A 288358-nucleotide genomic window follows, 5' to 3' on the forward strand; every position below is an offset into this window, starting at 1 on the left:
AATTCTTAAGATTGGTGTTGTGTTACTCGGAGTGAGAATCCAGAAGTATGGAGGATGGCAGCTTCAAAGGCAGTGAGCAAAACTATATTTTTATCTTCAAAGTAGGGGTTTAATTGTTTTTGCTTATTCCTGAAATCGATATGAGCCAAGAGCTGCTGCCTTGACCAGTTGTGAGGTGCTACATTGCTGATCAGCTATCTTCTTCGTAAGGGATGGTGGCTCCTGGTTCCTCTATATTGTGAAGCTTGGAATTCAGGGGGAACAAAAAGCAAGAAGCAGCTGGCCCTCAATAAGGTGTAGCTTCCACCTTCTGGCACTGTTACATGGGTGTAGTCCTCTAATTCTGTCCTTTCCCCCCAAGTTTTAGCAGCCATGGGGGGGTTTTTTGTTTTGTTTTTGTTTTGGTTTGGGTTTTTTTTTCTATAACTTTCTGTGCTTATTAATCATTCTTCAGTGCTGTCCTTCCTGGTCTTTTTTCCTATTAACAGTGTTTTCTTTTAGTGCTTTACCTTTTTTACTTTTCATTCCTGTTCCCAGAGCTTTGGTTGCAGAAGAACATTGTGTATAAGTTGTCATGTTACTAAAAATACACTTTGCCTCTCCTGTTTAATGGCTGTAGCTTTTGGAGAAAGTGCAGTGGTTTCCAGAGGTTCAAGTGAAACTTAGCAGTTACTCTGTTAACTGCAAATTATGGAGAAGTTTAACAGACTCTTTACTACTGCATCTTATGTGGTTTAATAGTTGAAATGTATTTGCAGACAGTGAAGAAGATTTTGGCTGTGCTAGTCAGGTAGACTTTATGATGACAGTTAAAATAAAATGGGTTAATAAAGTTCCGTTAGTATGGATTTGTCACAGCCCTCTTTGCCATGAATATAAGACACAGCACAGTAATCTAGTTCTTTATATAAATAATGCAGTTGTCTTGAGCAAAGATTTATGAATCCTTTTGTAATATACAACATATAAGATTGGCATGGCACTTTTTCTGTCAAAACAGTTCAGCCTGTCCTAAATTTGGATTTAATGGCTGTGGGGGAAGAGGGCAGAGCACTCATTCCTTTATCAATACCTCAGGCTGTGTAGCAGCTCCTGTATCAAGACAGCACTGTGCAGCCTGTCATTCATCTTGGGGCTGTATTTGCACTTGTTTGCTGTGTTTTTTGACAGGTTAAACTCGAATATTAATCTGTGTCAGGAGAAATTAAAGGTGATTGCCTTTTCATCCTACTTTTAGATGCTTACAGTTACATATACTTATTGTTTTAGGCAAAAAAAAAAAGCTTTTCTATGTAGAACAGTTACAGAGCTATGGGATGTGTCATAATGTTCTTAAGGCTTGAGGTGATTTTTTTTTTTCTGTTTCTAGTCAAATTATCTCATAGCATCATGATAGTGAATACTTTTTAAGCATTTGTTCAAATGTATTAATGGTGCTAACTTGCCTGCAGTTGCTGTATCTCAGGTGTTTATGATCTATGCTGCAGTAGCGCCATAATGAGAAAATCCTTCTGTACTTATTGTACTTACAAGATTTACTCTTTTATTTCAGAGTCTGTCTCTGGACTTAATCAAGTATTATAAGGGACAGGATTTGCTGAAGTATAATTGGACTCAGTACCTTGCTTGGACAGCGTCCTACCAGCAGGCAGTGAAGTTGTGAACCAGGATTGTGGCAGGTGAGCAAAAAATTCAGTAAACAGAAATATAAGGATTCATTTGTGAGATAAGGAAACGTCTTAGACACTAACTAGTAGAATCTCTGCTACTTAGGGTATTCATTAACAGTGATATTTCAATTCTAGTACAATTCAGAGTTAAAAAAAACCAACCCAAACCCACAAGAAAACAGACAAATATCACTTAACTTTCTTTATATATCTTTTCTACCCTCCTCTGTTTTCCCCCTCTTCCTTACCTCTTTTTGATCAAATCTTGGATGGTAAAGTAAGGTTTCTGGAAAAAGAATCACTGAATTGCAGAACACTTGCACGTTAGGTCGGTTAAAGGATCTCTGTTGTCTCTGATCAGGAATCCTTAACTGCAGGATTCCCACTGTAGACTATCTAGCCATGTTCTGTTCTGTGGACTGCAGTGTCTGGGGAGGTTCAGGATGTCTTCGGATTTTGCAGAATTCCCATATACTCTTGAAATCTCTGATCAAAAGGTAATATGGTGATTTCTCAGCTGCAACTGTACAGGGAGTGTGGTGAGGATACCTTTATGCTGCATTTCACTGCTTCAGATGGTGACAAAGGAATTAAGGAAATCTGTTCTTCAGGATTTTGTATGTTTTCAGCCCTACCTCCCCCTTCAGGTTCACAGCTAAGAATGGATTGACCAGTAGATGTGATTGAATTGGTCTGAAATCAGGCTTTAATGATGCTAGCAGAGGGCAGGTACAGCAGGAGTTCCCTTGTTACTGACTATTCAATGACTTTATGCAGGAAAGAGAACTCAAAATAGAGTTATATATAAATAGCCAATTATTTAACTTCCTATATAGGTCTTTTTAAAAATTTTATTGCTCTTTTTCATAAGTGCAAATTCAGTGAAATTTTTTTGTTTTGTATGATTATTTTCTTAATGTTATTTAAACCAGAGTGCTGAATACTAGAGACTGGCTATGGCTGTTCAGTTCTTCCATCTGAATTTTTAAATCTCAATGATTTTGGGGTGTGGAGTATCTTGACTCTGTCAGCAGCTTCCAAGGACTAAATCCTTCTTGCATTTGACAGTGGTTACTGTTTTAGTTAAATCTGTATAGGTTTTTTTGCCTGTTTTTCTCTGATGTGGTCTTGTGAGTCTCTAAAATGAGTTTAGAGCTTGTTTTTCTGGAGAATTTGAAAGGCTGCGTTGCACACAGAATGACCCTCTGATGCATAAGATGCACTGAAGCTTCAACTTTGGGCACACTAGGAGCATATAGGAAGCAAAATATCAAGTAAATTGAGGGTTCGCATCTGTAGTAGTGAAACCACTGGAATTGTGCCTTCATTCTTCTTTCATCCAAACTGTTAACAAACATAATTTTTGTGTGTGAAAATTGTACTTTAAAAGCACCTTCATTTCAGAAGTGGTTCCTGAAATTCAATGAAACTGAATACTTCACAAGGTTATGCTTTTAAGTGGGTTCCAACTTTTTGGTAGCCAGAACTTAGAGACCCAGTGTTCTGTGGGTAACTATGTCTGAATGGGGAATACTCTTAAGAGGGAGAAAGAGTACAACACAAGTCTACCACAGGTGTGTATGCATATAAATAAGCATATATCAGCAAATATAGTTTTCAGTATCACTATTCTAAATTTTCCAAACATAATTGCCTCTCCTAAGTTGCTTTCCTTACATACATGGCTCTCTTATTTTTGTTTATGGTTCCATTATTGAAATATATATGGAAGAACTATGTAGTGCCCCTGTATGCTGCTTTCAAGCCATGTCTGCATTGCTGTGGAGCTAATGAAAGCACTGGTCTTACCGTGCATGTGTTATACTGTCCTACTGCCCATACTCTCTGCACATCCCAAAGGGTCTTAACCTCTGGCAATCACTTTGAAGCTACTTTCTGTGTGCAGTGTTATTTGACCTGAAGGTATGTTTAAGTAGCTGAGTAACTGAATAAACAGGAACTGTGAGATGCTAGAACAAAACTTACTTGCAGAGAAAATGGATGTGCCTGTGAAAACAGAAGCCCATTAGCATTACCACTGTGCAAAAAAAAAAAAAAAAAAAAAATCCACCAACCTGAAAACTATATTTTAGCTAATCTCTGTGTTATTCAGGTAGTGTTTGTTACTGATATTTGAATAGTATAAAGTAAATACAAAATTGTTACTTATCATTCTTGTATGTCATTTTTGTACTCGGTAGTATAAATGCTCATGTCAGCACAAACTCATATGTATGCTGATCACTTAATAATTATATCTCAAGCAGTAGGAATGCTTACTCAAAGACAGAAGACAGAGCAATTTTGTGAGGTATTTTCACAAAAGTCCCATGTATTGTTTCAAGCATAGTGTTTCTAGGCATCATCCACTTTCCAGATATTAGTAAGTCACTGGTTTTCTGAGAACTTTTTGGGAGGGTAAGAAGATCAAGAGATACTTAAGTGTATCTCCAAAACAAGTACTTTATAGACACATGGCTGGGGAAGAAAATTAACTTCAGTTTTTTTAATAAGTGTTGTCTTCACTGCACAGCTGGTATCAGTCTTTCTTCTTCATTTAGGATAAATAAGTGTTAAGTCAGCTCAATTTTGGTGATAATAAGCAGTTTGTGTACTTGTTCTTAAGTAATAAAAATACAACTTTTTATATGTGATTTTTAACCACTTTTAGATACCTCATTCATATGCAGAAAAACCTTGAAATTAAAACATGTATTATCAGCGATTCAACTGTTTACAAAGTTCTCTATTTTTTAATTTATAACTGCTTACCTTGAAATTTATGAGCAGGCTTTGAAATAGGAGCTGGCACACATGATTTCCCTTTTTGAAATTGTTCTTTCTGGTGCACTCTCCCTCTGGCTGCATGAATTGTTGCACTGCACCTTGTGGAGCTTGTGGGCTGACAAAACACTTCAGCTATGCAAAGGCAAAGCCAGGAGTTTATTGTTAGCGTCATTAAAGTCTTAACATTCTAATCATAAAGTTATTAGTCTAAGAATAATTATTTCAGAGAAAAAAAGAGTACTGTTGTAGAAAAGGCTCAGTCATAATAGAGTTAAATTTGTTATTCACATTCACTCTGGTATCTACCACTCCTTTTCCCCTGGTGTTATATTCATCCATTTGCTACCCTTCTGTGCCATAAGGTCAACAGTCGCAGCCTTCCTCACCAAGGAATGGGGAGAGAGTTACAGCCTGGAAACTTTTCACAAGGAGGGCACTGATATTGATGGTGGTAGTTTTTCCCTCTTCTAGAGCCCACTTGGGGCTATTCTGTTTTCTAATGCATGCGTACACCTTACTCTTTCTTTGTGTGTGTTGTGGTTTAACCCCAGCTGGCAACTAGGCACCACACAGCCACTCGCTCGCTACCCCCTGGTGGGATGGGGGAGAGAATCAGAAAAGGAAAAGTGAGAAAACTCATGGGTTGAGATAAAGACAGTTTAATAGGTAAAGCAAAAGCCATGCATGCAAGGAAAGCAAAACAATTCATTCACTCCTTCCCATGGGCAGGCAGGTGTTCAGCCATCTCCAGGAAAGCCGGGCTCCATTATGCCTAATGGTTACTTGGGAAGACAAACGCCATCACTCTGAATGTCCCCCCAGCCTCCTCCTCCTTCTTCCCCAGCTTTATATACTGAGCATGACATCATACGGTCTGGAATATCCCTTGGGTCAGTTGGGGTCAGCTGTCCCGGCTGTGTCCCCTCCCAACTCCTTGTGCTTCCCCAGCCTCCTCACTGGTGGGTTGGGGTGAGAAGCAGAAAAGGCCTTGACTCTGTGTGAGCACTGCTCAGCAATAACAAAAACATCCCTGTGTTATCAACACTGTTTTCAGCACGAATCCAAAACATAGCCCCATACTAGCTACTATGAAGAAAATTAACTCTATCCCAGCCAAAACCAGCACAGTGTGTCTGGAATTCCACATTACAGCTGAATTTCCCAAATGTAAAATAGACTGCATACATCTGTTTATTGGATGCTTAGTCTTTGTTCTCTGTTATATCTGGTTTTACCCAGCTCCCAAATTGGCATGCATTTAATGACCAGTAATCAACTATTCATGAGTTGAATATAGCTGAGATCTCACCTACTTTCCTGTTCTTGTACTTTCAAGCCCTTTGCTGTCATCCTGTACCTGAACTACCCTACACTACATTGTTGCTCTAGGGTCATAAATAGTTTATTCTACACAGAATAACTACTTCTTATTACACTACATTAGTCACAGAAATATCTCACAATTGCTGTAACAATAGGTCTTGCACCTCACAATTGCACAAAGCTAAGCTAAAACTAAAACAAGGTGAGCAATAGCCACCTCCTGTTTGATCTCCAGGTAGACCATGACAAATCTAGACAGAGACTGACAATTCCCGAGGAAGAATTAATACAAAGCCTGTGGCTAGCAATGGCAATAGTGTGCTGCTTTTGCTACAGGCCTACAGAATCTTCCTGAATATTGTTTTGAGTTCAGACCAGCTCACAGCCTGGTAAAGAGCTGCTCCCATGGCAGGTAGGAGATGTGGGCTTCATCCTCACAGCTCCTGTTTGCTGGCTGACTGCTCTGGTGGGGTGCTGTGATGGATTAACCCTGGCTGGACGCCAGGTGCCCACCAGAGCTGTTCTATCACTCCCCCTCCTTCTCAACTGGACAGGGGAGAGAAAATATAACAAAGAGCTTGTGGGTCGAGATAAGGATAGGAGAGATCACTCACCAATTACCGTCACGGGCAAAACAGACTCAGTTTGGGGAAAAATTAACTTGATTTATTACAAATCAACCAGAGTAGGGTAATGAGAAATAAAACCAAATCTCAGAACACCTTCCCTCCACCCCTCCCTTCTTCCCGGGCACAACTTCACTCCCGGATTCTCTACCACCCCCCCAGCGGCACAGGGGGACGGGGATGGGGTTTACGGTCAGTTCATCACATGTTATTTTCTGCCGCTTCATCCTCCTCAGGGGGAGGACTCATCACACTCTTCCCCTGCTCCAGCGTGGGGTCCCACCCAGGGGAGACAGTCCTCCACGAACTTCTCCAACGTGGGTCCTTCCCACGGGCTGCAGTTCTTCACGAACTGCTCCAGCATGGGTCCTTTCCACGGCGCGCAGTCCTTCAGGCACAGACTGCTCCAGCGTGAGCCCCCCACGGGGTCACAAGTCCTGCCAGAAAACCTGCTCCGTGGGCTCCTCTCTCCACAGATCCGCAGGTCCTGCCAGGAGCCTGCTCCAGCGCGGGGTTCCCACGGGGTCACAGCCTCCTTCGGGAACCCATCTGCTCCGGCGTGGGGTCCTCCCCGGGCTGCAGGTGGATATCTGCTCCACCGTGGACCTCCATGGACTGCAGGGGGACAGCCTGCCTCACCATGGTCTTCACCACGGGCTGCAGGGGAATCTCTGCTCCGGCGCCTGGAGCATCTCCTCCCCCTCCTTCTTCACTGACCTTGGTGTCCGCAGGGTTGTTTCTCTTACATGTTCTCACTCCTCTCTCCGGCTGCCGAATACCGCCGTCCCAACTTTTTTCCTTCTTAAAAATGTTATCACAGAGGCGTTACCACTGTCGCTGATTGGCTCGGCCTTGGCCGGCGGCGGGTCTGTCTTAGAGCCGGCTGGTATGGGCTCTGTCGAACACAGGGGAAGCTTCCAGCAGCTTCTTACAGAAGCCACCCCTGTAACCCCACCCGCTACCAAAACCTTGCCACACAAAACCAATACAGGTGCTTTACTCTACCTGTCTGTGGCTTGTTGAAGAGAAAGCATGTAGATTTAGAGAGGTTTACTTCAGTTTTGGTGCATTTGTCAATAACTGGACCCCCCCCCCCCCCCAACTGAGACTCAATACGGAGTGTGCAAGGATAGTTACATTCTCTAATGTGAGATATGGGAGACAGTAAAAGTACCTTTCCCTCAAATTCTGCAGGGAAGAGACAGTCCATAAATGGTTTTTGCATCCTCTTGTTCATGCTTTTGGTTTTCTTCACATCTCTGTTCATTTAATCTGCACATGCTAGGACCTTTTGAAAAACAAGTTACGATTCTTCAGTGTGTTCATTTCTTTAGAACCTGTTTGGAGATGCACTAAAAGGGATCTCAGTTTTAGGAAAAATCCTGAATATTTTATTTTTTGTATCTGATTACAAAAATGCTAATCACTTTTGAAGGTCTTGGCTGTACTTTTGCTGCAAAGTTAGTTATATGCTTTCTTAATATGCTTTGAGAGCTGAACAATGCTTTAATGTTTATGGAAGAAATGCAGATACTGTCTGAAAAACTAGCAGTGAGACAGTTTTCCAAAAATGTTCAATACTACAGCTTGGTGTCTGTAATAGGCTATTATAATAAAAGATAAACTTCTTTATAGGATTTAAAGCTGTAATTAGTAAGTGTGCTGTTGAGGATTGGGTCAGCTAAATGAGTAAAGTGGGTATTAAAATTCCTGTTGTGCTTATGGGCCACTGAGAAACTGACTGCCTGCCAACCTCCCTGAGTCATCTTAATGCCTCAGAATTAACATAAAGCAGTTCATTTATAGATCAACTTGCTCAAAGATTGAAGCTAAGGATGAGATGACTGATGGGAGATTAGACCGGAGTTTTGTGGTATAAACAGAGAATTGCCATGTGTCAGGAATAACAAGTTCATGTTTCCATAGTTCTAGGAGGAAACAGTGGCTGCTTGGTCTTGTGTGTGCTTCAGATGGGGTTGGTTGCTATATGTCCTTCAGAGCATGGGAGCAATAGAGATTATTTGATTTATCAATGAAACTTCCTCAGCAGTTTTCTCCCATCCATTTTCTTTTCTGAGCAGAGTGGTCCAAAGCATTCAGACATCAGTCTCCAGCGTTTTTTGACACTTGCAAATTGTTCAAAGCATTGAGGGTTCAGCTTTTGGCCATTTATTTTTTTTCTACTCCTCTGTCCTTTCCTGAGTTCTGATTTTGCTGTAAAGTTGTAAATGTTATTGGCAGTGGTTGTAGAGTTAACCATTTTAATATAAGTGCTTTTGAGATTAAATAAGCATTGAGACTTTACTGTTGTACAACTTGTGATGGTTTTGTTGAGGATTCTGTATACCAGATTCCTGAAGCTGCTGTAGCATGTCACGTGGATGCCACTGAGGCTTTCTACCTCTGGCTACACTATACAACATCAGCTGTTGGAAGCTTACTAGAAGCATCTGGGATTTTTAGGCATTTTTCCACTTTTTTTTAAAAAACACAAAGTGCCAAGGAAATTTACCCTATCCAAGTAAAAGAAATCTAATCCCTAAAATCTGTGCGGTGCACCTTTTTCCCCAGGTAAGAGAGCTGCTTTTACGGTATTTACACAAGACTCCAGAGAGTTCCTTGAAGCTGTGGATTTGTGAGCGCAGGGACAAGAGGAGGAGGTTTGTGAAAGATGTCAATTTCTACCCTTTAGTAGAGACAACTGAATTTCAGAGCAATTAGTTAAATGTTTATTTTAATGTATCTTAAAATGTCCCTTTTCATACTAATATAAAGCATCTGATTAACTCTAATATACAGAAATCCATTGCTTGTACAACTTGTGCAAATCTCATCTCATGAATGCTTTAGATGAGGCACTAATTTCTGACATGCTTCTTAAAGGTCTTTAGATACAGCATTTGGAAGAATGTCAATTTATAATTAATATTTAAATGTTGAAAATCACGAAGTTGTAACTTGCAACAGAATGAAGCATGTGGGAAAAAAGTAATATACAGTAGAATGAGGCAAATAACTAAATTTAGATCAGCCATCAAATTTGAGGGCCTAGCCATAAATATGAATTATTACTTTTTTTTTTTTTGACTTTGCATGGTTATATAATCAGGTCCTCTTGAATATTAGAGTTCTTAACTGATTGTGAGTCTAAGCTTTGCTAATTCTTGAATATGCAGTGGTGGAAATCTTCACTGTTCCCTTTGTTGGAATAGGTGAAGGTCAAAACTCCAAACCCAAACCACATCCAACCGCCACCCCAGGCTAAAAATGGGGAAAAAAAAAAAAAAAAAAAAAATCACAAATCTATTCATAAGCTGTGGGATACTTGGAAAGTAATGGGCACATAGTGAACAATCCAGACTCGATAGAATTGATCAATTTGTGAGCCAAGGATGTTTTGTAGGCAGCAGGCTTCAAGGACGCTTTGCTTGTGGACACATATTTAGCTAACGGTAGTAAGAGCATTCCAGACGCCTTTAGAAGGCCTTGAACAGAATAAACAAGAAGACAAAAAAAGAAAGTACCAATTAGAAGAACACAGGTGTGCATTCCACGATAAAGGGAACTTGGCACAAAGAACCTCAATTCCGCAGCTTATCTTGACCAATTAGACTGAGACAAGTTTCGCATGTTTTAGTTAATACAACCAATTATGCCTTATGTTTATGCGCGTGTACAGTGTTGTTATAACCAATCATTAGCTGTAACTAGGCGCGTGGACAGCTCATGCTAACCAATCTCTAATTTGCTTATGCGTGAACAGTAACTAGAATGAACATATAAACCGAGCTATCTTGGCAATAAAGTGGCATCTGCTTGATCATATTGATTGTGTGCAGTGTCCGTGACTTCCGCGTCAACAATAAGCCAAGTAAGGTGTGGGCTGAAAAATATGTGAAATCCCCAAAATACAAGTTGTGTTTCCTAGAAAGAGTGTATAGAAATGTCAAGGTATCACATTTCAATTTTTACTTCTTTAGGTGAAATTTATATTGAATTTGAGAAGGAGCTCTGATTTGAAATGTTGAGTTCTACTGCCTCAAATTTTACATAGCAAAAATATAAATGCTCTGTTAAGTGCAGTTCCTAATATATGTTTATCTGAATAGGTATGGGGCAGAGATGCTGTTGTGGTTTAACCCCAGCCAGTAACTAAGCACCACACAGCCACTCAATCCCCCTCCACCCAGTGGGATGGGGGAGAGAATCGGGGAAAAATAAAGTAAAGCTCGTGGGTTGAGATAAGAACAATTGAATAGAACAGAAAGGAAGAAACTAGTAATGATGATAATAATAACAATAATAAAATGACAACAATAATAAAAGGATTGGAATATACAAGTGATGCACAATGCAATTGCTCACCACCCATCAACCGATGCCCAGTTAGTTCCCAAGCAGCGATCCCCCCAGGCCAGGTCCCCCTGGTTTATATACTAGGCGTAATGTCACACAGTATGGAATACCCCGTTGGCCAGTTTGGGTCAGGTGCCCTGGTTGTGTCCCCTCCCAACTTCTTGTGCCCCTCCAGCCTTCTTGCTGGCTGGACATGAGAAGCTGAAAAATCCTTGACTTAGTCTAAACACTACTGAGCAACAACTGAAAACATCAGTGTGTTATCAACATTCTTGTACGGAACCCAAAACATAACACTATACCAGCTACTAGAAAGAAAATTAACTCTATCCCAGCTGAAACCAGGACAGATGCATACTTAGGTGTCTCTTGCTTTATCAATTACTGCAGAGCAGCTTGACTGTGGAAGCTGTAAAATTCATTAACCTTTTTCAGTGAGCTTTCTTTATTGTTACCTCTCCATATAGGTAACCGTATCCAAGTGAGAGGGAGAGTTAGCTAGGGAGTAAAATCCTTGGGCAATGCAAATTAATTCCCTTTGCTTTATTACTTGTCCTGCAAATAAAATAGAGAAACTGCCCATTAGTCAGTGGCAGTTTACTACATGCGTCCCTAGCATCTCAAGGAAGTAATGTAAATTCAGCTGGAGCATGGTCTGTGACGTGAATCATGCACAACTGCAATGCTCAGCACCATCATTCACTGAAGGTCATTATCCATCTTTTATTTTAAAACATTATTTCAGCTATGACCATAAGGACAGGATATTGAATGTAGGTTAGAAATTACCTTTTAAATGAATTTAGAAAAGCTAAAGAAACCATTAAAAAGGAACTCATACAAAGCTGGAAAATAAACATTTGAAAAGACGTTATCTACCTTGTAGTGATGAATAGTGTTAATTAAAATGGTTCACTATACCTGTTTTACAACTGCTTTAGTGGTAAATGTTTTCTAGTGCTGCTGAATCAGTACCTGGAATGTTTAAAGTATCAGGAATGTTTAAAGCAATCACGATTATCTGAACTGACTTCTAACCATGACATTCATGCTCTGGAGTTCTGAAGATCCAAGCATTTACATTTTCAGTATAATAATTAATCAATGTGGACAGACTATATGATTTTTTTGATAACAGAACAGTAACTTTTTTCATTTCTTACATGAAACTGTTGAAGGTAAAATACTTTACTCTTTGGTCAAACAATTAAGCAGAAAAATCAAGCTCATATTTTGCGATATAGGGTATTCCATTGATCTCAGATCAAAATTCAGCCAGAATTCTTTGCTTGTTGAAGGGCATTAGTCTGCAGATCTGAGTTTATTGGTCTAATGCCATTGTTGGTGGTGTGAATGAATGTGTGCTGGCTATTTTTAAACTTAGTTAGTCTTAAGGAGTTTAGTTGCATGTAATTTAATTTTGCATGGAATTGGGCTGACAGCCCAAATGATGACAGTAATGACTTTGGTTCTAAGTGTGTGACAGATTTGTTTGAGGGCAGCTCCTGATGCAAAATGCTGGAGTTGGGAAGCAAACATGGAAATTGTGGTCTGCAGTTTGTTTAATATATGTTTTTATATATATTTCTTTATCTATTAAATTCATAGATACGTGTTAGAAAATAAGTTTCTACTTAGGAAAATTCATAAAATACATAGAACAGATACAGTGCATGGAACAATAGGAGAACAAAGTAGACAAGAGTGGGATAATAGGAGACTCACATGAGTCATTAGTGAAGACTAAATTCTTCATGGCTGTATTGGTTATGAAGAATGTGGATTTTGATTACACACCCTACCCCACCCAACCCCCCCTCCCTGTCCTGGTCGTCATTTTCTCTTTTCTTTTGGAATGATGGTTAACTGTTAGTATAGCAAGACAGGAAGATTTTCTCATTTTGCATAATTTGGTTTCAGACTTTGATACTTATTTTTTTCATGTTCTGCATGGAGATAAATCATCTTCTTCCAAAGCTCTTGAATTGGGAGGCAGTTTCTTCAGCATTATGTGAATTGAGACTTTGAGGTTTTCTATTCCAGGTTAGTGTCAGTAAACTGTTTTCTTTTCTGGGACAGTTTCTGGTTTTGACTGGAAATTCAGCAGTGATTTTTTTTTTATCAGAGCTGGTACTCCCTATGGAAACATTTATTTTGTAGAAGAGCAGCCTGTTGAGGAATTTCTGCTATGTGCTTTCTGTTATGAAGTGAGAGGGGTGAGTAGGTACTGAGAATACCTAGGAGGGGAAAACAAACCAGAAGGGAAATGAAACTGTGATTAGCTCATAATGAAAACAAGTAGAGGAAGGTGGTGTTAGGGAGTTTGAAAGAAATGCATCTAAGGAAAACGTAACAAAAAGATGATGTTGAAGTGGCAGATGAGATATTTGAAGAAGCTAGACTGATGAATTATGAGGTTGCAAATCTTGAGGGAGGAGTTATTTCATCAAGATCTGCAAAAAATGTGCAAGTTGTTAGAATAAAAGAAATACAAAACCATAGGAATGGTTCTTGGCAGATAGTGCTGGCTGTTTTCTGCATCGCAAAAGAATATTGCCTCTTGGCTTTTGTTTTCGGACAATGCAGCTGTGGGACCTGTGTAGCTGAACCAGTCTCTTCAATCACATCTGTGTTCAGTGGCAGAAATCTCTTCCTCTCCTCCGATTGCCTGTGCTCAGTGGATTTCAGGTGCTCTTTTACTTAATGTTCATAAATTTCAAAAAGACATGAGTGAGTTGGTTGGAACTGAATAATGATGAAATCCTAATGACTCCTGAGAGAGCAGGTTGCATTACCAGCTTGCTTGTGTCCCCAGCAGAAGGCCACAGTTGCCTTTGGCAGGTCCACCAGAAATTATCCCTCTTCTTACCCTAGAGGATGACTCCTATGGGTTTTTGTTGAGAAGGAACAAATGAATTGGCCAGAGTCACTCTCTAGATTTTTTTGCAGCATGACATTTTCTGACTTAAATGGATTTAAAAAGCAAAACAAGTAATATTTAGTAGAATAAATGTGCATACTTGAAGGATAAGTAGCAGTTTTGTAGTGATTTCAGTGCAATTCCCAGAAGGTGATCTGTAAAATAAAAATAAAATAAAAAACCCAACAAAACCCAACATGAATTCTCTCAGAGTGTGTTTAATTTGGGAGATGGTGAGTAGTTTTTAGTCAAGTAAATGAATGGCATCTGCTGTTTGCCAGTTGTGCTGAGGCTGCAGTGGCAGGATATGTGTTGTCTTGGCAAGGGAAAAGTTTTATTGTTTAATTCTGTTTTATCCCTTTTTATCCTTATCCATAACAAACAAGATGAAAGTAGAAGAGAATAGAGGCATTTCTACTGCATTGCCAAGAAGCAGGTGTCCCTACTTAGTTATTTATAGACCACAAGAATGCATATCATGGAAATGGGCTGTGAATGGCCAGTTACCCATCTGTTTTATCTGCTGGGTATCGTAACTGATTGTGTGGAAACTGACTTTTTTTTTTTTAGCTGATGAAAACTGGGGCTCTGAACAAACCGTTACATGGCTGACTTTTTGTTTCTGCTAACCTGTTAGCCCTGGAAATTAGTCATACGTGACATAGGTTTTGAAAACAAAAAAAATACTCTTATTGTAGACCTTTTCTTGCTCCTGCTGAGCAAAGAGGTTTCTTCTATCTGGTCTTGAATGCAACGTTCTAGATTTTAGCTATTTAGTACAATTGGTTTACGAGCTGATATTGCCCATTTCTTCATTATCGGTCTAGTGGTTTCTGTGTTTGCTTGTTGTCCCTTTCAGTTTCAGACACTTAGCTGAAAGAAGTGTCCATACCCACTTTCCAACACTCCCCCCCTCTCCGCATTAATCTAAGCTTGTGTCCCAGAATTGTGGCTGTCACTGAGAATATGTAAGCTCTGAATTCTAGCTTGGAAATATCCTGTTTCTTAAGATCTAGGTCAGAAGGAGATTCAAATGTAATAATTTATAATAATGAAACTAGGGCAAAACAAAACAAAAAAATCCAGCTTTTCAAGTATGGAGAGAGGGGAATAATCCATGACAAACAAAATAGCCAGCACCTCATGAGAGGAGAGAACAAATTACTGCTCTTTACCAAATGAAGCTGTACAGACCCACTCAAGCAGTTTTCTTTAGTAACTATTGTTAGTTCCTTATTGCTTAGTCTTTCCCTTTCAATTTGTGCAGAACAGTGACATTTACAAATATTGCTGTAGCTTTCAAAGAGCAGGAATGAACTTGGCAAAGAGAAACTGTATGACCTCCTTTAATGCACAGTGGTCTACACTATAACCAGTAAAAATCTGCTCATTGGTAGATTAATTTCTTGTGATTATGCATTAAAACAGTTAAATATTCTTAAATGTGTTGCTAGTATCCATGATAATGTTATAAATTAGCATGGGTTCATGAAAGGCAGGTCCTGCTTGACCAACCTGATCTCCTTCCATGACCAGGTGACCTGCCTAGTGGATGAGGGAAAGGCTGTGGATGTTGTCTACCTGGACTTCAGTAAGGCCTTTGACCCTGTCTCTCACGGCATACTCCTTGAGAAGCTGGTGGCTCATGGCGTAGGCAGGTGTACTCTTTGCTGGGTGAAAAACTGGCTGGATGGACGAGCCCAGAGGGTTGTGGTGAATGGAGTTAAATCCAGTTGGCAGCCAGTCACAAGTGGTGCTCCCCAGGGCTCAGTTTTGGGGCCAGTTCTCTTTAATATCTTTATCAATGATCTGGATGAGGGGATCGAGTGCACCCTCAGCAAGTTTGCTGATGACACCAAGTTGGGAGGCAGGGTCGATCTGCTTGAGGGTAAAGGAGGCTTTACAGAGAGAACTGGACAGGCTGGATCAATGGGCTGAGGCCAACTGTATGAGGTTCAACAAGGCCAAGTGCCGGGTCCTGCACTTCGGTCACGGCAACCCCGTGCAGCGCTACAGGCTTGGGGAAGAGTGGCTGGAAAGCTGCCTGGCAGAAAAAGACCTGGGGGTGCTGGTTGGCAGCCGGCTGAATATGAGCCAGCAGTGTGCCTGGGTGGCCACGAAGGCCAACGGCATCCTGGCCTGTATCAGAAATTGTGTGGCCGGCAGGAGCAGGGAGGTGATCGTCCCCCTGTACTCGGCACTGGTGAAGCTGCATCTCAAGTACTGAGTTCAGTTTTGGGTCCCTCGCTACAGGAAAGACATTGAGGTGCTGGAGCGTGTCCAGAGGAGGGCAACCAGGTTGGTGAGGGGCCTGGAGCACAAGTCTTATGAGGAGCGGCTGAGGGAACTGGGGTTGTTTAGTCTGGAGAAAAGGAGGCTGAGGGGAGACCTTATCGCTCTCTGCAACTACCTGAAAGGAGGTTGTAGTGAGGTGGGTGTCAGTCTTTTCTCCCAAGTAACAAGTGATAGGACAAGAGGAAATGGCCTTAAGTTACACCAGGGGAGGTTTAGGTTGGATATTAGGAAAAATTTCTTTACTGAAAGGGTTGTCAGACATTGGAACAGGCTGCCCAGGGAAGTGGTGATGTCACCATCCCTGGGGGTGTTCAAAAAATGCATAGACAAAGCATTTCAGGACATGGTTTAGTGGGCATGGTGGTGTTGGGTTGATGGTTGGACTCGATGATCTTAAAGTTCTTTTCCAACCTAAACGATTCTATGAAATAAACCAGTCCTGTGCCCCTCTCTGTAATGATAAGATTATTACATCTTGGAGTTGCTAATATTATCAGGTCTGTATTTAAAATATAGCTATTCTGGGTAAAATAAAATGTTAAAGAATTTCTTTTCACCTTGCACACTTATTTAAAAATTTGAACTTGTAAGAGTGATGTTGCTTCTGTTGCTCTGAAGTTATAATGTAGAACTTGTCTCCTATTGAAATTTTGTACAAATTATGCATTCCCTCCATGGGACATAGGATCTGTCATACTAATTTGAATTTAATTTATCGGGGAGTATTTTTATAATTTGAAGTGAAAGTTCCTTCTGCAACTAATACACTTCTATGTGCAATTTTGTGTATTTATCCTCTCTGATATCAGAAGCAGTGTTCATGGAGTATATTATGGGTTAACGTTCCCCAAATGCCCTGGTGGAGAAAGACTAATAGTGCATAAAAATGTTGCCCTCCCAGGGAGTAAGGCTGTAAGGTAGATATTATGGTGTACTTCTAGCAGTTATTAGCAATTAATCCTCTCTCTGATCTGCTCAAAATACTTCATGAGGAAGGCAGAGGAGCCTTCACTGGAGGCACTGGGATCCTACAGGACCAGCAGTTCTTCTGAGGAGTCAGGACATTTAAATGGGCACACAAAGTGAAAAGTTTCTAACATGTTCTACTGATGAGTACTGGGCCATGTTTTTCTGGCCACTTATTTATTTGGTAGGAAATACAGATTTGGGTCAGCCAGAGGCATGATATTGCTATGTAATCCTACTGAATTTGTCCAGTTGTTACAGAAATAATTTTGATCTGGTGTTTTTGAAACAATGTTATCTTGCTTAGGTATCTGTTTAAAAGGTTAATATTCCAGCATTTCCTTCAAAGTAAAGTTTTGATTTAAAGTGAACAAAATTGTTTTCCTGTTTTGGATTAACCAGTGAACTGAAAATATCCTTCATTCACACAGCAATATTTGCAATGCTGCTTCTGTTGGAGGAAGCTACAGACAATTCAAAGCTTCAAAGTAAATCTGCTTTAATGTGTTTAAAAAACATGCAAGATATTCCTTGATGGAAAACAGAACACTTCTATATTATTATGTAATATTATGTAAAGATAAAGAAGCTAAGGAAAAAAGAGACTGACTCATCACCAAGAAAGCTGATGGAAAAACATTTGCCCCCTTTCTCCATCACAAGAGTCCTGTGGATAACCGTATTAAGAGACTGTGAGATGCTGAAATGCAACAAGTGGGGGACATATCTCTAGAGAAAATCCCACACATTACGTTTTCTCTTCCATCCTGACTTTTGCACAGAGATCACTTAGCTTCTTTCAGCCATAAATTTTTGAAGTTTTTGCAAAGGCAATATAGATTTGTTTCTGTCCTGGTTTCAGCTGGGATAGAGTTAATTGTCTTCCTAGTAGCTGGTACAGTGCTATGTTTTGAGTTCAGTATGCGAAGAATGTTGATAACACTGATGTTTTCAGTTGTTGCTCAGTAGTGTTTAGACCAAAGTCAAGGATTTTTCAGCTTCTCATGCCCAGCCAGCGAGAAAGCTGGAGGGGCACAAGAAGTTGGCACAGGACACAGCCAGGGCACCTGACCCAAAGTGGCCAACGGTGTATTCCATACCATGTGACGTCCCATCCAGTATAGAAACTGGGGGGAGTGAGGGTGGGAGATTGCCGCTCGGGGACTAACTGGGTGTTGATCGGCGGGCGGTGAGCAATTGCACTGCACATCATTTGTACATTCCAATCCTTTTATCATTACTGTTGTCATTTTGTTAGTGTGATCATTATCATTATTAGTTTCTTCTTTTCTGTTCTATTAAACTGTTCTTATCTCAACCCATGGGTTTTGCTTCTTTTCCCAATTTTCTCCCCCATCCCACTGGGTGGGTGGGGAGTGAGTGAGCAGCTGCATGGTGCTTAGTTGCTGGCTGGGGATAAACCACAACAGTTTCACAATGATTACATGTACAGAAATGCTAGTATGCTCAGAAGAGAAGAATATGATGTGGAAGAGTTAGGATCTATAGGCAGGTTAGGTTCCTGGCTGTTCTGCAGCATCTCTTTCCCTTCCATTTAGTGCCTTTTCACCTATTTAAAGTGGTGGAATAGTCGGGACTGAGGTACAAACTGAAGTGACTCCATGATCCCAGTGCTGAAGCAGGGGGTGAATGTTGGGATAAAAGTGGTTGGTAAAACCATACTTCTGTCTGTCCTGGAATACAAAGCAGAAAGAGTTGGTTCTTCGCAAATGATGATACTAATACTTCACGAAAAGTTGTGAAATAGTTGAAGCCTATGCTTCCGTGAGACCCAGCTTGGTTTGGCTATACCTTAGGTTCCTTTTCAAGCCTTCTTCAAAATCTTATAAAGGAAAAAACACCTGAATTTAAAACTTACATAGTGGAATGAAAGTACAAACTCAGTTATGACTTGGCAATGGCAGCCAAAGCCTGAATAATCTGATCTGAACTCTGCATTTGTGTAGAGGAGGGAAAAGGGGTATAAAGAGAGTGGTATCTGCTTTATGTCCTTTGTTTTTTCCCCTCCAGACATTTCCAGGCAGGCTATGGCAGCAATGTAGCTGTAAAGTTTTAAAGGGAAAGAAGCTATGGTTCCGCTTACAAACTTGGCATGCTCTTAAATAGATGACCAGGGTTGGATTAGATGCCCAGAGCCCTCACAAACTGATTAGAAGAGCATCAGGAGAAATAAAGCAATCCCAGTGCTGCATTTGACGAAACAAAACCCCTGAAATCTCCAGGCAGTGAACTGAAATATTGGTCTCTATTCAGAAAGGTTTTGAGACTTGTTTTTTACCAGGGTCAGGGAAGAAGGGAAGCATCATCTGTAATTAGTTGTGCTTGTGTGTATATTCCAGAGTACTTGAAGGCACTTCACATGCACACATGCTGTGACTGCATGCTTGTTATGTTCTATAAATGTCACCATGCCCTGAGCAGATTAGTCTAGTGAAGACCTAAATGAGGAGATTTCTTCAATGCTAGCTATTCTATGACTAATTTATGTTTGCTTTTGCTATGTGTTGTGACCATCTCTGAAGAGTTAAATGTGCTATTCTTAGCTCTATCTGTTTCTTTGCCTGCTTGTTTCACCTCTGATGCAATGCAGTGCTGGAACTGCAATGCATTGTCAGTTTACATCATATTACACCAGTAACAATTTTTAAATCAGCACGAGGTTACATGATTTGTTTTCCTTTCCTGTGGTTAGATGCCTACTGAGTAATCAGGGCTGCATACTAACGACTCAAGAGTAGTTACAGATCATACCTTGACAAAGTAATTTGGTGTGGACAGTATGTGGATAGCTTCTCAAACAGTTTTTGTGTAAACAATATAAATATAGCTGTGCACTGGAAATCTTCAACCCAGTTTTGAATGTAGTTTCCATGCAGAAACAAACTAAAATAAATTGCTTATGCTGAACATTAACTTTGGGCTGTTACATGTAGGATAGACTTTATTTTGCAAAACAATGCAGTTGACTAGAATCAACTGTTTTACTCGGTGTTCTGTCCAACTGCTACTCTGTAAATATTAGTATAGGCTGGGGGAGTTCTACACAGTGGCTAGAATTTTGCTCTGAGAGCAAATATGCCCCAATCATATGTTTAATATCATTCTGGACTTGACTTTTTGGACAGTTGAACAGAACCACAGAGAAATTTTTCCTTAGCTTGTGCAACAGGAATTACAATGAGGCGTCCAACCAGGAAGCTTTATGACTAGAGTCTTCTAGATCCAGCTGAGCAAAATGCAGTACAGTTGCAGGCCTGGATTTTAAACCTAGTCTGAGACAATTTTAAGCATTTGGTTTGATCACAATTTAAGCTTTCAAAACATCATTTCACTGCTGCCTGCAAAAGTGTGAGAAACTTGAAGACTGGCATTCACACCACATAGGAACAGAGGAGTTCTCACTGGGTGGAATTAGTACCAATGACTCTACAAGCAGCCTGAGCAGTACACAGTTTTAACAAGCTTAGTCATTATTCTGCTGCAGTTGGAAGACATGGTAACTGCTGAAATAGCTGTTTTCATGTTCTAAGTTTACCTTTCCTATAGAACAACGTGAAGCATGGAGTTACTTTGTGCTTATGCAAGACTGCTGTACTCTGGTGACATGCAGCATTTGTTAGGTAATTGCCATTCAAGACAACATATGGAGTTGCTTTTTGTCCCCTTGAGTAGTTCTAATGTCCTTTGACTTTTAGACCATCTTTCCATCCATTTTAAGTAGTGTATTATACCCTGCTGTTCCCTTTCCTTTTCTCAGAGGGACGTTGAACACTGGGATGCTGTTCAGCTTGATAAGAGTAGTTATAGTAGAATTTTGGGATTTAGCCAGAGCTTTAACTATTCAGAAGCCCTTGTGAATGAAGTAAATTATTCTGAGCGTATGACATTTCAAGAGGAGCATTTTATACAGTGACATACTTGATACTAAAAATAGATGTGATTTCATGTACTTAGATTAACAATCGCGTGCTCCAAAGGCGATACATATACAATCTGTTTCAGTCTGCATGTGCTTCTTGAAGATGAGATGTGGTGGGCTCTCAGCATTGTCTGTAGTCACTAGAACGCATCTTTGTGTGGCACTTGTTAGTGTGTTTATTTAGCTGCAGCAGGGCATGGTTTGTTGAGATATGGCTGTATAGGTTGCATCTTGGGACAAGTGAACAACTGTTGGGTCGGACCTTATTTTAAATGGTAAATCAGGTTATTATGGCCTATAGCCCTCTTCTACAGGAACACACAAAAAATAATTTGAATATAAGAAATATGAGGGAAAAAATTTCCTTCTGCAGCAATCCCCTTGGTGCAGTTTTGCAGTAAATTACCTACTGAGTTTATAGAGATTTAATCACTCGCCCTTTGGAGAAGAAATTATTGATTACCTTTTTAGTCTTTCTTTTAGAAATTGTGTGCTTCATACTATAATGTTTATAAGTTCAGTTAGAATTTTGACTTAATGCTCCCTCCTATCATAAGCTAGTGTCTTTTATGGATCTATATATAAAATCCGAGGTTCTGGATCTGTGCTGATTTGTCAGATCAAGTGTGTATTTGTTCTTCATACTTAAAAAATTAACTTATTTGGAAAACAGCCTGAATGAGAAAATACTATTCGCTTATCCCTAGAAACTGAACTTTATTCTTGCCCATGCTCTTCTCTCTGAGCAGTCTAAGTGCCTTAATTTTTCATCTTGAGATGAGGTTTAACTCAGCAGTTAATTGAACTTCAAGGAGCAAAATACACTTTTGTTTACAAAAGTGCTATTGTACCTGTGAATGCATTGGACCTGCCACTGCTCCACTACATTGAGTTAACAACTTGCAGACAACATATGATTAAATCAAGCTAAGAAGCAGATTATCTCAAAGCTTGTAAGAAGAAAGAAATATAAAAGCTTAACATGTGTTGAAAGTACCAAACCTTCATGGACCTATTATGATTGGTTGGAGAAAATAAAAATTGTCCAAGTTATTCAGAAATCTTGCCTGACGTGATGTGATATATTTACAGTATATACATTGTACTGTGTGCATGAAAAGATGTATTTTGAAATAGGAAACATATAGCAGTTTTGTATATGGGTTATTTAGGTGATCTCTTAAGGATCCAAATGTCTCTGTCATTAAGAAGATAGCAGAGTAGTTTTTTTTCTTCAGAATATGCCTCACCAAGATTCTTGGAGGACATCTCTTTTGGGTCAAAATTCTATGTTGTTCTTGAAGGGAAAAAAAAAGGTTTCTTGGCTACTTTCTTAATCAATTGTACAGTAATTATTGGTGTTCTGTATTGTCATATACATTGCTCTGTTTTGTGATTTTCAAACTGACTCCAGACTTTAAAAAAGGAGATGTAATAGAAGTCAAATCTATCTCTTACCTTGCTCTGGGAAGGTGACTTATTGCACAAAGATAGTCAGATGGTCTTCAGGATTTCATTGCTTCTCTTAGCTAATATACTTGCTAATAAGGTGTGTGGAGGAATGAGTGGAAGGTTGTAATTTTTTAAATTTGAAGTTAAATTTGGTTATCCTTCTACATAGATACACAGATGACAATATTCACTTTGTTGTAGAGTAGTTAAGATATAAGATCTAATAATCCTCTGAGGAACAAGAGACCAGAGAGAAAGTGCAGGCTTGAGGCACCACTTCAGTGTGCCAAGTGACAGTGGTTTGAAGTTACAGTGCAAGATGTTAGAATGTTTATGACATTTCTGTATTTGTTTGGCATAATCTAAAAACACTGAAATTGGTGCAGCTGATGATGGAGGGAAGAGTGGAAGCATATCACTTAGAATGGTAGTAGGTGGAAAAACAGGATGCTTGGTTTACGTTAGAAAGCATGTTGAAACAGTCTCTTCCCTGTTACTTTGAACTTGTACTTGTCACTTATATTAAAAACTTTCATTCTGGAACGTCTTCCTCTCCATCCTCCTGCATTCTCTTCAATAACATTGCTCTTGTAAGTACTATCTTTAACTTTCTGAGTGCCTGTGTAATTTTTTAATGACAATACATCTAGAGCAACTGGCTATGCCAAACATCAGAGCTCTCAGAATTGTCAACATTGGGGAATTATGTCAACTGAGCATGTTTCAAATGGCGTGTTAGCAAGGGCAAAGCAACTCGAGTAAGTGAAGCAGGTGTTCTAGATGAGGTAAGATGAACATCTGTAAATCTGTCCTTATGCATGTATACATGCTAATGGCTAGTGGAGCTGATAAAGGTTTGAAGAAGGTAAAAGACATCAAACAAACCCTTGTAAATGGTAGGATGACATTTTCAAAATAATGAAGGGTTAAAATGAATTGCTTAAACCCCACTCCACGCCTCCAGTTTTTAAAAACTGAGCCAACTGCTACTTCAGAGCATTAAGATGTCCCTGTCCCATCCCCCAGATGGAGTTATTGGGGAAAAATTTCCTCTATCAACTTTATAATTCACTCCTGGAGTAGACAGCCAGTCTAGGAATTAGTGTTATTAGAAAGATAATTTTGTTCAACTGGGGTAAAAACAAAGGGGGGAAAATCTCCTAAAGCCTAAACATGGAGTCTATTTTTCATTTTGTTTTTGAACCTTGAAGTGTTTGTCTAGGATGAACAGCTCTCTTACACCTGCATTCAAGGATAAATGTTGATAACCAGCAAAGATGAAAAGTCAATTGGTAAAAAAATATGATGTTTAAAGTTTTTCAGACTTGCATCAAGGAGAACTTGGAACCATGAAATAAATCTGTGATGGGCTAGGACAACAGTGATATCAGTGAGGTCAAGCAGTTATTACTTTAATACTTGCATAGCAGTGAATATAAACCCAATGTGTTTCTAATTTTCTTAAAGAATATAGCTGTTTTATATTAAGTATCTTTAACTTGGGATACTGTAGAAGCACATGCTATTTCTCCTGCAAATGCTCACATGTTCTGTGGATTTTGATATGGGAGTCTAATCAAGTGTGTAAAGATAAATACAATACAAGGTAAATACAGGTGGAGTAGCTCATGAAACCTTGACCACTGTTCCGTACCTTGGAAGAACGCGTTGTTCCCCACTTAGCAAGAAGGTCTAAGAAGAAAGTATTATCTTTTTGGTTATCATCTTCCAGCATTTTGGGTTTCTGGCTAAAATCAAGAAAGCAAGAAATCTGCCTGATTTTTGCAGACGAAAGATAAGATCTGGCAGGCTTAAACTAGAAAAACATTCTTGTTCCTACATATCACAGTTATTTTGGAATCTGTGTTATAGAAAGGACTGGTGGGAACAGAAATAGTTGTGTGAGAGTAGATAGCATACAACTGTCTGCCAAGCAAGATTCCAGTTAATTGGCTTATAAAAATAAAGCAATTGTATATTAATTCGGGAAAGTGGGTCTGGGACCAATTTTTTTGATAGGTTGGTGAAATGCCCTCAGATGTTTATATTTGTCTAGATGATTCCTCATATGTAATTGTTACCTAAAAAAAAAAAAAACCCACAGCCCTGCATGTGTGTTAATGTCATTGAATGTGTGCACAGTATATAGATGGTCAGGTAAAACAAAACTGAGGATATTTATAGTTCAAAATATATACTTGAGCATATACTTGAGTCTATCTTATGAGTTTAAAAAGTTTAATACTTGTGTTGATATATCAGTGCTATTGTTTAGCAGATGGTATTTCAAAGAGCAGTTGAGCTCAGTTTAAAGAATGTCAGTAATGTAAACATAGATTTCATTCATATCCATTTAACTTGCTATAATGAGGTCATCATCATGAAGTCATTCCAGTAAATCATAGAAGGCTCCTTATTTGGAAAAAAATACTTTTGTTTTGCTTTCATTTTCTGTATTTCTTAATGACTATCATAATAAAGTTTATCAGAGAGGATGCACCTATGTGTGTTTTAAATATAAAATGCATTTGGGCGTTTATGTTCAAATACGAAAACAACAAAACAACACAGATCTTTGTGCAAGTGATTTATGTCATTGAATGTGAACAGAACTGTCTTGAACACTCAACCAGCTTGGAAGGATCAGATTGTAGCAATATTGCAAGCAAAGTCTGTAGTCAGCAGTATCCTCCCTGGTGTAACTGAGGCTCCCAAGTATAGGATTCACATAAATCTCAACCTCTGAACTTGACTTCATTTTCAAAGCAACTTAGAACTGTATTGTGTGACACCTGGAGAACTAGGAGCTTCCCATCTCCAGTCAAGTGTTTAAAGCAATCGTGTGACCTTTGAGATTTAGAAGTAATGATGTATAAAAGCTAGAAATGAGCCTGTACAGTCCTTGACCTCTCTTTGCAGAATTCATACAGGAATTAATTATTTTTTTCATCCCCTTAGGGCAGGGGAGGAGGAAAGAATAGGATTGTCAACAGTAACTTTTCTGGGAAAAGGCCTATTTAAACCTGTAACTTTTGGCAGTATGGAAACCACCAGGAGCAAAAGCCGTGTCTTCTCCTAAGGGTTAATTCCATATGAGTTATCTTGCAGGTAGGCAAGAGAGCAGACAAATCCTGTATTTCTAGCAACCTGAAAAAATTCCTCGAATCCTTCCTTCTTCCATCCAGCTTGACCTCCCCTGTCATAAGAAGCAGAAGCCAGTTCTTTCAGGCTTAAGAGCTACTGTCAGTCAAACAAAAATTTAGAGGTAGGTGAAATAGCATTTTCTTTTCTTGGGGAAGATTCCAGAACTATAGGAATAATTGATTTGGATATCAGTTCCTAGAAATGTGGTCGTCTGCGTAAGCTAAACCTGCATTTTAAGTAGGATACAAATGTGTTTTAACATGTTATTTTGTTTAAAGCCCCTTTGTCTTATTCATTGTTCCCACCAGTGAGATTAAGCCATGCAAGGTTTGAAAATGTAATAGAATGAAACTAATTAGATCTACTAATAATGACAGTTGGTGTAGAGAGTACTGCAGCCTAGAATTCTCCTTGGGCAGTGAAAAGCAAGAGGCTTCATTTCTGTAGGAAGCAAGGAATGGGGTTACTTAGACTGGAGCAAGAGCAGACTAAATACAGAACCTAGAAGAACCATGACAATTGCACTTTAAAGAAAACTAATACTCAAGTGGCTCTGTAGCATTCCTGTGTATGAAGAAAATCCATGTAACATGTATGGCAGAAATAGGTAACAGAAGGCTCTGACTCATCATGTGGAACTGTAATTTAAGTCCAAGGGGAATTTTTCTATCTTGGATCTATTCCTACTGGCTCAGATGTCTCATAAGCCTTTAGCACCTAGTTTTAATAGAGATAGTGCCTACAGTTGAGAAACAGGTTGGATGCAAGGAGCAAAATACTACTCATCTTAAAAATATCTTCCAGCAAGAGCTGAGGTAACTTTGTGTTGATAAGAAGCTTCCATTGACCTTTACTAAACTTGATTTTCTGGATCTAGAAAAGTCTCAACTCCCTGAGTAAAAATTTGCTTAGTGAAGCACTGAGAAGCAGATGCAGTGTAGGCATCTTGGTGCTTCCCACTCGGTACAGCTTTCTTTTAGCAAACAAGTACCACCAATGAACAATGTGTAAGAGGTCGCTACTGTCTCTTATCAGTCATAAGTGGTAATTTTCTTTGTGCTGAATCAAATTTTAAGTGAAATAACTTCAGGATATTCCATGAAAGTTCGTTTTACAAGTAATACTAATTTTGGTAAGACTAGTAGCCACCTTTCTTCAAGATTCATAAGGTATTTTTCTGATTAATATTTTCAAACCTAATAAGTCTGTCCAGCCCCTTGAATACCTAACATGTGTACTTATTCAAGGGGCTAGGCTTTAGAACTGTCTTGTTTCCTCAAAAGATCAGAATGATAGTAATCTCTGACTTAATTTTTTTGGTAAAACTTTTGAAAATATACATCAGCTATATACATAGGGGCTTTTTAAGGTGTACAGAATCTGTACAAACGTAGACAGTCCTGGATGTGGAGACACAGAGAATGTTCTGTGTAAGGCAAGAGCAAAACTACTCCTGTCATTATATACTTCAAGAATCTGAGCATCCTTTAGATAGACTAATACAAGCTAGTAACCATTTGGCTAGGAGGCCCATCATGCTGTCCAGAAATAGATACAGAAGAGACAGATTTATATGGTTCCGGGGGTGAGTGAAAAGAAGACTTAAAATAGTATTTTAAAAAATTCTGATTCATAAAGGCTTGTCACTTCTACTGAATTCAGTGAGGATTAGGAAATCATATTTTGGCCCTAAATAAATAATGGCAATTTTTGTCTGCTCCTCTGTGGTTCTAGGTATTAATGAACAAGCTGTACTGGCTATGCAGTGGTCAGGTTTTTTTCTTGGGTGTTCCTAGAAGATTTTATTAGAAATATACTGGTATTTCACAATTTCTGATTGGGAGGAGAACAAGGAGGGAAGAAGAGAAGCAATCTTAAACGAGGTATTTACACCTGATTCAATTCCCTGAAGCCCAGACCTTGTGCAGGTGGTTGGATGTGTAATGGGATTGTTACCGACAGTCTTCACAGGATCGCATTGCTGTGACACAGATTTCTTTGTTAATAGAGCAGCTTTAATTAAAAAGTACAGAGTTCATGGTGAAATTCTGGCTTGACCCTAAGAGTTAGATTTGACTAATTTGGTGATTTCTGAGAGAAAGAGAATTCTTCTTGGGGAACTGTGTAGCAGAGTTTGGAAATAAAGCAAAAGATTAATTTGATATGGGAAATTGATTGCAAAAGAGGGAAAGACATGATCCTGGTGAATCTTGAATAATTCTGATAATTAGAGGTGAGGTGGGAAGGAGGAACTCTGGCTGAACTGTCCCTGGGGTGTTCCTTCCCTGCTGGGGGTTGTTTGCAGAGAAGCTAGAGTGCTCTAACAGCCTCAAGCTCCATTCAGTGATGCTGCCTCCTTTTTTTCCGAGGCAGCCAGCTCATGTCCTTTGCAAAACTGAGAGTAGCTTAAGGCCATCATTTCATGCATGGCTTGGTAAATTGTGCAAGAAAGGACACTGCCAAATGAGGAGCTAAGCCAGTTTTCAATAAGAGGGCCATCTGTGACCAAACGTTTTAGTAAGTTCGAAAACAATTCCCATTTTTACTTTGGGTTTATATAGCACATATGTTAACTTTGTTGCTCCCCAAGAGTAAGTTTATGTTACTGTATCCTTGTTTGCTATGCGTTAAGTTTTTGTTGAGTCAAGTGGTTTCATTTCAGACTTGATCCTGTGCGGTACTGAAAAACGACTCTGCATCAATGTCGCTTTCAATTCTTGCTGGAGAGTTGTCTCAGGGTACATGAAATTCGGGTATTTGTGGCAGATAAGATGCATGTAAATATATTGTTACTGGTTATAGCAATATTCCCTAAATGTAAGAGGAGTTTATTGCTGGAACTAGAAACACATTTAAAGTTGGAATGAATACTAAGTAAGCTGCTCTCCCTTAACGTAGCCAGTTACCTGTAATCTCTCGTTACCATTTTGTTTCACAAAACGTAGGAAGTCTTGTGTAATGGTGTTTCCATTATAGCAACGATTACTGAGTAGATCTGCAATTTCTTTTAGACATCTCTTGAATCATGGCTTAAACTTTTGCAACAAAGACTACGTCTATTGAAAATAGAGTGGCAATAATTTGGTACCTAATGTGTTGAAGTATTTTTCTTGGCTAACTTTGGTGTCATTGCATGAGAACAAATCTTTTTAGAAAGGCTTATTGTACTTACCTTGCTTAACACTGCTCTTTCTAAGAGCAAGAGGAAAATGATGGAGCTGTTTTCCTGAATCTGGGGCTTAAATCTGTCTTTTAATTTAGCTGTCTAACATGTGAGGTAAGCATTTTACAGCTGGTACAGTAAAGCAAATGGAGAGAAAGTAACAGACACAGTGTCACTAATGAGTCAGCAACAGAGACAGAAATCCGCCTTGTGCCAGACCATTAGACCCCACTACCTTCCTCGCCTCCTTTGGAGACATTTCTTGTACCTGATAATTTGGCTGCTTGCTTCTGTTGAAAAGCGTACTCTGCAACAGGTAATTTTCAGAAAAAGGAAACCTTTTTTGTAATTTAGTGTTCCATTGGAAGGGACTGAGTAAGAAGAAAGTTTCTGACCTTTAAATACAGGTTTATGTAGTAGGCAGGAGGTAGGGAAACCCCAGGTGGAAAATATCCTCGGAAGTGCGTGATTCCAAACTTCTTGAAGTTATGTTGTAACTTCTTTTAGATAAGTGCGCAGCTGTTTGTGTGGAGAAGGCAACTGCTTATGTATCAATCCATCTGCCTTTCAGAATAAATGTTCTCCATGAAAACACTAAATTTGTAACTTAATCTCCCAAGTGCAGGGATGTTAGTGTTTGTTACACTGCTTTTGAAGTGAGTGTTCCCCTTTTACGCATAAATTACAAGGGTAAGTTAAAGACACTTAAATGCAAATTTTGTTTTCTTGTTTCTGCTGAGTGAAGCTGATTTCTTACCATGTTTGCAGCTCTTCTCTTTAATGTTAAATTAAACTGTGCAAATATACCTAGAAATGTACTACGGATGTCTGTTAAAATAGCAGTCTAATTTTGCAGCATTTACTCAACTCTGTAGGCAGTAATCTGCTTGAATTCGGTGAGGCTTTTAGGAAGACTGCATATGTACTGCCAAGATTGGTCCCAATGTGTTTGGGCAAATTAATATGTGTTATTTTAATTCTAATTTGTAAATTAATTTGAACTAAGTTGTAGTGTGATATTTCACAAACTTTTACAAGAGTAATTGAGGAAAAATATTTGAAATAATGCTAAAATATGTCTAAATTTAGATTAATGAAAATCATATAGCTCTGTTGAAGTTGGAAAACTTGTCTGTTTCTTGTTTTGGTCTTTCAAACCATGAAATTCAATGTATTGTACACAGCATATTGTGTACTAAGTATTTTCCAAAGACACCATGTCACTTTTAATATGTTAAATATATGCTAATGTTAGAGCCATATTTTTTTTGCCATTGTGAATTTCACTTGCGTTTGAGGATCTTGAATCCCTGGTTTTGCTGCTGTTTCAGTAAATCTGCTGGATGATAACACTGAGATAACCCTTACACAAGGATGAAGATGCAACCTCATCTCCAGTAACCGTGACAAATATTGCTGTAATATTTACAGGAGAAAAGTGTGCATCAAGGGTGAAATGCAAAGATGCATTAAAGCATCAAACTTAAAAAAATATAAAAAAAGCACAGTTGTAGCTGTTTAAGTGCTTTGCTTAGAAAGACTAATGCAATGTCTAAGGAAGTAATCTCCTAAATAAGTTAGGAGATGAGATCTTTCAAAGGAGAGAAAAAAATAAAAAGGCATAGACCTATTGGAGAATTTTACGAAGAGACTGTCAAGAGCAGTAAAACTGATGCGTTGTTAAATGTCTTTGGGAGTGAGTTCTGGGTATTCTGTGCCTTAATGTGGTGAAAAGCAAACTTCAGTGAGTGGACACTTGGCATTATCCTATTTGAACCCAAAGGTTTCCTCTGGTATAGGTGCCTTGTTGAGTGGGTCTGTCAAAATGCGTGAATTGGCCTTATTCTGAAGTATTCAGCGTAGAAATACATATGATTGTAAAAGATGGAGCACAAAAGAAGACATTACCTATGCGGTAGTTAGCTGGTATATTCATTCGTGCAAAACCAAATAAGTTGTGGCAGCTGGAGCAGGATGGTGGAAGGGGAAAGCAGAAGAGCAATGGAGCGAGGGAGGAGGTGCGGTAGTGTGCGGTGGAGGAAGGTAGTGGTGGTGTGTGGTCTGGGCAAGGAGGAAAGAGCTGCTCAACAGCCAGGTGGGTCTGACACCGGGGCTGTGCTGGGTGAGTGGGCGGTGGAGAAACGGGCACAATGCTTTGAAATGGGGGATGGAGCAGCGGGGATACCCAGATGGAGCCAACTTCTACAGAGCATTTTTGCGATGTTTGGCTGCGGTCTGGAGCTTTTAGGCTGCTTTCAGTGTGGAAGCTGCTGTTCCACACTCGTTCCCCTGAGCCCCACGGCAGGGATTTCTGGTTGACAGCCCCTGCGTGAAGGGAAAGGAGAACACTCTGGGGTTTCCCGGGCTACCCACCTTTCGCTGGGGCTGTTAACGTGGGAAGAGTGCTCGAGTTTGCCGCTCTTCTGCCCCACACCTGGTGTTTTCACTGTTGCCCCAGATCTGACACCCCCTCCCCCGATTGCCTGGCTCTGACTCATTCGCTGGTGCCTGTGGAAGCAGAAGCGGCGGGGGCAGCCTTCAAAGTAGCCGCGATTCGCCTCGGTTCGACAAGGCGCCCGTGCGCTTCGCCCCTGCAAGGGCGGCGGTGCCGGGGGCGGCGGAGCGGAGCGGAGCGGGCCGGCGCGCAGCCCGCCGCGGCGCGCAGGCGGCCCCCCCCGCGCGGCGGCAGCCGGGTGGATCCCGCCGCACCTTCAGGAACCGGCGCTGCCAGTCCCCGCCGCTTCCAAGAAGCCGAGAGGAGCGCGGGGGCTCCGAGGCTGCCGTCCTGGGGAACTGCTGCAGCAATATTGCAATTGCCCTTTAAACAGCAAAAAAAAAAAAAACCAACCCCAAACCCCAAAACTAAAAAAGGGGGGGGGGGAGAGAGGAAAAAAAGAAGAAGAAGAAGAAAAAAGATGAAGACACGTAAATGCCTCCTGCCAAAAGTAAAGAGCAAATCTCAGTTGCAACGGCTCTCCTAAAACTTGATCATGCGGGATTTCAAGCGATAAAGAGCTGCCGGGCTTGTATTTACTGCGGTGGGAACAAGTTGCAGGATGAAATCCAGGCATTAAGGGACCTATTTTCCACTTCGTTGTTTGCAAAGGAATCTACTGAAATGACTTTGAGGATCTTTAGACTGGAACTATGGGGAGGGAGAATGCAGTAAGTATTGCCTTTCTGGCGAGCACTAATACGCGCTTAGTAGTTGGGAAGGGGCTCGGAGGCAGCGGGTGCCGCGCAGGGATGTCAGCGCTGCCGGCTCTCGCGGTTCGGTGCTTGGCTTTTAGTTTCTAGTCAGCACCGAGGACCAGTTAGGGAATGCCGGTTGCCTTTGCCTGACGCGCCAGCGTCCTACATTTAACTGGGGCTGCTTGAAGAAGTCTTCTTATGCATACTTACTGGAAATAGCGAATGAAAAATCAAAGCAATCCGAGCTTTTCGGGGAGGGATCTGCTAGAATGTGTCTCCCTGGGTTTGCTTATGATAAAGTGAGAATGAATCTGTTCCCTTACAAGATCAAAAAGAGCTTTATCCCACACCGATTTAGCTGTTTTCCAGATTAAGCTTGTTTTGAACCTGTCAAGAAAACTCCTGCCCTTGATCATGTGAATTAGTTTGCTTCTAGCTGCTCTTTCCAGGTTGGACGTCTCTTCCCTTAGAGCTCAAACCCGTGCATTTCTCTTGGAAGCAAACGGGCAGTTGGGAGCCCAGGATTTTCCTGACCTGGATAGGCTGAGGGACGTTTCCCGGACGGCTGGGGGCTCACGGGCGCTGCTGTTAGAAATAAATTTAAGCTCTTTCCTAAGTGAAGGGGAGGGAACTTTTGAGTCTAGGCACTTTATTTCGGTTCACGTGCCACATGAGATGGAAATATATTTTTTTCCCCTGTCAAATCTGCAACCAGACTAACGGCTTTTCATCGTCTCCTCTTCTCCCCCTCGTTGTCCCGTCCCCCCCCCCCCCCCCCCGTCCAGCCCCCCTTTGCCTGTCTCCCTGTCCGCCTAGCTGCCCTCCCGGGATGCGATGTCTCTCGCAGGCTGCGGCGGGGATCACGCGTGCGGCCAGCGGCGCGGAGGCCGCCCCTGAGCCCGGGCACCGAGGGGCGCGACATGCCCGCGGCCGCGGCATGCCCTGCACCAGCACCGGCACCACCGGCACCGGCACCACCGGCACCCGCCGCCGCTCCGTCTCCTGAGGCGCTGGGTACGTGGGACGGCGCCCCGCGGCCGCCAGGGGGCGCCATCGCGCCGCGGCGCGGCCGGGGGAGCCGGGGGCGCTCCCCGGTGCGGTGCAGTTAGTTACGGGAAGCGAACTGTGCCCGTGGCGGGCAAAGAGGGGTTGTGTGCGTGTCGTTTATTGTTATAGCGGTTATTTCCTGGGGTCTGAAGGAAGCTGAAGCGGCTTCGCGTCTGCGGGCGTCTAGGTTTGTTTATTTCTACCGCTTTCCGTGCTACCTCTGGTGCTGCAGCGGTGGGAATCTGGCCCGCAGCGCAATGACTTAGGAAGCACAGTGGCACCGAGGTGCGGTTAAACGGTCTCTCAAGTGCTCATCTCCTTGTCAGCCCCGAAAGGAGGTGATGATACAGCAAGCCCTTGTCTTGGTGTGTGTTTCGGCAGCAGATGATTCTGATTGATGGTGGAGATAGGGCTTGCAGGATGAGAAGGGAGATCTGAAAAATGCCACCCCTGATTGGACAGCCTTGCTAGTGTTTTCTGTGTGACGCTTTGCAACAAGCTTGGCTTTATGTGGCACAGGGACTCCCTTCTTGCAGCTAGCAGAGAGCCAGTTATGGGGGTGGAAATCCCTCGGGGCACAGAAACGGAGATCTTGCAGAGTCAGACCTGCTCTGCCTCTTCTCCCTCCTTCAGATAGTTCAGATCACTTCTATGGCTCATCTCTCTCCCCGTCCTACTCTGTCTATATTCAGCCCCCTACAGAGATTCAGTGAAGACATGAAGTAAACCAATGCAGTGATGCTCATTTATGGAACACCCCCCCCTTCAACACCAGTGACAACTTTGTGTCTGAGATCAGCAGTTCTGAGATGCTCAAGTGAATGCCGTGTTAAGAGGAGGGAGAAGAATTAAGATAGAATACTGTGCTTCTGAATCTGTTCCAGAAATGCAGTAGACTGTGCTTGAGCAGCAGCTGTCTAGGAGAGACCTTCAGAAATAAACCAGCATGGTTCTGGGATGCTGTGAGATGTATGGAATATATGGACTAGGGTTTCCAGCAGACCCCTGGCTCGCTTCTCTCATTTTGAGCTAAAGCACCTCTTCCTGTTAGACTGTGACTAAATTTTAAATAGACATTCAGGACAAACGAAAATAGATTTCTGTGTTTTACTTGTTTTAGGACGGCAACATCAAAGAGAAGGATGCTAATGTCTTTTTTAAATTACGTCAGTGATTTTAATTTTGTTGGCCATCCAGGAAGAATTTTAATGGGTCTTTCCTCTGAACTTGTGCTACATTTTTTGCCTTGCTTGCAGGAGACCAGCTATAATACTGTCATTGGCAAGCCAACTTTCTGAGGGGATATGAGAGGCTTGAATTGAAACTAAGGTGAAGAATGTATTATGAAAAGCTGCTAAAGTTCGCATTGTGTCCAGAAGCTTTCTGTTTAAAACCTTCATTGGAGATACACAGTATATATTTTTTTCCTCTCTGTTGTTTTTCTCATACAATGTGATCACTTTTACAGGGGATAAAGCTGGCAAAGATGAGGAAAATTGGCTGTGCTCTCCTGGTACTCCAAGCTCTTCTGGCGCCTTTGGATCTTGTTCGTGGAGCGGAGAAAAGTTATCCCATCCTGAACATTGCAGTGATTCTGGGAAGGACCAAGTATATCACAGAGAGAGATATCAGAGCTCTCTGGACCAGGGAAATGTCAGCAGACCTGACTGTTGATGTCAACGTAGTGACCCTTCTGGTGAACCAGACTGACCCTAAGAGCATCATAACGCATGTTTGCGACTTGATGTCAGGCACCAAGATCCATGGAGTGGTTTTTGGAGATGATACTGATCAGGAGGCAGTAGCTCAGATTTTGGATTTTATTTCATCTCAGACTTCTATTCCAATTCTTGGAATTCATGGTGGGGCCTCCATGATAATGGCAGATAAGGTAGGAAAATTTATTAAAAGCTTTTGCTAGTCTAATGTACTTCACTGTGTTGGTCTCTATTGTGAGTAATCACTACAAGCAGTTAAAAAAAGGTGCTTCTAATTTTATGTCTGTACTTTAAAAAAGAAAGAATATATGGAGCAGTGTCCTAATTGATCACTCATCAAATATTCTGAAATATTTTGGGGTTCATGCCTGAAACTCAATTTTCTGTCCATTGTAAAAGCAGTCTCAATGAAATTTTACTCTCCAGCACACTGAATGCTGGTCAGTTTAGAAATTTTACTAGCAAATATGACATATGGCTGTAAAACCGACCTCAAAATAGTAGGTCCATAAAATGATTTTAGGGTTAAGATGTAAAATTATATAGAGATACTCTGCAGTGCTTATAAGAAAAAGCACGCAATAGACCTGAATGTATTTGAGGACAATAGTAGTAATAGGACAATTGTATTAAGCTGGACTTGTGATCTACTACAGTCTATAAATTAAGTAGGCCTGCAAACTTGAACCAGCTCTTGCATTCACTGTATTTATTAAATTAGATTTTTGCTAACCAGATACTTATAATTTCCTATTATAGTTCATGAAAATCCACAGTAAGGTTGTCTGAACTCTGGAGATAATGACAAATTGTTTTGTTGGAAAACATCTCTGTGTAATCTGTCGTGAGACTGGAATGACAAAAGTGACTCACGTGCCCAGCTCATGTTGCTTGACATTGTAACAATTTTAAAAAAATCACTGCTGGCACTGCAGCATTGATCTTGTAAAGTGATCACTGCTGTTTCTGAAACAGGTGCTTAGCACCGCACAGGACTAAATTCTCTGGCATGGACTGCTGCTTGGCCTGAAAGTCTGAGAGGAGCTCCCACCGTGGCGTAAAAGGAGAGCTGAAGAGGGAATTCAATTGTGGGAAGTAATTTACTGGTTTTCCAGCACACAAGGCTTTTCAATGTTAATTGTAACTTATTTCCTGATATTTGTACCCTTTAGGGTTTCTTATTCATTAAATACTGTTATTATTTATAAGGGGCTTTTTGCATAGTACTTGAATATTAAAGAGCTCTCTGAATCCATCTGAAAGTGAAGTGGTCCAAATACATTGTTTCGTAACCTGAGGGGGGGAAAAGAAGCAGGAAAGATGCAATGATTAGTTACAGTTGAGGAATCAGCTGTGAACTTTTGAAACTTCACCTCTGGAAAAGACTTTTTCCACTGCGATAAGCGATCTCTCTCTCTTGGTATTTGGCATGGCCTGCCTTTAAAACTTATGTCATACAAGGGGAAGACAGTAAGTGCTGAATGATAGCAGAGATTCTATAACAATGGCTTTGACATCTTGATTTATATGGAAAGATCATTATAGTCAATGCTACTATCTTAAATGTAATTGCAGTCACCAAGTTACAGATGCAGTTATTTCATGTGCTTTTAAATTACTGTACAGATTTACCCATCTTTATAAAGCTGGCTTTATATATATTTAGGAATTTTATTTGGTACATGTTTCACTCAACTTTCTATGCCAGCATAAGAACATTTGAAGATCCCAGGCAGTGCTGAGTGATGAAACACTGGCAGAAATCCTTACGGAATTGACTTCATGCTCGGTAGCAGATGCAGGATGTTACTGATACAGATCTATTTTTTACTTTTATGTAGGAGCCTCTAGAAAATGAAATAGATCGTATTTTTCTTGTCTCAGTAAGTTAATACTATTTTCATTGTATGCTAATATTGTCATTATTATATCACTGTCTTTGAATTTAGGGGTTATCACAGTTTGCTAATAAAACATTTTTGTGCTGAAACTTGGCTTCTAAGATTTCCACTTGGGAAATCAAAATTGTTCTTTTGTGTGTTAAGGCAATCTAACAAGCTGTCTTCAGTAGCTTGAATTGGCTGAAAGAATTGTTTGCTCATGTAACTAAAATTGCCTTAATTTTTAACTTGGCTTTTGCAATGTGCAATGTCTTGGAACTGGGTTTGGAACACCGTAGTAATGAGACGTGCATATGTCTCTCAATTAACCATTTATTTAGGAATGAATTCCTGGGAGTTGAAGGTAAAATTCACAGTGCTGTCATAAAGGCAGAGGAGATGAAGTGTGAGGGAGAAGGACTCCAAATGTAAAATCTGTCTTCCAAGTCAGTGTCAGGATTTTAGCTGAAACACATGGGTGTTGGTGAAATTGTGAATTTGATCAGTGTTTAAATTCTTCTGTTTTGTCTCATACACTGAGATGGCTGGGTATGCAAAAAAGATGCTTGGTCCCACTCTTGCTTGTAGATGTGGTTCTCTGGCACGCTAATGGCCATTTCATTTATGTCCTTACTGTGTGGCTCTAAAAGATATTTTCCTCTTCTGTGGCATTATGCTGGTACTGTGTTTTAGATGACACGTCGAAGTGTGTGTGTGTAGTACCTGTTTGTCTGTAGTCTACTGAGCATGGCTGACAAAGGCAGCACAACAGTTCAGTGAATTCTGTGCCAGGTGGTTGTTATATGCTGCTTAACTGTCCTAAATGTGAACTAAACTGAAGGCACAGAAATAAGAAGTCATCTATAATGCTCTATACTGCTAAAGACTTTACTGGAATGACTCAGAGTAGATAAGCTTACCATATTCTCTATGGCTAATAAATACTACGTCAATGTGAATCTCACATGAACAGCCATCTCTCTAAAAAATAAAAAGTTGGTTTGGGTTTCTAAATATGAGATATGCCCACATTTGGAGTATGCAGTGATTAATGCAGGACATACAGCTTTTGAAGTACTGAGTTCCCGTGTGAACATCTGCTGTGAACGGTGCATAGTTTAGACTGCCTCCTCCGTTGGCCCAGCTGGCTGTACTGTGCTTCAGTTCGGTTAAAGTTTGCCTGCACCAGCTGAGGAGATATGTTGCTTGATATAGACTATGAAAATTGACAGGCATGTGAAGCCAACAAAACTGGAATATTTTCTGAACCTAGCTGATCTGCCGTCACCTGACATCTGCTGTCAAAACCCTATCAATAAACCAATGTGACACTTAAGGATGTATGGTACCTACCTGATCCCAACTGCGCTGTAGAGATACCCTTTGGACAGTGCCACATGCTCTGCCTCCAGCTGATTTTATCACCTGCTGTTGGCAGGAACTCTCTTGCCAATGAACTGCTCCTTGGCTTTGGTCCCCAATTCTGCCACAGACTTAAAACATACTCAGATGTGGGATAGTCTACTGAAACAAGATGAGAATTGTGTCTGGGGCATCTGTGCCAACCTGCTGTGCATCAGCATCCCTTGGAGGATGCTGAAAACAGACTGGCTGTTTATTCATCTTGTGTCTGTTGACATTTGAGGGATCTCAAACCAAACATTACTTAGGAACTGTTTCCTGACTTGAGCATTTGATTTTAAAATTAGTTACATTTGTTTCACCACATGCTATCATTATAAGGGTAGTATCTGTGATACTTTTCTAAAGCAGAACATCATGGTTAGTTCTGCGACAATAATAAAAGATTTGTTTCCTTCACAAGTGGGGAAAAAGCCCCTATGTATTATAAATACATCCAGGAATACTTAGCATCTTTGAACCATACTGCTTTTGCATATTGCAGAATTAAGTCTTTCTAGCTTCTCATTAGAAATCTTTCTGAAAGACATAGCTTGAAGCATTTTATTGTCATGGAACTACTGACAGTTATAATGCATAGCCAAACAGCATTAAAGGTGAGGGTAATTCTCCAAAAGAGCTATTACAAAGTGATGCTTCTTGAAACAGCTCTGGAAACGTTATGCAAAATAGATCATTGCTTTTCCAGAAAATAAGTACTGTATATGGTTAAATTATCATTCTTCATTATTCTTTCTGCTGATAATATTGGCAATAAACACTCTTAATTGTTTAGTATAAAATCTCTTTTGCATCTACCACCACCTTCAGCTTTCCTTTTTACCCCCATCCTCCTCCAAAATAGTAAACATAGAATCATAGAGCAATTGAGGTTGGAAGGGATCACTGGAGCTTGTTTAACCCAGCCCTAGCTCAATGACAAGCTAACATCAAAGTCAGATCAGACCATCCAGTCAAGTTTTGAATATCTCTATGGATGTAGATACCACAGCCTCTCTGGGCAATCTGTTCCAGTACTTAACCTTTCTCACCGTGCAAATATTTTTGTTATATCTCATTAGAATTTCCCTCTGTACCGTGACCATGGGCTCTTGTTCTTTTGCTGTGAGTCTCCGAGTCCAACTCTGTCTCTGTGTAGTTGTAGGCTGCAATTACACCTGTCCTTACCTGCCTCTTTTCTGGGGAAAAGAGTTCCCTCAGCCTCTTCTTGCACCTCCTGCACTCCGGCCCTTTGGACTCACTCAGGCATATTGATGTCTTGTGTGGGGGAACCCAAAACTGGACAGAGGACTGCCGACGTGGCCTCACGAGTACCAAAGAGGGGAATAATCCCTTCCCTCAAGCAGCTGGCTGCGCTCTGGCTAATGCAGCCTGGCCAGGCTTTATCACCGAAAGGGTGCACTGCTGACTCGTGTTCAACTCATCCACCAGGCCCCCCGCGTCCCATAGTGCTGCTGGGATATTTATGAAGATGCCTAACTGTGAATAAGTAGTGAGTGAAACTGTACTTTTAAATCTTGTTCATTCTTTTGGTGGATATTTTTCAGGTATCTTACTGAAATACTTGCAGATGTTTGCATTACCTGTCATTTTCAGCTCATTATAGCTGGAATTGCTCTGTTTTTCCTCAGTCCTGAGATACAAAAACTGTACCGCACTTGTGCAAACCAGAACTCTAAGCCCAGCCTTGTAACTATGATCAGAGCACACCCAGACTACTGGCTCTGGTACTGAGAATTTACACTTCCTTATCTGTTTATGACTTTGTACGCTGCTCTTAAGGTTCCTCTACAAATCTTACAACTTCTTTGCCATGTATCCTCACAGCACAGTGATCATATAAAAAAAAAAGTAAAAAAAAAAAAAAGTTCAAAAGCCACACTTCACATTTGCACTATGCATAAACATACTTCAATTCTTATGCTTTAAAAATTGTTGTGATGAATGGTGGTGGGGAGGTGTGTTGGGTTTGTTTTTTATTGTGGAATCTTTTCTGGAGATTTCATGGAGTGTGCCCATCAATTTGCATGTCTTCCATATGTGTTATGTAGATTTCTGTCCAGCTCATCTAGTTGGCTCGTCAAAGCAGTCCTGTATTTTTACAGAAAATCTTAAATCTAAATTTTGTAACTTTTCATTCCTGCCCTTACTGTTAACTGATATTAGCATGTGTATGCCACTATACTCCTGAGGATATTAACTTTAGCTTCGATTGGTGCTGCAAAAGACCGGAGGATTAAACTGTGCTTTAATAAATGCTTTAGTGAAAAAATATCTGTATTCACGTAACTGATGTTTCAGGTCTAGATATAGTAGCTTGCACTATTCCATTGCACTATTCCTTCTGCCTCTTTTAAAGAAGCAGTTGAATTTGACTTCCTTTCCTTCTAGCTGTACTAATACTGCTTTGGGAAGCGTAACTTTCAGATATTCTCATTTTTATTTTGAACTGCAACAAAAATGTAGCATTGACCCTGTCTTGGAAATTTGTGTTTACTTGACCATATCCATAAAAGTCAATCTATATGTATTTTTTAAAAAAAAGTTGCCTTGCACATCCATAAAGATTTTTAGAACTAGGCTCGTAATCTGTGGTCGTACCTTTTACACACACGTCATAATCACTGTTATTAAATGGTTAAAAACGTGCTTGAAATCTTTCTTACTGAGGTGAATGAAGTGAGTGGATACAATATCTTGTGCTTTTCTTCAATAGGAACCAGTGGTCTGGGAGCGTGAGGTGGTTATGATACAGCATGCAGGTTTACATTACTATTCTTGTATTGTCATCGCTATGAGAAAGTAAAGCTTTAACAGTGAGAGCTGCAGTGTTCACTGCTTTGAGCTGTGTCTCAGAACTCAGACAAGTGTTGTATTAATGATGTGAGCCTTGCTTTCTTGCCTTCTCTCCCCCATTCTCTCTTTTCTAAAGGATTTTCCTAGCTATTTCTGAGATGATTATATTATTCCTCATTCTCTTGTCCATGCAAAAGTTTCCCTCTTAATTTAGCAAAGGAAAGCATGAAGGATTTCCTGGAATACCACGAGAGTAGACTTGAACTGTCACTCTTGTGGAGCTGAAGGGAGGAATATTTGATTCAATTTTCCTAAGTAGAAGGAAGATAATTTGGAAGAGATTGGGAATTTCTGTAACTAATAAGCAGATTGTAGGAAATTGAAGTCTTCTAGAGCTGGCTTGATTTTTGATGTAGCTCAGGTGTGGGTAGGTTCTTATTTTTTTTTAAGCTTGCTTGACTTGACACAGTTGCAGCTGAGCCCAGGGTGCAGGGTGGGATCCTATAAACAACTCTTATTTAGGAGGGAGGAATGTTTGGCTTCACTTGGATCTAGTCATTTGCAGTAAGGGCAATATACTTTCATCTCAAAGGTACTGTTTGCTTTCTCTTCAAACTGTCTGTTCTTACAGTTCTTGAATATAGAAATCTCTAAGTGTCTTTGTTTTGACCAACAACATTTTAAAACTGCTAGTAGGTCACTGTCATAGATCATCCATGCAATCTCTCCAAACTGTTGCCTGTCTGTAGGTAATTATAACACAGCAGACTTTCAACATAATTTTCTGCTTGCAGACATTCCTGGTGGCATTTTTGGAATTTTTTCCCAAGGACATTCTCAAATATAAAATCCCAAATTATTCCCTTTAAGGTACAAAGTAATAATAGACTATTATAAAGCACATAAGACATTTCTGGCAGTCGGAATATATCTAGAGAACATACCTGAAAATATTCATCCTAATAAAATTACACAGTGAACAGAAGGGCCTTGATATCACGTCAAACACATTTTTCGTGTTTCATCTATTAATTATTTTTGAGAGGACGCTTAGATGATTTGAATAGACAGTTTAATAGTGTGTTTTATTTGTCACTCACTTGGACTAACAATTTAATTTGAAGAATTTCTTTATAATTTTTTTGGTCTTGCTTGGAAGATATCCAGGGTAGATCTGCCTACATCGGTGATGGTACAAAGAGCTGTGTATAGAAGAACAGAGAAACTTTGCAGTCCACAACTGTTTTTATTTGTTGGAAATCTGTGGTCATCTTGGCCAGCTTTTCTCCCCCTCTTCCCTTCCTCCCTCCTCCTCTGCCTCCCCTCTTTCCTGGAGCTATGAAGTTGTGTGGATTTTACTGAGGGAGCCCAGCCTGGATTGTGTCCACACCATCTGTCACCATATTGTTTGTTTAAATCCTTGAGATATTTTCTTCTGTACTTCACTGAAATAAATAAACTATAGCAGCATCATTGGCTATTTATATTAGATTTAGAGTTAATGTCCTTAGGAGAAAAACCCTGTGCTTGCAATTGAGGTGCATAAGCTAGATGCACAGTTTGTAAAAACGGACATGGTTTAGTTCCCTTAGTGCAGAGCTCCAGTTAGACCGCATGTTCACCCTCCGGATGAGGGCCCCTCTGGCTTCTCAAGATGGAGACCTAGCTGGGGGTCTTGTGGCCCCAGAGAGACAGCGCTGCTCATGGATTATGCTTGGGTCTCCCCATTGTTTCTAGGAAAAGCTTTTGCGCTCTTGTGTAAATGCGTAGGAGCTGGCAAGCATTTCTTTTTGAGTATTTGCACTCAAACAAGCTGCGCTAGAAGGCCCATGGTGATGTATCTTCCTCTATCCTGAGACTTGATATATTGGGTCAGAGAAAAGTTGAGATTCACAGGCTCTGTGTGAAACCAGAACTGGAAATAAGATTGGTTAGAAGGGAATATTTCGGAGAGAAATTAAAGTGTGTAGAAGAAATGTAGTATAAAAGCTGAACAACCAACAGGAAAACTAGCTTGTTTCCTGATGTGCAAACATGGTATTCCAAGTTGCAGATGGAGGTTACTTGGTGTCCAGCAGCTGTAAATTTGTGGTATAGCAGTTAACATTATCTCACCTTTCCCAACAGCAGTTTTCCCTGTACTTTCCATACACATGAAGCTTAAGTGATCAAAAAGCCTGAGTGTTTAGAAAGAGAAGGAAGTCCCAGTTGTACAACTTATCTCATTTAGGGAAGAGCAAAATTCCTCTGGAGAAAGGTCTGTGCCTTCTGGGACTCAGGCATGAGGCATTATTGCCTACTGGGGTGGGCCGAGGAGTACCCAGGGTTCCCTGATCAATGTCTGTGATTGATTTAAACATCTTGAAAAGCAACAGTTTCTAGTCCAAATTCGTGACTAAGGTTTTGTTTGAATACTGACTCTTTAAGCTTTACATGTAGATTAAAGAAACAAATCATAAATTTATATATCTAGACAGTTTGTTTAATCCATTCCTACTCCCCTAATCTCCTCAACAGCCACAGAGACTGCACTAAAACTGATCTAGGAAATCCAGCAACATATCTGAGGTCATAAGCTGGTCCTAAACTTCTAGAGCCATGGGCAACAGTGAAACATCTCCATTTGATTGTACGTTTATAGAACAGAGAATGCTTAGCAAGATTAACCTGTATTTGGACAGGGACAAATTCAAAGCTAGAGTGCAGTCCCTTTTGGTTGTAATACACTAAGCAGCACATTGGAGGGCTGTGGATGAGATTTGATTAAAACACTAATATTCTGCATACAGCTCCAAAATGACTTCCATTTCTTTTGGAAGTCATCTTTTGTTTCATATTTAGGTGTGATCAGGTCTGAGAAAGCTAGGTCTGTTGTTTTTGGTATACATGCAGGTTCTTCTCCCTGCTTTCTGCCAGATTCCCTTGCTGAAGGTGGAGAGGAATGGTGAGAGAATGAAAGGTTGTCATCGTCATTGTTTTAATATTTTTCTTCAAGTACATTGATTTACCTACTCCTCAGGATGGAGCCTACAAGTAATACTGGTTTGGTGTGCTGAATTGGCTGACAGTAGTGTAATCTCCCAGGAGGATCATGTACACCCATCTTTGAGTAGCCTGGATAAAGTAGATTTTTTTCAGATTGAGACCATGCACCTTTCAACTTTAAAATTATGTATCCTGTTATTTAGGTTTTGAGTAAGCTCTCTTGGGGACGTGCTTCATTACCAGATGACTCTTCAGTCAGTGTTTTAGGCTTTCTATCTCCATCATAGGTTTGGGAAAGTAATTTCCTTTAAGGCTTTTAATGAAGACAGGCTGGACTGTTTCCTTGTCACAAGTTACCTGCTGCAGTATGACTGAGAACACCAATGCTGGTCTTGCTCCACGGCCTCTGCTCAGTGTGCGTAACTATTTATAGCTTGCCTTTTGGGCATCTCAGAGCAAGATATTTCTGTAAACCTGTTTCATTCAAGGGATTGCTGGGTGGGAAGCTGCTTATCTTTTCCTTTTGTTTCCTTTTCTTGACAGTGTTTTTTTTTTCTTTTTAAGTGTCCTAACTTTTGGTTCAAGATTTCTGCCTGTAATTTTGTTGATACAAAGTTTTGTCTGTTTGTGCTGACCAACTTGTCTCTCCACGTGACTAGAATTAACAATAGGACTGCTTTGCAGTCTATTGTAGTCTAATCACTACATTGATTTTGTGTCTAGTGGAAACACACTGCATATGTAGAACCACTATGAAACAGGAAAGAGCAGGAATTTTATAGCCACCTTCCAGCCCAACACAATTTACAATACAATTAGGAACAAATGTTATAATTGAATAAACAGAAAATAGAATTAAGGTAATCTGTTCTAAGTGCGCAACATTCCTACAATGAGTTGCTTTTAGAAATTACAGAAACATATAATTGCCAGACAAATCACGTTATTTTTTGTGTGTGAGGCTAATTAAGAGTTCTGGGTAAATTGTGTTGGCAGAGGCGTCAGAGCTATATGAAGTACCTAATTGGGATGAGATAAGGCTTGTGGATTCATCATAAGAAAACAGATGCAAAAACTTTGGAAAGTGTCTCTATATTCTAGTTAAGTACTATTTAGGATGGTCTGGTTTATTTTCAATAGTCACATTATCTTTGTAGTAAATAAGCTAACCCTCTCCTTTGTTTCATTTTGATCTGTTTGCCATCCTCTCCTCTCATTTCTCCATCTGCATTTTGACTATTGTTATCTGCAAAAAGGCTGAAATTTTCTGTTGTGGAATCTGTTTTCTAGTGAAAGATGTTGTGGATGACTCCAGTGCTCAGCATGCAAAACATTAAGCTCTATCACTTAACTATGTAACAGCAAACTGGTATAGAAGTTGTAAAAAACCATTTGCTTCCTTCGTTTGCTCTTAGACTGTGTGTTTCTTATCCAGTCCATTCTGTATGCAAATCTCCTTCCACCAAACAGCTGCCTCCAAACACCCTCCTGTTATGCTGTCTTCATCTGCATCCCATCTATTTGCTATTCTACTTTATACTTGGCTGTCACCCTAGTGTTAGAGTTAGGGTGGTTTGGATTCCCCCCCCCCCCCCATTTATTACCTTAGTTCACTTCTGGCAGAAGCAAGGTTGGCTAGGACAGAATATACCTCTCAGCTTAAAAATATGTCCCCCTTACTGTTAGGAGTACTGGCACTCTTTCGGTGTACACAAAGTGCAGATGATAGTTGTGCTAAAATAAGATGAATTGAAGCAAATAAAAATTCTCTGGAATCCCAAGAAGAACATAAAACTGTTACGACTTTAAGCTAAGCCTGTTTAATAAGCAGAAAATAGAGAAAGGATGGGAAACTAAACCAGGTAAGCTAGGGTAATGGTGAAGAGCTGAGCTGGTGATAAACCAGCAATAGGAATTGCTGATGCTAGTGATCTATTTGTGAAGAAAGAAGTATGAGAAAGCCATATTTGAAACTCTGAAGTTTCCATCTCAGTATGTCTTCAGGGTTCCTGGCCCTGGGATTTCGGGCAATTCTCCTGTCCTAAGTGATTCCTTCTGCATTCATTGACCAGCTTTACATACTCATATAGGGGGACATTGGCTTTTCCTGGTGCAATGTAGGGAGTCCGGGCTGTAGTCAAGTATCTGGAAATTGATGTATTGGAGTCTGTGTGTTTCTCTTTTAATGTCATTTAAAATTTCCCTACTGCTTTTATTTTTTCCTTTAGTATAACCTCTGGGACAGGGCCAGTCTATAGGCTTTCCTAAATATACAACCCTCCCTTTATTTTTCTGTGCACTTGGCTGGCTACTGTGTCCTGCTACCTTGGATTTTTAGGAACTGACATTTGAAAATACATTTATGATTCCCTTTTATAATTGATTTTCAATTCAATTATAATTGGCTTTAGAATACTCGGGGACAGGACAGACTGTTAGTTAAAATATATGAAAATAAATTGCTTTCCACAGTGTTAGGTGGCTCGCTGATTCTGCAGTCTCCCCTGTATGTGAATGTGTTTTGCTGTTGCTTTAAAATTTTATTCTGAGACTCATGTTTACTGGCACTTACTTTACTTACTTAAATTGTAGTTATATGCACAGAACAAAGTTATGGATCGTGAATTACATAAATGTTGATGTCATCTAAATGACTGGTTGTATCATGAGGTTGAAAATAAGCAATGTCTTCAGAGAATAGAGTATAGGAAAGTGTCAGGCAAGGATAGTTTTGGTTCTTTGCAGGGCAAACTCACTTGTGGAAGGAAAAATACAAGTTTACATTCCACCACTGCCACCCCCTGCCCATGTTGGCTAAAGTCAACAAATGATCTTCACAGCCATTTCCAGATATACTCATCTTGTCATTTTTCCAGTCATACTCATCCTGTCATTTTTCCAGTCTTAACAATTTTAAAAGTTGTGTCACATGCCTGCCTTTTCTAACCTTTTCCAGGATACATGCTTCTGGCTACAATCTCTTTGGCTTTCCTGTTGTTCTTTACTGTCCAGCACTGTTTTATAGCATAAGAGTTACTGGAATATTTCCAATGGTCAGTGAATAAGTGAAATGACACTTAATAGCTGACTTAGGACAGGTGTAAATAATAAAAAAAATCTTCAAATTTAAACTATCCTAAACAGTTGTTCAGTAGCTTGTCACTATATACAAATATTTTCAGATTCCCAACTTCTCATAAAAACACATCCCATGGTCTCTGAATTAAAATTTAAATGAACATGTGGGAAGTTTATATGGGAGCCAGCTGTCACCTGCAGCACATGTGCCTTTAATGGTCATTGAAAGCCTTACCAATCTTTTTTGTGTGCTTGCTTCAGTTGTTTTCTTTCTAAGTGTGCTTGCTTGTATTAGATGACTGTTGGCTTGAGAAGAGCTGTTTTCTGATTTACCTTCTTCACAGTACGAGGCGGAGATCTTGAAATAGTGAGTTATTTCATCCAATAATAAAATGTAACGGTCCGGCTCAGTAATCCTTATTCCAATATAAGTCCTAATGATTTGTTAAGCTGCAGTGGACACCTCAGTGGACACTGCTTGAAGGCAGTGGAAAACTTAAGCCAAAATAGGAATGCACTTTGCACATTTCGCACATTCTACTACTTTTTTTACTGTCTGATAAGCAAGTTATAGGCATGCAAAATCTTAGTTTTAAATAACTTATGTGGAAAACAGTTCTCTAGGTCAGCAAAGGCATTTCTAAATGTCAAGGAGCATACTTCTACTAGGAAAAGATAGCATCCAGGTCATGTATGAGTCCCACATGGAAAGCAAAAATCCTGCTTGTGGGATCCTGGCTGCGGCATGATTGATTTCGTTGTGAAGTAAAGGACTAGGAGCAAGTGCAAAGTAAGCAAATACTTTAATTATTTAGTCCTTTAATGCCTACTTAAATGCTTTTCCTGAAGATTTGAATGCTGCAATGTAAAGAGAAGATGGAGGGTTTTTTGCCTTTCTAATAAGGGGTTTAGTATGTTCTTTATATAAAAGGCATAAAGATGCAGACATAGCCTCATAATATCTGAGGTGGAAAGTCCAAGCAACATATTAGATTTAAGGCATATTCTGCTTAGAAGAGCAGTCTCTAGTTAAAGGAATGATTCAGTACTTTAAGGGTTATAATGGTACTTGGGGTGCTCTTTTTCAAATGACTTACTGGACTGCTGGTAAATTGATTTGTTGACACGCTACCTGGTTTTACTTAAATTAAACCTGATATTCTATTTAAACTTCATTTTGGTAATTAGATTTTTGTCTTACCAGGTCACTTTAAGGTTTCATTTGCATGTTTGACCCAGTTATAAACTCTGTTATTAAAACAGCTTTTCTGATTCAGCTCAGATGGTGGTGTATTTTCCTTCTTAACAGGCATTCTAGTGTTGTATTTAAAAAAAAACAACAAAAACAAACAACATTCTCCCTCCCTTAGCTTCTTATTAAATCAAGTATGTACAATAAGTCTGACTCCCTATTGAGCTGGTTTAATCATTTGTTTTTCCATCTGCAGAGCGCCAGTTCCCAAAGTAACTTCAAAGAGCCTTGCCTGAGTAAAAGCTTCTAGCTTTGGAACAACAAAGATTACAGAAATATGCTTATGCAATAGCTTGAAACCTCTGGCTATCTTGGCATGGAGGCTACAGCTGAGTATTTGCCTCTATTATTCTGTTACTATAGACTTTAAATGTTTGTAACTGAAAGTTTTACTGCCACTTCGCTTTTGCCTCCCACGGTAACTGTGCTGAGTGTGATGTGTTACGCGAGTGTGCAGGCGTGGCATTTGTAGGCTCAAGGGGAGCACTGGCTTTCTGGGTCTTGAAGGTGATCTCATATGTAACTTCATCAAAAAAACAACCATAAACTTCAGGCTTGACATAAATTGTCTATAGACAAGTCTGAAGACTTGAAGCAGCAAATACAGACTATTTGTCATATTTTAGATTTAATACAGCCTGATTTGTACAGGCTTTAATCAAATGATGAAGAAGCTTCAAGTGAAATTGCTCTGGGGAGAGTGGCATCTTCCTTTCTTCATTTTTAAAATTTTCTATGTTGACGTGTAATCTCTCAGCTTGCTAAAAATAAAAAAGTCCCCTGCCCAATACAGATAAATAGATACGAGATAAATATTTTATATCTAATGGGTATGTCATGTATTTGAGTACAGCAACAAATATAAAGTAGTTAAAATTGCCAGTAGGGTGTTTGTGAGAATTTGCTTCATAAAATTGCAATATAAGTAATTGTCTTTATTTCTGTGGTCTTCCTAACTGGAGGTTGTGCCTTATTCATGGCATTCCAGTTGAGCGGTTGTCATTATCATTTTGGAGAAATGCTGATTATTTTTTTTTTCTTTTTTTTGACAAAACTCCTATCTGAAAATCTGTGTCTGGGATTTGTCCCAAATTAATTTCCTGTGGAGAGAAGGGCTATGAGTTTGGTCTCAGTACAATGACTCTTCTGGATTATAATATCTGTCAGTAGAAATGCACTGCTTTGATTTTAACTGAAGCTATTTCAGATCTTAATTTTTGGCTTAATTGAATCCTTAGCACAAGCAAATCTAATTCTGGCATACTATTTCAATTGCACAGACTTTCATTTCTGACTAAGGATTGGAAGGATTAACCCAGATTTTAGCAGTTCTCTCCATGACCGGGTGGATAGGATTAAAATCTCTGTGCTGCTCATTGTGGCTGTTTATTCCAGTTTTTGAATATTAGTTATGTCTGTTGACCAGGACTGGAAATTTTCCGAGAATAAGAGTACAGCTAAAGGACAGTGTGTTGAATTCACTGGATTGCATTGTATTTTAATTTAAAAAAAAACCAAACCATGCTTTGCCTGTTTAGAGGACCACAATATAAAGTTTAGCATATTCTAGATTAATTTTGCAGTTTGCAGTATTAATAAATTTATCAGCTTTGAGACATTGTAAGAACAGCTATTTTAGAAAAAAATTAAAGGGGTAAAAGACAAATGGCATTAAGTTTAATAGGACCAAATTGTAACATCTTGCTAAGAACTGGTTGCATGCAACAAACTTTTCCGGCCCAGAAGCTGGCAGGGTATTCCTGTATTTTTTCTGTTAGTGTTGCTATTAGAAATAGAGACAATTTCACTCCGCTGTGCAGGAAATGGAGGAACTTCTGGAATATTGTCTGCAGTTAGTCTCCCACGTTCGAAAAAGCCCTGGCTAATCTGGTAACAGGTTTAGAAATTAGTTACCTCAGTGACTGGGGAATGGAAAGTCTCACCTGCAGGAGACGAGGTGAGCTGGTTTTGTTTAATCTAGTAAAAATGAGCCTGGGAGGGGGATATGGTATCTGGATATGGGATGAAGAAAAGCTGATTAAACAACATAAAATGAGATGATAGGAGGACTGAAACTAAGGTGGGCATCATTTGGGTGGGAAATTGAAAGTAGTGAATAGTATTTAGAAGAAAATTTAAAAGTTCAGGAATTACAAGAAGCCAGCTAGTGTTATGATGGAAACTGGTCAATGAATGAAGAAGGATGAGGACACACAGCATGAAGTTCTTTCTAATCCTACATTCTTTTTTACATTTATAAAAGCTTGAGATAACCATACAATACCATAATAAGATTGTCTCCAAATCTACCCAGGCTTATATAAATGCTAGATTTGGTGAAGATGAAGTGGGATGAATAGAATCCTGATGTACAGCTGATCAGAAAGTCAAGGACTGTGCTTATCAGCCTTGGAAAGACAGACTGGCCTTGGGATCCTTGTAGGAATATAGTAAACTACGTTCTAAGAATTTCTAAAGCCTCAGCTCCTAGAAAAGGATATCCTTTTTATTTCCTGGGGAAATGTTAATTTTACCTTTTTATTTTAAGTAGGAGAATTTATGATGGTTCCTTGGGTATTTCTGCCTTTTTCTATTTCATTCTCTTGTGCCTCAGGCAGCAGCAGAATTCTCAAGAGAGATGTGATGAAGACATGCTCTCGACTTGGAAAAATGGTGCTGTTTGCCACATGTCATCCTGTTTTATAGGGAAAAAGAGAACCTGTTAACAGCCATGAAGCTGCATGGTTGGAAGGTTACAGTATTCAGAATAGTGAAAGCCTTGTGAGTTATGTGGTCTAGTCTCACCATAATCTGCATGTGATGTTGCCTGCATGTTACACATGCTATGCAGTGGTTTACATTACATAAATTTGTGGGCAGTCTGGATTGCAGTTGCAGCTGGACACCCAAACCACTACAGTTTTTAATGGCTGTGCTGGACATTCATTGCCATTCTGTGGATTGAAGACAGAAGTGGGATAAGCATGAAAAAAATCTGATGTTTTGCTTGATGGCAATGTGTACATAATTATGTAAAAATGTACACATACCCTGTTTGTATGAATATGTTCCAGAGGATGCTTTTAATTTTGTTCTATTTGGTTTCTGTGTTACATAGGCATGTAGAAGCCAATCATAAACTGTTCATGTTTTTCATATTCTTGCAGATTGCCAGGTTTAACAAGTTCCTCATTCCTATCCAATTGCTTCTGCCTATTAATTAATGTGATAATTTCTTCCAAAGATCTTAATTCTATGACATTGAAATACCAGAAAGAAAGATTTAAAACCTCTTAATGCTCAAATAAGTGCTTTCAGGTTCAAGTCTGTGGTGGTATTTCTGCCTCTGTAAATAATCAGGAGTTCTAGACCAACCAACTGCCTTTGGCACTGAGAATCGACTTGCTGAATATGCTGACTCTCATTGAAAAGTTTGGTACTGTCCTGGTTTCAGCTGGGATAGAGTTAACTGTCTTCCTAGTAGCTGGTACAGTGCTATGTTTTGAGTTCAGAGCGAAGAATGTTGATAACACTGATGTTTTCAGTTGTTGCTCAGTAGTGTTTAGACTAATGTCAAAGATTTTTCAGCTTCTCATGCCCAGCCAGTGAGAAAGCTGGAGGGGCACAAGAAGTTGGCACAGGACACAGCCAGGGCACCTGACCCAAAGTGGCCGACGGTGTATTCCATACCATGTGACGTCCCATCCAGTATAGGAACGGGGAAGTGGGGGGCAGGGATTCGCCGCTCGGGGACTGGCTGGGTGTCGGTCGGCGGGTGGTGAGCAATTGCACTGCGCATCATTTGTACATTCCAATCCTTTCATTATTGCTGTTGTCATTTTATTGGTGTTATCATTATCATTATCAGTTTCTTCTTTTTCTGTTCTATTAAACCGTTCTTATCTCAACCCACGGGTTTTGCTTCTTTTCCCGATTTTCTCCCCCATCCCACTGGGTGGGGGGGAGTGAGTGAGCGGCTGCGTGGTGTTTAGTTGCTGGCTGGGGTTAAACCACGACAGGTACATAAAGCAAAATCCCTTAGTTCTTTCTTGTGCTCTGGAGAAAGGGTTTCTAGTGGGTGCCGTGACATGCAGGGGATATGTTATGTGGTGTGAGTTTATATGTACGTAGTGAATGTAGAGAGGTAATGATACTGTGATTATGGTAAGTAACCAGGTCAAGGAGGTAGAAATTGCTGTGTAAGTACAACGGTTTATTCAGTGAGGGAGAAAAGCTGATCAAATAGTGTCTGCGAAGAGATGTAGAAGAACTCCGTCTCTTCATATCTGGGGAAGGATATATTTTTTAAAAAATCTAGATAAGTGTACAGATAAGCATTTTTCTGGATTTTAGGCACTCTGCCATTTCATGGTTGGACTTGATGATCTTGAAGGTCTTTTCCAACCGAAATGATTCTATGATTCTATGATTCTATGGTCGCTTGCCTGGCCACACTTTGTTGGTGTTACTTCACTCCTGAGTTTGTACCTGGAGCAAACTAACTATTTCCCTCCAGGTGGAAACCTGAGCATGAAAGGTAGGATAGGTTGCTCTAGGGTGTGCTTCTTGCAGGTGATGTGTGTGTAGCAGATCCGCTCCCACGGGCATGAAGCCCTGGACCTGGACCTGGAGGCCAGCATTTGCCCTGTGACTCAAGAGCAGCAGTAATGCAGATGGTGCCACTTCTATCTGTGGCTGACTTAAGCTGTGAGAAAGAGTTTCAAAGACTCAGTAAGACAGAATGAGACCTAGAGATATTGATAAATATCCTTTTAAACTTTGAAAATCTCTCCTGGTTGTTTTCCCTGGGTTACTGTGGTTTTTCTACGCAGCTGTTCTGAGGAACTGGTGATTTCAGGTGTTTGCGCACAGAGCTTGCAGCCTTCAGCTGTAAAGTGTTCCTCGGAGACAACATATTTCATCTGGCCTTGTTGAGCAATTGGAAATGAGTGTTGCTATCACTGAGAATTTGATTTTATTATTGAATAGCTCTTAAAGCTACAGAAGGTAATGCATTTCAGAGTCCATAATTTTTGTGCAGATCCAAGCTGGGTAAGGATGTATTCTCTGTACCCGAGAGAGGCTCTGCTCCAAGCGCAGGACATGATATACATATACAGCAGAACATGAGCAAAGGAAGACTGTAAAAACATTAGTTATGCTGCATGATTTGATTGCCATTCTGTGTGGCTGTGTTTAAAGAACTGAAATGATGTCCTTGCAGGAATGGAATATTTTTCCTGAAATACTTTAATGAAATGGCCAAAGTCTTTACTGATATAATTTACTGTGGCTGGAGAGGAATGTTAAAGTGATGTGCTAATGAATGCTACTCATGGTCTGCAACACATGAGTAGTACTGTTTATAAATAATTTTTTGCACCAAAAAAGGCTGAACAGCAAATCTGATAAATTTCTGTTTCAAAGTGACCAAGCCTGTTTCTTCCCTGAAGCAATTCAGACTTCTTCCAGACTTCATTAATACTGGAATTATCATAATCTGTTTACCTCTTATAGCTGTTTCATTTTCAGGTGCCTGCAGAAGCCAATTATTTTGTGATAAAGTGCTTATTAATGAAAATATGTGGCCATGTGGAAAGAAGAGGCCAGTGCAGGTGTAAAAAAAGTGCTTCAGAAAGTTTAAGGCACTCCTAGCTGTGCTTTTGGGAGAGAAGAAGAAAAAAGTCTGAGCAGCACCCTTGGTTTTAGTGTTGTTTTGTTGCTTGTCTGATGACCCTTGCTTTCTTGCAGTGGGAGTGAGGTAAAAAGAAGGATACATCTCAGTTTGAAAAAGAAAACACACGCGTGCTCTGTTTGTTTGTACTCATGTTATTAAATAAGGCAGCATGAAGTGCTGGAAAAAGTTGGTGTAGTTTTGTGAATTGCTTTTCCAGGCACAAGTTCATGGATTTCTTTTTGAAGTACATGGCTTAATCTCTGAGTTGGTGAACCCAATATCACTTAGCACTTCTGTTTTCACTGACTTACTTAACAGAAGAGAACATGTGCAGAGTCATGAAACAAATTTGTGTTACTAGCACAGCCAAAACTCCTGGAACTGCCTCTGTGTGCACCAACAAAGCTAGTTCCTCTGAGCAGCCAGGGCTTCATTCCCTGACTCTACAGGGTGGTTGGTATCTTTCTGCCTTCTGCTTGGGGCATTTTTGTTATAATAGTTTTACCTCCCCACAAAAGTATCTGCTTCATGAACTTGAGCCCGCATGTGATTTTCCTCACAAATGTAGTTCTAATGGCATGGTAATAATTATTTGTGTAATGTTATAGTTCCCCTGATTCCTATAAACATGCTGTTGGGAATGGCTTCACCATTTTGGATTTTTTTTTTTTCTCCCCTTGTTTCCTTTATCAGTTGAGGTTCCGGTTTTTGATTTTGAGTGGACCACCCTCTGCTTTCAGCTTTATGTTCTTCATATCAGTTGTGCCTTGATTCCCCTCTTCCTCCTCCATGCTACTACTATCTTTGTGTTCTAGACCTACTTCTGCTGCAGATACATGGAGAGCTTTGGAAAGGTATTTTGAGTTCAAGTTGTCTCTTACATTCCTTTGCTCCTTTTCTGAGTCTGATCTAGTCTGACTGGCACACAGAAGCCCTCAGGGCCTCAGCTGAGTTGCCTATGGTCTGCCCCTGCTAAAAGTGAGAGTTGGCCTCCTGCCTCAGTTTCATTGGAAATGCCTTGGAATGGTAGCTGTGTTTTGTGTGCTCTTTTGGACAGAAAATTTGCAGAATTTACCACGTACTTTTTCCAAAGTGAAGATCAACATGCTGCAAAGAGATCAAAACAGTAAGAAACATCTAGCAAGTCAGCAAATGAACAGTCTAGTCTCTTTTGTTCAACGGCACTTTGGACCCCCCCCCCCGTGCATTCATAGTTTCTAATTTTAGTCAAAGTAAAACATGCACTCAGAGTCAGACCGTGATTTTCAAACTTGACTGTTCCCAGAGTGAGCATTTAAGTTTATGAGTACCTAAGTGCCCAAATAGACATGCAGGAAAAATTGTAATCCTCAAAGGACTTAAGTACAATACAAAGGCAGATACTAGTGTGTAAATAATTCTTGCACACTTGTGAGCAACTGATACATGAGTTGCCTTCTGTGATGTCTTCTTCTATTCATGTATTTTATGTTGCTTTTCTCTAAGAGGTGATTAACTGGTCCTGGTAAGTGACCAATTTGCTCAAAAAGTGGTGCTGCTAATGAAGAGGTATTTCTGTGAAGAGGGAGGAATTTGAAAGGTTGCAGGCATGATTCCTAGAGAAAGGTATGTGTGTCAGGTTCCTGTGCTCATGTAGGTACCAAAAGCTCTGAAGTTCAGGCTGGCACTCTGTCCAAGGGATGGTAAATCTGCTTTTCCAAACTTCATCTGTGGTTTGGGAATAACAGCAATTTTTACTTCATTGTTATTTCAGACTTGGACTGTTGAACCATGCTGCAGTGTTAGCTTATTCCATGTACTCTCTGCTCATAGACAATTTTTGTGTATATTTGTAATATTTTAGGGTTGAAACAGTAGAAATTAGCAGAAACACAGATTTGGAAGAAGTGACTAGCCAAAGCATTATGACAGAATGAAGCAGAGGATCCTATTATTCATGCTGTCAGAAAAGTAGCTTCTGCCAATTGTATGATCTTAGTCTTTTTTGGGGGGGGGTTGGGGCAGGGATCAATAATCCAACATACTTTCCCTCTCTGGCACTTACTGTTCTAACTTTTCCCATTTTCTCTAAGTTAGTCCAGTGAGCACAGTCTCTTATTGACTCCACCAAGTATATGAAAAATCTGTATTTTCTCTGGCATTTAGAATACCTGCCATGTTGATTAAAAACCTGCTGATCTGTTTCTCTTTGGGAACTGCCTTGATGAAGTTTTGAGTGATGAACTAACTGCCTGCTGCTGTGTTGCGGTTTAACCCCAGCTGGCAACTAAACATGCCACACAGCTGCTCTCTCACTCCCCCATGGTGGGGTTCGGGAGAGAATCAGAACAGGAAAAGTGAGAAAACATGGGTTGAGACAAAGACAGTTTAATAGGTAAAGCAAAAGCCATGCATGCAAGGAAAGCAAAACAAGGAATTCATTCACCACTTCCCATGGGCAGGCAGGTGTTCAGCCATCTCCAGGAAAGCCGGGCTCCATCATGTGTAACGGTTACTTGGGAAGACAAATGCCGTCACTCTGAACATCCCCCCCTTCCTTCTTCTTCCCCAGCTTTATATGCTGAGTATGACGTCATACGGTCTGGAATATCCCTTGGGTCAGTTGAGGTCAGCTGTCCCGGCTGTGTCCCCTCCCAACTCCTTGTGCCCCCCCAGCCTCCTCGCTGGTGGGGTGGGGTGAGAAGCAGAAAAGGCCTTGGCTCTGTGTGAGCACTGCTCAGCAACAGCTAAAACATCCCTGTGTTATCAACACTGTTTTCAGCACAAATCCAAAACATAGCCCTGTACTAGCTATTATGAAGAAAATTAACTCTATCCCAGCCAAAACCAGCACATGCTGCAAAAAGAACACCAGGTAAATAAGCTGGAAATCCCAAGTGATAACAAGTGCCCTAGTAAGATACTGGGTCTGAATATTAATTTTGCATTACCAAGTATTCCCAGTAGACATGTAATTCAATAGCTGTTCAAGTAACCTGATTTTCATGCCTGAATAATCAGTATGTCAAGAAGTATGTAAGAAATGGGTATGGGTATTGAGATGTTCCCCTTCTATAACGTTTGATTTGGCCTTTCATTGTGGACAACATAGCTTTTGATTACTGAAAGAGACAAACAAAACAACAAACCAAACTACTGTTTGTTTATCCTTAGCTTAACTTCGCATTTACCCAGTTGCATGTGCATTGAGAAGAAACCTAGAAAACTTTTTTTTTCCACTGAGGCACACCTTACTAGTGTAGATTAATTGAGCTAGAGATATATGCTGAAACATATCAAAACATTATAACAATATTGATACTGTAAGCTATGAAGCAAGTGTTAGCATGCTGCTCTGTGAAAATTGTCTTGATGTGAGGCTGCATTAATCCAGTGCAAGTTAAACTGTTCGTATGCATGTCATATAGTAAAAGCAGAATAGTACTTGGATTCTTGAATGATTCTTTTCCACTTAAAGTATGTATTCCTTTTATATTGGTAAGAGTATATATCTCTGTGCCACTAGCCTGTGAAAGACTAGAAATAAATCCCGTCCCTGATCTTAAATTATTATTATTCTTGCATAATACCAATAATCTACTGAATTGTTTAGGGCAAGTTCATAACATCATGTGTGACACTAGCTAACGTTAATCAGAAAACTTTACATGTTAGTACCATACAGACTCTAACACAGTACCACAACAATCAGGTGTTGCATTATATCATTGCATCTCTTTCTATTCTTTACTTTTTGAGAAGGGTAAGCAGAGCACAGGAGAACCACTGCGCAAAACACAGTATGAGGGAAGACTGCTGTGCTTTGAAATCTGAAACAAAGCAAACAGCCTTGAAAGAAGGCTTAACAAGCTGAAGTTGGCTGATGCAACAGTGGATGTGTGCAAAATTAAAAAGCAAGCAGAGCTGTTTGTGTGGTGGCCATGTCTCTCAAGGAGAGACAATTTGTGTCCCATCTGTGAATAACACCAGAGTGTGTCTGTAGGAGATAGACAAAACTGAGAATTTTTGCAATGTAGCAGTGTGCAAAATAAGTCCTGCAAGTAGTATGCTACTGAATGCAATGGTTTTAGTCCAGAAATAGGTATCTTGTTGCCTCTTTTTATTGTCTGTTTTATACTTTTCCCTTAAACTTGCTAGTCATTATTAATGATAATTAATATTAGTTCACGCTATCAAATCGAAGTTAAAGTGGTAGTGTTTGTAAGACTAGGGGAAAATATTTGGTTATGGGGGAAAAAATGGGTATGTGAGGTACTGTTGTAGAGGGAGGAAAAACACTGACATTGTCATATGCATAAATGCATTTTCTGCTTATCACATGATATAATGTTATAATTACTGTTATAATTACTAAGAGAAATGTATTTTAAGTAGTTCATGCTATGAAATCCATTATTTAGTGTAGCTGCACACAGTATGCAAATGCATTATAACAGAAACAGTACTTCCCATTTTAAAGGTGTTTTCCTCTGTGTCATATTAAAAGAATGTGAAAATGGACTGTATCTACATAAAAGAGCAATAAACAACTACTTACCAAAGAAGTTTCTAAACAGGGATCTCAACTGATCCCTCCTGTTTGTGTGCTTGTGGCAGGTAATTTAGGGCTTTACAAAAGATTGTTCTTGTCTGGAATACCCTTGAAGTGGTAGCTACAATTAACTGTCCCTCTCTTGGGATATGGAATCTTCTCCCCCCCCCCCCCCCCCCCCCCCCCCCCCAAAAAGAAAGAGGAACAGTGCTCTGTTTAAAGATAACTGATAGCTTGCCTCCCTCAAATTGTGTGAATAATGTCAGGATCCCCATCTTGGCATGCACTACTGAGCTATTTTCAGGGAAGTGCAAATAAAAGTTATAATTCCCCCGGCACATCAGGGGTGTAATGGAGGTGTCTGGCAGCATTTCAGTAAAACAATTAGGTTTAGTGAAAAGGATTCCCTCTTGGCATGACTGTCAGACAAAGTATAAATAGAGGGTGAGAACCTACTACCCAGCCTTGGTAGCTCCTGGACATCAAGTTTCAAGCCCTTGCCAGCTAGCACAGGTGATGTATAACTCTTATCTCAACATTTTTTGATTTGTAGCTTATGTATTGACAAGCAAGATTGAACACATTTGAAAATTAGACAACATGTACAGCTTCTGAGATACATTATCTGAGACATACAGTCTCAGATATTTCGTTGTTCACTATCTGAGACAGTACAGTCTGATATTTTCTTGTTCACAATTTGTAACGAGGTATGTGTCAAGGGGAGGCAGCTGAGATGTGGCTAAATCTTTGGAAACACTTCCAGAATGATTTATTAAAAATAAGTTTTAGGGAGAGATCTGAAATAATAAACTCTATTTGGCTTTGGCTTTGCATGTGCACAATAGCATGATGATTCATATGCTTTGTGTAAGTTGAATAAAGAGAAAGCACTTGATATTTGTCATTTGCACATTTGCTCATTTTAGGGAATATAACAAGTGTTAAAATGACACATGAACAGGTACTTGAATGCTTCCTTGAATAGATATGACTAGGAACAAAGTAACAACTGGCCAGTGGTTATTTTGTTTCAAAGGTTTTATAATAAAGTATTATTCTGTAAACATAGTGAAATTTGGTTTCTGTGACTTTCATTTCTGGCAATTCAAATTGGTGACATGTCAAAAGTGCATGTTGCAGAGACATTAATGGTGACAGTTCCCTCAGAGTGATTGCCGCCTTTTAACAGAGAACACAGACAGGGCTGGTCTACATAGAACTTGCCTTGAGGGCACAGCTGTGCACAAGCTGCTGCTTTATACTTGAGATTGGTATCTTGAAGTCTAGTAACTTCCATTGCTTAATTATTTAAAATATGTAGCAAAAAAGTGAGGATGGTTACATTCCTAATTTAACTTGTAAAATATAACATGAGACCATCGTCCTCTTATTTTGTGTGTGGGAGATAGTTTTTCGGACAGAATGTATAGAACAGGGCATGAAAATGTGGGATGACTTTTTCTCGTTTTCGTGTTAGAGTGACTTTCCTTAAAATACTTCCTTTGCATTTCTTGTTGCAGCATTAGAAGTTTTCATTTCCCCTGCAACATGGAGAGCCTCAGGGCTCTGCACGTCGCTAGATTCCTCTGCCAAGGTGCTTCAAAGTGGTGAAAATTCAGATATTATTTCCTTGCGGTTAGATTCCACCTTTATCTCAGACTCAAGTATTTCTGTCTGCTGTTGGTCGTGGTTATGCCCTACCTCTTAGTTACACCAGAGGAGGTTATTTGGGCAAGGGGTTCCACTTCAATACCTCCTTGCAGCCTCCTGCAATTGACTCTCACAACATTGGGTTTTTACCCTCTTGCTCCCTCCTCCCAGGAGTTTGCAATGACAGCTCTCTCACTTATAGATCTTTTGCAGCAACATCTCCAAAATTCAAGCTGATCTTCATGACTATGTAAATAATTGGTTAAAGCTTCAGGGTCCCAAATCCAGAATACAGCATGCTGTTTCATTCCGGGCAGTTACCCACGGATTGTGGAATATTTAGCTGATGGCTTGAAGACAGATTTTGTAAAAAACCTCTTGCATCCTTTAGATCACTGCTAGAGATTACTGAATGACATTGCTTTAAGCATGTTGTGTTCAAGCGTTTTATGTAATGGTGAGTAGAGGGAAGACACGCAGTCATCAGGAAAGTAAAACTTTTGGTTGTAGCTTTTTCTGGTTCCTATTTCTTGGGGATTTCAATTAAAAAAAAAAAATAAAAATTCCAGAAGCCTGTTTTGGAGCAACTTGTCTGTGGTATATGGGACAATTTATCTGGGCTCTCTGTTTTTCTGTTAAGATATATAAATGAATCTTGTTTTTTTCATATGCAGCTACCCTGAAGATTAGCCAGACTTATTCTGTGGCAGGTGTAGTGTTTCGCTTTTAATTTTAATGTGAATTAAGAGCTCAGGTAAAAATAGAGCTCTTTTTTTCCTAGTCTGCCCTATAAATTTTCCTAGCTACATTGTGTGGTAACAAGCCTGTTTTCTCCACTATTATCTGTCTCCAAAATTTGGCTAAGTGCTGGTATAAAGTAAGCATGTTATCATGTGCAGTCAAGGCTGGCTAAAGAGAAGGATTTTTTTTAATAAAGTATGCAAGTTCTTTTACACACGTATTCAACGTTTTGGGCAGTGTGTCAAGGTGTACTATTGCATTCAAGTGGAGAGAGTGGATTTCTGCAAGAAAGTAACTAATGCTTTAGTTCAGAGGAAGTACTTTTGATTTCATAAGCATCTTCCTTTTGTCACATTTAACGTACATCCTGTACGCTTAAACAATTGAAATGGAAATTGAGGCTGTGGAAAACTAACATTAAGAGTAACTGAACATTATGGATCAATTTTAGGTTTATTTTAAAACAGGGGTTTTAAAATTGAAAATGGATATGACTTTATACTTAATGTCATAACTTCATGCCTTACCTCATATAAAATATTTTGGTATGAATAAATTCCATTTATTTGATGTTTTTCATAACTTTGGCTTTCTTTGTGCCATAATTATTTATGTTCATGCATAACTGCACCACTGAGGAAATAACAAGTGAAACTGGAGGCTGCAACGGTCATCTGGGAGATGATTTAAGCTGTGGGATAAGCATAATAGTTGGGTGTATTTGCTAGACTGATCAGTAGTGATTGGAAGCTACTATTTAGGAATGAGAACTGCACTTCCTAATGATCCCTCTGAGATGAGCAGTTTTGATTAACTTACCTTCTGAATATTCAGGAAGATATTACTATATCATTTTACATCTGCTTGAAGTATTTAAGGATGGCTTCATCGGTATGATGCTAGCCATAAAACTCCTTACAAAAACTGAAATCTGGGACTTGAGTTCAATATTTTGTGGAAGATGATTAATTTTTCATGCAGAAGAGTTCCCTTTGCACAGTCTGGTTTGCATCCTTTTGTACACTGAAGGTGAACAAAAGGAATCCCTTGGTTTATTACAGTGAGGACCTATCTTACACATCTTATGGTTAATTCTTTCACAGTTTGCTTTAGAGCTCGCAGGTGTCTGAACATGATGTCACGGGAGTGCTACATCTGTGGTTCCTGCTTCTAAAGATGATGACTTAGCAGCCATCATTTCTCTGCTGTAGCTTTGTTTGTTGCCTGTATGAGGCTTTCAGCTGCAAACTTCAGCGACTGTCAGAACTGCTTGTCTCATGGAAAAATTAAAATACTACCCAGTAGGAACATCTGAATCAGTCTGTTTATATGAAGTTGTTCCTACTGCAACTGTAGCTGCTCTGTACACTTAGAAGCCACTGTGTACTGTTTCTGTGCAGTTGATCTGGTATGTGCGTCTCATGTCCATGTGTATAAATAACTCCAGAATGGTTGTCTCCAGGTGTGGGACCTGTACTGGTACTGGGCACAGATACCAGGCTTCAGTGTTGAGTGGACTGGTTCTACCACTGGAGTCTTAATGATAATAGCCTAAGAGTGTGTATTGGGGTAGGAGCTCTGACCCTGGCAAAAGAGTTAAAAGGGAAACTGTTGTTGATCAGTGTCTATACCAACAGCGTGTACCAACTCTTGAGGGTCTCCTGGTTGTTTCTAAAATTGTGTGATACATAACTTCGTTGGATCTGTACCCACAAGATTAGGAATTTTCTTGTGTGGGAGTGTGCAGAATAACCTTGGCAGGAATTGCAGAGGTTTTTCATTTCTGTCTGTTATGAGGAATGCAGTAAGAGAAAAAGGAGTTGTAATCGTAATTGCAGTTATGACTACTGGGGTTTTTTTGCAACTTATGGCCAGTAAAGTGCCCTTCTGTTATATAGGGCAAGCTATGGGTTGTGAAATGACAATGCGCTCCCTTGTAGCATTGGTTGTTCTAGGTCAGCATTGATGTGCATTGGATTTCAGCATCTGTGAATGTCAGTCTGCCACATCATTAATGTTTGGGTTTATTTTTAGTTTTTCTAGTTGAGTAAACTTAGAGTTTGTGGAGGTGCTATAGACTCTGAATGCCCAGGAGACAGAATTTCAGCAGTTGCAATCTTGTGCCTCACTGAAGAAGTAAATCTTCCTTGGCAGACTGTTGTGACTGTATCAAATGTTTCTGCTCAGAATTTGTTGCTGATGAATATCCTTTGTCCTAAGATCATGAACGCAGTTCTTGCAGATCATTACAGCATGCTGTTTGTTGCAGAGTACATGTGGACATCCCACTGATGGGGTTCTTGAATAGTAATATTACTGAATCATGCCTGAAGGTAAAGGGGTTTTGTTGAGAAGGGGTTAGTTAACTGAGTATGCATCACTACTTGTTCAGTTGCTGGGATGCTTGCCAGCTGAGGTCGCGGATCTAAAAAGAATAAAAGGTCAGCTGTGTCCATCCCAGTGTAAATCACCAGTACCATGAATATAAGCTGGATTCTCTTTCCGTAAACCTACCAAACGTGGACGTATTTGATTCTCCAGTATTATTTCAGTGTTTCCTACCACACATGCGTGGCTGCAAATTCCCTTCTTAAAAGTTCTCTGGCAACGATGTAAGGGGCATAACATTTTGCTTTGTGAAGATGGGAGACAAGACAACCTGAAAAGAGCTGCAGGGATTTTGGATTGGGTTTATTCTGCAAGCTGTTTTGGTATGGACTGACAGCCTGCCTAGGGACAACCCCACATCCTCGGTTTTCCTATGCCCTGGGTAGCAGTGAGCTCAGGTAGGGAATGCACTGTGTGAGCTGCAGTGAACCTGCAGTGGACACTGGGAACTAGGACAGGGAGGAGAAAGCCTCATTGCAAAGCTTTTGGGAAGGTTGCTGGGGACTAGACAATGAAGAGGATGAAGGAAGTGTCTGCTGATAGTTGGGACTGAGACTTTTTTGAGGGGTGGGGGAGAAACAGAGGAGGTGGTTAGTGTTGCTGTGTGTGATGAGAGGAGAGCTGTTTGTGACAGGCCACATAGTGAAGTTATATGTACATATATGATGAAGGGAATGAGATGGGTAAGGAGAAGAGGAATGAAATTGTTTTAAAATAAAAAAGTTCCTGGACTACTGAACAAATGCTTTTCTTCCATCCTCCTTTCTTCATTCAGATCCATTGCAGCTCATGCCTGGAGTCTTTTTTTTCTCCAGCTCCATCAGTAGCTCTGCTCCTCGGTGCCCCGTTTCCCTTGAGAGGAGGGAGAGCAGCTTGCTGCTGCGGGAGGAGAGCATCTGTGAATAACTTCTAGTCATGTTCCATTCTGAAAAATCAATACAGCTGGGAGATTTCAATCTGAGGCAGTATGCTTGTTTTCATCTACAGTTCACATGAAACCTAAAATTTATGTGCATATTTCCCACAGAAGCTCCCATCTGTTACCTTAGAGTGAGTTTTCATATGTATAAATAAACTTAATTTGCAGTTGAGAGAACATAAACAATTATCTATAGGCTCTGTAGGTATCTCAAGGGTTGCCTTCTGCATTAATGTGATGAAATGAAGACTGTCCAAGAATTAGTATTAATGTTAGAGTAACTCTTGTGATCAAGGATCAACTTAGATTAAGCATTTCCCTTTAAAGGTTTGTTTTAATTTTTCATAGAAAAGTTTGATTTTAATTCAGCCTGTTAAAATGGCTGAAAAAACGATACTTGAAAAGCAAAACTTTTTAAAATTACTTTTTTTATACTTTAGTACCATGTATAACTACCTGAAGTTTCCAGAAGAGGAAAAAATGCAGCTTTATAGTCAGCTATGTAAAAAATAGGTTACACCTTGTTTCAAATGTAAATTATTATTGGTGTTTCCTAAGTACCTCATTGAAACCTTCATTGCTGTCATATTTCTGGACCAGAAGGCAAACAGAGCAAGTCTGAATCAATTCAAATGAGCTGTTTATGAAATGGATCACTGGAGAGGTTTTATTTTGCAGCTTAAATTAAGAGTGATACTTTTAAGAACATCTTAGTAACTGTTGCTTTTGCTGAGAGATTGGAACCAGTGCAAACTCATCTTCCTTGTCTAGGACCTTAGTTCTTGAGCTTTCTATATGGCCACACAAGTGTATAGATCCCCATTCCATTACTACAGTTGTGCTTTTCATGTGTAATTTAGATTGCAGGCAAAGAGAGTCCATAGCTTTAAAGGACTGACTGTGCAATTTCTCATGAAATTTTCAAGTTTTACTAACTCCAAACAAGTATCACGACATGCATGAGAAGTCACCTCCCTTCAGTTATCCTCCTCTTACAAAGCTTTCCTGCAGTTCCCTAAAAGATTCTCACAGTATTCTTCTGTTAAATCCCAGTGACTTTTGACCAATAGCCAGAGGCCTGTGATACTCACCTGGCATGCCGGAAAGCAAATTGGGAACTAACTCTACTTGCGTTTCAGAAATGGGCACCAACTCCAGGCTGGGGACAGGGGTGGGTGGACTTGTAGAGATCTCTCTAGCGCTGTTCTGCTTTGTATAAGTAAATACTCATTGACTAGAAAATTGGAGCCTTCCTGGAGAGAAAAAGCCTTGAGTGGTAGATGGAAGGCCTTGTCTAGGATCAAGTAGGAACTGAATCCTGGTACGACAGAGAAAGCATGTCTAACTCCAAGAATTGCACCTGAGTTGAAGCAACAGCAGGAGAAAGCCTTCAATAAATCACCTTTTCTGGTAAGCTGTTTCACTGGGCTAGTTCTACAATCAGATATGTTTTCCCTATCACTGTAGGGTTATGCAGTAATACCTCAAAGCCTCTTCTGTTCCATTTGGATGGCTCAAAGAAAGTCTTGTCTATGAAATAACCCTGGTCTTCTCTGTTACTTTTAACAACAGTAGATAGTATTTTCTCAAGTAATGTCATGGTGAAGAAGACACCCTGTTTTGCTTACTACTCTGACTTTGGCTGTGCTTGACAAACTTGTAACTGCATCAGCTATAATCAGGTAATATCCCAAATGCTATACTGCAAACACCCACACCCATCAGAACTAGAAACTAGTTCATTTTGAAAACTTACTGGGATTGAGAAATAATGGCCCATTTTGCATGAGAGAACAAGTAATGAAAATTAATGTGCAGTGAATTTGTCAAAAAGCATTAATAGGGAAAGAGTGTGTGTGTTGGGAAGCAATTAAACCTGCGCTGATGAAGGAAGTTCACTGTACTGTGAGATTACCTGCCAAAGATGCTTATGCAAACAAAATGTACATTGTAGAGAAACATTTCATGTCATAGCCATGACCTTGAATGATATTTTAAAAGGGTATTTAATGATAAAACTCATTCATTTGTGCAAGTTACTCCTGAGTTTTATAAAGATAATTGGCTTTGCAAGCTTTGTTGAGAACTATCGGAGAAGCAACACAACCAGGTTGAAAAGGTCCCTTTCCAATAATATCACTGAACATGTAGGGTCCTGTTGTATAATAAGTGATCTAGATTAAAGTTGCTGACATTCAAATAAACGCACCCAGTGAGAAAATCCCAACAGTTCTCTTACTGGTCCTTCTCACACTTCTGTAATATATTTTACACCTTCTTGAGCAGATGAGTTTGAGCTTTCTCATAGTGTTTTCTTTACTCTATAAAGAAGTGTGAAGCAGCCTTCTGTAGAGAAATAGGCCAGAGTCACTAGAGGTTCTTTGATATGTTCTCACAGTCTTCTAAATTTTCATGACTCTACAACAAGAACTCCCATCTGATGCCTATTTTAATACAAGCTATGCATTTTAATTTTAAGTAATGGTTGCTTGTAGATGAAATGCACAAGCAACTTCATAAATACAGCAAAGTGTTATTTAAACATCCATCAAAATTGCCACCTGATCCTGCCTAGTTTCTTAATGTAGATAGGAAAAAAGATATGAAGACTGCTACCCTTGAGGCTGCTACAATAGGTATTGAACCCATGGCTATTCTGATTATTTGTTCCTTAAGCCTCTACAGTTGTTTGTAGGATTCTGCAGTTTAAACTAGATACTAGTCAATGCTGAAATGGTCAGGGAGGAAAAGCTCTATCCATTATCTCAAAGAACATTTAAAATTAATCTTAATTCCAAACTTTTTGAGACAAATAGCTGTATAGGAAATAGCTGTAAATATGTCATATATTATAGAGTTCCTTGAACAGCTTTTTTTCTGAACTGCATTCTAAAAATAGGAAAGTAAGCCACATAATTTTTATCTGAACCCAAATTCCCCATGTTTTAGATTTCAGTGCAAAATTTCAGCATGATCCTTTGAAGAGATTGTTGGGCTACTATACTTGTGCAATGACCGAGGAAAAAGAATTGCTGACAAAGAAAGGCTCATATCTTTGTAGCAAAGGAGTTCATGAAAGTCTATCTAGGAAATCAGTTGAGATCGTGCTTGTAAATAGAAATTGGGTTTTTCTAATGAAGTTTTGTTTGCTCCTGCCCTCTGCTCTCTACTTTTGAATGAGACTTGAGTCAACCATTAATCCACTTCTGAATTCTGAAGATAAAAGAATGGGGGGGATGACTGGTGCAAGGAAAACTATTTATCTTCCTACTAGATCTGCTGCTAAACTTAGTTTATTCGGTTAGATCACCTCAACTAGTGCACATAAAGATCTCATTCCTATCTACAAACATCATCAGTGATACTTAACTGCATCTATAGAACATGGTTTAGTCAGCTAACTAGAGATGCTACATTTGGACTGAAATTTGCTGGATCCTATGTGTGTGGATACAAATATATTTGGGAATGTGGTAAATAAGTCTCACTTGTCCCATGTTACTCTAAGGAACCTGGCTGTATTCAGAGGAACAGAATTGCCCAGCATTTTGATATTTGCAATGCCAGCCACATTTCTGATAAATCCTGTATGAAGAAAGGATCTTTTCAGGTTTCTCAGAAGCCTTTTTTTTCCTTTTGTCTAGCAACGCGTGCTTATAATCTCTTCTAGTCTTTATCCTCTAGACTGGCTTTGTACTCACCAGTTCACATATCTGCACAATGAAGGCAAGAGATCTTGAAATCAAGTAAGCCTTCAGTACTATGAAATAAGGATCTAATTAATATGTAGTATTTGCAGTTCCTTTAGGTATTTTGCTTGTGCTTACGTTAAGAATTCATATTTCCCAAACAGATATTGAAGAGTAGTAAGTCATTCAGTGGACCTAAGTCAGACTTTGTGCAGTGTCCATGTAGGAAATGTAGCTACTTAAACTAGATGTTTAAAACAGCGATGTAAGTACCCTTCTCTGCTGACCCATTTTACTAGAAAATGTGCATGTCATTTCTACTTTGTATTATGAGTTTAGCTTTTAATTCTGTAACTGCATTTAAATGCAAACCATTTCCTTTCAAATTTGAGTCCTTAAATGATGTTTTTCCAATTCAAATATCATGGTAAAATATATTCCCCCAGAGGCTTGGTACAGTGTGAAAATGTGCGAATAATGGATGCGTGTGCATTGTACATCTTCCTACCAGATGGTACTGCTCAAATTTACAGTGTGTTGCGTAATCACTTTGGAAGAGGCTGAACAAATTTGGTTAATTTTAAAATTTCTTTTTTAAACGTTAAAGGATTTTTCCTGCAATGTCTGATGTTAGTTTCACCTCCAGTTTTGCCACAGCACTGATCTAGGCCACAGAAACCTCAGTTAAAAGAAAAGCCAGTATTGTATCTGCTACCAGTTGGATGGCAGACAGCTTTTGATTGCTGTAGAACTAGTTTAGCTATTGATTTTGGCATATCGGTACAATAAGACTTTTTGCCTATAGAGCTACAATTCACATGAGACAATGCATTTGTATAAGGAATGATTTTGGCTGATTATTATAAGAAAGCTTGGTAAGCTTCTTTTGATTACTGCTTCCCTTACATTTCTGTTAGGACACTTGTTGAGTGTCCAAGCTGTGGCCATGCATACCAGTAGTTGTTAGAGTACAGTATTTAGCTGCTTGTAGTGCATATATTTCCTAGTGTGTCAGAAATTACTGTGGAAACTGAGTGATGTTAGTGTTGGCTTAGAATGCTATCTTAATGAAACATATACTCCTTCAAATATGCTTAACAAATTCAGAAAAATTCTTATGTTTCTTAACATTATGTTAAATGTAAAGAAAATCAGTAAAGCTGCCTGAGAAAAGATGCTTGCAAAAGTGTGCTGGTTGAGTCATTTTGTACAAGCAGATGTCTTTGCTGCTTAAAATGAAGGCCATTTGTAAAATACGAATTTTTAGAGACGGGAATTATCAGGCTTCTGCCAGACTTGACCTTGGACAGAATTCCGTATATGACTAACAATCTATTTGCAAATATATCTGTGCATGATTTCAGCTTAAGGGCAGTTTACTTTGGAGGAGGAAGGAAGCAAGCCTGAAAGGCTTGAGGTGCAAGCAAAAAGGTTTGTGTCTTGATTTTCTCTGCAGCTCTATCTGCTATCTTCTAGTGCAGTAGAACAGAATAAGATCTTATTTCATCACCTGTTTCTGTCCAGTTTATAACTCAATTTTGGTTTTGACAAGAACTTTCCTAAACATAGTGAAATATTGTCTTTGAATGAAAGCCCTCTGCCTTTTACTTGTGTTTCAGGTTATTGTGCAAAGTTTTTAAATTTTCACCCTTGTGTTTAATATGTCTTCCTCTCATTGAACTTGTAATCCATTTTGGTATTGCTTTTCCGTAAATTCTAGTGTCACTGCCACCACTTGTCTGAGCCTTAGTCAGAAATGAGATGATCTATTTAAAGTTCAAGTAGAAAATTCTAATATTTAAGTATTAGATAGTGTCCATCTGGTTTGAAATCTAAATATAATAGCACAGCATTGTGCTAGACTAGCTGTCCTGTAATTCTGCCTGCTGCTGAACGTTCAGAAAAGCTGACAGCATCTTTTTAGTTTTCCTCTTTAGATGAAAAAGGAATGTTTTGGTTGGTCTGGAAAACCTTTGCACTATGACCATGCACTCATGGTCAACCATGAGCTTTTTTCCAAGTGGGCTGTGACTTACAGTTAAAGAACCTCTTTGCATAGTTAGCTCTTTACATTTCAACCTTACCAGTTTTTATCAGGAAAATTCCTCTCCTGTTCAAAAACTCCACTTGGCTTCCATCTCAAGAACTGTGTAACAAAATCCCTCTCAAACTGTGCAAATATTACAGTAAATATTGCTTGGTGCACACAATATTTCTTTTAAAAGGATGATGTTTGATAGCCTCTTTATTTTCATGGTTAGAGACCTTTGGTTTTGAACCTAAATTTATTCAGGGTTACCTCATATACACTGTGACTGTATAAGCAGCATTCTTAAATTTAGACAGCTCTTACACTTTTCTAATGCTCTTCTTTCATCTCATTCACACAGTAGACAAGAGTGTCTCTGTCAGTCTTCACTTTGCTAGGCTAAACCAGCCTGTGTGATGGGTTCTTTATTTACCCTCTTATTCCTATAACCTTTCTCTATACTTGTACAGTTTCAAGTATCTTTCCTGAATATGGGTAACAAGAATCGTACAAAATAGTACTTCAGATGATTGTTCACCAATGCGTTGTGAACTAGCACTAAAATTTCTGTAGCTGTCCTGCAGACACTGACTGATGCATCATGAGATGGAACTTTTCTTTCTCAGGACCATGTTACATCACGATCAGAGATTAATATAAGTCATGCCAGGCTACATATTTTGGGGATAAAATAGCATGCTATTTCAGTGATATGAATGTGAGGTATCTTAATATCATTTACCTTGTCTACAAAGACAAATATACAATATTTATTTCTGCAATAAGTGTTATTTACCAAGAGTAGCTTTTTTAACACTTAAAAAGCATGATGTTTTCAAAGTCAGATAGTGTTGAATGTACAGCTCTCCTCTGAATTCAACATATTCTACAGGAAAATGGTCATTGTAAGAGGCTGTGATTTCTTTTATTTAAGGGGAGTAAAATGGGAGCCTGGTTCTGCTTCAGATTGTCCTCCTTTTTCTTTACATTTACAACACAGTTCCCATCCTTGATTTGAAAAATCCAACTTAACACTTTTCAGTGCATTTAGAGTGGTACCTAGAAGACAGTTTTTAAAGTAAAGGCAGCCTGTTCTCCCCAATTAAAATACTGTAACTCCATGGTACCTTCATGGTTCTAACTGAACAGCTAGAATAAGATGGCAATGTAAAAGCATGAAAAGGTTTAAGAGCAATGACAGTTTTTTTATCTGTTCCTCATTATAACTTCTGAGAAACTTCTGGGACATACTCTTTTCCATAAGATCTGTGGGCTTGCACAGAGGGGGTTGGTCAGGGCTATAAAATTAGCAATATAGTTTCTGTCCTCTCTTTTCTAGATGATGAGAGGTAAGTTCATATTATTAAAAAAACTAGATAAGTTGTATCAAAAAGAATGGACTTTTTTGTTCATTACAGAAATAGCAAACTCTTTTTAAAGCCATTTAAAAATCATTCAAACTTTATCTGTTTTAGTGTGTCTTATGGTTATCAACAAATTGTGCACTGAAGTAAAATGTAATTGATTAAAAGGAAATTATGCTGACCATTTTGGTTCTAAAATATTGACACAAATATTATAACTACCACTGAAAGGGGTAAACTATGAATTACATTAAAAGCACAGTGGGGACAGCACTGATTACAACCATCACCTTGCTGCAACTAATTTTATGACTTTTTAATATAGCAATTTCTTCTTTTGCAAGATTTCCTAGAGAAATCCTGAGATAAAAAAATAAATAAATAAAAATCTCTGGAACAGTACAAAGGTTACAAGTACAGGGAAGAAATGATAAAAAATGGATATAGCTGCTTTAATAAGCTAGCATTCATATTCTGGTACAGACGAGATCTGTGAAACTGAAAAGTCATTAACACCAAACTAACCTTTATGTTAATACTAACTCTTTTGGTCAAACTCTGTCATTGGCAGTCAAAATGCTACTAATAACTGTTTACCAAGAATGGGACTACCTATCTTAGAACAGTTCTGCAAGTGCCAAGACCAGCTTTCCTTGGTCTTTCCTGCACTCTGCCAGTTGCATAACAACTGAAATTATACCTGTCATTCAATTTGTCTGTATTTTGGTAATTGCACAGCTTGCTGAACTTTGTTCTGAATCTGTAATTAGCTATTTCTAGCAGAAAAATGAGTTACTATTCTAGTCTACTCAAGATTTGTAATGGACTAAATTTGGATCTTCCCGGAGTCAGTATGTCTGTCTGTATTTTAGCCTCATTTATAACTTCATGGAAGACTGATCTTTGCTGTGTACTTCATGGCCCATTGTTCTCCCATAAGGTTAAATGTAGCCTACTTTGTATAACTGTTTTATAGATCTAAAATAATACATTTGTTTTACTAATTGTTAACTTTTAAAAGTTTCAGACATACTTGTTACAGTACTTACAGCATATGGGTTTCAGATTAAAAGGTTCACACCTAATTATATTGAGTTTAATAAATCTAGCAATCAAACCATCATGCAAAGTATAATTGATGTGTTGGCAATGTAGCCAGACTGTCTAGAATACAAAGTGATTTAGAGAGAATAGCAGGACCTTGCGGGGGGAAGACTGTGCTATAACTTTTAAGCTTTCAGATGCAAGCTTTATGTTTTCCCTTTTTTTTCCCTTTTCAGTGGAGGGATAAAAGAATGGTGTTTTGTTAGTAGAATAAGAGGTAATGGGTTTGGAGGAAATATTTTACAGCTGCGCAAGAATAGTAGGTTACATGCATAAGCTCTAGTAGTAACAACACCATGCTGGATTTATACATGGCCCTGGATATTTGTGATAATTTATGCCTAAATTTCCTATCTGTAAAACAGATACTGAGAAGGATAACTGTTTATAGTGGATTTTTCTTTTGCAACAGTGTATGATACTGTTAATTTTGCATCTTCTCTACTCAAGATTTTGCATGGGGGATGGTTCTTCTGTGTAACAGAACCTTCACTGAGTTTTATCCTTTTCTAATCACAAAATCCTCTTGTTAGTACAGAGGTACTGTAGTCTAATCTAGCAGCAATAAAAACCAAAGTCACAAGGAAAATCATGTCCTAAGAATGCGAGGGTTTCCTGGAGAAATAATTCACCAACTTTAAGTTACTAAGTTGTGCACTCTTTTGATGAGCTCTTGTTCACAGGTCGAAGAAGAATGTCTTGAAGTAGTAGAAGAAAGGGCTTGGCACCATTTGTTCTTTCTTCCAGACAGTACTGGTGACAATGTAGGTTACATCTGTTCGTATGGATGTGTGACGCTGACTAGTGATGACTTTTTGAAGTCTGGCATATGTGTCAAAGCAAAGTGGTGAAGTACTGAACAAGGCCAAACCATTTAAGGACTTTGGTGTAACCTGGAACAAGTCCTGGAGTATTTTGCTGCTTGGCCTGTGACAGATCTGTTGTGCAGGTCTGCACCTCCATCAGCATTACCGAAGTGTGAAGGAGATCCAAGAACAAAAGTGTGAAAAATTGGTCTCTGTAAAAGGCTATAGGCAAAGCTATTTTGATGGAGGAGTAACTAGAACAGCTGTGATGAACGGGGTGGGAGTGCAAGTCATGCTGTGTACAGCGTGGGGAGGCAGGTGATTGTGAGGAGCTTCTCCCCTTCCTCTGCTGCAGGCTGATGTGTGACTGGTGGCTCCAAAACGGCTGCTGAATGCTGGGCATGCTGCAGTCCCCAGCCTGATGCTGAACCTCCTTAAAGGGAAACTAGGATGAAGGCAGAATGACGTGTTGCTGGAGAGAGTGTGCGTGTGTAAAAATATATACACACACATATACACACACACACGTGGAAAAAAAGAAGCATGACTTTATGACATGACATCAAGAAATGTGACTGTTTCCTTTGGAACTTCCCACTGTGACTCTGCCAGCTTTACAATGGGAATATCCAAGTCAACCTGAGGCAGAAAAATCAAGAGCAGTGAGTTTCCAGCTCAGTGGAGCATATTTCACCTCTTCCCCAAGGGGAAATGTAGAACATTTCCTTATAATTCAGGTGTGTAAATAGGAAGCACTCCGGGTGCATTACATCAGTCTTCTCTCATGGCTGCAGCTTACTTAACAGAATAATTTTTTCAGTGGTGGTATATATTCTGTGGTCACTCTTCTCATAAAAATAATTGGGTTGTTCTGATTCATTTGGAGCTGACTTAGATGTCCAATAAGAAATTTAGGTTATAGCATGCTCATTTGCATAGTTTCACACATTGCAGGAGCATGACCGTCAGCATATAAAAGATATTTTTGGAGAAGAATATCCCATCTATGAATGTACTAGCTTTTTCTTTAGACCTCTGCACTGTTCAGTTAAATTAATGAAGATACGTAATTTATTAGATAACAAAATACTGTTGTTGCTTACATTTATAAAGAATCCTGTAAGGTATATAAAATGTGAGTTTTGATCCAAGTTGAAATGACAGCACTGTCCTACCCTTTTATTCATCAGATACTTTGAGGAAATAGCCTCTGACATATACACCTCAGAACAAATGTATTTTACCATATTATTGACAGACTAACAGCCCTGTATAAATCAGTGTTTTCTGCAGTTCAGCTGTTAGCCTAATTTGCCCTAATAATAAGTTGCCCATGGGCTGAGATTGCTGTACAGAGGACTGACGATTCCTCATTCTGTTCTCTTAACATGGCTTTCGTCGATTGTAGTTTCATTATTTCCATACTGCTGCACCATGAGCCACAGAGCATTCATGGAGATGTGCACGGGTATTTGAAGGATTTGCTGGATCAGTGAAACAAAATCATAGAATGGTTGAGGTTGGAAGGAACCTCTGAAGGTCATCTGGTTCAACCCCCTTGCTCCAGCAGGGCCACCTATAGCAGGTTGTCCAGGACCGCGTCCAGACAGCTTTGGAATATCCCCAAGGATAGAGACTTCACAACCTCCCTGGGAAACCTGTGCCAGTGCTCGGTCACCCTCACAGTGAAAAAGTGTTTCCTCATGTTCAGGGGAAACCTCCCACGTTTCAGTTTGTGCCCATCTCCTTTGGTCCTGTCACTGGGCACCACTGAAAGGAGCCTGGCTCCATCTTCTTTGCACCCTCCCATCAGGTATTTATATGCATTAATAAGAAACAATTAGAAACATTAACAAAAAATGATTGGAAACAAAAGTGGAAGGACAGAGGAAGCTGGATATTGCTGTCATACCATTTGCAGTTAATTCAGAACTGGTGTGGGAAAGTTTTCATCATTTCAAGTGATAAAAACATTGCCTGCCTTGAGGTCTTTATACGGTTTTATCTTAGTATTTGGTATTCGATACATACAGATGGCAACACCCTCCTCAGATTTTAACATAAGAACTGAATGTATTTTTATTTTTTCACTGTTGTGTTTATATTGAGATTATGATATGAGAATGATCAAGAGTTACAGTTGTCCTAGTTTTCTTGTCTAAGCATTTTCAAGGATGATGTGCTTTCAATGAGAGACAGCAAAACAAAGCAAGGACTGAAATATGGTGAGTGCTGCAAATCTATTTACATAAAAGAAAAATCATAAGACTGAATGCAATATTAACCAAAGAATGAAACCCCCATGCCTGGAATAAGGCATCTGCATTCCCTTGCTACTGTTGCCTGAACCGTCTTTCCTCTTTTTGTCTTTCAAGCAGAAGTTTTCTTTGAAAATCATTTTATATAGAGCAGGAATGTAAATACAGTGGACTGCAGGTGACTTTGAATAAGAATTGTATGAGTCCTGGGGATATTTGCTTATTTATTTATTTACTTTTGAGCTTTAATTTATACACTTTTCCCATTTGAATTCTGGAGAACCTTAAAATGGCTGGAAAACTTTTCTTAAACTCAGTGTCCAAGGCAGAAAGTTAGACATGACTGGTTTATACAATGGTATAGACTGGGTCTCATTTGCATATCCTGTGCCAAAAAGTGGAGAATTGCAATGCCACAGGGGGTAAGCTCATAGCTTAGAAGTTTAGGCTCTAGAGCATGAAATTAAAAAGGCTGAAAAAAAAATGCAAGACTATCCCCCAAATCTAATATTTTACTAATAACTTAATCTAAGTATATTTTTAAATGGTAATCTTACAAGTGCTAGAAAATAAAAGTTCTGTGTAAAGGTGATATAATCTCTTGAGAAAAAATTAATAATATAATAACAGCTTTTTAAAAGTAGCTTGGATCATCAAATTCCACTCAGATCAACTCACTATTTCAGCAGGCTCTGCAGGATATTTCAAGTAAAGATAGTCTGCATATATGTGAGTACTTGTTAACAGAAACATAAATTAAAATACTGCTTCCTTTGTTTGACTCCTTAAAGACCTTGAACCCCCTTTTTTAGTATGGTAAAAAAAAATGCTCCAATATAGCTTCTAAACTTTCCTCCTTTCTCTGTGTCTTCATGTGCAAGGTGATGTAGAGGTTTCCTAAGCTGTAAAAATCCACGGGTTCTGGATATACCCAATATGTTTTTAATAATTTGGAATGTGTGAAGAGGTAAATGTATAAATAATCCAAATCCCAAACAGAACTTTAAATTTTTTGAAAGTGCACAGTATAATAGGAACTCAGTGACTGAAGTGTGTATGAATGTACTTGATTACTGAAACACAAAGAAAATCTAATAATCTACTAGAGTCTAATTCAGTGTTGTAAAGGTTTTTTATCTGCCAGTTTTAATATGATTTCAATTAAATCAAGAGTAGAGGATTTATATTGTCTTAATTTCTCTATTATATAAATGCTTTTTCTTCTCTGGTGAATATACTGCTTGAAACCATTTTTCTCTGGCTAGCCAGGATTGTTTTTCTTGACAGAAGGATGTGTTTTTGCAGCACTGATAATGATCAGAACATATTCACAGAAGCTCCATTCGGTTCTGTAATGTAGTACATGAAGCACACTGAGATCTGAAAAGCAGTTAATCAAATTTTAGTTCCCCCTTAGCCTTTTTATTAACTACAAAAATATAAATGTGCTTCTTTAATATATTCCTCGTAATTCAATTTCATTAGCCATTTAAGTAATTTTGTGTTCTTTAAGTGTCCTTCTTTTGTCTAACACTTCTACCACTGAGTTTTGAAATGGCAGACAGTTTTATAGGTGAAATCTTAGCAGTGCCTCACAGAGATTGTCTTGATTTGTGCCATGTCTATAAAAGTGGCACAAAATGATAATGGCTTTCTCCTACCTTTGGTACATTCTTTTATAGCTGGTTGAAAAATAGAAAGATGTTTAAGTGAGAACTTCTCTCTGACTGTAATTAATATTCAGATAATTCATTTTTTGACATGTTCAGTGATAGTTTTCTGATGGGCCACCATTCAAAATGCCTTAGAGCTTCTTGTTATGACAATCCAAGTTCAGTATCTTGTTTTCTATTGCCTATTGAATTACTCCAAGTTTTATGTTTTAATCTCACTGCCATCATTGGCATTTGGCTGGATTGCTCTGTAGCTGTTGTCTAGCCTCTACTGTTCTATTACTGTCTTTTAGATCTACAGGGTACTCTGATTCATGCAAAGGCAAGGCTTGAGACTATACTGTTGACTCTGGGTCTGATGTTAAATGCTACTGAAATATTCCCATGTGCAAAATCCAAAGTTGTTTAATCTTTACATAGAGCTGAGAAAGCAAGTGGTTCAATACACCGCTGTTGGAATAATAATCAATATGAACGTTTGAGTCCTAGACTTTAAACAAAAGGCACTTTCATTCTCTCTATGGAACTTTTTTACCTATCTCATTGACCATTCTGTAAATTTGTCTCTGTCTTCTTGGCCAAAAAATATGATGAAGTCCATTGAAAAGTTTCAATGGCATATCCCTGAACAACCCTTTGGTTAAAAAGGGCCACCTTCTAGCCCAAGAGCTATGCTGAAGCTTTTGTGACTGGAAATGGATCAGAAGGTCTTTGTTCTGAGGTGAAGCTTGAAAAAATGCTCCGTCCTTAAAATACATAAACAAATGCTGATATGCTTGACTATATTCAACTTACTGTAAAAATCTGACTTTTGCTAAGGCTAGTGTAAAAAGCTTTTTCTAGCACTGGCAAAACATATTTGAACGATCCTTTTGGATGCAGTGTAGGATTTGCTTTTGTCGCCAGCTGCAGAAATACTGGCCGATGTAAAACCAACGCTGGCAGAAGCCAGATATCTAGATGGTCTTCCAGGACATTGTCCAACATGGACAGCTCAATAATCAGGTGTAAAAAACCTCCTAGTTCTAGTAATTCAAAAAGTTTGCAATTCATTTTAAAGAGTTTATGTAAGTCTGTTTCCCAGTGCTGCTATTCCCATGATTCTGCAGTGTTCTCATTTAACTTACAAGTTTGCGACCTGCCAAAGACTAATCTCTCTGCAACAAAGGTAACAATATGTGCCAATGTTTATAGTAGGAATTGGGAGAAAATTCTAAATGTAGAGATGTAATCATTTTTCTGTTACAGAAAGGACAATTATCACACATACACAAGCACACGTGTATGTGCACATGCAGCCAGTTATGCGGAAGTGTAGTCTACATTTATGAAGATGCCATTACCCAAAGCACTTCACAATGCAATTTTGCTTAATCTTTAAGCCTTCTCTTGGAATTAAAACATTTAACCTCTAAAGCTGCTTTCATGTGGAGCAATCTCAGTAGAGATTTACCTAATTGCTCACAAATGTTAGTCATTATGTTTAGCAGTGCCCTTTAAAGATATGGAAAAGGATATGATTTATTCTAAAGGAGATGCGGTTTTCTTACCATCTTTTTCTTCTGATAGCTTCTCACTTTTTTGTAATTTTCTCTGTTGTGAGCTTTGTCCTTCCCAAAGAGAATTCTGGTAGGAAGGATTTCCTTCTTCCAAATGTACTCATTGATATTTATTTTTTTTTAAGTGTTTTCCATTTTTATGGTACCTGGGCAAGCCCTGACAATTTACATGTCAAATGTGAGTTCAATACCTGCTGTGTGCCTAAAGCACCTGCCACAGATTGAAGCATACTGAGTGTACCTAGTGGGAGGTTGAAGAAAACCTTATACATTTCATCCTAGATTTTAGAGAAATCTCTGACCCTTCCATAGAAAGATATTGCTGCAGTGTCTCCTGACAAGGGAGGAGTCTGGTTCAAGATATTTGCAGCTCCACAGAAATTGAGTAATACTTCAAGTAATGATAAATAAAATATGATATCTGAAATGGAATCAATTCCAGTTGGTATTTGAGTTGGAAGATCTACGAGCTGTAGCCTGTGGTCTGTTTAGAGCACACAGGAAACATGGTGAGGTAGGTGTGGTCTGTGGCAAGATATGCATGGGAAACATCCAGTGACCCTTTCTGGTTGGATGTGAATGTGCTTTCCATTGGAGAATGCATATTTTCAGACACATTGGTGGCTCTTGATAACCTTTTTTATAAACCCTAGGTGATAGGATATATGCTGTGTGGTAATCCATATAAAAACTCTTAGGGCAGAAGAGCATTTGCGCAACCCTTGACTGCCGATGGAGAAAAAGAAACATCAGCAGTGAAAGACTTCTGTCTGCTTCTGTCATACGACAAGCTTATGACCCATGTGCTGGATGGCCGCAAGGTTGTGGGGCTTGCAAGGGTCCTGGGGAAATGTGTGTGTCTGGGGGAAAAGTGTCACAGGCTGTTGTAGCAACACGTGCTGCACCATTCCTCTCTGAAAAACAAATGAAGCCTCTATGGAGTGAAAAGGAGGGAGCAGGATTTTTTTTTCTCCTTTCAAGTCACATAAGAGAGCAGGCAGCCATCACTGCGTATAGATAAGCCTTCTTTGGATGATCTTTGCTGCTTTCTGGTTTGGCTTTTCTTTTGTATTGACACTGCTCCCTCCACCCTTGTTCCTCCTGCCTTTGAGTTTGATTTCTAAGTAATCATGAATCAACGGCTTAGCATTTGACTAGCAGAGAAATAAAGGAGATATTTAAGACTGAAGGGTTTTGCAGATTTTCAACCTGCTTCAGGAATTCAGTGATACAATTTTCGTATTTTAAGACTGAACACTAGGAACAGACGTGTCCTCATATTATTCTGAACCTGTTGCCTGCCGGGGCAGTAGAGGTGGATGATTAAGCCTCATCCACAGTCCTAACTTGTGGCTCTCTGCCACTGTGTTAATACGCAGTGCACACTCTCAGTGATGAAATATGAAAACATTTTGATGGTACTTAGGAACAGGGCATAGCAATAAAATTTGCTTTCCACTGTGGTTTACTGCTGTCTCTTGAGCAGCATATGCTAGTGCTTTGCTTGTTTGCTTCATCACTGCCTGTGTAGTTGGGCAAACAGGTTGTCACAGGTAAATCTGCAGATGGTTTTCTTAGCTTTGATCCAATTTATCTAATTTGTAGGTTCCCTGTGACTTCCTGCTTCTCCCCTAACTGTGAGACATAGCAATATTAGAGCCACATGAAAACACTATGCAGCTCATTTTCAACTAAATTACCCCAAGCATGTAATTATAGCTATTAGTAAAGCTCCCTTTGTCTTTCAGCATTCTCCAAAAACCGCCCTTCTCATGCAAGTTAGGTAAAAAGCCCACAGAGGTTAGTAGCTAGACAGTTAGACAAGTCAGTCATTTAAGAAATCTTAATTTCTCCAGGATGGAATTTACTGTATGCAATAAAATAATATCTTGGTTGGGCAAAAGATATTTTTAATGATACTATTGTTTGGAATTCACAACTGGAGAGAGAAAAATGAACTCTTTGTTTTACAGTTTTTATAGTTACCTCTTTGCAGTGTACTCATCCATTTCAATAGTGGGGGAATAACCACCATAAACAACACTGGAAGGCATTCAGGATGTTACAGAAAATATCTTTCCAGAAGATAGCCTCATTTCAGGGACTTAAACTTCTCTACTTCATAGTCTGGAATCTAAAGGTTGTTTTTTGTTTGCAGGTTTTGGGGGTTTTTTGTTTTTTTTTAATTTTAATTTCAGGTTTAATTTAATTTCATTTAACTGCCAAAAGGAGAATCTTAAAAAGAATTAAATATACAGACCACTGGGGTTTAAATTCTGTAAGGAAACAAGGCTTTTAAAGTAAAATTTATCTTTCTTTATGGCTGATTCCATACTGCGGTGGGATCCTTCTCACTGTTGACTTAGCCGACAGTCAACATGGCTGTGTCAGAGTTTAGCGCTGTTGAGAACTGGCTCGATCAAGCATTCTCAAGGAAAAGACCATTCTGTGCCCCAGGAAGAATCTGTCTAGCACTGTGGAGAAAGCTGAGAACACCAAAAAGTGCAGCCATGTAAATGACTTCAGCTCAAGACATTTGTGCATTTGTGTCATTTTCAACATTGCCTCCATGATGGCTTGGTTTAACTGGTTTACTGCTCTTAACTCTCTCAAACCAAATCTGTTAGCTGTGGGTATTGTGGTGGACTTGTGAAGTGGGTGCTCTGCAACATACTTCTTGGGTAATTCAAAGATTTTAAAGTGTTGCAGAGGTTACTAGATGGAGAACTGGTGACTTTCTCTCAAATTTGTACCTCTGGCCTCCAACCTACTTCAAAAGGATTTCAAGCAGAATTTTGTACTGAAGCAGATTTCTTGCAAACTCCTAGCTTTCCTTGTGTGTCTTTGCATGAGATGATAGGGAGTGGGCAATTATCTTCTGAGGGATATTTATATAGATACTAGCTCTTTCTGCATGTACGCTAGTATATATTGGTTCTTTCTTTTTATAGACTGGTGATCTGAAATAGAAGTGACTGGGAAAGAGAATTGTCTTAAGGGACTTGAGCATCTTAGCAGAATACAAAATATTTCATGATATGTATTTACCTACCTAACCAACAAACCTTCTACACAATTTCTCTCTTAGATTTAAGTGGAGTTGTTAATGATTCACACTGGTCTTCTCTCTCCTGATTTTACTTTTCTAATCATATTTGCTTATAAGTGTTCTCAAGATGATCATTGCATAGCACAGTTTCTTCAGTATATCCAGTGTTTCAAGAGGTGTTTATGCAATCTACCAAGCAGTGTATCGTCCTATGCAATTGGCCTGGTATTTGTTTATGAGTCTCAGCTTTTGAGGTCAAGCTTGTAATAGAAAATGTGCTAGTCTCTGGAGGTGCAGAGGTTCACTTAGCTCCATGGTAGCAGAGGGACAGTCATTGTAGCACACTTGCTACTTTGGAATATGGTATGGAATACGAGCATGTGGCTTTTCTAGAGGGGGTTCTTTGTGTAGTTTAAAGAACTAGGAAAGAATATTAAGTGGAAAACGAAAGCAGCTACCCAGGTAAAAAAAATAATTGTTTAACAGAAAAAAGTTGGCCATGCTTTGTCTATGCAAATAACAATTGCGTGCAAGGAACTTACTAAACCAAACTTTCTGGTTTATAGAATAGTGAAATTAAGATTATGTGAATGTGGAACAAGCTTTTCTGCAGCAGTGCATTTGCTCTATAGTTCTTCAGACATCTTCAGCCTATTCAAAGTGCAGGCCTGAACCTGGGTTTTATGTTTAGTTAACAGCTTTCACGTGTCCTTGATTACTAGTCTTCTGAGCATCTTGTGTATCCATAAATATGGTTTCTATTCCTCATACCCTTTGCATAATTTGATGTACATGGAATCTTTTGCTGTACACAAATCCAGGGTAGGACCATTTTATTACAACTGCAGCTAGACATTACCATATCTACCCAAAGTCCAAGTCCTGATTACATAAAGAAATATACCAATACAATCAGTCTCTTCTCCAAAGACTTCACTGAATTCAAGAAACTATTTTCCTCATGTCAAGGTTTTGGTGACAGAATCCATACTAGCCATATGAGATTATCAACTATAGGGAGATACCACTGTGTAGTTGCTAACAACTAATAGAAAACCAAAGCAAAGATGACCAGTTGTTTTACTTGGGAGCTGATGTTAGCAAGCAGCAAGAGCAGGCTTCTCTGGGACAGAAGGGAAGCCAAGAGTGAGAGCAAGGCAGTATCCTCACCAAGTGTGCCATCCCACAGTAGCCAAACAAGAAGAGCAGAGGAGGTCTGGTGATAGTAGCCAGGTTCAGCCACAGTCATGTTGAGATAAGTCCATAGTGACCAGACAGGTTGGTGGCCAAGCTGCGAAGTCAATCTGCAGTCAGTGTCAGGGCCAGATCAGTGAGGTAGGTGGCTTGCACAGACATACTTGGAACACAGCTCATGCAAAGGCCAAGAGCCTGAGCTTCAACACAACTCCAAGAGAGTCCACAAGAAGGCTTCTTTCAGCTCTTTCTCACACTGGTCTTTTCCCACCAGTCTGACTCAATGTCACACAGCTGCACTGTATCAGCTGGAGACACACAGGAGAAGGGGAAAAGGTTGCAAAACCCTGATGGTGCATGCAGAAGCCTGACAAGTGGAGGAAAAATTAATACTAATGATTGAATTTATAATATATTTTGGAAACATTCTTGTTCAGTTTCTGCTTCTGAGAAATGAACCTATTTCTACAAGAATAACCTTCTTCATCTCCTTCTCCTCTTTGCCCCTTCTCCATGGTTTGCCGTGGTTTCTCTTTCTCTTTTCTCCAAAGAGAACTGACAGATTTTAATAGTTTTCTCCTGACCTTTCCAGCTCAGTCTTGAGAAACTCCGTATTTTGATGTGCTTATTCAACCATGTCTCTAAACAGCCTTATGCCTTAGAAGAAATATATTGTCTAATTACATCTCTGTGCCATAGGCCATTGAGGATATTTATTTGGGTGCATAATTGGCCAAAATATTTTTACAAGCATCCCTTATGTCTTGTGCTACCCTTCACTACAACAAGAAAGAGATCTAAATGTCATCAGTAAGTAAGTCATTAAAACAATAAAATCCCTTACGTTTATAAAACAGATAACTTGGTTAAGCGTCTGCTTTTATAGCAAAGCATGCCTTGCTGAACTGGTTGTATCATGTATACAAGCCATATACATTTTTCTTGCCACAAAAAGTATGAACAAAGTATTTCCAAACTTATCTTTTTTTTCCCTATAATGTTGGTCTCTGAGGTATCTGAATGCAACACAAAATTGAAGTACGTACACCCAAGTAATGCTGAAATACTAGAATGCAGGAGTTATGTAAAACTTTTTGAAATGTTAAAATAAGGACCATGTTTGAGCTGGAGTTAATGAAATTTAAGTAAATTAATCCCAATGAATGATGGATAGCAGGAGAGCAATGAACTACCCTGGACAAACTTTCACTGCATCTAGAATGCCAAGTAATATTTATCAATAACCAGATCAGTTTCCTACCAGGCGCACTGTTAATCTTACTTGTTGCAGCAAGTTCCCTTGTGAATCCCACACCTGGAAAGGCAGAGTTAATATGAAAATCTTGCAATTACTTAAGAGGTCCAATTCTAGCAAAATTATATGATATGATAAATAAAAATCTGTTTCCATGCAGACTACGTAATTCCTTCTGTTGCATAAGAAATACATAGGAAATAATGTATTTTTGCATTTCTTAAAAGTACTGCTAAGCCTTCTGTGAGTGATCAGAGCCATATACAATTACTACTTTTGTGGATCTTTTTCGTTTTCTAAAACGTCTGCTTCTGGTACAAAGTAAAGGGACTTGATTCAGGGGATAGGTAAATGTGGAACTAATTTTTGAGTCATTACTTTGAATCCTGCCAAGAACAGTCTTCACCTGCACTTTGACTGCCATTGTGGGGTGGCTTGAGGTTTCCATCACAGTTCCTAGTCACACGGGAAAGAATATCTTCCTGCAGTTCAGATGGAGGTAGAGTACTGTTTATTTTGCAACTCTAACAGTGGTTTCCACACTCAGGTACAAGGCAAGAAATGGCATAAATATAAGTCCAGAAACTAGACTTCTGTTTTTTTTCTGCTGTGTATGTGCACACAGCACAAAACCCTGGAGTGTTGCATTGGTCAGGCTGTGCCAATTTTAGAATACCATAGACTGTTTCAGTTGGAAGGGACCTCGAGGAATCGTCTAGTCCTGACCAATTCAGGACTGACGAAGTTAAAGCATGTTATTAAGGGCATTGTCAAAATGCCTCTTAAACACTGACAGTCTTGGGGCATCTACCACCTCTCTAGGAAGCCTGTTCCAGTGTTTGACCACCCTCTTGGTAAAGAAATGCTTCCTAATGTCCAGTCTGAACATCCACAGGCACAGCTTTGAATTATTTCCACGCATCCTATCACTGGATACCAGGGAGAAGAGCTCAGCACCTCCCTCTCCACTTCCCCTCCTCAGGAAGCTGTAGAGAGCGATGAGGTTGCCCCCCAGCCTCCTTTTCTGCAAACTAGACAAGCCCAAAGTCCTTAGCCACTCCTCACAGGACATTCCTTCCAGCCCTTCCACCAGCTTTGTTGCCCTCCTCTGGATACATTCAAGGACCTTCACATCCTTAAATTGTGGGGCTCAGAACTGCACACAGTACTCGAGGTGAGGCCACACCGATGCTGAATACAGCTGGAGAATCACCTCTTTTGACCAGCTGGTTATACTGTATTTGATGCCCCCCAGGACAGGGTTTGCCCTCTTGGCTGCCAGGGCACACTGCTGACTTATACTGAGCTCGCTGTCGACCAGCACCCCCGGATCCTTTTCTGCATGTTGCTTTCGGTTGTCTAACTTCAGTGAAACCATATGGTTAATGTTTGACTGATCTGCTAAGAGCTGGCTTTTCTCATTTGTCCGGGCATGGCCACTCACCCTGTATGTTAGTTCCAGCTTTCTTCGCCTGTGGATTGTTTCCCCTGTTTCTTGACCTTGAATGAGAATTGTGCTTCTGCTGTCATCATGAATGGTTTTGAGGGAGTACACACAACCTTTTCATCAGCATACTTGACCACAGGCAGATGCTTCTTCAGTATAAACCTTAGTGACCTCACCAGGTCTCTGTCTTTTTGAATTCTGTTTATGGTTGATTGTTTTGGTCTGTACTAATGTTCTCTGTACCGAAATAATAGTAGGATTGAATTATTCAATAGCTGCAGTGTACTTGTCTGATACAAATAGATGAGAACTGCACAGAGGGCCATACAAAGCATTGTATAAATAATACAAAAGAAGTGGAAAAAGAATGAATCCTCTGGATGCTTCTTCCTGTGGACAAACCTGTAAGTACTTCACTAAAATACTGGTACTTAATCTGCTGATCAGACACATAGACTCCACTAAAATACTGGTACTTAATCTGCTGATCAGACACATAGACTCTACTGTAAGAGTAATTATCAACAGATTCCTGGTCCAGAGTCACCACAGTTATTATTTTACATCTTACTATCAGGAGTTAAACTGTATGTATTTTAAAAGACTTGAATAGAGCTGAGCAGATGGAATCTAAAAAAAATAGGAATTTAATAACAACATGAGTTAGTTTTTAATGTCACCACCTACTGTGCCAAGTCCTATAGCTTTGTTAGATACATATCAGCTGTTGCAAAAAATAATTTTCTTTAAATACAGAGTTATCCCATGGCCATTTGTAGTCTGGCCAGAGTCCACCTGTGGCAAAACGTAGCTAAAAGATTTGATTCAATAAGGAATTCTTTAAGTGCCTGATCATTTATATTGTTGCTTTCCTTTTGGAAAGAGTTTCTGTTCTGCGATGTAGGTTTCCATGTAGGGCTACAGCAAAGGTTTCCTGTTCAGGGTAATGATATGACGTACCATGAGTGGAAATGATGCTGTCAGTTTTTTTAATGTAATTTGCTGTTGTGAGCTCTGTTAGAAGACCAAAACTAGTCATGCTGTGTTTGATTTGCTGCAAATGTAGTGACAGAGTTGTAACTGTATGATTTCTCACTTCACAAACAATGGTTTGCTGTCATATATATAATTATGACTGTGTTTTGAGTTGTGACTCCAGATCTTTAAAATCATGTCTTCGGAGAAGACATCAAGGTTTGTGCTCCATTTTGTCACCAGACAGAAGTGAGAGAGACCTTTCTATTGATGTACCAGTTTGTGTGTCTAGGTGAAAATGAAGGAGATGAGATCAAGGAAGGCAGGGAGGGAAGAGGGCAGAGCGTTCATTGACTCTAAACCCAGAGTTCTGCTGACTAGAGTTTTCTTCCTATGTGAACATGAACATCATTACTTGCTGGACCTGTTGTTCAGTAATCATTCTGAGCCAAGGAGGCTGAAAGAAGTCTATTTCATTTAGTGTCGTCTTCTCACAGATCAGTATTGTGGATCATGAGCTTCTGTACCACCTATTAGCCAGGTCCAGCCGGTTCAGGAGAGCTTCTATCAGGGAGCACTCTTCTCTTGGCCTTAAAAATGGCTTATAAAGCTGCAAATACTGGACATAGATTTGTGGATTATTAGCTTGGAACTGGAAATCTGAATCTGATATAAACCAAAAATACCATTGCCAAAAATCAAAATACACTGAAATAATTGAAGTAGTAGAACAGTAGTATTAAAGCAGTAAGAAGAATTTATAGGGCTTGTCCCTCAAAAATCCACAGCACATTTGTAAAATGAACTTGTAAGTTTGTAACAGGGATAAATTAATGATTAAACTTTTAACATTAGAAAAATTTCTGCTTTAATAGAGACTCTTTAAAAAATACCCATAGTTGGGGCTACTGTACATACAGGTTTTCAATGTCTTTTTTTAATCCATAAATCTTATCTTGCTAGAATTGGAGCATCTGGGACATTTGCCCAGGCCACCTGGAAATCCTTGGTATATCCACTGAATTGTGCAGATGACCTGTTCCTATACAGTAAATTAATCATATTCTGATGTGTTAGATTTCCTGTCCAGATGGGTAACCTGTATAATACATGTGCAAGTTTGGGAAATTCTAGAAAACAATACGGTCTCTATGTTGAAAAAAAGATACTGTAAAAAGGTCAGCGGATATTATTATCCCTTTTTGCTGAACTGGGAGATGACAGTGTCTCTCATTTCGAAGCTAGGGTTGTATAGGAGTTGTTCTTCTGCCTGCTCTCAGTTTATTCTTACAGTTTCTGAGATACATTAAAGCTCTGTTCAAACAATTGTGCAGATAAAAATGCAGAAGAGCTACTATACAAACTAAACGTGCTATATAACTGTATGGTATATTACAATTATGTGAAGAAAGATACCATTACATCTTTTATTTTCAATGAATTCACACAAAGGTGAAATGTTGGAAGTTCCTTAAAAGTCAACACAAAAAATGAGGGCTAATTTTTATTAAGCAAGCAAATGTTGGGGAGAATACCCATAGTTTTTAATTCTAAAGCACTTCTAATAACCTTGAAAGTTGGGGGTTTTGTTTTGGTTCTTTTTCTCCTGATGACAGAAAGATAGAAAACATGGTTATCTCAGAAAAAAGAAATTATTAGACAGGCATGATCAGAGATGAGGGAGCACCCAAGGGACAGCTTCACAAGCCTTTGCTCAGTCAACCGTGCAATGAAGTGCAACCTTTTGGAAGTAAAGACACCTGAGAGGCAGAGGCAAGGCACGTCCCAAACTTGAAAGTCTCTAAGTCTTCTGTAGGTGCAGCTTCATGCTAAAATACTTGATCATTGCCCTAGATGCAAACTGTGATTTGTTGCTGAACTTGCCAAAGCATATAAATGCTGCATGAAATCAAATGCATTTTTATTATAACACAAAGATGCAAATATATACAATTAAGATAACTGAGTTTCACTGCTCTGGCAAATGAAGGCAGGCAAGGACTGGTCACTAGTCCGAGCTTATGTTAACTCTAACAGCATACAGGGATCACTTTATAAGGTAAAAAATTAAAAGGTTGCTTATAGAAGATGTCACATATTTGATTTGGCTTTATCTCTTACAATGCATTCTCACTAATATTTAAGGAGTTGCAGACTAGATCAAATAGTCATTATTTTTTTTTAATGTTTCACATAAAACCCCTCAAACTATTTTCTGATCAGAAAACCTATTAATAATGCATCTATTTAAATCAAAGGCTGGTACATTGATACCATCTAACATATGAAAATATTTGTTGAAACATGGCTGGATACTGGCAAGTGTATTTTTATATTCTTCGGGGAAGCAGGCAACATGAACGTGACAATGACTTGGAGAAGTGATGGTTCAGTGATTGCTAGTGGGATCAGACTGTGTGATGCAAGTGTTAGTTTGGTAGATCTCAAGGATGCAAGGGCTGTTTGCCCACTGCAGTGAAACAAACGGGTCTGCTTCTTTCCATGTGAGCAGTGATCCTAAAGTGAGTCTTTGCTCAGGTGCCTGTATGTGTGGAGACCTTGAAAGAGTTTACAAAAAGTGAGAAGGAATCGGTCTTACTGAACTGGTGGGCAGTGATCCCACAGTCAGAAGAAGAACCGAGGTACGTCCAGCTCCAAGGAAAAATTTCAGCGAGTATCAGAAGTGAGAGGGAAAGTAGTCATCATAATGCAGTGTTGTTGTTACAGATATTAGATTATGACTGAGCAATTACAGAAGTTTTACACTGGATGTCACACTGAATCCAGCAGTCAGCCCCAAATGGCAGTAAGTAGCCAGCTTCCCACTAAAACAGTCATGACGTTACCCAGGGAGCTACAGAGGATCTGCACCTGGCATCCCACGCGTGCCGAGGGAACGGAGCGCCTCGTGGTGTTGGATGCTCACCTCATTGAGCATTGGTGCATTAGCCACTTCTGTGTAGACTTTATCTCCGCAGGCAGATGGTAATTCAGTGGTGTCAGAGAATTCAGTCATCACTTGGTGATGATACTTATTTTCCTGAAAAAATGAGCATTTAAATTTATTTTAAAAAATAATTGCATGCAGGTTTTTGCTACCTGCTTGAGGTGTAGCAGGCTGTTTGATGTTATGTATATTCCATATAAGTTTGGGGTTTTGGAAAGGTTTAATAATACGTTTTAATTATATTTTAAAATGTCCTCTGTTCCTGGATCCTGCATTGACTAGTGCACCCAAAATGTCATTGGAAATAAAACTAATGCTCAGTAAATGGATCAGAAGTAACATCCAGTCCAGACATAGATATCCATAACTGTTGGGTGGTTCTTCTGTTCCAGACCTTCAGCAAAAAGATCTACTTTTGCAGCTTCTTTCACAATTATATTCTGGCATACAGATGGAGCAAAATGATTTGAGTTTGTGTTGTAATGCTGTTAGTAACTATTTAAATTCCTGTGCTCAAAGCCTTTTAAAGGTTAAGAAAGATTGCACATGTACTTGCGCAGAGGAGTTGGTCTTTGCTCTGAGGGATGAACTGCCAAAGGGGCATCCTTTGCAGTAAAATTGAACAAACGGATATGGTAAGGGCTGGCATGCTTTTCCCAGTGGTTTGTATAGTTAGATTTATCATTTTGTTGTTCCACTGTAGTTGGAGAATATAAGAAAAGGGGAAAGCTGCTTCTCATTGGGCTGAATATATAAAATAGTGCTTGAGTTGCTTTCATTAGACATTCTCATTTTTAATGTTTGTGCAGGGAGGCAAGTATGTAAAAGCACAAGGAAAAGTTGAATGAAGGCCAATAAAAAAAGGTGGAGTGAATTTTTACCTAGAGGTTTCTTCTAGCAATGTCTGTTGCGTATGTAATCATGTTTGGTTACAGAATTAGCAGCAAACTTGATTATTTGCCATAATCTTTTAAAAACATTTGTCCCTTTCATCCATGTGATATCTGCATGTCTGTTGAAAAGTTTTGGCAGCTTTTCTTGCATCATTTTTTTTTTAGGCAGGTACTTGCTGTCTACAAGAACCTGCTGGTGAAAACCTTCTAATTAAAGCATATCCTCTGTGCTGGTAATTTCAGAGCTGGCCTAGCCAGTTTTGCTTTCAACAGATTTTGTATTTTCAGGCTTAAGATAGGCTGCCTATATCTTTGGCTTCTAGATAACTGTCGTCTTAAAAATAAAACTAAGTATTTGAAATTCATATGAAGTTAGAATAGAAACAACTTCTCTCCAAACTATGTTTTGTACAAAACTTCATATATAAAATTAAAGCAAATGCATGTTTGCTCAGTTGAGCTTGCTGACATGTTTTCCACATGCTGCCTGATACCTGCTCAAGGGAGAACATTTTATGTGCTTCACTGGTGCTCGTGTTGTTACATCCTTCCATTGCGTGGTATATCATGCATGCAGGGGAATGAGCTAGAAATGGAGGTTCAAAGGGCCTTTAGTATCTTGGATTTCTTCCTTCAAGTTTTCTGTAAAATGGGCAAGTTGTTAAAATCTGTTCAGAGCATGTTCATTGTTGCAGTAAAGTCGAAATTCGTCCCTGCACGTCAGCTGGGTAGGTGTTTATTTTTAATAAATACCATGCACCATGCTCTGCAGAAGCATCTTTCTCACAGCCTCAGATATGTGGTGCTACAGCCAAATGGTAGACATTTTAAATTTTATTTTTGCTAGAAACAATGGGAAGGTATTGATGTCCAGTGGCTCAGCATGTGTGACAGCAGCATTATATGTTCATGTGTGTGTGTACCTCAGGTCTCTGATCAATGCTAACATTGCTGTATAAAAGTAACTGGAACATTGCTGCCCAGTTGCTGAATTTTGTGAATTACCGAGCATGAGCTTTGAAAGTATATACCTGTCAATGCCACTGTTTTTATTGACAAGTTCTACTTTTGAAAGTCATTTACTGGAATTGCTGGCGACTGTGAGAGGACGTATGTGTGCCTGTAGAACCCACAGCAGAGATCATGCACCTGCATGTTGGGTTCACTTATATCGTGTATTGTAGATGTTTTGCTAACATTTTCATAAACTTTTTTAGTTTCTAAGGTAGGTGTGCTCACTGCAGCACTCTGCTGACTCCTCTCTCAGAATGGATTGGTGCTCTGTGTGGAAAATCAGGGGCTTTACCATGTATGCAATGAATCCTAGAGGTACGCTTACAAGTGATGATCACTATTAGCTATCAGATCGTCTGCTTAAGATGCCAGTCAGCAGGAGAATATCAACTTGCTGGAATTAAAAAATACAGTATGGATGAGGAGCAGGCATGGTGCCCAGGATTCAGCTGAAATTTTTGGCAGATCCTGTATGATCCTGTGAACAGGCATCAGGATGATCACGTTAGATCTTGAATATGAGTATTCCTCACGGTGAAAGTGCAGGAGGTGGTTGGTGTGGGAAGGGCTGTGAATGGGGTGAAGGCTTGGAAAAGGCAGGGCCATTTTTCTGAAGGGATCCCCTGGGCAGGAGGAGCTGTTGGTGGGAGAGGACAGCCAGCTGTGCCGCAGGGGGAGCAGAAGCTGTGGAAACAGCTCTGGCAGCACCAAGCTCTTGTGGTTGTGCTCTCCCAGCAGCATTCAGAAATGCTTTATGGTAAAGGCTTCATTTTTTTCCCCTGGTTTTCAACCTGTCCTGGCAATGTGTGCAGCTTGAATAGCCAAATACACTTTGTTGGAAATTTCACGCACAGAAGATGAGTCCTTTCTGCATTCAGTTACCATGTCTGTAATGGACTGGCGAGGTATTGGAAGCAGGGCCAGCTCTCTCTGCCAGAACAAACAACATTTCTGGGGCTGTGGAACTAACCTGGCACTGTATATTTAGTTAAAGGTTTAGCACTGGAAATGCATGAACAATTATGACTTCATTTACTAACTGGAGTGCATTTTGTGAGTACAGGAGAGAACACACCAAATGGGATTTAGTGTATTTGGGGCTGTTACATGGTCTTACACAGTGAAACCTGCTGTTTACAGAAGAGCTGACTGAAGACAAGACAAAGCAAAGTTTTCACCATAATTGTACCTTCTAGAGTGAGATTTATCTGTATTAAAGAAAGCTGCCTGAGTTTGTAGTAAATATAATTCAAAACACCATTTCAAATTATATAGGTTATTGTCTCTATTGTAAAGCAAGACAATATGTTGCTGTAGAGATAATTTTATCTATTTTCATTTGTATTTATACCTTATTTTTTGACGTATTTTTCACTTAGCTTTTTCTATGTAGAGATTTGCTTGTACATTCTGAAAGTTGGAAATTGTGTCATGAAGCACTTGTAGTGGTAGATGAAATAGAAAATGTTATATTTTGAGATAGAATGCGTTTATCAGAATGAATTCTTTATTTTACTCATATATTTATTTACTTACCTTTTTCTTCTGGAGAAGCAAAAGAAAGGTGAAAATGTTCCTGGATACACTGAAGGCTTTTTTAGTTTTAGTTCAGCTATTTAGTTGCAAATCTTTTGCTGTTCTTCCTTGATTTTTATATGCCCTGTAAACTGTTGAAGTGAGTGGTGCATTACTACTGCAGGTGACATTAGCCACAGCAGCATGAGCAGATGTGACTGTCTCTGAAATTGTTTGGAAATCATTGTTATCCCATGGCTCTTCCCCTTTTTTCCACCCAGGAAAAAAAATGCATAGAATGTAACTGTATTTTGGGACTGCTGCAAGTAGAAACTGAGGTGGTGTACGTTTGGTTTCCAAGCAGTTTATTAGGCAATACAAAATTTCGAGGCCTTAAATTAAAAAAAAATAAAACCTTTTGATATGGAGAAGTGCTCTGTAGATGGCAGCATTGATGAGGCCTTACTCACTTTCACTCTCAAATGAAAAGCAGCAAAAGAGTGGTTAACTGAAAGCATTTTCTTAGTAGCTTTTTTTATACAAATATAGAAGTAGCACTTGGCATTTTGCTTACATAATAAATTGAAGTTGCTTCATAGTCCAGTGACTTAAGGTTCATTTCAATGCTATAGCTAGTGTAGGTAGAAGTTTTTTGATCATTTACAACTTCCACTTTTAGTGGGACGCATTTTTTTCAAACTGAACATGATAATTTTTATTTGTGAGACTGGAAACAGGCATTAACTAGATCAGTTATTGGCCTTCTTATTTGGTTAGATATATTATGAAAGATTTTCTGGCTTAAACTCCTTAAATAGCTCTACAGACTGTATGATCACAAGCATCATTATTGTTCTGCGTACCCCTGCTGAATTCTTTTATACCTAGTGTTTTCAGGCATTCAGACATCCTACTTTTTTGGTGAGCAATAGTGAAAGTCATTCTAAAAGCCTAGACATTCAAGATGCTGTTCCCCTACCTTGATTAAGACATTTTTCTTGCTAAGGATCAAATAAGCTTTATTAGGAAAAGAGAGTAGTTATTTAGTAACGTAACATGCTAGCTCAGAAGCCACAGATCATGTACACAGAAATTACAGGTCCTTGCTGTAATTCTAGTTTCCTCGCTCCTTGTTTGTCCGCATTGAACCTTAGCTTCTATCTGTGCTGGTCTTCCACGAAGCAGCCACAGGATTTTGTAAGGACACAAAGAAAGTGAAGTTTTAAAGGAAGTGATAGCTGTTGCTTAAAATATGTTGACTAATTAAATAGATATTTACCAAAAATGCGCATGACACTTTAAGTTGCATGACACTGTGAGATGTCTTCTTTGTATCAGTCGTATTAGCCTTTTCATTCGTCTTGAAATCTATCCTCAGGACTCTGCTTGGCTATAATGTCAGTAGGGCATCCAGCATTTAGTGGTGGTAATGACAAAGAGCAGACTGAAGTTAGTCAGTTTTCCTGTCATCTGTTTGTAAGAAACAGTTATATTCTTCTTGCTTGGTGTCATCTGTTTCTGTCTATTGGATAGGGAACCATGGTTTGATGGGTTTTGGGTCATCTGAGCACTACTGTGTTCTTAATATTATTTCTAAACTTAGCGGGGTTATCAAAAACTATAGCTGCTTCTGTTCTTTTGGATGCTTATAATTCCAAAAAGTCGCACCCTTAAGTGTGTGTTGGAAAAAATACAAATGCTGAAAAGATGAAGCTAATTTTTTTTTTCCTGGTTTCAAGCTTCAAAGTTTGCAACTGCTTATATTCACACAACTTTATTTTCAAGGGAGAATCTTAATTATTGTGCATTGGCAGTTATACTTGCTCTAAAGTATCAGAGTTGAGAATGCAAATGAAGTAACAATGGAGTTGGAGGTAGGAAAGTAGTCTGAGTTTTATGATTAAAAAATTGTCGCTTGGCTGTAAAATCTTATATGCATTTGTAATGAATTTTAATTGTTTTCCTCGGTCATTTCTGATTTTCAGTGCATGAATTGAGAAATATAGGTCTTGATACTCAGAAGTGTCGACTGTATGCAAAGACTAAACCATAGCTGGAAGTTAGGTATTGTGTCAGTTCTCCAGGTCTGCGGTGTGGACTTTAGCCCAGTTTTGAACATGACTGCACGTCGCTCAGTACATTGCTTTTGCCCCTTGAAAAACAAAGATACTTCTCACCTTGCAGGGTATTGAGAATTAATTTATTTGTATTGATACATTGCTTTGAAACCCTAGACAGAAGAGGCAGAAGACTGTCAGAAAACTGAAAAGTATTAATTGTTGTTGCAATACAAACTTTAATAATTTAATCACTGATGAACGTGCTTAGAGTGTGAGACTCCCTGAGAATGAAGTAGGAATGTCTTGTCTTGGTAGCATATTAACATGCTAAACAGTCTGCTTATACCTTCATTTACAAGTAAGGCAGCCTAGATATTAGCTTCAAATAAGCATAAACTTGTTTTGATGACTTTTCAATCAATGTGAGAAAATATAGATATGAAGGTAAAATCAATATAGTAGCAGCTGCTCTGCCACAGGACCACAGAATGGACTGAGTAGCGGTGATATACAGAGATAAAAATGAAAACCTCTTCTTCAGATATGTAGACATCACTACTACAAAAGGTGTTAATGAATTTGTATTACTAATAAAACAGGACTTAGGATCTCATCCTAGTACTGCTTTGATGCCTACCTGGACTTTCTGACAGTAATTTTGAGGAAAGATTTAACTTATAGTGATTTTCTTTTTGCCAAATTAGATCTACCATAATTTGTTAAGTCATAATATCTTCCAGTTCAGAGCAGATATTGGATGGATACTTCATTTGCTGTTCCATTTCTATCAACTGCAATGAAGTCATATTATATACTCTGCTTAGTTTCTGCTGTTAGTTTCTGCATTATGCAAACTACTAAAAAGCCATATGAATTAGGGAAGAACCTTTTATGTACAGTCGAAGTGACACAAATGCACAATCCAAAAATAAATGAACTTCAGTTGCCTATTGTCATGTTAACTTTTTAATTTTTTCATGCTAAAGTCTGAAATGTTTTATTCATTATAATAAGCTCTATTTTTTTGTTAGTCTGTTGTGTTCATTTTAGTTTGCATAAGCCTTGCTGGCTTGGAGAGCAAAGGTTTTTTGGGTGATCGTATGTACGTTGGTGCAGAACATTTGCACTCCTGGCCTTTTCCTCTGAGACTGCATGTTACCCTGAGTAAGTTTTGGAGCATAAGTTGGGAGCTGGATTTGTCAGCTTAAAAATGAGCTGGCATCACGCACTCTGCATACGGAAATCCTCTTGGTGCATTGTACAGATACAGAAGAAGCATTAATAGGCCATATTTTCTCATCCAACCCTGTGCATTCTCCTGAAGTCTGACCCACAGAGCCCTTTTCTAAAATTTCTGAGACAATAGTATCTCTGGGGTCATTTAGTTTTGGACCTTGTATCTCCTGGCAAGAGGTGTTTCAGCCCAAGGGATTAGGTGCTTGGAAGTGCATTGAGACCTTCAAATTATTCCAGTGGAAAGTTCTGGTTTCACTGGTCATCATCAAAAATGGTTTATTTTTTTGTCCAGTGGGCTAGTGATTGCCTTTTTCTAAGACAGTTTTTATAGCGTGGCTGAAGTATTTCAAGTAAGGTCATAGGAGAGAAACAATAGGGAAGAGGAAGAGAATGTCAGAATGATTCTAGAGCATGCACCGGCCCTGTTAAAGTATGTGATGGTCCCTCTACATACCTTGCATGATTTTAAGGCAAAAGAACCCTCTAATATTAGAAGAGCTAAATACTGAAATCAATTAGGATGGGATTTCCTAAAATGGCAAATTATTTCAGCATGATTAGTACTAAGTTATTTAGGTACTAATAGTTTTCTGCCATCGTTTCCTCAGTGCTATATCAGTATTACGCATGAACACAAAAAGCTTTTCACTGCAGTGATGCTTGCCCGCTGTGGTATAAGGAAGGTGCAATGGCTGTGAATCATCCATGTTCTGTGGGGCAGTCTGGCTTTCACAATTTCACAGTTTGCCTCTCCTGAGGTGGACTTGCATTATTTCTTTTTTCATATTTCCTTTCTAATCTTTCTACTCTGACCATGTTTTACATCATATGCTTCCTTGTTACTTTAGATATTTTACCATCGCAGTGATTTAATGGACTGCAGTAGAGACCAGGACCAAGAGGCATTACTCTAAGTGACAGAGCATTAGAATTTAGATCTAGATTTTTAGCTCAATACTCAGTCTTTCGAGTCACTGCTTCATCTTGAAATCCAGCTTAAAATAGCTATCAAATAGGGAACAGGACCGTTTATATAGATATTTAAGGTCCCTGTGGAATGACAGAGATGGAGGAAAAAGGAAATTGGGGCCCTGTGATGGCATGTCACTCAGTGTGACATATTTTCCTTGTGGGAGTGTGACAGCAAAGGGTTGCTGATGCCCCAGTGGAGGACCAGGCTCTCACAGGGCATGTGAATACGACAGAAGCAAAGGTTTTGTCCATCTGTTTGTTGCTGTCTATGAAATAAATTGGAAAATTTTGGACTTTTACCCTTGATAGGGAAATAGGTATAAGAGAAAAGCTAAATTTTCATCTGTGGCTCATATCACTCTTCTGTCACAGCACAGAGGACTTTTATGCCAGAAAGAGCTAGACACTGCCATTTCTCAGACTACACAGCTTCTCTCAATATAAAATGATGCATGAAAATGTTATATCTCGATAATAGACTCTACTTAAATGTGAAATGTGTCCTTGGAGCTCATTTTTATAGTGCTGTACTCTTTCTGTGCAAGAAATCCTTTTGTAAAATAGCTCAAGCTTCCATTAGTGCTGCTGGACCTTCTCTTCTGGAACAATTTTTTTAATATATTAAGCACTACTTCTGTGGGATGAAAGAGGTGTGGGATACCTTCACTTTTAAGTACATACCTTAACACACTGACTCTTGAGGTCGGAAGCTGTTTTGGGTTTAAGTTGTTTTACATCCTGCTTAATAGTTTTCCTGAGCCCTACCTATTAGCATCTGTGGGGGAAAAACCCCTGAAATACTCATTCTTCTATTTGAATAGCTAATTTAGGAAGGCATTGTCATGTTTATACCACAGCACAGTAAGCTGAAGGATTTTGTATGGTTTTATGTGAAGGTCTCAGTATTTCATGTATCCTTTAGAACAAGTCATCTAAAAATTATATCTGATAGCAAGGAAGGGATAATTTAATATGATTTAATAAGTTGATCATGGTAAACATTTTAAGTTGTTAGTTTCCATCATACCTTTCTGTTTAGCTGGACAGCAGTAATGCATGGAAAATACGCAGTAAGAGGTTGCTGAAGTTCATTTGGTTTTAAAGGTCTTTCATTTTTCTCTGCTTATTTTGGCTACATCCTTGATGCCCATGCTTAAGACAGAACTTATTTTTAATTAGTTTGTCAAATTGATGAGGTTCTCACTACTCATAGTGGTGCAAAGGAGTAGGTCAGGGTTTGCATGACGTGAAAATGCAAGCATTAATTATATCTTCATTAAAAGAAATAAAATTTTGATGGATATTACTCTAAGAAATGGACAGATGAGTCGATATATGTCTTAGATTGCATGAAGTAACTTGGAAAGAACAGAGGACATCCGAGCATTGAAGGAGCTGAGCTTCTGATCTTGTTCCTGTTCTGGACCCTCTGAGTAGCACAGAGACGATTTAGCCAGCCCATGTAGTTCTATGTGCTTGCAACAGCATGTTTGAATAAAGTGACATGAAGGAAATAGCAACACAGTGGCGGGATTATCCAGACCACTCTCCAGTGAACAATTACTCTACAGCTTTCTTCTGAGATTTGAGAGCTAGAGAACTACGCACTTCTTGGTGTCAGTATTAGCCTTTCACATCAGTGAGTCCTGAAAAGACTTCTACTACAAAGCTGAGACTGCTGAATCGCTTCCAATTAAAGCTGATGTGATGTTAATTAGCCTGATGCTGCTTGGTAAGCTGTTTAGCACTTTTGTCTCACCTATATGTGCTAGGGAACTGTGACTTTTTCCTTTGAGTGAGCCAGTGAGTTTCTGGAAGTAGTAGAACTGTCTTGAGACTTGGTCTGATTACGTGAGACAGGCAAATTTTCTCCTCATTGGCTATTTTGCTTGTGAAGCCCTGTGATCCATAGCAAAATGGTCTGTTGTTTATAATCTAAGTGAAAATTGTCTGTGAATTTGTCACAAAACACTAATGAGTTACCTACGTGTTTAATCCAGAAAAAAATGAATATGGAACTGTGTGTGCAAAGCAGCTGAATTAATGCTGTTTTCATTCCGCATTTCCTGTGCTTTTAGCTGTGCGAGTTCAATATAGCTTTAATTGCTATATATGCATTTTTTGCATATATTCATTCTTTTGTAGAGGTGGTGGTTATCTTGGAGCTGGCGCTAGCAATTAAGATGTTACCTACTGAAAAAATGTTAAGTGCCTTAAATATTAGTAGCACAAGAGAAACTTAAACACTTAAACTGGTTGAACTCTTTACATGGTGCAGGTTTTAAGGCAAATAAATTACTAAGTGGTTGGATGGCTGTTCTGTCACCTTTAAAGTGCTATTGTTTGGCCTGAGCAAAATAATAAGATTACTCCAAACAGAGAGTGCCTGCTCATTCACATATGATCATTTCGAATGCAGCTAGGAAAATAATGTGTATATCACACCATGTGAGCCTGCTGCCTGAAACTAGACTGATATATTGACACACATTCCCTAACCGAAGAAAAGAAACTTGAATTCCAGCTGTGTCTATTAAAAAAATGAAAGTTCCCCCATCCTCATCTATAAAACAAGATATCTATTTTTATATTCTCTGTGCATAATGGCCAATAGCTATTCCATATTTTTAATATGCAAGATGTGTTTTTTAGGCTTTTATATAGGTACTATTAACAAGGCAGCTTCAATAGTTCACCTGTTCGATTCATCTTCCTGGGAAAGTGTTTGACAGTACTGTCTTCTCAACCTTCTGAAATGATGCTGGGGTTTTGCTCAGAAGTTCAGATAAATTTACACATAGAGCAGAAACCTCATATCACATGTCAGCCCTGGAATGGCATTTTTATATGTGTTTTTAGAAACCTGTGTATGTCAGAGGAAATGTGGTTTAAATATTGGAAAGCTTTTTCTGGTCATCAGCTAAATCAGTACTATTGTAGTTTTAACAGGTAGACGTATAAAAATCAAGGAGTACCTGCTGATCTGATAATTCATATCAGTTCATATATTTACATGTAATTTGAAAAAGTTTGGTAGCACGTTAATGGAAAAGGCTCAGTAACTACGTGTGGAAGCAGTATCTTCTGCAGCTGAGCACCAAGTACAGTGAATGTGGTGGTTTCTATTTAATTAGCTTTAAAATGTCCTTGCCTTGAGGGAGCTATGTAAGATCCAATAAAAATACATACTTGATAGATTAATAGAGCTCATGAATTTTGAATGAAAAGACATTGGTCCTAGGGTGCCCTTTTTCTTAAAAAGCTTTATTAAATACCCTGGAATGGTTTTGTAGCACTGACAAAGTAATCTGGTCTGTTTATGCTCAGTAGGTATTTTTGTTTGGATTGGCACGTCTCTTAGTTTAGGCCTGTCACAAAATTGCCTGGTGAAAATGAGAACTGACATATCACATGACCATACTGATAACTGTGACTATTGCCTCCTTTTGAGAAAAGAAATAATAATAATTAAAAAACGCACTCTAAAAGCCTTAGAGGAGTAAGCCCTACTATTCTGTAGTCTAAGGTTATAATTTATACAAGCATTGATACAGGTGATCAAACCCCTTAAATTGCAGGAATCCCAGAGAAAATGCAGCTGTAATCATTGCCTGTTGTGGTGCCACTGTTCATTTTGAACCTTTTCCCCCATGCTTCTGAAAATGCCCAAACAGGATATCCATTTCTGATTTGCAAGAGCTAAATTGTACAGAATTTCATGAAGTCTCTTTGGTTTTGAGAAAACGGCACACTCCAGTTGACGATGGCACGGTCAAAACTTTCCCCCTGAGCTCTAGCCCTGGTACCTGTTGGCCTGGCAGCTGCCATGGCTGCTGGTTGCTGTACTAAGTAGTCCCTTGCATCTGATGCATTTCTAGGTGATCTCAGCAGGAAAGAATCGCGTAATCAAGCTTTTAGAAATAACTTACGTATAAGCTGTTGATTTGCAGTTATTAATGTGATGGGATGGGAAACAGGGAGAAGAAACAGATCTGCTGTGTCCCAGGCCCACGCAGCAGTCATTAAAGTGGTTTTCTCTTTTAGTCATAACTCCTTTTCTTCAATCATCTTATTTTCTTAGCATATTGCTCCATTTGTTTGAAATCCTCTCTCTAAATTATATTTCTCCTGGGGAGCAGGGATATGAGTAGAAAACTCATGAGCTTAGGAAAAAGAAACCCTGAGTTATTACAAATAATGTAAATATTGCAATGTGGATGCTTTCTCAAGGAGTCAGATCAGTATGTAGAAGATGAGCAGTGCTGGGCTCCTGTTACTGTTATAAGTATAAAGTTTTGTAAGGTCATATTAGTCATTTATTTAAATCCTTTGCTCTTCAGGTTAATGCTGACTTTTCCTTCCCGACTGTTATGAGTTGTCTTTATTTCATTTGTGTTTTTATGTGCAATGCTGAAAGAAATTCTCTTAAGTTCACTGCTTTGCTTCCTTTATTTCATTCTCTGCTGAAAAATGTAATAGAGTCATTTTATTAAAACAGTCTAAAGGGCATTACTTGCATTTCTGTAAAACTCTTGAATGCTTGGAAGTCTGCGGATAAAACATAGATACTATAAATAAACTTAGTGGTGTGGCAACCGCCAAATGTGCTGCAGGCCTGGTGTACCTGGGTTGAGGATAGGTTCTCAAACTCTGAGCTTTATTAAAGGGGAAGCCTGTGTAACAGGGAGATGCTGACTTCTGCTGTTGTCAGATCTGATGGCGACTGCTGTAAAGAGCCATCCTGCATGGAGCACAGAATGGTTAAAAAACATGGCTCTTCAGGGAACTACCATTTTCAAGCAGTCTTTATTGGCTGGGCAATTCTCTAACCGGCATGGCAGTTTTTAGTGGCAGAGTAGAAAGTGAGATTTGTATAATATCAGGTCACGTCAGACTCTTCTTCTCAGACGAAGTTGGGGAAGACTCCAGCATGACAGGTGTTGCACAGATTTTATCAGGGTCTCAGTATATATAAGCTAGCATTTGCTGGTAGGCCAAGACAAGCAGTAAGTAAGGATAGTGAATGCCCAGAAATATTCTTATCAAATTTAAATGAAGTGAACTGTATTTGCTAACTGAAGATACTGAGTGGCAAGGAAGGAAATCTGTTTTAATCGCCTGTTTTCACCCAGGTGTGGTTCTGTACGTTTCCTACTGTTGTGTGTCAAACACCCAAGTGGAGCCTGAAGACTGTCAGCTGATGTGTCAGGTCTAGACCTCGCTCACGTAGTACTGTGAAAGCACTCATCTCTTCATCAACTGCAATCAGAAGATGATAGGTGGCTGAGAGTGGGGCATGTCTTAGTGCAAAAAGGGCACAGCGAAGAGGAAAATGAGAGATGAACATAAAAGGCTTGTTCTGACAATTTGCCTAAGAAATAATGTCTGGTCTTCATCTGTATTTGTAGCCAGAGCAGGTGTCTTTCAGAACATTGGGGTGTTGGGGATTTTTTGTGAGAACTTGTTAATAGTTTACAAGTTGAGTAAAAGGCTGTTGGGTTTTTTTGTTTGTTTGTTGTTTGGGTTTTTTTGTATGTTTGTTTTGGGGTTTTTTTTCCCATTTTAGGCTTGAATGAGTTTGGATGTAATTTCTCTCTCAGTCCCATTATTATTTTATATATTAAGGAATTTCAAAGTCAGTGTCTGATTGTTACATGCTGGATGCTTGCCACATGATATTTTCAGCATCTCCAAGACTTTTTAATTACAGTAACACTTTCAGATATCTTTTATTACAGTATGCAGCCAACTTTTTTTTTTTGTTAAGAAATCCCTATCAATCTTTCTGGAGACAGTTAAATGTGTAATTAATAGAACTTAGCTTACAGGCTGCCATACAAGAACTGTGCAGTACTCCGCTACAAAATGACTTGTTAAGATTAGGCATTTTGGCATATTTTCTGTATTAGGAAAAAAAAGTGCTACTTTTTCTCTGGGGGAATTTCAGCTATAAGTGAGTGGCAGTACCTGAGAATGGAAGACCCAGACACCACAATAATGGGTTTATATTCTTGGTGCACCAGACAGTACAAGCAAGAATCTTCAGGTCAGGTCTGAATGAATCACTTGCAACTCCTGAAATCATGAAAGATTAAACTCTTCATGTAACGTATGAAGGCTTTATTAATGGAAAAATGTGCTGAAAGGATAGGAGGAAGAGAAACACAGGACTGAAATTCAAGACATTTGCTGAAGAAGTGGGACACTTCCTGCTCCTACTTAGGTACTGGCTCAAAAATGAATATGTTAGGGCAAGATAAAGAAGTTGTTTGTGCTTCAGAGGAAACTCTCTGTCATAAAGATGATAAAGCAGGAGCAAAAGAAGTGTGGCAGGTGTAGGTAGAGACTACAAAAAACCATGTAAAGAAGGGAAGTGAGAGCAGTTTCTCACCACCTTCCATCCTCCAAGAATTGCACAGAAAATGGCAAAGTTGGTCTCTGTGCCAAAGGTGTGGAAATGCTGTAAGCTCAGCTAGTGGACAGTGCTTTGTTTCCACAGATTTCCTGAGGCAATTATGAAAGTTTCAGAAATACCCAGACAGACCATTTATGCACTTTCTACATAAATATTCAGTTTAAATAACTTTTATGTATATTAATTATATGAAAATGTAAAAATAGAATGTGTGACAATTATGAAAATAGAGCACTTCTATTTAAATGTGCTAATTTTTCAGCTGGGGTGCTCTAGAATTTTGGGATTAGTTTTTCATCCCAATTTTAAATTGGAAATTTTCTTCCCCTCAAGTTTTTGATGGGTTGGGAAAAGGTTTTCCCACTCATCTGTATGTTTTCAGTACCTATTTTATTAGTCTAGGACCTGCTACTTTCTGGGCGTGCCTGCATAGTGCAATGCTGTACCATGAAGAGAGACCTAACTAGTGCAAGTGTCAGGTGAGTAGAACTACTTCAAAAACTTTCCTGCCCCTTTTTGATAAGGTCTTCCAGGTGGGGACTCTACTGTGTTTATTCCTCCTGCCTTCTGTAGCTGATTTTAATTTACTCTTACGACTGCTGTAGTAATTACAGTTAAGAAGGTGCAGAATATTTTTAGAGTCTTCTATCATTAGGAATCACACGGTTTTCAAGAGTTATTTATTCTCTTAGTGGCTACTTATAATTTACATCTCTTTTGCAGAAAATAGATAACTTAAAAACAGAAGCTTTCATGTTGTAAAGGTGTCGTCAGTCAGTACAATCAGGAAATTATCAATAGAGAATAAAAAGCACTTTGTGTAAATAATGCATTTTATTCTTGAGGGTGCAGAATAATTAAATAAGGGCATGATGTTTGATAACTGAAAAATGCTTTCACTGTCTGAATCTATCAAAGGTCCAATTATATATAACTAGCACCTGAAGCAAAGCAGAGCAATGAAAGTTTCCTGCCATTTGACAGTCCAAAAATCCTGTGCCATATTCGCCTAAATACAGGATTATTTTTATGTAGTGAAATAGTTTACATAGGAGGTAGGACCCTAGTTATGAGCATGTTGTTAGTGTATATAAAATACATCTAAGTTTTATAAGTGAAAATCCTTCTTAGTTTTTCTTATGACCAGTGCATGTATTGGGTGCAATCAGTTGCTTCTGGATAAAGGAGATCACTTGGTGGACTTGGCTTCCAAGAGATTCATCTGTATTTAATTTCCGTATTTAAAGTTTGGGCATTTAAGCATTCCAGAAATGAAAATAAAAGTGCAACACTTTATTTTAGGTTAAGGAGTAAGTAATTTGTACTGAACCTTCTGCTTAAGCTGATGCCTCTGTAGAGTTTTTTTTTTTTTTTTTTTACTTAGCTTGTCATTGTAGGCAGGCTGGATAAGTGGGCTATGTTTTCTTTTTTCCTGTCTTCTAGTCAGCAGTCTTTGTATCGGTAATAAGCAGTTTTAAGCCATAGCTGATTAACAGCATATTTACCATTATATGTATGTACTTTAGAGGGAAAGGACTGTCAGCAATGTGTTTTGATGCTGGGAAAATCTACAGCAGCTAAACCATTCCCTGAGGTGCTCCTGCACCCTGTGAACTGTGGCATACTGACAGCAAGAAGATAGATGTTTTCTATAGCTTTTATCCACAGAAACTTGTATTTTAGATCATTATATGTTGTGGTTAACCCTACATTTTGAGTAATTGCACAGAAGACTGATAAAAATGCATCTCCTATATAAATCAATCTCAGTATAATCAAAAGAATTGGGTTATGAGTACAATTGTAGTATTCTAAGGGCACTCTATCTGAAACTTGGGACTTGCAAACTTAATGAGAAATGGCAGTAGTATTCAGAAATTCTTGCTCTGATTTTGAAAATTAATCGGGTGAACTCATTCATATAATGACAGTGACTTACTTACCAACAGCTATTCACAAGCTACGTAACAGTTACTAAAAAGACATTTAAAAATAGGTAGCTCCACGTATCTGACACCCAAGAAGTGGGTAGGGAGTTCTCTGTAGTGTTAAAGCTGAGGGATTTTGTTTGTTTTTAAATAAATTGTGGAGCACTAAATGTGTACCAGAGAGGACAAAGGGAATGGCCTGGGGATTTCTTGCCTCAGCCTTACGTCAGTTCCAGGTAAAATAGCAGAACAGCTGATATGTGACTTGATTAATAGAAAATTAGGAGAGTAACATAATTAAAGTTAAAAATAAGCTACTTTTAATTTGTAATAAGATTAAAAGTAGTAGTATTGATGAAATATTTCTGCAAGACCTTTAATTTGGTTTTGCTTGATGGGTTTTTGAGAAAAGTTACACAGTGTCCAGCAGTCATATGGTCAATTGACTAACAACATCGATACTCTACAAACATCCACGACAAGACATAATGCCAAATGGAAATCTGTGCTCAGTGGATGTACTTCTAGCAGGCCTGGGACTAAATATTACGCTGGACATCTAGAACAAAATTATGGGCACATGTTCAGAACGGTGACTCTTTGACTCTTAAGACAGTTTACATTTGCTGATTATCCACCAGAAACTCTAATGTTACAGGTGAAAGAGCAAATACAATCTTTTTACTGGTGCGGGAGTTCTGAGTAGGAATAGAAGCTGTTCCTGGCCAAGGGTAACTGCTACAAGAACTGACTGTCCAGTTCTGGTGATAGTAATAAGGAAATCTGTTGGGGGAAAAAAGCAACCAGCCAACACCTTTCCCTCCCACAAGAACCATGAGGAGGCTTACAAAAATTGGAAACATTGCTTCAGCAGGAAAGTAAAAGATATTATTTGCCAAGATAAAGTGAGCTGGTGTCTTGACCACAGTATGTAATTAAATGGACAACAGAGCCTTCTCTTCAGCTGAGTAACAAAGATTTGGGATGAAAGGTATTTGAGCTTAAATTTACAGAAGACAGAGAAGTTCTTAACTCAGAGTGATTAATTATTGGAAGATTTTACTAATATGATGGATGGACTGAGGTGGATACTCTTTCACTGAAAATGTGAGAATCTAGGTTCATCTCCTTCCAAAGTATGTAATGTAGTCCCAGTAGGAATAAATTCAAGGAAGGACTATGGCTGCCAGAGGCAGCCTGCTAGGTACTTTTCTGGGCTTCAGATAGACTTGTCTTTTACAAAACAAAAATAGCACATTCTTTGGTCCAATCTCAGGCTAGAAGGAACCCTGCTTACTATCAATGTTATATAATAGATTCGTATTCAAATCACTTCTTATGTGCAACGTTGTGATATTTTTTGGTATCATGCCTAGGGCACTGCTTTTCCTCTTGACTGCTGTGGTAGGATAGCCTTTGGATTCCCTTTATTTTTTTGTAGTGTAGCTTCTTTTCATTTAAGCTAATATTTGGAATCTTCTTAATTGTTGTCAGTTTACTATCTTTGAACAATAAAGACTTTACAGAAAATGGAAGATATTGGAGAACTTTTGGGTTTTTTTTATGTCTGTAGGGTGTTTGTAAATTTTTCAAATTACTTCATCTTGGATTCATTTGTATATTTTCTGTATACGGAGGCTATGGCTTCATGGTAAGTTGTTTTTGATAGCAATACAACATGAAGCATGCCTGTTTCCTCACCTTCCCCCAGACATCTGTTGTGCCAGCACAATGTTTGTATGGCTGTGCCGTGAACCAGATCAAGAAACTGATCTAGCTTTTAAAACAACCTTGTAAAGATTATATGAAATTTGGCCTCTTTCCAAAATGTGAATGAATTTCAAAAGGCGATGACTGTGGAAAAATGTGCCCTTATAGGTATTTCCTGTGTATGGCATGAACTTGTTTCGTGATCAAAATGAAAGCACAAGTTCTCTTCCAGAAGCATTTCAGACCTCTGCCTTAACTTGCTGGGAGAATTGGTTAACATGGGATGAGGATGCAACTGTCAATGAATTCATTCACTACTTTTGCAAGAAGAGGCTAGATGATTTTGAGATGACAACAGTAAGGATGACCCCATCACTTTGAGAAAATTTCTTGGAACATTTTATGCTTGCAAAAATAGATGTTCACAAAACCCTGCAATGCCAAAACCCACTGTTGTCACAGGGTACTGCCAGTTCCTAAATTGTCTGTGCAGAAAATAGTTTAATTTTAGATCCTTGAGTGTATCAGTGGATTTTGACCCTCCCCCCCAACTCCTCAACCAATCTAAGTTTCATAGCTGAAGATATTACAGACAGAATAATTGTTAGTGGTTCTTGGTTTGAGTACCTTTGTATGGGGTATGGCGCAGGCATGCCGTTGGTTGTTTTTTTGTTTTGTTTTTGTTTTTTAATATATAGCGAATATGGGAATTGATCATAGACACAGTGTAAGACTCCTGTGAACATAGCCCTTATCAGAATATGCTGGAGGCTTTCCCTCACTTTCTCATCTATTTGATTAAGTTTTCACTCTATTTTCCACTATAATGGATATTGTCTTTGTAAGAAACATATTAAAGTCCTTAGGCGTCCTCCCACACACCTAAAAACTCATTTGGCAGACTGAAAACACTTTGACAGCTGGCTTTTTGGGTCAATTAAAAATAATGCTATATTGGTAATGGTAATTTTCTCTTTACCATGCCTGGTAGGATTCAGCAATCCTGAGGGAGGTGATGTCTGAATGCTACGTTTGGTTTTTCGTAGTGGGTTGACAGATACCAGCACAAGTCGAAGTTACTGTGTGTTTGATCCAGTCCACGTTTTATTTGGTTTAAAAATACTGTTTTCCTACCAATTCTTTCTCTACCACTGACTCTCCTCAATGCTGTTAAAGCATTGCTCCCTTGTAGCTCCTTCTGTACTCCAAAAAGACCACTTAGACTTTTAAAAGCCAGGCAATGCTTGCTTCTCGGTGTCCACAACCGCTCTGCTCCTCACTGAAAAGAGTGTAAAAACAACAGTTGGAAATTTCTGTTTTCAACTGCCGATTTTCAGTTGACACCAATCCAAGGAACAGCCTGTGGCCAAACTCTCGGCTGCCCAGGTTCACTGGACTAGAACAGTTTAATCTTCTGAGCTGGAAGGGGTGAGGCTGAGTTTAAGGACCTGTCACTGAAACGTTGTTCACTCATGTGCAGCTCGTGGGTAAAATCCCACAAGAGAGGATCCCAAATACATCAGATTTTTGGCTGCTTTGATCTATGCCTGTGTTTCTGTGCCTCCGTGTCTATATGAATATTTTAAGAAAAAGTAATTATTTTTGAGCATGATTGTTTGATATTGATACAATATATTCAACAGTTATGGGCTATCTTTGCAGGTCTATTTTTATCCATTTTGCATTCTCAGCTGAGGGTTTTTTTTTTTTCTGTTTTGTCTTATGACACCTATCTCAGGTACAGTTGCATTTTTCCTTCCAGTGATTTCTGGATGGGTGTTAAGCCATTTATATCATCTACTGATCGGTGGAATACTATGGGCTCAAGACCACTCAATAATTAGGAAGTATCTATGCATTTCATTGCTGGCCCGGCGAGTTCAGCAACCATTTTTATTGTAATTGCTAGACTTTTAAAGTAATTCTCCTGCTCATGCCTCAAAACTAACTGGGGCCAAGGCTGGAAGAATGCAGAGCTTTGGAAGCCATGGAGGCACATAGCTACAAAAGCTGCATGAGGAAATCTAGTATTTTTCAGCCAAATAAAATAGCTTTAGTCTATAGGGACTAATCATCTTTGGGGCTTCATTCTGTGTTGGCATTGCAGATGATTGCTATATCACTGCAAAATGAGACAGGAGCACCAACCTTCTGAGTTGTGGAGGCTTGTGTGTCACCTCAGTGACAGGAACTTTCTGCAGAGAGCTTGCATGCTGCTATAATTTTAATTTAAATTCCCATGTGCTGACCAGGTTTCCACAATTTTAAGTTGACAAACTAGCTCAACTCATAGGAGTTATGGATGACGCACCACTTCTTGTTGATATAAGCTTCCTTTGTTAAAATAATTTGAAATTCTGGTGTAAGAGAACAACTGCTTAGGAAGTATTTCTGAATCTGATTAAGAACTGATTTTTCTTGTGCCATCCTCTGAATGGTTCTGTGTAAGCACACTGCAGTTAGCTACCCCTCTTCAATGATGTAAATGTAAAACTGCAGCAGGTGTCACAATAGGGCAGTATTGTAATATTTTGAAACAGAGTATCATGATGGCTCAAGGCATTTCGATATAAGCCTCCAAGTTTAACAAAATTTTTTTAATCACAAATTGTTCCTTGGTCATTGGGGAGGTTAATATGTAGATTGAACAATCAAAGAAAAATTCAGTTTCAAAAGGGCCTCTGGATGTCTTCTGGTCCAATCACCTGCTCAAAGCAATGCTGACTTTGGAGATCAGGTGGTTTGCAGCCTTACATGGCTTTACTTGTATTATCAGGTTCTCTTTGATCTTCTCTGTCTACATAGTTACCAAGGCTGTACTTCTCTTTAACGATCTGATTCCCTGCAACCTATCTATAGCTCTGACTGCAATGATCTCAGTATTGTGACTTTTTTCCTTCTTGCATAAACTAGAACATCAGAAGCTAAAGTGTTCACTGAAGGTCTAGCAGAAAAAAGCAGGAGGAACACTTCTGCTCTAAGCCTCCAGCTGTTAAACAGACAGACATTGGGCAAATGAGATTGATTTTGTGAAACTTGTAGTACTGCAAAATGGTCTAATTAAGACTATAATCACAAATGCTCTCTTTATGCACAATTTATCTTACTGAGGATAATTCAATTTAATATCTTGAAATATATATGAAGAATAGAAGGAAAATTTATACCTTATGCAGTCAGCAAACATTTGTACCCTGCATGACAATAAATTAGATGCATCATACTGTTTCTCCTTTTCTGGCAAGTTATGAAGAAACAGGTCGAGAAGTGTTGGCAGCCAGCATAGCCTTTTAGACCTAGGTAGCTGGTAATGTACTGCCCGTATTCTTCAGTTCTTGCCAGGGAAAAGAAGTAAGATTTGGTACTGTATTTGATTTGTGCTGTTTTGATATAAGTTCTCCAGTTTCTGCTGAGGGAGCAGAATCTCCTCTGTTGTACATGCTGCAGCCTGGTAACAGCTGCATCCCCAAGGACCTAGAAGTTTGAGATTTTTAACATTTGGTCCTCCCATAAGTATCATGAAATACTAACCTCCTTGTGTGCCTTCTCGTGAAAATACAAATTGTCTAGATTAATGTAACCATATAACCTCAGAACCTGTTGAATTTTAGCACCAGTAAAAGTTAAGCAGAGATCGAGGTGACTGTGACTGTGAAGTCTGTTCAGGTAATGTTCTTCTACCATGTTGCTCTCAAGCACTCCTGCATCTGACTGTTTTCAGGCATATATTATCACCCGCTTAGGGCAAAAGTCCTTAAGTGGCAAGTTCAAAGTCATTTCCCCCTCAACCATATGCTACTTTAATGGTGACAAGTGGGAGTGTGGAAATATGCTTCTGTTGCAGTGTTAGAAAATGCATTAGGTTTGTGTGTTATGGACTCTTGTTTCAAAATGTGCTTAGCAAAAATAATCAGAAAATCCAACAAACAGGACACATGGATGATACACTCTTTGGTATCTCTTCTCTCTTTAGGGCTGCAGGGCACTGGAAAGAGATAATAAAAGCTTCAAGTTGTTTATATTGCTTCCAGAGGAATTGTTTTGCCTGGCTGGAAAAGGTGTAATTTAAAGGTCTACTTTGTGGTCCTGGCTATTTAGTCAGTAATGTATATTTTCTCTGTCTTCCAATGAATCTTTGCACATGCTCAGATATGTGTGTATCCAGTGTCTTGATTCAATTTAAATCGAAAGGTAACCTTTCTATCTTAAAATTTAGCTTTTAATTGATGTTTCAAGCATTTCCTTTCTTTGAACAGGATAAACTCTTTTTTTAAAATTTTTATTTTCTGGCAAGAGAAATTACTGTTTTTTATTGGGAATGATCTTTAGTAAGATTCTTAGTGAGAAATCAGTTTGTAACATTTTGAAGCCCATTTTCTTTTGCCTTGCCTTACAAAATCGTGTTTCTCATTCTATAACCATTTTAGCATACCAGTGAACAGATTGTGCATTACAATGTACTTAAATTTGTCCCTTTAATGGCAGTAACGCTTAGGCCATAGGGCAGTAACAGTGGCGGATTTGGCTAAGGATGAGAAATGCCTATATGTGTAATTCAAACTTTAGTAACCTCCAAGAAGAGTGTAGAAATCTCTAAAAGAAGGTGGTGTAGTTAGCCATTTCTGAACTTACACAGGGAGTTTTTGTTTAGGTTTATTCCAGGTCTTGCCTAGGGTTTAGTCAGCGTAGAGGGTGGGGAAAGGAGGACAAGGCTATAAATGTAGGTGTTAAGGACTGATTGATGGGATGGACTGAGAGAGGTACCTCAATATGTGTTTAAGATACAGATCTGTGACAGTGGTAGCTGAGGACACTAAGCAACTGTTTTCCAAAAGCATGAACTGCTATTAAGGTACAGAAGCTTGTGATTCCTGTTAGTTGGCTACATTTCCAAATGTTTAGATGGGTGTGGAGCTGTGGTTTGCTTACAGAACTGCATTTCGTGACAGCAGATTCTTAAGGTAAGCTTGAAAACTTAGTGTTCCTGGTGTCCCTCCTCTCTCTTCCTTTTTTTTCTTTTACTCCCCCACAAACTCCTGTACTTTTTGTAAGTGTTAGTGATTATTTTTCTATGCAATTTTAATGGTAATCTTTTGAAAGTTGCTTGGCAACTACTAATTCTCATTTCTGAGGAGTTTGCATACAACGATCCTGGGCTTTAAAGTGTTTATAACAATTTCAGCAGAGAGTTGTGTCCAGGAAAAGAATTCTAACTTTTGTACCAGGAGCCTTACATGGTGGTTAGAAAGGCTCTTCTGTGAGGATTCACTTTAGCGCAACATATGCTGACCAAGACAGTTCTTGCAAAGACGAAGATCCATTTTCAGCATTTAAAACAACGATTACAATGAAATCAAAGGAATTGGTGAGACCCCTTGCATAATATGTGGAATGCTGCATTTCTACTCTCACGCTCTTCAGTCCTCTAGCACAAGGAAATTATAGGGATTTGGCCAGTACAGCCATGACTCAATCTTTGATTCAGTAGGAGCTTTGCTGACTGCTGGGAAGAGACTATGCCCTGCCCCTGGCTTAATTCCAACCTTCTGCTGAAGCATTTCTCACCGTGAATGGCTCTTACGTTTACTGTGTTCCCATAAGAGCAAGAAATGCTATTTCCCACTTGTTTTAATAGTGAAGGATTTAATATGCATTCAGTCTTGACATCAAAAGACCATACTATCAGGTTTTTTTGGTGCAGGTTGGCGGTCTTGGTACCTCAGTTGTCTGTCTGTTCTTATTTACATCCATCCATCCCTCTCCGCAAGTGGTCTGACTTTCACCCAAGCTGGCAATGGTGAACTAAGATGATCTGCTTTTTGGTGGTCTTTGGAGATACCTGCACAACATATGAATGTCGTTAGCTCTCTATACACACTGATTAATTGTGTTAGCTTATGATTTCTGTGATTCTGAAGCTTGTGCTTCCTTAGCTTGTAGCCCTAGTCTGTCATATTTAAAACTGGTTTGAAAACACCTTGGGGCAGTACAAAACCACCTATAATTAATCATGTCAAGCATCTAGCATACGTCCAGTACAAGATAAATGGCAATATGCAGTATCAGTTGGCACTCACAGGGACATCATGATCTGTGAAACTACACTTATCAGAGGGTGAAAGTAAAGAAAAGGGTGGGGAGGATTTCCAAAACAAAGTCTACAGATGGTGGTTTTGCTTATACCTGTCTCTTTTTTGAAGTTTCTAAGGACCTTAAGGCTCTGCAGTTGCCATTTGGCAACTTCCAGAAATGCTATCTCCACTACAAAAGCAGCCAGCTATGGGATTCACCTAAGACCTGTACCCTTTATACACTTAATTCCCTGGATGCTGTGATGTAATCCATAGGATATACGAGCTCTCGCAGTTACTGTATTTTGTTGGCTCTACTGAAATTAAACATGCGGATGGTGTTAGATAACTGTGACATTTCTCTCAGAGGAACACTGACAATTATTAAACATAGAGCACTTTTTGAAAATACCATATGTGTTAGGAATATACCAAGGCCTGGATCCCAAAGGAATTTGGGCTCCAATATCCCTTTGAACTTAGCCGAACCAGGCACCTACCTAAATATCTTCAAGAATTTGAGCCTTGAGCCCATAGGACATTTTACTCCTGCAGTGCATGTAGCCTTGGGAACAGCATTTAGCTTTTAGAGGAACTTCTCTCCTGGAGAGTGAATTAAACCGAATAATGTTTTATTCTTGTAAGACACTCTTTTTTCCTAAAGGAGAAAGAATTTAAAGCCTTTAGCAGAGCAAAGCACAGAGTTAGAAGTATCAAAGGAAAAAGATAAGGATAGATGGTTTCTTTGACAGTTTTGTCTCCCTGCTGTGCTAAGTGACAGCCAACATCTATTTTAGAGGAAAGCTTTCCATGCTGGAAATGGTGGCACAGAAATTCTTTCATTTGGCCTGATCCAAACCACAGCTGATCCTGGTGATGCTTCATGCTGATGGCAATTTGAAGTATTGTGAATCCTAAGATGTTAGGATTCATTCAAGGGCCATCATAACCAAGTGGGGCCAATGTGACATTCTCCTTAACACTTTAAGTAAATAATGTTTTCAGTATTTACATGTTTATTATCTTGAAAGGTATTTTGTGAAACAAAAAGTGAATATAATCTGTTTACTGTTAACCTGATTCTGATGGACAGTTTGGCTCTAACACTGCTCTCTCAACTTACAAAGCAGTTTTAATGGCTGCATTTATTCACGGAAAAGTTAGATCTAGTTTTAGAAGAGCACAGCAAAAAGCACTCCTAATGAAATTAAATCTCTGGTCTCATCTGGCTGCATATCTGGAAAAACTGCTAAATTCAGCATTTAGTCATGGGAGAGTAAATTATTCTAATTTTATTTATTGATTGGAGCAATGCTAGGTTAAACTAATATCATATTACATTCTTGCACTGTTCAGCATTGATGTAGCATTTTGCAAAAGCACAGATAAATATGTAGGTGTCTTCTGAAATTCTGAGAGATTGATTTTTAGAGTGTTTTACAGACCTTGCCAAATTAATTTATGCAGTCATAAAAAATGTTTGCAGAGGCACTATTCATTAGGACTATCATTGAAGGTTTTAGAGTTATAAAAGGACACTTACTACCTGTTTTTAAAATCTATCCTCTGTCACTAGAATTTTTTTCAGAAAGAATGCAATGTGTACAGGGAAGGATTATGTATGTAAATACCGAATATATGCTTTGAATTAGGCAATTTTTGCTGGTGGACTATTAGAAAAGTCCACGGTTGGGTACCCTGATTGAGACCCTGAGTGAGAAATGGGGAGTATTATGGAACAGCTTTTTCCCACATGTGAAAACATGGCAAATCAGTAACTCTCCAACTGGGTTTGAATAAAGAATGTATCTATATATGTTCTCATAATGAAAGTTTGATGCAACCTAATTGTTTTCATGTGCCTGTTTCCACTTCATTTTTCAAGCTGATGTAAAGAATCTTGAATGTTAAATGGCGAGAGCAGTTTGCTGGTCACAGTTTTGAAGAGGTACATTCTTCAAATCGTGTTAAATGTACTTTGCTAAGTGGCAACATTCGCTTATTTACTTGGATAACAGTATGCGAATACATAGAAAATTGGGGGGAAAAAAACCCCAAATACAAAACCAACCAGCAAACCCTGAAACCTTACTTTTTATTTTTTCTACTTATATAATTTCCACTATAATGGAAAGCAGCAGGGAACTAAAGAGGGCAATGACCAAAGAGGAGAATGCCAGCAAGAGAACAGAATTGCAAGCTTTTCTTAGCAAGAGACCCCTTCTATTCTGCCTGCAGATCTGGTGACTTCTTAAGCATTGAACTTGTGTGTTTCTTTTGGCTTGGCTTGTCAGCTTGAACTGTTACATTGAACTATTGGGCAGCCAAATCAAAGCTGTGATGATACAGTAACGCCACAGTTCAAAGTCAGTGCATAGCAAAGGTAGTAAATCACCCTAATTGGTTCTATTAATGGTAGTAATTCTGTAATAAAAAATATATTATTACTTTTTCTTGCAATACTAAAGTACAAAATAATATCATACCTAAAATAAATAAATTTTAAAACTGCACGTTCATGAAAAGAGTATATATTTTCCTTGGTACACTAGTGGCAAATCTATCTGATGCTGAAGTTGCTGAGAACTTTATCTTGAATTTAAGTAGGACCTGGAGTTGAAACCTAGCTACCTACTATTTAGTTCCTGTAAAAACCGAGAGTTGAGTTTTTCAGTATATTATTTAGATCTGCCAGCACGTTTATTTTTAAATAAAAAAATTAAAAAAAAAATTAAATAAAAAACTGGGCTGCAGTTCTCTGAATTGTCTTCACTGAAGGTGTACTAAGGCTGATGGTGCACAGAGCACTGTGGTAGTGAGCATGACTGGGTTATCTCTGAAGGTGAGAGATGATGTGCCACGTTGGTAAGTCGTGCTTTCAAGGGGAGGAGGCAAGCTGAGCAGCAGCTGCTGGAGTCCTGGTGTGCTTCGTACTCCCTCTAGTACCTGCCTTGCAGTCAAAGTGCTGCCTTGTGCAGCTTAGACGTATGCATTCTGAATTTAAATACCTGATTAGTGAGGAGTAGGATGGGAGTGATACAGGACTTTCTCATCTTTAATTGTGAACTTGCTTTGTCTATTTCTTGATCCATTAGACAGCCTGGCAAGCCTGGGAGCAGGCTGATCCAGACAGCCTAGTGTAATATATTCTGAGATGAGAGAGTTTTCCATGTATCTACAACAAAGACTGCATCTCTGGCTGAGCTGCTTTATAGTCACTGCCATCTAATCAGTGCTGCTTTTCTAAGCTAAAAATGAAGGTTTCCCATTTGCTAAAAAATTAACAATTCCAGTCAGACATTTTATCTTAACCTACAAGAAACAAATAACTTAGCATGTGCCATTTTTTGGTCAAACAAAAGTGATTGCAGAAGTTACTGTGTGATGTGGATTGTGGTTCAAGCTGATCGTTAAGGTGGATGTGCTTAGCTAGACCTTTCCCTATGCAAGGAGCTTCTCCCCAAAACCTCAAATGGTTTTAAACTTAAGGCAAGGATTTATTGTAACAAGTAGAGGGTTTTAAAAATGTATTAAGTAACAAAAATTTGAAATGGCTTTCAAAGGGAGGACAGAAATAGGAAAGGTTTATACACTATTTTTCCCAGGAATCACTTTTCTAAGATGTGATTATTCTGTCTGCTTTGCTTTCCTTCAACAGGATAATTACAGACAGACGTGTTGGGATAAACTATGTTTAGGAATCATTCAAACACTATAATGCTATGTTTATGGAAAGTCTGCAAATTAGCTGTGAGCGTTCCAGAAATCATCATTATGGTTCAGCACATGTGGGGTTCAATACCCACAAACAGGCTTTTCTTGCTGCAAATGACATTTTTGTTCGTCTCAAATGAGGATCCATGCACTATGGGTCACTTGGGAGCTATGTCTCTCTTCCACTTCTAATCAAACCAACACATTTAAAAGAGGAGGAATTTAATTTTCTCTTCATTATTTGTAAAATGCCCACAAGTAATTTCTATCATAGCCTTTTAATGACAGAGGAAAATGCCTTCCACAAAACAGCAAAGTTCCTTACCCAAGAAAGCATCATGTCAGGAGATTTTAAAGGTGTCCCTCACAGATCTGGAAATTAAGGATTCACCTTTTATAAAGTCATATGGAAGAGGTTTGCACTTTTTTTGGTTACAAAGAGACAGATACTTGCTTCCTTTAGCAAAAGTGTGTGCTTTCTATTCCTGGGTGTCAACCAGCTAAGCACTCAGGTATTGCAAGGCTTTAAATTTAAATTTGGAATGTCAGATTTTTCTAATCTGAGATTTGTCATCTATGGAAAACAGGGCATGCCAGATCTGCACAGGTGAAGAAAAAAGTGGGTGTTTTTTCTGCTTATTATTTATATGTACCAGTTTGCAAGTTTTCATATGCGTTTGTAAAATCTGGGGAAAAAAAAAAAAGGTTGTCTGTAGTTTAATTCCATAAATGATCCATAATATGGCATTTCCTGGTCAAGAAACTTTAGAATGCGTTTGGGTTATGTTTGGAAGCTGTTATGGACATATGCCAGTTCTGGGATAATCCTGCCATTAAATTCTAGTAGTCCCCACCGCCACCCCGCTTTCTTCTGATAACATCATCTGATCTTTTGGATCATTTTTTCCTGAGACAAGTTTGAATAGTTGAACACCTCTGAGATCGTTAGTGGTGATGAATGTGATGTATTGGTCATAAGAAAAAGACGTCCGTATTTTGGAAAAACATACTCCTAACATGATAAAGACTCTATTGGGATCCCTCATAGATCTAGAAATTAAAAAATAACTTAGGTTAAAAAATTATGGGAAAGGCTTGCATATTTAGTAACAGATAGGTATTTGCTTTCCTTTTATTATTTTAAGTGCAGGTTTTATAACCATGGATGTTGACCAGCTGTAGAACTGTTTGAGATTTTTGGATCAGGCCTTGACTGTTTTAGGATTTTGCTTCTGGAAAACTGCTAGAAATATTTTTCTGGAAATTGATGAAGTCTTTAATTTCTTACCAGTACTAAAGGAAAGAACATCCCTGCAATCTTATGTGTGTGTTTATTTGTATGCTTGATCTGCACGATGTGTTATGAAATTTGTTACTCCTTTCTGTAGTATTTCATCAGTCTGCCTAGGTGCAAGTGTAGTAAAGCTAAGTTAAATTTCTGTCAGTACATAGAGTATTACTGACATGAGAGACAGGGATGAAAGCACTGTGGAAGAATTGTAGCCTGAAGAAAATTTCAGCCAGTCCACCTTCATTAACTTTAAGTGGCCTTGGCAAGTCCGAGGTGTAATCTGGAGAGAGACTTGGAAGGCAGCAGGATTGCAGAAAGGGAATTGGGCTATGAAGAGGATTTGTGGCCCACGTTGGAATACATACGGAGCGCAGAACATGACCTGAGTTCTGAAAAAAACAAGCAAGCAAGCAACAAAATGCTTTATCACTGCTTACCTTCATCACTAGTCTTCAAAAAATCCATTTAGATTAATATTGCTATTCTAGTGCTTAATTTGGCTGTTGGGTAAATTTATAGGTAATGTTCTTCTGGTAGTACGTGAACTAGAAAACACTGTCCTTGCCGTCTACTGGAAAATAACTGAAATAGTTTTGGCATTATAAAACTCGCTTGATTAAAATAAAGTCTGATACTTACGCTTTTAATGACTAAAGTAGTAAACATCTTTGGTTCTGCAGTGGTTTCATAGTTTCTTCAAATTACTCATCAACTATTAAGGCACCACTTAGTATGATGGAGTCGGTATGACAGGAGGAATATGTTGTTGCTGTGTGTATATAAGTGTGTATAAAAACGTACAGGCATTTTTGGGTATATATAGGGATTCTGTCTGTGCGTTGTATATGTTATACATGTTATCGTTCATATGTTTTATATGCAGTAGTTATATTATGTAACAAATAGAGTCCACAGATTTGTTATGACACAGATTTTTATTATATGGCCTCCAAGTATTCGATGTAGTGGTACCTAGATATGTATAATGACCTGACTTGGAAAAGACTGAGAGTGTCCTGCAGGGAGCTGACCAGCTTTATGACCATTTAGAAGGTAGAACTTGGTCAAAGAACAGATTATTCCAGAGGTTTTTGTAGCTGTAGTCTTTACTTTTAATCCTATAACTCCAGTCAGCTGGTGTCACTTACTCATAACCCTCAAATTAATTGGATACTGGTGAGCATTCTGTTATGCAAGAGGGAATTATGCTAATCATGCCTAATGAACTGTCATGACCTTACGTGCCAGCCATCACCAGTGCTTGTTTGGAAGATGTATACATTTTGTGATCTGTTTTGATGGAAATTACATTTGTTATTCTTTTCATGTAGTTTACCCAGCATGTTCAGTTGGTTGCATTGATTGATTGGTTGCATCATTAGTATTTGTTCTTAAATGTCGAGGTTTTCATATTTCTCTGCAAAGATAATAACCCCACCCCCCCCCAACCAACGCAAAAAAAGACACTTATTATGCTGGTCTGCATGGCCAAATTAGAAATACCAAGGGATGGTTGGAGACCCGTGTTGTCTTCTAGTGTAACAGCATTACTTGGACTATCTGTTCAGAATATGAAAAGAGGATGTCATATCTATATGCTGGGCAGGAAAACCAAACATGAAATAATTATTTGTTGATTTCAAGGTCTTAGTAAGACTGTAAAGCAGAATGAAGCTGAACAGCTGATGTGTAATACATTACCTGCAAAACCTGCATTAAATAAATACAAAGTTTGCTTAAATTTAAAGTCTTAGTGTATGTTTAAGATTTCCAAATAGTGTCTTGATGCTACAGCTCAGAGATAGAAAATATAAATCCTGAATATGAGTTTAAATAGGTGGACATGTGATTTTGAGATAGTCTGCCTGATCTGATTTTTTTGAATGGGAATGTGATATAATTTTTGCTTTGCACTTAGTAATTTATATCATTACAAATGTCAGAGAGATTCTAATCACTAGTGAATTTTTTTTATGTCAATACGATCTCTGAATCTAACCTAAACTTCAGAGGTGTAATTAGTTTAATAAATTTCAATAACAGGAGACTAAGTCTATGATCAGATAATAATTGCAAAAATCAATTATTTCACTCCAGTCTGCATCCCTTGGTCCAGTCCCTGCAGTGTTCAATATCATCCCTCTCCTTTGAGGTTACTGCTCTGGCAGCACTGAAAATCACTGCACACCATTCATCATCTTCAGAGCAGAGTTGGCCATTTTTAAGATGAATGAGGCACAAGAGCCTGTTTAAGACAACCTCACTGATTCTGCGCTGAAGCAACCAAGGAGTATTCACATGAATCTTTCTTCCAGCTGCACCACAAGAGTGACTGTTGCCCATGGGAGGTAACAGATGAGATGTCAATAAAAACAGGGGGGTGGGACACATTGGTTAAATAATTTTGAACACAGCTGGCTTTAATGTTGATTCTCATTCATGGGCCTGAGAAATCTCAACAAAGTCTGCCAAGCTATCTGTGCTCATGGTTTACAAGAACTTCCAGTCTGTAGATCTTGGAGTACAGAACTTGTGCAATGGTGAAACATGTTGATGAGAAGGTCTTGGGGCAGTGTGCTCTCCCAAACTTTGATTAGAACCTAAAATACTTGCTCTGAAGGTCTAGTGGTTGAATCCCATACCTTGCCAAGAAAGTAACGGTAGTTCAAATAATAATACAAAGACTAACATAATTTGTAGAAAGTTCCATTCAACCAAGATGTCCTACAGTTAGCTATAAATTGGTAATGGTGTGACTGCTATGCCTTCCCACAGCAGTTATTTGAAGATCATGGCTTATTTGTAATGATTTAGATTTGTCATCTGTCCGTCCCCATCCCTACCCCCCCCCAATTTTTTATAGTACTCCAGTACATAGAAACTGGTCAACACACCCTTTAAAAAAAAGTACATTAAGCTCTTGGTGAGTATGGGACCACATACTAGTCTCTGTGTAGAGACAGGGCTCTGAAAACCAGGTGATGAGCATAAAAGTGGCTGGCTTCTCTGATTTGTGTGGTGAAGGGAAAAAATGAAACTGGTTTATGAGTATATAGCCAACTGAATCACATTCGCTAACTAAACTTACGCTCCTCTTAGTCATCAAATACCCTGAGTCTGCCTGGAGATCCTGAAGAGTTTAAGTGCATGGGCCCCACCTTTCTGAATTGGGCAGAAATTTGTCCTAAGCTTTGCAGAAAATAAAGGTGCTTCTGTTTTCATATAAACACATTCTTCAGCTGCTGCTTGGTGGGAGTGGGAAGAAGTTGGTGTTAAAGATGTTAAGAAACTGTGAAAATGTTTAAATAGTTTGGGAAATTGGGAAATTACCTTATATTCATCAGTAGGAACAAGCACCTAGCTGTGGGCTTCATAATGCACCTGTGTGCATTTAACTAGGTCTCTGAAAGAAACTGAAGAGATGACAGTCTTCCCAGATAGTGGTGTTAGCAATCAGGCCCCATTTGTATCTCTTCTGCTTGTTTGCTGAAGAAACTAAAATCCTTTTTAGCATTGTCATCTCAAATTCTTCTGCTCATTGTATACCAATTTATATGAATGAGTTGATGAGAATATGCCTTTTGCATCCATTTAATTTCCAAATGCACTGATGTATGTACAAATATCATTGCTTAGCTGAGCTCTCATTTTGATTTAGTAGTCTCATTTTCAAGTAATAATTTGAGTCCTTCCTTATGAGCAGACAATACTTTTCCATATATGCTTATTTCTGCCATAGCACCAAACATCTGTATATTATTTTAGTGATGTTATTTTTATTTATACTTAATTCTGTGCTTTCTGTTGAATTTTGCTCATGAGTACTCCATAAAATCTGTTCTTTCTTGGGGGTTTAGGTGAAGTTGTAAGAAAAACAATTTTTCATAGAAAAAACAAATGGAATGTTTTAACTGATCACCACAAGCTGTTTCATATTTTCATGGTAAGCAAGAAAACATTAGTGTGTCTTGTTTTTATGGACTGACTGTATAATAATAAATTTAAATCCTTTATGAGGTAGGTTGAGCAAAAAAAAAAATCAAAGGAAAATGTGCTGCTTAATCTCCTGGAGAAGGATGAAGCACTCAGTGTGCAGAAGTCTTTCAGTGTACATAACTCTATAGATAGTTTATTTTACAGGTTTGAATTTTTTATCAGGCTACAATAGAAAATACAATTTTTTGAGCTTTAATTTTTATTCTGCAATCAGATGATGTGTTATCATTTGATACACTGAGATAAAATGAGTAAAGGTATATCCTGTATTGTAAAGTTATATCCTGTATTATGGGTATGTCTAGGAACACATTATCATCCATATGTAGTAGTAAAACCACCTTTGGACCAAACTGATGGTCACTTGAAAGAGGAGACTAGAAACTATTTCTGTATGGATGGTTTCAAGACATTTCATGAGGTGTGGCATTGTAACATGACTCGTGCTAAATTATTCTACCTATCACTGGGGATAAATAGATCTTCTAGGAGGGAAGAGTTACAAGGAAATGCATTATACTTGCTTATTCTAAGGCTGTATTCCTTACTACAAAGGAAACATCTCTTTGAAAACTGATAGCTGTTGAATTGCAGCTTTTGTGAAAATGCCTTTTTATGATATGGTCATTGTGCACATACAGTCTGAAGTGACAGATTATTGCTGGCTAAGCTACATTATTAAGAATAATGGATAATTACTGCTGTAATTTAGTGAGTTAAACTTTCACTGGCCCTCACTGATTTTATTTAAAATCATGTTATTCTTAATTGTCCTTATTATTAAACAAATACTAAGAAAATGGGCTTTTGCAAATGGAATTCCTTAAATGCTTGTGATTTGTGTCAGTCACCTGTCACATTGTATTACTTCTGCTCTATGCTTTTCTTATATTTTCTGAAAGAGTATGGATTCAAGTGACAGAGGATTTCGTGTTTGTGTTTTCAAATGAAGGTGTTTTGTTTAAAATTGGGTAAAACTTTCATACTTAATGTTTTTATCAAGAACCAGTGGTTGTCCAAATATTTATTAATAGTACATGACCCACAAATAGTGAAAGAAACTATCTGCTGCTACCCATGAGGGAGTTAATGTGTTTTGCACTATTCCTCTATTTCTATTGGTGTCTCCAACATGCTGAACATTTGTCTCTGGCTCTGTGTCAGCTCTGGACAGCAGAACTGGTGTAGGATGTGTTGGAAATAGCTTTGCTGTCACCAGAAATGGCTTTCAAAGGCAGTGTTGTAGATGAAATTTTTACATGTGGGATGCCTAGCAAGGTGTCTGTCGGGAGCAGGAAGCTCAGCCCGTGGGTCAGTAGGTACTTGCACACCCAGCTCCTCCTCTCTTGTGCTTCCTAACATCTACCCTTCTTGTCCAGGTTTATGCTGAGGAGCTGCTCACTTTTCAATGGATGGGATTTTGCTCCTCTCCTCCACTCCAATTATCCAAGGTCCTTTGCAGTAGCTCAGTGATTCCGAATAGCTTGCCAGAGATTTCGAAGTCTCTGCCAGGCTGCCCTGTGCAAGGAAAGCTGAGTAGAGACAAAAAGATGCACGTTGTGGGACGTTGACCCATTCCCTGCAGCGTGTGTTTGGTAATACAAACATGGTCATTCGTTCTTTGCATGTTTTATAGTGACACTTTTGTTCTTAGTACCTGCTCCTGTCCTGACCTTCAGCAACTGAGTTTACTCCCACAGAAATCAGGGAGGATCAGAATGGAGCTTTTCTCTACATGAGCTTGTTTCTGCTTATTTCTCTGAGATTTCTAATGCACTGACAGACTTGCAATTGTAGCAACAAATGTCTGTCCACTGAGAAGAATCACGGATCTCACGTGAATTTCCATATAGCCAGGTATCCATCTCCTGAAGAGCTTCATGTGGGGGAGCAATTCTACTTGCTATGGAATGGAGCATGTCAAGCAATATGGCATAGTCTTTACATCTCAATTTTCTTTTCTTTTCCAATTTTCAATACATACTGTGCAGGAAGACTGCCTTAATTAGTAGGGATTTGAAAAATCAACACCTTTCTCCCTAAAATGAGCTGTATCTGCTCCTGAACACAGGACAATCCCTGCTTGCTCCACATCTGTCTTCCTTGCACCAAAGGGAGAGATGTGTGTGGTTCAGCTTAATTATTCATCTTCTGTTAATTATCTGTTAATATAACATGAAATATATGGCAAACTCAAAGTTACATTGCTTTTCTATAGAGAATTATGATTCATGGAAAGGAGTGCCAGAACTTCCTAGTGAGAGCTGTGCTTCCTCTGTTCTTCCACTTTTCACCCACATTCCAGGTGTTTTGGTGAAGTATATTGCAAAGAATCAGGTCACGGCTTTTTTCTTTTCCTTTTTGGTAGTACATCATGTCACAGTAAGCCATGGCAAGTTTGTGGATCCATCCTAAAATACTTATTTTAATAAGATGTTTAATCATAGTGAAATTTTACACCTGCTGTGAATAGAAGTATCAGATTGAAATGGCTAGGATGCTGCTTTCAAGTCTCAGTATTTTTCAGACTGGATTTTGGACACCAGAAGGTCCATGGGTTATTTCTAAAGGACCTGCAAAAGAAGAGCAATCTTGTGGTCTGTAAACTTAAACTTGCTGTTCTAGGGTATGTCACTAGGGGACACAAATGGAGACAAATCAAGATACACTAGTTTAAGGCAAAGAACAATCCCTTGTGCCTATTACACTGAAATCTAAACTGCAATTGCAACTTTCTTAACAAGCTTTGTTACATAAGGTCCCTGAAATGTAATGAGCACTCATCTTTTATGTGTGGAACTGAAGGCACTTAACAACTTGTAAGAACAGGTGTTTTGTTTGTTAGCCATCCTACACAAAAGGCTTTTTTTCAAAGGAAGCCAAAGGATTGGCATCTAAATCCCTTTGCACAGTTCCATTAATGAAAATAAGTGAGTACCCCCACTTCGTATTGGTAGACAATCTATTTCAGTTAACTACTTAAACACTTTTCTGAGGACACATGTAGTAACATAAATAAAATGGGCATGGCTGAACTCTCACATCTGTGCAGATGCTCCTTTCTGCATGAGCATACCCACATTTGGAGGCTGCTGAGCACCCTGAGCTCCCATTGAATTTAGATGTGAAGGTACTTGCAATTTAGTTGCATTATGGATACTTGAAGAAGTCTATTAACTGTTGTAGTCTATACTGAAAGTATTTAAAAATCTTTCATGTTTCCTACCTAGGTTAGAAAAACTCTGAAATTTTTTTTTATACTTTCATAGGAATTGATTTGTGTGGTGTTGTACCGATCTAGGAAATAGCTATATGCTTAGTGTTGTCAAATGCAACTAATAAAAATTTCTGGCATTAAACACATCAACCCAAATAATATGTTTTGTTACTTATTTGTGTTCAGTACAAGGGTTATTATGTCTCTCTCTTCAAAGTACAAAGATATTGTGCAGGTTAAGAAAGATGGCTTCAGTCCTCTTCACACTGTACTGAACATTGTACAAACATGTTTTTTTATAGCTGGAAATGAGATACTCAATTTGCTGTAGCAGTGCAGTATTTACCGTATCTAGTATGACTGTCAAATCTGTAATAATTTCTAGAAAGAATTACTATGCCTTGTAAGGACCTGAACTTAACATTTTGAATATTTACTTTCCTGAAGTTATGTTTTCCCTCTGATATCTACAGTAAATCAGAACCATGCTTAAAGATATTTTTCCTCTACTTAACTAAGGAAAAGTAACTTGAGCTAAGCTATTTCATAGAAGAAATAGTTTTACTGGCCGTATAAAAATCTCAGTAATTTAAATATATTTTGGTAAAGCTTTTCTGCCCAGAATTTTATTTGCTCATGGGAATAATGCTTGGCAAATCTCTGGATGGGTGATATTCTTGCAACTAAATAAGTTGATGCATCCTTAAACAGAATGCCAAAAAGAAAATGTAGATTTAAGTCAAAGGTGTGGAACAGTGTGGGTAGAGTTAGAAAAAGTAGGCGCAACAGAGTTTTTTGTCTGCATATCTCTGTTATATTACTTTACTTACCATCCATCACAGAATGCAACGTTAAATGCTTATGTCCTTACCTGGTTAGCACGTTGATATTGCAAAACTGTTCTATCTGCCTATGGCTGAATTCCATACTCTTCCTCATTCCACATTCTGCCTATGGAACAGGCATCCTATGGATGCAGTAGCTCTGAGTACTGGAGACTTTGCAACTACTTTAACACAAATATGGCTTGTTTTGTGATTTCAGCTATGATTATTCAAAGGCTCTGCAATGAATACCAGTGAAATATCATCCATTGTTGTTGTACTTTGGGCTATGTTCTTATCAGTGGGATTTATTCTAAGATATGCTGTTAGCCACCCTCTGGTCTTAGGCTAGGTTGATATGTAAGTGCTGATATAGATCATACATATCAGAAATTTTGTAACTGAATTTGCTTCTGACCTGCTGCTATTAAACGTACAATGGAAAGGGATATTCATTGCTAGACTGATGGGCTGATCACTCACTTTGAGAAAGCATGTAATTTCTATTAGCATAACAGAAGAGCAGCTGTAGCTTTGCCCAGAGGCCAAAGATGATGCCTAAAGAGGAGAATATAAAGGATAAGCATAAATGGTATTTCCCTTGAATATCCTCTCTTTTTCACATCTGCTGATTGTACATAAGAGCAGAGGAGCATACTGAGTATTTTGAAACACTTCCTTCTAGAAGAATTTGAAAGCAGCATGCATGCTTTGGATAAGTTATGATGTTTTTGTGACTTTGCCTTCCAAAGGCAGGGGAGTTAGGTTTGCATCTCTTCTTGTTTAGCACCCAAACTACCTGGGGAACCAAAATGCATATGTCTTCTTGAAGAGATCAATCTTGAATCTCTTGTCTTATCATCATCTTCCTCTGCTACTTGAATATATCCCATGAATGTCTGTTGCCATGGAACGCTGCTCTGAATGGCTCCTTGAAGTCTGTTTAGCCTTCCTCTTAAAAATTTCCTTCCCATCTGTCTATCTGTTTGTCCTCCCCAGCTTAGCCTCTTGCTGTTGGATTTCTCTCTTCAGACCAATGCTGCTCAAGCAGACTAGGTACAGAGTGGTCCTGGCTCATAAAGGAAAAAGCACACAGTTACAAGCACACAGTAAAAAATTAAATTGGCTTTATATTTCTTTTATTTACTTAATATTTTATACTCACCATTTGGTGAAAGGGGGTGGAGGGGGAGGTTGTTTGTTGCCTTCATTTTTACTTGTTAAGTGTAGATGTATGGAAATTACTTAGTTAATGGTTTTCTGGCTTATCATCATCAACACAAGTGAGAGGTATTTTAGCATTCAATTGAGACCAAGTGTTTTCAGACAAGGAGATTATGTCTTAAGGCATTTTTATTGATATTTAATTATGCATATCTTTCTAGATAGAGTATGGCATTTATGCACACATGCAATACATACTATAAATAATCACCCTATTTGGCTTGATTTGGCTGCCATTAAATGGTAAATTGTTACTGATTCTGGATTTAAAGCTGGATTCTTGGCCATAGCATATTTAGAAGTTATTGTGGGTAAGTAAATTTTTGATTCTGTTTACAGGATTAATAAATTTGGATGGTGCTGGTTTTAAAGCTCCTAATGGCAAAAACGGTACAAAAATCCTTTTGCAAATTTTGCTGATGCATGAGCTGTAAGCAGTTTGTTGTTGCAGGATTTTCTTGTGCAATACTTGTACTAGGTAAGATAGAAAATTTGAACAGAGAATCATACTTGTCCTCAACCACTCTAAATCCTTGTTCTGAACAACTTTTCATATAGGTTGGGTGTATATGATACATATCTAAATTACTCTGTGATGTCATCTTATGGTTAAGTGAAATGGTTAGTGTGTTAGATACCAAATAGCTGGAATGAAAATTTGTCCCAGGGATGAGTTATTGCATAGCATCGATTCTTGAAAATTTCCATAAGCTATTCAAACAACTTAAATTTTTTTGATTCCACAGCAATAGTAATGTAAACACATGAAATTTTGCTTAGCTAAAATATTACCATTAAACTGAAAAAATGTCACCAAATCTACATATTTTAATTTAGCAGGTACCTTATGGCTGGGGTAGAGCAAATCGATTCAGGTAACTGATTTTGAAAAAAAAAGAAGAATTAGGCTGATGCTGTAAAAAGCTGTTAATCAGACAAAATGTGGACATTGTGCTTTTTAAAAACTAATGATATAAACCTTTGGGGCAGTAAAATATGTAAGACAAAACTATTAGAATGAAATTTTATTTGCTGAAAATTTAAAAAATACAGATTGCAAGTTTCACTTTTTATTGAAAGAGGAAGATAAAATGCTGCTTTTTCATTTGTTTCTCTTTCTGGAGTTCCTTGGAAATTTTAGAATCTTCCTTTGTGTCAGAGATCCACCTGCCTGTACCAAAACCTGGCTATCAGGGACTGATTTTGAAACCAGACAGTTAAACCCCATGTATAAGGTTGTTTTCAGTACCCATGGCCATTAACAGTAGGGTTGTTTTCAAGACTTATAATTAGAACTAGCTGTCTGGTCCAAGAAATAATATAACTCACTGTAACCTAAATGCTTTGATTTTATATCCATTAAAGTTCCCCAAATTGCCCATGAATCAAAAGCAGCTCATCTCTGATGGCCTTATGGGAGCAAATGTAGCTCAAAGTAAATGAACTAATTGATTTGATAGATAATTCTCTATAGTTGCAGACTGAAACCTGAGGATGGTGAGAAATTCCACACAGCCCAGCATGCTGTTTTGGTAGTAAAATACATAGTGTCTCAATAGTCATATGAAACGATGTGAACATTGGTAAATAATGCCCTAGTGTGAATATAAAGGCTGTGGATGTTATCTTCCTTAACTTCAGCAAGGCCTTTGACACTCTCCCATGGCATAGTTCTTGAGAAGCTGGCGTCTCATGGCTTGGACAAGTGTACTCTTCTCTGGGTGAAAAACTGGCTGGCTGGATGAGCCCAGAGGGTTGTGGTGAATGGAGTTAAATCCAGTTGGCGGCGGGTCACAAGTGGTGTTCCTCAGGGCTCAGTGTCGGGCCCTGTTCTGTTTAATATCTTTATCGATGATCTGGATGAGGGGATTGAGTGCACCCTCAGCAAGTTTGCAGACGACACCAAGTTGGGAGGCAGGGTCGATCTGCTCGAGGGTAGGAAGGCTCTACAGAGAGATCTGGACAGGCTGGATCAACGGGCCGAGGCCAACTGTATGAGGTTCAACAAGGCCAAGTGCTGGGTCCTGCACTTTGGTCACAACAACCCCATGCAGCGCTACAGGCTTGGGGAAGAGTGGCTGGAAAGCTGCCTGGCAGAGAAAGACCTGGGGGTGCTGGTTGACAGCCGGCTGAATATGAGCCAGCAGTGTGCCCAGGTGGCCAAGAAGGCCAACGGCATCCTGGCCTGTATCAGAAATTGTGTGGCCAGCAGGAGCAGGGAAGTGATCGTCCCCCTGTACTGGGCACTGGTGAGGCCGCACCTCGAGTCCTGTGTTCAGTTTTGGGCCCCTCACTGCAGGAAAGACATTGAGGTGCTGGAGCGTGTCCAGAGGAGGGCAACCGAGTTGGTGAGGGGCCTGGAGCACAAGTCTTATGAGGAGCGGCTGAGGGAACGGGGGCTGTTTAGCCTGGAGAAGAGGAGGCTGAGGGGAGACCTTATCGCTCTCTACAACTACCTGAAAGGAGGTTGTAGTGAGGTGGGTGCTGGTCTCTTCTGTCAGGTGGCTGGAGATAGGACAAGAGGAAATGGCCTCAAGTTGAGGCAAGGGAGGTTTAGGTTGGATATTAGGAAAAATTTCTTTACTGAGAGAGTTGTCAGACATTGGAATGGGCTGCCCAGGGAAGTGGTTGTGAGTCACCATCCCTGGAGGTATTCAAAAAACAAGTAGATGGGGTACTTCAGGACATGGTTTAGGGGGCATGGTTGATGGTTGGACTTGATGATCTTGAAGGTCTTTTCCAACCTAAATGATTCTATGATTCTATAAGAGAGCGAGATAGTGGGGATGGATAGTCTGTATGCCAAGATTTTTATTTATTTTCCAGAAACCTATCTGGCTCATTTGGCTGGTATCCTTCATCCGTCCTATGTCTTTGTGGTATTTTATTTCTAGCGGTAAATTATGTGAGTTACAGTGAAATAGCAGTACTAGGGGAGGCAAGTTATCCAGACCTTTCCTTTCCTTGGACATCTGTGTCTATCCCTGCTGGATTTCCTGAGTCTTGACCTTTCATGGGACTAATTCACAAGCTCACTGATGCACTCTTAATGCTTTTTATTTCTGTTACCTGGTGAAAAGCTTTCTATGATTCTGAAAAGTGAATTTTTTTGTCTCTGAAAATAAGTCTAGGCTTTTCTCCTTCCAACAAGTACATTTTGAAAGTTTTGCAGTAAAATCATAGTTCAGGTTTCTTTCTACCTCATTTTATAGCATCATTTCATTGTTTATTTTTCTCATCCAGGTAGGTAACCTGTAAAGAACAGGTCATCATCAGTTTGTTCTAAACTTTCTCACATTGCTGTGGGCAGAACAGGAACAGGACCCCATTTTCTTTTAACGCTATCACCACAAATTCATTGTGATGTATCAAATGTGAATTATTGCCAGATGAATTTTTCCATACAGCAGAAAGCCAGTTACTTTCACAAGTATTGTTGGAGTATCTTCACAGTAATTGCCCTCTCTGTCTTTGAAAAGTCATTAACTTTCCTGATTGCTCTCCCATTATTCATAACAATTGTTTGAAGAGTTTTCACTGAAAGTACAGACTCAAGAGGTCTCTGTGTGAACTCAGGTGTTCTTTGAGGTGAAAGATGTGCTGCATGGCTAATTTAAAGTCATTTTCCCATGGAAAATGAGGTCTTTTGGGGCTCTTTAAGATACTATTTACTTGCATCAGTTTAGTGCTGACTAATTACATGAATAAAGCAGAAGGACGCTGCTTGTACAAACCATGAGAAAATCCAACACCTAAATTTAAAAAATGGCAAAACATTTATCTGCAGTCATGGTAAGGGGCATAAGAGAAATGATACTTAGCTATAATCTATGGCATAAAATCTGTCTTCCTTGCTAACTAATTGATATATTAGGTCACACACTTTTTTTCAATATTTGTTTTCATGGTGAAATACTTATAGGAAATGAGAAACTTTTGTACAAATCTTATCTTCTGCATAAAGGAAGAATATTTTAGGATAATGCTAATGCTTTACACTGATGTACAGCACCACATGATCCTCTGTGGGTTAGAGTGACTGATTTATATTCAAGAAATATTTTAACATACAAAGCAAATACAATTTGCCTGAAAATACTCTTTATTCTCCCTTATCTTCCTTGCAGGCATCAGTACTCCTTACATGTTGGGATTCTCTTTCACCCCCAAAGCTGTATAATAGCCGTTACTCATCCAAATAGCTATGGTACACCCAGCTCCACACTGTCTTTTTGTAGAACCACAATTTTGCCCTTCCTCATTGAAATATTCATGCTGTAAGACATTTCTGTAACTATGGAAGTTGAAATTTATCTAGAAAGGAGGCATCTTGTGAATAAACCTTTCATCAAATGACCACACAAAAATCCCTGTTGGTTCGCATGAATCTTTTCAGGATTTTATCAAGTTCGGTCACAGACATCTTGATGTCATTTCAGCCTTTGAAAGCATTTTTCACTTGCCTGTCCTGGTTGAACAGGAGCTCAGACTGAGACACCACAATTTCCAACATTTGGACAATCCATGAAAGAAATCCCGGATGTGTTGAAAACCCACACGGTGTGCTCCAGCCCAGGGAATGGTTCATGAGCTCTGTGCAAAACTGGTCTTCTTCCATAATTAAGTTGAGTTGTTTCACTGTAATGGCATGTTGAGTTACTTGAATTCATTAGACATGACACTGTATTATTTGAAGAATGTAAACGATCAAAAATCAGTGGACTCTGCAATGATCTGTAGAAATCCTATTCTCGTTCCATTGTATTTGTTTATTTGCTATTCTGGTATAGAAAAAATAGTGTCAAACTTCAGCTCTTGTTGCAGGCCCAGATAAGCCAAGCAGGTAGTATAAAATCAAATGGATATATTAAAGAAAAAAACCAAAACCAAAACCTCTCTGTTATCTAGCAAAATTCTTAGGATAAAACTATGACCTGAAACTACAGAAGCCTCTGCAAAATGAATCCCTGCAGGTTCCCTCTGGAAATGGGAAAGAACATGCTTGATTAAGCTGGCGCTAACCTTTCAAAATCCTGTTTCTCTGATATTTATTCCTTGAAATAATAAAAGGGGACATGTCAGATGTTGGAAAGCCATAACGTACTCCCTTGCTTGCTACTGCCCTTTTCTAACTTGAGTGTTCCTCTCCCAGAGCAAACTTTTAAAATAAAAAGGAAGGCCTCGGTTCATCCTTTTTGTTGACCCTTACACATTTTGTGGCTCTGCATTTGCACCAGTTAAATTACAGAGTAAGAAAATTTCCATCCCTTTTCTAGCTCTGCTAGAAAGCCTTAGTCTTCTCAGTGACAAATGGTGAAACACATTCACAGGTCTATGTGGGCAGATGTGGAGAACTTAAAATCTCTCACGTGGGGGCTGCAGGAGCCCATGTGCCCCCATGCACAGACCCCCCACCTTGCTGCTCCCTCCCTCCTGGTCAGCTCAGCCCATGTCTCGGGGGGGCTGGCATGGGGGAGCCAGGTATTGCTGGACAAGAACAGGGGGACGAGACAGGCTCCAGGGCGAATGCAAGGAGTGAGTCAGTGTCCGCTGGGGCTGGGCATGGGCCTCGCTGCAGCTGAGCTTGTCTCGGGGTGATGGCAGCTGGGGAGTCCCACGCGGGGCGATGGCGGTTGGTGGGGGATGCCTTGGGCCCGGGCAGCTCTGTGGTCCATGTGGGAGGGCTGGAGTGCAGCTCCCAAAGGAGACGTTGGTATCAGCAGAGAAACCTGCGGGTGGGGGTCGTGCATGTTTTTGCCATGTATGAGGCCAGAGAGGTGGCAGGTCTTTAGGAAGCAAGCCTTTTCTGCTGTTTGTAATAATTAGTAAATTATTTCCACCCTCACATGTTGCTCTGCTCTGCCTGAAAGTACATAATTTTATATAATTTCCCCCCAAATTGCTCCCATGGTGATAATGGTGGAGTTTTCTCCCTGGGCGCCTCAGTGACATGTTTGTGTTGGGAATTGAATGTTCTATACTGTTAATGAACAGAGGCAGGAATTTAATAACTTAAGAGTTTAGAAATGTGCAGGGTATCTTGGGAGGAAAGGTTTTCCTTCCAGCTCCTCCACGTCAGTGTTTGCATTTACTGAAAGTTTTGCATGGGTCTGTATAGTACCACAAAGGAAGACCCCATGGCTGAAACCTAGATATTCATAACAGATAAACACGGTTGACTTCGTGTTTACCAGCGGATCAGTACATCATTTCAAGTAATCCAAGAAAAATGGTACCAAGTTAACACACTGCAAGGTACATATTTACCTACATTTGCGGTGGGTACAAATAATTTCCTTCTGTATATTTTTGATGTGATGCTAAATTATTAATCTTAAATTCATGACTAATCTGTCTTTCAGTTTTTCCAGTCTTCATAAAAATGCCAAATAACTGCTATAATTCATTAAACAGGAAACAGCTTGCACTGTATATGTAGACCTAGCACTACATGCCTTAAATCTGTTATAAAAATGGAATATCTAAGTTACAGTGGTAGAAAATAGGAGAAAAATAATTTTTGCTGGATCTCTGTGGAAGACAGAGAGTGAGTAAGAATGAAGTAATTAAGATAACTTTAAAGTCCTACTTGTAGTCCTGTCATAATAATCTTGTTTCTAGCTGAATAAAATCAGCCTCTGGATTGCTTTTTAAACTGTGTTTCATATTGTTTTCTGCTTCCTGTCATAACATTGTCTTACCAGCAAAACAACTGTCCTCAACAAGTCTGCCAAGTGGAAAATCGATTTGGTCTTATGTTGACCCCTATTTTGTTCTGGTTTAGCATTTCATTTTCATTTGACAAAAGGTATACTATTTTAGATAGCAAATGTTTCTTTCCTTAACTAACCAACTATTGCAGTTTTTTCCCTAGTAGGCATAAACTACTGTCAGGGCTTACCTCAGCTGTTACAGCAGCTGTGAATATGCCCTGCTGATCTCATGGAAAAGCTGGAGCTAGGAAACTAAGATGTCATAAAAATAGCTGAGGATGAGGATTCAAGAGAAATATTCCTTTAATTGTTGGAATTGGGGAAGTGAAATGTGCAGTTCTGACAACAGTGACAGATTTATAGACTAGCTACACTAATTAGAAAGCAACTTACTCTAATATATTAATCTATGAAATGACAGCACCAGAGAGCTGTTTTGTGCACAAGCATGGGAACACAGAAGTGCCCTTCTCCTGTAATGACAGAATTTTATATTGTGTACAAAATTCAAGAATAATGCTACGCAAGAAGCAATTGAAGGATTATTTCCTTCTGGTGTGAAACATATGGGGAGATGTTTTGCTATAAACTGTATGTTCATGTGCAAGACAGAAAGAAACAAAGTTTTCATTTTTTCTTTTCCTTCTCTTTTCATTGCTGTTTTTTGTTTACTTGGCTGTGGTAGAATCCAGCTAAGAAGCTAGAACAGAAAAATCAAATAAAGCATTACTTAATTATTTCCACAACTACTTCTAACTAAATTTTTGCTCATATCAGTGTAACATCTTGGGATTTTCATGCTTTGAGATTTATCTGTGGAATTCCTTTGTATAAAAGTTTCTTGTACTGGATAAGAGGTACAGCTTCCTTGCATCCTCCACCAATAATCTCGATAGATGGGGCCACTGAGGAAAGAAAAAGAATGTATTTCTGATGTGCATTTAAAGAACTTCTGATATTACATCTGTATTCCTACTTCAGCAATGACTTAGACGGATGTTTTGGTAGATAATAGGATGACAGTTGAATTAAAATAATGGAATAATTTTGGGTTTTTACAAACAACACTTCAGTTTGCTTTTGAATATAGAAGAGTAGAACTTAAATTCTGTATGTGTAACAAAATACTAAGTCTGTATAAAGCAGAGGAATAATAATGTTTTTTAGGAAGAATGAATCCCTTATAGTTTTATTTATTTATTTGCTGTTTCTTCACCAAACTCCAACCCCCCCCCCCCCCCCGCCCCCTAAACTTAATGGATAATATGTCCTTGAATATTGTCCTCATAGGCATTTAAATATCTGCTGAAGTTCCTAAGGCTGCAATTTGCTTGTAATCTTCCATCTGTTTCAAATTCATTGTAAACACATACAGTCAGATCTTCAGCTCTATAAAACCATCACATGAAGTCAGTGGAGCTAGATGGAATTTCTTCAGATGAGAATCTTATTTGTGATATTTGTATCTCCACTTTTCCTGAACCCAAACTTGTTTTCACCATACAATTACAATTTTTTCACTATTCTGATCACAAATTGATATTAATTGCCTGATTTTGACTGAAGTTCACATTCACAATTATGTGAAAAGAGTTAATGTAATATGACTGTGAACTTTACAAAAAATGTTTAATCAAAACTCCTTTCATAAACTATTTTTCTAACAAAGTGTTTACAAAGGGAAAGTATTTACTTTTAGTACATTCCTTGTGTTGTCAGACTCCTATAATGGTGACACAGGCCATTTTGCACAAGAGCATTGTTCATTGCCAGGGAAGATGACAAGGACTGCTCTTGGTTGAAAATCTGTATTTACTAGTTAGAAAGGTCACACCTGGAAATGTCCATGTGCATTGTTTTTTGCCCTCAAAGACTTCATCCTCAGTTGCCTTATTGGAGAAGTTCCTTGTGATGCGTGAAGGACCAAGGTGTACGTATTGTTTGAAAGAATTACTCCACTACATTAGGAGCCCTAAACCATATGTAGAAATGGGGTGGAGTGAAAGAAAGAATTACTCCACTGCATTAGTAGCCATAAACCATATATAGAAATGGGGTAGAGTGAAAGAATATGATGGAAATAATCTATTTAATTTACTGTAAATTATTTTACTTATTTTTACTGTGATTTAGCATAATCACAAGTAAAAACTGGGATAAGATAAGTGCTGGAGAAGAAAACTGAAGTGATTGACTTTGCGTTACAATATTTCTTTATATTCAGTTAGGAAGCTACAGCAAACTTGGATTCATGGCATTGTCTCTAGATATCTAATTTAGCTTGTAATAATAAATCAGTAACTAAACCATTAAATGCTGACACTGAGCAGATTTTCTGTGTGCTGGGTTTCTTTAGCTGCAAGTGTCCCCAGATGAAAGGCTTGTTTGTTTATTTTTATGTATACACTGCAGGTCACCAGGAAATAGCTCCTAGAAGCATTCAGCAATCAAACCTTCCTAATTCAATTCTTCTCCCAAATATGTTTTATAACATCTGTAACCCCAAACCACTGGAAATCTGGCACTGGCATTCAGAATGCTGTCTTTGAGGTACCAAAGAAGCCATGGCAGATGACTTCATTACCACCAGTAGTGTGTATTTTGTACCTTCAATATCAGTCTTCATGGTCTGAGACAAGTTGTAAGACTTTTATTGCTGTCAAGCTGTATAAAATCCTGGTGTCAGGTTCTTAACACTTGGAAAGTAATGACACTCCTTTTCTATTAAAAAAAATATAGACACTCAGTTTGCTCTAAATAGATTTCCATAGATAAAATACAGAACTTGTAGAGCTGAGGTACTGTTCTCACTAATAGTTGTATGTTTAACACCACCTTGCTGTGAAACCTAAGTCAATTAATCTGTTTCTGTTCCCTGCAAGTGTAAAATAGGATAGCAGTTCACAACCACGTTCGTAAAACTCTTCAGATTAAAAGCACCATGTGTATCTTTCCTGTAAAGGCTGCATAAGAAATCTTCAATGGTTAATATCTTATTTTTAAATCATAAGCTTTTATTTCAGCAGGAGTTCATGCTTTCTGTATCTGAAAACGATGCACATAAGTTGCCACTACCGGTCAGGAATGTATACTGAAGTAAAATGAAAATAAAGAGTTATACAGCTTCCTGTGTATAGTTTCGGTGCTCTAATAACTGTGATGTATATAAATCTAGAATGTAAAATTAAAAAATAAATTTAGACCTTACAGCATCTTGGTAATAATAGACCAATTAAAATGTTCATGGAATCACAGAATCATAGAATCATTTAGGTTGGAAAAGACCTTAAAGATCATCGAGTCCAACCATCATCCATGCCCACTAAACCATGTTCTGGAGTACCTTGTCTACGCGCTTTTTGCATACCTCCAGGGATGGTGATGCAACCACTTCCCTGGGCAGCCTATTCATAAAGGTAGTGCCAATAAAATATATTATTGTGTTGCCTATTTCTGATAGATATTGTTAAAATAAGAGGCACCTGCCCTTATGCTGTATAAAATGCTGTGAATACTGTAAAAGCCTAAGACAAATATTAGAAATAAGTCTCCTAGCAAACTGACAGCACAGCTGTCTCAGGCAATCCAGCTACCAGTTACAGACCATGAGGCCATTGTTCGAATTTACTTCCATTTAAGTCCATTAATGAGGACACTGGCAGCTTGCCGGCTGTCCCTGGAGTCCCATCCCGTTAATTCTACCTCAGGTATCAATGGGCCGTGTGCTGTGAATGGAGCATGATCAGTAGTGAGCCCACAAACAGTAGTGAACTCAGTACCTGGGGATGACAAATCTACTTCTGCAGAGTTTGACAGCTTCCACCAAGTCCAGTGAACCTGTGGAAAGGACGTATCCCTCAGACATTAGGTCTGGAAGTACAGAACGTCTTCATATATATACAGCATGTGCATTGCAATTTATTTCCATTGTAACTAAAAATTGGTATGAATTTATTGGGTCTCATTCCTAATAAGTTGATGAATTGAAAGCTACCTGCTGGAAATGAGTTGTTTAATAGTGGGTAGTTGTCTCTGGGGACCTTCCTCAGTAAGTACTGATTTGAGCTGTTGTGTTCAAGTTATCAAGCACTCAGAAATTTCCTACATAAATATCTGCTTGTCACGTTTTGGCAAATATTTTAATTAGCTGTGGTACTTAAAATCTTACTTATTGCTTGCTTATTAATGATAAGAATACAATAAGGCACAGAAAGTTATCTGAATGCAATTGAAGTTTGGTAGCCATGGTGGACCAAAGAAATAATTAGAGATTCTATTCTCTTCAGACTTGTACAAAATTAGTAATCTGTCACTGTGTTTGGTATTCTAGGATGTGATGTCCACGTTCTTCCAGTTTGGGGCTTCCATCCAGCAAGAAGCCATTGTCATGCTGAAGATCATGCAGGATTATGACTGGCACGTGTTCTCTCTGGTGACCACCACCTTCCCTGGATATCGAGACTTCATCAATGTCATTAAGACCACAGTAGAAAATAGTTTTGTGGGCTGGGACATGCAGAACATCATCATACTTGATACTGCCTTTGGAGATGCCAAGACCCAAATTCAGCTGAAGAAAATTCATTCATCTGTCATCCTGCTATATTGTTCCAAGGATGAAGCTGTCTACATACTGGATGAGGCTCGTTCCCTGGGTCTTACTGGCTATGATTTCTTTTGGATAGTTCCCAGCCTGGTTAGTGGTAACACAGAAATCACTCCCAAGGAGTTTCCTTCAGGACTCATTTCAGCATCTTATGATGAATGGGACTACAGTTTAGAAGCTCGGGTACGGGATGGCCTTGGGATTATTGCCACTGCTGCATCAGCCATGCTGGAAAAATATTCCTTCATTCCTGAAGCGAAAACTAGCTGCTATGGACAGCTGGAGAAAAATGACCGGCCATCTCACACCTTGCACAAGTAAGGCTTATTGGTTTAAGTTTTTTTCCCTACATAACGTTGGTAATTTTCCATTCTATTGCCATTATGTTTCTTAAAGGAGAATATTGGTTTTTGTTAATCCCATCACGCCCTTTATAAAGCAATGATTTCAGATGTTCCAAGGGAACATGCAATAGGACTTGCTGCACTCCTAACTGTGCACATGGTAATGATGTTACGTGCTGTGGAAAATAAACACTGCTCTGGATCTGATGTAGAAGATGACAGAAATTGGTCTTAGAGGGTACGAAGCTGAGTTAATAAAATCGTGCTGTTGTGTACTTTAACTATGAGGTAAAATTGCCAAAATGCTCTGGAGGCTGTGCCTGAATCACTTGCATCAGCAGGAACCTGGTAACATTTTAGAAGACAAGAGATGTGTGGTGTTAAAGAGGTGTCCCTGGAAATTATAGAAGTATTAGATTAGTTAGGCAGCTTTTATCACCTAATAACTGAAATCTGTCACTTCTGCTTGTGAGGATTTTATTTTTGTCACCTGTACTAGAATAACTGTAAAAATTAATCTGCATTAATCCAAGTTGATATGGATGTTTTCTCAAAACAGTTTGTCATGTGGGAACTGCCAAGGTTTAAATCAGGATTCTTTGCTCCCTTTTTTTTTTTTTCCATTTAATTATCCCTTTTAGATGTGGAACTCATGATTACTTCTACCCAAAATGTTGCATAATACATGAATACGTGTCACACAGTAATATATTTCTTTATCTGGTTTGTGAGAGGAAGTAAAGGGAATCTTGCGTATTTTTTAATAGCTCTTTACAATATCTCCTATGGAAGCTACTAAGCAGTATTTATGAAATTTGTTCAGACCAAATATTTCAGATGAAGCTCTTTCTACAGAAAAGCAATATGGAATTGGCACAAGAAGGAAAGTCAGTGCTGATTTCATACAGGAGATTGTGGAACATTTTTAATCTTCTGAGATGTACATGCATATTTAGATTAGGAGTTGATTGCCATATGATGTCCTGGAACAGTTATTGTTTCCCATGAAAAGGGCATCTTTGTGCACAGCAGCTCTCTTAAAAGCCAAATACTGCCAAATAAAGGGAGTTTAACATTTCATACATGTGTTTTATAAACAGTGTGACCAAAGTTCAGAAACTTGCACAGTTCTCCTTAGAGAGGACTTGCCTTCAGTAAGACACTTTCACTTTTTTTTGGTCTCCCCTTTCCTATTTCTAAGCCTCTGCCTCTAAAATTGTACCAACTCACCAGAGGCATTACAGAAAATCAGCGATTCTTTTCCTGCTGCCCCAGTTGCCCCTTGGGAGTAACAGGAGGCAGCACTGGGGTGGCTCTCTGGTCCAGCATGGCTCTGGGAAAGCCATTGCACACGCTAGTGTCAGGGCAGAGCAGCTGGGAGGCACTGTGGGATGACTGGCCTACCCGCACCCAGTATGTGATCCTCATATGGTTCTTCTTAATGCGTGTGTTGACAATGCCAGATAAAAGCAAAAGCTAATGGCATCCCGTTAACCAAATTCTGTGCCTTAGCAGTGGGTTCTGTACAAACAACTTCACTATTAATATTTGAACTCCAGTTTCTGTGAAAGTTAAATTATATTCTGTCATCAGAAGTGTTGCTGTTTAAAATACGGTGGTTCAGTTCCCTTTTGTGGAAGGGCCACAAAAACTTGAACCTGTTTAGAAAAGGACTTCTACCCCATTGTTTTGGTAATACCCTAGTGTAGACTTGAATTAGGTATTCAGTATTCAGCATAAGTTGTCTTTCTTCAATCAATCTTTTTTTTCTCATTGAATCTGTATGACTACAAGAAAAGGGTTTGTGAGTGTTAGGGCAGTGAGATTAGACTTCACCAGGAGATTGTGCAGTGTGCAGTGCATGATGCACACAGAAATTATTAATAGGAGAAGTTGTAACACAGTGCACTGTGGTTAATAAAGTCACTTCCCGATGCGAAACACTGAGCTATGAAGTGAGAATATAATTTCTGTACCGGAGATTCTTTGAGCTTCTCCAACACCACAAGAACAAGAAGCAGTCTGTTTTTAATTTAGAAATGTCAGAATTACACTAAAATGAATAAACTTTAAATAGTCCTTCTTATGTAATAAATCCCCAAGACTATTCTTGTCACATATAATCTGCAAGAAAAGCATGTGTATACAAGCATTTAGCAGTGCTAAGTAATCTCTGGGAGTTGACCAGTCTCTCCGTGCCAAGGTGAATTACGTAAATTCATTGTACTTTCTTATCCTCATCACTAAATTGTAGGTTTCTTCCTGCCGTGGTTTAACCCCGCCAGCAACTAAGCACCACACAGCCGCTGGCTCACTCCCCCCCGGTGGGATGGGGGAGAGAATCAGAAGGGTAAAAGTGAGAAAACTCGTGGGTTGAGATAAAGACAGTTTAATAGGTAAAGCAAAAGCTGTGCACACAAGGAAAGCAAACCAAGAAATTCATTCACCACTTCCCATGGGCAGGCAGGTGTTCAGCCATCTCCAGGAAAGCAGGGCTCCATCATGTGTAACGGTTACTTGGGAAGACAAACGCCATCACTCCGAACATCCCCCCCTTCCTTCTTCTTCCCCAGCTTTATATGCTGAGTATGACGTCATACGGTCTGGAATATCCCTTGGGTCAGTTGGGGTCAGCTGTCCCGGCTGTGTCCCCTCCCAACTCCTTGTGCCCCCCCAGCCTCCTCGCTGGTGGGGTGGGGTGAGAAGCAGAAAAGGCCTTGGCTCTGTGTGAGCACTGCTCAGCAGTAACGAAAACATCCCTGTGTTATCAACAGTTTTCAGCACAAATCCAAAACATAGCCCTGTACTAGCTATTATGAAGGAAATTGACTCTATCCCAGCCAAAACCAGCACACTTCCTTATATGACAAATCAATGTCTAAATTGGGGGTTTTTTCTGAAATGTAATCTTCACAGTTTCAGGTCACAGATAGTGCTGCTTTGTATTTTAAACTACAAGATAAATGTATTAAGGAGCTAACTTGAACAAAGGATTTTGGAGCACCCTCACAATGAAAAGGGCTGAAGTAATTGTAAACACCTTATGGACCTGGGATCTGCTGTACTGTGCCTCCCTGTTCACGCTGGAAATCAATGCTGGAGAAGTAGGGTTGCACAAAGGGACACTGCTTGCGAGCTCAGGAGCAGAGAATTTAGTGGACAGCAGGGAATAGGCTCTGTAAGGTGATGCTTGAGCAAAGCCAAGCTCAAGAATGGAGCAAAACCCCAGGATTTTTAGACTCCATCTATTATAATGATAGTCTATTTCAGCTTTAAACCCAGTATAGTATTCTAAGGCTGTGCCATAATATCTAATTTGCTTGTAAATGGAGGTTGGTAATGCTTTATGTGCAACTTACCACATCTAGATAATGATTTTCATCTCCATTTATGAAGAAATTCTATGTAAAGTAAGCCATGAAGTGAAAGCTCCTCCTCCCTCTTTCTCAAATCCTTTGAGTATTCGATTGGTTTGAAGATATATATGTTTGGAAGCACACAATTTATCCTTCCCCTGTCACTGCAATTCTAAGATGCTTTTATTTGCTTTCTAGACCCAGAAAAAAAATCAGGTTTGCTTTAGTTTTTGGAATTATTTGATCAATGTTCATTTCTGATACACATGGGAAAACTAGTTTTTCCCTATGAATAAAGGATTTAAAATAAAATACAGCGATCATTTTCAATGCATTATATATATGTATTGATTCAGATAATCTTTTCCCATCTCTGTAAGACCCAGATTCTCCCAAGGCAGAAAAATACTATTGTGTGAAATACTGGCACTAGGACAGCAGGGTAAATAGAATTAGCAGCTCATTACTGCAATGTGAGTTGAACAAATGCTTGCGCTCTCTCAAAAAAGGAAAACATGTAAGCAAACAAGCAGCAAAACAAAATAACCTTGCCAGTCATGGAAAATGCTGCTGCTTTGTGAATAGAAATGCTTCTGCTTTGTCTAGAAGAGTACTCATGTTGTGTATAAAAGTCATAACCCTGGGAGATACATTTCACAACAACAACATTTCCAAGCACTCTGATCTGTACAGGGATGGATGGGGATGACAAAGCTGTTACTCTGTTGTCATTATCCTGAAAAGCAAAAAGACGTGTCTATCCACAGGTAGTCAGGCATTTACCACATGGTGTTTACATTTAGTTACATTCAGTTCCCAAATACAACCAGATAATATGCAGGATTTAGACGCTCATCTTACTTTTGGTAGTGAAGGTGTAGGACTAGAAAGCTGTCCGAACTGCTCTGGGCAGGCTGTCATTTCATACCCTTCCCAAGCACAGTTTCCTTTATTCGTCATCACCGAGCCAAGGAGCAGGAGCAATGTGAGTGCAAAGGGCCAAGTACAAATGCATTAGTTGGTCCTGCCCTCAGTCACCCTACTTTAAAAACTTGGGGACTCGGTGGGAACAGTATTTTGAAATGTGCTACCCAATGTTGCTGTCTTTCCATGGACAACTGCACGGTTCATTTTCTTGTCGCTGCTGTTTGCTTACAGCATGGCTACAGGACAGTGTCTTCTTCAGAGGGCAAGGGTATATTGTCTCTCTAGTCCTGATAGTCATTCATCAAGTTTAATATCTTGATTCCAGCTTTTAGCAACAACAGATAAATTTTCCTCTTTTGAGCAAAATCAGGGATTAAATGGACACAATGGTTTGATGAATAATCCAGAAAATCTGTTTAATCTTTTCCTGCATACAGATCAACAGCCAATTTACAGAGGATTTGTTCATTTAAGTTCTGTTAAAAAACTTGGGAAAAATAAGTATCATTTGCTTTATTGTATGATTGGGGATGTATCGTTATTTAACTAATTATATATGAAGCAAAGTGCTTTTTCACTAGTAGCATACTCGCTGTACAGAAGAACAAATGTTATTGACTTTCACCTAAGACTCTCCAGGATATTTTGTTTGTCTTTCCAATTTCGTGATCCCACTGTGGTTTTACTGGAGCCACTGCATGCTCACAGGAGTGCACTGCATGCAGGGTGATGATCTGAGACTGTAAACCAAGTTTCAGTAGACACATACATTGCTTACTTGTTGTGGAGGAAAGCAGCTAATTTGAGTATATTTTCAATATTCATTTTTTGGTAACTTTAAAGCTTGAAGAAGTTTCAGCTTCTGCATGCTGCTAGATTTGCTTATTCTTCTCCTTCACTACTGTGAATGCTGCTCTACGGAAACAAATCCAAATGAGGATGATGCACCTAAATGGCTGAAGGCATGAACAAAGCTGCAAGCCTTCACGGGGGGGCTGAGGCCCCAGGGCTGCAGGGAACAGCAGATTTCCAGGGAGGACAGAATATTTAGGCAAGCATCTGCAATTGAGGACCAAGCTGCCAGTCCTAGATTTAATGTTAACAACTGATTTCAGATGTCCTGGATTACAAGAAATTATTATTGTCAACTTGAAAAAATGAATGAGAAAAGATATTCAAGACAAGAAAAAAATTTGTCAGTGGCAGGATCCCACTCAGCCTCATTAATTTGTGTAGGGATGCTTTCTGATCAGGAGACCCAGTAGTAGAATATTGTAGCAATTGGATTGGTACACAGGGATACACAAAGTCTAACTCACTGCTGATGAGCAGATTTTAAACAGTAACAACTAGATATTTGCACTTTGTTTAATTCATGTGCTGTAATTGCCTTCTTCTGTAGTATGAGGGCATTTTCCATATAGCTCACATCAGTTCAGCAGGAACCTAATTGATTAAACTGCTGTCATGTTCCTCCGAAAGTAAAATCAAACTTCACTGGCAACAAAAGAGGGGTTGTGGAGGAAAACACTCCACCCAAAAGATCCCAATGCAGTGCTGGTTTACTGATGAAGTGATTCAAGAAATTATAGAAAATCCGTATCAGAATTTTCTCCCAGGTTAGGTCAGTTTAGGAAGCAGAAAATACCAAACAGTTACCACGTTAGGGGCTTTTAGAACATTTTCCCCGTTTTTGTGATAATTAAAAAAATCTTAAAACAGGAGAACAAGCATGGCCTCTGTTCTGGAGCTGAGCAGAGCCAGCCTTCAGGGCTGAAAGCAGGCCTTGAAATTTAAAATGTAAGTGAAGGTTCTTGGAGACAGAGCTGCTGCAGACACCATCCCCTTGCAGGAAGCCAGACAGGCTTCATGGGGAAGAGTTTGGGATGCTTCTGAGGTGGTGCAGCAAAATGTTAACTATATTAGTGCTTTTTATGAAATGTTATTGCTAATAATATTAACTCACCAAACCTTCTGGTGTTTAGTTACACTAATCTGTGGCACCCTCCCAGGGAGCAGGGCCCTTTCTAATTTTGCTCCCTCCCCTTTGCCCCCCTTTCAGAAGGGCTCCCCAAGAGTTTTGTCGCTTGTCTGGCAGAATTGGGGCAAAGTGACTTTTCCAGACCTAGTGGCAACTAATGCTTTAAGGAGCAGCTGGCAGGAGGTACAAGTAGTTGGCATGCCATTCCTTTTTCACAGTCACTGAGCATATTGTTCCCAAAATTTTATTCATCAGTGCTGGCTCAAGGCCTAGGGAGATACAGCTCCAAAGCAGGGTATCGTCGCAGAGTTATATTCAGGAGAGCGAGGGCTGGGGGAAGTGGAGGAGGAGGACACACGAAGAGGAAGAAGAGGCTCTTTGCGTCACTGCAAAGGATTTGAATTTAGAAAAAAAAATCCTACATAGCCTAAGCTACAAAATTGTATTTAAAAAAGCTTCACTGTTTGAAAAATGCATTACTACCTTGTTTAATAGTGATCTATTTCAGACCTATTTCTATATGTATTTCAGGCCACACATTATATATTCTACATTCAGTGTTTCCTGATTTAATTTTATAGATGTTTTTAGGAAATCTGTTTCTTAATGATAAACAATTTGTCTTGGGGTTTCTATTGATAAGTATCTTTCAAATTTCACAGTAGAATCATAGTAAGGAAGTTCAGCAGTTCAGAGCCTGAACAAGATAAAGAAGAAAAGACAAAATTTGGATTCACTCCTGCTTTTTTAGGTATGATGCTGGGTGAATGCCAAGCCCAGACAGGCTGGCTGTCTAGATTATTAAAATGGTTGGTTCATACTATTTGGAGGAAAGAGAAATATCACCAGACGACACCTTGGTTGTGAGGCATTTCATCTACTTAAAATCTCAGTTTGGAAATTCCTTCTTTGGGAGAGGAGGGGAAGAGTTTCTTTTATGAAACCTGTATTTCCCCGAGTCTCTGCTGTTTCTCTTCATTGCCTGTGTTGTCACGGATTTTAAACACTGCCCCATGGTGAAGAAGGCACTAAATAAAAAATGATAGTCCCCAGTGATAGTACCTGAGGAATTTATCAAGTTTGATTATCTGGTCTGGGCTGCAGGATGAGGGCAGGAAACGTGGGTCTGAACTCGTGGCAGCAAGGAGTCCCACGGGCTTTCTGCTCCCCACAGCTATAGGGCCGCGTGTTTTATTTTACAGATCTGGTAACTAAGTTATCTTCTTTGGAGGTAGCTTAGGAGTGGTATGTTTTCATTAATGCCTCTGCCTTACCCCTTATATTTTTCTCACCCAGTGATCTGTTTGGGAGCTGCATACTAGGTGAATTTCACACTAATTATAAACCAGCCTGTTATCACAGAGCTGAGTCTGTTCCTGAGCCCAACAAGTCTTGAATTTCTACTTTTAAAAGTCTGAATCTCTATAAAATTATCATTATAAAACAAAAAAGAAAGGAGCAAATATCAGAGCAACCAAAAGAAAGGGCATCTGAGACAGCCTGCGCTTCCTGTCTCTGAACTTGCTTTTAAAACCACGGGACATTTGCTGAGGGTGTTTGCACGACCCGTTTGGTTTCTGAAGGTGTAATTCCTGTATGGTGTGCAGCCCCCCCGGCCGGCTCTCCCCCTGCACCCCGCTGCCCCTCCAGGGTGCCCCTGGCGCTTTGCTGGGCTGGAGCTTGGAGCAGTTTCTCCCGTCATCAACCTCGCACCTGCCAGAGTGAAGGTTTTAAAGGTAGCCCTGGGAATTCAACAAATGTCCCCCCCCCCCCCCCAAATCTAGCAATTTATTTATTGCTAGATGCTGTAATGTTATAAAAAGAATTTAATGAAGAAGAAGGCTTAAACCTTGGCAGGGGAGAAACCTTTCTGTAGGAAAAGCAGCTGTTGTTACTAATTGTGTTCAGTTACACAACTTGATCCTAGCGCAGACAGTTTCACATTCATATTTCAGCAGATAGATGGAAAGAAAATACATGTGAAATAGCGCAAAATGGAGAAAACGTCAAAAGAAAGTTTGGAGGGGAGAAGAGGGAATTGTTTTACAGTATTAGCTTTGGTGATAGCCTTTTTTTGTCATATGTATAATAATTATCACAACTACATTGTATGCATTTATTTTTAAGGGATCAATTAATGAAAAAGTTTTAATTTATTGCATTGCTCCAAGGACTTCCTGGGTCAGTGTATGTACATGCATGCAATTGCTAGCTTTTAAAATCCAGGTCTTTTCTAGAAGCCCTGAATTTTTACACATTTGTAAAAGTATTTTCTTACGCATGACATGTTTTTAATGCTGTGATCCTTCCATCTTTCTAGAAAAGTATTTCAGTTTTATTTTAACCATAAGTAGACCTGCCTGGCCTCAGGAAGCGCAGAGTGCTGCTGCTTCAATGAGTAGACTAGTTTTATCCTGTCTCTACAGCAGCGCTTCTTCCTGGCTGTGCAATGCTTTTGAGGGATGGTTCCAGATTGTATTCCTTATTTTTGACTTATTTCTAGCCCATGTATCTCAAAAATCTGCATTTCCCTTGCCTTCTGGCCAGGTGTTTCCCTCAGCTTGGCTTTCCCCTGGAGAAGCCAGTTGATTCAGGGACTGGTTCATACGCTGTTGCCCGTGGCAAAAGTTAACCTGAGAAGGAGAAACAAGGTGCTAAGTCTCTTGGCTCACTACTTTTAATGGGTGACCAGGAGTAAGCTCAGCTTTCTCTAAGGGAGAAATAAATTGTAAAGTAGTGCTGCAGGGTCTTCTGGGATACAGGTAGGTGGGCATGAAAGTGCCCATCCTGAGGACATGAATATTTGGGAGGATGCTCCCTGTCTGGCATCCCAGAGATACAGCATGTGGAGGGTACTGCTGGGTGGGGACCTCCCTGAGTACCATCGCTGGTGAGGTTCCAGAGTCGACATCGCACCTGCTTCGGTTTCGCAGGATTGCTCTCCTGTGCAGTGTTGCGCTTTCATTCTGTCGCTGTTTGTTTTCTCACTTCCCCCAAAGAAGTTTATGAAGCTGGGGCTAGGATTGATCTTTGTTTGAGACAAGGTGATCTCTATAATTTACATAGGTTTTTTTCCTTAAAATAATGCCCACCATAGAATCCACTAAACCTTCTTGCTTTTGCTCTCAAATCCTTGCATCTATTATGGGAACACTTGTGTATCTTGCATATATGTATATACATATATATGGTAAACATCAAAAGAAATCCCATAGCTTACAAACATGTTTCCTGTTGTATAACACAGAACCAGAAAGTCTCAAAGATTCTGCTCCAGGAGGAGTCACGCTTTGGTGGAGTTTCAACTGTTTTCACACAGTATAGGAAATCCTTACCAAACACCTTACGGGCAAAGAAAGTCCATGTCTTCTGTAAGGAGACTGGCCAGAAAGGTGCCTCTGTTTCAGCAATATTGTACAGTAGCAAATGGTCTTCTAAAAACTGAGGTCTGATCCTTTTGGCAAAATCTTCCCCATTTGTTAATGGAAATTAGAGTCAATGAAGTTGTGATATAATATTTACAGTGTAGGAAAACCCACTTTATTCAAATATGTTCTGTCTTTCTGGGTAGAGTCAGAATTTTGACATGGGTAAATATTGCACAGTTTTGGCATTAATCTGAAGCTATATCTGAATTACTTGATCTTTCTGAGTCTATAAAAATTAAGTTGGAAACCTTGAGAGCAGTTTGTAACCTTGGTGCTTCAAAGGCTTGCTGTATATACAACAGGAACAGAGTTCTGCTGTGGTGTTTCAACACTTCTCTTTTCAGTTTTGTTGGGGAAGGTGACAAGCGAAAAAGAATTGTATAAATTGTATAATTGTATAGAGAGTGTTTTGAAATATATACTACAGGCTTGGTTCTTCACATGATAAAAACCTGTTTTGGATTCAGTGTGAGAATAGGTTAACTTCTGCCCCCCCCCCCCGCCCCCCCCATTTTTCATACATGTATCACTTGGGGAATCTTAGTCACAAACTTAAGTTTGCAAAAGTTAATTAAGACTTCAGTGTCATAATACCATTACAAGGCCTCCTGCTATCATGTCTTTGCAAAGGTTATGGCGTTAATGAAGTATGAAAGCAGATTACCTACTAATCCAAGGTGTATGCTGCAAGCTCAAATAATCAAGCACCTCATTTACTTAAGAACAGAAATATGCAATTCCAAAACTACTTCAGAAATATATTTTGACCAATTCAGAAGCCAAAGACATGTTGCACAGAATTAATCTTGGGCAAACTTAAAGCTCTGTGAGAATAAAATATAATATAAATACTTTCTTTTCCTCGCTCTTCTTAACCAGGAACAGAAAAGCACATGGTTGTTTTTTGTAGAGACAAGCAGTTTAGGATCTTGGCCAGTAAAAGCAGAGCAGGACTGCTGTCCTTTGTGGAAGAAAAATGGCAATTCAAAAGGGAATGTAGATCGTAGGCATTGGTTTCTGAAGAACACAGGCAGCTGATGAATTCTATACAGAAGAGTGTGCTTGGGAAAACAAGAATCCCTTTGAAGTTCTTTTTTATTGCTGCAATTTGAGAAACTGGGGTAGTTCAAACTGCGTCACTCACTGATACCTTTGTATATGAGTCAGACAATATAATTTTAAGAGAATTTACAGATTAGGGACTTTTTTTTTTAACTTGCAAAATGTGTTTCACTACTAAATGGCTGGTAAATTCACACAGTTTAAAGATACACACTGAGTTCAGTTTTTCAGTTTAGATTTGTGGTTCATCTTTCTTTCTGGAAACTTGAGCATCACTGAAGCTACAGTACTGCATCTTGTGATGGCCCTTGACTAGCTTCTGGGCTAGGGCATTTACATATTAATTCCAAACTATGATGAGTGGTGTTTGAAATCTGGGGTAGTGATCCTACCAAACTACATAAAAGAAGGGTTCAACTCAAGTTGAGTCACCAATGGCTACATAATTAAAAACTCAACTGGGCACAAAAGCCTGATGTAGTACAGCATGCATTATTTGTGGTCCAGCCCTTAAGAGAAGACAAAATGCTCGGCTTTCAGTTTTATTGAAATGAGGTGATTTCTGCCCTGCCCCGTAAGATGATGTGTTCGTTGTGGGGGGCGTTATTTCACATGTATGAATTGGGAGGCAACCTTTGAAGGAGGGTGCAGAAATACGAATACAAGTAGTGCATGTTTTCACAGTATGTCATTGTTTTCCCCTTGCGGTGACTTCCTGGGCATTTTATTCCTTGGGTTACAATGCATTTGATTTTCAGCAGTGAGCGAACGTTATGCTGGTTTCTTACATGTATGCACAAGCAAATTCTGTTTGGTGGTTTGCCACCTCCTCTCAAGGTGGCAAACAAGCTTTTTATTCCCAAGCAAGGTCTTTCAGTGCTGGATGAAAAATGTCATATACGGGAAATTAGTTCGACTAAAAAGCAAAGTTCTGCCACGGGGAAAATTTTCACGCCGAAAGTCTGTCACAAAATATGAGTTATTACAATGGGTGAATTTACAAATTGCTGTCAAACTGGTGCTGAATTATGTTAATATGACTGTTTAGGGCAGTGCACATTTAATTATTAACAGTTATGATACAATGCCATTATTTCTTCTGGGTCTATATATTTTTATTTAGTGTGCTTCTGCTATTGAGATTTTCACGCAGTTATGTCAATACAAAGCCTTGTCCTTTGAATATGAAGTGAAGAATTTTGTCTATGTCAGATTCACTGGGAGACCATGCTATTACCACTGCTACAAACCACCCCCCCTCAGCCCCCCCCAAAAAAAAACCCAACCACCCAAACAAACTTATAAACCAGTACCAGTTTCTTGTGGGTAAAACATTATAAAGCAATGTATGAAGAATAGTTAAAGTAACTTTAACACACTTCAAAACACATCTGTCTGTGGGATGGAATGATATTGGTATTGAGTTGAATTCCAGAAGAAGAGCACTTAGGTGAAAGGTTGGACTGAATTTCTTTCAATGAAATACACTGAGATTCAGTGCAATTCAATGCAATTAACTTCAGACCACGGATATGGGGTGGAGGGCACATTATCTTCTGGAAGTGCCATGGGATCTGCAAGATTTTGAATTGCAGTTTTACCTCTCACCTGAGGGATAGCCCTGTCAGGCTCATATTGACAGTCTGAAGTTTTGATTTTTTCAACATGACCAAAGAACACCAATGTCAATACAAGCCTTTTACTCTCTTCCCTTTCATCCCTGATTTTCTTAGGTGACAGAATTTCAGATAATGTATAAAATGATAGATTTTTTCAATATCACAGTCCGGGAACTTGACCTGTATACTGTGGTAGTTCAGACTCTTGGCAGTAAGTTCCCTGTATTTGCACTTTAAATAAAAACTGCAGTTTCTCATTACTCTTTCTGACCCTGGAGCAGTGGAAACAATCTGTTCTCACTGAGAGAGACTGAAGCTATGTGTAACTGGAGCAAATATAAATATGGATTTATGTTATAAATCTGTGGAAAATTTTGAGAGAAAATTGTTTTTGAGTTGAGTTGAAAGTCAAGTTTGTTAGATGACCAGAACACTGACATTTCTAAATCAACAAAAGGACAATGCTTTGGAAAAGAGGGTTCAATGGTGAATGGAAAGCAACAGTTAGAAATTAAAAACTATGCATACTAATTAGGAAATGGAAAAAGTAGGTAGACTATATTAGAACTGGTATAAACACAATAAGGAATTTAAGACCTTCGGGGCAGATCTATGGCTAGAAAAGCTATAGGACTCTGTAGAGTTGAAGGATGTCTCTAAGGTGAATGAATAGAGTACAAAGATCCCTGTCCCAGGGTAGATCAGTCCGCTGCAGTGTCTGGCTGCTGAGCACTTCTGGCGCATGGCTGGTGTTTGTGGAGCCACCTGCAGTGTTATTCACTAGAGTTCATAAGTGTTCCTCAATGGCACAGTCCAGGTCAGAGCAATGACTCGGTAGAGATGATGTAATCATTGCTAATGACAGGATTGCTTATAAGATAGTAGTATTCTGTCCTTAGAACATGCAGGTTAGTGTGGCAAAACAGGAGAACGGAGAAAGCAAGCAGCAGTACTGTGGCACATCTTAGGAGAGGTACCTCTTGTTGTAGCACTGAGTAATGTCCTTCTGTTGACATAAATTCATACAAATTTCTTTGTAGCTGAACAAAGACCCTGTGGTAAATAAACAATTTTATTGATTCAATGCCTGAACTGGTAAGTCTAAAGGCAGGAAATTTAGGATCGAACTGACATTTCCAACAAAATTTTAAAAATCCTTCTTCCTCCTGTATATTTTATTCTGATTCCCTCTAATTTTTTTTTCCATTCAAAGTGCTAATTAGTTTATATAACTTTTGAACACCACTGAAAATTAACCTAAATACAAAAAAGTTTAAAACTTTTGAAATTACTGAACTGAAATATTATCAATCCCTTCAAAGTTTTCATGTCTGGTTTTGACTGAAGGCATTAGTGGAATTTATCCAAGTGTCACAAAGACACTGTGTATAGCTACAGTGTTGGGAAGGGCTGACAGGACTCTTGGAGGTCTAAACGGGTGAAGCCAGAGTAGATGCACTTACCTCTCAGTATTACTCTAGTGAGACAACAGTATAGTTTTACATACAGAGCTGATGTAGACATGTTTAAAATGGTCCTGAAAACCTGGTCAGGTTGTGCAAAGTGCCAAAAAGATTATTCATGGAGTGTACATGTCATACATAATGTGGAAGCTGCTTTAAAAATCATGTCTGCATTTTAAAACTCGTATGTAAACAATATTTTGCTTTGTCTTCTGCTATGGACTGCCTTGAAATGCTCAGAGTCCCCATGCTGCAAATGTAGCCTTTTTACAGCATTAACAGGATTTGGTGCATGTATTTCATCAGTGGTTCTGATGACTGAACTAGCTTGCTCATTAACTGCTGGACAGCTCATTAATTTTACAATGAATTTTTTTTTCCTTGCCTTCTAGGTTTATGATGAATGTGACCTGGGAAGGTAAAGATTTGTCCTTCACAGCAGATGGTTATCAGGCACACCCCAGGCTGGTGGTGATAGTACTGAACAACGATCGCGAATGGGAAAAGGTGAGCATTACCCCTGGGTAAAAGCCACGAGAGGAGATAGGCGAGACTTGGTAGAACCCTATTAATGATAAGTAGACAGATTAATGTCATGGATGTCAATGATGATATTCTGCTGTAGCAGGTTTGTCACAACAGTTCAGAAAAGATAATTTTACCTTATTCCAAGTAGGTCTAAAGAGTTTTAAAAGGGAGAGCAACATATCAGTGAAGATAAGCCACGTGGATTTCAGAAGATTTCTGTGAAACACGCCTTGCATTGCTGCTCACAATTTAGTAAAACAAAGTGGATAACTGAAAGATCTCCAGAAACTTGGGCCTTAACTACCTAAATTTGTATGGATTTGTATATCTTGACAACTCCAGTCCTTTTATTTGCTTTGTTTTTTATTCTTTGACAGATTTTAGAGTAAAAGTAAACTCTTTTTTTTTTTTTTTTTTTTTTTTTGAACTCTGAAATTCCTGTTGAATTGGAGGACAATCCCTATAACATTTTCCTAAAAAATTCAGACTCTTGACTTGTGTTCTCCTGGTAGGCAAGTGATCTCCATAAACCTCTATACAGACTAGAAGGAAAAGTGTCTTAATAACAGGGCTAATCATATATGCAAGTAATAAAAGAAAAAGTTTATCATGAGCGTTTTTTTCCTTAAACCTCCCACCTCAGGTCCCACCTCAGCCTGTGATTGTTTTGGCTCTGAGTTTTGCAGGTTATCTGTGGTCCCATGTTTTAAAAACAGGGGACCTTAGAAACTGTTTGCAATGTGAGACAAGGAAAAAATACACCTGTATCATCCACCAGTTTTATTTTAAATTCATAAACCATGATCCTGCATTATCTAAATTGCTGCTGTAATCTATGAACTCCTTTTCTTATAGTTTTAGGATCCCATAAAATCAACTTGAAACTCCAGTTTGCAAGACTGCAAGACTCTTCATGATGTTGAATAATAATGACAAAATAAGAATTACTGAAGGACATCTCAGTAAATATGCTGGTCATGCAAAACCACAGAGAGTAGTCCTAGATTATGCTATGTATTTATGTTCATTTGATGCAAATTTAATTCTCTGGATAAATTTAATCCTATCCAAATGTGTCAATCTGAATCTTTGGAGGAATCTTTTGCTCAGTAACCATTATGAAAATTTCTTACCCTATTTTAAAATTCTTCAACAGTCTGCATGTCATATATAATATTCTGGAAGAAAATATTGTACTACTTGGGGAATATTAGTTTGATGCACCAAAGGGAGAAAATGGTTGGAGAGGCAGCCAACAATGCTTATGGTATAATAATTTCCTACACTTTGTACCTTGAAACTTCTCTAAAGAGACCATTCAAAGGACAAGGGGAGACAGGTTTGATGTTTTTGAAAAATAAGCTAACAGCAGCAAAGAAATGCTAGATATATGAACTGATATTATTTCCAAGAAATAACTTGAGTCTGTTTTAACCTTCGTGTGACTCCCCTGTCAGAGAATGGAAGATTTGGTGCAGGTTTTGCTGTATCTAACTGTGCATGTTGTATGGCAGCAGCGCACGCTCCACCTGCTGCGCTGGGCTACAAGACTCTCTGTAAGCTGATACTTACGTTGTCTGTGCACAGTTTTCCATCTGATAAATCCCTTCCTGCTCATTGTCGTGTTTGAGGGGCTTCTAGGAGGAAGAAAAGAGTGCCTGAAGGGAGGCTCCTGCCCAGAAAAAAATTTAGGCATCTGCTCCTAGCTGCCCCTTTGCTTTAGAGCCCTTTTGGTAGCAGGCCAGACGAGTCACTTCGGTAGAGACAGCCTGCCCCTAGCTGGAGCTTTCGTTTCTGCTTCTCTATCATAGGACTATGGGAAGGGAGCCAGGTTTAATTATGTCAGAGGGGAGAAGTGAAAGGCGGCCAAGAACGGGCTGTCACCACCAGAATTATTCTTCTGACCACAAGCTGATCCCTGCCTCTGTGGATGAAGACAAATAAACTGACTAATCAATTGTCCTGGCAAGCTGGATGTAGCTCTCAGCTATCTCAGAGCACCCCACATTTATATCAGCAGAGCGTCACAGAAATAATAGCACAGTTCCTCTGGCTTAGAGACATGAGAAGGCCCTTGCCCACTCCCTGGTTTATTTGAACATCTCTCTAGTGTCATCTTGACATTCTTTCCAAGTTGCATTTCTCACCCCATATCTCTTAGCCGATTTCTTTCTCCTTGTTCCTTTCTCCTTGCGCTGTTTTGCTCAGTTTCAAAACTGTCAAAGTTACTCATCTGAGATCTAACATTTCCTGCTCTGAGTTTCCAGACAGGCGCATGCTTTTACTTCCAGTTACAGCTTTGCAATGAGTATCACAGAATTGTTTTACTGAGTCTTATTAAATATCCTCAATCCTATGTGGAAAACATCAAGTCTTAGATTCTAATTAAATTATTTACTCATGAAAAACTGACAATTCAACAGCCTGCTAATCCTTGTATTGTAACTAAGGTACATAGAAATTGCGAGTAGCTACTTTATTATTTATGTAAGAAACAGCAATTGTGATTTATGTGAAGATTTTTTTACCCAGTATTCTCCTGAAAATACAAGACTTAATATTAAAACTCAATTTTCTTTGGTTTTAGTATAATAATAATAATCTGCTTTTACTTAAACACAATTTTTCCTTGGTCTCAAAATTTATATACTTGACTCGAGGCTTGAGGTTATAGGAAATCCATTCAGCCATAGCTGAAGACCATACATCTTACCCCTAGGAAAATAAGTTCCTTTTCCTTTACAAATGACTCAGTATCAAAACTTTGAAGTGGTAACTTCACATGTAAATGGGGTTGACTGAGGGATTTGTCAGATTATCAGATTCTGAAAAAAGCTGGTTCGATGGTAATAGTTTGAAGACTGAAAATCACTTTTGGGCATGTTCAGCAGGCATCCAGCAAGATATTTTGACAGATCCTAAAGCAGCTACTCAAACTTCTGACATCAACATTCATATTCTTGCTGCTAATCTTGACAGGCAAAGGGACTGCTGTTCTCAAGCAAGAGATTTTTAAGAAGACAAGTTTAATGTGCTTGTTTCAGTGAAACTTGGTAAATTTGCCAGAGTTAACAGTGTTGCCTAAATATCACCAAAGCGCTGCAGGAACACTGTGCCAGTGCTAAAAAATCCTGAGGCCCAGCAGTACCAGCTGCAACTCTCCCATTAAGCTTATCTTAGTGGTGTGTGACCTGGGTGTCCCACGCAGCCCATTACCTTCACTGAGTTGCAAACTTCACAGTCTGTTAGTCTGTCTTTTTTTTTTTTTTTTTTAATGTAGAAATAAAACCAATCAATCCACTATTAAAATCATATACTAGAATATAATTAGCAGGGCAAAATTAGGTGGTTTAATTAGCTGTGCATATCATGTATGTTAAGTAAGGTAGGGAGGTCTGTATAGCATTTAAAGATGAGTGTATTCCATGTGTAAAGGTGAGTTCCAGGATAAAACCAATTTTTACTGGTGCTCCCAGATAGATACAGATAAAATTACCATGGTGGTCTGTGTTCTGGGTGAATTTGTGAGATATAAGTGTCCTACACATTTGTGGCCAATGAGTTTTTACAAGAAGCAAGAATAACAGGTACTACATGGCACAATTGCTAGTTAAATGCCATTGCAAGAACTGTTACTTACATCCAGGTTTATTCTAAACATAACCAATCATCTTTAACTTTCTATTAATGCAGGATTTAATGTAGAACTTAATTTTGCTCTGATTAACTAGCATATGCCAGGTTTACAAGCTCCGTGTGAGGTTGTACACATTTGTATCTAAGTAGGAATGAGTGGGCAGAGGGTGCGTGATTCCTGCCTGGAATAAATGAACCAAGGTCTTCACAGAGAGCTCCATCTGGCTACTAACATCTACCATCATGTAGCCGAGAAAAGACAGCTATCATATCTAATAGTATAGCTGAAACTTCACTGGACAAGAACTGAAAAACCTAACAGTCAGATTTCTGACAGCTTTTTGTCAGAGTACTGTGATAATAAAAAGTAACCAAGATACTATAGGGTAGTTTCTTGAGAAATCTCAGTTGATTTCAGAGAAGGGGTAATGACAGCTGAAGGATCCTGATGCCTCATGGTAGACATTCCCTAAAAGTTGTGAAGAAATGCAGATATTTTAACTAGAAATTGCATGATCTAATAATCCATTTGCTGGTATATCTTTTGTCAGCAGCTCTGTGGCCTAACATGATATATTATCTTGGCCCATAGCAGAAACAGCATGCTTTTTTAACATCTGTTGGGTTGTTATTTTCCTTGTTCCATCCTTGTTGTTTAGCGTATTTAGTTGTCCTGTAAATATGCCTATCCTGACACTGTCGAGTGAAAATTGCATATTGTTTCTGTATCAGTGAGCTTTTACTTAGCCTAAAGGCCTTTCCTTTGACCTTTACTGTACTGAATTGTTTGAATTGCACCAATTATTATGTAGCATTTCTTAAATCCCGTATTCCCAAGGAGGATGGTTCTCTCCTCTCTGCTGCTGTAAAGGAATCGCAGCTACCGTGGAAAGTGGTGGTAAAATGTGCTTTGCTCCTGTTCTTTACAGCTAATACTAGAGAGGAGATTAAAGAGCAGGAAGACTTTCAGGGCAGCTCTTCCTCTCTAGAGCTAAAGGTATGGCTGGCTGAGCATTTCTGGAGAGCTGTAACATCTTCACTGAGTGCAGAGGAGACGAAAGGTCTTCCCTCACTGGGAGGTGGAGGAAGGGGCTGTCAATTTGTTTAGCTCTTTGCCTTTCTAATGACATAATCAACTCATAAAATGGCTTCTCTGGCATGAGTTTGAACTCTTGTGCTACACAGAGTTATTTGGGACATTTCCCAGTACCAAAACTATACCAACCACTGAGGATTTGGTGAGTGCTAATTACTAATTCTGTATTGAAAAATGAGGCTACAGGAGGTGGTAGCTTTTCTTTCTCCTCCTGTTTGTTTATAATCTGTCTGGGTACTGTGTTTTTCCTTTGAGCCCTGCTGGTTGCAGTATTGGTGCCTTCCTGTCAGCATAAGGAGCAGCCATGAGGGAAGAGTGGTACATTTGCATACCCCATATGAGATTTTGCAGCAAATTGTGAAAACTTCAAAGTCTTTAAATGGATGTCTTCAAACCACCCAGGACTGTAAAACACTCCCTATTAATAAGACATGAAAGCACTCGCATTGCATTTTGTCATTTAAATTTAGAGTGTCATTGTGAAATATGGACCTTCAGAAACACAAAGCGACACAAAGGTTAGCAGCAGAAGGTATACAACAGATGCCGTTTCTGGAGGAAGGATTTTGGTCTTGTGCTATGCTCTGCAGCAGCCTGTTATTGCTAACCCAACAAACTCAATTTATGCTTTCTAGTTATTGACTTAAAGCTTGCCAGAGTAGCTCTTCCTTGTAAGTGGAAAAATGTGATAAAATAAAAGTAATAAATAGTTTTCTATAAAGCAAGATGAGGTAGCTTTTGCATTTGCTCAGCATTATTTTCTTCACTGAATTGAGACAGCTTAAAAAGTATGTTTGCAATATCATAGAATCATAAAATGGTTTGGGTTGGAAGGGACCTTAAAGATCATTTGGTTCCAACCCCCCTGCCATGGGCAGGGACACCTTCCACTAGACCGGGTTGCTCAAAGCCCCATCCAACCTGGCCTTGAACACTGCCAGGGATATGTGGGTGTGTTTAAAGTAGAAAGAACATCCCTGAAAATTCTTCTCTTTTCAAAGGTTTAGTCAGGTAGTCCTGGCCGTGCATTTAGTATCCGTGTTGTCGTGTAACATTTTTTCTTACAAAAGGATGATGACCGCGTATTGCGTACAGTTCCCATCTGCTGGGAAGAGGGTGATAGGACTGAGTTATTTGTTTGTTTTCTGTGAGAAATGCCGGTGTGACAGACTTTCTTTTCGTGCCAGCATTGGCACTCAAGGGAGAACATGCTCTGCTCTTTCCTCTCTCTGCTCAGGATCTGGCCTTGCTCTTTTTCTCTGATTCGATGGTCTCTATGAGGGTGAGTGATTAGGATTATGTCAATCATCCTCATATTATTTAGAGACTGCTTTAGGGTGCAGCGGGAGAGGGATCTTCATGAGGTACAGCAATGCGTAACTTTGCAAGTTGTCTGTCTGTCTTAGGCTAGCTGTATTTATCTAGCTGTTACACAGAAACACACCAAATACTTCTTTATCACCCTCCTTGGGTGCAATCTTCAAAAGAAAAATAGGCGTGCATGAGGTGGTCAAACCATGTGTGTAATGCAGTGAATTTGTAAGGTGCTTTAGACAACAGTGGATGAGATGAGGACCCTAAGATTGCTAATTCAGTCTGACATCAAACAAGCTCTTCCGTGCTCTTAGCTATTTCCTGCTTTCCTTCCTGTATCCTGTAGAGATTAAACCAAATCCTGGAGAGATTAAACCGAAGGGAATATTCCATATGAAGATGGAGAAAACAGGAAAGAATATATAAGTTCAAAAGAAATACAGTGGTGTATGTACCATTGCAAGTCTGTACTTGAAGCTGAGTTTTGCACCTACAATAGTGAATCGAGGGTTTGATTTGCTATTGAAACTGTATTTTTTATGAGAGTCCCGGCCTTTAGGCCATAAATGAGGATTTTTATAATTCGGGCCAGGATCTTTCCCCCAAATTATTCTGTTGCCCTTTCTTCAAGTGAGGGCCATCTTCTGTATTTCTCTGGGATCGAGGCCACATCATTATCGAACTAGGAATGACAGAAATTTATCATAAGTCTCTGGATATTTTGTGGCATTTCCACACAGTAGGGTAAAATTATTTGCATGCAGTTTTTGACAGTTCCATAATGGAGCTTGTCTGCGGTTTTTGAGCATTATCCTCAGCTTGAATTTTCTTTTTAAAAAAAAGTTTATTTTACAAATACGCACTACTGCATTTATTACTTTAAAATCTTTCTTAATGCAGTTTCACCTTCCCCCTCCATTTTTGAATCTAGCAACACAGATATTCCATTCTCTGTTGAGAATAAGCTCATTTTCACTTTTAATTTCTCTAGTAATATTATTTGGATTCTTAGGAGGTCTAAGCGGGAGAGCTCTCTTTCTAGACACACTTTTATGCTCCTTGCACTCTAAGCATGCTATTCTCTTCTCCATTGCTCAACTTGCTATAGACTGTAACTAAATGTAGTTAATTGGGTTTAAGGTTGGAGGATAAATCAAATTTTCAGACCTCTCTTTGAACTATTCAGTAGTTCATCTTTCAGGTTGCATAATCCAGAAGTCCAAACATTCCTCCTGTACTTTATTTAATGGTCTATTAAATGGCTGTCATTCTAAAAAAGTCATGTTACCTAAATGAAAAAGAGATTTTACAGCACACATTTTTCAAAAATAGCTATATTTTTCCCATGTTCTGTGTGTGTCTAGAGGTGCTGAGGAAATGATTCCTCAGCACATGAGATTTTGAAACAGCAAATGGTTGCAGGTGAAGATGACTTCGTGTTACACCAAAATGGGAATTGATAGGGATCTTAAATATTCTTAATCTTCCAGGAAAGAGGAAAGGAATAGGTGAGGAGAGGAATGCAGGCAAGACTGAGCAAACTGCCCTGATTTATCTACAGCTAAATCTCCTGTCATTAGGGATTGGCTACACCAAGTGTAAATGTTTTAGCTTATATTGGCTTCATTTTAAATTCAGGATGGCTGGGCCTGCCACACCATCTCAAATACGTGAGATTCTTCTTGATGCAGTTGGAATGTGTCTCTGGCTGCCTGCTATTAATGAGCTGTGCTTTCAGCTAAGTTCTCTGGGGCAGCAGTCTTGCTTCCATGAGCTAGGGGAAATGATTATCCTGACCAGCACAAAGTTTTGAAATCTTAAAAATGTTTCCATTCTGTTTCAGAGAAAAAAATTTAAAATTTAAAATTCTATGAATCAGTAACCCAAACAAAACAAAACAAAACAATACAATAGATTGGAGTAGTTGAAATTCTTTCACCTCAAATTTATCTCTACGTATTCTGATAAATTAGCATGTATTTCTAGCTAGCATATCCAGAACTATAAGTGCAATGTCTTTATTAAAACATCCTTATTTCTGTTTACAAGCTATTTCAAATGGTGGGTTTATGTTTTGAACAGTAAAAAGCCCACTTTCTGAACTGTTTTCTTTCAAGAAATTAGGACAACAGAAATTATCTTCAGAAAAGTTCTCTTCTACCCATCTCCCACCCTATCAAAATGTAATTTTGGCAATCTGGCAGGCCTGTACAGTATTTTAACTCCCTGTTGTCCTCTGGGTGCCTTTTTCCAAGCAGTGATGGCTTGAAGACTGAGGAGGTAAGAAAAAGCTTCTGAATGGCAAAGAGTTCCCCTGAGATTGATCATGTATAAGGAGGAAGTTTTAGGCTGCAGAAGGAAAAAATAAGATAGTAAGTCTTCACTGCAGTGATAATGTTTCCAGAGCAGAGGCAGTGAGTTTCTATCCTACATGTGAGTTTACCACTATTTTATTTTTGTGGACCTGTTAGTCTTTGATAGACTGGCTATGAAAATTGTTTATGGTCTCTGCTAAGAGTATGTAAAGTTAGTTCACTGCTGTTCCCTATTGGAAGTTTGTAGTTTCACCTGAAAATTAATGTGTTCTAGTGTCCAAATAATTTGTCATTAAAATTAGAAAATGTTGCATAAAGAATATCTGTATGAGGGATACCAGTATTAGTAGGTAAGCATGCTAATTTAAACACAGACCCCTTCTACCTCAAATCTAGATGCTTGGACTTGGTCAGAGGATGCCATGTTTAGTTCATTTCATCAGTAGCTATAATGATCACAAAGCACACTGAAAATGAGTGCTGCAAAACACTGGAGGCAATTGAATTTTGAAGCTGTCCAGGTTGGTAAACTATTTCACTGTAAAATGGTTTATTCAAATATCACCATTGACTCCTACTGAGAGCAGCAACTGAACTTTTCATATTCTACTTTTCATATTTTATGTATGAACTTTTTCCTATTCTACAGCATTTATAATGACCTTCACAGGTGAAACCAGGACTTGGCATGCTTTTTTTAACTCACACATTTTGCTTTGTTGTCATAGGTAAGCCACTTTAACCGTCAGTGTTGAATAAGGACTTAACATTTGGGTTTGCACGCAAATTCTTACACTTTATAAGCAGACCTTTCTATAATGTTCTGAAATACGATGAGCATGTGTAGTTGTTATAACCTGTTGGTTTTTTCCCCAAAGCATTTGAAGGTTTTAAAAGCATTCGAAAGAAATATTGACTGGATCTAATACTAGATCTGACTTTGATAAGTGACATAAATGCTGATCCTGCAGGACACGTACATATGGATGCAATTTCATAAATTCTCTTTATTCGACAGATTTTCTGTGTCATTTGAACCCTTCACCCTGTAAAAAAGGATGCTATCAATTGCACAAGGATGTTAAAAGAACTAAATAATATAGGAAGATACAAAACATTGTGTAAATAATTAATACCATTCATATTCTTAATAATGATGTTATAATTAGTTCTGCACAAGCTAAAAGGCTTCTAATACAAATATAAAAATCCTCCATATTTTGACTACATTTTAATTGTATAAAACTAAATTCTTATCCTCCACTTAAAATAAATGAGAAAGTGTTTTGATCATTCAGAAGTGTAGCAGAATGATAGAAGTGTAACACGTAATTCTCAACAGTATAGCTATTTTAAAATCAAAATACCAAATAAAAATTGAAACAGTTCACTTGTGAGGCCAGCATCAGCAGCAGAGCAAATCCTGTGCCTGTGCTAACCATTTATTAATTAGAACAAACAGATCCAACAGAAACATTTCCCAAACAAAAGGACTGACCTACAGGCTCTTTCTAATTATTACCCTTCCTCATTTGCCATTGTTACCCACCAGCAAGGATTTTCAGAGTTTTTTGCCTTTTGCTTTTCTACCGTTCTTCATGACATTGATATCTTTCTCTTGTACTTTTTTTTCATTGTGCTTTTTGACACTGTGGGTTACTCATTGTACTGGTGGTAGCAGGGTGACCTGCAATGGACATGCTATTTGTGCACCATATAAAGACCAGATGAAGTCACTGTGACACCCCAGGACTGCAGCAGTACACCCCTTTGGACAGAGAAGTAGGGATGCCCCTAAAGCCCAAGGCAAGGTCTTAATTTTTAATTATTTTTTAAAAATAAGGTTACAAGGAGTGAATATTGAGATAAACCCACGGAAGACAACAGATAAAAAATTTTGGACCTAACTTTAGAGATTCGCTCAACACATAACACTTCCATACAGATACAACTGTCAAAAGAAATTAACATTTCCCCAAATTCAGCTGTTTAAAAATATGTGCTTCAGGATTAGGCAGATTTGCCTTCTCCCAGAATCCTGTATCGAGTGATTTAGAAAGGCAGGTGCTGTTACTGCTGTAGTCCTGAACACACAAATGCAACTGAGCCTCAGCCATGTTTCATTTCTTCTTGCTGGTTGGAATAGGCAGAAGGTCGGGCACATTTTCCACTTCTGAAATTCATCGTATAACTTGGCACATTTCCTGTTTGACTGAACTACTGAGCTGGCTGGAAATCTCCCCATTCCAGATGGCCAACTTCATGGCATACTTAGGACATAGATATGAACAACACCGTGTAAGCTAACATAAACCAGCACAGACTCTGCTGTGAATGCAATTATATACCATAACTTGACAATTAAACTATTTTTGCAATATAGCTGCCTCATACAGAGCTGAATAGATTTATTTCCCTGTATATGAAATAGTTTTTCTCACAAAGGCTTCATCCAGTATGTTTTGGTTAAATTTCATAGTAGAACTGTACGTATATATCCTGTGCCCAGTTCCCATTGATTTAGGTGTGAATTCTTAATTCCCTTAAGATATTTTGAATTTCCTAATTTAAGTGTATAGAGATTTGGCATTTCTGCCTCCTACATTAAAGTTCAGCAAAACATCTTGACTTATAAACAGGATGGAAAGGAAACTGCAAAGGGCTTGTGCTTATATGCTTCCCTGAATAGGAATGGATATAAATCATGTTCTTTGGGAGTTTTTGTGATTCATTTTAAAGTCTTTAGAAGACATAAGGTAGGTGACAAGTTTTTCTGCAGTTTTTTTTAGGACCTGAGTGTCTCATTGTACTGTTAATTCCCACCATTTTCCTTGCAAAACAAATATTTTAGCAGTCTCATGATTATGTTATAATTTGTTTAGCTTAAGCGACTGAAGAGTTATTAAAATGCATTAGGTTACAAATTTTGTGGATTGCTAGCTCATTTATATTATCTGTCATCACTACTCGGATAAAACATGCAATTAGATTTATGGATACAAAGTAGTTAAACACAACCTGAGGAAGAAAATGCTAGAGTTTTCAAAATATTTAAATCATATGCCCCTTTCTGGTGTTCTGGAAGTAGAAAGAAATGTAGGTTAATTTAGAAGGGATATTTTATAATAATAAATAAATAGACAATTTTAATGTAAAGTGGGGTATGCTTTCTTAAACTCCCCCAACAGTTGGCATTAACTAAAGCAGAATAAAATACATTATTCCTAATAGGAGCTAAATCATGCACAATTGAACATGTGTTTACTAAAAACATGGTTTGGCCTTGCTCAGGTGCGATGGAACCCTAGGTAAAGGCTTTCACAATGGCTTTTCAAACTATAACAACAGGAGAGTCTTCTCTTTTGAGAAGATACTGAAATGATATTATGATATTTTTGTTATCAGTCTGATGTGTATGTGTGGGTTGGTTTTCTTTTTCTTTTTTTTTTCTTTTTTGAGAACTGTTTTCTTGTTACTGCAAATTGGTCCTGATTGCAAATCTGGTTGTTGTTCTGGCTCAAACGGAAATGATGCATGTCAAATGTCACTGCAGCTGTAGCCAGGTGGTAGATGGTGTTAACTGATGTCATCCAGTCTTTATAAAGTTGTTATCTCTTAAAATAATGTTACCTCGTTTGTCTTTACCACAGTGCATTTTCTCACTTCACGCAATTACTAAAAAGTTCTAAAGTAATTTTGATAACAAAAACCCAAGACAGCTGTCTTTGCAATGTAATTTCCTGTACCTGTATCCCAGCACATTTAATATTAGATGTCATTTGTCAGAAACAAGCAAGCATATATCAGCAGCCTGTGTGTCTTGGCATTTCAGGTGGGGAAATGGGAGAACAACTCACTGAGCCTGAAGTACTCTGTCTGGCCGAGGTACAGCTCTTTTGCAGACAGTGACCCAGATGATAATCATTTGAGTATTGTCACCCTGGAGGAGGCTCCCTTTGTCATTGTTGAGGATGTGGATCCTTTGATGGAAAGTTGCCAAAAAAACACCGTGCCATGTCGTAAATTTGTCAAAATTAAGTAAGTAAATACACAGCATTCCTTTCTTTTTTTTTTTTGAGTGCAAAATATATTCCCCTATTTTCTCATTCTTTCCTTTTTTTTCTTTCATTGTATAATTGTTTTCAGATACTTTGCTGTTCTTTTCCTCTTGCTTCCTGTCTTTGCTTTTCCTTCTGTATTTCATTTCCTCTTTCTTTTTACCTTTCCCACATGGTATGCTCTTGTTTGCACATCTTCCTTTTTAATAAGTTGAAAGGTTCTGGTTATATATATGTAAGTCACATTGAATTAACAACAAGGTAGTAAGCTTATAGTAAATTCAAAGTCAACTAGAATTAGCCGTTTGCAGTCACATGAAAGAAAATTGCGTTCTAAAATAAGATTGTTTTAATGAGTTCTCTTTGAATTGTTTCCAGTTATGTTGAAATATGCCTGTTTAAATTAGTCTTTAACAATTTGAGAATGTCTTCTATTGAAAATGTATGTTTGTGCTGAAATTTGGTACAGGATAAACTACTCCAGCAAAAATACCATTGTGACATACCATCTAGAGAAAAGTCCTCTGCTTTGATTGCTCTATAACTTTGGAGCCGTTGTTAGAAATCAGTGGAAAATTTCTCGTTGTGCATTTATCAGTGTTGTTTCATCCTGTGCTTCAGTCTACATATTTATGAACTGAACATAACAACAACATTTTTTTACTGAGAAGATGTTAGGGATGCATGTTTCTGAAGATTTCCGGAGACTGTTAAATAGTTGTGCACATGCTTCCTGAAGTCCAGAGAAACATGGTTTTTGACATAACTGTACTTAGTCAGTTCCAAACTAGTTTTATTTTAATTTTTAATTCTTTCAAAGGCTGTAAAATATTGCCTTGGCTTCTGAAGATGCTTATACTAAAAAGTTCTAGAGGTCATGCAATGAACATTTCAGAAAAAAAAATAAGGGGAAAGCCCTCATCTTTGCACTCAAAGGTGGCCTGAAATTCACCTTCTCAAAGTGCAGAAAAAGGTGTGGCATCCATTTTCAGTATGGTGAACTGCTGTGCCTTTGTATACCTTACGTATTGGGAAGTTCTCTAATAACTAAATGACATGTAGTCTTATGTCTTGAGAGTAAAAGTAATATATGTTTAATCTAAGCCTAAAAGAAAGATTAGTAAGAGGAGACTGTATGTCTTGATGGAGAAGTGAAGTGCAGTAGGCTGGATACTGCAGCAGAAAGCATGTCATACAAGGTCTACCATTATCTTCTATTTATCTCTCATCAAGCAACTGCATTATGATTAGTAAGAGCTACAAACACCATATAAAGCATACTGTGGATTATTTCTCCATCGATTCAGAAAAACTTGGTCACTCACAAGTATGACAAGATGTTGTTTCACGGTATGCTGAATCTTGCTGTTGCGGTTCTTCTGTTTTTCCCAGTAGAAATGTTTATGTCTGTCTTCTCTGTTGACAGCAACTCAACTAATGAGGGAACTAACGTAAAGAAGTGCTGCAAAGGATTCTGCATTGATATCCTGAAGAAGTTGTCTAAAACCGTCAAGTTCACATATGACCTGTATTTGGTGACTAATGGGAAACATGGCAAAAAAGTCAATAATGTGTGGAATGGAATGATTGGTGAAGTAAGTTCTGTTAGGTAAAAGAGCTCTTAAGTAAGAACTTAGCAATGTTTGGTTTTAATTCTTTTGGAGAAATGAGGTATTCTCTACTGAGTAATATTGGTGGTGTCTTCTCTTTGTGGATCAGGTGGTATATCATCGTGCAGTTATGGCTGTGGGGTCTCTCACTATTAATGAAGAGCGCTCTGAAGTGGTTGACTTTTCAGTGCCATTTGTTGAGACTGGGATTAGTGTCATGGTGTCACGGAGCAATGGCACAGTTTCACCATCTGCTTTTCTAGGTATGATTCTCCAATCCATCCAGATCATTTAATTGCATTTCTGTAGAGTTGGGTAGGTTTCGCTGTTCGTTAACCTATATAGTGCATTGACGTGCTTCTGTCAAGTTTTCAATTTTACACTAGGAAGTTTGTGCCATGTTGACATGCTGATTAACATGGTTATTAGCACATGAAGATAGTGCTGTTGGTTTCAGATGCAGTGAGTGAAAACCAATGATAGTGATTTCAGTATGAAAAAGAATCCCCCAAAATCTTCAGTTCAGAAAATTACTTCCTCAAAAATGCTTCTTCACAAAGTAATTTATGCTTGTTTAGCCCATTATAAATGATTTCATATCTTTTAAACATTCACAAAATAATTAAAAAACCCCTTGTATAATAGCTAAGAAAAAGAGACTTCCTTATGATTAGAAGAGATCTGACAGCTAATTTGATAAGTTACCTCTGGCTTCTGAACACCATTCTACTGCACTAGAGACCTTCTGAGTGTTTTCTCCATTCATGCAATTGAACAGTGGAGTTGTGATGATGCAGTTGAACAGTGGAGATATAGCAAAGAAATGAAAGGCTAGGCAGAAAGGAGCTGGGTTACAAAGAAACAGACTTTGGTCTTCTTCCCTTGTTTGCTTCTTGTTTCAATTATTCATTTCTCCTTTCATTATTTCCCTCTCCTTCTTTTTTAGTGTTTATTGTTTACTTCTGTATTGGGTGGTTAGCCTGAATTTACCTGAAGCTGAAAAGAGAATGAGCCATGAGTTGGATCAAAAGTGCCCGGAATGCTGTTATGTTCCTCATAGTGTATTTGGGCCCAGTATTTTTTAAAGACATTTTGCACAGGAAAATAGTGCAAGGGACACCAAAATCATTTAAACAAACAAACAAACAAACAAATCATTATTTTCCAGGTATTTTACAGAACAGTTTAGTATGTTCAAGTCCATTGGGTGATCAGTGATGCTATTTTTGCATCAGTGATTGTATGGTTTCTTTTTAGATTGCTAAGTGTAAGTTCTTCACTTCCACTGAAATCGCTTGTAGCCATCGAGGAGTAGATTGTTGTTGTAGTATCAGCTACAAGTGGGCAAATAATTGGGTTTTCTTGCTCAAGAATCATCATTTAGACACGGACCTTATTTCTCATACCTGTTCCATAAAGGCATATTACAGAGATGATGCAAATAAATATAACACAGTGAGTAATCAAATAACTTCCCAAACATGGTGGTACCTAAGCATATTTTGTTGGTGGTTAGTATTTTTGTTTAATGAATGAAAGACTTTTTAATGAAATTATAAGAGGCTGTACTTTTAATGAAATATTCAGATAGTATCTTTTAATTTTTATAAGTAATTGACTTGTAAAGTTAATTCATTTTTAAAACTGCAGTTGCAGCATGTTGAAAGTATCATTTGAAATGTAAGTACTGGAGTGTTTTCTAAATGTGCTGCAAGTGCAGTTGATTTTTACTATGGACTCTACTTACCTCTTAAAAACCTGCTTACAGCTACCATCAAAAGAGAGGCTGGTTTTGCATTTTGCGCAATAACATAGTTATTAGATTTCTAAAATGCATTTAATGTTATTGGTTTAGTTGGACATACATATAATTCAAAAAGCAAAAATAACCCCTTCTTATAAAGCTCTACAGAATAGCATTCCTTTTGAAGAAATCTGATTTACTGCACCAGTAAATCAAGTCTGTGCTCTCAGAACTATGTTCTGGTTTTTTAGATGTAGATGAAACTGCCACTTTACTGGAATTGACTGTGTATTTCAATAAGGTGTGCATAGTAGTAAAATGCTTTGCCATGCAAAGTACTATCAGGCAGATAACCGAATTTATTCACAGACTGATGTTTCAGTTAAAGTGAATGTCTAAGAACAGAGTCATCTTACATAATTCTTTGAAAAGATTTTTTAAAAATCTGTCAAATACAATATTATTTTTTAAAACAGCACTTGATTACAGTTTATGAAATATCTGCTTTTGTGATTTGTTACTTGAATGTAGACAAGTACAGGATTTTGTCTGAGCTAGATTTTCCATTCAGTGGTTGTGTCCAATAGATCTAAGTAACTGATGGGCTGACAGCCTCTTCCTCATTATCTGCTGTGTTCTGATTCTGATGTGGGTGTCTCCTTCAAATGAGAATTTTATCCACATTAAAACATTATCATATCATACTAAAATTAAATTTATATATGCTAGATCCACAAATAGATTTTTTTAAAGATTCTGTGGAGAATTGATTCAACTTTATTTAAACAAACAGAATAAGGGAAACCTCAAATCCAAATTTCTATATTTTTAAGAGTGAAAGAATTCATAGGTGAGGTCAGTTTTCTTTTCTAGAGGCATTGATGCAATAGGAAATCTATGCCCCTATTTATTTTATGTATTGGTTTTGGTGGTGGGAGGTAAAACTCCAAGTTAGTGGAGTAAGACATCTTTTTCATTGCTCAATATTCTCCATTGCCAGTCATTTGAAACATACACTGGCAAGTCACATATTAATATTTTTCTGCCATATCACAGCTTTACTGAAAATTCTTATAAAACCTGCTGCTTGCCTGAGGGAAGTTCTCTTTCTGTCCTTTGAGAATAAAGAACAGTGCTGAATGTGTAATCTGATCTCTAATATGACAGGAAGATTGACTTTTTGTTATTCAATTGATTTTGTACTTGTTCAATCTTACCGCTTGCTATTCTAAATAGCCTTTTAGTTTCCTATTGCTTCTTTTAATCCTCCACCTCATTACCAGACTGCTTAAATTATTAAAGAGCATTCTGCTTAAACTATTGTTTATAGCTCACTTTTTCACATCGGCTTGTTTTGCCCTTTGCCTTATTTAGATTTTGTCAAATTACCATTGCTGTTTCTACACTGTTGCTTTTGATGAGAGTTTTATCAGCCTTGCTTTCTTCTATGAGAATGCTGTCAAAATTGTATGATAGTTTTATGTGAATTCCAATTTAATTCAGTTAATATGTGAATTCATAGAATATTTATTATTAACTATATTTGGCTACATAATGTCTTTTACCTGCCTGCACCAGAACAGATCTTTCTCTGCCTTTTAAGAATCCTGTTATTTTGCTAACTTACGATTCTCTTCCAAACAAATAATTATAGTAATTGAGACAGCTTCATAACCTCTCTTAAAAATAAAATAATTAAAAAAAAAAAATACTGTTCCTTAACCTTATCTTAAAACCAGAAAGAGAACAGTTTGGCTTACAATTTCCCTGCCTTACCTTTTTAGTTCACATCCAAAATCACCAGTGGGGCTATTTGGAATTTGGTCTTTTTTTGGTTCCAAATTTCTGAAAAAAATGTAGCAAAGGCAAATGATCTCATGAGATTTCCATGCTTGGGCTGAAATGATTACACTTCATTCTAGTTCTGGGTGAATCATTCCTGCTAACTCAGGCAAGGTTCAGATTGGGCTATTGGGCTCAGCACACCTCAACTCTCACTCGTAGTCATTTCATGCAATGATGGAAGAATTTTCAGTGGTTCAAATTTTAATTTAAATTCAAAGAATGAAAAAGTTAGGATGGAGGAACCTCTTGGGCTTTCAAAAAAAGGCAAAGCATTGAAACACACTAATTTCTTGTCATTTCAAGTGCTTCTTGATTCTGTCCTAATTTGAAATAGTATACTAAGGTTTTTTTCTTACACTTCAGAGCATTCTCACACGTCAGAGCATACTCACACTTGCATTATCTACCAAAATTAGGATACAAAATGTCCCCGAATAAGCTGACCTGATAAGGAGATATTACTTTGCTATACAAAACCTTTCTTACATATATCCTTATACCATGACAGCTACTACATGGGCTCCTGAAATGATAGAGAACTTGTGATTGGGCAAGATGATATGTAAGAATTTTTTGTTATCACATACTATTACCATATCCAATCCTTTCAAAAAGTTGGTGCTTAGTCTGGTATTTGAAACTGCTTTTAGTTTTCTGTTCCAACCTACTTCTTTTACTTAATCACAGTTTTTCTGTCTTTCAGACTGACACTGAGTTTTCCATAAAAACCTTTTGATTTCAGAAATTTGCTCCCAGATGAGAATGAGACTTTCAAAAGGATGCGTTTGCAATTGGTAAAAAACATCTTCATTGCAGATAGATGAAAGTAAACACAGAGAGAAAAAAATTCCAAACCAAAAAAATTTAGTTTGAATGCAAGTATTTAGCTTTTTTCCCTGACACTTTTTGTTGTATAGAAAAAGAGAGAGAAGTCTACTTCACTGAATTACCAAATGTATTAAACATATGCTTAATTGCTTTTGCTCTGCAGAAACACAGTCATAATGGTTGGACCATTCTGTCGATAAATGCATATAATATAGGATAAATAGAAATGGGCTACCTGATTGTAGACTGAATAAGCAGCGAGTCAAACCAATTATTTGCCACTCAGTGTCAGTGAAGGCTTTGTTGAAGAAAAGTGTGCAGCCTTTGGTTTTGAATTGCGACTTACATTTAAGATTTTGACTTTAGGAATTTTGCATATATAAACTAACAGCAGTTCTTTATATATTGCTACTTAGTTACTTGCTAGCACTTTGGTTGGTAAATGCTAATTTAAAGAAAGCTGCTGGGCTTGACTAGCTGAAGACATTAGAATTCTTGTGCTGAAATTGGTTTAATGAACTGTGTTTCTGTTTCTCTTGTCTGTTTTGCTGCAGAGCCTTTTAGTGCTTCTGTCTGGGTGATGATGTTTGTGATGCTTCTCATTGTGTCTGCCATGGCTGTCTTTATATTTGAGTACTTTAGTCCTGTAGGATATAACAGGAACTTAGCACAAGGGAGAGGTAAGCTTTGCATTTTACACAACCCTAAAGCTATACAAAAATCATGTATTTCCCATCCCTTGCCCTCCATCTTTTAGAATAAATATAACATAGGAATAAAACAGTAAAAGCAGCTATGAAACTATGTTTGCTCTTCATTTAAAATATGATTTCTTGAGGGCTTATATGCTCATGTTTGTATTCTAATTCATTGGAATAAAGACATATAGAAAGGTAAGTGATATCAGAGAGTTGTATTCAGGCAGTGTTTGGTTAGTATGCTGCATCATTTGTAGAGTGTCAGCTTAAAAAAGCATTGGAATAAATTCTACAGACTCCTGACTTCTATGAATTCACAGTTAGTTCAGAGAAAATGATCTAAACTGGTGTGGTTTGGTGGATAATCTGGAAAAATAGCAGTTTACATTGTATGTAGTTTTATATAGTGCCTATAAAAAGTCTGATGAACTCAGCCTTGAAATGAGGCCAGTGGCAGAAGGGCATCGCTTCTTTCTGTATAGCATCCACGGTTATAGAAACTTCATTTTCAAAATATACCAGCACAACAAATGTAATACCGAGTTTGCCTTTCTCAGTGAAAGCTGCAGTTTGTATATTATTAGCACTTTGACCTGAGAGTGAGGATTCCATGTATTGTGGTGCCCTCATCCTTCCCTTTCTTTACTTACAGTTGAGAGTGTAGCCTGTTTTTAATTTCTAAATCATACTTGCCTCATTTTGTTACAAGAGATCTTCCAGCTTGGTGAACACAGTTCTGGAGACTATTACAAACTAATAGTTTCTTCTAGATTATGATTGGCTTGGTCCCTGAAAAAGGGGATTATTGTAATGTTCAGATGATGTTATCATTTCAATGAGATGGTTAATGTGTAACCTCTGTCCAGAATAAACACTGTGATTAGGAAGGGGATATCAAAGGTGAATATAGACACTGGGGATCTAGGGACTAGGCTGTTCTTTTCTGTGCCACCTCATGTGCTGGAATTGATTATTTAGCATACTTATGGCTAGAAAGGCATATTATGGCACTAGACCATCCTAACTTAGCTCTAGAGCTTTGCCATGAATCCAGCTGCTGTTCATTTGAAACATGGGAAGCTTAAAATAAACAGGAATCTTTTATGTAGATTACTCCTTTCCCTAGGCATTTTTGGCGGGATGAAGCTCAATGGTAGTACAATCTCCAGTAGCATAAACAGAACTTTAGATTGCTTTCTTGGCATATACTTTCCTTATCATTGTTCCTCAGAAAATACATATTATCTGTGTACCAGCTCAATCTTAAATGGCTCTAGAAGGTATTTTCATAAACCAAAAGTCAGCTCCATTGTGTTTATTTTACTGCACTCTATCTTCTTAGCATTGCTGCAGAATAGAAAGAGGATAAACTAAGATGTTGTGCTTGATTGCATTGTGAAAAATATGCACTGTATCAGAGAGCATTTCTACTGAAAAGAGAACATGCACTGAGTATACCCAGTTTGGGTTTTATTCTTTTAATAATAATTAAATTATTATTAAAATAAATTATAATTAAATTAATAACTAAATCTGAGTTTGTAATGTGCATCCCCTTGGATAAAAGGACAGGGCAGGGAAGGAGGTAATATGACAGGTGTCTGCATCAGAGCTTATTTTCTGAATTGCTATTTAATTGAAAAATAGATACTTATAAAAAAGTCAAATGAGTCACAGTCAGGGGAGGCCTGTTTCTCTCCATTGAGGATAAAGGGCATCTAGATGACGAGCAGTATGTGATGACTGCACTGTACTTACCTAGAGCTGGGTAAGAGCAAACTTCCCTTTATTCTCATATGGCTCTACAAATAAGGCCTTTTAAGTGGATAATAGCATTGCTAATCCACTTCTGCCGCTCTGAGGGCATGAGGGTATCATGCTGACCAGTTCTATTTGAAGCCAGAGAACTGACTCTGAACATGTGAGGTAGCCATAGTGTGGTTTGCTCTGAGTTACGTATCTATACAGGTAGCTCTTTTGTGTTGACTTACTGATTTATCCTCTGAATGCAAAGTTGCTTAAAAGTAGGTGACATATTCCCACATTTTGATCTTCAATATGCTTACATAAAGTTAAAAAAGCATAATGTTGGAAGACTGGAGATGATAACAAATAATTTGGGTGACAAAAGTACTGGAATTGAATCATTAAGACTTAAACCCACAGTTTTCCATTTTACATGTCTGCTGGCACAGAAGACCGAAAGGGGCAATACTGTGCACATACCTCACTGCAAAAGACATACCAGTTTGCTTCTCCTTGAAATCTATGCTTTCCATTTTCATCTGAAAACTTTTGAACTAAATGCCACATATAGAAAATGTTGAATTATTTTTTACAAATATGGAAATTAATGTCATTACAATAGAGAGTACCTATGGTAAATCCTGTGATTCCATTAGGAGTACAGTGAATACGTATTGAGATATTTTTTAACCGTGTCTTTGTGAGTGATCTGTTGTTACTATGTAGGGTATCTTGGCAAGGTTTAATTTAACTGCAACTAAAATAACTGCTCTTTGCCATTACAGATCCCCATGGACCGTCCTTTACCATTGGAAAGGCAGTGTGGTTGCTCTGGGGCTTGGTATTCAACAACTCTGTGCCTGTGCAAAACCCCAAAGGGACGACAAGTAAAATTATGGTGTCGGTTTGGGCTTTCTTTGCTGTCATTTTCCTGGCTAGTTATACTGCCAATTTAGCTGCATTTATGATTCAAGAGGAATTTGTTGACCAAGTGACTGGACTGAGTGATAAAAAGGTAGGTCTTCAGCTCAAAAGATGCCAGTGTCCATTCTTCATAATCCTTCTACAAATTTGTGCTTTGTGCTACAAAATCTCTGAGCAAGATAATGAGCTAAAACAGGATTATTTCATTCTGAGTGTAACCCTTTACTAACAAACCTAAGACCCAAAGAATGAAAATATCAGACTGTTTTCAAAGTCTTTGAGTTACCTTTGCAAAAGTAACTGCATTAGTTGAAAAGTACCTTTATTTTGTGATAGAAATCAATTCCTGTTTGATTAAAAGGAATGTCTCACCAATATACAAAAGCTTGAAAAATGAAAAAGTCAGTTTGAATGCAGGGAAGGCATATTTAAAATTATTTGAACATTTATGTGTGGAATAATAATATATTAACTGACAAAATATTCATAAACCCAGCAAATATCCAGTAATTATCGGAAGCTTGTTAATGCTCCTGAAAAAATGTCTTTTTGCTTTCTATGTAGTGTGCAAGGAATTTATAGAAAGAGTTCAGATTTAAAGTGGTGCCAGCACAAATAAGCAAAGAGAAATGATAAAAAGTGATACATACTGTCTGTGGATGTTTGAATGTTTTCCTTGTATGAAATGGCAAGAGTAAATAGGAAAAAGAAACAAATAAGAAAATTGGGGGGTTTGTGTTATCACACTGAACTGAGATGTAAATTACATAGGATAAGGCACAGAATTTTGATGTGTTTGTGGAAGATGCTTTCCTAATTCAAGAACTTTTGTGAGGATTTCACTTTGAACAGTACTCTCTGATAGTTCACTTAAACCCTACTTGTTTCACACAAACTGACAAATAATAAATATGCTTATTTTCCATATTGTTCTAGCTTGACTGTTCATCTTTCTTCTGCTGAAAGTATACTTCCCAGATCTTAGTACTTTTGAATTTTAATCAATAGTCTTATAAACCAGAAACCTAGCAATTACTTCTTTTTTATTTCATTTGTGTGACTGCTTTGTAATAGTGGTATTGCATGGAGGGATTGAAGTCCATTTGCAAAATTATCGTTGTGATGGATATGCCCAAAATACATGAAGGGCATGCTGTTTTCAAGTTTGTGCCCAGTTGTTTTAAAATGAAACTAAATATTGGCATTAAGAAATAATATTTAAATGGAGCATAGCACAGGGGAGAACTTCACAAGGGAATTTTCTCAAAGGACAGAAAATAAAGGAAATTGTTATTCAAAAGAAGGCGGCAGCTCAGATAGCCTTCTGTCTGTTTTTTGGTTTAACTGCTTTTTATGACCAGCCTTTGATTGATTGCCTGACGTATCAAACCATGAATTGCAAGCATGCCTAGAGGAAAGACAGATAAAAAGAAACAAAAAATGATAGTAGTTTTGTTTTCATTAAGTTGTGTTCTCGCAAAACCTTTGAAAGACTATGAAGACTGTTAAATATACCTGTATTTTAAGATAATAGTCTTAGTAAGAGACAGATAAAAAGTATTCTTCTCTTGAGGATTAAAAAAAAAGGATTTGAGAAATGTCTTTCTCCTGTTTGTGAGAAAGTACAGAGCGTTTTCCTGGGAAGTCTCGGTTTTGGCAGGATTTGGCTTGCACCTGGCACAGCACTCGCATTCAGGTCTGCCAGTGCACCCTTATCTTCCTCTCTTTGCTGGCTGTTTGCTTCTTTCACCTATGGGCTGGGAAAATGTCAGTATTTGTTCCGTGGCTTTTGGCTAATAACTTCCTTATTTTTCTCATTTTTCTATTCTTTCTGCTAAGTAGGGTATTATTTCCACAAAAAGCAAAATAAAAATCGAAAAATACCATCTGTTTTTGTGTGGTCTGCTGATCATTTATTTGATCTGCCACCTTTGTTTCTATTTTACAGTTCTTCAAATTTTGCCTGAGGTGTATAGAGATAAATCAGGGGACCCATGCCTTTCCTGATTAAATTAAACAAGCCAGAACTCCAGAAAAGCAATGATCTATTTCAAAACATTCTTCTTGTCATACACAGGTTTTGCCTCCTCCACAATCCTGAGGTTTATCGGATTTTAAAAATTCAAATAATTAAGGATAATTTATGGGAATATAATCTGATTCATGTTAAATTATTTTTCTCCCCTCTTTGCCTTGTTGCTGCAATGTTGTTAGTAGGAGAACAATTCAGGAATTTGCAACAATTTTGCTGTTGTTCAGTAGAGAGCTCTGACCCTTGCTGCAAGCAAAGCGGTAATAGGCAAAGGCCAGTGAGAAGGGACAGAAGTATGGGTAAAATTAACTTTAAATAAGTAATATCTAGAAGTTCAATAAATTTTTGAAAAAGCTTCTGGGCTGGTAAATCAGTTTACTATTCTTTCCCTCTCCCTTTTTCCTACTGCCACAACTGAAGAGTCAAGCTCTTTTGTCAATGCTGTATTGTCAATGCAATAAAGTATTCCCAGTTAGAGATACTGGGGTTTCTCAGGCCAGCTCCATATGTGATAGACTATAGAGAAGAGAAGCCAGGAGAAAACTCTTCTCTGTCTGAGCGGTCATCCCTCACTCTCCGCATTCAATATCTTCCCATTCAGGAAATGTGTTATGCTCTAGCATGTGGTTCACCAGGTTTGCTAAACACATGATAATGTGCTATTGACCCTTCCTTGCTTTAAGACCTCTTGATAGTTTCCTCAACCTTCATAATGTTGCTAATGAATTTCTGAATGCCGTGTCATCCATGTGTCACCCTGAAATACATGGCACAGCATGTACTGGAGTTATTAGGGGTGGGTGTTCATAAACTGAAATGATTCAGAAAATGAGAGGAAAATTATATTTTGACATTCTTGTGTATGTAAAAGATTTTTAAAAGCTTTGTGTTCATAAAAAGGTGCAGAAAATGAGTCCAAAAGTATCCAGCAAAGCTGGCATTTGTAGCACTTGTTACTTTTGAGACAGTTTATGCCTTTTTCGTGTAATGAAAGAGAAAATATTGCTAAGGGAGAGTAGGTAGCAGTGGACAGAATTCTCTTACAAAGTGTTTGTCTGCTGTGATTCCTCCACACAGTCACATTTTAAGAAAAGTCCCACGTGTATGTGGTCTAGGGGATTCTCTTCAACATTAATAGGAAGCCCTAATTATGCCATTTACAGGTTACTTATTTTTGCAAGATTCACAGTATGTTGTAACCTTGGCTTTATGGTTTTGTGCAACAAGATGTCACAAGGACTATAGTTACTCAGAGATATGTCTGTGTGAAAACAGAGCAGGCTGAGGTCAAAGACAGCATGGATGATGGGGTAGTTAGGGTGACCCTCTTACCCCAATCCATCTCTCCACTTCAATATTAGACCTTTACAGTGCTTTTTGAGGGTTGTCAGGCATAGATATTGACTGCATTTCAGTAACTGATGATTATAATAATAGTCTTGGAATTACTAATAGCTATATTTTTCAAAGATCAGAAATCAGATTGTCAGTGTTTACCATCTGGTGAGAGAAGAAAGGAGAGAGTTCAAATATGGGTGTTTTTATATCACTCGAAACCAGCCATAATTCCTGTTAAGATCTGTGTTAGCAGAGGGAGAATATTTACTATTTTCTACTATTATTTCAGTAGTGTTTACCACAGTTCCTTAAAATACTCCAGAACAATAACAAACAACTGCTCCGAATACCAGCCTTTTCAGACAAGCATGCAAATCTTCAGATTAAGTCAGTATTTAATGTTTGTGAAAGATCACTTTACTAACTTCATGAAATTGTCAGTTTTATTAAGGCATATAGGTAAAACAAAATAAAAGCAAAAGATTGGAGTTTTTGTTGCCACGTGCCACAGTTCTAGCAACTGGCAGAGCATGGGGAAACAAGAACAAATTGGTTAGTCTTCTGAATAACAGTAGATCTCTCCACAGTTATGATTCAAGCAGGGGGCTTGTTCATTAAATTTAAGGATTTTATTAATGGTTAAAAAAAATTAGCATTTCAGAAAATGTCTAGGAAGAAAATTGCTTCCTAGCAGACATGATATATTTTATTTCCCATCATGGGGCTTCAGGGAAAATGAGTACATGTAAAGACTTGATCCTTTTTTCTTTCTTGTCTCATGCCTGCCACATAGATCTTTGCTGCAGCCATAGAGCCTATATGCTTCTCCAGGACATGTCAGTTCACAGAATATAGGTTTAAAATCATTGATGAGAACTTTATACATCTTAGATATGAGTGCACTGTTAGTAAAAAGATTTTAAACCCTTCCTTTCTTCTTTACAAGTAGTCTGTGAGCAGGCAGTAGTAGCAGACAATCCTTTAAAAAAAAATTATCTCCTTGTGACTGTTAAAATTCATTGGTTGGGTGTCTTGTGCCAAGAAATTCCAGTCTCTGGATGGTGTTTGGAACTATTCACCTGCTTGTTATCCCTGTGATCTCTGAATGAACTAGTACTTTTTATTAATCTCTGCTCTCCTGCAGAAATATTTTTGTGTTCTATGAATGTTCAGTTTGGGACAGATAGCTCAATTCCTTCAACTATTCCTATGGGAGGAAACCCCTCCCAACATCTTAAACTCATATGAATGTTGTTGAAAAGTGAGAATATTCGGAACCAAACTCCATTTCTAAATTACCAGGATACTCCTGCACGATCTCCCTGTTCCCTCAATTCCCCTGCCATACCCCAGGATTAGGAATTGAGCTTGCAGAATGCTCATCACAGCCGAGTTTCCAAAACATTTCAGCTGTATGAACAGCAGCAATTTTTACAGGTCTTGAAATTGATGTTGTTTCTTTAATTATTTTTTTCCAGTTCTATTGACTGGCAAATTTGATACAGATATTAGGAGATATTGGAAGCCATCTCACTACTTCAGGGATTCATTATCAGTAGATTTAAATGAAGTTAATAGCAAGCTACATCTGTATCAGTAGAATCTCTGGACATATATTTAAGAGCAGGGTTTGTTTCAGTGCTGCATAATAAACTCAAAAAAGGAGACAGCAAATATAGACTAGGAACCATGACTAGTATACAGTGTAATTTTAGTGCATGGGTCAATTAGTATGTGTAAAGTAGTAGCAAAGTAATAATTTAAACAGTAAAGCTGTGAAAAGGGAAAATGAGAAAAGTAAGACATCTGTTAGCTAAACGAATAGAGAAAAATAGAATTCATTCCTTTATGGTTTGTCAAAATATGCTTAATTAAAATGAAGCATTTAATTGTAGTTCTGTAACATGAAAATATTGTTGCAGCAATAATTTCATAGTCAAGGTTTGATGAAATTGAAAATACTCCCAGTTTTTCTATAAGCCTATTTGTATTCTCTTTGCAAATTGGCACTGGATCCTGGGAATTCTTGATGCCCCGAGACCAAACTTTAAAAAGAGAAATATTATATATGTAGCCCAAAGGAAGCAGCAGCTGTATAAATATTAGCTGTCTCTTGCAGCACAGGGTATGTAGATTGCTCTTCTAACTTCAACAGTAAAAACAGAGTGCATTTTACTGTGGAATTCATGGGTGACTGCTTTTATCAATGCTCAATTGAATTTCCTCGTTAGCCAGTAGTTCCTCTAATTTGAGGGGTCTTTTTCATTTATTTCTTAAAGACACATTTTAACTTAATCCTCAAGTGTCACTTGGTATTTAAAGGGAGATCTTGAAAAGGTGCATAAGAAATTTTCAGGTCTGTTAGCAAAACTTTATGTGAGATTATCTGAATGACTTCCAAATCTGAAACCTGAGTGTGCTCTGAGCTATTGCTATTCCTTTGCAGATGTTCCCTGTTTGTGCTTGTTTGTCTGTGCTGATGCAATAGTGATATAGAGGGTAAAATTGTAGAACAAACCTATATGACCTCAAGCAGACTGTTTGTAGTTTTAAATTGTAGGAATAAATAGGGACTAGGATTATAGGTGTGAGCGCTCCAGAAGCCCTTTGCATGTCAAGTGACGTAGCTGCTGATCCCTGGGGGAAGATGCAAGAACTTTTACTCCCCTGGAATCATGGTGGTGGAAGGAAAGCCAGCCCTCACCCTGTCCCTGCCTGCGCACAAGCTTCCTGCAGTCACCTGCAACCCTCCGGGAGCAGTGCGTTGGGCTCCCTGTCAAGTAGTGCAAATGGTCCTTTCGCCGCCTTTGTGTGGGGACCCACAATGTCACAACTGAGATGGAAGTGTGAAATAACTATCAACAAAATACTGTTTTCTTTTAATTGCCGTTTGCCAGTGTGTCTGCTTGTAGCTTGGGTTCACTAGGGAAGATGTTGGCAGATGAGGAACATCTGCCAGTATCTCGCTGCTCCAGTTTCTGCTGTCCTGCCATATTACAATGCAGGGGAGAAAGTCACATTAGAGTGGCAAAATTGAGCTGTTTTTACTTTGGATGTAGATGTTTCTGTAAGTTCGGTCAGTGGGAAGACAGTTTCTGCTATAATAGAGCTGAATTAACACACAGCATTTGCCTAGAAGAAATTTGAGGCAGCTTCTGGTTTTTTCAACCTGGAATTGCCCTTCTTCACATTTTGAATGCCTGAAACACTTTGCTTTTCCCTTTTCTCTCTAGTTTCAAAGGCCGTATGATTATTCACCTCCTTTTCGATTTGGAACCGTCCCAAACGGAAGCACAGAGAGAAATATCAGAAACAACTACCCTGATATGCACCTTTACATGACGAAGTATAATCAGAAAGGAGTTGAAGATGCCTTGGTCAGCTTGAAAACTGGGTAAGCTTTTTTCCATGGATTTTAAAAAGCACTGTATACTTTGCAGAAACTGAGAAATATTGATCTGTACTTACTGTGATACTGAAGAGACTGATGTCAGGCATGCTGTGTAGTACATGGCTCTTTTTTTTATTTTTCAACTGCATTGTACAGATATCAGAAAGGAAAACGATTGCCTGTGATTTGTATGACTTTTAAAATTACATGGAAGATTGATGTCCTATGTAAATTACATTCAAAGGGCAGAATTAGTATTTCTCAGATTTAGAGAGAGATGATACAGATGGACCTGGAGTTGGGTGGGGACTCAACACAGAACATGATGTTTTGTGCAGTCTCTAGTTATCTTTGCAGAACTTGCTCTGAAGGTGCTTTTGCAGGGTGAATTTCTGACAAAGCTTGTTTGTCTGGCCAGTGTGCAACTACTTGTAATTTCTTTTCAACTTCCCATCCCTTTGGTATGTTTTTAGGTCCACTCTTACATTTTCTTCCCTCCTCTAATTAGCATGGCCCTGTACATTTACTGTCACATCTGAAGTATTGACTTCAATCTTCATAAAATCTGTTGAGATGAGATAGTCTCAAATGTACTATCTAATCCTGCTTCTGGCAATCTTGGTAAATATTCTGGCAAATATTATTGTCCTTCTTCCTTAAGATCTGAGATTTAGACTTGAGTGCCATCTATCCTTTTGTCTCTCTGAAGTAGCCCATTCTGCCTGGTTGGACAAAGAGATTGAATTTTCATTCTTAATCCTCAAAAGGTATAAGAGTGACTCACTACTTGCGTCAGTATTCATCTGCGCGACAGGAATGTGTTAGCTCTAGTAATCTTTTCTAAACATATTGGCTTGATAATAGCATGTGTATTTTTGTTAATAATACTGGATTACAATAATCATAATTTATCAATATAGTTTGTTTAGGTTTGTTTTGAAATGAGAAAGCTAAGTTACCCAGAGTGGATTTCAGTACATCTACTCTAGTGGCTGTTTCAAGGCACATCTCACCTGCAATTATTTATGGTGAACACAAGACACATTTCTCCCTATACTAAATTAAGCTGTTACTTTTGGTCCTCTTTTGGGAACTGCTTGTCCTTTTAATTTTTACTCTCCTCCCAAACATATAGGGGATTGTAACATATCTCTTATGCAAAAAAACCTGAAGTCCCCAAATCTTTCCTTAGAGTGCAGGTTCCATTCGTTAAAAAGTTATCCTTCCTACTGTTTCCTTCTCTGCTGTCTCCGTGTTGCTGTCTGGACTCCCTCTGCTGTTGTTTCTCAAGGCGTTCTCAAGTGGCGTTTCTCAAGCACGGTTTGTCGTATCCTAGGATAGACATGTGACATAACGTGAGATGAACCTCGCCCAAGGTCTTCCAAACTGGAGGCAGAGCCCCTGCTCTGACCGAGCCTGTGCAAGTGATATTTCCTGGGTGACAGCTAAATTATGCATTATAGATAGTCAGCTGAATGCTACCATTCCTGCTGTGAATTTTTAAAGAAGAAGCTATCCTTAATTTCAGCCATTGCTAGGGCTTGTTCAGTTGGATGGATAGTTTATTTAGGCGATGTATATTCCTTGTACTTTTCACCAACCATTTGTGCTTCTGAAAGCCCTTGAAAAAATGCTGTTAGCTTTAAAATCAGGCCACCTGTCAGATACTTGAGCATGAAAAGGGGAGGGCTACCTGACTGCAGTGTGGTTCGGGACAATCACTAAAACTCAGGCTGGCTGCTTTTGTGCCAGCTGCTGCTCTTCCTCAAAAGCTTTAGTCCTTTTGACAGTATAAGCTATTCATTTTTTACAGATTCCCCTCCCCCCGCCCCATGCTGGAGTTTCTTTCCTCTTCTAAGTGATTTCTCAGTGTGGACACCCCCAGGTGTCTACCTTGCTCCCCTTGGCTGACATTTCTGTAGCAGATGGTGCAAATAAGCTGCCATGTGCAGTGTTTTCTGGATCAATATAAGTAACTGCTACATACAGCTGCACTCCTTAGTATTTTGTCTGATGGCACCTACAGAAGGATTAAACAGCATGCCATCGGCTGCTGAAGTTTCCCACAATAGAAGTGTCACTTTGTGTTTGCTTGTACCACAGGTTTGGACATTCCAGCAGCAGAGTAGTGTCAAGTGGGCTTACATGTTTTTCTGCCTTCAGTTTCTGCGCAGCAAGAACTGTGCAAAGACCCAATCAATGTGGTAATTGTGGGCAGTAAACTCGGTTACAGATCAGGCAGCATGATCGTACCTTCATTTGCCTCAGAGTGGTTTCTCTCTGGAAAGACGATTTCATTTAGGTGACCAAAGCGATCAGGCTCTGTCGTCCTCACCTGTCACTTGCACCTTGAGCGCACCCAGGTTTTCCTTTTTGCTAAGATGTTTGGTGAAGATGTGATGCAGCTCCTGTGGCTGACACCTCAGGGATCTCTGGAGCTAAAAGTGTCCTGAATGAAAGAGATGAGACTGTATAATATGGGACTGTAATAACTTGCATTCTCTGTAGGGAGGAGAACAGAAAAGCGTGAATAGGTATTTGGTAGTATATTACAATTGCCTGCCTCTTCTTTTTCTCCAGACTCATATTCTTCAAAAACATCATTTTTCACTTTTTCTACCAAATTTTCTGTTCTGTTCCTCAGTATACTCTTCATTTTTTATATACCTGCACTGTATCTTCTTCCTTTCTCCCTTGTGAAGTATTTGAGCAGATTGTTTCTCTCTTCCATGTGGTTTGCCCTTTCATCCCTATCTAGATGTGATGAAGCTTTCACCTTCCCTACTTCGCTTGATCCCATGATAATACATCTTGCCCCATAGAGCCTATGTTGCTACTGCTCTTCTGAGGATGACCTGTCACTTCTTACTCAAACTGCTTCTGCTTCTGAGCAAATATATAATATCTATTTTCCTCTTCAGTATGTATGTGTTCTGCTTACCTTATTACAGCTATTTTGTCTGTTTTCATCTTTATCTCTTGTCAAAGCTATTCCTGTACTTTTATCTTTTTTTCTTTTTTCATCCTCATCATTGGTAGCATACAACAAGCAATTTTTCTTACATATGGTAAACCTTGCTGCTTCTGCACATCTTTTTGAAGATGAACGACCTGGTAATTATAGAGTCATAGACTACAGACCTGGGAAGGACTTGCAAAGATTGTCTGGTTGATAACTGCTGCTGTGAGTCAAAATAAATAGTACCTGTGTTATTCTTGAAGAATGTTTGTATAACCTGTATGTATTTCCAATCTCACTTTTGAAACTACTTTTGCTTAATTGAAGACATAAGATTTAGTCCCCTTTAATTCCCTATATATAGTGTTTGATTCTAATTTTATGGTGGAGCAAAAAATACCAGCAATCAGGCAATACTTAATGACTGAATAATGCTACACATGTGGCATCTGATCTAAACAGAATCAAACTATCAAGTAGTTGCTTGTCACAATTCAGTCTGGCTTTGCTGTATCTCAAACTCTTAAGCCTTTCGATCAGCTTTAATTAGCGTTAACCTCTTGAGATGTATCGGGAATATCTTGATCTTTGAGACCATCATGTTTAATACATGTTACTGAGTTGAACTGGAAGGAGAAAGCAGGAAGGAGACAAAAATAAAGCTCCAGATGCACAGATTTATCTAATTTCTTTTTTGTTGAAGACATGCTCATGTCCCTTTCCTCATTCTGAAAACAAATTAAAAAACAAACTGGTCTTTTTATCTTGCTTTCTCCCAAGAAGTGAAAAATCAGCTGCTTCAGTCCAGTCGGTAACATGGCTGGGAAAAACCTCAAGGGCAGAAATGTGGATAGAAATGTGTATAAAATAAATTATGTTCCTGCCTTTATTTCCTGGTCTGGTATGGAGGTTAGATAGGTCTTGTGTCAGAGTATTGCTGTACATGCAGAGATAAGTGTGCACACATCCGTGTCTGGGAAGCCTTGAACGAAATACCCAGCCCCTTTCTGTTTTCATCTTTGAGAGGTGAAGCTAATAGTGTTTCAAAAATTAACTTACAAGGGAAGCATCTGCATTTGTTTTTTTTAATTAGAACAAACAACTTCACTACATGGGCAATAGCCTTGGACCTATCTTGTTCAATTAGCATCAAAAATGTTTAAGATCATTCTAGAAAGGAATCAACTGGGAAATGCTGCAAATCAAAATGGAAATGACATTTTTACTTTAGACCGACATTGACATTATACTTACTCCTTCAGGTGAATCCCCTTGGGGAGGGTTCATTGCAGCTTACTCATGAAGGCTTGTTGCTATCAATGGTGAAGGCAAATTTATCAGCTATATTGGTTTTACCCCTTTGATAAGAAATCAAGCTTTGTTTCTGAAAATACAAAAAAAAAAAAAAATCTGTAAAGTCTCAGTAATATCTGCCTCTTGTCAATAGTGTCTTATTTCTGAGATTCACAGATACAGGTCTCAGAAAGCTGCTGAAACACCATTTGAACAACAGCAGAACTTTCTGTATTTGTTAATTAAAGGTATCAGTTTGCAACCAGGCCTGCTAAAAGGGAGGAAAATTCATGCACCTTGTTATTGAAGTACTACATAATATTTTTCAAAATGACAAAATATTGTCCCTCCTTCAATGCAATTTAGTACTGAAAGTAATCACAATCTTACAAGCTTGTTAAAAAATGTACTGGCATTTTTCTCTATATGTCATGCATATAAGGGATCAGCTGAACCACACGTGCTGTGCTACCTGCAGAGCTTCAGATTGCTCTTTAGGCAGGACTGAGCAGCTCAGGAATTCTCCAGGGTTTTTTGTTCCGTTTCCTTAATGAAAACAGAATTGGCAGTTATTTTCCTGAGCATCATTCAGAACAGTAAAGTCTGTAAGATATTAGCTAATGTATTCTTGGTGGGTGAAGTCCAGCTCTGTTAGAGCCATGGTGGCTCCTGTGTGTTCTTTAGATGTTCATTGATCACATAAAGTTCTAAAAATGCATTGCAAGCATTTCTGTCTATGCTGCATTTAATTAATCTACATTTCTAGAACCCTCTGTACCAGAGACACAGATCCTATTGATTTTGCTTCTTGAAGAGAGAATAGGTCTTCAAATAGGAAGTAGTTAATTATTGTTTTATGTTTACAGTGGCTGTTTGGGTTGGTTTGCTTCTGTTTGCTTTGCTATATTTTTCCACAACAACAAGGTTATAGTTAAAGAATGCTATCTTTTTGCAAGCAAAACAACCTTACCTGTTGTAATTCTTTGGTGTGGGTTGTATCCGCTCATAGCTGTTGAGTTTGCACGTAGTGTTCCTCTGTGTATGGGTGTTCTGCTGCTGTAAAACTGTCAAGAGGAGAAAATGCAACGGCAATAAACTGGAAATGCATTTCATGTTCTCACCTTTGCCCCAACACACCTACACTGGAATATTGTGTGGGATTTAACTGCTAATAGCTGAAATTAGAAAATTTAATTGGGAGAGTGTCTTCTTACTAGAGAGAGAAAATGGCAAACTTTCACTTGCCTATTGCCTGTCACTGATGCATCCATCTATTTTTTTTCTTCACTTCTTTAATTTTCCTGGATATGAGGACTGCAGCTGAGTATGGCGCAGTGTATATCTTGTTTCAAGAAAAGAGATGGTCTAACTGATGCTGTGTTATGGCAGCATATTGATGTGAGGGCTTTATTTCAGTTTCATTGCAAAAAGCTGAGAATATAACTTGTTGCAAGGAAACTGCAGCAATGAATCCCTTGTGTTCCGCAGGCAAGCAGCCCCATGTTGTAAGCTGCAGACCCCCTTACTGTCATGAGCGGTTTTCAGTTTTTATTTACAGCCACAGCTGTGACTATATATTCAGAGATTTGATGCTAAAGTTTACTTGGGAATCCATCTGCCTTCCTGTTAAAGATTGCTATGCTTGGTAGTTTATACATGTCAAGTTTAATACCTTATTCCCTGGTTGTCTGTGGCATACTGGTGGAAATACAAAGCCGCTTGGAAAGAATGCTGTGGCAATAGCATTTCTGCATGGCCATTTCTACATCGGCAGGTATGGCCTCAGATGCAGTGGATTATCAAATTTGAGCTGTCCCCGGAGAAGATGCTATTGGCCTGCAGGTGTGTCCTGAGCTGCCAGTCGCTTTGATAGGAACAAGTGATGATTCTATTCCTCGGCACTTTTTAATGACAAATAATACTGCTAGAAGAAACACCTGAAAGTATCTAACTGAACAGCGTGAATGGCATGAGAAATCATTTCCTCCCCGCAAGCACACTCTCCCATGTGAAAACAACAATATGATTATTAACCTTTGTTTTAGAATCCAATGGTACTAAGCAGAGAAAGTGCAAGAGAAGACCCTAGAAGGCTCTGATGCCCTTTTAAACTCTCAGTCTCTAAGTTTATTGGCCTGAATTAGATTTTTGTTGTGCTTACAGTGCTTATAAATTGTATCCAATTCACAGCTTGGCACACTCTGTTATTTGCTGAACAGATACGAACTGGTCAGAGGCCGTGCTGGCAGCTTCTGCAGCATGGCACAGGCGTAACCAGGAGGCAAACGTCTCCATTTCTGTCAGCTGGAACACAATTCAGATTGTGCCCAGCAGGTCCTTCTGTTAATTAGGTCTGTCAATTAAAGTGGTGGTGTGCCTAAAGTAAAAAACAAAACAAACTTCTCTTTTAGGCAGCCAGCTGACATCTCCACTTGGATGCAAAACCAATTTCAGTATTTTTTGCAGTATTTTCAATTTATTTTTACAGAAAAATTGTCATCAAATTTTTCATCAAAGGAAAAACTTTCTAGTTTTTATTGTTTCTGTGGTTCGTACCTTTTTACCTAAAAAGAGGAGGGAAAGCTATGAGAGAAATCACCTGTTTGAGAGAAAAATTATATATTCTAAGTTTCCATAAAAAGCACAAGTTTTCATCATTCTTGTGGGCAGATAATAACAGCTTGCAATGGGAACTTAAAGAAATGTTCAGCAGACATAAATTTTTAAACTTTTAATCTAGTGGCTCAATATTTTTCACTGTTTCTGATTGACAACACCTTACAGTATTTAGAATTGAGAATATTTACTCTTTTCTTGGACTTTTAATGTTACAGTACCTAAAGAATTCATTTACCAAATTTTAAAGAAATTGCCACAGATGGTTGACTCTCAAATATGTTTGAGGGAGGAAGGGAAAGGTCAGTGGGCAGCATGAGGTATCTGTAGTCTGTAATAATTTATTGCTTGCAACCCTCCTGGATGCCTGTTACGCTACATGAAGAGGGAAACTGTGCTGGAGACAGCTTTAGCACAAGCACTACTTTATGCAACTGAATTTTAAAATAATGTATCAAATCCTTAAAATCCAGCTATCATTCTAAGAACATGATGTTTTCCTGCTTTCTCATGGCCTACTCATCAAAGCTCTCTATTCTGAGCCTGCTTGGGTTTTGTGTTTTTCACAAGCTTCAAAAACAGGATTAAAAATTAAATACAGCAACTGAAATAACCAGTTTTTAAATGGGTGATCCTTGCTCCAGTCACATTTTTAAGATGTCACTGAAACAGCACCCTGTAGTTGAAGTATGTACTGATCTTAATGAAGAGGGAGTGATCTCCTCTTTCAAAGTATCTTTCAAAGTACGAAAGCCTTGGAGATCTTCTTGGGACACTCAAAATTCACCAGTTTAAACTACCAAATCTGAAACTTGTTTATTCACATGTGATTGAAAAAATATTTTCCCGAGTCTGCATTTGCTGTTACTACAACAAAACTTGTAATCTAAGATAGGAATTAGCCTTTTTTTTTTTTTTTAAAGGAAAGTACTGAGTGATGAATCCAATTGATATCTCTAAATGTTGTTTTGTTAAGGAGAAATGTTTAAGAAAATTACTGTCCATATTTTCATCAGATCTATAGGATATTAACTTAAAATATTTTTGTCAGACCCTGAAAATTATTGTGACAGGTGAACATTCCTTTTTAAGGGGGTGATAAATCCAAAACGTGAATGTGTGACATAAGATGAGAAATTAATATTTCAGATAATTCACTGTCAATGGTACTTATAACTAATGGTCAGGAATATAAAATAGCTTAGAGGACTGATTTAACTAGCTCCTGGATTGCTCTACTTCTGTACAAAGGCACCCACTGGACCATTTTTCTGGATATAGCTTTTGGACATTTTTGGAGGCTGATGCTTAGAAGCATCCATTTCTGCAGCTGGTCTGAAAGACAAAATAAAAAATTCAACAGAGCTGTGAGACAGGACCATGGGAACTCCTTAGAAAAAAGCTGAACTGAACTTTAATTTTCTCAGTCAAATGAAATCTGAAACTGAGCTAGACCACATCTGAAGCACTGATGAGTTCAGGCAACTTTTGCCGTAAATCATATATGGACTATCATATTTTATGCCTGCATACTTTCTGCCTCATAGCTGGAGTAGAAATAGTGATGTAAAATACTTTCAGAACTTGTTGTTCTGTGGTACTCTTCAGCGCTGACAAGTTGAAATAATCACAACTGTAGATCACTTAAGATTTTTTTGTTGTTGTTTAAGTAAAAGTGAACATCAGTCGGCCTCTCCTCTCTGCTCTCTCTTCTCTCTCTCAGCATCTCTCTGTCTTTTCCCTGTTTGGCACCAGATCTTTGTAAAGTCCAGTAGTGATTGATAGAATATTGCATTTGTGGAGTTAAGTTGGCATACTTACATTCTGGAGATGAGGTGTTGTGAATACCAAAATTAAAACAAGCTCAGAAAGAAACTGAAGGACTTGGTGGAAGGTGAATAATTTAGCAGCTGTTAAACATGATGGGGCTTAATACAGCCTGTAACTCATGAAATATCTGTTCATCTGAAGCCAAGAAGATATGTTCAGGGACAATAGCATTCATACATGTCTTGTTTCTTTTATTCTTCATTAAGCGTCTATTGTTTGCTAGTGTCATAGATTATTGGGACCTAAGTCTAAGCCAGTAAGGATCTACCACCCATGTGTGGGTGTTCTTAACCATATATACCTTTGGGGAAACTTGTAAGTCAAACAGCACTGAACAAAGGTCCAAAACTACCTGGGAGAACAAGATGTTTGCCGTGGTCCAGAAAGTCTATTTATCCCTATCAATTTTGACAGTAAGTACTAAATTATTGTACAAATACAAATACACTTTCCTTAAAACCATCTGAACGAGCTGATAGTGTGAGTAACAGTTTTCTTCCTAACATTCTGTAAAAAAGAAATCTCTGCTAAACAGTTTGGCCCATTTGGTATTTTCTCTCCTGGTTGACTAGGTACCTTAGTGCTCTTCTGATTTTTTTTAAAAAAGGTTAGCTCCTGTGTCTGTCTATATTACCATTTTTTAAGTAATACAGTTATCTATCTAATGTCTTTAAATATTACAAAGTACCTGGAAATAAAATGAACAGGTGAAAGTAACTATAGCCCATCTAACCCCTCTTCTTTTGAGAAGAAGCTATTCTAAGTTTTAGTATTCATTGGATTTGGGGATGAGATCAGGTGCTTGGTGAAATATGCTGAATTTATCCTTCATTATGCTATTGTAACTGGGACAAAACCTTTAATCTAAAAATATATTCTCCCTACTCGACTTTTCAAATTTTGTGTTTTGATAAACTGACGCTTTGCAAGTACTTTATTGCTTGGCTTCTGAGACTTGAAGTAGGACACTATTCCACTGTATAAATTAATCATAAAGGCACACTAAATTTTCCATTATTTTGTTGCTAAGGGAAATGTTATAGGGACTGGGAAGGTGGGTGGACAGAGGGGCAGTGAATGGGAGCTCCTGTGAGTGAGGACCGTGAATATGCCGGTTCGGGTAACCACAGCCAAGTGATGCAGGAAGGTTCACGGCGGCTTTTCTGGCAGCCTGAGATTGCCCTGACAGGTGAGGTGAAGCCTCCACAATCTCTCACAATGGTGTTAATGTCTGTCAGAGCTTGGTCATTCGAATTTTGCGTCTACATTTTCTGTGTGAAGGTTAAAGTGAGGACAGTTTGAGCTGGGAGAAAAGTTGAAAGCTCATTCCCTGCTAATGAGTTCATCATATAACTGGGTTAAACTTTGCTAACCTGCGTTGTTGCAGGGGCGTGGTTGTTAAATTTTCCCCTCATGAATTGTCAATGTCAAGATGTCAAGAAATCCATCCAGTGTATGTGAACTTAAGATCTGCATGGAGCTGTTTGAATATGTGCTAAAAGATAAAGTCACTGCTAGTGATGAAGTGCCATCAGACAACCTGAAACGCATTTTAGTCAAAGCTGGGTAAAAGAAATCATCAGTCCTTCATGCTAAAGGTTAAATATCTGCTTCTCTTGCTCCAGCAATATCAAAGTGTGACTTTAGAGCACTTTCATTGAAGCCTTGTATTCAAAGCAGCCTTCTTTCCCTTTGATTGCTGCATCATTCCATAGTGACTTTTTGGCATTAGATCCCCTCGACATAGTTTTAGAGATGCACATATGATGTTGTATCTCTCATTGTGCACTCTTGACATACTTACTTTTATCCCTTCTGTGGATAAAGAAGGGATAAAATGTAAATTATTCAATTTGTAGTACATCTGTAAATCTATAATGTAAATCCATCATATTTTAAAGCCAGTATTTTTGCACTTGCTGCCTTCCCAACAATGGTATTGATGGTCTCTCAAATATATGCTTACATTTAATCCAGCCTTAAGTGGATACCAGTTTTTTTGCCTAATATCAAATTAAAAATGCTACTTTAAGGGTCATGTAAGCCATTTATTCTGCAGACTATGCAATTTATTTTTAAAAGCAAAAAAGCTGAAAAGTAGTGTCTTTGCAGAATGTTTTGAAAATGAGCTGTGTCTCTCCAATATTATGTTTAGGAGACAAAGCTTTAATAGGTAAAAGCATTCTTGATGATGGGGGTGGGGGTAAAGAGGGGAGGGCAAAGGTGGTGTTAAAAGTGTTTTAGGACTGACTGCCTTGCAGTCTGGTATTTGTAATAAGACAGTAATTTCAAATATTGTGCTTTCAAAAGACATGACTGGAGCCTTAGTAAACAGGTATGACACTTGCTATGTAATAATCTTTGTAGTCACTTTTGCATTTATTTACAACCAAATTTGAGCAATAACATCACTTATTTTTTTCAGTCACCTAGGCAAACTTCAAAAATAGATCTGATTCCATTAACTGTCTTTCCTCAGAATAAAATTTATATAATTTATAATGAATAATTATTCTTAAATATGTAACTGACCTTTAATTTTTCAAAACAAACCCCAGAATGTGCATATTTGAGTTAAAAGGTACTCTTCATCAAAAATCATGTAGAAAAGTCATTGAGATACAGCTATTTACAGCAAAATGCAGTGCAATCAAATTGCTATGATGGTGCACTTCATATATTACATGCATTCTGGTTTTGTCTAAGTCAAATCTGTATTAGTAATAATACACAGCTTTTGTCTGGCCATGAAAAGAACATATTTGGGGTGTTAGAAAACATAAAGAAATGAGAGTGAGAAAAATTGATTCTGAAGTTAGTGTCCTGGATCTGACATATGAACATTTTGCCAAATGGTACCCACTTTAGCAAGAAATTAATTCTGCTGTAGATATTGTATGTTTGGATTTACTGGAGTAGTTGAAAACTGGAAAGTGGCTTCAGTCGTGCTCCAGTTTCTCTGATCCTCAATGGAAACACAATATTATTTGTTCCATAAACTCCAGTGCTTGACAATAAAATAGAAGAATGTGAATAAACAGGACTGCATTAAAGCATCCCTCTCATTTTCTGAATACTATGACACAGGTCATAGCAGGACACAAAGTAACTGAAAGAGATTGATTTCTAGCATGCTGGATTACTGTTTGTGTCTCCAGAACTTACGAGCAGATTGCCATTTTAGATATTTCCCTCTTGTTCCATCAAGAAAACAAAATTGCTGAACAATCATGTAGTTGGTCAAGGAAGCAAAGTAACATTTCCCAAGTAAGCTATACTTCTGTTGTTGAGCAAGAAGCTATGACTAATAAAGGAGCATTTTCTTAATCCTGCTTCTCAATTTTCGTCGTAGGAATTTGATGAAAAGTATGTGCCAATAATAAAGATGGGGAAAATTATAGGGAAGTGTTTTCAGCTTTTCTGAAATTACTTTGCTGTACCTTTTCCTCTAACTTTAATTTTCTTTACAGAGGCATTTTTGGATGTGCACAGCAACACTTTAGAGAATGGGTTTTTGCAATAGCTAATCTGATTTTTCAACTCTCATACTTCTTGGTGTCTCATAAATGTTTAGGTACAAGACTGTCCACATTTGTTTTTCATAGATCTCCCACTTCAAATTATTACATTCAGTAATGCTCTTTTGGGGTTTTTTAGAACTATTCCAATTCATAATTTTATAACACCTGATGTTCTCCTATGCTGTGTGAGTTAAAATTCTCCCCACCCCCTTTCCTCTTTGTGCTTGCTAGGTAATGAAGGACATTTTCCTTTGTAGTCTCTCTTATATAAATATTCCAGAAATGTTTATTTTCTCTCCTACCCAGGATTATTGCAGTAGTTCCGAGGAAGTTTACAAACCTGCCAGTTGCTCAGTGAGTCATAACACTGTAGTCCTGTTCCTCTGCATTCATTGAAGACGCCTGGTGCATTTGGCTAGATCAGGGCAGTTATAAATCTTGTTTCTTGCTGCATTCCAGTTTCTATAGTTCTCTTTCATCTTTTTAATAATTCTTAGCAGTTTATTTAAACCTACACAATGTGACAAAGCTTATCGCCCCCCTGAAGTGGCTGCACTGAAATGACAAGTTAATTGATTCATTTTTACATGACTCAGGTTTGCAAGAGGCTTTGAGCCTTTCTTGATGTGGGGTGCTGTACTTGGTTCGTGTAAGCTGTTTTACAGTGAATATGTAACTTAAATAGCAGAGGGATCAGCGCTCGGACCAACACAAAGCTTCTCAGCTGTGTAGCACAGCTGAATTTTGCTGCCACAAGAACAAAGATCCTGGGGCTTGCCAGTCCATCTGTAGACAAAGAGAAAGAAGAAAAGGGTGAACTGGAGCACAGATCCAGGCTTGCCAGTCCTGCCTTGAGAGTGACAAGACAAGGATGGGCTACTGCGTCCAGCAGGCACTGCCGTGCATGCAGCCTGGATCTTCCATCGGTGCCAAGCAAAACAGCAGATGTGGCTTTCCCCACATAGACATAGCAGGAAGGAAAGTCCTCTGCAGCTCCAGCAGCCCGCTGGCCCACGCAAATGCCTGCTTTGTCTTCTTCTGGAGCTTATGCCCACTGCCACCTTTGCAAACAACTCGGAAAGGGTCAAATTTTCAGACTTGCCCAGATTTTGCTGTCTCAGTTTTTGGAAACTCTTATTGAGGAATGCTTAAAGTTGTCTGAAAGTTCTTAAAAATTCAGAGTGTCAGGAAATTCACCTCCTAGTGATGAAAGAGTTGGGTGCCCTAACATCTGAGAGCTTCAGTTGTGGCTTATTACTCCCTGCCCATGCTGCAGGGGTACATCGTGTTCTGAAGCTTTGCTTTGCAAGGAATAGTACTTCTGTAATCAGCACATGATGAAGAGATAATTAAGCCTTGAGAGGTTATAAGATTTCTGTTGGAGAAAATATATTCTGAATATGAGTTTGTGTTTGTAGACAGCAAGACTTTTTCAGGGCAATCAACTTTTTGATTTACAGTTCAGACATGGGGCAGCAACTGATAGCAGAACCTTTCAGCACTCAGCATCTGTCAGGAAAGTACCTCATGTTTTTAAATTGATTTGTGTAACGAGAATTACTGTGACCTTGAAGTAGTTGTCCTGGTTTCAGCTGGGATAGAGTTAATTGTCTTCCTAGTAGCTGGTACAGTGCTGGTTTTGAGTTAGGTATGAGAAGAATGTTGACAACACTAATGTCTTCAGTTGTTGCTCAGTAGTGTTTAGTCTCAAGTCAAGGATTTTTCAGCTTCTCACGCCCAGCCAGCAAGAAAGCTGGAGGGGCACAAGAAGTTGGCACAGGACACAGCCAGGGCACCTGACCCAAAGTGGCCAACGGGGTATTCCATACCATGTGACGTCATGTCCTGTATATAAACTGGGGGGGTGGGGGCATCACTGCTCGGGGACTAACTGGGCGTCGATCAGCGGGTGGTAAGCAATTGCATTGTGCATCATTTGTATGTTCCAATCCTTTTATTATTACTGTTGTCATTTTATTAGTGTTATCATTATTACTTTCTTCTTTTCTGTTCTATTAAACTGTTCTTATCTCAACCCACGAGTTTTACTTCTTTTCCCTATTCTCTCCCTCATCCCACTGGGTGGGGGGGGAAGTGAGTGAGTGTCTGCGTGGTGCTTAGTTGCTGGCTGGGGTTAAACCACGACAGTAGTACAGAGAAAACCCTCAAAAGTAAAGCCTTCTGCATCTTCAGAACCTGCTTTCCTTGTGTGTACCCACTGCAGCTGATGCCAGACTCTCTGGGAAGCTGGGGATGTGGGTCCACAGTGAGTGAAACCGTGATTGTGCCTTGTCTTTCTCTCCCAAGGTTTTACTGCACTGCTCAATAACTAAGGAGGCAAGCTGCGTATGAAGAGTGTGATTTCTGAGGTAGCAGAAGGCTTTTGTCCTGGAGTCTTTAGCAAAGATATATTTTTCCTCTGTATTTCTGACTGAGTCTGTTTTGACAGAAGAATAGCTGACTCTCTATATTTTCTCTGTGTTTACCAGCATGTGTTTTATATGCTTACATTGCAAAACTATAAATCCCAGAATAAACAGATCACAAATTCTAGAGTGTATTTTAACTTAGGTCGGCTGGTTGCAGCAGTACCCACAGAGAGGAGCATTACCTTCCAATCCCTTGCCTGAGCCAAAGGCATCCACTGAGAGGAGAAGTATCCTTCCTTCCCCACAGATAACTGTGGAGGTCTAAAAGCATGAGATTGGATTGTATTGATTATGGTAACTGTCTGCCGTAGATTAGAAATGTTGCAAGCATCTTGAGGGTATGGCAAGCAGTTTTCTTTTTTTCCCTTGTGCACCTACCCAAAGGGTGTGGATTTTTGTTCTTTCTCTCTACAGAAGCCAAAGATTGTCTCCGAAGTGCTGAATCAAAGCACATCATTTAGAAAACTGTCTGGTCTTGTGTTGAAGACTGCAGACTTGGGCAGTATCCCAACACCCTCTTGGCTATTTCCAGTTTAGTTACCCTTAGTGCTAGGTAGCCATCCATACCTTATTTCCGGATTGAATTTGTGACACATTGCCTACCAGATGTTTAGCAATTGTTTTCTCTGTGTTAAATTACCCATTTAAAGGAAGGAGAAAGTCAGACTTTTAGCAGTGATGGAGCTAAACTGACTTTTAAGCTGAGGATTGCACCAACGGAGTTTTAGGGAAGAGTGGAAAAACAAAGGAAATGATGGCCCAGCTATTTCTTTTAATGGTTGTGAGCCACCTGTACTTTCTCTAAATTAATTACTTCACTAAATTCCAATTTGATGACTTGAATGGTGACTGTTGGGGTAAGTACCCTTGAAGGGAAGCAATAAAGTACAGTAAGTAGTGACAAGAACTTCACTCTTCACTTTTTCATGACAGCAGACAAAATCCAACAACCTCACTCTCTCCCGCGATTTCTCTTGGTTTAACGTGAGATGGATAGGGGTATTTTTTAGTGCTACATCTTTGCTCTCTGATCTAGAATTTGACAAAAGTTAGGGTTCTGTCTGAATCTGTTGATTAATTGTTTAAGAGCAAACATTGAATTATGTTGTGCATGAAAGGTGTTGTCTGTTGGGTTTTTTTCTGTCAGTAGCCAAAACCTGATATGCCTAGGTCTTGCTCTGTTCTGTGGATATAAATTAAAGGCTTTATCAACATAAACTGATTTAAGCTAGTGGCAAGTGTGATTCCAAAACTGCAACAGCAACAGAATTCACAACTGGTACATACTGATATAATATGATTGAAGTTGATGCTCTTGTACCTGTTTGTGCCACAGTTAATTTATTTTTATAATTCCGTTTCCATGAAGACAGGTCCCAATTGTTTATGAGCAGTATTTTGCCAGCCTCTGTCATTTGCACGTTGTTAGAAAATTTTAGCAGTGCTCCACAGTAACGCATTGTGGCTCTTCAAGGGCACAGCAGGCAGTGCCGGCAGTGCCTGGCAGCTGCAGTGCCAGTGAGGGTGGCAGGGTGAAGACTCCTCCTGCACCAACCTGTGAAGCCGATTGTGTAGCTGTGTCCTCCCCATTCCTCTGACTCCTATGGGATGGGCAAAGATGTTGAAAAGGGAGAGTGTGTTACTGGGGGACCTAATAACTTCGTTTTAGTGTGTCATTTAGGTGGGGTTTGGGCTGAGATGATAGTTCTTTCCTATTGCCTCTGTATTCTGCTAGTCTTGTGCAAGTGGTAGAAATCTTTAAGGTTTTGGCTGCAGATGAGGGCAGCAATACAAAACAAACTTAAGTTTTAGCTTTTTCCTTTTGAAGATTGCATATGAATTTCTGTAGGTATAAGAATGTCTTGTCTTTGATTGAGGTCTACTGCTGGCAAGTGATTGTCCTTCCAAATGGCCTCCTCTTCTTGTATATTCACTTTTATTGGCTTAATTTGTGAAATATCCATGCACCTGTCTTTTCTAACTCTTGCTTTACAGTGCTGCTTAAAAATTATCCGTGAAGGACACTGCCTTTTTTCCTTTCCTTACTGATTTTGTTTTCCTCTGTTCTGTTGTGTTCCCCGTATACCTTAGAGAATGGGATTATCCCATTCTTACATTTTTAGGTGGCTGGGCTGAAAGGCTTGAACTTTTCCACAAGCTCCTTTATTCCTGCTGTGCTCCAGGTACACAAATAATACATTTGGAACTGCGAATCATAAGGAAATACTTTCTATAATTTTAAAGCAGGATTTAGATAGCTATATCAGATATGCTTCAATACCTTCCTCTGTCTTAGCAAGGACTTAACCTCCACCTTCATTGTTTATTTTTGGAAAGAGACATGAAATAAGAGTGTGTGTGGAAAACTGGTGAAGTCACGTTTTCAGTCTCAGTGTTTTAAATAAGCTGATTGATTATTGTTGTTTCAATTCTGAATTCTCTGTTGTCATTTGTGTTGTTTTTGGAGATCATTTTGCATCTCAAGATATTTATTATCCATTCTGAGAGCAAAGATACAAAGATAACAGGGCAAGACATTTCATAGCTTGGTTTCTCCTGCTCAGTATTTTTTAACAGCATCCCTTAAAATAGAAATGCAAAACTCTGTGTCCTACTTTCCCCTCACTAAAATAGATGCCTTTTGTTAATTTTAGATACAGCAGAGCAGGATATGTATTAATGATATCAAAGAATCCATGTGATGTTCAACAGGGTCCTAACATCAAGGTCAAAAGAAGTCTGACAACAGCTGTCCCTAATGATTTGGTTTGTAAAATGTTTTCTTTTATTTCAGGAAGTTAGATGCTTTCATCTATGATGCAGCGGTGCTGAATTACAAGGCTGGAAGAGATGAAGGCTGCAAACTTGTCACAATAGGGAGTGGATACATCTTTGCCACTACAGGCTATGGAATAGCACTTCAGAAAGGATCACCTTGGAAGAGACAAATTGATCTAGCCCTCCTTCAGTTTGTTGGAGATGGTAGGGACCAATCTTTTTTCCTTTCTTTTCTTTCTTTACGTATGCACAGTTAATTCAGTTTTAGTAGCTCTGAGCTTTTTACTACTGTTCTCTTACAGTCTTTAGAAAAACCAAACAAATGCAAACCAAATGAGTAAAATTATTTCTCAATGCTGAGACAGGAATTCTCTTCCACTCTATTCTAACTCACCTCACCTCCAAGGACATTTGCATCTATTTTCAGAAAGTGTTTTCATATACATCACAAAGTAACGCTGGCCTCAGTGTTAGAGAGCATTTCTAAATTTATTTATTTTCTTTTTTTATTTTTGCCTTTGAGTGGGTCCTGAGGAGTTATCTTTCAGCATGACTGTTTTGCTATTTAAAAGTGTTTAGCTCAGTTCTGAACTGGTGTGACTGATCCCTAATCTAGGATAGATTAATTTAAAATTCTGGTTAAAGAATGTTTATGGAATTGAAGTAGGGTGACTGGTTTTATTGGATTTCAAACAGCTATTTTTCATTCTAACACAACAGTAGAAGAATTGCAGGTCCTCTTGGCACTTCTGCCCTGCAGAAGAAGAAAACTTACTGCACATCTTCGATCTATTCGTAGACAGTAATAATGACTCGTTCTCCACATAGAGCTTGAACTACATTTTGATTGTAGAAATGTTTCTTTGCCACAGTGAAACTTCAAGCCTTTCACATGTGCATGCAAATAAAAATATGGTGGTTAAAAAAATTTTAGGTGTTATGACTGACTAAAATCCTCCATCAGAGTGGAATATGGTGTGTGTTACCTAATCATTTTGATTTTTGTTTTTACATAGATACATGTGTAACTTTGCATTTCTCTGTCAGTGAAAAGAGGGCTTTATTGAAAAATAAATATACACTTAAGGTCACCAATAGCATGCCACTGAGACTAAGAATGGTAAATTTCTCTATAATAGGACAGTTTAATGGCAAAGTGCAGGACCTTAGCATAGTGACCTCCTGTTCTGTAAAAAACAAGACATGAATTTTCATACTGGAGATAGTGAGTGTGTTAGTCTTCCAGCACATGGATTTTATTCCTATTAGAATACTGAATGACTGGAAGAGATGTAATTGTCGTGACTGATGCATTTTGTCTGGTGTACTTATATAGAGATACTAGTGTCATCATTATTGATCTGTTGGATTTAGAGAGGCTTATGGAAGAAACATTGCTTATTTCTGCTGAGGAATGAATATATGACCCATAATAGCTAAGTTTCAAGCATTTATATATTCTTGTTTTAAACAGTTGCAATTAATTGGCTAAAATCTTTGCTTTATTTTTCTATTTGTGAATATTTTGTGAATAGAATATTTTTCTATTTGTATAATACTATTAAGAAGTGTTAGGTACTGTAATTCTGACCCATTTTTAGGCAGAGAAGTTTAATTAGAGAAGTTGAATTTTTTGTCCCATACTAAAGAAGAAAATGCTTCTGTAGCCTAAAGGAGGATCTGAGGTGTCTTTCTCAGTTGTGGGCTAACCCCTCTAGATGTTGCAAAGCGTTGCTGAGGTTTTCATTCTTTTCACCTTGCATTTTCTTCATGCTTACCCCTTCATCGTTTTTGATACTTCTCATTCAACAAAAAGAAATGAAATCACAGGGAAAGAAAATAAATGAAATAGAAGGGAAAATATTTGAAACTATTCAAGAAAAAGCTTGTCAAAATACCAAAGGTGCTGCATTTTTATGCATCACTTTGAATATCAGGGAGAAAACAAAATGGATGGGAGGAAAGAGGGGAAAATCTTATCATGTATTTACACTTTGACCTGTGGATTTACATAGCATATGAATGCTTATATCTTTAACTCATTTTTAGTAGTTGAAATTAATACTAATGAATTAGCTACAAAACTCGGTATTAAAACTTCCATATGAATAATTCATAGAATTGCAACAGATACATATGGCACCCAGGTGAATGAAACCTTGTCATGAAATGTCTGCTCCCATGTTCATCTTGCTCAGATATTACTTCAGAAGATAAGCGAAAGTTTTGAATGCACAAACCATGGGGATTGTGAATGTATTTATGGCATTTTTTCAGTGGTATTTTTCAGTAACTTTAGAAGGTACTCTGAACAACCCATGAATGCTAAAATGTTCATTTTCTCTTGTAAAGGATCCCTAAATTTGTTCAGAAAATTGTGTGGGCACTATTAAAGAGAATAACAGTTGGACATATGTGATGTGTAGGAATTATCATAGGTATGTTTTCTTTAGTCCTAGAAATGTTTGCTACCGTGTCTCACTTCATTGTGTCACAGGTCTAGATGATAATTTTCAGAAAAAAACCCCAACCAACCAAATGGGAGAAAAAAAGAAAAAGAAAAAAAAACCCAACCAAAAACGCCCTAAGAATGATATTGAGGTTGAAATTTCTTCTGCTGATTTATAAAGTACATTGCGGGTGAACTGGAACAAAACACCAAGAAATTAAATGAAAAGAGTGATTGCCTGGAACTAGCATGACCTGATTTGTAATCTATGGCTAAGTTCAGTATTTCGATGAGTAATCTTTTTAGCTATGAACTTATATAACTCTGTTTTGGTGAATTAGAAGGATGAACCCAGAGTTCAGACCAACTTCACTTTGCTGTATCACTAAAAATCTCTTTGAAGTTATCTAGACTAAAAGCAAGTATGGTTGGGGGGAAGTTTCATGTCAAGATAATACTCCTGGGAAAGCCTCAGTGGAATCTGAATGAGGTTGTTTAAGTAAATAGGCAAACACAAATGAACACAGAAATACTTCCTTCACATGTATAGCCTCCACAGAATTTATTATTCTCTAAGATTAAGCCTATAAAACAGCAAAGTGCCTAGTAGTATTGAATTATTATTCAGTATATGTAATAGAACATTCATCACAGTATGGAATAATTTCAGTGAATGATTATAAATCTAATGAGTTTCATAACTGTAAGAAAAAAAAATCCTAATGAGTTGAACAAACACAATTTCTTGATATGAATGTTATGTTAATAAGAGGAGAGAACCTTTTGGATGATACTAGATATTTAGATAAGACCAAGTAGTTTGTTTGAAAGTATATCTGATTGTACCTACAAAACCCTATGATCTCATCCGTCTTTTGCATTTACACAGTACTGAGATAGCCTTTTGAAATGTGTTTTAGAGCTTTCAATTTCCTCTGCGTCTCTCTCCTGTGATTTTTCTCATTTGATTTTTGCTTGCTTCTTTCATATCATTTTCCTATCCAAGCCGGTTCACTTTCACATTGAAATAAAATTTTTGCACAGTGGACAGGAACCTTTTTGCTCTTCCTTGCTGATGTAAAACATCCAAGTAAAGTACTAATGACTTGTTCATGCAGGAACATCTTTTTATACTTTCCAAAGCACGATGCTTTTTCTGTGTTAAAGTCAATGGCTTGGAACCCTCTTTTTTATCTTGTTGGCACTGGAAAAAAAAAATTAAGGTAAATATAGAAGGATGTAGTATTGTGTTAGGGATAACTTTAAGCTTAGACTGGGTGGTTTATATGTATCTACGTGAGTAGTGTTCTGATCCTGAGGATAGTTCTACTGGGTGGGCAAATTATACTGACAATTAACAATTACACTGTGAAAGTGACTCTGAAGTCTCAGTGGAAGGAAGCAGGCTACAAGATGGCAAATTTGTTACTCTAACAAAGAGGAAAAGGGACAGAGGGAAGGAAAATGGGAAGGAGTTGCTGAGGAATATAAAGAATAGCTACTCAGTTGTCTCAAAAATAGAATTATCCGCCAAATGTTTCAACACTTGGTCTGTGCAAATTCATGTACATAGCCCAGTTCACAGGAAGTAGAGATGAATATGCATTTGTTAGTATAAGATTAATTGCTTTTAATATAAAGAGTTAGGAGTTGCTTTTTCATGTATAAAGGATATGAGTGAAGTGTATTACTAGTGAATTGCTGGCTTTGTACATCTTCCTGTCTGTACATCACATCTCATTATCTGCAAAAACTTCCAGCTGATGATTAGCATCTGCAGTTTTGTTTAAAATAGTTGATCATCAGGATAATTCCCTAAAGCACAGTGGTTGTTGTGCTTTTTTTTTTGGCTTGCTGTGGTCACAAGATGAATCTTTCATTGTTTTTTAACAGAGAAATAAAAATATTTCTACTGAGACACAGAAGACTATTTCTCAATCTTCTGTTGAGAAATAGAAGCACCCAGGAGTTCAAAAGCAACTAAAATGATATGGCTGCAAAGAAGCAGCACCATCATTTTGCTTGGATCTTCCGCCCACAGCCTCAGGAACGTGTCAGAACAGAAATGTTGTGCACTGAAGAATCGCATGATACGTGCTTTGATTTCCTTTACAAACCTCTGTAAAGAGCAGCTGGGCAGGCTAACACACCCAGAATCCAGCATGTTACCCTAGCAGCTGTCAACTGCTTTTTTGTGCTAAAAACTTGCCATTTGATAAGTGCAGTAAAGGCTCAGGCAGAAAGCCTGCGTAATTTAGCAAGTCTATAACTGCTAGGCTGCACCATTTGTGAAGGCATCCATGTTCCTTCAGGCTTCAGTAGTAGGAACTTTTGGCCAGCTGTCTGAAGGTCCAGGTATTGCGCATACTCCTCTCCCTTGGGCTGCATGGTGCCATTTAAAGCAGAGTGGCAGTTTTCTAAAAATATCCTGTAAAGTAGTTTGAAAGACATTGTTTCTGAAACCTATAGCATCATGTCTTTGGGATTTGGAGCAGAATCACTGGTGCCTAGTAGGTGAGGAGAATCTCTTTCTCTTTCTCTTTCTCTTTCTCTTTCTCTTTCTTTCTCTTTCTCTTTCTGTCTTCCTGTCTTTCTGTCTTTTCAAGTTTTTTTTCATTTGTGAGCAAATTAGATTATTGAAGTGCAAATGACATTATTGAAGTGCAAATGACAAAGCTGCTTTGGGATTAAGAGAGTAAGAGGGCTTCAGAGTGTGCATGGGATGGAGATCAAGACAACAAGGAGCCTTTAGCTATGGGGGTTGCAGCAGAAATAGAGGGTTAAAAGACAGGTGACAGCAGAAATGGGTGGAAACAAGGAACAGAAAAATGCTGGGTAAAGAGAGCAAGTCTGGGGAGGAGAGGGAGAATATCAGCCAGCTGGCCAAGTTAAGCACCTACTCATGTGAGGTATTTGTAGTGTATTGTGCTACCTGCAGGTTCTAACGAAGGTCTGGGAAGAGATCTCCAGGAAAAGAGGGGCAGATGGTATAGCTGTATTAAGCTCTTAACCCTTAAAGCTGCAACCTTTAAAGCAATTAGAGACACAGAGATGTAAAGAAGAAAACTGGTTTTGGTTTGTGTTTCCACAGAGTCTGTTATCCCCTTCCTAATAACTTTCCATTCTGGTTAATCTTTATGTGCTTTTAGGATAGCTTAGTACACTAAAAATTATTTTCCTGGGTGGATAATTGCTTCCCACTCTTTAGGGCTAATAGGTAACTGTGGAAATGAGATTTGCCCCCTTAGATCTGGAAGAGGAAAGCTCTTTGCTATTTTTTTTCATATTTTAGCATAAGCCTTCCAAATCGCTGTCTAGATTATAAGGAAGTGTAGCAGTGTGACTCCCACTGGCTGTTAAAGACCAAGAAGGAAATACATATGTGATTATCAGGACATATTTTCAGTGCGTGCTGCTCAGGCGGAATACACCCACAATCCCAGTGATTTTCTGTTTATATATTTAGTGTCCTCCTTAAGCAGTGGGTGGAACAAATGTGACTGGAGAGTGTGAGTGTATAAGAGGAGGGTGTTTGTGTAGCTGAACAAGAGTTAGAGGGATTGTAATATTGAAAGTCGTGCTTAGCAGTTCTGTTAATTCATCCTTAACTAATGGAAGCATACAGAGTGCAGTCATTAGCTTACAATAAGTTTATTGCTGTCAGTCATCTGTCTTCCTCTTGCTATTTTTACAGGGGGAAATAATTCAGAAAGTAAGAGAGATTGTTTTGGGGGATACAGACTGAATTCAAAAAATTGCTGTGCTTTTATATAATCTCTTTTATGAAATATGCTGTATGGATCATATAAGTAGGTCAAATCAAAATTGATGAGCTTATTGAACCAAATATACATCAACCCATTTGGCTTCTGACTCCTCTATTCAGGGTAAAGATCCTCTTATGTTAGCGTCTCCAAGTGATGGGGTGCTACCTTCCTCCTCCATCACTTAGTGGGAGTTCTCACCAGCATAAGTGTGAAACAGTCTGTCCCCAAATTTGAAAACTACCATTTGTCCAGTCTGAATAAGCAGATGATTCTGCTAACACAGCCACAGGCTTTCGAAGATGATGCCCTACATCTGACCAATGTGAAAGTATATATTTAACCCTTTTATTCAAGATCTATAATTGGTATATGTCAGTTTTCTCTACTTGCATGCTGGCTCCTCAGGCTGAACCTCAGGTTAGCGCTTTGTGCAAGAGTCACCACCCTTTATATCGACAATACCAGCCTGTTTCTTTTTGCACCTTCTGCTCTGTCACATGCACTGTGATCTCCTGCTGGAGTGGCCTCCTCCTGCCCTGCACCTTATACAAGTCATGGGGATGTGCTGACACGAGAGGTCCGTGGTACTTCACCAATAAAACAACAAAGACATCGGGCTGCAGCTTGGCTTCTTCCCCTTGGACAGAGCACCCTTTCCTTGCTTGCCCTAGGCATGCTCCTGCAGAATATGCAAACTACGCTTAGATAGGAATGGTTGCAGTACGCGAAGCAACACAATATAGGGGAGAATAAATTTTGTCAGACAACTCTCATTCATACAAGGTGATGTTTTTTGGAGTCAGAGGAGAGTGACTTTCCATGCAGTTGCAGTTGCCTGATACGCCTGCTGCAGGACCTGGCATTTTTGCAGGCGTATCTGGCGCTGGGGGTTTCCACAGCTCAGGTGGCTGCAAGCGCCTTTGTGCAATGGATCTCACTGTGTAAACCCAATCTCTCACCCACGCTCAAGAGAGCAGTAGCCCATTTTAGAAATGCCACTGCCAGAGAAACCCCCGTTAGATTATTTTTTTCCTCAGTTTGTTTTAGATTTGCTGTTTCTCATGCTGTGTTGGCACCTCAGTGCCAGGTTTTGGTTTGCGATAAGGCGAAGGTACAGGCTGGCACTCTGAACCATCCTGAAATTGCCATTTGCAAACAGCACATGAACTGTTAAAAATCTTTTTCTGGATCCAGAGGGGACATATAAAATGGATTTCTTCTCCCTTTATGTGTGAGAATAATTAAATAGGTTAAAATTAAGGTAAGAACTTGATGAAAATACCCCTCCAGAGTACTTAAGGAAGTAGTTGAGGCAGCCTGTGAACCATCAGTGATTACCTCCAGGAACCTACGGCTTTAACCCACATGGTTGAAGTAGAGCAGAAAACCACTGTCTTTTAAAGAAGAAAAATAAAAACTCGGTGAATTATAAACTTCAGTGCTTATAAAAATATTAAACCAAATTATTTAGCAATTTGATCATTTGGAGGATAATAAGGGAATCAAAATTTAAAAGTCGGTTTTCCAATTACAAATCTTGTAAAATTAATGTAATTACTCATCTGATAGGGTGACTGTTCTTGCAGAGAATGTAGATAAGGGAAGCACAAGTAAGTAGTAAATTCTTCACAAGGACCATTTCTATTTCCTTTTCCACCTAGTCAATGCTTTGACTGTAATCACTATTTATATTTTGCTGCTTATTCTTCCCTCATGTAACTTTTATTTAATGGCTTCTTGACAAGCATTTCTTACGCAAATTCCAAAGTCATATCTCCGTCTGTTATTATCTCTTTAATTTCCCTCCATCAAATACTCTGTACAAACTTCTGCTGGTGTTGTTTCCCCCTGGGGCTGGCTGAATGCAGCACACCTTTTAAAACCAAACAGTGTCTCAGACTTCTGACTGCTATTTTGGACTGTCATGAGTCTGTGCTCAATCTGGCTGTGTTCCCAAATCACACTGAAACCCAGCCCAGGCTTGGCTTACTTCTCAAGAGTGAAGATCAAAGGAGGTAACTCATGGGCTTTGATTTTGGGGCTGGTTTTCTACCAGGATGAAGCTCGACCCACAGCTGTACTGGCTGGGACTGTGCCCTTTGGTGCTTGTCAACAGCTGTGGGGAGGAGATGGATAAAAGCCCTGTGGCTGTGGACTTGGAGAAGGGGGGTGGAGGCACTAACAGGCATGTAGCACTTCTGATGCTTGTTACTTACTGACTATCGATGTACGCTCTTGGGTTTGCCATCAGGAGGATACAGGGTTAGATTCTCCATCTCTGTCACTTATCCTCAGGGAGAGGGGGTGAAGATGCTTAGGTGCCACTCAAGCTTCAAAGGTCTTGCTTTCTTTCCTGGAATGGAGCAGCAAGTTGATTTTGTTATTTGCTTTTTAAGTAAGCAGCAAAGGAGGTTATCCTAGTCTGTTTGTTCTCCTTTTGGATGTGATTATAAAACTTTGTGCTTGTTTATTTCTGGCAATTTTGTGACTAGGGACATACTTGGGTAATAATGAAAGATTTTATTTTTTTTACTAATCATGAGGAAGGCATCAGGCAAGTATTGAAAAACTTATTCCCTCTCAAAAAAAAAAAAAAAATCTTACCCCAAACTGCTTTTCTAGAAGTACCCATGGAGAATGATGGATTATGTGGGTTTGGGGTTTCTCTTTTTTTATAAATAACATGTAATTTTCAGTATGCGTGCATCTTCCTGGATGCATGCGTAGATGTAGAGGAAAAAAACACTCAGAAAACAAAATAACATCTGAGAAATGACCCATAAGTTAGACAGCTTTAACCATCAGTATCTCATGGCTAGCCCATCACTTGGGAATACACTGCCTCTTTCGGGAAGGTGGTTTAATGAGCAAAGCTGAGAACCAAGGGAGGAAGCCAGACCCTTACAAGATGCTGGGCCTAGAAAATGAAGGGAATCTGGGGATACCAGTAACCCACCTAAAAGAAGCCTGAGAGCTCACACACCTCCAAGAGACAATGACAGAGACTGCAAGAGGGCAGCATGTTTTTCAGCTCCGAAAGGATTGTGGCAGGGGTAGATGACACCACAGCCTGCAAAAACTGCTGAGGGCTATGATGAGGAAAACCATATAATTCTACCCTTTGATCTGTATCTTTTCTGTGTCTGGGTAATGATGTTTTTATTGTGAAGAAATCGTTCAGGGAACACACTGGACAGTTTATCACTCCTTCCCAGAATGATGAAGTGTGAAATATGCTAGAGGTGTTGCACTAAAATGTAGAAAGAAAGGCACTTCTGGGATATTCAGTCAGAATGGCCAACTGACATGTGTCTGTGCAAATAAGCAGTCAGAGCAGAGCGCACCATAGTCACAGGAGCAAACCCAAGAGAAATACAAAGGGCTCCGAGTACTGTTTGCACTGTAACCTAAAAACATTGTAAATAGTCTTGAATTACCTCTGAGAGAGCTAGAATTTTGCAATTTGTTAGAGAAGACAATACTGTGTTTTGAGTGAGTAGTGCAGAGGCTCAACGCTGCTTGAAATATGGATCTTTAAAATACTTTCTTATACTGATTCTTACACTAAAAATGAGGCAGACTTTTTATGATATAGCGCTACAGAAATTTTTAAAAATATCTTAATGTGGGCATCATGCAGTTATTTGTGAATTTTGCAGGTTAAATATACTGTGAACATATTAAACAGGAACTAAACACCTTTTTTTTTGTCAAATATATTGGAACTCTTCGTTTTCTAATCTTGTGCTAGTGTCATGATGTACTTTGTTGCTGAAATCTGCAACTATTCATTTAATTGTTATTCTAGTCCACACATGGACAGAGGTAGGAAATGATTGTGGCATTACATTCCTTTTAGTAAGTGCCTGAAGTGAAAACAAAAAACCTTAAAATAAGCCTGATTAATATTTACAAGTAACTTGAGACCCCCCTCTTAGATGCAGACTTGAACTCCATTAACACTTGGTTCATTGAGGCCTGGCATTTATATATATTGAGGTTGCTGACTTAGATTTCCAAGGTCTGTCTTATGGAATATTTGGAGCTCTTACTTGCTAATAAGAATTATGCACACATGGAGATGACTGAACTCTCCAATACCTGGTAATCACAAATTACTGGCCTTTCAATTGCCAAGACTAGTATATTACTAGAGGTGTCATCACCCTACACATTCACCTCACAAGTTAGACTACCCAAAAGGATTTGAAAGATGACATTCCTCCAAAAGGACTTGATTCTTTTAAATATTTTTTTCTGAACCAAAGTTTAACTAGCCTCCAAGTTCAATGTTTTGAATTCTAACTCCAGGCCAAGGTTGGAAGTGTCTGATTTTTATAAGGAATGAATTCACACCCCAGTTAAAAAATTCCTCATACCTGAGGATTTTGTAATAAAAATTTTATGCCTTCTGTAAGTATCTTGGGTAAAATGTAATGGGCAGGAAGAGCAGAAAACAGATTGGGCATTTTTGCCAGTTTTATAGGGTCAGCTACGCTGAAGTGTTATTACAGTTAAATTAGTAACTCTTTTATCTGTGTGTCTGTGTTTCTGTGTGTATACACACACATGTGTATATAAATATATACTGTAAATGGTAACTGATTTATATATATAGAACAGATTTACCAGCCTAATCTGTCTATTCCCAGATAATATCATTTCATAAATATGACAATCCAGCAATTCACAGTGCTTTGCCATCTATAAAATTGTGGGTTACTTTTGGGTATTAATTAATAGTGATTTTGGTCATTGTCAGATATAATGGAAGGGATATTGCAACAGCAGGATCTGTGAGAGTCTGGGATGCTTTGTTCTTCGTAGCTTGCCAGGGCACTGTCATTTATCTGGAGTCAAAACAAGCCTGGTTGGTTTCTGTAGTGACATTTTTGGAAAGGTTAGTGGATTATCAATAGTTACTTTAGATGTACATGCCAAAGGGAAAGAAACGCAGAGGAAACAGTAATAAAAAAGAGGTTTGAATTCCTTCGTGAATTTTGTTATGAATTGTAAAAGGGCACAGCAGTCAAATCAAATTGATGTTTGACAATCTTGGGAGATGTGAATTTTCCTGTGGGAAGTAATGAGGGCTGATTGTCAGAGCTTCAGCTACTAATGCACAAACCAGAAATATTGCGCTCTCTTTGGACTTGGGTTCTTTTCTCTTCTATAGCCTCTGTAAGTTTTATTCATAGACCTTAGGGAGGACTTGAAAGAGAGATGAGGGGAACAGTCCACTGAGGTTTAGCAGAACAAAAGAAATCCAAATGTTCTAAGATATGGAAATGCAATAACGAACCCCAATTATCTATGTAGCGACAGTGTGCAATATCTATACTGTTACAATTAATAATTTATTGTCCCTATGTCCTGGATTAGAAGACTTTTAAAGATTCATTAGGATTGACTTTCTTCTTTGGGGATGCTCTTAGGTATTTTGAAGATTGAGCACTGTAATTTGGGAGAAGATACACTGCCTTTTTCAGATGTAGAGGTTCAATTCATGCTTCAAGCACAAAACTAAACTCAGAATTAACTAGGAACTGAATAATCTCTCTTACAAATTTGTGAAATGCCTTTGCTAAAGTGCCTCGGTACTTGTCCTGTTCTTTCTACTTCAATTTTTCCTTCACATTCTATGAGAAGCAATTTCTCTATCACAGTCTTGTGTTCCACTTCCAACTCATGCATCCAAATTACTTGTGGGCTGCAGCTTTCCTAGTGCCCTGGCACTCTATCCTGCAAAATGCTCTTGCACAGCAGGTCATTGATCTTCTAGTCTAGCTTGAAGATAGCCGAAATGTCAGTACAGCTTCTAACCATTTTTTTCTGATCTTTACTGCAATGATGTATGGATTACAATACTGAAAATGTATTCCCTAATCACTGGGTAAGGATTAGGGATCTGTAGCATGGCAATTCTTCCCCCAGATTGAAGCCATATCCCAAAGTGGGAAACACACCAAGCCAGCTAATACTGTACTTTCTGGCCCTCTGTATTGCCTGCTGTATTTTCTAGAAACAGGGAAGTTTATGTCATTTAAGATAATAATAGAATTACTCAGCTGACTATAACCCCAAAAGAGTAAAAAGACATGTATGCACATGCAATGCTTCAGTAAGAACAACACTAAACATTTGAAAATTAATACATCATGCAATATAAAAAAACAATCTTGGCAGGAACAATTAGTTTCTTGCACCTCTGTCCATGTTGGCAGTAGCAACCACTGCTAAGTGATAGTGTCCTTCATCTGAGGCCAAATCTCATCGGTGAAATACGGATTCTAAGTCTAAGAATATGCAGCAGAGGGAGAGAGCAGATCTGCTTCCTTAGCCTTAAGTAAATGAAGTGTTTTAATGGCAGTAAGGATGTGGCATAGCCAGAACCAGAAACCAGGAATGCTCTGTTTCAGGCACATGATGATACCATTTATTTTTCTGCTGCTGCCCAGGAGGCAAGCAGTGGCAGCAGCAAAAGGCCAGAGGAGACTGTAAGAAGAAAGGCCGGGTGATTCAGAGAGCCAGGAGGGAGCAGAGGGAGGTGTCCAGGGCACCACGAGAGAGAAGGCTGAGGGTATGTGACGTGGGAAGAGTTTGCAGTTACTGCATCACCCAGGTCTCTGGGGGAAAACAGAAAATTAAGAGAGACAGAAAGCCAGGAGAAGAACTCTATTTGAAAGACACTGCTAGTTACAATAAAAACTTAAAAAGAGAAACTTAAACAAGAAAAGGGCCATACTGTATTCCTGCAAGTATCCAGGCATTAAGTGACAGTTATTTTCTATAGAGAAGCAGATGGTGTATGAAACACAATAGACTTTGTTAATACTGTATCATATACAACTATTTTTCCTCACTTGCTGCATGTGCCATATGGGTAAAGCTAGTCAAGATTTCCATTTCCAATATAATGTTACTGTAACCTTCAGACATAATGCTTTGGGTGATTTTACACCCAGTGTTGGTGATTGTCATTGCTTTGCCATAAATTAAAGTATTATGTGGAAGAAGAACAGAAAGTTTTGATAAAGAATGTCTTTTCTTTCTAAAGTGCTTGTAGATCAGAAAGTGGTTTAAAACTGCATCTCTGAATCGGTTCACCTATTACTGAAATGCAGCCAGCTATGAGAGGAAATGTGACTAATGACTACAGCAGTGATGGCCCAGTGCAGCATCTAGGGGCAGCCAACTGCTGGACCTGGTTGCTACTGCTCATGCTGAATGTTTAAGCTTGCCGTTTAATCTTTGCTGTTTGGATGGTTTGTCTTTTAACATTCAAAAACATCTTCTTGGGCTGGGAGGCTAGAGTAAAAATATGGAAGGGATATGTGGATGCAAAGGCTATGTAGATACCTGGATTGTAATGTTATCTGTTTAGTGGCTGTTCAACATAAAAAAAAAAGATACAAGAACACCAATAAATCAAATCCCCAGATACCCAAACCCTAGGGAACAAGAGATACCAGAAATGATAGCAGAGACCAGACATGTCAGGAGAGGTTCAGCCAGAACATTGCAACTTATACAAAAAGGGGAAATAAGGTTATCATGGGTCTCACAGGAAAGAACAAACTTATGGCATGTTTTAAAGGATTGTGAGAACATGTGAAATTTATTTTGCCGTGTTTAAGGGAAGGGCCAAAGGGAGGGGTCAGAGTGGATCAGGTAGGAAAATGGACAGGAGGGGCCATAAAAGTCTGGTTGTGTGTCAGGATGCTTGTCTGACTGAGGTCTGTGTGTGATCACTACAGCGTGTCCCATCTCTTTGCTAAACTTGGTTCTTAGCTGGTTTTGATGTGATCTTGCTTTCTGTTTGATGTTTATGAGTGTGGGGGCAGATGTGATTTGTTAGGGGACTTCCGGAAAGACCCGAGGTCCAACCCAGTGCCTGGGTAAGGAGTGTATAGGGTCTGGGTACAGATATTACACAGACTTAGCCCATGCCAATGTTTGAGGGGTCTGTAAGTACTGGTGTGTTTGTGAATCACACGAGTGATGGCGTGTGCGTGTTTCACTAGCAAACTTCAGTCCTCATCAGCTGGGCAGGAGGAGGAGAATGAGGCCGTCTTTATTTGTGTTCGTGAGTGCCATGTGGGTGCTGCTAACGACATGGCTGTCCGTGAGGGTCTGTGTGTGTATCAGCACCTCTGGACTACACACGGGCTTGCTACCGGCTGGACCTGCAGAAGGGAGCAGCACTGGTGGCACCTATTAGACTGGAACACTCCAGTTCCACTCTCTCTAACAAGTGATACTAGTTATAGCAAGCAGAAGAAAGTTTTACCCAAATCACAAATCCTGCTCTCTAGAGCAGCCAGCTTCCCACGTAATTTATGAAATCTGAGGACATCTGAAAGTAGGGTGCTGCGATTTGAAATCTGCTATATTTGCAAATCCTTAGTAGATAAGACTAAAGTGCTCCACAAATGAAGCATTAAATGGTGCTGTATTTTTAAACTTGCAAATACTTTTGAATACTGTGAGCAGTAATTTTTGCATTCTAACTGGTTTGACTCCTTGCTCTCCCTAGGGGAAATGGAAGAGTTAGAAACCCTGTGGCTGACTGGTATTTGCCACAACGAGAAGAATGAAGTCATGAGCAGCCAGCTGGACATTGACAACATGGCGGGAGTGTTTTACATGCTTGCAGCAGCCATGGCACTCAGTTTAATAACCTTTGTCTGGGAGCACTTATTTTACTGGAAACTTAGATTCTGCTTCACTGGAGTCTGTTCAGATAGGCCGGGATTGTTGTTCTCAATCAGCAGGGTTGGTATTACTTTCCTTTTCCCCCTTCAGGCAACAGACAGAATAAACACTACCTCCCTAAAACATTATCTTTCCTTTTATTCCCTCTCGGACATTTGAAATACATGTTAGACCATCAGTGTGATGCTCTGGAGTAAGTAGTCAAGGGGCTTAGGATGTAGTTGCACTCAATGGGAAGTCTTTTCTCCATTGGATCATTCTAGGGTATGAATTATCATATGCCAGGATAATCAGTAATCAAATGCTGAAAACAAATACATTTAGGGGAAATTTTGATGAAAAGATGGTAGAACTGCTCAGATGCAGGAAATGGATTCATTTCCACAAAAAAAAAAAATCAAACAAAATAAATACTAAATTGATGACAGACATTATCTCTCAGTTTTGTGTATTTTAAACAAGTGGATTTTAAGTGATAAAAATATACTGGAATATTTTTATAAGCTTTTCTTGATAGCAAACTTGAATAAACTGTATGAGAAAAGGTCAAATACGTGTCATTGATGTTTGGTTAGACACTAAGACAGATTTTAATGATAACTTTACCAAACCCAAAGTGGATTTACATATCCAAATAACTGATACTTGTCATAAAGTAAGGGAAGCATGTGCTTGTTCTTATATTTTTGACAAATTAGTTGGTTTTTGTCTTTTTTTTTTTTTTAAACTCATAGTACTTTCATTAGGTAATTGATTTTGCTGCATCTTTTATATAGCTGAGGAGAATTGAAAATGATACTAAAATGCCTAGTTGCTTTAAAATATGTGCTGAAATTACCCTCTTGAGTAAATTGGACTGTATTGGAACTGCATTAAAAATAATCTGCCCTACTCTGTTGGGGATTGTCTAGAAAAGCATATACACTTTAACCTCCACATTTTACAGTTGAACTTTATACTTCTGGCCTTTTACATGTGAAATTCTCCTAACCAATGCAGGGGGAAAAAAGTACTTATTTCAAAGGCAAATTTCTGAGAATTACAAGTTCATGGGGTCAGAAATGGCAATTGAGCTCACAGGAGTGACCAAAGAGGTTGGAGTTAAAAGATGGGCTCCAGCCTTTTTCTCAAAATGAACTCAAATTCAGGCTTTAGAAAGAGCTGGGATTTTTTCATAGGTACTAGGATAGGAAACAGAAAAGCTAGAATACAATGACTAGAAGCCTTTATGTTTCAGTGAAAGTGAAAAGTACCTTAACTTCGAAGAAATAGGCTGACTGCAGGCTTATTTAGAGAGGTAACTTAATCACTGGTTTAAAATAATAGAGTTTCCATTATCAAAGGTTAGTTACATTTTGTGATGAGACTAGGGATCCTTTTGGGGTCCCTTCTAATCTTGTTTTCTGGAATAAGCAGGGGAGGCCAACATGGACCACTAGTTTGTAAAATACTGGCAATTTTTCTCCTTTACGGTTTCAACATATGGCAGAAATTATTCTTCCATAGATAGATAGATATATCCTTTTAATCTTTCCAGTCATTAGATAAGCAATGTTTAATTTTTCTCTATTGCTAATTAAAAATAGAATGGAAGTATTTAAAATTTACACCTAGTGATTTAATTTGTTTTGTATTACTTATATTACAGGGTATTTACAGCTGCATTCATGGAGTACATATTGAAGAAAAAAAGAAGTCTCCTGACTTTACTTTGACCAATTCCCAAACCAACATGTTAAAACTACTGCGAACTGCGAAAAATATGACCAATCTCAATCCTTCAAGAATTAACTCCCCCAAAAGAACAGCTGATTTTATTCATAGGGGTTCCTTGATTATGGACATGGTCATGGATAAGGGAAACTTGATATTTTCTGATAACAGATCCTTTCAGACAAAGGACAACTTTTTTGGTGACAACATGAGTGAACTGCAGACACTTCCTGGCAATCGACACAAGGACAATCTTAACAACTATGTTTTCCAAGGTCAGCATCCTCTCACACTGAATGAGTCCAATCCAAATACAGTAGAGGTTGCAGTAACAGCAGAAGCAAAAGTGAACTCCAGACCCAGGCAGCTTTGGAGGAAATCTGTTGAATCTTTACGTCAGGAATCTGTACGTCAGAGCCAAGGTTCCCAGAGAGAAGATGGGTCAGATGAAAACAGGCAGCTTTCAGTGAAAAGCCAAAGATATCTTCCTGAAGAGATTGTCCATTCAGATGTATCAGAGACGTCAAGCCGAGCTACTTGCCATATGGAACCTGAAAACAACAACAAGCACCACAAAACCAAGGACAATTTTAAAAAAAGGACAGTAGCATCAAAATACCCAAAAGACTGTAGTGAAGTGGAACTGACATATCTGAAAACCAAACAGAGCTCTCCACGGGATAAAATCTACACGATTGATGCTGACAAGGAGCAAGGATTCCGCTTGGACACACCTCAGTACATCGAAAACATTGTCGTTCCAGAAACTATAGAGTTTCCTGATGTTTATCAAGATCACAATGACAACTACAGGAAAGCAGAACATGCTAACAGGACTCCCTTGCATAATGAAGACAGTCTTCCAAATAATGACCAGTATAAACTTTATGCAAAGCACTATACTTTAAAAGATAAAAACGCTTCCCTAGTTGACATGAATGATAGATACAGACAGAATTCCACCCACTGCAGGAGTTGTCTTTCCAATTTGCCCACTTATGCGGGACACTATTCGAGCAGATCTCCCTATAAATGTGACGCATGCTTGCGGATGGGGAACCTCTATGATATTGAAGAAGATCAGATGCTTCAGGATACAACGAACTTATCACTTCCTGAAGAAATATATGAGCATAGTTGGTCACAAAATAATGCTCTGCAATATCATAAAAAAAATAAGTTGAGGATTAGCAGGCAACATTCTTTTGACAATATTGCTGATAAATCCAGGGAAATTGATATTGGAAGACCTTCTCGTAGTATAAGCTTGAAAGAAAGAGAGAAATTTCTACAAAGTAGTCCATATGCAAGCATGTTTAGTGTTCCCTCAAGCAAACTGTTGAGCAACAAGGCCTCACATTTAACTCATGCTCTAGAGGACAGTAAGCGGAGCAAGTCCCTGTACCCTGTTCACTCAGATGATAATCCCTTTCTGCACTCGTATCGTGATGACCAGCACTTATCTCTTAGGCGAAGTCCAGCTGATCTTTATAAACATTCATTACCAACAAGAGGAAGAAATGATAATTATTTAAGGTCATCCATAAAGTCTACAACATCTTACTGTTCCAGGGATGGTCGGATCCATAATGACATGTACATTTCAGAGCATGTTTTGCCTTACGTTGCAAATAGGAATAGCTTGTACTCAACTCCAAGGGTTTTAAATTCCTGTAGCAATAGACGTGTGTATAAGAAAATGCCTAGCATTGAATCAGATGTTTAAATTTTCCATGAACACTTTATCTGTAGGGAAAAAATAGTTGCCACCATCTTAGAGGGAGAATTTATCCTTTAACAGTATCCTGCTATGGTAAATGATACGTAAACCTCTCCCTTTCCCAATGTACTTTTGTACATGAATAGGTAAACTGGTATGCTCTTAACTATCCTTTTAAAATGTCTTGTTGAAAAGGATAAAAAATAGCCATTTATGTATGCTTTATATATAAATGGCAAGCTGTACTGAAATAGCCCCAATATATGTTGGCAACTATGCTGATTTGTATCTAATTATTTTACTATTTCGGTTATTCTAATTTATGTTGCTAAGTATCATTCAATGTACTTTTGTCCTTAGAAATGTTTAATGATTTTCTAGTACTGGATAAGCAATATGGTATGCATGTAGTATGACACAGACAAAAAGAATTAGGAATGCATTTGCACAGTTTCAAAAGTAAGACTTTAAAAGAGAACAGAAAGCTAGACTTTCAAAGATATATTTTAGCTTCATAATCATTTTCAAAGCCAAACAATAATAATAATAAAACCCCCCAAACCCTGGGACCTTAATAAGTAAAATACAGTGTGTTAGCACAAAATTAGTATGTTCATTCTAGACTGACAGAAAATAAATGGGAAGGCTGTAGGCCCAAACATGTGAACTGCTGTGTACCAAAAGGAAGCCCCATGGATATTGGTTAATGTTAATGTACAAATGCTTTTCTTATAGCTCACATGCACTTACCATTACAAACTAAGTTCATTGAAAAGTCTGCAGTCATCTTGTCAGAAATTTCACAGCTGCCTAATCCAGAGTATATATTTTTAGATATCACTATATGGCACTTACTATGGAGCTGTGGACTTTATTAGTAACCTTGAGGCCTAATGTGTACGTAAGTTTGCATTTGCCCCTTACTGGTGATTACTCAGGGCTGTATAGTATTTCTTTTATTCCTTCACCTCCCAAACCAAACCCCAACCCACTGTAGTTCTTTGTTCATAGTGTATTAGTGGCATCTAATTAATTGTATGTTAATAGCGTTAAAGCTGTTAATACAGTATCAAACACCGACAGCCATACATTCAGTGTAATCAGTGAGGAGTGCAATACCATTTATTTGCATACACAGTGAAGGATTACCACCTTTTGAGGGACTTCTTCCTTCCAGAATATTGTGCATATTTGTTGAACATCAGACCATTTTTTTCAACCTCTCCAATCAAGTCTGTTATATAAATTGAATATATGCACACATAACTAAGGAACAGTATCTTTATTATCACTTATTGGTATACAAACATATTCACATAACAGGGATGCATTGTTATATGACTTTTACCTCTAGTAAAGAATAATCAGATTATTTTGCAAATAAAATGTCTGCTACACACCCCTCCTCACCCCCACTGGAAAGAAAAACCCACTAGATTTTAACCATAAGGGAGTGTGGAAGGGAAGAAAGGAAGCCTTTCATGAGTAGAGTGTGAGTGTACAGGTGTAAATTTAATTTAAACTAAAGAAGTAAATATAATTGCTAATATATTTAAATACTGAAAGCATTCAACAGGTGGTGCTCTCCCATTCTCCTGCTACTCTTGAGAATTGCTTTAGGTTTTTTGTGTAGAGGAAGTTGAGATTATTCAAGCATTATTCTCTACATTTCACTGAAGAACAGTGAGCAGGGAAACCATTACCACTGTGAATTGGAAAATGTGAATGTTACCCTATTTTTTCTCTAAACTGAAACTCTTTTCAATAGAATCATGCCTGTCAGCTGTAATTCTAGTATCTGCATGCCAGAGGTACAGTATGCAAGTTGTTTAATTTGGAATAGCATCCTGCAGAGCAGAGTTGCAAGTGAGAGATAATATAAATGACGTATAGGGATAGACAAAATATAGCTTCTTGAATTTTGTTTGCAATTTTTTTATTAAACAGAGTTAGGCTGACTTTAACTACCGAACAGTCCAGAATGAGTTCTGGGTATTTACAAATGTATTTGTATGTTCACCATGATGGTGGAGGATGATATTTTTGAAAGAATGAAATGTAATGAGATTTGGGCTTCCGAGTCCCTTTCCAGCTTCCAAAAATCTCAGTATACTTTATTATAAGTATGTTTGGAAAGCATATCTATGGATATCTGTACACTGTCCAGAGCAAATATGTTTTGAGCATTCTTTATTCAACATTTGGCCGCAATTATTGGCCCTGATTCACATGGTATGCTTTCTGATTCCTCACTGGATGTAGTTTTTATGAACAGCGGATCCTTACCTGCCCTTAGAGAGATTCACATTTCTTAGGAATAGCTGTATGAGGTAAGCAGGGCTAGGGTGTTTATGGGATGAACACTACCTTTCATGAACCAAAACCTTTTCCCAAAGACATAGGTATACTATTTATCTCAGATCTACAGGAAGACAAATGCACTAAAGGCATAAATATTGTTGTAATGAGTTTAATAAAAATATTTCAGGCAAATTTTAATTTCCAATCCAAATCACAGTATACTAAGTAAAATCTTAAGTATTTTGAACTATCTGGTGTGTTTCAGCAGATACAGTATTTGCTGATATCATACCAAAAACTGCCATGCAAGTCGCTGAGACTTTTACCAAGTGATTCATAAAACTCAGTGGTGGCTCTTGTCTTTCGCATCATTCTAAAGCTCTCAAAATATTTGCTGATTGCTCCAAGTCATTTGTATCATCATCTCTATCTAACTAGACACACATAATTCAATATATATACAAGTACTGTATGTGAAGTTGTGGGAAAGAAAAATCCCCATTTACAACATTTTCTAAGTAAACTGTTGAGATCCAAGTGTAAACATCTTAAACCCAGGTGGATTTCTCCTCCTGTGAAATGTACAAGCAAATTAGCTTTAAAGAAATACATTGCAGTGTTTGCATTTTCTGATTTGAGCAGATTTCTGGTGACTGTAGAGATTTATTATTAGCAGCAAATATGCAATACAACCACCTCCCCTAAAGCAAAACAAATTAAAGAGACAGAGGGAAGACTTGGTAATGTTGCACAGCAGTTGTTCACATGGAAATAAAAGATGCTGCCTTAAAGGAGAAAAAAAACATACGAGATACTGAAAGTAGAGGGAATAAGAATCTGCATGCATTTGTTGTTTTGATCTTGGCATATAATATCAGTGAATAAAGGGGGAAGAAAAGGCTAAAGTGTAGGGTTGTAGGCAAGTAGCTGGTGTGGTTGCAGATGTATACATGTAAAGAAGAAGAAGCTGAGAAGTTGAAGAAAAATCTTCAACAGTAGAGCCACAAGCCACAGCTTGTGAGGCTCAGCTGTTAGAGTGCGTGGAATTCTGAATATTGCCTGAGCTTTGTTGATATATTTGCACTGACTTTCAATTAAACTGAGATCAAGACTTTCTGTATTTCCCTCTCTCTCACTCTAGCTGCTGCTATTCTTGAAGAGGAGAAAAGAATCTTCCTGCATAAGTGGCCATCCTTTCTGTACCTTTCTGGATGGTGCTGGTGACTTGTTACATTTTCCTGATTACAGCTCTAGCAGTTTGTTGGTCATTCCTATCACCAAGATTTCCCGTGACTCCAGCTGGAACTGAATCAGGCTGTAAATGATATGAGCCATTCTTGGTAGCATGTCCTGTAGTGTTACACTGCTCCTGGACGACAACTTTTATGGAGGCAGGATATTGAATTGCTGAGGAATGGAGTAGGTACATGGAGGTAAAAACAGCTGCATAGACATACCTGCCTCTTGCTTTTTTCCTTTTTTAAAGACATTGTAGAATTTCTTCATGTTTTTGTCTTTCCCTTTTCACCACAGTAAATTTTCCTTTTTCCTTTCAAATGGATTTTGTGTTCTGCTTGTGTTTCTTAGAGCAGTGTAGCCACCCACTAACTTAAACGCATGGAAATAAGGTATTTTAATATATAATTAAGGAAAAATAAGAGGTTTTGTATTTCTGGAAAATTTCATTTAATGTTTTTGCAGCTTTTGCTCAGAATTCATTATTCTGCTATCTAAGAAGCTTGGTTAGGAGAAAGAGTGCTGTGGACAAACAGAAACCAAATCACCACCAGCTCACCGTGTTTTGGCAGCATCTCATAAATACATGTCTCTTTCTCTATGATCTTTCAGGAACACTTAGGAGGTGAAATAAGGCTCACAAGGGAAATCAGGAGTGTTCTGGGTTTTTTTCCCTGGTGAAAAGAAATCTTTTTACATAGTTTTAAAGGAAGCAAAACCTAGAGCTGTGTGTGTAGCTTTGGGTTTCTGTGCTGGAAGGCTAAGCTCTTTCTGTTGTCAGTGGGGAGACAGAGGAAGCTCCCTCCGGGTGGTAGTTCAGAGCACTGAAGGCTTGGGAGCAGTTATGTGTGTGATGTGTCCTGAAAGATTTTACCTCGCTCTGTTGACTTTTTAGAAAGTATAGGCTCCTATCTTAGCCATCTCAGTTAGGTGAACTTAGAAAAGTAATGGCCTCTTTATCCCCAGCCTCAAAAATCTGCTCGTTAAATCTGCAAGTGAATACCAAGTTAAACCTTGCAGGTGCATATAGGTTCCTGTGCTTATGCAAGTAGTTACTAAGGTAGCACCTGTCGTTTGTGGGTTTTGCAGTACTCCCAGCCTAGTCGGTATCATCGTTTTCTTTATAACATGTTACTATCCAGCATGAAATAAAAGTGTCAGACTCTATTCCTTGTAGAATAGCTTGCTATTTTCATGTTTCTGCAGTGCAGCATAAGCATCTTAGTGATGGGGAAGATTTTGGTACTATTCTTTCCCTTGCTGGGTTCATCAATGTAGAACAGGAATTGTGGTATGAATCTGAGCGTCTAAGAGTCAGCTTGGATTTAGGAAGAATTCAAGATGTGAATCTTTTTGTTGTTTCATATTGCATTTAAGATGTCTGATATATAAAACCTAGTGAAAACAGATCTTTTATGGGAAAATCCTCTCTTAGTTAATATGGAACAGTAACTGTCCTGTGGTTTGCCTAGATTGTGTTAAGTGTTAATCATCACATCATGTGCTTCTTTCAAGATGGAGTGTCATACATTCCCTTGCTAAACTTTCCCTTTCCGAGCTCTAGTCCTATCTTAGCTCAAGAGTCCTTTTAAAGTAGATATCTTTCCTGTATAGGGCAATCTGGTTTGCAAAGTAGAAAGAGTTTTCCAGTGATACACTTAAATTTTTTGTTTTACCGATGTTATTTTCTTAACCTAATCTTCCTTTCTATTGAGAGCTGAGCCTTCAAAGTATAACAGTGCTGAAGGAACTTCTGAAAGAGCATAAAGGCCTTTTAAAGTATGACTTATGATATGAGCCATTTCCCTGCCCAAGCTCACCTGTACTGTCTTATTTAAATATATTAGCAACATGTTAGTAATTACTATCACTAGGAAGGAGCACAGTTTAATCACAGCTGTGTATTTATTTGTGGATGTAAATGCAAGTACAGACAGGTATATGGTATGATAGAGGCAAGGCTCAACCTGCTCTGGCTGGAGTCACCCGTGAAGCTGGGGTTAAGTGGGAGTAGCCTCAAGACTGTCACGTCTCTTGCATCGCTCTGATCATGCAGACTTTTCTGTCTGATGTGTGCATATTGTACGTAGTGTAAAACTCTTGTTGATGCTCAGCTTTCATTGTGGAATTAATCCCATGTTCACCTTCATTAGAGTGTCACAGCAATGTTTGTGGGATGGAGAGGTGGTTGTTTGTGCTCTTTGCTGTCTGTTGCCCTGTTAAATGGGAGCAGAAATCCTGCCTTGCTTCTCTCTGCTCTGCTGGGGAGGGTTACTGCTCTCTTTGTAAATAAGCTCCTCATTTATTTCACCTCAGTCAAGCTTTTAATTTTTTTCCCCCCCCTGCTTCTCTCAACCTGTGTACAGAGTATGCTCTCTAAAAATATGTGCTCTTCCAATGTCCTGCAACTTTGGAAGTCAGGATTACAAGTGTGCATCGCCCTGCTGTGCAGTGAAAATGCATTTAGTTCTTCTCGCAGGTTCCTGGGCTTTTTTGTTACATACTGCAGAATATATCTGCTGTGGTTGAAACTGTTCTTTTTAAATGAATGCGAGTCTAACAGCTGTAAGAATCCACTGGTGATTTTGTGATGATTTTGTCATATCTATAATTTAAGAACCAGAAATAATATAAGTAAAATTAAGTTACCTCACTATTTACCAGGTTTTTGTTGTTTTGCACTTAAATGACACTTTTTACTCCTTTTGCTTAGTTCTTTACCTGTATTGAAAACAATGCTAAATTAGTAGAAAATATAACCATGCTGTAACATTGTCATGCAATACCATTATTAGTAGATAACCACACTAAATATAGTATTACATATTTAAAAGAGAGATGGTTTTGACTCTCCAACTCTTAAAAAGTAGTGGTGATAAGCAGTTATACTCCTAGATGTTTTGTCCTTTCCCTTTTGTATTAGTATTTGTTTTCACTAATATATTTCAAAAATTATATTTCTATGTGCACGTTAGAAAACTGTGAAAATAAATACCAATAAATATTGTGATACTTATTCAGTGCACTGTAAAGTTCCAAGTGAGATGATACTTTGCTTGGGAATTGATGAAGGTTTCCTCACTTCTCATAAATGGTACTAAGCTTTAATGTGGGCAAATGGTAATATTTACAGTGACATGAAATTTTACTGGAGAATGTCTTGTTTTGCACTTCTAGTACTATTAGAAGAAATTATATGTTTTTCTCAGCAAATGCATTATGAGAATACTTTTTCTTAATTTGTTTTGTGCATCGCAGTACATAAGAATAGCTGTTTTGAAGAGATTTGTGTTACATCATTACTACAGGATTCTTTAGTCTGATAATTTTTTATTGAGCCCGTTTAATAATGGTGTTTAATGGCAAAAACCTTTTGGAAGTATATTTTGGCTTCTGTTTCACATTGTAAACCCTGTATTTGGACTCATAGTGATGCAGTCGAAGGCTGTCATGAGGTTGCTGTGCCTTCCCATGCTACTGAGGAAGGAGACCTTTCTTGTTCACTGTTGGGACAAGATTAGAGGAGTCGAGAAAAATTTTGGAGGATGTGTTGTGCAACATTTGAAGTGTAGATGATCTTCAAAAGCGAAAAAAAAATTAAATTGGAGGTTCACAGTTATCCACACTAGTGGGTGGTCTGTGACAGGCTGTGGGGTGTGTGGTTTCTGGAGGAAATGATAATTTTTAACTGAAGTGATCTGAATTCTACTTAAGTTTCTGAAAGTCACTGAAAAAATGGGAATTTTCTTTTTTTTTAAAGCCAAAGTCTTTATGTTGTCATACGAGGTTTCACAGGAAAATGGGCCAAAGAATACAATTAAATATGCAAAAGGTTAATCCTATGGAAAAGGGTATCCTGTCATCTTGATATGCACAAGCATATTAATGGTAATAGGAACAATGTGTGTAATTTTCCTGTATATTGCTATGTAGGTTGCACTATTTTGAATGATACGAGCCTGATATTTTAATTACCAAATACCATAAGAATTTGTTTATTAATAGTTTAAACTTGTTAACCTAAATATATATACAGTATACACACGTGTGCGTGCATACACTTTCCAACCTAGTCATGTGTGAGTAATCTCCCAAAGCCGTGGGACACATTTCAGCAGTGCTTTATTTTAAGTGATTCTCTTCTCTCTTTTCCAAACCTCCTAGATCCACAAAGCCTCTAGCACCATTTATTGTAGTGTTTGATACCTATTACAGAAGAGGCTAATGGACTTGTTGGGATCAGGATTGCATTGTGCCAGGACACATGAAAATGGGTCAGAGGGGAGCTCCTGTCCGAAAGAACTGGAAATGATACTCACTATCAGTAACAAAGCCATAGGGAAAGGATGTCTTCTTGTACTATTTTGAAAACTCATGGCCAGAGGGGGTCTGTTGGTCTGGTGACTGACTTTAAAATTCTGTGTCAGCTTACGCGATCCACATCTGGTCATTAAACGTGTTACTTAAGGTAGCTGAGGAAGGATACCTAAAACCCAAACATTCCCAGGAAAGATCTGCTGGTGTGTGCGCCAGTGGCTGCCCATGTATTCTTCCATGCAGACTGGACAGTTTTCAAAGTCGGTTTTGCACACAGAGGCAGTATTTAGCAGTGGTGTTTAAGTCAGAATCACTTTTTGCAACGCACAGGCTTTTGAGCTTGCTATTACCGATCATGTGGAGATTTTAACCAAGAAATGATTGTGGTATTCGGCTTCTTTTCTAAATCTACAGTGCTCTAACCAAAACTTATGACGAAAAATACCTTGGAATCATTTGTTTGAAGTAATTCCTGAGCTTTTTTTCAAAGGGAGAGTTGGATAGTTATTAATTTTTCCACCTTAACCCAGAAACAGAAAATTCTGTAGGATCAAATTTTGTCTACAGTTCATTGCAAGTGTGTCTTGGAGAAGAACTTGCTTCCAAGTCCTTCATCTGCAAGAAGAAAATTTTTGGTTAGCTCGTTTTTACCTGGCCTAGGTGTGGGTTCCAAACCTAGCCAAAACACCTTTTGACTTAAATAGGGACGTGTGAGTGAGCGATGGGAGAGAATATCCTTACTGCAGTTCATGCTCAGAATTACAAAAACCAAAACCAAACCTCATGTTGTAAAGGTATGGAAGTTGCATCATGTAAAATTGTGTGCAGCTAGGAAGGAAACTAGTGCAATTTTTAATAAGAACTTTTTACAGTTTACACTTGATATCAGCTATAACATTTTGAAATAGTCTTATTCACTTCAGAACGTCCATTTTGCACTGATGAAGAACAGCTTGATCTCTCTGTCTTCACACCTCACACCCACATGCACATGCACAGTATATCTTGTGTCTTCCCTGTTGAAACCAGAAGGTACAAACAGAATTCATTAATGTTTCAGGCAAACTCCTACCTGATTCTTAACTAAGTATGCTATTTTTATGCAAAATTTACATCCATACATTTCAGGTTTCTCAGAAGTGCTTCACCTGTGAGTTAATAATGTTAATTTCAATTCATCAGATTCAAATTTACACTAAACCTGAAGGGCATTTCAAGCTTCCTTTCATCCTGTTTAATGATTTTTGCTGGCTTAGATGAAACACTAATATTTCTGTGCTGCTAAACAAAAAACACCAGAAATATTTTAAAATCTCAAATTACAGTTTTAAAAACATTTTTACCTGTTTACTTGAATAATGTAAATTTAATGTGTTGTCCTGATTAGTCTTTGTATACATACATGTATATATATAAAAGCTATATATAAGCTTTTTATATATGTGTATGTATAATGTTTTGGGGGAGAATGAGGGGCAAGACAAAAATTCAGCATTGTGACAAAGATTCTACAACCATTTATTAACAGTTTCAAAGTAATGTATTGCTATTTGGGGTTTGATTGGAACTTATTTGCAGTTGAACTCTGAAAAATGAGATGTAACTGAAAATTAGTATTGGATCTTCAGTCATCATCCTAAGACCAGTTTAGTTTCATTTGTATCTTAGAAAATAAGAATTCACAATATTAACTAAGGATTTTGCTCAGAAAGAAAATTAGTTATTAGTACAGTTGGAAAAGTATTCTTGTTCTGATGGGGGAAAAAACTCCAAGTGTACTAATTTGTACTGGTTACACAGAGCACTAATCTACATTGCAGTAGAAGAAATTTGCATTCCATAAATAACATCTTACCAGAAATCTTGGAACCATTTGATTCCATACACAGTAAATTAAAAAGCCTATCACTTCTTTTATTTACTAGTGCAATTTACTGTAACACTCTCAAGAGTGTAATACTTCAAACCAAAGGGTAAGTCATAAATTTCCAATTGCTAGCAAAGAACAGTAGAGATTTGAAGACCTCTTAACACCTGGGGAAATAAATCAGGATGTTAGAGTAGAAATAAAAGAATATTGGTGAAATGGAATCAAGCATAAAATAATTCACTTTTAAAAGAATCCAGAATTTCATTATAAAATTCAGAGCCTAATGGATTCTTCACAAGAAAGGGCTTGGGGAAAAAGAGAATAATTGAAAACTAGTTTTGACATTCCAATTACGGCCTGTTTTATCAGACAGGTATAGCAAACTGAAATGAATTTTAACACACAAGTATCTGTACACACCCAGTTTTAACTGTCGTGTTGCAGAGATACACATATACCCGGCTACCCCTGCACCCATCTGTCCCTGCCTTTGAAATCCTGGTGGTGGTTGGATCCACCCAACAGCACGCATTGCAGCTCGAAGGAGCAGGGAGTCACACACTTCTCTCCCACGTTACACATACTGTCTCACAGCACTTCACCCTGACCATATTTTAACCCAGTGCATGACTGAGTGCTAATACTGTATAAATATTTTGAGACATATCTAAAAATAATGTTTGCTTCAAACTTTTTACGATAGAGAAATATATAATTATTATGGTTGTCTTACAAATTGTATTGTGTTCTTCATTTTTGTTAAATATGTAGAAAAACATTAAGGGAATGGGGGACTCGAATGTCTGTGTGTACCGAAATGTATATAACTATTTGGGGAAAACACACGTGCCAAGTATAACATGATGTAAAAATTGTAAATAAATGAAAAATTCATTTTTCTAATAAAGATAATTTCTGCCAATTGATATGAAAATGAACAATAGTATCATTCGTGTCTGTCTTCCTTGTTAAGTGGTACAAGATGAAGCGTCATCTATGAATAAGGCTTACCTTTGTTTTTTCCTTAGTAGTTGATTTGATTTGAAAGGTGTTAACAGCCACATGTTTTGAGCCATCCTTTGCTGTAAGAAATTATCTAAAGGTGAAGACGCCTGAAGCTAAAGCTGACAGTATATGCTTGATGTTCCCAGTTTAATTAAATTCGTTAAAAGGATGGAAACAATTAACTTATGAAAAATTCATTCAGTGTGAGAAGTCTTCTTTGAATGATGCTCCCTCAGCAGAGGGAGCAGTCGGAGCTACGTTAAGGACGGCCCGTTAACCTGTGGCACCGTTTTCCCGTATTCTGAAATACATCAGGTGCACAAAACACGGTGGGCCTGCATGAAGAGATGGCTGCAGAAATGCGGGAGCTCTTTGGGTGATGATGGAGGCAGCATCCAGCCCAAGGAGGAGGACGTGTCCCGCCAAGGATGATGCCTGAGAAGAGCTGGAGAGCCGGGGCTGTGGAGTGCTCCTGGTGCGGCAGCGCTCTCGGAGGGCCGTCAGGTGAGGACGGGGGAGAGCAAACCGGGGGGTGGAAAAAAGGCAGCGATGTCGCACGTCTTCTGTGACTTTGATATCAGCAAGCTTGTTTAATGTCTAGTTAATCAAGACTGAGATCAAAATAGAGGGTTTAGTGGAGCAATTAAAATCTTTTCTAAGATTTTACCATTTGCCTGGCCAGGGGAGCTAAAGGAGCTAAAGGAGCAAAGTTCACGTGGTGCTCCTAAGTGGTTCTGTAGGACCCCATTTTCCAGGATGGTCTCATCAGCTAATGAACGTCTTCCTTTATTCCACAAAATGGGCATAAACAAACCCTCAGCTATTAGAATAATGTTCTTCAAGGCAGTGGGATGAAAGACGTTATATAAATCCAAAGCATCATTTTGATATATGTGCTTCAGCTTGAATGTAAGAATAACTACAGGAGGTGAAAGGTTGCTCACAGATGTCTCGCAGCAGAACAGTCCAATCTATTTGTTCCCAAGATAAACATGATTGCACAGATAATATGAGAGAGATAAAATGGGAATTCTGTCCTTAATGAGGTTTTTAATGAGTAAAGACTGCTGGGCTTATTGCCCTCTGTTAGAAAGCTGTTTTAAAGGGACCCTACTCTATTTTTATCTAAACTTCCCCATTTCATGAAATAAAATGAAGTGTGCCCAGGTTATTGAATCTTTATCTGATCTTGAATCTTTATTTTTATGCAATGGACAGGCTAATCTGTTCTGCACAATAACGCATGGTGTTCTGAATGGCTTTGGTTCACCTGCAGCGATGTCCAGCAAAGGCCCAATTCAAGTCCTTCAGTCATCTAAAAGAAACAGGGGTCTTTATAGGAAATGGCTGATGCAGGACACAGCCTGTGCGACTTGATCTGGAAATACCGTTGTGAAGAGCTGGGCTGGTGTTTGCATCCAGGCTGCTCCTCCCAGCTCTACCTGCCAGCGTGGCTGATTTCTCCCTGTGCGTCTGTGAGTCATCTCAGCTTCAGCTTTGATTCCCTTTGGGATCTGCTTCAAAGATAGTCATGTTCTCCCAGATCATTCTTTTGAGTCTTTACTGATGTGTCTATGGCAACTATCAGTCCTCTAAGACTTTGCTTACTAAAAAAAAAATAAAATTTAAGTGGTTTCTGGGAAATGGAAGCTTTTTAAGTCTGACATATTGTGCAGAGCACTGCCAGCAGCGTTCATAGCAAACTGAGCAGTTCACCTGGTATGAACACAAGTGTCTTCCTGTAATTTGGATGCAAAACCACCTGTTTTAAGGCCAACTGCTGAAATCTGCTTGTCTCTATATACAGAAACATCATCCACCCCACTTGTCATGGTGAGTTTTCCCACTGATCACACTAGCCACTTGTGTCTCTGCTTCTTCCAAGAGTTTACAAACAGCATTAGCTTCCCCTTGCAGATTTGTTGCAGTACAAAACCCAAACTATGGCTTCCACAAATTGCATTATTGATCTATCGTGTGATCCTCTGCCACGGCTATTCTTCTCCCACTTGGCGGGCTACTTCAGCAGGCATCTCCCCATGTACAGCACGGCTCGTAACTGGGTCCTTCTCTCCACTGAAGAGAGGAAGTTCCACACACTGAAGGTCTCTGCCTTGATTTCTATATTTTCTTTCCAGAAGTTCCCCCAAAATCTTTCTGTGGGGGTAATTTATTGTCTATTTATTTACTTATTTATTTGCCACTAGTTAGCTTACACAGAATGATCATTACAGAGGTTGACTGCATTCTGTTCAAATCAGTATGCTCAAATCTTACTTATTAAAAATAATCTATGTTTATAATGTAAGCAATGATTGTTCCTTAACTATGGCAATAACCATTTTAATGCACTGAAGTTTCTCAGCACTGCAGTAGGCAACAGGGGATGGTAATATAGAAGATAATAATGATTAACATTGTTTACACAAGGTTACTGCAAGGTCAAAGACATTTTCCGGTGGTATCCTTGCAGCTCCAGGTGTAATTTAACAGCAATAACCCGCTTTGTGCTGCAAAAGCACAAGATCTGGTGGTTTCTTTCTCTCTTTTTAGAGTGGACCGCACTTAGCCTGCTAGTTAGATGTGACCCATCTAGTGAGATCATTGAACCTTTTCAAAGACCACATATGCAGCATACTGTGGTGAGGCCGGTAACATTTCACACTGTATGTAAAGAGCTATGAAAGATATGAAAAGCAGAAAATCTGAGCGCAGGACTCTAGAGAGAAAAAATACAATATTAACCAGGGTTAAATGTCTAAGACCCTCTCATTATAGAAGTCTGTAGTTCCACTAATTATTCTGGGGACTGATGATGTTTGACACTTCGGAGGCTTGGTTATGAGCAGCTCTCTCCCCACCCTGCACAGGGAAAAGCAAATCAAGTAGGAACCGTAACAGGCATTTCTCTATGGTCAAGGGAAGACATAGACCTTGGACAGGTTTTACTCCCAATTTCCAAGTTGGTATTAAGCTTTATCAGTTGAGAGGTTTGCCAAGTGAAGAAAAAGCTTCTGCAGTGGTATCACAATATCACGATGCTGATTTTACCCTCCTCTTTCCCAGCAAGAGAAATATGGCAAATTGTATAATTCTCCTGCTAGCTGAAATGTCTCCAAGTTCCTTTACTGCAGTTATAAGAGAAGAACTATTTGTGTACCTTGGAGAGGATAAAAGTAGTAGGAATGAGGATGACTAGAATAACTTTGATTTTCCTCTAAGAACAAAACTGCTGTTGCATTGATTTGGCCACAGTGAGTGTTTCCTAATATGGGCTTTGAAAACTGCAGTGCATGTTAATATTTGCTACCCTTTTTATTTTATACGTAAATGTATGTGAAGGGCTTATGTTTAAAAATAAGGGTGGGGATGATGCTGAGGGTTTTTGCTATGGGAGAAACTTTCAAATAGGACTAGACCACTCTAAGCATCCTGCAAGAAATGGCACAAATCTCTTTGAACATGCCTTTCACCTGCAAGAACAGCTTGCAGTAGGTCTTAACCAACCAAGAAAATAATTTATTTTTAATGAAAAATCAAACCTCAAATTGTTACTCCATTTAGATTTTTACCCTAAATAGAAATGCTGGAACGATAATCAGGTCCTGTTTTGCTCAGCTTTAAATCCACTGCTGTTCCTTTCCATGGATGCACTATTCTCTTAGCAAATGGAAACACCCAACGTGACCTTAACTATATTTGTACTTCTGTTTGCTTTCACATATCTCTTCTCTGAACTAAACAGCTCTGATTTTACCACTTTCTTTCTTATTTCCCATTCCCTCTGTCTACTCCTAACAGTTTTCTCCATTTCTGTCCCTGCTAGAACATCATGGAAGTGTGAGCTGCACCTTGAACCACACCTGCACGGTCAGCACATTTCCGTGTGTTAGTTAAAAGCATTGTAATCTCCATGTTCTTTTCTATTTCTGTCTCTATAAAGACTAACATTTCATTTATTCCTGCACTGCCACTCTGCAATGAGAAGACGATTTCAGCATTCAGGCATAATGACATCCATAACCTTTTTTTTCAGATGCTGTTTTTGCACTCAAAACATTTGGATAACTTAAATTATTTCTCCTTGTGTGTATTTATTTTCTGGCATTTCCAAACACTAGCATGTTTTTTCCTTAATATTTCAGTCTGATAGGTTATTTTAGATCTCCTTCAAATCAATCTAGCTTGGAATAGCAAAGAAATGATAGGTCATCTACAGACCAGGGCTAGGAGTTGTGTGTTTTAAGGGATGCTGGATAGATTTACGTACTTCTGTGGCCTGAATGCCTGCATGTTGTGGTATTGCATTCCATGTGCTGAGGACTTTCTGAGTTCATGTTCAGCATAAAAAAGAAGCTTGATTATGTAAAGTGATGTAATGTGTTAGACCATTAAATGCTTTGAAGTCAGAGAATGAGTTTAGGTTATCAAGAAAGGTATTAAATATTGATGCCTTGAGAAAATGGCTCACGTCTTCATTTCTTTCACACTGCGGTCTAAAAAAATCACAAGTTTACTTCTTTGGGGAGCTGTATGCGGGTGGCAGAACCAGTCTTATAGGGAGAAATCGAGTCAATGGTGAAAGTAGCCCTATTTGATTGTGGTATTTTTACATGTATCTCAGAGCAGTGGGTGGGTAGATTGGAGTGTATATGAACCAGAGTTGCCAGCTCATGGCTCACGTCAGTGTATTCCCCAGCTGGTTCTGCATACTTCTGTGGAAACATTTCTTCTTCCTGAGACTGAGCAAGAAAGGACGATGTGAGGTTATCTGCAGTGTGATGCTTGTACCCTCTTGCTGTCTGTGGGCTACTGCTTCAGATTGCAAAGCTGTACCATATTTGCCTCGATGCTGAAACAACAAAATCCCATGATTTTAAATAGGAAGTTGAGATGTAGTTATTTACACTTGCCAACCCACGATGAAATAAATACAAATCAACGCAGAGTGAACTGCAGGCTATTACCCCAGTGAGCACGCAGAGTAACTCTGGCTCGGCAGCCTGTGCGTGAATGGCCACGCTGATGTGCACAAAGACCAGTTGCAACCTGGGAACGCTTTGATCCTCCTAATTACAAAGCGTTCCCACTGGCTTCATCATACTGGTGGAACCTGGGGAAAACTTGGTCCCGGATTCTTAGTCTTTACCAGGCACTGCAGGGCTTGAGTAGTCTAGAAATGTGACTGTTACTGAGACTGAGTCAGGGCTGCTGATATTTTAGTGACTCTGCATGTGTAAGCACACTTGTATGTGTGCATATCTTAAAGAAACAGCTTCTCAAATCCTCTCTAATGTGAATGCAATGCTCCCAATACAGACCCTTAATTGCTGATTTTAGCAGCAATCATATGAATGATTTTTAGGGAGACAGATGGCTCAGTAAGGCCGGAAGAACATTGCCTGTGTGTTCCAAACAGGCCCTGATAGCACCAGGTGCCAGGGATAGCTGGCTAGTTTGTTTGCTGCTGGTATGTCCTGGATGAAGATATAAAATCTTGCGCCTTCCTGACAGTAGGATTTTATCAAAGTCCTGCTTAATTTTTGGTTGGGAGCAAACCAGATTGCTGGACTGGGAATCTCAAAGACTGGTTTCTAATGCTGGCCCTGGCATTACCATGTCATGGGTTCTTGTGAGTCACTTCACCTCTTTTGGTTTCCCTCTAGCTCCTCTTCAGTTTGTAAGTAAGGTCTTTGCTGGAGTTAATGTCTCTTCCCATTTTCTCATATGGAGCAGACACTAAAGTCTTGGCAGAGGCCAACCGGCTTTACAGAAATAAAATAGTTAAAAATACTCAATTAGTAATTTTTCTCCTACCTTGAAGGCTATTGGCATAACTTCACCATATCTGACCATTTGTCAGCAGAAGCCTAATGTACAGAGAGGCATAACGAAGCAGAGCGCATTTAGAATGAACTATAACAATGAAGATAAGCCTCCAAATTGGTCTTATTCCACAACCTGCTGCAAGACAAACTGCAAATCCTTGACAGGACTGACACCATGTTGCTTTTCATACTAAGGAGACATGTTTGCAGTGTGAGCACACAGAGGAAGTACTGTTTTTAAAGCTGCGGACCTGAAATTAACAGCAAAACATGGAGAACGCTAGTCTTTTTGACCTTTGTTGGACTGTTTGTCCTGATACAGAAACTTCATTTTCTTTTAACCTTGTATAAGTTATGTTGTTAGATCATTTTTGTTTAAGGACTTTTCCACATGATATTTTCAGTGGACCACGCTTGTGACATTTGCTGAACATTAGACCCCTGTGAACTCGTTGAAGTGTCCTCAGGAACCCATGAATATGAAAGTGTTTCCTTTTTTGTCTTCATTTTTTGCTGGTTTTGCTGGCTGGCTGGTTGTGTACAGTGCAAAGCAGCTGTCCTGAACATTATCGCTCTGTCCTCCTTACAAGGGCGCAAAGGAAAAGCCCTTTGGAGGAAACAACTTTGTTTCCCCTTAAGAGCTTCAGCATGAGAAAAAGGATTGTAAAAGAGCACTTAATGAGAGAATTTTAGCTAACTATAACAAGAGGGATCCAAATATTTTTTTAATGATAGGTTATAAAAAGAAAAGTCCTATAATAATGGTTTCGAGATTTAATCAGAAGAGTTGACTCATATTCCAAAAACGATCTTTGTGCCAGAGTTACATCTGCATTAAAGGCCTGCATTTTAATGGTCCACCAATCAAACTAAAGATCTCTTTGTGGATGTAAGATGGTGACAGTCCTATCTTAATATTGTGATGTCTTTTAATTGCCTCCCCTGCACAGCCTGTGCCAAAACCCCGATGCATCTTTTCATGGAGCCCTTTGCTGAACTGGCAGGTGAGAGGCAGGAGCAGGAGGACCGAGTGTCACTGGGTAGCTCAATAAGTTGACACAAGCTGTCCATCCACTGGCAGAAAATAAAACGTATTGAGTGGCTGTTTCAAAGAAAAAAAAAATCCCCAGCAGAAACTCTGAATCAGGAGTACTGAAACTGTGAGTAAGAAGTTGTATTTGCTACTGAGACTTGTTTCCCAGTGCAGAAAGAGGAGTGGTCAAAGCGTGACAGTGTTGGGGACGGAATGGAGCAGCTACGCAGCAGCTGCTACTAGTGTAGCATCCAACCTGGCAGTGCCCCACTCAAATTTCTCCATTAAATAAGGAAAATAGTCAGTATTCAGCCCATGCAGCTAGCAGAAGAAAGCCCTCCTTACACTGATACATACTTCCAATTGCCGAATAAAAATATCGTATTTTGAGTAAGACATGCTGCAGAACATGTTATACAACAGCAATATTGATTTAGGGTCTGAATACTGGGAAGCGTAGTGCTGTCCTGCCACACACCATCTAATTCAATAGCATTGCCATCTGATCCAGGTGGATCTCCTGAGTGTGAGCGAGCCCATTTTACGTTCCCTGATGTGCCAGTGTAGTTACCCCTGTTCCACCTCCCCAAAGTGATATAATCCCCCCAAATATTTGGATGATTTATTTGAATTATTGTATTTATTTACAGTTTGATTGCTACAGATGGAATAAATTCTCTACTTTGAAGTTTTATTACACTAATGAAGCTGGTTTAGTGCAGCCTAACTCATTTGGGAAATTCTCTTCAACCTTTCCAGCTCTGTGAAAGATAATTTCAAGTAAAATATGATGAAGCCAAGTAAGTTGTTTCAACACATGGCACCCTGCTGTCCTCAGATGTATAGAGAGGAAGAAAAAGACATACGTGGCAAATTTCTTAGTCAGCAAGAACTTTAGCTCTCAACAAAATTAAGTGCTTTTCTTTTGAAGAACCAAGTTGGTAGAATGAATAACACTTAATTTTTATTTCAGTTCTTTTTTTTCATTTCCCCCAGTACCCTTTCTCCTGTGATACCTTACCTCCTCCTGGGAATACGCACTGTGATGTATCCTGACAGACAGAGACAGCATCATAAGTTTTTAGGAGCCATATGTATGCAGTGGACTCTGGCAGCGTTGTCTTCAGGTATGTCATGGCCCTGTAAATGATTTGAAAATGTTGGCACCCATCTTCAAATACATGTTTCTTCTATGTTAAATCTCCAATGACAACTAATGAAATGAGGACCTGGTGAAAACCGGTGGGTGGGGGTGGCAGGACCACCTTGGGGCTTGTCCACAGGTGACGTGACACTAAATTTCAGCCTCGTGCGAGGGGACGCATGCTCTCACCTGTGGTTGTCTTGTTGGCATCAGGTTTGTCCTAGTTGCTGTGGAGCTTCAGAAGGATCAGTTTCTATTCAGCCATCCTTGATGTTATGTCCTTTCATACCTATGAGAGAAACTGTCTACGCAGGTGCCGGTGCAGAAATACATCAGTTAAGCTGTGAACAATGAACTACTTTCTTTCTTCTAACACTAAATTCAGATCCTGAAAAAAAAAATAGGACAGGTTGCACAGGGAACAAAAACTTTCAGTTCAGATGGTGCCAGGGTAGGTTGTAAGTGGTGGGTATGAAAGGCCTTGTCAGATTTTATGTTCCGCTGGTGTGTGCAGTGCAAGGAAAAAGCTAAAGTGCGTGTATTACACAGGCAGGTACCAAGGATGCCGTTGACTCCGTTGACTTCTGTGTCAGGCTGAAAAACTTTAAAAATCTGTTTTCCCCAGGGTGGATGTCTTATCTGTTGAGTGTACCATATAGTAGATGTTTTTAAATCCTTGTATTTTCCCACATGATTACTTTTTGGAATAAAGTGCAGTTGCAAATGCATTTACACTAATTTCCTTCCCTTGCAATGTAGCAACTTGAAGCTTGGCAGATAGATACAGTTTTTATAACCTATGAAAAATGCGCTCATAACCTTGTATTTTAACATGAGCTGCTCACTATGCTTGCCTTACTCTGAAAAACCTGATAATAAACATGCAGGCAGAGAAAACTATTGAGACCACTGACTGGTTGTTATAATAACTCTGATTCAGTACCTTGAATGACTAAAATGAAATTCAACCTGTTAACATCAGTTTTGCACAGCCTGTATTTTCTACCAGCTTTTAATCATTTTTCATAACAACTCTCCATTAACATCCCGTCCTGGAAATGCATTCCTCCATTGTTCTCTGGCATTACAGGCTCCTTTTTTGCTTTTCTAAATAATGTTTCTTGCTGTCATTCATCTGTGCTCCCTGCATATCACCAGGTAGATTTGATGGATTTCTTATATTGAAAATTGTCCATTCAGTTATTTTAGATAACGTAAATCCATCCACCAAAATGCAAGTTGATAGAAATTCCTGCTTAACTGAAGCACTCATTTTGATCCTTCTTTCCAACATTTGCCCTACGGTCAGGCCTACTCAGCTGAAACCTTCCAGACATGCTGGGACTCAAAACGCATCTTTGGAGTTGTCCAGTTGGCTGTGACATGAACTGGTGGGACCAGCTTGGGGAGGCTGTCCTGAGTGCACGGGAACAAATGGATGAAGTATGCAAAAAGGGAAGGAGTCATATACCCCTGTAGTAGGACATCGTGTCCAAAACAGAAGATATGGGAGAAACTTGGAGGATAGCATTCAGAGAAAGTGAAGAAACTAGGGTAGCCAATGTGTGGTTAGACCCTGGAGAACTGCAACGTGGGTTCAGGTGACCCTGATGAGCAGCAGCATGAGAAGAGGCTCCCCCGTGATCCAGGGAAGTTCAGCTCCTGCTCTTCTGGCACAAACACTTGTGCAGGCCATCAGAGAACTGGGTATGCAGGTGATAGGCTTCACAAAGGAAATAAAAACTAAATAAAACTGCTTATTTCTTTTAGCCAGGCTTTTCCCTGCCCTGGTTTGCCCTGCACTTGCAAGGTGGAGATCTCTTTGTGCAAAGGGCCACGCCTGGGTCTGTGGCCTATTATCTGGGCTGCCAGATGGAAAATGCATCTGCCACGAGACCTCAAGTTGTGGGAAAAGCCCGAAGGACTGCAAGACATTCCATCAAGTTTGTAAGAGCAACATAGCGGGTCTGTCACACTCATGACTGAACAGCTGTATTTCTGCCGTGTTTTGACTGGGGAGATTTTCTGTTTGACCTGCCCATGTGCAGAAGCACTCTGGCATGAACCAGATGGGCCGTACTCAGGCTAAAAAGGAAGTATTTCTCAACGCAGTCAGTTATAGTTGCTCAGGTCACTGCTCAGCGGCACACACGTGCGCGCCAGAGCAGCCCAAGCAGTGGGTCGGGCAAGGGAGGTTCTTGGGCATGGTGATGCGTGTCCCTGTCAGGTGGCCGTGGGGAGGCACAGCCATAAGCACAGGGTCCTTGGGTTTTTTCAGCCTGAAAGACACTGTGATATTACACAGAGCCCAAATGCTGGTGACTGCATCCAGCTGCATGAAAAAGTGTCTCCAGAATTTGTGGCTTCTAAAACATGTAAGTTGTGGTATGTGTAATTTTCACCACCTCCCACAATGGGAGAAGTGGGATTTCTCACTCAGAGGGATGCATGGTACTGACTTTGTAGAGTGGATATGTGCCTCCAAGTGGGATTTCACAGCCCAGTCCTCCTCCTCAGAGCTCTTGGGGCTTCTGGTTTCCTTTGGCAGGAGGTATGCCACAGAAAAAGTCACTCCCAGAGGGAGCGAGTGTTACTTGGGCTAGTTACCTTGCATTGTTTACAGTCCTGGAAGCATCTAAGTTGATCTGCTGAGTGCAAGAAGGGGAAAGTGGCTACAACCTGTAATGTAACTTAATGCAGACTAATGAAATTTTAAATAAAAAGAAGTAAACAAGTCCCTAATGAGCTACCTGAGCCATAGTTCCATAAAATTTAATTAATCTTTCCTTGGTATTAAAGATTATGACCCAGGGAAGAATCTGTGTCAATGGCAGCAGTGGCTAATTTCATAGCAAGGAGTGAACTTTTGTGTGCAACTGTCTCACCACATGCCTGGAAGAAGGTACAGAGGAACAACAACTGAGGACCTCAGGTACAGAAGTGGCAGAAACCAGCTGCTGGATGGGGCAGGTCATGAGCTGACATCAGGTAAATATAGGCAGGAAGTGTTTGGGTTTTTGAGTCAAGAAGTAAAGGAAAATACTTTTAGTGCACGTTTGAAACACATCTGCATGCTACCTATAGTTTGTCATTCATTTAGACTGTGATCTAAGTCACTGGTAAAGCTTGGTTCTACATAGCACTGGCCACAAGCTTGCAACCCTTTGAAAACACCTGGCTAAATGCCTCAGGAACACCAGGTGTATAGAGTTAAAGCTGTATATCTCACGCTTTACTAAACTAAACCCTTCCAGAGGTTTAACACAACCATTTGGAGGGCAAGAATACCTATTACATGCTCACAACAGTCAGAAGTTCCTCCCGAAGTAGCCCCTACACACAGCTGCTGGTTTATATCTAACTGCGACGTGGAAGCAATTACTGTTGAGGTAAATATTTGTTTGCTCAGTAGATTCATGCCGATGTCTGGGAAGAGGCTGAAGGTCTGCATTTCCCTCAGCCCTGATCCTATTTACTACCCCACTTTCAGACATCCTGTCCTGGTGTTAGAGATGGCAAATATGCCTGGGATTCACTGAATTGCTGCTTTACGTACCTCTGCCTCAGGAATTGGCTTGCTGTGCTGGCAGAAGTAATCTTCTCAAGAGGAGGCAGCTCCTCAGTCCTGAAGAGAGAGACTTTGGTCTGAGAGGGGAGCAGACAGGGGATGCTGGCAGCTGCACCAGCTGCTGCTGCGGGTTTTCTCTGTATGATCTCCTTCTGGCAGCAGCCGATGCTCTCTGCATCTTGCCTACAAAAAAATTAACTTCCCGTTGCTGAATGAATGGATTCCTTGTCCTGGAAAAAGAAAGCAGATCAAGAAAATAACAGTCCTACCTATAGTGCAGGCATTTTGGTGGGAGTTTGGAGGGCTGGAGGGTGATGCCTCTGCCTTGGCCATAGTCCCACTGTGGTCAGGTCACTGTCTGGTGCGAGGCAGCCCCAGCAAGCAGGGAGGAAGGTCTCCTGCCTCCCAGGGTTGCCTGGTTTGAAGGGCTCCATCTCACGTGCTTTGACAGTACTGGGAGACAAGCAGTTTACTAAACCCAGACTCTCTCCACTGAGTTTCCCTCCGATACCTAATTTAATGTGCCATTTATAACCTTAACTGCTTTTGGTTATACCAACAGTGTCCCTCCCCCAAACATGTTCCAGAGATCACAAAATATTCAGCTGGTGGTGGAGGCCGTGTCTCCAAAACGCGGTGGTCAGCCAGGAGAACTGGGTTTGCACTCCTGCTCCAGGGAGTCGTTATTTATACAGCTAAAGACCCAAAATGAGAATTAAGAAATGACGTGGCACACGTCATGACAAAAATGCTGTCTGAACTTCTCTGACCAGTTTACTTTGCCACTCTCTGATGAGGTACTAACTTGACAAAAAGCAGGTGGTTGATGAAGTGTCATTTGGTGAGCAGAGTCCTGGAGAGATGATTCATCTCACAGCTGCAAGGGGTGCAAGGGCCGGCTGTCAGCTCTGTGATGCTGCATGACAGCAGCCGCAGACCACCGCAGGGGAGGATGCTGTGACAGGGAGAAGGAGCCGTGTTTCATCCTGTGCATGTCTTGCATGTAATTTGTTGCACTTGCTGACGGCACTGTGAGAGATGAGCGGTTCATCACTCCTCAAGTCTCTCCCTTGCCTTTACCCTCAGATGTTTACTTTAATGTATGGTGTGTATTCCTCACTGCTTCAATGCCGGGAAATCTCTCGCTATAGAATTTTGATGGAGTTTAGTTTTTTCACATGTTTTGTTGAGAATATGGTTTCATAAGAAATACAGCATTGCTGCAAATCTTTTGTTACCTGTTGGTGCATGGGAAGTTAGAATATTTGCAAAGAAATCTGAAAATATTAACATAGGAAAATAAACAAAAGTATTAGTGAATTAATCCAGAGAAAAATACTTGGGTTTTTTTTAAGTGGGGATGGAGGAGCAGAAGAGCTGTCAATATTATTTTCTGCTAAGTAGTGATAACAGGGTCAGTCTTTTGTTAACACCCTGATTCTTCTGTTTGACTTGAACTTGACTTATTGAAGCCAAAGACCTGCATTATTTCATAAGTGCATTGGGCACAAATGCATTGTAAATGCACTGATGTGGGAGAAGCTAATTAGAATGAAGAGGGAAGCTGCATTCCAGGTGCAAGAGCCATTAGTATTCTTCTGCTCTAGTTCCCTGAACCACTGCATCTATTAACCTTTAGCCAGATCAGAGCCAATTTCTCCTGTTTCTTACATAATGTTGGAATTAAATTGACAGTACTGATGAAAGGGAGAAGTCTCTCTACAACTCAAATTTTTCTTGCTTTCATGTAGAGGGTTTTAGAACAAGAGTCTTATCAGCTGTGAATAATTGCATCTCATTAACTGCATACTGGAGATATATGTATATGCATATTAGTTGGAGTGGCGTATATATTTGGCTGGAAAATGTTATGGCATGCTTCAAGCAGCATCAGTGATATGAAAATCAGTGTGCACGGCATGTTTATGTAGCCGGAGTGACATGGCTGAAGAGGTAGGAGAAGATGACAGTTATACATTTGGGCGCAGTTATGGAGGGCTTCTTGCTAGCAGGCTTCAAAAAAAAAGCTTTCATCCTTGTAGTTAATTGGACAGTTTATCAACATTTAGTAGTCTGTTAGTGAAAACAAAGTGTTTTTTTAAGGCTGCCACTGCCCCCCTCACTACACTTGCTGCTTTGAGGGTGCAATGTTTCCTGTGGGACTCAAGAGTTTCCTGCCTCGTCACTGAGAACGTTTGCAATGGTTTTCGCTGGTACCTCAATAGGTTTTGCTCTTCTAGGAAAAGTTAGTTTTGTGCTGGTCTTGTAAATCCCAATTCACAGCAGATTTCTGAGTCTCTAATAGACAGAAAAATCTGCCAAAAAGTCATTTATATGACAGTGGTAAGTTGCCTTAGCCCTTAAATCCTTTTGAACATTAGGAAAATCAAATAATCCATTTACAGTCTCCTGATTGCACCCTTTATTTCTATGTTTTTTCCATATGGTTAGAAATATGGTTCTTTTTAATAAAATTAGGTAGTGTATTTCCAAGAGGGCAGGTCTCCACTCCTTGAAGTGACTAAGCAGTTACCCCAGAGATGACTTTCCTTGGTGCAGAAGCTGCAGCTGCCACGTGGCTGTGCAGTAGGGGCTTCCACCCGTGAGATTAACCTGGCTGTAGTGCAATAATTAATTGCTTTCTGGCACAAGGAGCATCTTGTTATTGCTTGTAGTTCAGAGACAATTCAACTCACACATGCATATGCTGGCATGAAGAAAATGCCAACTGCTCTTATTTCCAGCAAAACAGTGATATAATTGTCAAGCTGATGAAAAACAAAAGCTTCCTGCTAATTTATTTGTTATTAAATGAAGAAATAAAAAAAAAATATGCTGTTTAACTAAGGAATACTTTTCACACTTTGCAGCAAAAACAGCTAACACTTCACACTGGGACAATTCATGATGAAGTTGTTGAAATATCACTGTCAGATGAATCCTCATGCTTGCTTTCCCAAATGCAAACTGCTCCTATTGGGTTAGAGCCATTTAACCTAAGCAGTGCTTTTATGTATGGTTCATTTTATCTTAGTGTTTTGCCAAAATTACAGTCACTTTATGTAAAGCATAACATCAAATTATAGGAATATTTCCTACTTTAGGCTACTTTATACTTTCCTTTAAAGAGGAAAATAAAATACCACCATTTTTTTCTTAGGATGACTTACGTTTGACAGCTTCATCTTTGATTTAACCTGAGGATTTTAACACCTGATCAGAAGGTGGTGGGGATCAAACACTCGGCAAGGGGAACGGCAAGTGCTGTACAGTGTAGTGCACAGCAAGCAGATGAAGAGAGCAGAAAGCACATTTCCACTGGTTTTGTCGAGATGAACACTTGAAGGATAGTGCTGCTACTGACTGCAAATAGTGGACCCTGCAGGACCGTTTCCAGAAACAAACTGAAAAATGTTCAGCAATATATTAATTACCAGTTAGAAAAGAATATTGGTAGTGTTGCTGTAGTGATTAATTGTTTAGCTTATTAACTTACTTTCCTAGCATATGATTTTTTTCACGGAGATAAATTACTTTGAGTATTATAGCTTGCGCTTATGTGAGAAAAAAATAAGGTATTTTCTAAGCTAGCAGAATTATTTTCTCCTGTATTTCTATGGAAAGTAATAGTGAGGATTCATCAACACTTGTGAAGTGCCTGGAAGAAAATAGATGATCATAGACTTCATTATGCTTTCAAACAGGCATGCAAAATTTTGAACCAGACCCTTAAAATCACAGAAGTGTGCAAACGTAGGGACAAATTTTGGGAGGAGCACCAATTTTCTGATCAATCAACAAAACGCAATAAAAAAACAGGATTATGTTGTCTTTGAGGAAAGATGGAAGGGGCTTAGTGAATTAATTTTCCATCCATTTTATTAATGCAGGGATGGAAGTCCATGTATGAAACCTTCCAAACCATCAGTCATGACCAAACTCCAAGCTGGACATCATACCAAGAAGTCATATAAAACTTAGGCACGAAGATGAATGAAGAAGTGAAACAAAACTTCATAAAATTGCAGTTAATCCAAAGATAGGCTTCTAAACAATGAAAGCCCCTTCTCCCCCATTTTGTAAGGCTGTTGCTAGCATGGGGCAACCTATCCAAACTGGCTACTTGGTCAATAGATACTAGCATTCAAACATGCAAGTGGATATTCAGATGCTTCTCAGAGTTTTCTTCTAATGTTTGTTGGAAATTTCATTATATATTAAAGATTCATCTTACCTGTGAAGACCAATGAGATTAATGCTTCTCATTAATCAGGACATAGGACTCTCCTGGTGAAGCGGGTCATATTATGAGCAGTTAGCTTTTCATTAAGGAAATTTCAATATAGCCTGTCCTTTCAACTTTATAATTTAGCAGGAGGAATATATTAAATCCAACAACTTGCCACCTCCAAATATTATCAACTTCAAACTTATAAATACAGTCCTACCACAGGGGGACATACTGCATCTTTGCAAAGCCCAGATTACTGATTATTGTTATTTCACTGAGCTAGGTAATGTGACCCATGCTGTTCCCAGGCCATAGTGACTTGGAGACGTGCCTATACTTGACCCAGTTGCAAGCATGGGTCCTGGCCGTGCAAGTTGACTCCTTAATCCTCTGTAGCTGTATTTTCCCTTCATTATGTGTTGAGGAATAGTGACTCCCTTTTCAAGATGTGCTAAGAAATGGCCATAATTTGGCAGAGGAGACCTATAAAACATAATAATGTTCGGGCTTGCTGAGCTGGTCAGCAAGAGCTCACCATTACTGCAGCTTCATGTCTCTGGCCAAGGCACCCAAACAGACTCAGAAGAATGAGTCACTGTCCATGCTGGGCGTTAGAGCATTAAAGAGTGCTGCTTAAGCAACTCCTACAGATGTGGAGGACATAGGCAACACAACTGGGTTGATTCAGTGCTAGACTCAGCACACAACAGCTCTGTGGCAGGGCACTCTTTTTTAATAGCCTTTACCTGTTTTATTATCCTGCTGAGGTGTGGTATTGGAAACATTAGTCCATGCTTGCACTCTTTTCCTGTCACTGTACTGAAAAGTGGAATATTACCTTTGTGTCCCAATGGGGATAGCAAATTAGACAAACTCTTCTGCTGGGATCCCTCCATTTGCTCACCTGCCCATGGGTGGAAATGCTATAGGAGCCTGTTCTTCATCCAATTATATCATGTACTGATTGGTCCAAGATAGGCCAAACAAAAAAGCATCTAAAATAAGTGTGTTCACACAGGTCGTGATACTAGTATAATTATACCTGTTAATTTGATGGTAGATTTGCCCATGTAAACGAGTTTAGAGCAACAGGCCCTATTCAATGATTAACTTAGATGACAGCTTAAGTGATGAGATTTATGCCTTCTTTAAATACATGTCTGAAACAGGTATGTTGTACCTCTTTCAATCCTCTTTAGTGCTGCCTATAATCATGCCCCTATTAAAATGACACTTTTAGGGACTATTTATTTGATAGACTCTCAAGTATTCATTACCTTAATTACCCAGTATAAATTACCCAGGATACTCTATCCTTGTTTGGCTCTAAAGTAATTACTTGTTATTATTCAGGTGCTAATCACCAAATCTTAATCCTTTGCTATTTTATTATAGATTTTCAGAGGAAAAATTAAAGGAGAGTCTTAAATGTCTGTTCCCTAGTTTGTTTAATAACAACAGTGCATCCATTCTGCCTCTGGAGAACTTCCACAGATTGTGTCAGGCTGCAGAGACAGGTAGTTGTCTGCACGTGGTGCTGGGAGGTGACAGGACGGGTGTCCCCCTGCCAGTGGGATGCTATGTGTTCCAGCTCTTTGAGAGCTGTGCATGAGCATTGTTCGATCTGTTCCGATGGGATTTCTTGTTGGCGCTTTTTATACAATTGCTTGGGTTGTTCCCCAGTGATGCCAAGTGCTTGCCACAGCAGATGAAGTCAGCTCCTGATGATGTACTGCCTCTGATACAGAGCAAGGCCTCGAGGTGGACCATATGCCCATTGTTTGCCTTTCCTTGATGCTCTGTAACTGGTGAAGCTGCTGGGTGTTACTGGTGCTTTTAATGTGGGCATGTGAAAGTGGATCTGTGATTGTATTTGCCTATATGCTTTCTATTGAGGTAAGACTTGAAATCTGTGAGATTGAGTTGTATTGCACAGGTTTGGTTCACAAGGGTTTTGCACTGGCATAAAGGGAGTACCCACCCCACAGTAACTCTGGCTTTGCGCCGCACAGGAGGTGGTGGCTTTGATGGGTGCCCTCTGGGATGCCAGCTGGCTGTGGCATTCTAGGAGAGGTGTTGCCCATCTCTGATGGTGAATGAGGGTTAGCCTGTGGACAGACAATCTTTTACAGGCCTGGCTGGGGTCAGTGGCGTCCGCAGCCAGTGCTGGCTGAGAGTCAGGTCTGCAGAGCGAGTGTCCGGAGCCCAAGCCTGCCAAGTCTGTGAATCTTGGAGGTCTGCGTGCAGGAAAGTGAACACCCCGAAGCCAAAAGCTTTTCTTCAGGCTATTTTCCCTGTGCTCCCAGAATATGAGAACATGTCTGTGCAGAGCAGGAAAATGGTACATTTATAAATTGGAGGAGCACCTTATTCTTGCTTAGATTTTTCTGTGGAGACCCTGCAAGCATAGTTACAGCATCCCGTGAACCAGATGGGACAACAGAGACTATTCCCACTCTGCCTCTAGTCAGAAGGTCACACTTGGTCATGCTGTACTTTGACAGCATGCCATCCTGGCACTACAAAATCTGCCCATTGCTGATGCCATGTGTCCCTCACAATGGTAATTTTTGAGCACTTCTCAGTCAGTCGATCTCAAAGTCATTTATAACAGAGGTATTATCACTGTGCCCATGTTGCAAACTGATTGTAAAGACTTTTTGTAAGGTCACCTATCAAGAGCATCAAAGAGCAGAAATTAGACTGTAATTTAAGTCCTGGTCCTATGCTGCATTCACTAGGCTGCACACAAAACATACAATGAACCATGTCCTAAAGATATGGTGACTGAAATCTTAAACATATGGTGAAGATCTAGCTTGTAAGAATAGTGTTTTAGGAGGTTGTAGTATCTGTAGACTGTTCGCTGTAATCTAACGGCTTGGCACATGCCAGGAGAAGCCCACAGCATTTTATCTCATTAGTGTCATCACTAGAATTATTTATGAATGTTCTTGATTTATCTTAGTGTATCTACTTTCTGTCCTACTCTATAGGAAGAGTGATTTCTTAAAAATCAAATTTAAGGTATTTTTACCAGTGCTATTTCCAGCTGATGTGATTTTTCATGGCAATTAGGTGAGCAAACAATTACACAGTATGATGTTGAGGGTGTGAAAAATTTAATATAAGCCATCTTGTCTATAATAATCAAAGTAATCCTGATCAAAAGATGGTGTGAATTGTGTGTGAATTATTATACAAATGTTTTTAAGTGTTGATACTCTTTGATGTGGCCATGCAGAAAAGCCTTAGGAATCAGTGAAGATTAGGGGAAAAGTGGCTATTTCTGATAACAAATTGTACCAGCTCATAGTAATACAGACAGATTGGCTGCGCTGAATCACTTTACCGGGCTCTTTAGTGTCTTTTTTTTTTTTTCTTTTTTTTCCAAACTTGATTATTTTTATATTTGGCTATCAAGATGTTGGGAGGAAGGAGGAAAGAGTGTCGTCTTCAAGGTTAATATATGTTTTATTATTACTATATGTAAACAGCACCTGACGTTGCACTCAGATTTGAATTTCCTTCTTCCAGAAATGCTGAAGAATTTTTTAAGTCACTGGGTAAAATGAAAGAAAGGTTTACATGGCGGTTCATTTGGGCTTTACCCCTGTAAGAGTCTCAAACTGTTGACTTCCACATGCCTGACACCTCCAAGGAGCCTCTGCCTCTGTAGGTCTGTGCATTTTTCTCTCCAGAACATACTGCATCCTCTTACAGCCTCTAGCTTCCCTGGGATACTAGTTGTACAAGCATGCAATTTTCCAAGTGTACCATACCTCTAGTCTGCTTTTTCTCCCTGCAACCAATTCCAGTTTTCTCTTTGTTTCTTAACAACCTTCTGGACATATCATACCTGTCAGTAAGGCTTGGCACTAAGCCTGTTGTAAATTGAATAATATATGTTTGGTTATATGCCATGTTTATAAACTTTAAAAGAAATTAGTTTGAAATGCTACCGTTTGAACACAAAATCCCCAGTTTGTCACTGAAAAACGGAACTGATTTCAAGTTAAAACTGAAATATATGATGATAAAATACTGATCATTCTAAATGCTCATGTGCATATCTGATTAACATCATAACCTGATTTTTATGGCGCCCTGGCTGAATGCAAACGTAAATTAATATGGTATATGAAGACAGGCCTTTGTCTGAATTTCATTGTTTGCCAAATGTGGCAGGACAAATCTGAAAAATTAGTGAAAAAGCAAGTAACTTTTTGCTCTGTTGGATACATTTGCAAATGCCTTTTAATGATATGTGAGAATATACTCTGACAAATTCACTGATGAACTCTATTGATTCAATGAGCTGTATCTGTTAATTTGATTCCCTTATGAACCTCACATGCAATAGTGTTCTGCACTTCAAAACATGCCTTTTCTTTTTAGTTGAAGCTTTTGCTTTTTACACTGAGAGCCCTTTTGAACCAGCGCACCTGTTCTTAATGCTGCACTATTAACTTCTCTGCAGTACTCAGTCATTTCCTGATATTTGTCAATATGTGCATTCAAAATTAGTAGTGCTAGTGTTTAAATATGAATACTATTTAAATTACATTTTAACTAGCAAGCTGTTGGAATGTCTGTTACCAATAACTGCCAGGAAAAATAATTTCAAACTATAAACTTAATTTGGAATTCACTATGTGCCAAGAATTACTTATACCTGTCAGGGCTCCCCAACAAAAGACTCAGCAATGAAGCAGGTATTGTTTAAAGTTTAAACTGTCTTTGAATGTTTCCAGACAGATATCTTGTTTGCTCACTGTCTGGCAAGAAGTAAAACTTTTTATCAATTCATGTATAAAATCCTGCAAAATGGAAATGCTACTGATTACTCTACGGTATGTTGAACCATGATGGAAGATCGGGATAGCAAGGTTTTATTGGATTTGGCCTCCATTCCTACAATAAATTTCCTTTATTCTAGGAAGAGAAACTTCTCATAAAGAGCACTTGTTTCTGGCAAATTAAATTAAATGGAGTTGGTTTCCTTGGCACCAGCACTTGTGACTGCTGAGGCCTGCAGTAAGAGCAGAAGTGTCCTACACCACACCTGAGCTGCATGTAAGATATTTGTGCTGGGGCTCTTGTACACTCGCCAAGGCCTAAGAGAGATTGAGTATGACTGAAGTTGATGGATGCCCTGCCAATAGCTGTGCATTTGTGTTTTATAAAGTATCCCCCATGTTGTGGTCAGGGCCAGAAAATAGACTGAATTCTTATAAACTGTCTAATATGTCATGGCTTTATTAAAATAAATACCAGACACTGTGAATGAAGCACTCGAAGCTGCAAGTGCATTGAGGTCTGTTTGTGATCACTGCTGAAGACAGGAGACTGAGCTAAATGGACCCTTGATCTGAACAAGTGCAACATCCTTATATGCCTCTTAGTTTTCGACTGTGTAGCTTGCTTAAACAACTTGGTGTTCACCACTTAGTTGGTCTTCTCAGGTGGAGCTGTTTGCTAGATTTCTGTAAACCTCAAAAAGGCTTTAATGTGTGTGGAGCATATGCAGTGTGTTCAGTTACGGATGGTGTTGCCTAGTGGTTATATGAATGATTTTAAGAGATCAGAAGAAAAAGTGGAAAGCTCATTGATTTTGGTTATAGTCATTATATAAAAACATGGCACTGGATTACTCTATGTGAGTAGACACAGCAGGAGAAAAAAAAAAGGTATGGTTCACATTTCCAGTCATTCCTACAGTGCTTTTGTGTGTGCCTACTTGCACGCTCGTATATTGTGTGGGGGTAATGTGTGCAGGGTCTTAGCTCAATCCTTTACTAGTAGCTAATGCTAAGACATTATTATACTAGGGAAAAAGAGGTTTTGCTTTCTTGTTTTCTAAGTATTTTTTCAAAATAAAAAGGAAAAACAGTGAAACTATGTGTTGTGCTCTTAGAGGGAAAAGAAAAATAACATTAAAAAATATATGTGAATGTATATCAGTGTTCCCATATTATCTGAGCAACATGCAACTTAGCACCTAATTGTTTTGCAAATGTTATGCAGCTTAGATAGGACTTAGAAGGTAAAGCTTCTGAAAGGAGTCTGCTAGCCCTAGGTGCAAGGCTAGTGAGATGAAGGTACATTTGAGGCTACACAGCTAAGAATGCAAGGTTAACTTGCTAAAGAAAGAGTGTTAAAAAATGAGAAGGTGCATCCTGAGGCTTCTTAGTCCCAGCTTCTGGCTCTGGTTCCCAGGGCTGTCTAAGTATCTTCTGTGAATACGTCATTGGATAATGTGCACAGTCACTACTTCTTTGCAGCTGTCAACATTTCTCTAGTTTCAAACACAAAGAAATTCCCTTAGATGACCTATTCATGTCATCTAGCTTCATTCCTTCAGGGCATACTTCCATGGAGTTATTAAAGATTTTTATTATCCTTTCATGAGTGCATAACATTTAAGCCTTAAAATGTGCTCTGGAATTCAGTTCTGCTGGAAAGAATCATTTTTCCTTTGTCCTTTAATTCTGTTGTTGTAGCAAAGCAGAAAATACTGCAGACAGAGCCATAAAATTTAAATAGTTAATGTAAAAATCTTTTCCCAACTGTGACAGGGTAATATCAAAATGTTCTGAATTGTTTATCTGTTTCCTAATGAGAAATAAGGAGTATTATAGATATTAAGAGATTCCCTAGGGCTAATGTGCTTGAGGTCCATGTACTGAAAGTTTCTAACATTTAATAAATTATAAACTAGCAACGTAGGATAATTTTAAAGAGTTTTAAAAAATATTTTTATTTGTGGGGTTGGGTCTTTTTTTTCCAGATTTCCTTTGGATAATGAATATAAATACATTGCACCTTTGCAATTCATGTCTCTTCCCATATGAAATTCGCGTTCACATAGAGAGGCCAGTGCACATTTGGGAAATGTACTTGCACGCAGGCAGCTAGGTTCATTGTCCTCTTGTGTCTGCAGAAAGCAATCAGGAAAACATCTGTGCTTAGCTAGAGCTGATTTAATGGATTGGGTTCGAATGTTGGCAGAAGGCATACACTCCAAGAGCCGCCAGAAGATGGTTAATTGGCTGTCAGCTTTGGAGTCTGACCATTAGCTGAGAAACACAATACTTATTTACAGAGAGTCACAGTCCTTATTTACAAGACAAGCAGAAAGCAGTGGGAGTCTGTATGGCTGGGAGGAACGGGTATGAAAAGCGACAGGGTAAGTGGTACTGAAATGCTAGTGTCTTCTTTGCCAAAGGGGGTAATCAGAATAGTGCCATCAGCTACAGCACTTATTCCTTGTCCAGTTAAAAGTAAACAAAACCAAAAACAAATTAAAAAAGGGTAAAAAACCCTACAGTCATTTGGTGAGGGAGCTTTCTTCTGAAGTTTGTAGCACTAGTCATTGCACTTCAGGAGTAGGGATTGTGCCAGATTTACTGAAATTGTGCTGCTAAGTGGCTAAATTATCAACTTTTCTTATTACAGGTGTGTGGCTGCCTTAAAGGGAGTTCAACTGCACTTAAAAATAAATTAATAAATAAAAAAATTGGCAGCATCTGGGTTTACTGCTCCTTTAGAGTCCTGTCACACCTCTTCCTGGGGGAGAAGATAATGCTCCCTTCTTCATTTTTCTCTTGTCCTTTGTTGAAAATATTTTGATAAAGAAATTAAAATCCAATTATATATATATATATATATATAAGAGTTTGGTTTGATTAAGAAGTAGAAAATTGTGAAGCATAGGTATGGGAGTGTTAAGTTTGAAATGTAGTCATAGGAACTTAGAAACTTTAGGAACTGTGTTATGTGTGACTATAGGAACCTTAGTATTGTTAAGTTTGAAATAAGCAAACCATAGAAACCTCACCAGGAAGATACTGGTCTTTCTATGTTTTGTTTCAAAAACTAAGGAAACCGTCATGGACACCAGTTTGCTGCTTGGAAACCCCCTTACCCTTCCCATCTCGTAGAGTTAAGTGAAATTGACCAATGATTGTTTTAACATCGGAATATTAATAAGGTGGTAGGATTAAAAGACCAATCATTGAAAAGGAATTAACATTTTGCTTGGAAATCTAGTGAATATGTATAACAGGTGTGTATTTAACTGTATTGTTAGACAAGACAGGTGCACACGATAGGTGGAGCGATCCCCCGTGTGCCCAGCGCTGCAATAAAGGAGTGCCTGCTTCTTAACTTCTCATTGCTGTTAAGGAGTTTTATTCCGGATTTCGGCAACACCTTGACACGAGACTGACCGTGAAACCAAATGCTTGATGGGGTGAGTTATGAGTGCAAGTTTGTCTTCTTAATATGCTAGGACTTGATTGTTTGCCGGTTCCTCCTCTCTTTATATGGTATTCTTGAGCTTCTGTAAAACATTTCTAATAAAAAAGAGGCTAGGAAAGTGAGGGATTTCCCCCCCCACATTTGAGGAGAATAAGTATTCTCAAACTGCTTGTAGCTTTTAAAGTGATGTATGAAAATGGAAGTAGGGTGTTTTGTAGCTGAAGACACAGGTGCGTGTCAACTTTCTGGAGGCACAGACTCCTCTGTTTTGGAAAAAGCATGGCTGCTGCCTGGATGGACTGATCTTGAAATTGGTTATTGGAAAACAGTCCTGTGCTGTGCCTTTGAATGAAAAAAGCCTCATAAAACTGTTACTGTGGCATCTTCTGACTCCTGTTGCCTCAGGCTTGCACAGTCATCAGCATTTTGACCCCCTTCCCCATTGTTATGTTGTAGCTCGGTTCCTGAAGGGAAGGAGGGTTATGGGCCTTTGTTCCGTCTGCCCAGTGGCCCTTTGTGTTGCTGCAAGTTCAAACTGCTGACCAGTTTGAACGACAGTTAACAAAGGATGTTAAGTTTTGTTGAAATGTGGCTGGGTGGAGCAGGAAAACCCTATGGTTGCCTACAGAGTGCATTTGACTCTTAGTTCAGTGCCTATTAGACGTAATAAAATCCACTCAGATGTTGACCTGTAAGACCTAGTCTAATATTTTAAGTAAATGTTAATTTATTTACTACAGTTGCTTTAAAGAAAATAAAAACAAACCACCACATCAGAACACACACACAAAAGCCCCACTAATCAGATTTAAAGCATAAGAGCAAATGACTTTAAAATACATTGAGATGACTTATTTTGGACAGACACACAAGTGTTTTATTATGCCAATTTTTGAACAACATACTTTTTAATGTGTGGAGTCCTAATAGGCTGCAGTTCTTAGGCTTTGTTTCTGTACTGTTAGACAATCGCAACAGAAGTTGGAAATGCTCGAATGAAGTATGCTTTTTTTCACAAGCAAGAAGCAATAAAACTCCTGGAACCTGAAAAAAACAGTTCTCCTTCAGTTTGACAGAACAATATCTGCACTAAACTGATAAGTTAATTGAGTCTGGCAGCCTCCATTTAATTGTGACTCATTGCAAATGATCGAGTTAGCTCCTCAGCTGCAGTTCTGTTTTTGTAGTGAGAATAAAAGAAAATAGGTAGCACATATAGTTTTACTTTTTTTTTTCTCTTAAAAAGCTCTGCAGTTTTGAGTATTTAAAGATTTGTGATTTTTCCTGATTTTTTTTGTCAATCCATTTCACACATTTTTGACCACAATAATTTTAGAATTTACCTATGAAATTCAGTCTCACAATTTATTAGCTGTTATCACAACTGTTGCAGACTTAAATTCATATGGGAAACAATTAAGCACAACTAAACTTATTTGGCATAGTTATGCTACAACAATAATGCCAGTGAATTTCAATACTGGCTAGTGAAAAGAACAATGCCTGTGACAATGAGGAGCCCCGGCATCTGGAACCAAATTAATCCTGCTGTAACTCACATCATGCTGTTGTTGAGCTAGAACAAAAACAAGTGCTATGACTTCCTTCAACAAAGTAAGGAAGACGCTACTGTGGATCAACCTCATGAGAAATATCCTTCCTCTAAATCTTTTTAGTCTAAAGAATGGTGGTGGAAAATAGAGAAATAGTGCAGGAGATTGAACTCGCCTTACCTGCATGTAGAAAGTAATCAGTCATTTTTATCTTCTGATTTGTTTTATCCTTACTATTAAGAAAACTGAAGTTATGCTGAAGTCTTATTTTGCTAGGAGTCAAGCACTCAGTTTAATTGTAGCTATATCAGAATGGCTTTTAGTCCAAGCTAACTGTCTTAAGTTGAGAAAAGAGAGGGTGGAAGGGAAAAGAGGGACAAATGAATAATGATGCCTGCAAGATCTTTGCAGAACTGGAATAGACTATCAGGACCAGTGCTAAATCCATTTGGTTCCTACCAATTACTTGCAGCCCTAAAGACATGTTCTCCATCCAATTTGCCAATGCAGTCTGGTTTATAAATGTTACGATATGCAATGGCTTGATTAAATCCTCCAAGAGTATTTAAGCTTTAGAAGTTTCTTCCAGACTTCTGTAAACCAGAGTCGTAACGCACCTGTGAAATTCTGACCATTGTCTAGCAACTCTTCTAACTACATAATAATATCCTGTGCTTTTAAAATGCTTTCCAAGCAGAGGATAGAGCCAATTATTTTTAAAGTAAAATTTGCAAAAGATGGAGGAAAGATCTTTAACTTAAAAAGGAACATGGGAGAAACTGGTGTCTCAGATATCAGTTCACAGAAATCTGCATTGGTGCAATTCTAAACTCTTGGAAGGAAGGACCTGCTAGGGCTTCTGCTATAATGGTCAGTGTTTGCGTTATTCCCAAAGCTCTTCCCAGTGACCAGAATGTTGGGAATTGCTATTTTGTGTGTGTTCATATATTAACATATTATAAAAATATATAAATAAAAAATAATCCAGGATTCAGAAAAAAGAACCTAGTTTCAGAACAGCTTTAAAAATTACAATAATAATTGATATTGATGTGCAATACTGGTTAATTAAAGGCCTACTACTCCCACATAAATAAAAGAAAAAAATTGTGAATTATCTTCATCTATGTAATATCTTATCTCAGAAATATAGGTTAGTAGGACTGGTTCCTGATTCCTTATCTGAGATTAAAGAAAATTCTTAAATTCTGACATCATACGGAGAGGCTGAAGCTTCCCTTTTTTCTGGGGTAAGATGTCATTAAAATAGCTATGCGTTTATATAAAAAGGAGCTGTGTATAATTTACATACTTCCAATGATTAATGTTGTAGTTATTTCTCTTGTATTAATGCATAATGTTTCTTGCATTTGCTTTTGTAGGACAAACCTACATCCATCAGTGGAGCGTTATCTTGCCAGCTTCTCCACTATTTTTATTTAGCTAATTCAAACATTGCATTACCTAAAAGGATCTAATTAATCATTATGTTCTTAATCTTGGCTTTTATTGAGACCACAGTTAATTAAGTTTACAAATTGACATGGCAAAGTTTGATCCAGACAAATTACCTCAGAGGAGGATTTGTATCAATGAAAATCTCTGGACCAATATATCGTTGGCTTATGCAGCTGGTGATAAAGATCTATCCGGGTAGTCCTGAGTCCGGGATGGCTCGTAAATGCAGTCATGCGATGCGTGCCAACTTGCCGGAACTACCTCAGCAAATCAGAAGCTGAAGAATGTCATGAGCTCTTCTAAACGGTTTTGCAGTGGAAGAAGCTGGTCTTGCAAGGCGTTCAATACCCCAGCTCCTGCCTAAATCAATGGCTTCTCCAAGTCTATTATGGCACTGCTGAAATCAATGGGAACCAGAAGGGGTCTTGCTCGTGTTTCGTTGGGAATTGTCCAGCACCAGCGGGACGGCCACCGCGGCACATCAGCGGCCTTGGCCCACAGGTGCCGAGGGGCTGCGGCTGGCGGGGGCTGCACGGGCTGGGGCAGGCCTGGGGGGCACGCTGGCCTGTGGGGACCTGCGCTGGGGCAGGAGCCAGGAGCTGAGGGAGCAGGCTGGGCGGCAGCGAGGGGGGATAGAGACTGACAGGATCTTCACGGAAACCCTGGGGAGACGGTGCCTGAACCCCCATCACCGCTCAGGAAGGCGCTCGGCTGTGCTTGGTGCAGAGCGCCCCGAAACGGGGGAGGCCGGGCCCTTGTGAAAGGCAGCTCCTTCCCCTGCGGATCTGCAGCTGCAGGAGAGGCTCCGTGCCCTGGTAGCCACTGAGGGGTGAAATCGGTCTGTGGAGGCCTCGGCGCCAGCCACACCCCGACGACACATCTGCAGCGAGGGGGGGGTGGTGGCAGCAGGGTCCCCCCTGCGGGGCACAGGGCCCCGACCTGCTCCCCTGGGGGCTGCGGGTGCTTGTTGGGGGCCCAGGGCGCTGCGGAGAGGCTGCCCGGGCTTGTCAGCTCCGGGGCTGTTACACCTGCTGCTCACCCCCGTGAGCGTCAAAGGCAGGGCCGGGGAGGCCTGGGCAGGGGGCCCAGGCGGGGTCTCCTCCCGATGGGATCCCCCTGGAAAAGGGGCGGCAAGGGCACCTTTGCTAGCTGGCTGCCAGCCTGCTGAGGAGAGCTTGAAGCTAGGAGCGGCGAGAGGGAGGTTACAGGCCGCAGTGAAGTGAGGCAGCGGTGCACAGGATTAAAAACGAGTGGTGCAGGGTGATAGGAGCAGGGGAAACCTCAGGAATGGTAAAACAGGGCACAGAGCCCATCTCAAGTGTACGTGCACAAATGCACGAAGCATCATTGGAGTAACTGAGACCTGGCAGGCCAGCTTGTGTGACTGGAGCGCTGCTACAGAAAAACAGGCAGGGAAGGTGGGGAGAGGGAGGACGTGGGAAGGAGCAGCTTAAGTGTGCCAGACTGGTGGAGAGCCTGTGGGGCAGGGCCGGGGGGGAGGCCTGGCGGGTTGGGGTTTGTTAGCCCTCTCCCCAGACAATTCAGAACTTGTGTTTCTAGAGTCACAGGTAAAAGGAGTACTTGAGGGGTTTTGTGCGAGTTAATTGGTAATACAACGTTAGAACACTGGGCATTTGCTCTCAAACAATAAACCTGTGTATGAATGTTTTGCTTTACTGGATCTCTTATTTCTTCCTCAGATGATCAATGGTGAATATATTTAGCAGCGTTTTCCCCTCAGTATCTGCAGGCTGTGCCAATTAGATACAATAATTCATTTAAAGAGTCTGTTGTCCTTTGCAGAGGCTAGACGAAGCACTGCAGGTTTTTTGTGTATTTACTACAATACTATTTGTTTCATTCCCTTTCTTGTCTTAATTTGAAGCATTTATTCATATTCATTCTCCACCTTGCTGCCTGCTGTTGCAGTCTGAGCTCAGCAGATGACTCTAACCTCTGCTTTAAGTGTACTAAGGATCCTGAGCTAACTTTAAACCCCGCTGATGTTCCTGTGGCTGCAGTATAAATGGATGTGTGACAGATAGATAGCTATCTCTGTTCCTGTTCAGTGCAGTGCTAAATAGTCTTGGATAGTATTAGACCGAAGCTGTAAAGGGCAGGACGCTTGGTTCAGCTGAACCAGAACTACATCTTTCAGGCACATTTGAACATTTTAGTACAGAATGGCTGAAGTTAGGCCTAAGTGGCTTGCTGAATGACAGCACAACGATTCTGAAGCAATTGATGAGGCGGTTCCTTTGAAAGGGAGACCGAGGGGGTGAATGAGGAAGAAATTCATGCAATGGCCACTGAAATGTCATACAGTTTTGCTGATCTTTGGCAGTATTCATGAAAGAGTGGGGGGAAGAATAAGCAAACTGAAGTGTTTTGGTTTTTTTGGAGAATCTTAAGCGAAAGATTGTATCCCTTGCTGTATCGATTGTCCTTTTAATGAGAAAAGTCTCCTAAGTATTTTGATTCATAGTTTTTATGTATTTTGGCCTCCTTCCTTAATTAAATGTTGAAGGAAATTGATGGGAAGCAACTTACTGTTTTATTCTGGGTCAAGTTGTTGCCGAAATCCGGAATAAAACTCCTTAACAGCAATGAGAAGTTAAGAAGCAGGCACTCCTTTATTGCAGCGCTGGGCACACGGGGGATCGCTCCACCTATCGTGTGCACCTGTCTTGTCTAACAATACAGTTAAATACACACCTGTTATACATATTCACTAGATTTCCAAGCAAAATGTTAATTCCTTTTCAATGATTGGTCTTTTAATCCTACCACCTTATTAATATTCCGATGTTAAAACAATCATTGGTCAATTTCACTTAACTCTACGAGATGGGAAGGGTAAGGGGGTTTCCAAGCAGCAAACTGGTGTCCATGACGGTTTCCTTAGTTTTTGAAACAAAACATAGAAAGACCAGTATCTTCCTGGTGAGGTTTCTATGGTTTGCTTATTTCAAACTTAACAATACTAAGGTTCCTATAGTCACACATAACACAGTTCCTAAAGTTTCTAAGTTCCTATGACTACATTTCAAACTTAACACTCCCATACCTATGCTTCACAATTTTCTACTTCTTAATCAAACCAAACTCTTATATATATATATATAATTGGATTTTAATTTCTTTATCAGAATATTTTCAACAAAGTGCTGTTTGAATCGGGTTGATCCAAACCAAATTGTTTTTCCGTTTTATTGTTTTCTAGCTGTCCAGCAAACTAGAATATTGCTGATTTGCCCAGCTTTTCTTTTCACCTCTGTGCCAGGAATATGTACATGGGTAAGCCTCTTTTTAAAAAAAAATTCCTTGAAGCTTAGATATTTTTGCCCTTACTATGAAAATGTTTTGGAAAAAAAAAATCTGAATTTAGATATATTGTTACGTTTTGCTAATTCTGAAAACATTAACAGGTGAAAATAAGCTTGCTTTATAACATTAGTTATTGTGATACTTAAGTACAGAGAGACATCCCTGCAGTTGTATTTTTCAGAGTAATGTGCTATTACTGGAACTAAATTATTCATATAAAAAGGATGATTGATCAAACACGAGCTACTATAATGTGAGGGCTAGAACAAGGTCAAACTTATTTTACAGGTATATGGAAACTAATAAAATCAGTAAATTGCACATGCAGAAGATATTTCCACTCATGAATATAATTTTCATTGTTATATTTTATAGCCTGTTTTCCACTTCTGACTTTCTCATAGACTGCAACATGCATTTATTCATCCTGGCCTGTAAGCACTTTACAAAATATTTATTAATGGCAATATTAAACCCAGGTCCTCAGTTACATATACACTCCTATATCGTAGAAGAATTGGTATAAACTTTTTGCAATATCTTGACATGTCAAGTAAAGATTATACTGGTTCAGTGATCTCTCTCCCAAGTACAAACAATCTGTTCTCAGAGGTACATAATTCACAAAAAATTTAGAGCCAACAGAATAATAATCATCAGTAGTTTATCTGGTGAATTTCCCAATCAGTTGTGGTATAAATAATTTATATATGAATTTCAACATTGCATGCATTACCATTCCTAAACAGTGATTACATCTTGTTGGAGAATCTGGGGACTCCAACTGTGTAAAGCAAGTACAATTTAGGACAGGTCAGACAGAAGCTTTATTAACTATTATCATCGTGAGAGAACAGTCGGACAGCATCTCTCCCCTGCTGCCCTGTTCTCTGTCAAGTGATTGCAGACCCAACCTATATATACCGTGTCAGAGAAAGGAGAAAGAGGTGAGGAAAAACAATAATTTCAATGTTAACAAAGCCAGGTATCCATCCCTGGCCAACGGACTCCTTAAGTACCTTGCTAACTGCCACTATTCTAAGGAATCAAACAGTACATAACATGACAATGTGGAGCGATGGCTCTTGGTGGAGCCTAGAGTGGCACACCAGGTATTATCCTACCTTAGAAGCGGGGAGTTGGAGGCAATCACGGACTGATAGCTTTTAGGTGAAGGGAATCTTCCTTTAGTAAAGATAACTTCTTAGCCAGACTTCTCGATCATAAATATTAATAATTTTACCACCACAGTCTGAAACCCTATCACACACGCAGCAGGGGAAAAAAAAAAAAAAAAAAAAAAGTGCTGCAATAAGTGGATTGAAATGATGCCATGCAACTTCCCTGACCAGTCACACAGACAACACTGCTTGAGGAGTTAAGATGAAGAATTTAATCATTTGCACTATAATGAACAGCAAAGAACAGCAAATATGAAAGTGAGTATCCTGAGTTTTATATCAGGTTAGGTGGCAACGTAGATTGCTTCCCGATGCTCTGTTTAGTAGAGACACTCTCTGTTCTGGCTACATTACGCTCGCAGATCCTGCTTTGCATGTGCTAGAAAAATACAATTGTACACAGGTATATGGAGAATACATGTACTTACAGGGGATATTTGCTAATGCATCAAAGAAACCCACGTCAATTTGTTAATCAGAGCAGGGACATTACAGGTCCCCAAACTGGCGCAAAAACATTTTGTGATTTGGGGGGCGGGGCAGGCGGTAGCGGAGTAGCATTCTAGTCCTCTTATCTTTGTCATTGTCACAAGCAGACTCGGTTACCTGAATTCTCTTAACGCTAGTCATCTGCTTGTATCTGACCCCTCCCGTGAGTTCATCCTTGAAACAGGGCCAATACAATGTATCGCTACTCCTTAACTCAGCTTATTGCTGTGACCTTTGCAACAGATCGTTAATCGATTGCTTGCAATTGCAAATCAATAGCACATGTAGAAGTTCTTCCCCATATGTCTGGGATTTCTTCGTACTGTCTAAAATCTGAGAAAAATGGGGAAAGAGTAATTTGAGAGATCAGGGCAGATCAGTTGTGGGCTGTGTTCAGCAGCCACTGAGCAGCTGTCTAGAAGCAACCAAGAAGTGATTTATTTAGTTTTATTGCAATGATGTTCTATGATTTTTTCCCCAACTATTTCTATGGCCAGAGTTCCTATCAATTGTCTTTACACTGTTGACTCTTCCTAGTTCTCCTTCGTTCTGGGCAAACTTCTAGTGACAGGAGATGCATGTCCTGGGTTGGCTTCTACTGGACACACAGATTGGTTATGCATGTGCGTTGATTTGGTATCTAACAGCTGGACCAAAGTTTAGCAATTTGCATACAGAGAAGATGAACAGGTGCACTGAAGCTTGTTATTCAACATTAATTTTAGAGGGTTGTGTCTTCTGTACTTGGATATTTATTCCTCGATTTTAGCCTGATATCATACTATTGTGGCTACAGTATGGGACTTGAGTTTTTCCTGTTGATTGCTTTTTCTTTTAATCTTCAAAAATCTTAAGAAATTTTTTATTGCCAGTTTCAAACTTTTGCAACCTGGTCTCTAGTCAGCTGCTGCTACAGCTTAGATTTTACCAGGAATTTCTTTAAAATTGATTGCTGTAATGACTGTGTTGAAGGCTGCTTATTTTCTGAGACATGGTTGAGAATCTTGGTTACTTGATTAACATTTTTTTGCCAATATTTTTATCTATCTCCCATTGTTTTAGTCACATAATAGGTTACCTACATTATTAAGAATTTAAATCAGTGTTTTAATTTTACATTTTAAGCTCTGCATTCCTCATCGTCTCCTTGTTTTACTTATTTTTAGATCTTTGCATGAATGTACAGAGGCCTGCTACAATTTTTAAATCATCATTTGGCAATAAGCATAAAAATTAAGTAAATTCATAAAACTAATTCATAACATAATTATTAAACTAAATAAAGGCTAGCAAATGGTGAAGATCTACAAAACTGAATTGTGTTCTCTATTTTGCATTTCTGAAAAAAAAAAAAAAGGAACTCTTGAGAATTAAAATTTCAGCCTATTCAGTGTTCATTCATTGATTAGTCTAGTGAAGCCTCATGGGTATGATTATCTTATGGCAGTCTCCAGTACTGGATATTGGAGAAAGAATTCACATCCAAAAAATTAAGGTACAATATAACCATCTTATACTAGTTGTGAATGTTATTTTGTGCAACATGTAATCAGATCTAAATTAGCTGTAAAAAGTGAATATAATTGTTTATATTGTCCCAGCTGTAAGTAACACCATCCTAAATTGGCTGTGTTTGGATGGCAGAGAGCTTCACACTATCAAGTTTAAAACTATACTATTTTACACCCCTTTTACTTGAAATAGCAGTTGGATATTCTGTACACCTCTGTGAGAGAAGTAATGACATGAAAGTTAATTTGTTTGCAACACAGGTACCTTCTCTGAGGGATCTCTCGGTACAACTCCAAAAACCAATTTCATCTGGTTTGTTTCTTTGGAGCTGTTATTGAATAAGGTTCCTGTAGCCATGTTCAATATTTCATGATTTGAGCCCCAGATAAAATATACTTCATCACATAGTTTCACTGCTCACATTTTTTATGTATTTAAATAGAACTGAACAGGATGTTTTAGAAGAACATACTTCATCTAGAAATGCCAATTTGTCAAAACCGGAATTGTGTGGGAAATGGCTGATTTGATCCATTTTTTCTGTGGAAAAAGCTTTAAGAAACAGATTTCAACTGCTGAGAGCATCTCATTTCAACATTTTCAACATGCAAGTGGCGGTTTTCTTGGCTTGGAAAAATATTTAAATTATAATTAAATGCAATAAGAATAAAAGAATGCAGAGAATTTTAAGAGAATGAAATAATTCCAGTAAAGTAAATCAGACTTTAAGTACTTAAGACTTTAATTAGGCTTTATGGCTCTGCATCCACACTGTTTTCAGCACTCCTGTGCTCAGATGCAGCTAGCTCATGTTTCTTAATTTTGCCTGACATACCCTTGGCCTAATGCTACTCCCGTTCAACCTGGTAGTAAAATAATGCTACTTCCATTCAAACTGATAGTAAACCTGCTTTGGGGTTAGGTCAGTGCTGAACACTTGAAAAGCCTATCTTTCCTCCTATGGCAGTATGAACAATTCAGGAGATGGCTACTGACTCAAGAGCTGCACTGCAATGTGCTATCAATCCTACTTTATAAGAAAATCAGAAATAAAACTAGCACTGGAAAGGTAATTTCACTGAGAAGATTTGAATGCATTACAATATCATTTTCTGTGATCTTTCTGTGATGTTTGAGAATGTGTGGATTACTGTCTGATAAATGCGATTTTTTTTTTTTTTTTTTTTTTTTTGCATCATTACTTATAAGAAGAGTGGGTGTTAAAAAAGTTACCATCCCATATTGGAAAGTCCCTTGGAATCGCATTACAAGGGATAAATCCAACAGGATTCAGTAGAAACTACCCTGAAATTAGTAAATTATTAGGAATTTCTTTGATTTTCATTTAACAAAGAATGTTCTTTCTACACATTTAAAAAAAAACCCCAAACCCTAACACCCCCCCCCCCCCGCAAACTATCCTATGTAATTATTTGGTGGAGTTATATTCCCTCTTTTTGTGTTATTAAAAACAATTAGATCAATCTATTGAAAAGTCACTGTTTTTTGTTAAATTGTACAGCACTTATAGGCTTGAGAATATTCATTAAATATTATTGGTATAATTTGGTTAAAAGAGAGCTCAGGTAATATAGTATTGTATTTTTCCAAGTTGTGATTGAATGAAATTATTTTCTTTTTGGCCAGTTAAGTATTGACAGAATGAATGTTGTGATGTAAAACACTGCTTTGCCAGACTTTAAAGGTTATTCTGTGGCCTTGTAGAGAAGATAGCTATGGAAGGTTATTTGTTCTTCTATGCCACGATCAACCTTTTCCGTATTCCAGAGTAACTGTAAGAAGGGAAGGGTTATTTAAGACAATCAATGCCCCTTTGTCATTAATTGAATTACAAGTTTTCTAATTATAATGTAAATCTCACAATACTGAGTTACTGGGTTATAAAACCTTGGGCTAAATGCAAACTTAATGCATGGTAGAAGAATAACAATACATCAACGCCCACATAATGATGAGGTGTACTCACAGGGAAAAAGATCTTGAATTATTGGTAATTCTCTGAAAACATCAGTCCTGAGCGTCTTGGTAGTCAAAACCTAAATACAGTCTTAGAAATTATTGTGTAAAGTTGAACAACACAAAAAGTTGCGTTCTGTCTCTTATGAATCATTCACATTCACACACATGTATTCACATGCAGAATACAGCACATTATTCTGATTCTCATCACATCATAAAACAGAAGTAGAAAAGAGGGGAGGGATATCTGGGATGAGAGAGATGGAGTGGCTTCCATATGTGGGTAAAATAAAGGTATTCTGAATAAAATAACTGGGCTTTGAAAAGACTATGTGTATGTGTGTAAATCATAGTTGGCTCTAAAACCAAGAATGGTGACTTGAACTGGACAACAAGGTGGCACAAGTTTTATCGTAAAGAAAGTATTTCTTCATGTGAAGCAAAGCATAAATTATGGAACTACTTGTTGTAAAGAGCTGTGAAGACAAATATATATATGGATTCACAGTGGATTAGAGAAATTCCTGGGGGGTTAAATGTATTGGGGGCTGTTGAATAAGAGGTTTAGAAGCAAGTTGTGGGTAGAAAGCCCTAAGGCAATAGAAAACAGCAAAGTCCATCTTCTGGGCTTGTGAGAGGACAGAACCAAATAATTTGAATTATGGGGAAAACACCTAAGGTTATATTGGGTTTAGCATTTGTGTGTGTGTGTACGCATACACACAGTGTTAGACTACGTGATAGGATTTTCTGTCTTTTGTGTGCATGTGTACAGAAAGAGAGCTCTGTCTTTAGATGGGTATAGCTGGGGGCATACACACATATTTAGTATCTTTGCTTTGCTAGCCACATATTTCTGGGTATTATTTTCCAGAGGCTACACACTGTTTTATACCTGTCAGTTATTGTCACTGTAAAACTATAAGGTCTCTTTCTGCTGTGTATTCAATGGAAGATTTTCTTTCGTCTCATTTGGGCTGTCATCTGTTAGAACTTGGCTTTGAAACTTATTTGCTTTGGAGGATAGGATCATACTGTTTAACTACTTGCTCAGTTGGGAAGTACAATTTAGACATAACATCTGTGCAGCTGTTGGGACATTCACAGGCACTGCCAGGCCTTTTCTGTGATTACAAGCATGTGAGGATTGCATTCCCTCTGCTGGTTTCCTGTACTCAAATTTGAGAATGGAGACCTTGGATTCTCCCTTTATTAAAGATCCTTTCTTATTTGATTTGAGTTTGACTTGAGCCTTTTGGGGATTAGGAGTATTAAAAGGGCTGAGCAAGCCTATGGGGGAAAGATTGTCTTCAACTGCTGTCTGTTAGTAATTTATGTGTGATGCAAAGGAAGCATGTGCAGGTTGCAAGGTAGTTCCCCTCTGATGAATGGAGGGGTCACAGTGAGGCCAGGCTTTTGATGGGAGTTTGATTATAAAACATTAACTGGCACAGGGAGCAGGAGCGGTTCCACTGCCCCAAAGCAGGCTAAGAAATGTCTGTTTAGCTCTAAACCCAGGCTGTGTTTCAGAATTTGTGATTCTTGGTGCTTTCCAGGATGTCTTGTGTTTGGTTTTATATGGCCTGCTGCAATTTATGTCATAAAAAAGTTGCAGGCTTAGAAAGGCTTTCATATACGTGTAATGTAACGAAATGTAGGAAGATGGGCTTGGAACTTTATGGATTTACCACTTCATTTAAAAAAAAAAAAAAAAAAAAAAGTAAAGCTGTTTCACACAGGGTATGATTTTTAAGATGTTTAGGATGTTCTCTCCGGTCAGTTCAGGGGAGGGAAAGTGCACTGGGACAGATACCTAAATGAAGACAAAGCAAAACTGACATTTTTTGGTATTTCAACAAAATTCACCTTTAACTTCTTAGAAATGAGAAACCTTACAATTAGGGAAATTAAAACTATGTTTAAACTTGAAGGGCTTTTAGCAACGAAAGGGTCATTATATGGCCACACCTAGAAAAGACCTTAAGGCTTGCAAACCTGTTAGCCTAGACTCTGTTTATGAAGCCATGTGCCCAAAGGCATACAAAGCACAGGATGCATCTGTACTGCAATTGCAGTTGATTGACCAGTAGAGATTCTACCGTCCTTAACTTGGGAAGGGGAACATGGGACAGCGAATTTAGAAGGGCTTATTATTAGGAGCACAGAATGACACCAGCAATGGTATCCTATATGAGAGCCTGCACTGTGAGGTTCATAAGGCACCACACTGCTTAGCCTTGTTGCTTGGGTCTGCAATCACACGTGCACCACAGATGTACCCATGACTCAGAAAACTCATGTTTAGGTTTGAATACAGAGTCAGACTTAGTCTGCAGTCTGATCACAAATAAAAAGAAAGTGCATGCTGGAAAAACAAACTCTTCATCTGGTCTTGAATTGCAATTATGATGCATTTAGCATAAAATAGTAGTTACGGGAAAAATAGGTTTTCTTTTCCATTTGCAGCAATGTGGTTCCCTGTGAGATTTAATTAATGGTGCTCATTTATTCTTATTTCTCCGTATTCTGTGAGTGCTGAGTATAAAAGAACACATTTAATTTGGCTTCTGGGCAGCAAACAAATTCATTTAATGTTGATATAGAAGCATCTCTGAATTTTAGAGGGAAAAGAGAGGGAGGGAGATGGAGGGGAAATGTGATTAGTAGCACTGATATCATAGACAGTTTGAATGGTTTTAGCGATCAGAGTGAATTTTTATGAAAACTGAATTTATACTCCTGCACAACAATTCAGAGAATGGGGAATTATCTCCAACAGCACATTAGATAAATGGAGCCCGGAAGCTATAACCCACTTAATTTGGATGTAACATTTTGTCTTTCAGGGGGATGTAGGAGACATCAGAAATAAACCTATGCTCTTGTGTATCTTTTTCAATTAAGCAAATCTTCCTGTTGGGTAAGACAGGCTATACTACACGTTTCAGTAGGATGTTGAAAGGGTTGGAGTAGCCAATCTGCAAAGTTCCTCCTACAAGCATAGAAAGCAGGGAGTGAGGTGGGTATTGATGGATGGATTGAGCAAATCATCTAGAAGGCTGTGTTCCTTAAATTAATGGAAGTTTTGCTACCACCTTTCAGTTAATTCAAGATCAAGCCTTCAGGCTTTCCTTTCTACCAAGGTTGGTTGCAGACCCACTGGTATCAAGAACTGAAATCCAGTGCTATAAACTTACACCTGCCTCTTTTACATGAAAAAGGCTGCTCTTTAAAGGCAGATTAACTTCTTTTGAGGAGTGCATTGTTTGCAGGAGAGGCTGGAGCTGAAAGCAGCAGCCTATTGTTTCATGTAGCAATTGTTTAGTGCCTGTGTTTGGTTCATAGGACCTAGAAAGAAGATCAATGTTGAAAAAGTTTTGCTTCTGTCTTGTGATACTCAAGCTAGCAAAAGAGAGAATGAAAATAATAAAAGAGAAATGGAAGCATAATTTAGGGGTAAAAATTGCTCAGGATCCATTGCAAAGGGCCTCAGTAGGCAACAGTGAATCCTGAAGATTTCATAGCACCAAAAGCAGAAAGAGCAGTAACATTTCAGTTTCCTGATGACTGTACACAACATGATGTTTTGAATCCTGCTCAGTCTTGTCTAACATCATCTGCTCTCATCCCTGTGAATCAGCCAATGTGGAAGCACAGGTATCTCTGCTTTTGATGACATGACTAATTTATTTGTTAAAAAAGATTTCAAGTGGGGAATAGGGATTTATATTTTGGCTGCTGTAGTTGCATCATTCATCAACTCTTTCTTTGCCTTTGGCAATGGACATATTCTCTTCTGGCACAGTACTAATTTTAGTTCATTTAGGCTCTCAGTTTAATTTTTTTCATATTTGTTGCAGCTTAAAGACACTATGGCAATTTATGTATGCCATAAACTTGGGCTGTTTATTCCCTCCCCTCCCTGCTCCCTTTTTAAAATTCTTTTTGAGTATATTTTTTTAATAGTTTTGAAACCAAATGGTATTAGCAGGAATGACTGGCTGAGCTGAGTAGCTGAAGGCCATTTGGTCTTTGTGCAAATCTCTTTGCCCTGTAATGCCATGCAGTTTCCGCTACTGATTCTTCTCACCAAGTGTCCTCTGTGGTCTGCCTTTCAGCCCTGGGGAAATGCACGGTAGCAGCATACTTGCTCACCAGGTGTTCCTCTTTCTGATCTTAAGAATAGCTTATAATATTTGACTCCTATATTCACCATTATGTGATTTTTCCAGTGTCTTGGGTCTTGCGTGCTCTTCTGTGCTGGTAGGGGGAATACTGAGTATGAAAGGAATTGGGTTTTTTTTCAGGCACAAATTTTGAATGAATTTGAGGCAAGAAACAGGAGAGGATTTGACCTGCATCCTGTAAGGTGAAAGACAATGACTGCTGCTTTTGACTTCTGAGTGGATATGTAGCTTCACAAATAAAATCTTTAAAGAAAGCAACATTCTGTGTCCCTTAGTGTACTGCTGTTATAAGTTTGGACAAAGGTCCAGGAGCCGACTGTGGTGAATAATTAGAAGTAATTTATTAAGCAAGCGGTAAATAGGCAAAACAGCGCTGGGCGGCCGGGGAGCCACTGCTCCACCAACGGCTTGCAACCCCCCTTCCCGTAGCCACAGTTCTTATAGTCCTCTATTTCCGGTATATGTGTCATTTTCGGTATACGTATCTTCCTTAGTGTACTCCGCGTCTGCGCCGATCTGTTGCTAGGGGGGTCTTTTTCTGCCTTCTGGCTTCCTTGGGGTACTCCGCATCTGCGCCGATCTGTTGCTAGGGGGGTCTTTTTCTGCCTCCTGGTGATTGCTGGGATGAAGGCCCCCAAGTCTTCCTCCTGCGACTGCCCTGTGCCACTCACTTGACACATGCGTGTTTTATTACCTTTTACAGGCCCCAAGTCTTCCTCCTGTGACCACCCTGGGCCCCTCACTTGACACATACATGTTTTATTACCTTTTGTATAAACACAAGGCTTGCACAAACATTGTTTACATTACCAGTTATCTGTAGCTAATGCAAGACTCCCTCCTTCCTGTTTTAAGGCCGACATCTGGTTTTTCTACTAACATAAGCAAGATTTGATTAACAAACGCTTATCTATTATCACACTACTGTGCTCATTTCTGTTACATGAAAAAAGCAAGCAAAAAAAAAATTAGAGTGAGAATAAACAGCTCTTTGTACACATTTATCCGTTGGATTCATGAGGCACCTCACCTTGGGAAGCAGTTTGGATAGAAGACTGCAGATGTGCTTTATTCACTGTGCTTTATGAACTGCATTTGGAGAGGATTATTCAGGATCAGAGAAGTTCTTTTTTTATTCCCTGACATAGTTCTCAATTTTATTCTCAATTAGTTGAGATATCTGACCTGGTACAATATTTTTTTTTTTTTTCCCAAGAGAAAAACCATGGAGTTGATATGATTTGTGTTGGCTTTCAGATTCATTTGGCTTATTACTAGAAAATGCCTAATACAAAATCAAAGAAACAGATGCTACTTTCTGAATTTCTCTACTGCTCACATACCTTCAAGCTCTTACCATAAACTTGCTATAGGGGCTGCTGTTGGCTGTCTTCCTGTTTTTTAAAGTCACTGTCCCTTGGCAATACATAGATCGCAGTGAAACAAGATGATGTTCTCTGCAAGCTAGATGCGTTTTTTTTTTTTCCACAGTCTGCTGTGCATTTTAGGCAGGCTGTGAGCTAATGATAAGATTGCTAAGGTGAATTCCCAGATCACCATGTTTTCCGCCAGAGATGAAAGGCCACGTAAATACACTTTTCTGGCTCCTTTGTCAGATGTACTTTCCCCGTTTTCTCTTTTGCCTCTGCACCCTGCTGGCACTATGGAATCATAATATCTCTGTTTACCTACATGGCCTTCTTCGCAGTGCTATCAGAATGCAGTTATTAATTAATCATTACATATTTTTCCCAAAATACTAATTTATAGTTAAAATTTCGCTCCAATTTGCACTTGTGTTTAAATTTGTGCAAAATACTTAAGAATGTTATAATAAAATTAGCTTCCAAAAGTGTTAAGTAATGCCTCTTCCAGCAGAAAAATATCTATTTTGGAGGGACTAAGTCAGATGTTTTGGAATGTGCTATATCCTGTACCCAGCAAGGGCATCCAAACTAACCTTAAAAATAAAGAAGGGAAAAGTACTGAGAGCTCTATTTTGAGCTGAGTCTTCCAAGACTGCCAAGGCTCCTGTTCTACAACTGGAAACCTAGAAGCTTAGGACAGAAACAATTTTATGCTGAATCTCTGCAGTCTCATGCTAGAGCTGCTCTGTGGGATCTAGTATCATCAGGGAATTTCTGATCATCAGCCCATAATACCTGATCATCTGTCCCATAAACCCCAGCAGTGTCAGGTTCATCCTTAGGAATCTTACCACTTTGGAGAGTACAGGTACCTAGGAAGTAAAGTGTAACGTAAGACTTCTATTGCCAAAAAGTGGGCTGAATTTAAACAATTTCCTTGTTGAATGGGAATATTTAATCGGGGTCTGTGTATGCAGAAGGAAAGAAAATGTTTGTCCATACACTGATTTTAAGGAACAATAAAATTCTTTGACATTCAGTTGTAAATGCAAGTTTATGCAAAATCTGCAACACACATCCAAAGGGAAAACTGAGGTCTGGAAATCTGAATCTAATTAAGGTTGTTCTCTAAACATTTTTGTTGGAGTCAAGTTGTGGAAAGAACACTTTAACCCTTCTTAATCCATATGCAGTCAATCAAGTTAATGATGTTCCTATTATTTTGGTAAGTAGTCAGAATATGTGTGACATATATAGAACTATGGCATTCCCTCATGGTAGGTCCTCAGGCGCTGAAAGAGCTGATGACATTTTATAAAATGCAGTTATGTAAAGCATCGCCGAAGGCAAGACTGTGAAGCTAAATCTTTACCTTTTCCAACACAGAAAAAAAAAGTTCTAATGTGTTTATCTGGTCTGAATTGTCATTGAAACTAGCCTAGGCTTATTAGTTACAGTTAACAGGACTCTTCAGTTCAGCTACAACTAAAGGTATTTCTTAATTAGTGGAACAGGGACACAAAATTTTTCTTAGTATTTAAAGTTGCTTATACTCATTCATAGCTTATTGAACTAATTAGAATCCCCAGACAACCTCTTATTTTTATCTAAAAGAATAATGTTCCACATCCCATCACTGATTTAATATTTCTTTTAAAGTGAACTGCTGTGGAATCTAAATTTATAAAGGAACTCTGAACAGGGACAATTTTTGCATAGCTTACAAATGAATTGCTTATGAATCATTCCATGACAGATTTAGATGAGTAGTGTATTTTTGTAATGAGCAGTGTATGCATCTTTGTCAATCTTCAGGTTTAATTGGGAATACACTCAACTGTCTCTAGTGCCACATGTAATACAGTTTTGGGGTCCTGTGTGATTAAAATGGGAATTATAGATGTCAGTGATGTTACACTGATAATAACACTATGAGTCGGAAAAGTGGCATGTATAAGCAAGGAAGGAAAGTATCTCTTTGCAATGATGCCTATCTAAACGTGTATTAAATTTCTGCAACTTGAATCATTCCTGTTTAAATTTGGAAAACTTAGTTGAACTTGATCAATAAAGGATAGAAGTAGGTTTTCTTTTGTATTGGTCATATTTATAACTTTTAAAAAGTTTTCCGTTCCTAATGCTTTTGTTAGTAACTCTGTTAGCTATCTACTGTCAAGCAATTCCCATGAGTGTAGTAAGGTTGAAAGTGCATTTACTTGCTCAAGAATTAGGACTTGGAACGTGCTGTTTGAGGATAGACTGTCCCAAACTGACCAACTGCTCTCTTCTCCATCCCACTCCATAGTACATCAAAAAACAAACCCTAATTTCATCTAGTCTCATGACATCATGCTTTTCTCAAATTAAATTTTGCAGTTCTGCACTCATTATCCTCCTCTGAGGTTTGTTTACATAGGATCGCATGTGTTGTAGCTCAATCCATGACAGTTGAAGACCTTCATTTTTTTGTTTAAGCCTACTGACCCGTGGCCCGACAGAGAAGGATAGCTCCTCTAGAGAGCCCTAGAAGTGGGCACCTAGGAGGTAAATGCTGCTGTGCCAGTGTCTCGGGGGGGGGGGGGGGGGGGGGGGGGGGGGAGGGAAGGGGCTTGTTTGAACCAATCCAATGGGAAGACCTGGAGTAGTTTTGCTAGGAATCAAATTACCATGTCAGAGCAGTAACCATACAAATTCGTATTCTGACACTTGTGGCTAGCAAGATGGTCTATTCCCAAATGGCAGAGAATGGTGGCCAGGGGAGTGGTTAACTTGATCATTGGTAAAAAGGCAAGGCTACTGCAAGCTTGCTACAGGTTTGTTTGGACTGAGGAGACAGAAAATTCACACAGCTACAGAGTAACAGGTCATTTCTGCAATACTAGAATCCCCACATTGACTAAGAAACCAGTTTAGCAGAGGGAAACAGTTGCATGCAATGCAGAATCATCACTTTGCATGACTGTTTGTAAGCTGCTGTGTGTTTTGTGTAAATGTGTCAAAGGAATGCTTTTATTATGTTGTCTGGAACTGTGCTTTAGAAAACAGCATTTGGATCATACCGTTCTGTTCTCTTTTCTCTAGAGGATTCAGAATTAGGCAAACCCAAATGTAAACCAAAATTCTGTTCCCATCTGCAGCTGAATAAGTCTTGAAAAGGCTAAAAGAGACAATAGAGTAAAGCATTGTGCAAACCGCAAGGGTATTCTTCCAGTGAAAGGCAGGCAGTTATCGATAGGCTCACTTGCGGTTTAAAATGTGGTTTAGATTTTACTATTAGACCTGTGCCAAAAAAAAGCTCTGAAAACTACATATTCATTGAAATTTTTATTCACCAAAAGTGTCTGAAGTTAGTTCCCAATTCTGCCAAAGAATCCCTACAGCTTTGCATATAGCCAGAAACATTCTAACACAAGAGGAGGTATATTGCTCACCAGTGGCAGTTGCCAGAGGAGGAAGCTGTATTTCTTTACAGTTTGAGCTAAATATCCAAGGTCCCTAGGTGTGGTTGTTGGGTAACAACCATCGTCTTCATGTGGGACAAACACTGGAGGATGGGTGTGTGTGTGTGTGTAACGCGTGTTTGACTGATGGTTCTAGCTTGCACATAAGTGAGCATGACTAGGCATGGAGTTCATGGCTCTTCAGAGACACAAGTATGCTAATTTGGTGGATGAGTCTAGAATGGTTCTTGCCCTTATGGGGATTAAAATATAGAACACAAAAGAGCACTGGCAAAGTTAGCTCTAGGAAGAAGTTTCCAATAAATGCTATTGACATTTGATGATGTGAATTGTCCTGTCTCCTTTTAATGGCTGGCCTGCTGTTTTCTGTTTGTGTATTTTTTAGGGAAGGATTCTCAATGGCAGGTTTCAGGAAGCCTGGGATTAGGTTTTATTCCCTTGCATTGACATATGATAAGGTCGATTTGTATTGACCATAGAGTTTGCGGTGTCTGTGTACCTCAAGGTGTGCAAATACTGTTTGAAAGCTACAGTAGATTCATGCTTGGAAATTATTATAACAGTTAATGGGTGAATAAGACAGCAGAGAAGAAAATTATGAGCCAAACAAATGGGTTATGACAGGCAGTCTTTGTGTAAATTACTGTACATAACTGCACAGTATTTCCTGCAAATTGTGCTCTACAAGTTGAAGATCTAATTAATGAAGTACTGAAACAGATTAGCATTTGAGTAGTTTTTCTTATTAGTAATCCCCAATGCCAGCTATGATAGTTTTATTACCTTGCCTGGTTTTGGAGGTTTATTATGGAAGCTGTGGTCACAGACTAGCAGAGAGGTTGGTTTGTTGTTTGGGTTTTTTTTGTTGTTGTTGTTTTTTGGGGCTTTGGGGTTTTTTTTTTTTCTGATGTTTCAGTGCAGAGTTATGTGTGATTACTGCTTAGGCTTGCTGTGAAGTAACAACTTTTATTTTCTAGGTCATTCTAGTACTTGGAGATTTCTAGACTAGAAATAACATTTGCTCATACGCATATACATATGACATTCTATTTCCAACAGTAGCACTCTGCAAAACCAAACTGGGAAATGGTAGCCTATGAAGTGTTACATAAACACAAGCACGTTTCATATGGGCACAGCAACCTTGTATTGATCTGGATGAAGAAGCCAGAGATAGAGATTAATGACACAGTGTATGGGAAGATTTCTTCATATGTGTGTCTCCTCGCAGCCATGAACTGGTTCATGCAGCAAAAGAATATGATTTTCTAAGTTGGAGTGGTGGTATTTGGATACATGAATGTATACGAATGTAATCTTTGCCTAAGTTTAGCTTTAGGTCAAACCTACTATGGATTCCATAAACATGTGAGCCAATGAGGGTCCCAAAGTTCCCTTTCCACCTACGTACTACCTACTTTTCCTGGAGCAATCAAGGACCTTAGTCCCAGGAATTCTTCATCCTAAAAGTAGAAACAAATAAAATGAAGTCTTGATCGCTTGAATCTATGCCCTTAAATACAATTCCAACAGTCATGAAATGGAGCACTCTGCTGCAGTGTGAGTTTGGTGCTGGATCTCTTAAACATGACACAAACCAGTGGGGTATGATAGCAGTACTGCAGCTGAGCATAGATTGATTTTAACAGGATTTAGTGATTTATTGCATCAGGTATAAAAGCATGGTACAATGTAGCATGCTATGATTAGATTTAAGCAACATAACTCAATGTGATGGTTGAAATGTCAAGAGGGTAAGGCATCCATTTTTCTGGTCAGCCAATATTAATTCCCCTACCTGATGTCCAGCATAATTTTTTTTCAAAGAATCAGAACAGTGGGGGGAAGTTTACAAGGAGATATATATGTAGTTTTTCTGAACAAGCAACATCGTGAACAGAATGATTTATAATAGATGGATAACGATCTAAGTTTATATCTAGCTGTTTTAGCTGTAACTAGCAGTTAGATGGAATCATTCAAGACCAAATCATCCTTAATCCCAGTTCAGAGCTTCTGTTCTTACAGCCCATCTGTTGATATGACAAATTTGTCAAATTTCAGAAGACTGCTGCTCTGTAATTTTACCATACCCCAAAGTGGTGCTGCATAAATAAATCAAAGTGAAAACGGGTGAACTTTGGCCTTGGGATAAAATATTTTGCCCATTATGTCTTCAGAACATTTTTTTATTCTCTGTTATTTCATGTTGCCTCTGATATATTTATTTTTGTCTCTGGAAAGAAAAACTCATTAATTTACTAAATTTTTTCTCACCAAATCTTTTTGTTCCAAACCATTTGCATGAGATTTCACCAGTCTGTACCTCCACCCCTAAAAGGTGAGAGACCGGATTCAACTCTGAAAAAATCAAGCAATTCCTTGAGTGAGATTATGCACACTAAGCCAGTTAAACCAGGACAACATTGTATTTAATTTGTTTGGTTTTATTGAAGTTTTTGACATGCCAAAGGTGCTGGTACCAGGACAAATGCCAGCAGAAATGCAAGGATTTTTTGTGTAGTAGACAGGTGTGTGATAGGTACTGGGCTAGGCTGGTCTGTGCACCCATATCTGTCTGGGCAAGACAGCATCAACATGGGATTTACAGCACCAGGTTGAAGTGGAAGCACAGCGTATGTATTTTATGGCTCCTGCACCCTGTGGAGCTCTTCTCTGCAGTGCTGCTGGTGGAAACATTAAGATAGAGCTGTAGATACTTCTGCATCTTAATAGCAGCTCTGCATTTCTACATGGCATCCTTCTGTAGCCGTTGGCACGACATCAAAGCCACCAATGGCTAAACATTTAGCCAACTTCATGCTGAAATTTCTTTGTTTCCAACCTAGCACAGAAATACTTGCAGAAGGACTATGATAGGCTTTGGCTTTCAATGACAGGGATAGATTTTCCCTCCCTGCAGAGATACATGCGTATCTTGTGTCCTTAAATTCAATCTGGGGTTAAAGAATGATCCAGGTTCAGCAACCAATCACTCATACTAATGAGCTTTGCCCCAGATTCTTGGCTGTAACTTCGTTCCACATAGGAGTTCTGGGGAAGAACCTCTTAGACCTTCCCACCTTCTTGAGGCACCTGAGAGCTTCTACCACAAGGAAATGTGTAAAGGCTAATGCAAAACTTCTCTTTTTAATGAGAATGTGTGGGAAGAACTTGCACAGCATGGCAAAGATAAAGCTTATTAGCTGAAGACCCAAAATAATCTCTTTAATGATTCTTATTTTCTTAATGTTCTCCCTTCTGAATTCTTTTTTAGTCTCTCCTCCCATGCCCCCGAGCCAAATAAGGGCTAAGAGGAGTAAAAGCCCTTTAAGAAATACTGGTATCAAAGAAAGTTGTTTATGTTTTGTGGCTGAGTAAAATACTACATTATCCTGAAATTTGTGGAGCTGTCAATACAGTAGAATGTATTTTTAAGAATTATCAGTTTAAGCTCCTCTAGGATTTCTCCAGGAAGGGGTGTCAGTCACAAAGAGGACAAGTTGGCCAGGGAAGTTGGTGTGATGTAGCTACAAATCCCCGAGGGGTTATTCTGATGGGTCTCATGAGATCCATCTGAATTTTATTCTCTGCCATTGTGGTTGTTCTGCCATCCTGTGAGTGTCTGCAGAGAAGTCTTTAATGAGGAAGAAAGCCTAATCACTGGGATAACAGTCATGTTTTGGTCTCCCTTTTTAAGGCCACCAGGATTTAATATGCAAGTAAGATATAATTAATAATGGGTAGTCAGTTGTTTAGAAGAGAATTTGCTCAGTTAGCCACTGCAGCTTACTACTTCTATTGAGGAAATATTTCTCCATGGAAAGAGAACAGACTGCTTCTGAAAAGAAATAATAAGATGGTACATGGCCATTAACACATGGAAGTGTATTCATAAGGTGTCCATCATGCCCACTGACACCTGCATGCATTTTCTGGGATATGCCTTTGCATTTTCTGGGATCTGTCTTGATAAATTGAGCTTGTGAAAATTCCCTGCACCATTTCAAAAGTAAATGACTATATGTAGGTTATTTGTCCATGCCACTGAAGTTGTGTTACCAGTAATGGATTAGTGTGTCAGGGTGCATCATACATAAATGATTTTTAGAGTGAGCAACCTTCATCTAGAGTGTGTTGAGTACCAGAGTATGTGGGGAATATCTGAACAGGTTGTTCTATAGTCATAGAAGATTCAGTGTTTGGGTACAGAGTTCAGGGAAAGAAGTTCATCAGGTGTGTTACTGGGTGTCTGCTACTTTACATGTAAGAGATCAGAATGTGCTCTCTGTTTTGAAGATCTTGCCTAGACACTCCCTTATCAACTAGCTCTAGATCTGTGGTTGAGATTCAGCACTGGTCCCTTGAAATGCACAGTTCTACTCAAGCACAGTTTGGCTTATTGTCTTGTGCATTGGTTTGTAATCTGAAGTGACTTCTCACTTTGTACGCTAAAAATACCCATAGCCTCAAGGTGTGCAGGTGTTCCAGGTACTGTTTTCATTGTCCCTGCCTGCTGGCTGGTAGGATGCTGAAACAGCATGTGGCTTATGCTATAACCCACATCGTTTGGGTTATAGCTGTCTTGAGGGTTGAGGTATCTCTTCAGCACTGCCAGCATGCAGCTGAACTTTCTTCTAGCAAAGCTTGCTCTTTACATGTTAATGCAACAGCATGATCTTATAAATCCTGCACCATCATTGAATTTGTAGAAAATCTTCAGTCTGTTACTCTTCTGCCCCTTTTTCCTCTTCCTGCTGATATATGCTTCTGGGCTACACAGTTTCTATTTCTATTTTCCTGCTCCCTTAAAAAAAGTTCTAATACATAATATTAACAAGAAGGAAACATCCAAGAGCTATTTCTCTGACAACCAGTGAAAAGTAGAAGCAGTGTATGTTAATTGGCTATTGTTTGTTGGAAAAACCTCCAATTAGCTTCTAAAAGTTTGGCTCCAAGGGAGATTTGACTTTTGTGTTTTAGGATGACTCCAGCAGCTAAACCTTGCGACAAAATCTCAGTAGTAGTTTAATTTCTACTATTACCATGATGAGATACAATTTCTAGAGAGGAGAATGGGGCACAGTATTTGCCACAGACAATTTTTCTGACTCTGCACCTGAACTGTCTGCCGATAAACTTTGGCACATTCATTAATCACACTGATTTGATAACAAGCCAATTTCACTTGATAGATTTCATGGGTATTAGTCACTAAGCCACTCTTATTTGAGGATTTTCTGTTCAGATCATGTAAGTGGCTGTCTGGATCAATGGAAAATAATTACTGCTTCTTCATTTAATGTTTAAATAAAGCAAAGGTTTAAATAAGGCCACACATTCAGCAGCTTTTAGCTGGCGAAGTGATATTGTTCAGAGGTGTCATGTTGTGCCATTCTGTCAACAGAAGTCCTTAAAAAGGACACACAGTGGCAGAAATGGGCTTTTATAACTAAATTCTCCTGTTTGTGTGTGGTTCACTGGTACATCAATATGAAACAGAACTCTGATAATACAAATACCTATCAGTATTTCATTGTTATAGGAAATAGTAGTTTTTGTGGGTTTTTTTTCTTCATTTTTCTGGAAACAGTGGGTAAATGATTTTGAATGGATTTATGACTCTCATTTTTCTTTTGTGGACATTCTTGTGGAGCAATACGGTCTTAGCACAGTGTTAAAATGCCCTTATTGAAAAAAGAAAAATAAAAAAAAACCACTTGCAAAAGCAGACTCATGGGAAAGAAGTGAAGAATAATCCTGACTTCCATGGGGGTGAAAACCCCCAAAACTTCATAACAAATACTCCTTTAAAAAAAAAAAAACAAAGTGCGACCCCCCGACGGTTTTTCTTCCTTCTCATTTCCTTATTCTTGAGCTTCTTTTTTCAGAGGCAAATTTAGACCAAGGAAGAAAAAGAAAGTATTAAAAGAATAAGCCACATGCTTCTAAAATACGTATCTTTTTGTTTTGATAATATTCTTTTTAATTATAATGATTGTTTGTACATTTTAGCTGAAAACTGCGTCAACTAATTTGGCTTTTTCATCACACTGGCTGATATTGACTGTGCATGTAGTAGCTTGGAGAAGTTTATGGCAAAAGATAATCATTAACTTGTCAATGAGGAATGGTCTAGATGTGTAAACTCAACACACTTTTTAGCTACAGTTTCAAATGCTCCATTGGAATAACATCTCAAAAACTAACAAAACTGTTTGGGCATGCATAAATTCTGATGTATCGATCTTCTTTCAATCTGCCTGTGCCTTGCTGAAATGAAGCAATTATTAAAAAAATGGTACTATGTGCACAGATTCTTTTATTTAGGAATTTCTTATTGGTTTTGCTAAGACTTTCTGTCATCTGGAAGAAACTTGGGCTCTTCATTTGACAAATATGAACACAGTATTAAAGGAAAAGAAACCACTCCACTAATGTGGGTACGCTTCCAGTCATCTGCCAACACTGAGAAATTGAGCCAATATTATCACAACAGCATCCCCCCCCCCCCTCCCCCCCAGATGCTCTAAAGCAATTACTGTGAAAACTCTTTTTGGTAATGAGTATCATCCCTGTTTCAGAGGTGGAAGAAACAAAATTACAGCAAAATCTAACCATAGGCAGAAAACAAATGTCAAAAACGAGGAAAAAAAATGTGGTTATGGAAAATTTGATTCCCTAACCAGAACAGTGCTTGATCACTTTGGACCCCCTTCAATAAAGTTAAATAAGTTTTGAATGAATTCTGTAGTAGTGCCAACCTCTGCTCTTACTTCGCTTGCTTAAAAATGAAACTGGTCTCCTACTGTAAACAGTCGGGGGACATGTGAAAGACCTGTGTCCTCTTTGCCAGTGTTAAATTAGGGCTTGATTGGAAGAAGTACACAGCATTTCGTAGGGAAGAATGCACGTTTCCAAGTTCCACAGAGTTTGGTAAAATATGTTATCTCTAAGTGTTAAGCTGTTAATGTCTTGATTCCTGCCTTCATCTTTTTTCTTAAATACTTTGATAGCGATGTAGAGGTCAGAGTTTTCAAGGTGAGCGTCTTGGGAGGAGTTCTTCAGGGATGTGGATTCATGTTTGGACTGCTCCTCATCACCAGGGTGATGTTAATTTTCAGGCAGAAGCCTATCCAGGTATTACTTCTGCCAAACAGAAAGAAACCAATCATGATATACTGTGAATCAATATGGGGGATGTGATATGTTAATTCAATACATGAGATAACACTATGTCGGTTTCTCCATCTCTTGAAACTGTTGAAAGTGCTGCTTCAGCTGTGCTACCTGCAATTGTTAGGTAGTACATGTTTTAGGATTTTCTCCTAATATTTAAGCATATCTCAGATCTCCACATACAGAGAAGTCTGGCATTCATCTATTCACTGAATTGGAAATGTACCTAGCGTGGGCTAATTGCTCATTGTTTTTACTTCAGCAAAGTTTCATAGTACACTGTGTGTACTTCACAGAAGAGGTTAGATACCCTGTTACGATAGAGAATAAAAAGACAGGCTATGCCCCCAGGAGACTGTAATCTCTGTAGAAATCAAGAGAAAACAGGTAGGGAAGGGAGCACAGGAGAGCAAAAGTGTTAATATTGGTCAGACTGATAGGGAGTGGTCTTGGCATTAGTTGAACTGTTGTCTTTGCGTATTAAGCGGCATGATGAGCTGCATGATGTTTATAATGTACAAATGTTTTGGAAAAGAAAGAGGGATCATTAATGCTATCTGGTCTTTGTTTTTCCTTATCTCTGTGGAAATGTTTTCAAAAATATTTTTAATAAGCAGAAGAACCCATTGGAGCAGACTGCTGCAGATGGTTTTGCTTAACAAGCTGTGTCTGTCTAAAGATTACGAGTAAAGATTAGGTTGCCCTTTATTCAGCTGATCTTTTGAGATGGGAGCTCACATATGATAATATTGAGATATGCTAATATTAATAACAGTTGTTATTAATATAAATAGTAAGAATTGTAGTGATGTATTAGAAAGGAAGAAGCATATTTTATTAGCTTACAAGAGGCAATGATATTAGCCAAGGTCCACTGAAGTCAGTGCATTAGGTCAAATCTTGGTGCCTTGCCCCAGGACCTGTCTAAATATACAAAGTGGTGTCAGAGCAAATGTCGGTCGAGCACTGTGGACAGTTTCCGAGTATGGCCAACAGCCAGTACCCGTTTAGAAGAACAGGGCATGTCTAGCGTGTCCCTTCCCCTGCTTCCAGCAGAGAGCTGCTGAGGAAATTCCTGAGCTATTTTGCACTGTGCCTGCTACTCACTGTGTTTAACAGTGGTCTGCTCTGTGGAGGCATTTAGTCCCTTTTCTGCCTTGGTTTTACTTTTGTTCTCTACATCGCCCCGAGTTTCACAACGTAGTTATGCTATATAGTTGCAATAGAGTTATTATTTCTGTCAGTATAGCACAGTGTTTTTATAACAGTTTTTAGTGACCAAGACACCAAAAATCAGAAGGTATAAAGGAAAAATTCTTTTTTTTTCTCATTAAATTTCTTTCTAGAATTTAGTAAAACTCTAAGTAGGACTCCGGAATTCAAATGCAAATTACAGAGGTTTGTTCTTAGGTCAACATCATTATTTTTAATGTTGCTTGCCTACTCAAGATTGTATTTCGTACATAGTCAAATACAGGGTAAAGGTTCAATGATAGCCGCTAAAGGCTGAACATTATATAAAATCTTTTAATATTTAACAGGGAGGGAAATTCACCATTGAACCGATTCATTTAAGGACAGCAGTGGATTTTATCACATGCTGCATGTAAATTAGGACTGTAAGGTGATGAAAAGGAAAGTTGTAAGGTTGATGCAGAAATTACTGGTTGAAGTCTTACAGCCTGTCCCTTGTTGTAAGAGGTCAGAGTAGATTCTGAAATTAGTCACTCCTGGCTTTAAAATTAGTGATTTTAGGTATGCATCAGAGTGGTAAACTTTTGAAAATTTAGTTTCAAAGGTGGGTGCTTGTTGAGGGCTTTTGAAAATCTATATGCCCTCTAGCGTTTCTCCCTTGGGCAGTCTATTTTAAAAAGTATCTTTAGCTTGTTGACTTATTTTAAAAGCAGAGAGACATAGAAAGGGTCAAGAGAAACAGAAGAAATAGTCCCTTAACTAGGTTCAGCATATTTATATAATAAAGGTGAAACTGAAAAGCCTTTCCAGGCAAGTTGAGCTGATAGGCAGACTCCTAAGGGGTCTTAAATATTTGCAGGTTGCTGGTCTACTGGAAATGTCTGTTATTGAGGCAGTTACTGTCACCCTAAGCACAAACTAAACAATCACACTTTTGTGAAGATAGCCTTGAGGCCCAATATTTCTGATGTTGCAACAACTCTTCACTGTAGGAGAAAAAAAAAAAAGGGATGATTCTGAAGATTTGAGTAATCTGTGTTTTTATTCCACTCACAGACTAAGGGGCATTATCAGATGTAAAAACCAGTTATCTTTCAGTGAATTAAAATCCTACATTAAAAGAAATGAATAGTAAATGCTAAGATCTGTTTGGTTATGGACACATGCATTAAGTAATATAACCGCAGCTGTTGGTTGATATTGCTGTGTGCAGTAACAGCCTGTTAAGAAAGACAAAAGATTATTTGAACAATATATTTCCTTGAGTCATCCTCCCCTGCAGAAATGTTCAGAAGTCTCCTGAACAGAGTTGTCTGTGGGTGTTCCAGCAGAGATGGTGTATGTCTGTGTTTGCCTTCCCTGCTGCTTTGTGGAAAGACCTGAAGCTTCATTTGAACGCCAAAGGCTTGTTTAATGGTGTTTCAGAAACTTAAGCAGCTACATAGCAGGTGTTTTTTCCATGATCCCTCTTTTTACCCATTTCCAAGAACTATAGCTTCTTGGAATGGCATCATACAACTGGGCTTCTCCTGCTAACCTCTACATTTGTTTGTTCCCAGCTTCATTAAGGTCAGAGTTTCGGTGAGGGAGGAGCCACTCAAAGGACCATTAAAAAGTCCACCCTGTCTCTGGATGTGTTGAATCTCTTCTTAGTATTAGACATGTCCAGTTTTCCTCCAGTGAATGATCACTCACCCTTCACAGGAAATGTGGGGAGTCCAGAATGTGGTAGACAGAGTATGCCCATATGGCAGCAGCCAGCACACAAGAAGGAGGGGGAATCGAATGGTGAGTCCTCCATTTTAGCTCTCTGTTTTTATGGTTAGATTTTTGATTGTTTGGTTTTGATTTTACTGAGGTTTTTTTGGTGGTCGTGGTTTTAGTTTTTTCAGGATCTTCATACTTTTACTGTATATTGCATGCTTGCATACTTTGTACATATATAATTATGTTATAATGATCACAACCAAGATGAAGGGCTACTAATAACATTTATCTTCTGTTTAATAATAATAGTGATTGAAAAAAAGTCCTGTAGCTTCAAAGGGAAAACATATAATATATTTTTTGTGTGTCTGGCTAGTTTATGAACTTTATTCCTGCAGAATTCTGTTAGACAATCCTGGATCTGAAAATAGAAAGGTGCAAGCAGTAGAACTGCAATGTCACAGCTCTGTCATGGAACATTAAGGGACCCTGGGCTTTGCCAGTGAAGCGCGCTCTGTCTCAGTCTCCCCCTCTGCACAGTACTATTCATTCTCCATTGTAAACTTCTGTGAGATCATCATACAAATGAAAAATTAGAAAAGCTAGGTATTCGTTTCTGTCTTTCCCATCTTACTTTGAGCTCATGTAAGAGGGAGTATATTGCTTCTGTCCAGATGGACATATCTGGAATTGTAGAAGATTATTTGGTGATACTGAATTGGAGAGGATTAGTTAATTCCAGTCAGTTAATTTGCTTTAATTTTTTCCGACACTAGTCGCAGCTTTGCAAAATGGTTCTTTACATGGATATTTTAAAGTAGTGAAAAAAAGAATTTGGTATTGTTTGAGTATATATTCCCAAAAAGGAAGTGTAGCTTAGCTGATGAACTCAAAATAGCAGAGTGTTCCACTGCAGCCAGCAAAGTACTGTTTGATAGCAAAGCAATTCTCTCACAGAAAAGTGGTATGATACCGTCAGAGTCCATGAAGAGAGGCTATGACACAGAGTAGTAACAGAAATATGTGATGCTCAGCCTAGCCTGTCTTGTGGAGACAATATTTCCATGTTAAAGACCTTTAATTCATGGAGTCTTAAGTGGAAATCCTGACCATATCGAGATCGATGATTTTTCAAATTAAAGACTGTTTTTAAAATTTGAAACAAACAAACAAACAACTCCCACCAAACAGTTTTTCAAATTATTCACATTTAGGACTGCTGGTGCTGAGGTTTCTTATCATTATCTGTCTTCAGATTCTGGCTGATTCTTCATGCAAGGAATGTGTAACATTTTGAAAATGGTGAGTGCTTTAGCAGATTATATCATCCTAGATGTTATTTGAGGTGCTGCGTATCCTATATAATCCTTGGGTAGATTTCAGCAGAGGATGGTGCAGACATAGCTCCTTTTTATGGCATATAAATGTTGCTATTCCTTTGTATTCAGGAAAGAGGTAACTGAGAGAGAATCCTTGTCCACTGTATAATTGGTTCTAACCATGTGTTCTCATCCTGAACATTGCAATATCAATCAAATGAAAAATAAAAATAACTTTTCCCCTGAGCAGTGAACAAGTGCCATGAAGATGGATGGATAGATACAGATTTGAATGCATGACTGACATGGAAGTCTTCAGGGGGAAGTGTCATGGGTCAGAGGATTGGCAATGCCAGTGGTAGCCTTAACTCAGAAATGAGGAAGACCTATATTCTGCTTTTAAAAAGGAAAAAAATCCATAGTGAGAACAAGTAATGGCTGAATTGTGGAAACCTTATCATAGAATCATAGAATCATTTCGGTTGGAAAAGGCCTTCAAGATCATCGAGTCCAACCATTAACGATGCCCCCTAAACCATGCCCTGGAGTACCCTGTCCACTCGCTTTTTGAATACCTCCAGGGATGGTGACTCAACCACTTCCCTGGGCGGCCCATTCCAATGTTTGACAACCCTCTCAGTAAAAAAATTTTTCCTAATATCTAACCTAAATCTCCCTTGCCTCAACTTGAGGCCATTTCCTCTTGTCCTATCTGCAGCCATCTGACAGAAGAGACCAAATGGCTCAGGGTGAATAGCAGCTAAAATCTGTACTTGACTACATGATAGCTACTTTATAAAGGGTCCTGTTGAGACAATGACTGCAAGAGGCGTTGAGTTGTTGTGTTAGGCTGAGCTGGCTGATTGATTAGCAATTAGAGATTTCTGTTGATCAGGAGACTGGAAAAAGAAATACTTGGCTTTGTTGCACTAGCAACCTGCATGTGAGATGGTACCTTTGTCTTGCTGCTCTATCAGCAGAGTGCCAAAAGTAGGTATTAATATGCCAAAGTAATTGGTGAGATAGGTCAGTGTAGCAGAGGCAGAGTAATTATTGCATCTCAGGATTCCCAGAATACGCTTTTATGGTTTGTGTCTGTCCAGAAACATCCAAGATGAAATTATTTAGGTGACCATGTGGAGCAAGAAAATGCTCAAGTGGGCAGGGAGCCAGACTGTTCATAAGCAAGAAGGGATTAAGGTGTTATGCTAATCAGCATGTGACACCAGGCAATGCTATCAGATATTTTATTTTTATTTTTATTTTTTCTTCAGCCCCAAACCCCCTCTTCCTCTTTGTAATGGTGATATGCAAAACTTCAAAACAGTGCTGAGAACAGTTGATGACTTTACTTTTTCTGCCTAGTGAGTATTTATTTGTTTATGCAAGAGAAACATGTTTGGCATAAACCAGAGGTGTATAAACTGGACTTCATAATAAGCAAAGAGAAGGACCTCATAGCTCATATGTATTTGTGTAAGTGCAATGGTTATATATTGTGTACAAAAAATGTACATCTTCTAACTGACATGATATGCAAAATGTGTAACTAGGGACATCTATGATCCCAGATACTATTTGGATATTGAAACATACTATGATTTGAAACTGATACTAAAAATAGCAATGTTTTTTCACTCCTAGTAAGCAAATATTTACGGCGTATCCAGCACTGTGGAAATAACATATTTTTAGGAGAACATGTTCTGATTTATCCTAATTCATACAATATTTTGTAAGACTAAGAGGACAGGTAAGTCCTGTTGTAACATGTGTTTGTGCCTGAATCGAACAAGCACAAATCATGTTCTTGTAGTTCTAGCTTGACTATTTAGTGTCTGACTCACTGGAAAGATTTGCATCAACTTTAATGGGTCTGAACCATAGAGTATATCCCTTGAATGGTTCTGAGTTTTTTCATTGCAATTTGATGTCAGTAATTATCAAGTGTATTGCCAAAAATGGACTTTTAATTTTAATATCTCTGTAATGAAAGTGGGGAAAATGTTAATTTATGATAAAAATTAATGCTTGGCAGCATTTATCTGAAGACAAGGGTGAAATAGTTTATCTATGAAAATAGTTTTGATCTACCCTTTTCTAGTGTCATCACTTATCCTTTGCTGACAGTTTCCAGCGGTTTCAGTAGAATTGCACCCAAGGCTCTTTTACAAGGAATATGGAATACTAGCCCGTGTGGACAAGTGCTTTCTTAGTGCTTAGAGAAAATCTCACCACAATAATCTGGGGATTGTCAATGGTGGGATTTTTGGTCCAAGAGTTTGAGCGTGAAGTGGATGAGACAATTCTCATAAGTGAATTTTAAAACTTACATTTGTTGGACAAGTTATCTTTAAATAGGGATTGTTTGCCTTATCCTCATCAGATTTTTCTTATTATGAACTCTATAAAAGAAAACCTGGTATAGCTTATATAGATTCCAGCATCTAATGTTAGATTTATAATTTCAGAGCTAAAGTTTCTGAAGACTCTCTAAAATTTAGCTTGGCTTCAGAACTGGAATCTTTTGGTGTATTATATCCTAAAAATTTAGGGTTTTTTCCTTTGGCAATTATAGGCACTATACTGTCCCCTTGGATATAGTTGTCTGTACTTGGTATAAGAACAAGATTTCAGGACCTAAAAGACTGTTTCTAGAGTTACTCCATATTCACCTTGGAGCAACTGAGAAAGAATTTGCTTTCTGAACCTTAAAATTAAGTGAAGAAAAAGGGCTGATGGTCCAGTCAGAAGTCACAGATTCTATTCAGAAGCCTATTCACAACTAATCTATATCTAGTAATTATCATCACAACATTTTAGCTAATCACAGTTTTAAGAAACTTCTCTGCACAATGACCCTATAATTAAGGAAGTTAATTTCATGTAAACTTAAACTTAAATTGAGTCTCAGAGCAGCCAGGGCACCGTTCTTTAGAGGCAACAAAATCTCTAACTCCTACTGAATTCAAAAGGCTCTTGATCAAGATCACACACTAAGTCTGTACAGGGGTAGATAAGTTCCAGTTCCAACTCCTGAAGTGTCCATATCCATGTGCATCTAGTGAATGGAATATTTCTGAATACTATTTCAATTGCATATAGAAATTGAAGTGAAATGACATCAGCTGCCCCCACTTTCAGATTCTGAAATTCTTAAACTGAATGGTTGGAAAAACCCATGTAAACACATATATTCATCTAGGTCTTAGAAATTGCTTGCAAAATTAAGATCATTGAATAATATTATATCATCTTGTACCTTCAATGATAACTGAGGTTGTGGCAATTCTTAATCAACTCAGGAGTCCATCTGAATTTGCATTTGTTCTGAGTCTTCTCAGCTCATGGCACCTAAAAGACTTCTTTTCAAGGTGACCGATGCAAACTTTGCAGTACAGTATTTTGGTCAGCTGATCTTTGTTGTTTGCTTGTATTTTTTTCCCCCTACTTTTCTCCACACTATTTCTCTTGTGATTTTTCTGCCCAGTATTTATGTTGTCATTTTCAGTACAACCACTTTTTGCTTTCTGGGCATTTTTGTTTAACTTTGCATTCAGTGCTCTCCTCTGTCTGTAAATCAATACATCATAAATAAATCAGGCTGTGATACAAGTATAAGATTTAACTTGAATATAGAGTCAATGTCATTGCAGATGATGAAGAAAACAATCAACCTGTAATCACATTCTGAATATGGATTCTTAAAGCATTGGCAAATGTTAATAAATAAACCAAGGACAGCTTCTATTATATACCTATGTTATTGATATATACACCCATATTACTAAAATATTTATGACATAAAATGGGAAAATATATTTGCTACTCATCTTTCATCAAGAAGAACCTATCAATAAAAGAAAACACATAAAGAAATGAAGAAAAATCATAAAAATAAAATAGC

At 38.8% G+C, this 288358-nt stretch overlaps 1 protein-coding gene across 5 annotated transcripts; it reads left to right on the top strand.

Annotated features, from left to right (window-relative positions):
- The first annotated feature begins 31524 nt into the window (after positions 1-31524).
- On the top strand, positions 31525-228388 carry GRIN2A (glutamate ionotropic receptor NMDA type subunit 2A). Of its 5 annotated transcripts, none has more exons than XM_052773033.1 (14): positions 31525-31807; positions 32620-32848; positions 33574-34772; positions 138394-138986; positions 153242-153356; positions 165571-165776; positions 167223-167391; positions 167516-167669; positions 172378-172503; positions 175053-175282; positions 181795-181955; positions 199395-199582; positions 214131-214369; positions 215958-228388. In XM_052773033.1, exons 3-14 carry the CDS (start codon positions 34368-34370, stop codon positions 217746-217748), a joined length of 4377 nt encoding a protein of 1458 aa, XP_052628993.1. In that variant the 5' UTR covers positions 31525-31807; positions 32620-32848; positions 33574-34367; the 3' UTR covers positions 217749-228388. The 5 variants fall into 5 exon arrangements, with proteins under 5 accessions (XP_052628993.1, XP_052628994.1, XP_052628995.1 ...); XM_052773034.1 differs by having other exon boundaries at positions 34350-34772; XM_052773035.1 differs by lacking the exon at positions 32620-32848 and having other exon boundaries at positions 34350-34772; positions 215958-217618; positions 221185-228388.
- The last annotated feature ends 59970 nt before the right edge of the window (positions 228389-288358 follow it).

This window comes from Harpia harpyja, chromosome 21, assembly GCF_026419915.1.
Source record: "Harpia harpyja isolate bHarHar1 chromosome 21, bHarHar1 primary haplotype, whole genome shotgun sequence".
Classification (NCBI taxonomy): Eukaryota; Metazoa; Chordata; class Aves; order Accipitriformes; family Accipitridae; genus Harpia; species Harpia harpyja.

Bases quoted from the DNA above. Each gene is read 5' to 3' on its own strand.
- GRIN2A (XM_052773032.1), top strand. The intron at 165,777-167,222 runs GTAAGTAAATAC...CTCTGTTGACAG, and splicing joins CGTAAATTTGTCAAAATTAA to CAACTCAACTAATGAGGGAA. The intron at 172,504-175,052 runs GTAAGCTTTGCA...TTGCCATTACAG, and splicing joins GAACTTAGCACAAGGGAGAG to ATCCCCATGGACCGTCCTTT.